This window comes from Diadema setosum, chromosome 13 (genome assembly GCF_964275005.1).
Source record: "Diadema setosum chromosome 13, eeDiaSeto1, whole genome shotgun sequence".
Classification (NCBI taxonomy): Eukaryota; Metazoa; Echinodermata; class Echinoidea; order Diadematoida; family Diadematidae; genus Diadema; species Diadema setosum.
Genome location: NC_092697.1, coordinates 38488778 through 38708692, shown reverse-complemented (window position 1 = coordinate 38708692; position 219915 = coordinate 38488778). Strand labels below are relative to the sequence as shown.

At 38.1% G+C, this 219915-nt stretch overlaps 2 protein-coding genes across 2 annotated transcripts; both read right to left on the bottom strand.

The window, feature by feature from the left end:
* Positions 1–8972: 8972 nt before the first annotated feature.
* LOC140236711 (protein O-linked-mannose beta-1,2-N-acetylglucosaminyltransferase 1-like) lies at positions 8973–169142 on the bottom strand. The gene is made up of 18 exons (XM_072316634.1): positions 169079–169142; positions 133266–133342; positions 102382–102704; positions 69447–69540; positions 41523–41677; positions 31146–31325; positions 27217–27343; positions 22230–22328; positions 21242–21369; positions 19097–19199; positions 17513–17682; positions 16891–16949; positions 15115–15187; positions 14044–14172; positions 12769–12894; positions 11920–12168; positions 10645–10754; positions 8973–9679 (listed from the first exon to the last, which is right to left on the bottom strand). Exons 3-18 carry the CDS (start codon positions 102511–102513, stop codon positions 9616–9618), a joined length of 1998 nt encoding a protein of 665 aa, XP_072172735.1. The 5' UTR covers positions 102514–102704; positions 133266–133342; positions 169079–169142; the 3' UTR covers positions 8973–9615.
* Positions 169143–196965: 27823 nt separating this feature from the next.
* On the bottom strand, positions 196966–213430 carry LOC140236808 (sodium- and chloride-dependent glycine transporter 2-like). Its single transcript, XM_072316741.1, has 11 exons — positions 213303–213430; positions 207875–208006; positions 207110–207446; positions 206464–206596; positions 205405–205539; positions 204967–205070; positions 204432–204669; positions 203991–204122; positions 203374–203589; positions 202693–202866; positions 196966–202211 (listed from the first exon to the last, which is right to left on the bottom strand). Exons 2-11 carry the CDS (start codon positions 207978–207980, stop codon positions 202035–202037), a joined length of 1752 nt encoding a protein of 583 aa, XP_072172842.1. The 5' UTR covers positions 207981–208006; positions 213303–213430; the 3' UTR covers positions 196966–202034.
* Between the last annotated feature and the right edge of the window lie 6485 nt (positions 213431–219915).

Below are 219915 nucleotides of genomic sequence, written 5' to 3'. Positions count from 1 at the left end.
AGGTCTCAACCAAAACTATACCATCCCTTTAAAAGACTCGACCTTCATGACAGCATGACACAGGACCACAGTTTTCCTCATCAGACTTTTCTGAGACGAATGCTGTAAGAAGGAGTTAGATCCACAGAATGTGGTTGTGTCCAAACTTAGGCTCATGTGTGATGATAGCGTAGTTAAGTGGACTAACCCTACTGCCCCCTTTTTAGGTCTTCAATATTTTTTATGCTGTATGTCTCTTTTGATACCAAAGTCATGTATGTTACATCTCTGTGATGTTTTCTAAAAGGTCACAAATAAAAAAGATACGCTGATATTTTACCGTGTGTTTGTGTGTGTGTGTGTGTGTGTGTGCATGCATGTATGTGTTTCATATTTTAAAGTATACGTTAATTTGGCTTCAATTTGTCATAAGATTTTTTTTTTCTTTTTAAGCCTGCCTTTGTTTTTATAAAAAATATCCATCTCAATGCTCTTAATGTTTGAAGTAGTCTAGTTACCTTTTAAGATTCAGTTTAAATGAAAAACACTCAATAAAAAGTTAGAATGTAACTGAGAAATTAAAAAAAAGGAAACAAACAATATTCAGTGACTGTAGCCACTTGATCTGAGATTTGAGTGTGTGATGACTTGATGTATCAACAACTCTACTCAAAACATTGGAAACTCAGAGAATATGTGTTCAGAATGTTATGAAAAATTAGAAATGTAATATGTGCACAAGTTGATAACAACTCTCTCTCTCTTTTTTTTTTCTTTTTTTTTTTTGGGGGGGGGGAGGGGGAGGGTGTTGCATGTCCTGTAAGACTGATGGATGTACTCCTGATCTACACACACAAAAGAGTTCGTGCATTCACAGATGAGGTGTCATGATTTTCATTACAAGCTAGGGTGTCCATTTCTTAGTTTCCATCGGTTGCAATTAAGAGTCACATTTCACTTTTCTGTACAATCCCAGCTTGAAGGTTAAGATGAGGGTCAATCTTTCATTCCTCAACATGTGTGATTTTCATGATTTTTATTCACCAAAAGTCTTATTTTTTTTTTGGTGTAAAAGATTTTTAATAGGAATATTATGCATTATGAAGATTGTTTGTGTTTGATGAAGCTATACTGTAAAAGTGGATATTTTTGCGCAAGTAATTTTTGGCACTCGGCTGCGTAAGATGAATTTCACATGTTTTTAATTCCGTGGAATGGGGACATTAACTACTGGAACATATCGTTGGCTGAGAATGAAAAGGGTGTTAAGTTGTCCTGAACACTATGGGTGTTGTTGCAACTTAACATTCTTCTCATTCTCAACTGACAATATGGCATGCAAAAATATTCGCGTGCTTTCATTTTCGTGTTAGCTTCTGGCTGCGCAAAATTGTATGAACATTTCCACACCTTAAAAAATTTCCACTTTTACAGTTGGTCAAGATGCTCGACTGTTGTTTTTTTTTTTTATGTACGTAAATGAAGACACAAATGTTGTATGTAAAGACAGTGTAGGAAGATATATGATTCAGTGTGGTTATAGTGTGTCTGTGTCTCAGTGTGTATGTGGTTTCTTTTTTGATACTGCAAGATGTAAAACTGTTTTACCGGTAGTATGCAGGTGAAAAGTAGTATTTGACTTTGTGGAGCCGTCCTCCAATTTTGTGAAGAAAGTTTACTGGAAGGAAGAACATTGAATTAGTATGGCACAAACTTTTTCTACCTACCCCTAATCATGCAGCAATGGTTCATGTGTAGAGATACATGTGGCTGACAGCTTTCTCTGTTTCTGTAGTGCTAAGGATGTCTTCCAACCACACAGCATTGGGCATATCAGTCATAGGCATGCTGTAATGGGGAATTTAAATAAGCAGTGTGTTGATGGATGCATTTGAATACAAATGTTACAACTTTTAGGGAGAAAGGTGCCTATATGCTGTATATTGAAGCAAAAATGATATACAGTACATAGGAAGTCTTGGATCAGTATCAGAGCAACATCTTTTGTCAAAATAGATATCCTCTTGTTTTTGTGACAATCATAAGTTTGCCACACATTTTTATTGTATGGCCAGTAATGACAACAGACCTTGATAATCCATACAGTGCATTACTGTATCAACCTCCATTGATACGCATGTGTTTAGAAGTCATTATGAAATGGCATCTCACCATCTTTGAAGAGGTTTACCTTATTGATGAAGATTTGCAATTATCTGTGATTATTTATATCATTTTACGTGATGGAATTTGACCTTTTCATTGTTGACACTTTATATTTTATAACAGTCATGCAGTTTATGAAAGGACTCTTTAATAGAAAATAACATAGCATCATTCAACATCAGGCGATATTTTTCTTTACTGCTGTACTCATGTCTATCTTACTATTGCTTATTGATGGCTGAAGTACTATACTTTCATGTTATAAAACATCACTTTAATATTTTATTTATTGGCAAGATGCATATCCAATATGCTGTTTTTACAGCTTACAATGGCATATATTATGTCTATTTAAGAAAATACAGTGTTAGAGAGATTTTGCAGAATGTACTGTCATGTCTGTGGCTTCATTCAGTCATGAATTGGAGAAGATTAACGATATTAATATAATTCATTCTCAGAGATGTGAAGATATGTATCGTGTCTGCCCATGATTGGAATCACATTTTTACCTTCCACTTAATACGTGTATTAGTTATGATGGTATCTATGGTACCTAGTTTATGAGTAAGAATGCTTTACTCACTCGATTTATATCACTGCCTAAAAATTTATTATTCCTTAATCTCTACTCCTCACTTTTTCTAACCATCTCGGGTAGTTAATCAAGCCTAACCTACACTTATCCTAATGGTCTAATACAAACCTTTTTAAAGCAACCAAGTCTTGTACTTATTTATGACAACCTGTATCATCACATAACACTTCAACTCTCACTATGACTCTGATTTGGTTGGAAAAAAAAAAATGGCTGAGAAATGAGGACCATAAGTCCAGGAAATCTTGGGGTAGATTCCTGCATGGCGCATGCCTTCTTGAATACTTTATATGCCATGTATTTTGTGTGGTTTTCATTTTAGCAAATTTTCCAAATCAGATGCCATACGCAAATTCAACAAGGCTTGAAAATATCAGCTCTGTGATCCCATAGTACATGTACATATAGTGGTATGCAACCGCAGTACATACAGTCAACCTTGCTTAACATTGAAGACGGACCGACAGATTTTGCTACAACACGTATTTCCCATAGATACCTGCCCGAGTATACTCGGGACTCGTCCTCAACCGGTTAAGTTGACCTTGCGTAAGTCTGATAATCACCTAAGTCAAAGGTCTTATCAAGTCCTCTTCTCTTTATACTCTCTTGATTTTAATCCGTCATAAGTCAAATATTCTCTAAGTTGAAGCTATTTATTCAGTCCAAATAGATTCGGCTTAGGCAAGGTTGACTGTACAAGTACCTGTAGTACATAAATAAGTGCTACCATAACTGCATGAATAGAAGCGCCCACCAATCTGTGCATTAACATATTCCATGATCACAAATTTAGCAATGTGTAAAATTGTTGGCAAGTCCAAATTTAAAATGGAAAAAAAAAAAATAGACTTGCTAAATATATGGCATATACTGTAACCTATTTTACACACACTCTTCCTTGTGCTAAAATATGTACTTGGCAATGCAGGGATTGACAAATAGCAAAGGCCGTGTGGACTTATAGTGAAGAGGCTGTACTCAATAACTCAGAAGTCTATCATTATTAGTATCGTCTCCATCACCACCACCATCATCATCATCATCATCACCATCATCATCACCATCATCACCATCATCACCATCATCACCATCATCATCACCATCATCATCACCATCATCACCATCATCATCATCATCATCATCATCATCACCATCATCATCACCATCATCATCACCATCATCACCATCATCATCACCATCATCATCATCATCCCTATCACCATTCTTTTCATCATTATCATACCCATCTTCTCAGTCATCTTAATTCTGGTTATTTCAGCAATATGTGTCAATTTTCGTATGTACAAATGTACCACTTGGATATTGTCTTATACAAGAGGTTTCAGACTGAGCTCTATATTTTGACATGAATAAACATACCTTATAGCTGTAAAGCTTTCAAATGAGTGTACATGTTTATCAAATGGATCGGTATTTTGAAGATAACGCATGCTCATGTATTTGTTTTTCAGAAATGCAATGTGATTATTGTAATATGTTCTGAAAAAATTAGTGTATTAGTGTATATATTTGACTTTTTTTGTAGCTGCACACTGAAACAACAATTGCCATTTCAGCTTTCCTCTTCTCTCTCTCACCAAATTTCTATGGCAACCATAAGTTCTAAACATGATGCAACATCACAACTCAATCTTTGAGTGAAAAATCAAGATTTTCTTTTTAATATCTCAGAGCTTCATCGATTACAAAACTAAGTCTTTGAGAGAAAAAAAGTATGTATTTACAAAACTCTGGGCAGAAATAATCATAATAAATGCAAAAAAAGAAAACCAAACAATATCTTCCAAAGCATGTACTCATAAATATATGAATCAAGAAATTAAATATCTAATATACAGACTTAGTATCTTGCGTTAAAATGTCAAGATCTCGTAACAAGAGGTTAAATCAATTACAGCAAAATGTGGAACACTTGATCTTGAGTGATTGGAACACGACACAACATGGCAATCTGGTGCATGGGGGATATCCTACAATGGGAAAACATCACGCAAAAAAGACAAAATTGCCCAAATACGCAGTATTTTTAGCCAACGTCTAATTGTACAACATGATGGTAACTGCCTTGTCAAAAGGGAATGACATATCACTTTTTTTCTTAAACTGTGCTACATCAGCACAAAAGACAAAAATATAAGAGTACATAACAGTTATGAAAGGGTTCAAAAGTCAGCATGGATTATCCATAGAGGATAAAATGGTTTCCAAGTTTACCTCATATATCCACCATCCTACATGTAGGGAAATTGCAATCCTTTTAAATGAAAACAATAAATTACTTCAGTCACTATTTGAATCAGTTCCATCTTAATCATATTTAAGGGATAATTTCTCAAACTACTTCCAACAATGGTAAAAAAGAAAATACAAAACATGGAGACCATCACAAAAGAAGAGACAACTACTCAAAAAAGTAATAAGCACAGTGAACAGAATTCTACAAAACATGTTGACGCAGAAAAAAATGTTCTAGTGAAGTCAACAGTGAGGTAGCCATGTTTACATTCAGAGTTTGGCAGTTTGGTACAAGTTTCATGACGGCGTTTGGGGAGTGGCAGCTATTCATCGAGTCAAAAAAAAAAAAAAAAAAAAAAAAAACTTTGCTCAAGCACATCACCACTACTCTGCAGCACAAAATGGAAGTTAGACACAAATGTAAATATAGTAACTGAAAATGGTGTACAAGTGTATTTATGAGCATCAATGCTACATCCAACAGAAGCAAGATTAATTTAACAACATAACAGGACATTGGAGCCTTGGAGCATTTAACCCTTTACATTATATTATTTAAGGAGGGAGAACACTGGTATTATTCCAGGGAGCAACTGGCTCTGGAACTATAATCTTGTTTGAAGTAAGCTGAACAGCTATACAATCATTTTGCAATATCTACATTACGTTAATCCATCACAGAGCCAGCTTCTGAATGGAAACAAAAAAAGATATTAGTAATAAAGTGATAATCGTCAGAGGGGAAGTGACGACAACCAATAATGTTATAGTTTCTGCTTTTGTCACCTTTTGTTCCTTTGCACATTTGCATAGCAATAGCACCAATAGGGCTCCAGTCCCCGGGAGAAACGTGCAACATTGCCTCAGCACTCCTGTACACATACATACATGTATAAAGCATACATCTCAATTACATAACAATTTGTACAGCTATCTACAACAATAATCAGCTACATAATGGAGCTCAAAGACATCACACACTTTTTTACCATCTGTAACCTCCTCTTGTTTGTTCAGTACTCCTAGAACATCCCCATGCCTGCTCAGGATGCTGGATGTTTGAACTACTGTTTGAAAACAAAAAATCACACCTTTCGTTATCTTTGAATTTGCTGGAAGAAATGCCAATCTTAAAACACAACATGAAATACCTCTTCTCAATTCCACTACGTCATGACAACAGTTTGCAAATTTACACATAAAACTGTGACTATATCTCTTGTCTGAGTACTAGTTATAAAAAAAACAAAGTAACTTGATTAAAATTTGCCTGGATCATTGGTGTCTACATCTGCATTGGGACAAATTCTAATCCAAACCTACATGTATTGTGACAACACCCACATGACCCTATTTCATCATTGCTTTACATCTCTGTTAAACTCTCATCTCCCCTCCCCCCACCAAAAACATAAAATAGAGAGAGAAAAGAAGACTTGTTGAACTTATCTCTTCACACAAATGTTCTTTGGCATTCTTGTTTCTTTTCCATGTTGCACATTTCCATCACTGACGTGTGAACAATCCACACATGGGTTTCCCCTTCTATACCTAGCACTGTCCCACTAATCAACACTGAACAATGTTGTGTCTATGGTAGTGGTGGTGATAATACAGATGTGAAATGTGAATGACGGGTAAAGATTTAAAAAGCACATGATTGCTGATATACTGGGTTTTTTTTTTTTTAGTTAGACTTGATTGGAATCATTCATATGTTGATAAAATCAAGCATGAACTGCTGCACTTGAGCATCATTTGGGTAAAAAGCTACATTTTTTTTTTTTTTTTTTTGTGTGTGTGTGCAAATCTGTACTTCACAAATACATCAAACCACATTCCCGAAATACTGCTATTGGAGGTTCGTGATGTAAGTGTGGATGAATAACGGCTTTATACAGAATCTTAATTGGGTGAAAATTTGCATCGTCGTTACCCTTCTGCTAGCACTACTTTTCACAATCTCATTCACAAGCCATTCTATCTACAGTACATTAAAGCCTGTGGACAAATTGTACATTAACAATGTTACCAAGTACTGCCTGTGTTTTTTCATACCTGTGTTCACAGAATCAAGTACATACACAGTAACAATTCAAGGATTGCTCCAGATATCTCTTCGTTTATCAAGTTTGTACTTTAGTCAATGTCAGACCTCTCACAGGTATGATATATCTCATTCATACTGTCGGTTTACAAGGTTATCTATCTTCCGCTACCAAGCCAGTACTGATGCACGGATGGACGACTTGAAATATATTAATCAATTACATTCACAGTAAAATTCATGCCATCATAATTATCATTTCACTTTATATTTAGTACTGGATTCATAAAAAGAATCATCACCTTCATAAGAAGAATCATCATAATCTATACTGATGATAAAAAAAACTTTTTAAAAATCAGCAATGATTTTAAAAGACATTAAAATAAAGAAATAAAATCTCTCCAGCTCCATGATTACAGAACATTAAAATGGCTAAAATATGTTATATATAAGTGTTGACAAGTTAGCACACCGTTTGTGGGTCTTCGGTACTTCTTTTGTCAAACCAACATCAATTTGTCACATAGTCACAATCCAACTACCGTGGTGTGGGTACGTCAACCAATAGGTCTTGTCTCGTCGTGGCTTAAATGGCAGCCATCTTGAATAAAAACAGCCTCTCACAGCAAATCCTTCTAATCTCCATCAAGCAGAGCCAGAAAATCATGTTAGCTTTTAATGTATCATGTGAATGTCACATTGCAATGTGTACATTTGACAGAAATGATGCCTTACGTGACACACTAATGCCTTTTTTGTTATTTCAAAGAAATTTGACTTAATTTTGAAAAGCAATTCATTTCTCCTTTCAAAACCAGCAAACAGAATCTCATTATCTCAATTATCTCAATATCTCAATTCTGACACATCAATATGATGTTATCAACAGAGGAACTGTGCAGAAATATGAGAAAAGATGGTAAAAGTTCTTGAGGTCGTTGTAACGAGACCACAATCTCTTCATTTTAGAAAGTTCTTCTCGTTGTGTGGCTGCATCATTTCGATGCTCATTCTGTAATCTTTACAATGCTCTGGTTCACCTATATCAGCTCTTCTACTCGCTTTCGTCACTGATCAGCAACGATGACCTTGAGCCATTAGTCAATGAACAGAGATTACGTCATGCTCATAGTTGGGAATACTGTAAAACGAGGAATGTTCACGTGCATTTTAATTTCGCAAATTTTGCAAGAGCCAAGATTCGTGAAAGTTCCTGTTTACACTATACGCATTGAATGTTAGAGGCAACTCGCAAAAATTTCACGCCGCGAAAAAGGCTGTCGGCTCCAATTTGCGAAAATTTCATGCCGCGAAAATATCACGTTTTACAGTACATCACAGACCGTCTTGTGGGGCAGTCACAACATTCAATCTATTTCTGAGTTGATTCAATGACCTTAAAGTCAAATTTTGCCAAGAATGATCAAAATGCTGATGAAGTAACTTGACAGGTTACAGAAGTAACTTGACAGGTTACAGCTATTTGCACGTACACATACAGGATTAAGAGAAACAGTAAATTAAACACACTGACTATCATTATTGTTGAATGATTCTTTGGATTGCCAAACAAAATGCCATTTGATAAAAAAGATTTCTATGTCTGTGCAATACAAGTGAGGCTTTGGGTTGTGCACACCGTGAACTAAGCTTACTTGATCGTAACACACACTGATCACAAGCAAATGTTTCAATGAATTCAAATGCAATAACAGCTATAGACGAGTACAATTTCATACAAAGTGAAGGCAACATAGGTGATGTGATAATGACTTCAATAGTGATATAAATATTCTCTTGGTATATCTTCCTCATATCTCCTCTCAAGAAGCTTTTAATCTCACTCTCTTCTCTTGCTCCATATCAATCTTTTCTCCTCTCTTTCTCTCTCTCTCTCTCTCTCTCTCTCTCTCTCTCTTTCCTGTTTTCCTCTCTTTCCCCAATATGAATGGATTCAAGATATTTTCCAATGGCTGTTTCTGACATGCCTTTCCTTCCAATCTACTGCTAACACTGGTTTTACTGCAGGCATAATGCAAATCTATCATCGTGGAATTCTTAATCATCTTTGCATTAATTACTACAATTATTGCCTCTTTCCACAATAAAAAAACCTCCACCAATTTGTGTTTTTATCTCCTTACTTCCTTCAAAGAACATATCGACATGTCTAAACTCACCATACTGTATATGAAACCTTTATCATATCTTTACAAGTCCTACCATCATGAAATCAAGGGCAGATCCAGATCAAGAAAATTCTCTCACTCACAAAACCTTTGTAAGATGCGTTTCCAAAAGAATCAACTCTCCTCTCTCACACACACACTCTCTCTGTTTGTTCCATAACCAACACCTACTCTAAAATACATACAAACACACACATACACACACCAACAAACAGCAGCATACATACACACATACACACCACACACCAGCAAACACTCGATGCACTCTTTTAATACTAAACAACAAGGAGTATCGCCGTAGCAGTGGGTGGAATGACATTGGCTGGGAGACGGTTCTTGGATCTCTAATCTCAGGTCCTGGTCTAAGCCGGTCGTCATGTCTTCCCCTCCTTCTTCTGTTCCATATATATCGGCTCTACGTCTGTTGGTTTGTATTTTCTGCAGGGCAAAAACAGAAACAAATGCAAAATTTTGACCTGCTGCATGAGATTCCATCTAACCCAGGGACACCAACCCTAAAAGTAGCATTGTAGTATTCTGAGGGCTGAGAAGACATTTTCTGGTGGAAAAACAGTACTGTATATGCCGAATATTTTGTGAGGTTTTATTTTCACGAATTTCGCGAGTCAGATGCTATTCGCGAAATTAAAGACACGCGAAAATAATGACTGTGATCCCACTATGAATGTGATGCAAACATATACATTTCTCCGTTTAGCACAGCACTCCATAATCGCCAATTCAACCACTCGCGAAATTATCGGGGAAGTGCTGATTCGCGAAAATTTAGACTCGCTAAATATATGGCGTATACAGTATTCTTGCCTTTTCCCCAATAGACATGTGTACTGGTACAATTAAGGAAAACAGTATTTTCCATGAAACCTGCAGCATTTTTGGCAAGAAAAAAAAACCCCAACAAAACAACAGTTTCAAATGCTGCTAGAAAGTAAGTGTTGGCATCTCTGTACAACCTATTCACATGGCCATGGAAAACTTAGCCACTCATAAAATCAGCTTTGTACAACCTATTCACATGGCCAGGGAAAACTTAGCCACTCATAAAATCATATTTTACAAGTTTTTTTTTCTTTGTTCTTTGGCCTTTGTTGAAGCATTCTTTGATTCTTACACAGCAATTCTACATCGTTACAATGATTTCTGACACTGATAGACTTAAAGAGATATTCTGAAAGGATGTTTTAAGTTGAGTACATATGTCACACACACAAGCACAATTACAGGTAGAAAGTTATCTTCATCCAACCCATAGTAAGACCTCATTAGCAAATATGAACTTAGTTTTGGCTCTGATCAAAGTGGTTCAGAAAAGTTCATTCAACCCTCCAACAGCCTTGCTAAGGTAAGAAAGAGTGAGAGTGGAATTATGGGATAATACTCACGAATAAGGCGAGGCAGGCACACCCACAATAAAAACAGGATTCTTCTTGACGAATAATCTCCACATAGCCTTATGGAAGCCCCTGGCATCCAAATCCCATATATGGAAGCACTGGCAATGATAAAAAGATGAGAATATTAAACAGTTTATCACATTTTACAAGATTGTAAATACAGTCATAGAAAGCAAAATATATACGCATAATATTCTATAAAATGCATGATTCGTAGGAATGGATTAAACTAGTACTATGTCCATCTTGTTAGGAACTTCCTTAAGGCCCCGTCCCACTGGCCGACGGACACAAAGCGTATGCAGAAAGGACACAGCGGACGAGCGAAATTTCGGGGATGGCTTCATCCGCTTTCATCCGCTCCAGAAATTGACAAAATTGGCGAAAATTGGCGGTAACAGAACGGACGTGGGTAGTATGTAGCGGGGATGTTAAACGGATGTTCATCGGAAGCCTAGCGGATGAAAGCGGATGAAAGGGGATGACAGCTCCGAAGGGGTTACCGGAGATAATTGCGAAACGGACGCATAGCGGAAAAAGCGGATGCAGAGTGGATGCAGAGCGAATGCAGAGCGGATGCAGAGCGGATGCTTTCGAAATGCTTTATATACGAGATGCATACGCTTACATCCTTTCTATTAACATGCTATTAACGATGTAAAGACGTTCCATGTACCATATCTTTCCTCCCTCTTTCCGTTTTTAGCTGCAGCGGATGTGAGTTGCGAGGATGCCCAGAGGATGCAGAGAGGATGCAGCGGATGTTTAAGGGATGCCGCACGGACATACAACGTTTGTTGCTCGTATGTCGCGGATTTACATCGTACACAGCGGAAAGTTCATCCGTTCTAAAAGTTTTAAGCAGCTTAAAACTTTTTGCGCAGATGAAATCACAGTGGACGGATGCTCGATGGATAGAGCGGATGAAACACGTATGCGATGGGTACACAGCGGATTCGTAGCGTTTTCCAATGGATGGCAAGATTTTTTATACGCTTAACATCCTCTTTGCATCCGTAAGTGCAGTGGGACCGGGCCTTTAGCAGCTGAGTATTGTGATCAACCGTCTGTTAAAAGAAGTTTAACGCTCATCAAATTGATTGATACACATAACCCAGTAATAGCGTAACTTGCTAAAAATGTAATCTTTCACATACATCTCTTTCGGCCAAGAATAAAACTACCTTCCATTAATGGCATTCCATCTTATTGTATTGAAAAACTGAAGACACATTTCAAATATTTATCACCACCCTAACATACCTTTGCTGTGGACATCCACGTATCAAAGTCCCTGTCATTGTACATGCGGATGTACATGACATAGGACTCCCCCGTGGCCGTGCCAGGGATGAACTCCTCGTCGCAGGGCGATAACCTGTGGTCGAGGACCGTGGCCTGGCGGATTTGACGATGCATCTCAACTTCGTACTTTTCCTGTGTCATTTTGTCGATGTCTCGTAGCTTGACGCGAACCGCCGTGTTGAGGGGTCGCTTCTTGAAGTAGAGGTCCTGGCAGAAAGGGTTGATAGAGAAGAGAAATTTATGTGAGAAGTGAGATGCTTCAACTCAAACAGTAAAAAATCTTTCTAATGACTTTTAAGAATATTATACTTCTTTTTTAAATTTCTTCATTTCTAACACATTGTTTTAATTTGTGTATTTGGTTGAAACCGAAAGGAGAGCAATCAAACAAAATTACAAAATTCTCTCAAAATTCAGGATGATACGAGGAAGTAGCTGGAGAGTGCTGCATCATTTCATGAAGACACCAGCCCAGATCCAGAAGTAAACTGCACCTAGCACTTGAACTAGTACACACGTCAGCTATGTACGAGTCGCTGTGATGCAAAACGAATTAAAAGTGTGCTGAGTTATGAAATACGGGCATGGAAATGGAAATATCATATCAAATACAAATTGTAGGCTGCAAACGGGTTAACTTTGCCTGTTGTTGTTGTGGTGGTGGTTATGATTGTGATTGTGGTTGTGGTTGTGGCTGTAGTTGTGGTTGTGGTTGTAGTAGTTGTGGTTGTGGTTGTGATTGTGATTGTGGTTGTTGTTGTTGTTGTGGTTGTTCTGGTTGTGGTTGTGGTTGTTGTTGTCTCTTACCTGGAAGTAGCTATTCATATTAACCCCTTTAGCACCAAAGTGGTACGTCCGGGACACATCTGGTATGATACACTCCCTTCCTTGCATGTTCTCTGGTAGTCTCATCCACATGTCCCAGTCCCACAGCTGGGTACAAGAAACACAGGTTGAAACTGTCAGCATTCAAGACTACACAACAACATACATCCTAACACATGGTTACATGTACAAAAATGACCACAACTGCACAAGTGTTTTTTTCACATACATTAATGTAATCTTCAAATATTCAGAGACCATGTTCAGTTGTAGGATGGTGGGTAGAAATCAGTGGTATCCTTCTTCTCTAAAAATGTATGAAATTTGATTTATTTCCTCAGCACATGACCTGCCTGTGGTTAGCAATGTTTACCCTGCAAATATCATTTCTACCTTACTCCACTCTGCAATTTCATCTGTCACTTCAATGAATGGAGGCTGACATTTTAAGAAACCTGCAGATTCTACAGTGATTCATTTGCAAAGCAACAGTAACACAAAATTTGAGTGCTGTATGTTACCACTTCGAACCAACACACGACTGCATATCTACGCAGTGTTCTTTAATTAACTCATAGAGGATGGGCTGATTTTACTACAACACACATTTCCCACAGACACTTGCCCGAGTATACTCGGGGCTCGTCCTCAATGAGTTGATAGTGGAAAATAGAGTCTAAAATTGAAATGTGTCAACATGTGGTTCTGTCTCATTATGTGATTTAATTTCATTTAAGACACCGCAGAACACAGACAAATGAGGGCAGCACAAATGAATCCCACTACACTGAAAACAGAATTAGTTTGAGAAGATCAAACTCAGTTCCAGTGAACAAGCAGTCAGCTGCCTTTCTGATATCACCAAGGTCTTATGAGGCACCACAAACTACCAAGATGTATAGCTGGGCTGAAACACTCAATCATAGTTGGATGGACACACAAGGTTACAATCAATCACTATGTGGTCCTAAAACCACATCAAAAGTAATGCCAGAGAGTACTGTATACGCCATGTATTTAGCAAGTCTAAATTTTTGCGAACTGGGACTTCCCAATGATTTCGTGAGAGGTTAAATTCGTGATCATGGGGTCCTGTGCTGAATGGAGAAATGTTAACGCGTACATCACATTCATATTGGGATCTGAGTCAATATTTTTGCGTGTCTTTAATTTCACGCATTCGCGAAAATAAAAACCTCATGAAATATTTGGCGTAATCTCTTTCTAGGAGCAGCAGCATCCCATGGATGTACCCACCTTCTCTGGGGTGGGCCACTTTGGCTCCAATTCATCTTTATAGATGCTTCTCTTTAGGATCCAGCCCAGGCCAGGCATACTCTCCACCCGGTAGAGTAACGATGGGTCGTTACTGGTGTGCTCATAGCCCTGTGGGGGAAACGAAGGTGGGAAAAGGCTTTAGTTGCTCAGCAACGCTGTCATAACTCTATTTTGGGAGAAAAAAAAAAAGTGAATACAAAGCCTAGTACAAGCAACTCTCAAAAGGCAGGGATTGTGGTTAATTTTTAATGGGGAATTCTGGCAAGGATCAGTAAATAGTTTATGCAATGATTGATGTGAAGGTCACTTTCCAAAATCTTTTTTTCTTCCCCTCTCTCTCATCTATCTCTATCTATCCAAGTGGTCTGTCTGTCTGTCTGTCTGTCTCTCTCTCACTCTTTATATCTGTCTTACAAACACACACACATACACTCTCTCTCTCTCTTTCTCTCTTTTCTGTCAGACTAAATGTTGCACAAAGATTCAGATTACAACACCTAGAAATCAAAACCATCAATATAATGTAAAAAAAACACCAATTAACAAACTTGTAAAACTTTTGATAGGGTGTACATGATTATCAATGCTGTGAGTAATACACCATGAGCGTACATACAACTTAAAGGGATTGTATAACTTTGGTTGAGATCTTATTTCAGATTTCAAACATTTTGTGGTGAGGTAATGAGAAACCTCTCATCAAATGTGAAAAAGCTGTAATTCTTAGAGGAATTCAATGTTTATTTGAGGGAAATTGGTTTTGAAATAGCTGAGATATCAAAAGCAGAGCGACCCTAATGAAAGGCGGGAGCCACCTTTTATTATGACCGCTTGTTTTACTTTGTTTTTGGATGTCTCAGCCATTCCGAAACCGATTTTCATCATATAAACTTTGAATTCCTCTTAAAATGTGCTCTGTACTATTTCACAAGTGGTTTCTTGGTATCTTGCAAAGAATTAAAGCCCAATCCTCATCTCCACCAATACTATACCATCCCTATTGCCATTCACTGAGAGATAGAGAGAATAAAGCTGAGAAGGAGGCCGTACCTGGTCATTCCAGGCTGACACACAGAACACACTGCTGTCTTCCTCTAGGATAGGTAGGGTCTGACTGAAGAAGCTAAGATTAAAAAAACACAAGGTCAAAGGTCAATTATTCTCAGTACTCCTACAAAAATTGGTCCATGGATAAAAGAAAGAAACAAAAACAAAGACAGAAATGGACAAACACAAAATTAAAACATGACTTTGGTAACTTCATGCCAACATATACATGTTCTGCTTGTTTGTTTATTTATTCATTTTGGGGTTTGTTTGTTTTTTTAATGGTGAAAAGATTATGTGATAAAGAAGGCGAAAGTCTCATCAAGAACAAGTAATTTGCAACTGATTGTGACAAAATGAACTTTTACCCAGATGAAAAGATTGCTGAGCATTTAGAAAGGAATGACAGAAAAGACATGAAAGACTGACCAGTATGAGATGAACTGCAAGGATAGTATACAAAAAAGGGAACATGCTACATTAAATTCAGCAAAAAAAGGAACATGTTACATTAGATTAAGCAAAAAAGAAATCCAAGGGTCTCTACAATTAGCTAATCCTTTGACTTCATTTCCTTCCTGGTAAGAAGAATCAACCTATTCCTCATTTCTCACTTTGGAGGCTATCCTAGCTGGAAGTCTAGGGGTTATATAGCATTCTACAAAGATACTTTCTCATCAGAAAAAAGACAAAAAGAAAAACAAGGCTATCACTTTATGACATATAATCACACAGTGGTTTTCAATATCATGGAATTGTGAATTTTAATTGTCATAATAAACTCAGAGAGAATTTTCTCATCTCACTTTTCTAAGGTGAGAAGTTTTTCAGACCAAAGCGAGAAACATCTATCTCTTCCTCGCTGACTGAAAATCATCATGAATATGGAGACAAAGCATGCAGCCAGAACATCTCCACACTTTGATGGTCTACACTGTGGTAACCCATACGATGGTAATCTACACTGTTTACACCAACCGCAGCAGCCATCCTGGTTTCTTTGCCCTTTTAGAATGACGTATCACAGGCTAGAGTGCCTCATTTGAATTATCTGACAAGTTTTACTACTTTCACACTTGCTTATTTAATCACCTTTCTTAGTTCTTTCAGAGTACATATTATACAATATGTCTTGCTTCATTTATTTTCTGTAAGACAGATAAGATAAAATACCTTTCACAGTCCTTATACTATGTTTTGTCAAATTCTATTTGTTTCTTCACTGCTTTTCTTTTAAACAAATTGGATATATACCTGTTAATTCACTGACATTTGTCATGACATCAGACAAAAAATTTTAGTGGTTCTTTCTCACTATTCAGATTCATTCTATTTCATCACATTGCCAAAAATGGTTGTACATGCAATTAAGCATGCATTAAGTATGCAATTAAGAAAGCTGTGCCTATAAATAACACATGATATTTCTCTAAATGTGACACTTCATGATCAGGAACCCTCTGCCTATCAAAATACAAACTGTAGACCTAATGCTTTCTAAAGTGAGGCTATCTGCTTGTAATGATGGAAATACCAGGTATAGCCATCTGATATCTATTGAGGAGATTGGCCGTTATTCTACAATTTAAAATTGTGGTGATCGTAATACAAGTACACTTGCATGCTTCAGCAAGTATATGACGAAAGAAGAAAACCAGATGGGAAAGATATTTACAAAGTACATCACACTGAAAACTGCACAGGAATCAGCATTAAGCCATATACGATTTGTAAAGATTGTTTTATTTTTGCATGGAGATGGACATCATTTAATCTCACCTAAAGAAATCTTCAGAAACATCAAGGTCTTCTTCAAGAACAATTGCATACTGGGCTCTCTGTGAAGATAAAATGGTGAACAAATGAATATATAAGTGACGCTCATATACACTACATAAGTATCAAAGAAAACATGATACATATACAAGATACAAATAGTCAAAAGCAAAAGTTACTGAAAATACTCTTTTACCAAATTCTTTGTATAGCTGTTCAAATTTCAGAACGTTATATGCCAAAACATAAAGACTTTCTCCTTTAATGTTACAAAGATGGCTATAGACAAAGATGGCTATAGATGATTGGCTTGGTTAAAATTGATCACCCATATGAAATGTTCTTCTTTGTTTGATCTACCTCCTAAATCCTGCTAATTTTTTTTTACGTTTATAAATCTTAGTCAGGCAATGAAAATTATACATTTCTCACATGGTCTGTTTCATAAGAATTTTTTTACTCATTTGTCTACTCAGCTGTGTGATTATCAATTTTCTGAATGTCTGCACAGTTAATAAGTTTAACAGCAACAACAAAGGATAAAAGAAAATCAAGAAGCTAAACGACAAAAGAAAGAAAAGTGAACAAAGATTGATTCATGAAAGCATTTTAACTAGACACTCACGGGGAACATGTTGAATGTAGCGGTCAAGCTAGCCTTATAGTGCTGTGATATCCGGCCATTCTTGACCCCCAGGGGTGTATGCTGGATCCCCTTCAGACCAAACAACTTGACCACCTCAAGGGGCTCCTCAAAATAGCCATCGATGAAGACCACAATCATCTCTGGATTTACTGCAGTGGTAGAAAATGGGAAACAACATAAGTAAAGCCTTCAGCTGAGAGTTTATGTAGCTGAAGACAGTATGCATGTGAAAAAAATCTTCTCAGCTGAAGTCTGTGTTAACCATTTTGTGCCAATGAGTCAAATTTGCACAAAATTCACACACGAACAACCATGGAGAGGTAATTAATGTGGCATACAAGGGGTTAAAAATTCATAACATTGCTGTTTTGCTACCAGGAAGGAAGGTTCAAAATATAGTTTATCTGCTTTGTGCGACGAGTCCTTCTATACTAGTAGTCCCATAAATACAAATCTGTGTGTGTGTTTACACTTTGGTAAGAGAAATAATAACAGGCCTTACTGATAAAACATTACAACAGTAAACAATGGTGTTGAGTGCCTAGGCTAATACCAGGTAAACTAAAGTTACAGGTATCCTCACAATGCTCAGTCTGTAGGCATCATTATGGTACTGTAAATCTGAACTTGGTGAGATGTTTATTAACCAATCTAGTGCTTGAATTGTTACAGAAGGGCTGATGGAATCAACCCATGTCCACTATGCACTGACTGGTTTCCATGAATCTACTCCTACTATAACACTCAGATGAGAATTCACTGCAGGCCACAGACTACAGCTGAACTGTGCAGCTGCATTTCAAGGACAGCAGGAAGACACACATAGAGAGAGCTGTTTGCCAGAATTCAGTCAAACTCAAGTGGGTCATTTTGTCTACATCTTGCAGTGTACAAAGATTTGTTTTTCTTTCAGTCTGCGGTGATTATTGTGGATGTACAGATTGATAATCATATGCTAGCAGATAGAATTGTGTATAGCAAGATTTCACTCAACATCACATTGCCACAGCTCATATGTGATCACTCTGTTGGTCATCTTGATACTCCTATTCCAAAGACTATCCATGATTAATCACCAAAGTACAGCCACCGTCATCTCAACATTTCGCTCTCCACGGTCCCAATGGTTTTTTTTTACTCCCAAGTTAACCTCATAAATAGACCTTATTGTGTACTGCTTTACCAGAAATAGCTTGATCTGTGAATAAACCAGTTGCTGTCTGTCACACAAGTGATGTTATTGTGCTTGATTTCTTGTTTGAAGTCAGTAATAAACAGTCAAAAAGTGGTCATACCTAGTACCAATCTCTCCAGTAGTCAGAGCTTCATCTTAACCAATTGAGGACAAGCTAACTTTGCTATAATATACATTTCCCATAGACATCTGCCCAAGTATACTTGGGACTAGTCTCCAACAAGTTAAATTAAATGTAAGAAAAGATAAACATGTGGAGATGGCACAGATTCCCTATGTTATCAAACTAGTGAATACTGGAAGTAACATGGCTGCCAGCGTAGAGAATGCTATCCACTTTGCTTGAATCTATTTTTGAGTCGTCTTACCTCCCTGTGCTGAGAGGAGGGTACCAAGCATCCGGTAGAGATAATTTGGTCTGTTGCTGGCGATGATGATGACAGGCACATTGAAGACATGATTGTTCATGAGCTGTGGGACGGAAAGACGACATGTCATGAGTAAGAGAAAAGAGGCAACATATCAGGAATATGAACTTAAAGGGGAATGGTAACCAAATAGACATACATATTTGTGAAAAGAGTGAGAATGCAAAAATATTATTAGAACACATCAGTGAAGTTTGAGGGAAATCAGACCATCCATTCAAAAAGTTTTGGTACTGCCATAGCTGGATACAAAGATTACAATTCATAATGTCACAGTCAAACGATATAAAGAACATATAAAGAAAACTCCTCAAAAGTCACAATTTTTATGAAAAATATAAATTTGTTCCACCTCTTCATGACATACAAGATGTACAATAGTGTACTGTGAAACACAATATTTTAGCAGCATGAAATTTTCGCGAATTGGAGCTGACGGCCTTTTTCACAGCATGAAGTTTTTGCGAAGTGTCTCTAACATTCAATGTATATAATGTAGAAAAGAACCTTCACGTGCATTTTAATTTCGCAAATCTTGGCTCTTGCAAAATTTGAGAAATTAAAATGCATGTGAACATTCCTCATTTTATAGTATATTGAGGGAAACATTCCCCTGCCATCTGAATGAGGTAAGCCAAATGCTTTTCATTACGCTAGACATAGGAAAATGATTATTCTCTTTACATTTTATTTATATTGATGTCCTACTGTGACATCGCAAATCATTGTAGTTTACAAAAATTCATATTTTTTCATAGGATGGATGAGAATTTCATCTATGCCCATATATGAACCTAAATGAGTGATATATCCCTTTAAATCATACAGATGACAGATACACACATGTTTTATCAATGAGGGGAAAAGCTACAATATAAATTATTTGTGAAGTGATCTACTACAGAAATCTCATTAAGGGGAAGCTATCAGTATCGAGGCATAGCTAAATAATAGCTCCAAACATTTACAAGATGGATTTCATGAATATTGCACATCCCATTTCAGTGGTTTGCTTCATGCAGCTTCTCTCTGTCAATTATCTACAAATATCAGCAGCTCTACAAGCTCAGGCAAAGCTATTAGATCAAACTTTCATGATAGAGATCAAGAAAACTAAAGGTACTCAGATCTCATTCTAACATGTACTAGCAATGCTATCACATTCTAATGTATGCATTCCTGACAGAGAGGAAACTGACATGATATTCAGAAACGAGGCAACTTGTGAAGAAAAAATTCAATGAGGGATAAAATCTGATATGTGTCATTTCCAGTACATTAATTCTCACTGACTTGTCAAATAAACTGTAAAGCCTCCTCAGACTAGCCACACACCCCCTCCATCCCCATGTTCACTATGTTCACTAACTTTAATCTGAATATACCATCCAGTATTCCAGTAGAAAGTAGCAAGTCTACACTTGAGAATTCCTAATGGAGTGTTGGGAATTATCTCTCAAATGATTTGACATTTACAGCTACCATCAACCATTTTCTCTGTGCAAAAATTCCATCAGTTTTAGAAGAGGATGAAAACTTGCTTGATGGAGGTAAGAGTGTAAACATTTCATTAACGTTAACCTTTTAGGAGTATTCTTTGCTTCTGATCACTGTTGGTAGGGGAATAATAATCTCTTCATTCACAGGCTCCAGCTGTTATTATGGAATCTCTAAGGACCACACATGGGGACTATTCTAAGGGCATAGCTGCAGTTTTCTTTTTCGAAACAGTCCCTTCACTAAATGTAAAGTTCAGTGAGGGGAAGGAACTAGTGCAGTATTCCTAATAACTATACAAATATGTCAGTATTGAGTATACTTACACTTCTGTCTCTAATAAATGGAGATTTATTTACATATAGCCACAAATGCTCACGAATCAGTGGCATTTAAAAGAAAATGGATACTACATGATGTCATTCTGTTTCAAGTAACATAAATAATCTCACACAAATCTATTTAAAATTGATGGCAGAGCAATATTTCTGTAACATGAGCAATCTACTGCCAAATCCTGGCACAAGATTATTAGGATGAGGGAACAGCTTTTCTGAAATCTGGCTGATAAAATGGAAGGCAACCAACCTGCTCTGGGTGCATCTCAATGGGGGCGGGGTCCTCACAGCTACAGAGACTCCCGTATCCCTCCACCTTGGCACAAAACTCTCTCCTCCTTACATTGGCCTCTGTCTCAGGCCACTGACACTCGCTCTCTACCGGGTTACAGGCAAAGATGCGGAGAGCAAGATTAAATCATCAGCCGTTCGTCCTCAATAAATTCTATTCAATCAAGTATTGTATTGGTTTTCCTATCACTGATTTGCATTCTATTAAGACAGTAGTACTTTCTGATCTATTCAAACATGTACTTTCATTGTTCAGACAAGTATTGATTGACTGATCAGCCAAAAAATGAGGATGATGACATCTAATCATAATTACATAAGACTATGCTTAAAAACAAAGTCACAAACAATATAAATGATATGGGAAACATTAGAATTGATACAAATATGCACAGTTTTTTTTACACAGTCTGCAATCCAATTAACATTACCTTGAATTCTAAGCTGCAGTAGCTGTAGTTAAGTGCAAACTTTCACAATAAATAGACATACTAAATGGTTAATAGGCATCTCATGAGCCTGTTCATAGTATACAAATTTCTCCTTGATGTACCGTTCCTCTCAAAATATAATATTATCACAATAAAATGTACCTATTTGTACAGGAGTACTATTGTATCATCTAAGTATACAAATTTGTTGCCTGGTGTAATAATCATGATTGTATTATTCATTTCAAGGAGGTTTGACAATATGTTAGTATGAGAGCAGCACTGGAACAACCACTTGGCAATAGATCAATAAACTCTTTTGTCAGCTAATGATATGTGTATACACAGTATTGGTGAGTGATGTCCACAATGCAACAATCACTGAACAGTGAATTGGGACAAGTCATTCATTACAAGAACTCAATGCTGTGTGTCCTTCAGGTGTTCTATGATAATACACACAGCAAGAGAAACAACATGAATATCAGACAGAATGGTGCAAAGAGACATGATTACCTTCTTTGGATGAAAGTGGTATGTTAGTCTTTAGCAAGACTGGTGACCCCCAGCTGGACAGGTTGGGGGCTTTGTGAAGCTGCTCTGCATAGGCTTGCCCTGTGGATAGTATAGGGGAGAAATATGGTTCCAGTCTTTGTCCTTGAAACAAGTCTAAAACATTCACTGCACAGAAGTGAGTCAGTGGGACATGGTATGATATTGTGATGGTTAATTCCCTGCAGCTTTCTATTTGATTGATGCACCTAATAATGGGTATAGGACTCCAGGATCAACACATCTCATGTCTCATGCATACTGTGCACTGAATTCCAAAGCACCTAACAATATTCATGCAATGAAATGTTCATGTTTGTCTGGAGCGATATATAATTTACCTAACAAACCACTATTACATTTTAAAAACCTATACTTGAATATAGAGCACCTGTTTTCAGTGGCAGCTTAACAAAAGAAGGAAGTGATCTCCTTGAAGTCATTCAAAAACGGTCTTGCAGGATAATACTAGGCGACAATTATACCACATATAATGAAGCACTTGAAATTTGTTCCTTAGATACGCTCAGAAACAGGCGAAACAAGCTTTGCCTGGATTTTGCTACCAAAATAGTAAAAAACCCATTGTGTAGTGATTGGATTCCTGTTACTCAGAATGTCAACTACAGCCTACGTAAAAGACCTAGATATCGACAAGTTAACTGCAAAACAAAACGGTTTCAAAGTAGTACCATTCCCTATCTTATACACTTATTAAATGAGTAGCTTAGTTTTGTTTTGTTTGTTTGTTTCGTTTTATTTCTCCTCCATAAAGTGCCAGAGTATTTATCATTTCCCTCATTATACAAATTATTATGTGCATGGATTGTGTTGCCAGAGAGTATACCATCAATATAAAAAAGATTGTGGACCACAGGGTAAAGGGTTTAATGACAAGTTGAAAGAGTACATGCCTAATTGTATCCTTTTTTATACCATTATTCTCGGACACGGTTCAAAATATTTTATAATGTTATTTTTCAGTGTTTTGGTGTTTTACTACGTGAGATCAAATTCTGGTACAAAATGTGCAATTTATATCATACAGAGTGTTGGTTACATACAATAGTGTTTATTTGCTGGTAAGATGTACGAGAGAGTGTGTGTATAAGTAGAATGAAAGTTAGGTGAGAGAGAGAGAGAAAGAGAGGGGGAGAGGTGGAGAGAGAGAGGGATATAGATGTGCAAATATCAGACTTTCTTAAAACGGTTTCAAACAAAATGGTTTCAAATAGTGCCATTTTCAATAGTACAGTGTTTTGTTTCTTTGTCTGTTTGCTTTGTTTATGTCTCCTTCATAAAATGCCACAGAGCATTCATTATTTCCCTCATTATGTGAAGATGTAATTTTTGAAAGTATATATACATATTGTTTTAATTATGATGTGCATGGTATGCGTTGTCTCAAAAACGGTTGGATTTTTTTTTTATAACGTTATGTTTTAGCGTTTTGGTGTTGGTTATTTGTGAGATCGAATTTTGGTGTAAAATGTGCAATAATATAAAACAGAGTGTTGGTCATAGAAACAATAGTATATATTCGTTTGTTAGATATACATATTGTACGTGAGAGTATGTGTAATAGTGGAATGAGAGTTAGAAGAGAGAGAGAGAGAGAGAGAGAGAGAGAGAGAGAGAGAGGGGGGGAGAAAGAGGGGGAGAGATGTGCAATTATCAGATACTATTTTTGTATATACAATGCACATATGTAATGCGAATCATTGATTGACTGATTTGATGTAATGCGCTGTGTATAGATTGAATGTATTCTGATATGGGAGTTTATGTATATTACGAAGAGAAGATTGTGAGGATTTTTTTCCTTTTTTTTAATCACGTGTTATACGACACAACATCTGTATTAATTATTAAGTATGAATGACTGGTATATATAATTAACATAAATTTAGTGTTTTTGTTGTTTTTTTATAATCATTGAGAACAGTAATATATTGTATCTGTAATATCTGACTTTGTTTTGTATTATAGGTTAATCTAATTGTACAATGGTTCTGATGAATAAGATTGACCCTTTGTTATTTTAATGTATTTTTTTTTTTCATCGCTACATTGTATTTTGTGAGCATTTTTAATGTATACATGGCCATTGTTAACAATGTCTGTAATTCAGCCTCCGGGCTGCGAAAGATATTGATTAATAAAACACCATTTCAATTCAAAATTCAATTCAAAGATATCCCTCCTTCTGATTTCTTTGCACATTATCATCAGTTGTTATCAACATCAATATCTGAATATTGATTGTTACTGTGTTTCCCAAAATTGGAAAGGATTTGCATGCTTTCTCCTAATCCTCTCTTTTTGTTCTGTTTACAAAATGCATTTTAACCCGTTGAAGACTAGTCCCGGTTATACTCAGGCAGGAAATGCGTGTTGTAGCAAATTCAGCCCTTTCTCAGATGGGTTAAGGACTACATCTGTGGTGATATGTGATTTACCATTATTATCATAATACATATTCAATGCCTCAAAATGTCATAATAAAAAGGGTTAAAGGGGAAAACCTGACACTAAGTTAATCTGTCAAATTATGGATCACTTTGATGGAACTAGTCTTCCTATGATACATGTCTTGTAGATGAAATGTGATGAAAGGCTGGATGTTAACATATTATTTGAGGATTGGTGAGATATAATCACATTATATATATATCACATTATTATCATGCTTATGTTTCCCATTAAAAAACTCAGCACTTTGTGCAGTATATGGCACATGGCAATGTGCCTTAGATTGTTTCTCATTCTTACAAATGCCAATTTATCAATATTCAAACACTGCTGTAGGAACTCAAACGTAGCAGGATCATAGCATTTCTCTACCTAAACCCATGAGACGGAATCTAATTTGGCACAGAAAGGGTTTATAAGTAGGGTCAGAATTCCTCTGAGTAGGCAGAAAAGCATGGGAAATGAATATCACGACGCGATCACCATCAAATAAATCTTCATCTTTAGATGCTGAGTAGCAAAGCTCATTGAAACATCCACTCAGTCATGATGTTCAATTTCAGCTCATTGGGCAGACGACAGTTATGCTGGCAATTTCCGCAATCTCTAATTGATGCTTGCTCAGGGGATCTGAATCACCAAGTTTGGCCAACATTTTAATGGGGTTCTTGAGATGCAGTCTACATCAGACAAGGGAAAACAGTCATCACTAATCACTAAAGGAGATATTGAGGATGATCAATATTGTCTGGTCAAGAAAGAACCTGCCCCACGATAATAAATGCATCGATGTAAGATTGTCATGTGTCAATCAATAGATCACAGTCTTGGCCGCTCATCAATTAGGGATATATCATTATGATTTATGCAATGTGAGCAGACTGTAAGCTGACGTCAAGAAGTTTGACGCTTTTACAAAGTAGGCTAAGTAGGATAACTCATACCGTTAATTACCATTTTGATTAGCAAGACCCATTTTCCAAGTACGAGAATTAAATGAACACATTAAGGAGAGAGAAGAAACTTTGTGGTCACATGATTGTCACATCATGGAGTCTGGCAAATAAAGCCTATGCTGAATCGGTCTGCTGAAATTTGAATTCATGAATGCAATTCCCTCGACTCACTGGTGAGAAATCATTTCATGATTCGCTTTTTAGATCCGTCGCCCATTGGAGAACTTTATGTCTCTCTCTTTCAGACCACGATCTGACTCCTCATGTCTGACAAATTTGCATTTTTAAACGATATGGAATCAAGGCCAAGTCAACATGGAAAGAATGATTAGCCCTGTAAAATTAAAAATTAAATGATTACAGCTGCCGGAATTAAGTTGAAAAGCAAATTTAAAGAGACCAACAAGGCATATTGCAATAGACAGGCTAAAATGGCTGATTAGAGGCATTGCAGCCCAGCAGCATGGCGCTAGTCGCTTGACGAGCAAATGTCAGAATTAGTGCAAGGGATTGAAATATCATGATATCTGATACCTAGCAGAGATTGGACAAACAAACAAAAATCCCTGTCAGGCTGTGTTGAATGCCTTATAAAGGATTTCTTGGTATTAAGATGGGGTGAGGCATTCCATGAGGCACTGAGCAGAGTTAAAGCCTTCAGGTTATGAATTTAAGCCGTCCATTCCAAGCCCCTGAATTAAGCTCACATTCTTTCATTTTCCTTCACCCCCTGTTTAAAGCTACAAGACTGCCACAAACTGGAGTCAGATGTCTACATCGCTTCAGGACATGTCCTCACAGATATTTCTTTCTCTTGACTGAACAAAGTCACTACAGGCATCTGTGGTTACTTTGCTCATAAGTTAACCTAAACTTTTCTCTGATTTATAAAAAAGGGGGAAAACGCATATTCTGGGATTGGTTTGCTTCATATACTGTCAAAAAATCTGACCCTCTTTACATTGTTTCTGTCAGTTAAGACAGGACATGTACTTTGACTTGACACTGAAAGGCTATTGACTACAGTGGATTCCAAAACCTACACACTGCATAGTGGGCCAAACTTGTGTCTTCAAACTCAATTGTATGAGCTATGCATCAGATAGTCCAGAGTATCATATATATTTTTGATCATATCATGGAATATATGTCCACATGTACATTGTAGTCTGAAAACTGTAATTCTTGCTTGAAATATTTATCCTATGGCCAACATCTTTACACACAACCTCAATAGATTCCCAAAGTGATGACGTCACAGTCTTTTGTTTTTAACTTTGGTTGGAACCATATGAGCGTATTAACACTCGGCCAAGTGAGGTTGTTTGGAACCAGTTTCCATGGCAATGAATGGCTATGACATCACACTTTGGTACTCTATAGGATTTTCAAATGATGTCTGTAAGAGGGGTAAGCCACTCTCAACACCATTGATTTCAATATGGTATAACTCCTCGTGAGATGGGGATGTGCAGCATGGTTGATAGGATACAGAGGACATCCTAGATATTGCTTGCACTCACCATGTCTGTTCTTTTTCTGAGTGACAAAGGCCCACGTATCTCTCCAGCCGAGGTCAGCTGCCTTCTCACTCCCAAGGTTCTTCAGCATTCTCTTGGCCTGCTCCTTCATCTGAAACGTGCCCTCATCCTGGTCAAAAGTTAAAGATCAGAGTTCAGGAGTCAAGTAATCCCTGTAGGACATGTCACAGAGTGCCATTGCTATAGTACACAATGAGTCTTGCTTTAAAGAATGAACAAATAAATGAATAAACTGGTTCCTTATCAGCAGTATCCACTTGAATTATACTTTGCCCATAACTTCGGCTAGAATTATTTTATATATTTTTGATAACTTCATCATCATGTCACTAAAGTCATTTGTTACTTTACAATTGACATGTAAATATGCTATCAGTACTACATTGTGTATGTAAATGTATCAATGCTTTTGTACAAGTCACTTCATTTGTGGAAGTGTTGCTATAGCAATGACAATGATGATTACTGAAATACCTGTAGCAAAATTATCAATTCATATCAATCATTATCATCCTCACATCATTATCATCATAATTACAATTGTTACATAAGTAGAAGTCCATTGCAGCCCTTCATGTTAATGTGACTACTGTCTAATCCGATTTTTTGCTAACTCCACTTCAAAGAACACCAGACGAACATGTGAACACTATGTTTACAGCTGCTTACAGATCTCTAAAATACAAGACAGTAAATGAATGTGTAAATAAGAACTTATTTATTTTTCATCATCACTTTATGACTGATCTTCCACACTGATTCTATGATCTGTATTATCGTTTTTTCCAAAAAAAAATTGACGTGATATTTAAGTTCTTTTTAAATTACTAAATATAGTTCCTATAATGTGAGAAGTAAAAGCTGAAATAAGAAAGAAATGTAAGAAGTTGCAATGTAGACATACAGAATTCTTGAACAGTGTACTTGTGGAATGTCAACAAATCATAAGTTTTATTTCATTAGTGCATCAGTGTAGAAGTTGGATTGGTTAGATATGATGTATATTGATGAGAAGCAGCCATTGTTTTGTTCTCCAAGGAACGACAGAGTAAAGGCAGCTTGCAAAAAACAACAACAAAAACCTCCATCCAAAGAGATATCACCTGACATAGCCAACAATAGTTCTCTTAATAAACATGGGCATATCAATTTCATTCTACTGATGGTTATTTCATTTTTATTTACGAATTTAGGAGATTGATTACATGAGATAATTCTTAAAATGTCATTCCACTGTGTACCATCAAAAGAAAAAGGACTAACAAACATGTTCTTTGGCAGGAAAACTGACCTACTACCCTAGCATGATTCAAAAAGCTGTCAATCTTTGGCAAAGAAACTCCCCCTAACTCAAAAATTAGATTTGCAGTTTGCAAATTTGTAAGGGCAGGTGGAATCTAAGGGAAAACGAATGACATAACCAAGTTACCAAGACAGGGGGCCATTCTATCACTCTATCTTCTGCTGTATCCTGAATCTACTGTTGGAATAACCACAGGTAGCACTCCTATGGAAATTCTCAGCTGTAATTCTAACACCAAGGGACTAAACTACACTCGGAATCTTTCTCTTCATCCTGTTTTGAAAGCAGCCGAGCTCACCTGACTATTCTAAACAGACTTCAGAGCGAGTTCAATGATGTACCCAGCCTCTCCTCTCTTGTTGGTATGAGAGAGACACACGATAGCATAATCCAATTTTTGTGAGCTGCACTGATGATACCGTGGTGCTCTTACCAAACAACCGCCCACAGCTCAAAATGAACTTACCAAGTTTACAGATTTTTAAGTTCTGCATAGAATTCTTTGAAAAGACCAGTTTAAGAAACTACCTTGTATTTTGTTGCTACAACCATACAAACTGAGCACACTGTATCAAGAAATTAGTTTTTGACTTCATATCCATGATCAAAACATCATGCAGCAATTTAAGATATTGGGATTCCTTTATATCACTGGTGGTACTCCTTACACAAAAGTATTCCACATTTCAAGAAACTTGCATCTCCAAATGATGATTTGCTTCTGCATACAAATGAAATTTTAAATAAAAACTTTCTACATTAAGATTAAAAAAAAAAAAATGCTTCCCAACTTAAAGTACCTGAATTGAAGACTTTCTCAATACACACCCATTTTCAAGTAGCTAAGATGAAAATATTTTTCATCCAATTCTTGCAGCATGCCAACAAAGTGAACTGTTTTGCTAAGTTTGCCAAATGGTGCTCTCTTTAATCAATCATTTCATGTAAATGCATGGACTTTGGATTGATGCACAATTACACCCACTCATATCGACTCAAACCATCATACGCTGTCAAAATTGATTCTGTTGTATGGCAATTTGGGACATTTCATTCAGTTATTTACATATTCTCTTCAATCTCACACAAGCTTGATATCGATTTTGTGATTATTCTGGATAACAGCCCAGCTGCTCAAGGATTCTTAACTCACTGAGGACAGACTGATTTTGCTACAACAAGCATTTCCCACACACACGTGCCCAAGTATACTCATGACTCGTCCTCAAAGGGTTATCCTTCCACCAGTGAGATTTGCATCAACCCAGTGTTGAATGCTTATGATATAGGCACATAAACATGAGAAGGGGCTACAGTGAAGGTAGAGTTGTTGATGCCATCATACAGTGTAGTTTGGTTGTTATTTTGGGCTTAAGGAAAAGAAGTGTGACTGCACGGCTCTGCTCATTTGTTGAATGATTGTCATGTATGTCATATGGACAGCTACAAAGTAGGTGTGCAATGTGTTACATTTCCCTGCTAGACATGCACCGCCAAGATTTGTATGACATCTGCTCCACAATGACGGTTACTGAAAAATCAATTCATAGCCAGAAATTTTCAATAAGAAATGTACAATCCACCACTTTACCAGTAAAAGGCCAAGATCTCAATAACAAATATCTTACAGAATTCAGATTTGCAGTTTTTAATCAATTCAGGTATTGGAGCAATATCCAACCACTGCATCATTTCGTTTGATAGTGACAAGCATGCCCCAAAGGGACAGCAACTTTGACAATGTTCACTTGGACTTATTATTTAACCTTTACTTTGCTAGGGACTTTGGACAGTGTGTACAATGCTATGGGATTTTCTGTGCCAATCTGCACTCAAAGCACACGATGGGTTAAGGCAATTTGGGGGAAAACCCTGATGGATTCAGATGTTTTCTGTCAACAGCTATCATGTGACTGAATCTGAATGTCATTGAACTTGAGGACTTGGTTTCCTTCTTTGGGTTTTTTATGTGTGAGAGGTAGAAAGCTATTCATTGTTAGGAGGGTCTCTCCCATTTCTCCAGGGAATCAAGGAGAGTGATGGGAAGGAGAGGTTGACCTCACTGACACTTGGCTATCTCATGACAGCTTGGAATGATAACCTTAAACCGCAGGGGAAAAACACAGAAATATAAGATGTTCACTTGTAAAAGAAAGAACAGTGTGGGTCCTTGTTTTAGAATGGGGCTCTTTTGAAGCAATCTAATGAGGGAGCATTGCCTAGCAACCGTTTGGGGATTAGAGGATTCTAGTCTCAGGATAATCCATCATTCTCCATATTTCTTCACGCTTTCCCTGCGCCTTTTCTTTCAATATTTGCTCTCTCATTTCTTCTTCCTACCCACTGCATCAGTTATCCAACTATCCCCACAAGATTTGCCATCTATCACATATCTCTTTGTCCTGTCAGTCCCATATGTGTGTTTTTATGTTCATCGAGCTCTCAATGAAAATATGCAACTAGAACAGGAAGCCTCTCCAAAGAAGCGTTCAGAAGTCAAGGAGGGTTCTTATAAAGAGTTCACTTGATACTTCAACCAGAGACGATAAAGGGGAAAAGGGGGGTGGAAGTCTGATTGAGATGGTGGAGGTGTCTGGTGGCATCCTACCTTGATCGCTAGGATGATAATGCGGCCATCAGACACCATGTTGAGGAAGAGCACCATGGCTTCGTCCTCGTGGGCGATGTAGGTGTCAAAGACCTTCTGAGCCATCACGCTCCCCGTCGCCTGGTTCAGTACGATGCAGTGGATACCCCTCCCTCGGTCCTTGTCATCATCCTCAAGGATCTGTACCATGGCAACAGATAAAAGTGGGAGGGGAGGAGAGATGGAGATGGGAGAGATAGGAGATGGCAGAAAGAAAAAAGATAGAAAGAACAACAAAAAGTGTGAGAGGAGAAAGAGAGAAAGAAGAAAAGACAGTGATTGTTGAGAGGGAAAAAGGAAAGGGGAAGTGGGAGGGATGGATGTAGATGGGACAGATATATGAGGGGAGGAGAAAAAGAGTGAGAAAGAGAAAAAGAGTAATGAAATAGAAAGAACAAGTGAAAGAATACAGAAAAGAGAGAGAAAGACAAATTTAAAGAGGAAGAAAGGAAAACAAAAAGAAGGACCAATGGGTCAAGGGAAGGGAAACAAGAAAAGGAAAAGGGGGAAAGACAAAAAGGAAATGTAATAAGATGGTCCAATTCTCTGACAGGAAATCAACTTGAGCCTGACACAAAAACGAGTATAGTGTTATTATTCAAGACAATTTCCAATAAGAGATTTCCACAGTGTTTATTTCAATCTCACACATTGCACACAAACAAAAAAACTATGGTCTGTTGCTTTCTCAAGTTGGATGGAACCAGCTGAATTTGTAACTTCATATTACACACAAAAAGTGTGAGGCAAGAAAAGAACAAATCACTTGAGATCAGATGTCGAGATGCTTTTCTGAAATTCCTGAAAACTTTCAGGTCAGCGATATCAGCATGAATCATCTGAAATCAAGAATTTTACCCCGAGGTTAAAATAAATGGATCAAAAATGCTAAAATGTCGCAAGAGATTAGGAAAAAATGAGACAGACAAGACTAAAAACACCAGCACACAAAGAGACAGACAGACCGACACACAGGCTCACTGACAGACAAACAGACAAGAATACAGACATACAGACAGTCAGACTGAATCACCCCTAAGGCAAGTGATTACCACAGGAGACACTCACAGACAGACAAACACAGAACACATGGCCACCAAACGATGGACAAAGATTAGCATACAGCAAGACAGAGGGCAGACAGACACATAATAATTCACGACTACAAAACAGCAAATGTGGGGAAAGTTTGAGACATGAAAGAAAAAGGGTGACACACTGATCTAATTGAATGTAGTGTCTCCAACCTCCTCCCAACCTACTTAAAAAGACATTCTTGCATAAACATGAGAAGTATGAAATTTGTATGTTGCATGTACACAAAATAAGGACAGACACGTAGACCCAAACCATTCCTGACGTATCCCAAAGCAGCAAAGATGCACGCCATGCCGAGATGTGGCACATTTAAGGAGCTGCCAGCCAAACAGCGGCGCGCTAATGTTTGCTCATGAATATTTTACCATCGCCTTCATTATCTATTCATGGCGGGATGACTCGTACTCTTCAAATAAGAGCTGAGAAACGAACACACATCTCTTAGCTTACAGCCGTGGAGGCTTTCAAGCTCGCAGTTTGCTAATTTTATGAGCCTTTTTTTATCACTTCTCTCCACAATACTTGTCAGAGTTGCCATATTTCACTCCTATGATATAAGACATCTTGCTACATGAGAGAGCCAAGAGTTAAATAATATATCACATTCTGCCTGGTTATATACCACAGCTGCCAACAGTCACACACAACATAGAATCAGGGAGGTTGGAAGAAGCTTTCAATACTTGTGTTGATACATTTCTATGCGCAACAAAAAATTTGAAAACCATGGAGGCTTTTATGTTCTTGTGTTTGGAAATTATGGAGTTGAATTTTTTATGGAGTTTCCCACACCATCTTGAAGGCTTGGTGGATGTACTACACTCATAGATACTCTAATAACTTACATGACAATAACAGGAGAGTTTAGCTTTTACCCATCAAGAACAGAAAGCTTCAATAGTTGAGTTGAGTGAGTGAGAAATTTTCCAATCTTGCAGGTTTACACTGTCAATTCGCAAGTGTTCAGCTCCATTTTATGTGCAAACAGTTGAAGCCTTGAAGTGAGGCAAGACTGAGGTGCTCATGAGCACTCATCTCTCTCCTATCAACACTCTCTCTCATTACTGGCTAACTACAGGAGCTGCTTTTAACATAGAATCAAGAATCACTAACAAAGTATAGACAGCCTACAACAAAATACTTTTTAAAATAAAACATGATAAAACATGATAAGACATGATAAAACTTTTCATCAAGGCCACTATGTTAAAAATGCCCTGATGCCATCCTGAACAAGCCAGAGGAGAAGTAAAGGGCTATGGTACATGTAGTTGATGACATACTAACAGACAGCTGTGAAATGCTAAATCTGGTGGAAATCATTTGAAAGGCAAAAAAGTGGCCAACAAGGGTTGAAAGTCAATCTGAGGACAGATGAAAGACAGCTTCAAGCCCTCACTGCTCAATGAGAAGGAAAAGCATATTCTCATCTGTAAATTGGCTTGACAACTTTGTCAAGTATCATGACACAGGTTTCCGGACGAGACTTCCTGGGGTGTAGTAATTGTCACCATTACTCAAAATCTGAAGGCTGATTATATTGGATTTTTTTTTTTTGAACAACCTGGAATACCCTTGTGATTCTGAGCTTATGATCTGTTTAGTTTTCAGGGTTGCACGTTCTTATTTCTTGGCTTCATGACATTTTACAATTATGATAAAATGTTAGGACATCACTCAAAAATAAAAAGAATTCAGAAGTTTCCCAGGTGGTTGCATGTTTTAACATAATAACATGTTTAAACAGGACAACATAGCATATGAAACACAGAAGATAATTCATTGAATACAATATGATTTCAAAGAGTGCTCAAAAAAGATAAAAAAAAAAAAACTTTACAGAAATTCTGTGGCTGCATAAAGAAGGTGAAGTGTGTAAAGGCAAGCTTTACATCCATTGACGTATGAAAGAAACCGCAACAGGGCTGTGTGGCTTTCTTCTCAAGACTTCTAAATGATAGCTTGCAGGCAACTTTTTTTGAAACATGTGTTTGTACAACATAAGGACAACATTCAGGGTTTTCAGACTAGGGACCACAGCAGTATTGAATCATGTTCAAGTAATCTGTCATCTGTAGGCCATTCCCAAAGCAGGGAATAATATTCCATTCCATCTAATGTTATATCTCACATGTTTTAGACTCCAAACCAGGCCCTCATGTGCCTACATCACACACAGCTGTGTGTGACAACCAATGAAAGGGAAGGCAAAAAAAGGGTTGTACAAACACCATCTTTACAGCAAGCTGCTTTTATGAGGAAATTATTGTCCTGTGTTTTTCCAAGCTAGGAGGCCCTTTGGAGTGCAGCAGATGAAGTAACCGTGCCGTTGCTGTCCAAGTTCAAACAATCCCAATTTGTTTTCCTTCCTCTGGCTTTCTTCCCTGGCAAGGGACTTTGGGACGAAACTCTGTGACCACATTTTACAAGCACATTAATCATGTCACATGGCAACGAGTCAAGCTACAAACTTGAATAATATTTCATTCACACAGTTACAGATTCTAACAGCAATACAAGCAAATACAAGCCGAGCAAACAATCACAATGAATTTAAGTATGAAAGAGAAGAAAACCCACTCCCCATCGTAAGAACAAACATCTCTAAACTCAGTTCGCAAGCTGCTTTTAATCATTGTATCTAGAGATGTATATTAGGTAAATATGATGTTTTTCAAGGCTAACATGGACCTAGATGTCATCAAAATCTGAACATATCTGTGTGTTGACATCGGGAGTAAAGTCAATGCATTACTGAACTTATGCTGTATACCAGTTTGCTACCATCCCTTATGAAATCAGTCATATATACTTTTCAAAAACTCCCAAATATTGAATAGCAAGTTCACCTTCCACGCATTCTTGCAGACTATTACCTAAAAACATACATAGCAAACTTGGGGGGGGGGGGGGTGAGGGACTCAGGGGGAACATGGTGCCCATTTGAACAAATTGAGATCCTGGCCCCTAGGGATGCTACCTGCCAAGTGTGGTGAGAATCTATCATGGGATTTTCAGGAAAAAGCTGAAAATGTGACAAATTTTAGGCACAATGCACGACGCACGACAGACGAAGCAAGCTGGACGATGAATGATCACAATAGCTCACTTGGGCCTTTGGCTCAGGTGAGCTATTATATACAACCATAAATCATTGTTGAGTACTAATGTTATCAAAATTCAAATGATGTTCAACTTTTTTGATTTTTATATTCATAATTCAGAGATTGGTGAAAGCCATTTATATCCTTCAAAGTCACTTGACCTTTCCATCAAGCAGTAATGTGGACATACTGGCCCAAAGTCACAGAGGTAGTTTAGATCAAATCCGTGATTTGAATTCAATTTGCAGATGAAAATAAGAGCAGAATACGCCTACACTGCACATGAAGAGTTAGAAGGCACAAGAAGTTAGCTCTTTTTTCTTTTCTTTTCTTTTTCAATTTGAGATATTTGCTATTAAAGCTGCTAAATAAGGAAAATAATAAGGAAATATGGGATATTTTTAATAACTTTAGGAATATTCCTTCTTATGTAAAACAAGTGAGCAACCACTGGAAAGGTTTTATTTTCATTCAACATGTTTCAAAATATTTCAGAATTGTGCTTAACCAGTTTTGCAATTAAACTCTTCATATGAACGTATGTCAGTGGCATTCTAATATATATATTGGATACCAGTTGGTGTATGTCATCAGTCATGTGCATCGATGTAGTCAAAATTTGCAAAATCTGAGAAATAGACCTAAAACTAGCTGTGTGAATTCTAGCCCATGTGGATAAAGAGAAAATCCTGCAGTCATCTACCTCACCAACTCGATATCTTCTGAAGATGAAACATGTCAAACTTCTACGCTGATATTCTGCATTATCCAACAATCCAAACTCACCTCCAACTCATTCAACACATATTGAGTATGTGTATAAGGCCCTAGGGGTACTTCTGGGCCCCATTTCATAAAAGATGTTATGATAGCAACTCTTGCTGGAAAGGCAACTTCCAATAGCAACAGCCTATCAGGAAGCTGGATTCTTGTCGTTACCATGACAATTGCCATCCCAGCAAGAATTGCTGTCATATCAACTTTTTATGAAACTGAGCCCTGATGCAACATACATGTATATGAAAGATTCAATTTTTTTTTTTTTTTTTAAGAGGCAGCTCTGTTACATCATGCATTGCTTGCATGGTATGTAAATCAAGAAATAAGTGAGGATGAAACTAACAGACTATCCTTTGCTCATTCAACGAATACTCAGTTTATCAGGAAGTCAAAATATCAAACAAATCATTTTGTCAATCAAAACAGGAGGGTCAAGGGTAGACTGAGAAAAAGATGTGATAAGATTAAGTAATTCCCCACATCAAATTGACAGATTGAGTGGTAAAATTTGTCTTTTAGAGCAAGATCATGCCTGCCAACATTTCAAGATGAAATATCTTACTCGTGGATTGCAAAAATCTTATTTTATATGCAAACTGAAGTTAAAAATCTTACTTTCGGTCAAATCTTCAGAAAATACACATGAAAGGTATATCTAAATATTTTTTACAAATCTGATTTCTCTGACAGAAAATCTGATTTTGCTATTTTTAACGTAAAAAATCTTACTGAATCTGATAAAATCTTACTAGTTGGCAAGTATGCAAGATGAACCGAATAACTGAGACTACCATGAGAACTACGAATGCAAATGCGCAATCAATTTATATGTAAAACCTATAATCAATGATTACAGCTTGCAAAATCTGTAATTAAGAATTGATCTTGAATGTTAATGAGACTACTAAGTAGTTCTGAATAAAATAATGTTTGTCTCGAAATGAAGTTGTTCCCATACACACAGTGGGTACAATATCTATATCTCAGATGTGTGCAGTGAGTTTAAATCACACGTTCTCATAACCGTCTTCGATGCACGCTCAGCAAACAAAATGATTTAGTGCAGGATGAACAGATCCACATTAATATTTTTCACCTTCTCTCCCTCTCTGTCTCTCTGTCTGTCTGTCTGTTTGTCTCTCTCTTTCTCTCAGAGGGAGATGCAGACAAGATGTTCACAGGAGATGAATTGTGTTACCACGGCAGCAGGGAGGAGGAGGAGACTGGATAAGTGATGCATGGAGCAGACCCTTTCCAAATGTTATGAATGAGGGCAGGAAGCCGAGATGTCGGTATACCAGTGGGACAGCCACGGTGGATGGAGGGGGGCCATGATTACATCTCTCTCCACACAGGTATATTGAATGACGATGGACTGATGGTACCAATGAATGGACTCGGCATGATGAGTTGCCTATTTCTGCACGGCAGCATGAATTATTTGAGGCACATGTTCTAGTTAAAACCTATTCAAGGGAATGATTAGAATCACGTTACAAAAAATCTCGGTCACAGACTTCAATTGATGGAGTTAACCTTCAAGTTTTTGTCGAAATAGGACTAATTATATCTGGCTGGAGCTATGCCTACCTACAACAATATATATTTTTCTTTACAAAAGTCAAAAATTTGGACATAATATACAAAGTAGCTTAGAAAATGAGCAACAGATGAAAACTCATTATTCTCACAGAATTAAAAGCGTTCAAGAATATTTGTTATCATGAGTTACGATGACTGCCATAAAAATCTGTCCTATAGGTCTTTTTCTTTACTCTTTCTAAACCAGCACAGTGAAAATATTTTCTGATATGAGTTTGCACAAAAAGTGAAATCCTGGAATCCCTATCTCAAAGGGGGCGTCGCTACCATAATGGCAGCACACCCACAATATATAGATTGAAACTCATGTGAAGCAGTGTGTAGGCAGCCAATATCTATCTGTTATATAGAGGTTTCCCTCCAGACTGGAGAAATCTTCTTAGATCCTATCAACTTCATGACGAGTCGTGTGACCAATCAGCTTGCTCCAGTTTTTCATCTCTCTCTCTCTCTTTCCTCTTTTACTAAAACCAGTCTATTTCCCTCCTACCCAGGACGGTTATCCTTCACGTGGCACGATTTGTGAGAATTGAGATCAGACGGCTTCGTGCTCCTTCTGTCTTCATTCTTCCCACCCATGGTCTGGGGAGCTTACACGGATATTGATTAGGCTCTAACAATCAAAGCAGAACGGTATCTCCTACGGGGTTTTTACATCCAGGGTGCCAGCACAAACACAGACAAAAAAGACACCTTCTTCAGATATTAACTACACGACCACAGAGGGCTCACTTGACCTTTGCTACAACCTAGACTCATTTCTCCCAGCTATCTAAGTTTGAGTCAAAATCAGCCAGGGTTCCTGACTCAGTGCAACATCACATCCTAATCCACTGTTCATATGACTACAAATTTTCTCTTCATTTCGATATACAGGTGTACATGCACCCATTTCCATGGGTAAGAGACTTGAGATCAGTATCAATGAACTCACTGTGAATTGGCTTAGAGTTATTCAGAAGCCAGTAAGCCTGAAGACGGTTTGATTTTATATGTGAACACGGCTACAAATGACATAACTTTCCAATGAAGAAAATACATGTGATTTACATCCTCAAACTGCTGAATAAAACTTCAATTTACAATTTTCATAAACATAACAAAGACTTCATCCTTAATTCTCATGCTCCAACTTAAATGAGCTGAGCAATCTTTATTAGTATTTTGTTGAGTTTTCTTTTTTTCTTTCAGACAGTAGAAATGACCATTGATTAATCTTGAGAATTGTAATGATGTGAACGGGGTCAATAATCTCAGCATCCTTCTGCAGTAATGGCCCCCAGTTAGGAGCGGCACGGCACAAAGGAGTCCTTGATGTACCAGGCATCCCACATCTTATTTGCTCGTCTCTCCACCATCATCCAACAGCTCTTCCTCTTCTTGTTTCAAGGCGGAAGCATTCTCACCAACGATTGGTGGCAACTCGTCGTTTCTATCACTGCCGAGCAATCCTCAAAGCTCTGACTGGAAGTTCTGCGACACCTGACCACAGGCTGGCGGTAAAGAGATTCTCAAGCTAACGTCCCGCTTGTTCTCAAATTACAACTTTATCTAAGGGTGCTTGACAGGCGGCAGACAAATGATATTTTGAAAGGTTGGGAGGGGCGGGGCGGCTCGGTGGTAGCATCGCAATGCAGAGATACACACACGCAGCGGAAAGAGCAGCCAGAGTAGTATCAAGTTATTCTCAGCGAGTCTCCCATGCATGGCATGATATTGATGCTGTTTGAGGAGATGGCACTGGTCACTTTCAGTTATCAGATGAGCTTCATCTCATTTGTTAAAAACAATAATATCAACTTTCACTTTTAATGCAGCACCAATGACCTCTCTAACTCTTGATAATTTTTGCACAATACAAGGCAAACGTTAGAGGTTGATCTTGTGATGTGATAGAATACGAGTCGCATTCACACATACACAATAGCATGATAATGATTGCAAAGATTTTTTGCGCCTGTTCAGACGGACAGAAATATCCCACTAATTACTTATCGCAATGAATTTGTTACCCAAACTGTGCACACCTGAAATCTACTGAAATGGTGACCTGTGCCCTTGTAATAATGCGCTGTTTAATCATGTATGTTTTGAATGATGGGATAAAAAAAAAAAAATCTTGAGATACTTTGCTTCAGTATTCACACAACCATTGCAATGCAAATTGTTATGCTATTTCTAAAATCACTGAAATAATTGCAAGATTTCTTGGGATTTGGATTGCTATCCATGCTTATTGCACTATTTAGTGAGATTTTTATTTCCACACAAAGAAATATCTCAAGATGTGAATTGCAATGCATACCTTGAAGACTTATATCCCACTAATCAGTGTCGCTGTGAATCTCACTAAAGATATTATACCTTAATATTGCTTTCCCTGGGATGAACTAAAAAGACGTGCCATCTCACTTCACAATATTTCTGGTAATTTTGTTAGCACTCTGAGCCTTATGGGAAGAGCATATTAAACATTCATTGCATTGTGTTCTAATTTATATTTATGAAAATGCAAAATTTGGTTCAGTAAATTAGTTATTTGGTGATTGGTTTGAATACTAACTGGTTGAATTCTCATCATCACACTAGCGCTTACAGGAAAGTGTATGGAACACTCAGTGAGGTAGTGACATAGTTTGATCAGGACCGCTATGTATGGTACAGACAAATACATTGAAACATGTAAACTTTACACAAAGAGTGGTCAACATGCACACTACAAAGAACACACACTTACAAATAAACACACAAATGCACACACACAGACACACACACAAATGAAAACAGGATGATAAAAAGAAAAGCAACACACATAAAGATGGGCATTAAAGATCCAGACAACAGTTTAAAGTTAAACATAAATTTGGCAAGCAGCTAGCCCACTCCTAAACAGCACGGTTTTTCTTTGCAATGTCATTGTGATTTTTAAGAATAAAATATTACTTACTTGAGGGTAAGATTTTTATACTATTGGCTACATCCAATAATTACACTACTAAAACACACTGCAATTAAGAGTTTTTGTTTTCATAAGAACTAACCCAAATTTCACTAGCAAAAACATGTGCCATAAAGCAATACATTTGAGAGCATTTTTTTTTTTCGAGTACACAACCTGTCAAAAGTTTTTCAGTTTCCTTTCTTCTCAGTCAATGGCACTATTGTGCAACTGATATTACTTGCACAACAGAGACCAACCCTGGTCACACAGCTTCATACACCATGCCTCTGTCCTACCCTATTCACACTCCCTATATTCACACCATGCTACCCTTCCTCAAACAAATTGTCCCATCCTTATCACTCTTGACCCACCCCAATCCTATTACCGGCCCAGATCCCAAGATCTGATCCTGCCTTAAATGCTCTAATCCGACCCTACTCCTTCAACCCAATTCAACTCCACAACCCTCATCTCATCCAAACCTATCTCTGTTTACCCCACTTGACCCATTTGCACATCCAATCCTATCCCACGCCCGCCACCATATCCTAATTTCACTACCCCCATCTAAGCCTCCCTTACCAATTCTATCCAAACCCTCCTAGCTCAAACTTACCAAACTACCACAATCCAACTCTCTTGGTTCATCCAAACCCTAACCCAATTTTACTGGTCCATCCAGGTTCAACCTTACCCCATATCACCAAACCCTACTACTCCACCCAAACCTCCTTCTCCCATCCCACATGCCAAAATCACCCTCAAAGAGGGCGGTACGGCTGCATCCTTCCTCTGGACTTTCTTACTCACCGGTGTTCCACCGACAGACACCGCGACTTTGTTGGCACTTGATAGGACCTCAATGTCCAGCTCCTGGGGCAAGGTGTCCAGGATATCCCTTCCTCCATCTTTGGTTTCTCTTGTCTCCACGGCAACCGCCTCACCTTCACCTGCACCTGTTCCACCTGGATTGAAGAAAGGAAGAAAACTTTTAATGGCATCTGACGTCACATAATTAGCTATGCAAATGGTCTTTACACCAGAATGTTAAATATCTATTTTTCTTTAATTCAGAATATGAACAAATCTAAATTATTCTATTGCTGATGAGAGTTACAATGCAATCAATTCAATTATTTGTATATCGAAACTTGTTTTACTACAAAATTGATAGAAAATATCTGAGTGATCAAATCATGGAGTAAGGAATCACAAAAAGACAGACAAACTGATGACTAACTTCCCAATGATAATATAAGAGATAAATTACTTGAGAGTAAAAGCAGAATGGCAGGAACGTGATAAAGTGAAGTCATACTTCAGCTTGTAAAGCACCATCTCTGTGACATTTATCAAGGAGAATAATTCATCGTGATGTAAATGCTTCCTCCCCCCTCCCTCTTCCCAAGAATGTCTCTGCAAAAATGTACTGGGTGATCATCTTTGGTGTCTGTGATATGCATGTGAGTTGGCCAGCGGACAAGGAAAGCTTTCAGAGGGGAAAAACGGCGCATGCCTCATCTGGTTCCACACAGATACCTCTGGGAAATCCAAATGTGGTTCCTTTTCAAGTTCACTCTAATTCTGCATAATTCGGCATAGGGAGAGCTACATCTCCTGCTCGGGAGTATAATCCTCGGTACGTTGCTTTGCTGGCAATTTTCCGAGAGCATTGCGCGAGGGTCGACAGAATAAGGGGATTGCTGTCGGAAAATGTGAGTGCTCTGGATGGAGCTAGAGTAGAGCAATCTTGTTACTGTGATATTCACTTAGAGAATACATTCGCTCTAATGCTCTTGTAAATTGGGTTACCATGGAAACCGTATATTTTGTCAGAACTTGCATTAAGATGCACGCTGCAAGATTTATCTACTATTTGCGAAGGATGTAAAATGTAGCACATGGCTGTCTACTCAAAGCATGTTTCACTCGCCATGTGCACAAAAATTTTATTCCCTCATCAAATTATATCTATTTTCATTATCAATCAAAACAAGAATGTGTATACAGGTGCTTGTACATCAACTGATGCCCTCTGGGATCAGCTATTCAAAACTGTGTTCACTTTTTTTTTTATTTACTAGTACCATAGAATTGGTCACCAGATGAACAGAAGCCTAATGCTTATTGATGACATTATCACTACTAAATTCACTTGATACTAAAAAACAAACAAACAAACAAACATGGTAGGGGCCCTGTCTCCTTGTTGTCTGTCATTCTCTCTTTCCAACATTTGTTCATGTCTAACTGATGGGTGTTTGTCTATTCCAGAAAGATGGATGGAGCGTGGTGAGAATAGTGTCGGCATTTCCCATGAAAGACTTAATGGGATAAATGTCTTTGTCTTCCGGCAAGACAAATTGAAACAAAACCTCAATCCATCAAGTGGCTTCAACACCGGTCCATAGAGAGCCTGTCATCCAGGGTGAGTGATGCAAGGGAGTGTTGCTATGGCAACTATTATCTGGGAGTGATGGGGATGCCTGCAAATCCATTTCCTTGGTATTGTTTAATTGCTAAATATTTTCAGGGGAGGGGGAGGAGGAGAATTTCGGTGGGCCATAAAGACAAATTCATATGGATGATGACCTCCACCTACATTTGAGTGAAATTGGATGAATATCATTATATTATTGAGAAAGTTATGCAAATTTCAGTATTGGTAATCAATCTTCCTTGACATATTCACTGAGCATCTCATAGCAGCCATCTTAGTCTTATGAACTTTAAAGGTCCAGTTTACCTTTGGGAGCAGTGATTTTGAAATTGTTCAAGATATCACATTTGATGCATATGTGTAGGTCTGTTGTATCACGAAACATCCTACCATATACATTTTTCGCAATAAAGCCTAAAATATAGGGAGATTTCAGTATTTTTCTCAATAAACCATAACTGTAGACGGTTTAGTTTAGAAGCATTCTTATTATAACTATTGTTCACTTTTTGTGTATTTAACAATACTTAACATCGATTAAACAGATTCAAATTTTTACAGTGGCTGTTTCTATCCCCAACTCATATTTTAGAATTATTTTAAAGCACTAATGCTGGGTTTTTGTTTCATCTGCAAATGGTAAATTATGCCTTTAATATCCCTTTTACATTGTTTCTCAGTTGTTCTTCTTGCATGCCAAGTAACTAATAAAATCACATCACATCTTCTTGAGAGATAAGTATTGATTACTTCATACAAATATAAGAAAGACACAAGATCAAACCAGTTTCTACACACAGAAATGAAACATTCCTCCCAAAAATCATGGCATGGTTATATACTTGGGCCATGAGGTCCATGTCAAGGTCTTAATCAAACACCATGGGAATGAATGAAATTTTTGTCAAAATCTCTCTTGTCTATTGCTTCGACTACTTTGAAAACAACTTTCTTTTTGAGGTAACCCCTTTAAAACCTTGGCCAAGAAAGGACTGCATTCCAATAAAGTCACAACAATGGTAGCAGGGTGAATGTTTTTTGCCAACAAAGAACATGTCTGTTATTGGAGGAGGCCAGGCTACAAATCAATGTGGCATTCCTGTACAGACACAGACAGAGACATACACACACACACACACATACACAGTACACAGACATCAGGTGCTATGCCACATTATATATTTGACTCCACCACAAGCAACATACAATGTAACACAATGTTCCAGCTATTGCATATTTTACATGCAAGCTACATGAAGTAGTGACTGAATTTACTTCAAAATATCAATATCTTGTATGTATGATTCTTGCAGTATATTTTTGTGTATGCCATACCTAGGAATATAATGGTGAACTACTGAAAATCATCTTGGAAGGCCACACATACAAAGGAGACAAAATCAGAACTCAAACTTGTATTTTTCATTAGGAAACAGCCTTTTAACTGGCACTCATTGTCATATCTATAGACTCATAAAGACTACCGTTCACTTACTGTAAAAGCAGAAATATTGGTGGCATGAAATTTGCATGAATTGGAGCAGATGGCCTTTTTTTGTGGCAGTGAATTTTCACAAAATGCCACTGGTATTCAATGCATATAGGCCCTATAGTGTAAAGAAGAACTTTGGCATCCATTTTTATTCTGCGAATCGCTGCTCCTCAAAAAATTCAAGAAGATTTCATGCAAACAAAAATTTTTGGTTTTATAGTAGGGCCAATATGATGCACAGTTTACAGACTTTGGTAGGTTACATTCATTGAAGCAAAGTGCAATCCCAAAGTTCATGGAGGATTTGTCATCATTGTTTATCTTATCATTTACAATAAATCTCAAGCTATTTTGGGAATATGCTTTTAAAACCAAAATTGGTACATGACAGGGGTTCCCCAGCCTATATTCACCATTTTCACTGACATACTGCACAAAGCCGAGTAATACTGGACACTGCAGAGAAGCAGCCTACTGAAAGTATGCTGGACATCCTAATCAATCCTTTTATGAGACAGGATGACCTGGTCACTGGCATATTTGACCATCCTTAACCCTAGCACTGCTCGTGGTAACTATACTGACAAAATGTCAGCAGAATGTAGAAGCACTAGACCCCTGGGGGTTAAAAAGACAAGCAGAGATTCATATTTGCATGCATCATAAATCCAGCCTTCACAGCTATTAGTCTAATGCACGTAGGAGAGGGAAACTGAGGGCTTAAAAGCATTGTTATGAATCTCCATCAGCAAAATAATAACCCAATATGCTTTTACTTAGAAATGATACCTCTTGTCTTGGAGCGTAGGATGTCATACAACACAGAAAATCACAGTAACATACTCTCCACCCAAACATTGGGTCCTCTTCTTCTCCTTTATTCATTCATTATTGTAGGAGCTAGGCCTGCTATCAGTAGTGAGCCTTTTTTTCAGAAAAACTACAAATTCAAACTCAACAATGACATAACAAACAAACAGAAGAGGAAGTTATGATGAGAGAAATACAATGAGAGACAGAACCAAATAAAACAAACTAAAGTTGATAGAGTATGATCAATAAACCAGGTCTGTAACTTAAGTAGAAAATGCACAAAATGATGGCAAAATATATCATCCTGTAAGAGGGGAGAAATGCTACTCATAATAATGAAGAGATGTCAAAAATGAGAATTACAGTTCAAAGATTTGCAAGAATAGTGCAAGATAGATGCATCATAATGTGGGTAATAAAGGAGGCATGCAAATATATCATTTTTTTAATGATGTTAACATCATTGGTCACTACTCTTCACAACTGAACCATCATATGCAAGGTCTCGATTTTCTAGAATTGCCTTTCCCTCAAAAGCTATAACTCCTCTCAAAAATGTTCCCCTCAGGCAAGAATTCAGCTTAAACAGTCCAAAGTAGCTGGTCCAGAGGATCAATAAAACGTGATTGTTGTCAAAATCAGCATGAAGGCAGAGGCCAAACGGAGGTGGCAAGACAATTTGCCCCACACACCTGCTCACTCCATCACTCTTCCTTGAGCTTGACCTTTGACCTCCCTGAGAGCTTCCCAAGCGTTCTACAAACTCTTTTGCTATACCTCCCTTGTCTCCTCAAACTGACATTGAGACAAGCAAGAGAGCGGAAAAAATTGCAAGCAGAAAAAATTGTGACGAATTAGGGACAGAGGGGAGTTAAGATGCATCTCCGTCTAACTTGAAACAAGACAGTCGGCCATTGTGTCGCCTGAACGACAACGAGCTATTTGATAGAAAAAAAAGAAAGAATTGTCCAAGATCAATGTTTTCCAGATGTGGGAAGAGAATTCCCAGGTTTGACATGACGTTGAGACTTGGTAGAACTTGGGAAGAGACGAGAGAGAAAGAGATATATTCAGCTTACTTTTAAAGCTGCAGATTTCTGAGGATACACAGTATATCCTGCAAGTAAGCTCTGCCCTCTCTAAACCATCTATCTTTAGGTGGAGTCTTCTTTCCATAGTGATGATGAGAAAACACTCGATGCATTCTTTAGGATGGGTGTGGGGGAGGGCTAGGGGCTCTATGAGATGTGTTTTTCATTCATGGCTTTATCAAATCTAATATATATAAAAGACTGCAGACAGTGACCAAACAATCATATCTATTATTCAAAACACACACACACACAGACACATACACACACACACACACACACACACACACACACACACAATACACATAAATGGGCTTTGCATTGTGAATGAGTCTGGCATAATTTCCCTACAATGCATATCAAAAGCACATAACCAACAGGAGGTGAAAACCTACTGGAAAGAAGGTAAATGTCTCAAACTGCTCACCAGATGCCCTTCAAAAAAAAAAAATACAACACTGCTCACTGTGACTCTAGGATTAAATCCCACTCTACACTTCAATAATTGACATAACAATTCATTTCCAGGTAAGCTGGTATCCTTCTAAGTATTCTGAGATAAATAAATAGACAGACAAATAAAATACATACATAATATACTGCAGAGAAATATTCTATTTCTTGGATATACTGCTTGGCAACGTTTCTGTGATTACATGACCTGGGGGTGTTTCATAAAGCTGTTTGTTAAAGTTACGAACGACTTACGAGCGACTGGCGATCACTGAATTATTGAAATTCTGGTAAGTATAGCACATCACAACTGATCACCAGTCACTCTTAAGTTGTTCGTAACTTTAAGAACGGCTTTATGAAACACCCCCCCCCCCAAAAAAAAAAAAAAAAAAAACACTTACGTCTCCTCACTGTCTGCACGTACCAAGAAATAATCTCATTTTCATTTAAGTTTCATTTTTTGTTCAGAGGAATAAAAGGATTATATTTGAGAGGAGTTTGAACTTATTTCAGTTTTTGGTTTTTTTTTCTGGGCTGGGGAGAATTCTGACTGGACTGTCAGCGGGCCTTGACCTTATTTAGCCATGAATCATCACAGCCTGGGGGGAATATTTCCTTCTGCCCTCAAAGACGGTCAGAGAAGCTTGCACTAACCCCTCACTTGCCTCCCTCCTGCCAGACTGTTGGGTTGGGGAAAACAATCTACCCTCCCTCCCAATCTTCTTTTCGCTTTGCTTGGCAGAAAACCATATGCAGAATCATGGGTCATGTGTAATGATGGTAAGGAGAACCAGACGGTAGTGAAAGCAGATGTCATTTAAAGTAAAATTATACAGGCAAGAAGAAAATTATATAACTATGACTGTTTGTGATTTTTTTTTTTTTTTAATACTCATTAGTTCCTATTTTAGCAGCAAAATAGGCTTGACGTAGTAGTAGCAGTAGTGGTAGCAGTTGTTGTTGTTGTAGTTGTAGTTGTTGTTGCTGTTGTTGTGATAGTGGGCTATTATAAATCACTTATTCTAAGGTACTCGTGGTGCTAGCAGTACTTCAGTAGAGATAACAGTAAAAGTAGTAGTCATCATCGTAGTGGTAGTAGAAAAGTAGCATTATATCATGTAAATGTTCTACGATAGTACTACGTTGATTTTGTCGGAACACATCCATTCACATGGTCACTCTTCCCTCTTGGGCATGTTCTCAAACTGTTTACACAAGCTCTTTGTAGAAGAGTTCATTAGCATGACTCCTTTCCTTTATCCTACACATCTCTCCTTTCTCTTTTCCTTCTGAATGTATGGGCAAGGCAATTGAATGTAAGCATGCCATTCAATTAATAGGCAAGGCCACTGAATGTCAGCACGCTATTCAATGTATAGGCAGGTAACAGAATAATCAGCAAGTTGCTTGTGGTCACTCTCACAGAAGAAGAAGAAGAAGAAGAAGAAGAAGAAGAAGAAGAAGTGTAAGCTTTGGAAGTTAATCAACCCAATTTTATTCACTGTTTCCATGCACGTTCTGTCTTTATTTTGCACTCTACCCCTCTCTCCGTCTTCTCTTCTTTCTTGGTCTCTCTCTCTCTCTCTCTCTCTCTCTCTCATTTTGTTTCTCTGGACATGGTCTTGATATACACAGTAAAACAAGGGAGGGTATTGTTTTAACACACTGGTATGGCCCTGAGGGCTCCCCGAGGGACATATGGGGATTTCGCCAGCCACCAGGCAGGGGGAGTATACTTTCCAAAGCCAGATTGTGTATCTAGTGCCGGGATAAATTTGTAATGTACAAAATTGGATATAGTTTGGGATTGTAGTTGTTAAGGGGTTAACCTTGCTTGGGTTATGTCCAGAGTCGGAGATCCACGTGGCAGCTGAAATAAGCTGATATTATGGGATAGGGAAGGTTCGGTGCATTTTGTACTGGTGTTGGGCTGGGGAATTCAGTTTTGATACAAGTGTTCAGGGAGGAAAGACTGACAAAAGGAGTTGTTCTTTTGGAGACCAACTTGGGGCTCTTTGTGCCCGGGAGGAGGAGGAGGGCAACATGGACTGATTCAAGTAAGATACTCATATAGGGATATAGGGATGTGGCTGTAGTTGAATTTAGGATTTAACAAAATTAATTTATAAATCAAAGTGCACTATAACAGAATGTTAATTAGGTTTTAATAAAGTAAATTGATAATAATAAATTTGCAGGTGTAATAATTGTGTCTTTTGTTAATTTTACTCCCTGGCAGTAGCTCTGATTGCAGAATGGATGTGAACACTTGATGATGATGAGGATGATGATGATGATGATGATGGAAATAATGACGATGCAGTGGATATAATGCCCCTGCCCCCAGCTAACTACTAACTAATCTTCGAACTCAATCTACTTGAGGTTTAACAAACGAAACCCCACGTCTTACAGAAGAAGAAGAAGAAGAAGAAGAAGAAGAAGAAGAAGAAGAAGAAGAAGAAGAAGAAGAAGAAGAAGAAGAAGAAGAAGAAGAAGAAGAAGAAGAAGAAGAAGAAGAAGAAGAAGAAGAAGAAGAAGAAGAAGAAGAAGAAGAAGAAGAAGAAGAAGAAGAAGAAGAAGAAGAAGAAGAAGAAGAAGAAGAAGAAGAAGAAGAAGAAGAAGAAGAAGAAGAAGAAGAAGAAGAAGAAGAAGAAGAAGAAGAAGAAGAAGAAGAAGAAGAAGGTGGTCATTGAATGTCCGGAAGCCATTGAATGCATCCCTTTGGTAGAGCACTAAATCTAGGCAGGCCATTGCATGTAGACAAATGAAAGCCAGTGAATGTATAGGTAGACCATTGAATTAAAGCAGGCCATTAAATGTAGGCAAGCCATTGAATATATTCCTTAGGTAGACCACTGAATCTCAGCAGGCCGTTGAATGTAGGCAAGCCATTGAATGTAGGCAAGCCACTGAATATATAGGCAGGCCATTGAATGTAAGCAGGCCATCAAGCAGACATGCAAAAAGGCCAACAGTCATTTTGCTTGAGACAGTGTACATCACTGTGTCTAGGTTTGATTGGAGTCAAATTCAAACAATAGTGCTGATAAAAAACAAAGTATGGACTACATCAAATTAGCTCAAGATAGCTCCTAGATTACTGTTCAAATAATGAGATAAGACAGAGATGTAAAAGCTTTGCCAGGAAAATTTTACTCATGAATCTAATTTAGTAGACTTGCTACTGTATGTATTGGGTAACAGTATACAATCTTCTCACCCTCAGCATCAATTATTAAGTTATCAGTTATGTTTTACGCCCAACACACTTTTAGTACATAATTCAGTTTTACAAGAAAGAGGCTGAATTTCATTTTGTCAGGTTATTACCCACATCAGAGCCTATTTTTATCATGTGAGGTGGGAAATAAAAACAAGGTTGGAAAAACTTGCTGAAGACGGTGCAAGCTGGAAAAACACTGACATGAATATGAGTATGTGGGACAATGGAATAAAATACCATTTGTGACAATTATTACAAAACACAACTCACTGAAAACTATGCGGTTAAAGGCAGTGTTTAAATGATACTGGGAAAAGATTTTTTTTTCTTACTTGTCTCTAGATATCAATGTCCATTCTTCCAGCAATGATAAGATTTCAAAGAAACTGAATGGAACTGCAAAAAAAAGAAGAAGCTACAATCACTGTCTAAACATTGTAAAAAGTGATTATCTGGTAGCTAGAGACCGGACAGCTAGCCTTGTTTACTCTTTTACCGCTCAACTCCATCTGGACTGGTGGGACAAGGGCCAAGCTTGCTAGTAAACCAAGAGTTCATTATCCATCTCAATATTTCCATAAACACTCCATAAAATCCTGCTGATTTGTTTTGAGAGTCCCAAGGTAGCTCCATTCCCCACCAAGGATACCCAAAGTTAAACATTTGGGCAAGGACAAATTTTAGATGTAAACAAAAATAGAAAGTCTGTTGCTAGAGCACAATGTATACATGATGAGAATCAAAATGTCTTTGTACTTTTAAAAGCCCATTAAGGGGACTGTACAGTACTCCTTGAGGTGGGGATTCAGGTTTATAACATTCCTAAGTGAGATAATGAGAAACTTCTTATGATATATAAAAGAGCATGTAATTTTAAGGAGTCAACATTTATTTGATGAAAATTGGTTTTCAAATGCCGAGATATCCAAAAAAGTGATAATAATAAAAGGCGACAGGCCACGCCTTTTATTTGGATCTCTTTGTTTTACATTGTTTTTGGATATCTCAGCCATTTCAAAACCGATTTTCCTCAAATAAACTTTTGATACCCCTTAAAATTGCATGTTTTTGACATCTCATAGAGTCGTTTCTCAATATCTCTCAAAACATCAAAAGCTAAATCTTAACCTCAACCAGAACTGTACACACCCTTTAAGTTATGAGTAGCTTCATGAAAAAGAAAAATTGGACTACACAGGAAGATTGTGCAGGAAGGCGAGATGGTTTGTCTCATCTCCCTGGATCATACAGTGGATGTACTCTACTCATGGAGAACATTTCAGCTCACACCTTGATTTTGTAGATACTAACCAAACCATGCCTCTCCTTAATGTCTTTATGAGAAAATACTTTTTTTCTTGCTTTCTTCTTTTAAAAAAAATGTAAAAAAAAAATAAAAATGAGCGATCAACCTTTTTTTTCTGTATGACCATGGTAAACCAATTAGCTTATCAAAACAATCATAATTAACTTACAAGTGTTAAAACAGTACTACTATTACTTTTGGTAATAACTAATGATAGGTGGGGAAAAAAAGAAAAAGAAAACAGAACTAGAAGCAACCCCTCATTCCCCCAATCCCTCTAACAACAAAAAATAAATAAATAAATAAATAAAGGGGCAAGATCTTGTCAGCAGACAGACTGTTAGTATGAAAGGGGTCTGCTTCAGATCATTCAATACTTATTGTGCATACAAGATGTCCTTTTGTCCATTAAAACCCTTGAGCATACTAAAGGCAGATACCAACAACCCTGTTCAATTTGCTGATGAAATCCTATTAAATGGCAAACTTGGGCGTTTAGCGCACAAAATCCGATTAATTCATTTTCAGCATCCTGTAATTCTGATTCTGGGCACGGATACAAGCCTCTTAGAGACAACGTTCATTCTCATTACATTTTTTCAAGTCAGCAGAATTATCCCACAAAATAAGATTACACCAAAGTAAGACTGATATACAAATAGTGTAACAAAAGAACAGTTTTCCTACAGGAAATGAAGCATTTTACAATTAGCATTTACAGAGGTATTCCAGAATACGTTAAGAAGTGGCTACTCCTAACTATTGAGACACAAATGAAATGAGTTTAAAAGCATGTTGCAGGGTGCTACATAACTTTATCTCACCCCTCACTTGCCCAGACGGGCAAGCAGATTTCCAAATTTGCTGCAAAGCACTTGCCCGAAAAGAAAGTCTAAAATATAAGGAAATAATATAGAATATCATACATTAGTCAAGGGTTTGATAAAAACACAATCATTAAAATAAACAGCACACATTGATTTAAATACAATGGAGTAACAAACTTGGTCCAATCAAGTGTTGCCATTGCATTATATTGGGGCTTCTTCATGTAAGTGTTGGAAAGTTGCTGAAATGAAATATAAAGTGTGTTGCATCACTAAACAGCCATTATCCTTGGGCTTCTGTACGGTTGACTTTGTGGGTTTGTTGGGAGAATAAAAAGGGAAAAGGTGGCTTTAAAAATTTTGCTTGCCCAATTCGAGCAAGCATTTGTTCTTATTGTTCAAACACTTTGGCCCAAATTTGATTTTTCACTTGTCCCGGGCAATCGGGCAAGTGCTTATGTAACACCCTTATGTCGTATTACGTGAAGCATAAAACATGCTGGCAGCCCCTAGACTGGTGTGTGGGGAAAAATGTAGTTTGAACTTTAAAAATCAATCATGAGTTCACTGATCATTTTCAAACCCCCTTTGTACATTGTGGTCCATGTTCACCAAGAATAATGCAAAACTCACATGATAACCCTTGGCAGAAAGACACGAATCTAAATTGTGAGCCAATTTTGAGTGATCGACTACATTCACGCTATTTCTATTCTCATTGCTGCTTGGCAGTGGTGCTGTTAACATGACAACACTGTTGGCTGAGTGGAATGGACATAATGAAAATAAGTTGCACAGCAAAAATAAACACAACATACACTCTAACCTTTCAAGTAGAACCCTCTCCCGCGGCACAGGGTAGATCCCCTGAACAGCTCATAAATTGCTCACAGCAAATTGCATTCTACGCTTTGCAGAGCAAGGCTCGGTCAAATCATGAGAAAGGCAATTCATACCAATTTACTGGAACAATGTTTTCATACTCACAGAGATCTCTGCAGAGAGAGTCTACAATACAAATCACATCAGGACATGGGGTATTCTGAACAGATACAGTGAAACCCCGTTATAACGAGTTCGGTTATAACGAGGAACCGCTTATAACGAGGTGATCGCGTCGGTCCCGTTTTCCTTTGCGTGTAAACCTATGGCAGAACGAATCGGTTATAACGAGTTCGGTTATCGGTTAACGGTAAACAACGCATGTATGTTACTCTGAAATTATCGCGATCTCGCCAGGTGACAGTAGCGTAAAAAATAGTTGAATAACGCATGTTAACCTAAATCAGAAAAAGAAACAAACGTATTTATTAGTTTGAATAGATCTGGGTTTGTTCATTATCACAATTTTAACACTGCATTTCACAATGAAGATTTTTCTTTCTTTCAGAATGGTCTATGAGGTACAGATTTGCGTAAAAAGGATCACAACGTCACATTCAATCCTGTCGCATATTTTTCAAGAAGAGATGTACAAAACGCGAAGAGATTTTCGGAAGAAAATAAAGGACGCATTTTTAATCCCTTCGAGCGCAACGATCATAATTACAAGATTACAGCCGAAATGATTCATGAAATCATCGAATTCCCGCTGGGCACCAACAGCGTGAAAATACCTCGCAAGTTATGGTAAACAACGCCTGTATTTTACTCTATTTGCGCTGGTGTTAGGAAAAATTAACAAACAAGAATTACAATAAAGAATTATCTCATTTCAACCTCTACTTTTTCGTCTAATTCACAAATAATTTCCCTTTATTATCTCAATAATAATGATCCATAATTGTGTAATAACAACGCAAAGGATGTTCTTAAGTTTCTTTCATTGATGGGTATATTCCGATGTCGTGCTTATGTTTTTCTTTGTTTTTGATGTGTACGGTTATAACGAGGTACCGGTTATAACGAGGTAATATCGCCGGTCCCACGGACCTCGTTATAACGGGGTTTCACTGTATATCTTTCACTTCGACTACAATACTTGAGGTGATGCAAGAATCACAGAAATATCATAGAATGAATTTGAAGAGTAAAAGTGAGGCTATAAAATATACAGATGAAGAAAATGAATTTAGCATTTATAGTAAACACATAAAGAAATAATTTTTGAGATAATCATAAAATCATATCACTTTCTTTAAATAGTAACCTTTAATTCTGGAGAAAGAGTTTAAGTGATACATCTCTATGGAAGGAGATTTAGGCAAAGATATGACTACACATTATTTTTTTCTTCTCGGAAGTAAAACCTTCCTACTACCTTTGAGATCTGTCAAGCTCTCAGACAGCTTGGTTTTATATACACATTGTACTATCGTTTATGGTACTATTTAACTTTGTAGTTGTATCATCACTAGCATTATTGATATCATTGACATTATCAATCATCATCATTATTGTTGTTTGCTGGTATGGTTTTTTTTTTCATCTTTAGGGGGAAGGTGGCTTTACTCCAACTACAATCTCAATATATTCTTTCTTGTGTAACTTGAGGCCATGAGAAAAGTGCAAGATGAAAATTTGCCAACTTACAGCAGGCTTGCATCAAGGCAAGTGGATATACACTGTGTCTCTTCACAAATGTCTGGAGACAATTCACGCTCCTGTCTCTTTTCTCACTCATAGTACCGAGTTAGAGATAAAGCTGCTATCTTCAGTTTCAAGTACCAGGCCAAAGAAAGCCGCAGAGAAATGTATTTTCATAAAAACATTGACAGCCAGACAAAGAAAAGAATTGGATTTTTGGCTCCTGTCTATCTTCAACCACTAATAATGTCCAACTAGAAAGACAGAGTCATAAATTAAGAAAACCTAACATTCATAAATCACTTCGCATGCCAATGTCTACCTCATTCTAGGTCTTCAACTTCTTACATGTAAATCATTACATGCTTATCTCTGTGAATTCTTTTGGTGGAAAGATTACCTTCTTCCATTGGAATTCACTGCATCAAATGAAAAGCATTTACACAAGGCAACAGCTCCAAACTTCATGATAACTGTATCAGTTATGAACCAACCTGATAGATATTATAAACATTATAGTAAGTAAAACACATAAGAGATGAAACATTGTGTTTCCCTTCGAGAGTCAGAACACATAACTAGGTTCATTCTATTTGGGGAACCCGAAAACATTAAAAATGATATGTTTGAGCTGTTCATTGACAATGAACAAAAAATTGAGAAGTTATTATACGGCAAAGACAATTGGCAGGACAGTTTGCTGCATGCAACTATAATCAAACCATAAAGATAACCAGGCTAGCTGCAAAGCTACAATCTCACTTTGGTATGCAATTATTCTGGTAATGGATCAAGTGTCTTTTGGTACAGTTGCCTAGCAACTGTTGCCTAGCAATTCTTGCCCAAAATTTTGTTACCGGCAATGTGAACGACCCTTCTGTAACTCCTCACTCTAACCAACAGGCTCACTGTGACATTAATGAGATGGCATGATTGTGGGTTTATGACTTCACCTCTAGACCGCTGCAGACTAAGTAAAATTTAGTCTGCAGGAGGTTCTAAAAAAAGAGATAATTTCTATTTCCTCTATACCTACCAGCATATGAATTTCTTTCTGTTCTCCAAAAAGCCTCTGCTAACATCAATTGTAATCTGTCAATGGATGCCTCTGGAAATTCTAGGGTCATAAAAGGAATTCCTTTATCTCTGACCCTTTCTGTGTCAAATGAGTCAAACATGCCCAAATTTCACACACAAACACATAAACCTATGGGAAAGTAACAAAATATGGTATGCCAAGGGTTAGATTGAAGCTCCTTAGTTAGATCAAAGTTAGCAACTTGCCACACTGAGGAAAGAAATCATTCACATTTTGTACCAGCACATCAATAATCATGTCTGGGACTAAGGTCAACTGCATGGCCTGCAGACTGCATATTGAAACAGAGGGGCAAATATCGTAAGTTGACAACTTGGGGCTCATTACAGCCACATAGTTTGTATTACATCAAACACCTCTGGTGCTCGGCTGGCAGCATATTCTCTTTCCTCTGCTACTTCTCCTCATACTGCCTGCCCTTGAAGGGGGAAAAAAGATGAGAGCGAGTATACCCAAGCAGTGTTTGGCATTTGACGAGGGCTATGTACTGACAGAAAGGGCAGTTTGGGGGAGGCGTATATATCTTAGCCTGTGGCAATTTGTGTCTGGAGCAAGAAAAGTGCAAGTAAAACATGGATTTGTTGATTGTCAATAGACGGCCTGAATAGAAGGGCGCAGAAAGAAGATAAGCTCTGATAACAACGGACCGAGAGGGTGAACATGAAGCGATCTAGCGAAGGTAGAAGAATCTGATTCTAAAGGACAGAGACTTGTCACAGTGATTCATTGTGAACAAGTTTAAACATTTAACGCTACTTTCCAACTAAGATTTTCATCTTATCATGACAATTAAGTTACTATTCATAATGCCTGACACCAACTACAATCATTCTGGTAGACTAGTACGGGAAAAAAACACTGGAAATGCGACATATTGTTTCTTAACCACATTCAATTCTAGAATCATGTTAAAACAATTTTTGTGTTGGACGTTGATTTATAGGACTGCTATCACACATCACCCTAAGAGAAACAGTAAAATGTAAAATTTAACTCAAGTATTGAAAAATATTTTCTCTGAAAACAAATCCCCTCTCATATGATTGTATCAATCCCAATACATCACTTTACAGAATACCAGGGGAATGAAATGGCCACAGGAAACACCTTTGAAAAGTTTCATTAGTTGTACTGATGGATGGATATTGAAATGGGCATGGAATCGTACCTTTCGTTCTTGACACATTTCTAGTGCTCATAATGCATGCAATCCATCAATTCCAAACCTCTCATTTCATTTGAAATGCACCTCATACAACTCAACATTTAGAACACCTTTCTCATTCCTAGCACAGGCTCTAGAAACAAATTGTGATCCAATATCTCAATGTGAAATGAGGCACTTTCCCTTTCTGTTTAGAACATTCTTATTTTTGTTCATCTCCTTTGTAGCCTTGAAATATTCAGGTTGCAAAAGCTAAAATGTATCTAGCGAAATGTGTCCTCAGGATGTATTTCTGGCAGTATCAAAAACATGAAACAGTAGGATGCAACACTTTCTTTGACTAATTTTCTTTTGTTTTGTTATTATGGGGGCAATAACTTACAGGTAGGAACCCTTGTTGCAAAGCATCATGGGATATCTGCACCTCTACTGGACTCATTGCCATTGAACAGCTCATGTAGTAGGCATTATCAAGTAGCTATTTTTCAACATGCCAGTTAAAAAATACCTACTATAAGAAATTCTTCAATACATAGGCCCTAAATGGTAAAGTTTGTGAAGGAAATAAATTTAAAGATCACCTCAGTATCTTATTCATAGAGGATTTGTGGTTTCAGCAAACAGTTTTATCTATTCCGACACTTTCTGCTATCCACAGACAAAATGTTGATGCAAATCGGAAAGCATGTAAATGAGATCGGCAACATCACACTTTGAATTTCTAAAACTCGTATGTCATGAATAAAATATTCTGTAAGGATTTTTGCTAGGCCCACAGAACAAAGTAGACACAGCATCAATTCATAATAGATACAGATAGCAATGACAGGGAAAATAAACCAGAAGCAAAAATGTTTCAGCGCTGCCTCGCTGCTAAAATTCAACTCATTATATTTCACTTGCTTCCCCTTGAATGACACTTGATTTGATTGCCACTTTCCTTCTTTTTTTTTCAAACAACCTCTGTGTGTAATGGGCAATGCACCGGCAATTTCTGTGAAGGAGACCTATATGTATCAATTTATATCAATGCACACGGGCTCTATATATAGAATATACATCATTTTGATTCTAGCTGTTCCGGGGGAAACAAAGAGCAAGCTGCAATATACATAGAAACACATTTCGTATTCTTTTTACATATATGCTTGTGTGTGTGTGTGTGTGTGTGTGTGTGTGTGTGTGTGATAAATAACCATACTTACATAAATACTGCAATGTAGTTTTTTTTTTTTTTTTTTTTTTTAGCAATGTGTAATTTGTATCTATGACTATTTTCATAAAGTTTAAGATATGACTGTAAATGTTACTATATGATTACACTTTTAATTTGAATGAAATGTTAATAAACATTGGAAAAGAAATACTAAGTTAAATATTTCAAATGAAATGTATTTATAATGGTGGGGAGGCAGGCCACTGCAAAGATTCCCCCATGATATTATCAAATTTGTACTGTCAAATATGAGACTGATTTGTAGAAGAATTTGGAAATAAGTGTCATACTTTCACAGCCATATGTTGAGAGTCATGAGTATAGAAAGAATAATGAAGAAAATACAAAACCACTGCAGAAAGGATTCGCATCATGTGACAACACAAACACTGCAACTTAACACGCTGGGAAAATATACAGGATTTGTACTCAAGGGGGAGAAAAACAACAGTTTCATATCCAGAGAGCTCTCACATCAGTTTGCAAATTGGTCCCACGACACACGCTGCGAGATTGATTAGACTTACCAGCGGTGCCAATCAAATCCTTAAAGGTTAGCTTGTACCGCCGTGCACTCTAATGCTTGCTGGTGTAATATATATTTTTCTAAAAATAATGTGTGAATGCAGTATCAAAAATAAAAGACTATCTATTAAAGGCTCTCTCTCTCACCACAAAAATGGTGCATATACTTTTTTTCTCCCTCTATATATAAATGAATGAATATAGATGGGTAGCCCAGATAGATAGAGAAATAAATTTAGATACATAGATAGGTAGATAGAATTATATTGTTTATATTTTAATATAACGTATGAATGGAGAAAACAAGTGTTCTGCTTCAGTTTAATTTGTCCACACAAATGATAAGAGAGGATGAAATAAAAAATGTGGCAAAATGTTATTTTTTAAACTATCTGCCTTAGGCACTTGTCCAGGACTTCATCGACCGCAATGATGTGCTCCTACGTCATTCTTCTCTTCATCTTCATCACTTTTTTTTCCCTATCTCTCCCTCTCTCTCTCTCTGTCCATCTCCTTTTTACTCAATCCAATTCTCCCCAACATGTTTTGCTTGTTTGCTTTTTACGTTGCCATGCAACCAAGTTTGGCCCTCACTGTGACGCACTGTGCAACATCACTGAAGCGTCAATGAAGTTATTCCTTAACAAAGAGTTTGGCTGAAAACTTGTTAAATAACTTTTTTGGTGGTAACTTCTTTTGCAATTTCTATTTTTTACATATACATCCAAGAGTGGTTGGGGTGTCTCGTGATGCGGGAAGTGGAATAAGTGCTGATTTTACTTTTTGAATTTTAAAAACATCTATCATTTCATAAGCACATTTTAAAAGTTAACAGATTTTTAGCTCAACCAAGGGAGTCCTCACTTCCTACCTTTCTTTAGATCAACAATATATCTACAGTGTACTTGGCTCTTCTGTCCTTTCATTCATTTTCAAATTTTCATTAGAACATCATATTCTACAATCTGAGTGTGAATAATCAAAGAATTTCACAAATGCTCCCCTGACTGAAAATTTGGCAAATCTTTCTTTTGAGATGATAAGGAAAAATCTATCAATGCAGTGAATATATAACTCATTCATTCCCATGCCAACAGAACAGATCTCAGGGAATGGGACTAATATGTATTTCTGGGGCACCTGTTGCTTCAGACGGTTTAATATAATTGGGAGATTGAAACTAAACTCAATGGAAAACCAGTATTTGAACAACCAAAATTTAATTGCAAGTTTTTGTACTGCTAGTTCTAAGGGTAAGCAATCCCTGGCATTTTGCATGGTTTCTATCACCGGATGTAATCTTTTTTATTTTAAATACATAAGTAATGGAGCCTATGCATCACCAGATAAGAAAATGTTAAATTCATCTCTTGACAAATCATCTTCCATTAACTTTTCTAACTTGTGTCGCTGAAAGCTATAGATGAATTATCTGAACACTGTACACAAATAAAATGGAGCACTGACCCAATTGGTCAAATATCATACAATCAAATCTTATTTTCAATGTTAATTCTGAAAGATCATCCCATCATAAATATTATGATCACCTACGCAAACTGTAATCATCTCTCATGTTTTTAAATGAATCCCCTATCAAAGACAACTTCTAAATCAATCATCTCAAGATTCTGATTACTTTCCTTAAAGCTCCTATCTTATATCTTTTCCTATTCTCAATTTAACACCGCAGTAGGAGTGAATTTCTCACGGACCTCCGGTCAGCTTCAGGCCAGCAGGATGCCCTGGAAAATAACAGAGTGCTCTTCCCACATTAGGGCTGCTCGCTTTAATTAAGTAAGTAATACGAAGCAAGCAGCCGTTCCGCCATGGCATGCCACCAATCTGTGCTTCATACCGGTCTCTCTGCACAGCTGGGGGCGGTTGGTCAGCGGGCTGAAAGAGGCCAAGATTTATTGAACCAGCTGCTATGAAGGTTTACTGAAGAACTTAATTTGCTCTGACATCTTTGGGCAACTGGGGCAGGATGATGTTCTCATTAATCAATATCATTTTTTTTCTCCTATCAATTACGATACGATCTTGGTATCCAATTTCAAAAGATGAGCAGATTGGCACGGAAATATATAGGATAGTCAAATGCTAAACCTTCACAACTCCAAATTTCGAGATGTCAACTGTAAATATATTTATATATAAATATGTATATACCTAACACTTCACAGCATCTCTTCACATTGGCCCGAATTCACGAAGGTGGTACAAAAGAAACCATGGTTTAAACCATGGACAAAAACCGTGGAGCGCCAAGTGTCGCACGGAATATTTCTTTACGAAATTGGTCATTTCGTCGACAAAATGACCGTTTCGTTAACGAAATTATCATTTCGTGGACGAAATGTTCATTTAGTTACAAAATGTTGTCATTTCGTTACAAAATAATCATTTCATCGACGAAATGACTGATTTCTTAACGAAATATTCCACGCGACACTTTGCGTTCCACGGTTTTTGTCCATGGTTTAAACCATGGTTTCATTTGTACCACCTTCGTGAATTCGGGCCATTGTGTTGAGGCAGAAATGGAGGAGAAAAAAATAAACCAGCAATCAAATCTAACTGGGGTGAATGTGATTGTTTTAAAGACAAATACCTGCTTTACTATTGCAAAAACAAGGCACACATTTCTATACATTAGCTAGACTTCAACAAGGTAAATTCAATCGGCTTTGATATGTGATATTTTCCTTCCAGTGACTTGCTAAGGAAGGCTTCGCTACATTCTTGAAATAGATGTAAATGAAGAATATTTGGGGCTGCATTCTGCAAAGAATTCTGCAAAGAAGTTGTTTAAGTTGAAAGCAAGATATTATTCAGAGGGGTAAAGGTTCAGGTGTGAGTTTCTTCAATTTGTCTCCCTCTACAAATAAAATTTGTTAAGATCGCAACTGCTGATCTGTAAATGAACAAACATGTGTGACAAAAGGAACCAGAGGGACTCGCAGTAGATGACAGATTGAAGTCCCTCTGCTTCTATTTTTTCCGACATGTTTGTTAATTTACAGATCAGCAGTTGTGATCTTAACAAATTTCATTTGTAGAGGGAGACAAATTGAAGAAACTCACACCTGAATTCTTCACCTTGTTTGTAGAAATAACAAATGTATCTTTATTTGGCCAGTGAAGTTTGCATTCTCCCTGAAAAGATCTGCAGAAGCTAAAGGAGATGGCTCTACAGATTTAAGAGGATGGATGATGGGGCGGAGAGTTTGACCACAAGAAGCCAGAGACTGATATCAGCCTCAGCTGTTTGACAAATATTTCAGACATTACCACACAGAGGTGCTGCTGCAAGGCCACTGTCAGGAGGCATCACTACCATCTCCCCCAGACCTCTGGCTGGGATGAACGTGGGAGGCTGATGTGGACACATCCCAGCAGACAGCAGCGCCTGTGAAGGCGATTCTATAGCTCCCTCTCTGTGCATACATCACCAGCTCATGACATGTCTTCCATCAACTCCAGGAGAGAAAAAATGCTGCCAATCGAAATTCTAGGCATCCGAGGAATGGCTATATATAATCGGCAGGCTTTGGGGGCCAAACCCGCTCCAGCCTTAGCCATAATGGCCCTCTCAGAAGATTTTATAGCTTCCTCTTAGTAATCCACCTCCTACATGTCTACAGTAGAGGCTGGGGACAGTAACACCATACATCATCAGCCCTGGGCACTCCTTGGGGCTTGAGGGTGTTTTTCAGGGATGAAAACATTACCATGGTAACCCATCCCCAATGCCCAAGAGTGGGATGAAAGGGTAAGGTTGGCCTGAAAGTTAAGAATCTCTTTACAGAGATGCCCCCAGGTTACAGGGATGCTATCAGGACAAGGTGATGCCTTCTTTCAAAGTCTACCCACCCAAGGGAAGGATTTGATACTAACCCATTACATGAATTCATACAATCAACTCCCAGGTGGGTGTCACTGGAAATATGAGCATATGGTTTTGATCTACGAGGACAAAATGGCTACATCACAAGGGCAGTGCTCTTTGTGCTGCAAATCCTTTTTTTACTCTTGACTGAGGTTTTAATGGTAAAAACAAAGAACTATTTGTGAACTGGTTATCTCTTCAGAATAGCATCCCTTGAAATCTTCACTTAGTTAGGAAGTGCTCTATCACCTGAATGATGTTTCTGTCACTCTTTCCCTTCTATTGGATACTATTGTCGAATTTTAATTATTTTTGTAATGAGGTATTCATTCTGCATGAAGTTATCATATCTCAAGGAAAAATAGGCAAAAATATATTAATAATTCTAAATTTGATTCATTTTAATGTCAAAATATTAGCATTTTCACAAATTTGACTGATTTGATTCAATGTGACTATTAGATATCTAAAATACCTGTTCTACCCCACACTAAACTAACAGTAGGAGTATGACAAGGACCAGACTTATCTACCATCAAGAATAGAGGGCCGGAAATTTACAGACCTGACTTTGTTATGCACTGATTGGGGTCATGGAAAATATGTGCCCTAAAAGTCAGCATTCCATCCAGTACCATTTAAGAGGAAATGAGAAGTGAAAAACTGATATGACATGGGTAGACTGCCCTTTCCCTGACAAAAGCTGTCTTTGGCAGGACCTCACAACATTCACCAGACTTTATGACTACTAGTAGTATTGTATCTACAGCAAGCCCTATATAGAATCATGGAGGTAGTTTCTACCTCCATGATAGAATCTAGAGCACTGTGGCTGCAAGTACCAAATGTCTGTCTGTGGGAAATTGAACAATTTTCTAGATTTCCATAATATTCTAAGGCTCATTTAAATGCACCAAAATGACATCATAAAATCTTCACATTACTTCCAACACCACTGACATAATTTGCAAAGTTTGTGTGTGTACTTTGCACACCAGCCATACATATACCAAAGCTTCAGCGAGTTGTTTGGAGTCATCCTCCCCCCTCAATATTTCGCTACTGAGAGCCCTATTTTATCTTCACCACCAGGAAAGGTACTGCTTACAAAACTACAGACATCCTTGAAGCAGCAGTAGTGAGACAAAAATGGTCTGTAAAACCAGCATCCAAGCTACTCTCTTTACTTTCTCCTATAAGCCCCCCCCCCCCCCTTTCCTTCCTAGCTTGCTATATAACCCTTCAGTCATTTTTACCCTTCCTCGCTGGCTAGTGGCTAGCTGGCTCTCAGTATCCCAGTACTCAATGCTAATTCCATTACTATTGATCCACAGGCATTCACCCTACAGACTAGGAACCAGTCAATGCCATCCATACAGACAGATCGTTTCTTTTCTCTTTCTTCTTATTATTATCCTCTTATCCATTTCCCCTTCTCCAATCTTTCCTGTGTGTATTATAAGTCTTACATGCCCATGCATCCAACTAACAACCTCCCTATCTACTTATCTTCTAATTCCAACTCTACTAATCCATCTACCCATCTACTTCAACATGTACAATTCACACATAATATCAAATATCTATGAAAATACTTTTCCACTTTGTCTACCTCTTCAGTCTATTATATGCACATATATTTTTGTAAATGTAAAAAAGTGATAATCTACACTCAATCCTCACCTATTTTTCTGTTTTCTCTTCATGCAAACCTCAGCTCACTCTCAGTAAACATGGCTTTGAAGTGTGATCTGAATCAACAGTAATTGTGTGAACTCCCAACTTGACAGAAAATGTATGAATAATAATGTTCAAGCATAGATGCAACAATTGGGCACTGAATTCTTCACAACTCTGAAATGAAATAACTAAAAGAAAATAAATACATAAAAAAATTCAAACACATAGGCCTACCCCATGAATCCAGAAACTAAAAAGTTAATTATGCAGATGAAGAACTCTCTTCTGTGAATAAATTCCACTTGATTTTTCTGTCATCAATTTAATTCTCTCGCAGCATTTTGACATCCTCTCTCCTTACCAATTTACAATATGGATTTGAAGTGTTTGCAGTTTACAACAAATGATTTCAAAAAGCAAAGCTTGTCAGTATATCCTCTCTACACTTAGAACCAGAGCAAATTGTTCACCTGCACTGTCCAAAAATGACTGCTGTTATTTTGCCCAAAACCCTTCTACCGAACTATTCACATGGCAAACAGTATCAACCAGGCACATTGTGCCATACACTTGAATGAATTCAGACAGGATATATCAACAACCTGCCATTTAAGAGAAGAAAAAGATACATCAAATCAACAACATTTCATAGAAGTTCTTGCATTTTAATCTTTTGATCACATAGCTCCAGATACCAAGGGGTCAGTACACACCCTTTTCTAGTTTCCAAATTTACTCCTGTCTTCTCAGCGTGGTCATCAGTCATTTCAAATCATGCATTCACACATTTTGTTACAATTACAGCACAGCTGATGAGGAGGCGTTTACAAATCAGATCCATTTTCTGTCCCGATCCATCAACCAAGTTTGCCTCCCCCTCACTATGACGAGATGAAAACCAGGACGATGTAAAAACTAATTTGGTGCAGCGCCTTTCTTCCACTCTCAAGCACCAATCTAAGAACTGTGAGCATGATTTCAAAAACAGATATCATCAAGGTACACACACTAGCTGAAACTGCTTTATATGGTTAAAAAAAAAATGGGCACATTGTAAAAAAAAAAAAGGGAAGAAGAAGCACTTTTGGGGGAAATGATTCAAAAACTCATTTTTAACCATACTTCAAAGTGAACAACTATCAAACTTTGATGAAAGAAAAAAACTTAATCAAATCAAATAAAAAAAAACTGAAGTGATTTTAAAGAATGATTGCAGCAAGAAGTTAAACGGGAATACCTAGGATGAAGTAGGTTATTATTAGTGCTGTTCTCATTGCACTAAACACACACACACACACACACACACATACACACACACACACACACACACACACACACATATTTTTGGGAGTCACGATCCTAATTGCTACCCAAGTTTGACATTTTTAAAGTTAGAACAAAATAATTTGATATGGGTAGCCATCAAAATCAATCAAATTTGTACGATGTTTTTTTCAAAAAGACACAAAGTTGTGCAGTGAGAAACAGTGACTGCAACAACAAAAAACCACAAAATTTTATATCCAACAATGTACCACACATGTCACTCCTTGCAATTTTTTTTTTCTTTTACTATGCTGTGGCATGCCGTGCTACATTGAATTGGCCTTTAGACTTATAGTTGTAGACTAGTAAGCAAACTATTCAAAACAGCTCTTCACAAATTATTGTGACTAAAAAAAGTTTCAATTTTTTTTTCTTTTTTTTTCCATGAGAACTCTGAATCAAAAAGATGTGACCCAAATTCTGAAATTTTTGCAATGAGAACAGCACTATTGCCACATTACAGATCATGTTTCATAATAGGCCTACAGGTACGATAATACCCACTTGAGATTCTTTCTAAAATCTGCCAGTTTGTCAGAAGATCACACTTCTAGAATTGAAATACCTGTGTTCAATTTCCACACAGATTGTTTGAGGGAACTGCCATATGTAGTGAAAGTATTCCTGGAATGTCTCTTTCATTTTTAACCTTACAATGTAGAGTACCGGTAGTAAGCTTATGATTCTACCAAAAGAACATCAATACATCAATTTCTACAGAAAATTTGACACGGCCATGGCAGCTTGGGGTTGGTGACCGGGTAGGCAGAACAACAACAACAACAACAACAAAATTGTCATCAAAAGGTTTCCTTCTACCCCCCCCCCCCCCTTCCTGATGCCCTGTTGTAAGCAAGGAACGATCATTCTTTTCCCTTTATTCATTTTTAGCTCACTTTACACTTCAAGCAAATTGGTCCGATTCAAAAGATGACAAGAATCTTATCCAGATTAAATGAAATGTGACATAGCACCATCCCTCTTGTAAGGTTAAAATCCCATCAACTCTTTGACTGAGTCTTTGTACTTCGTTGGCTCAACAATAACTAACAAGGAGCGACATCTCGACTGATTAGTTCTGGTCGGTAAAACTCATATGACGTTGAGCCTCACAAAGTACGGTGAATGAAAATGCCTCTTTTCAATTTTGTAAGCTCTTCTGGTTGCACAGATCGTGCTATGTAGACAAATATAACGAAATGTAAAGAGTAAAATTCATTTGTGTTTCTGATTCAAAATTCCAAAGTTATCCATCACCTGAAATGCTAGTGACTCTACTCATCATTCCGAGGGCCAATACTCCCTACCTGGCATAATTATTATGAATAACTCACCCCTTCTGGGGATTTAATCGACTCCAAATTGGATCTGACCGGCTGGCCAGTTATTCTGAACTCTGTCATTGCAAAGTGGTCTCTCCCAGAAGTCATTATCTTGCTTATCAACTGAGCAAGCCTTTTTTTCTGACTTTCTTTTTATTTTACATTAAAATGAAGATGGGAATGTTTTTCCCTTGTATTTTTTTTTCTGTTGGCTGATCCCACACTCACTCTTCTCCAACTGAGTTTACAGTGACCCTTGTCTTCAGGTAAGAATACAGCTTGGTGCATATCATCTGCAAAGTTTGGGATTTTTATTCATACAAGAATTCCCTTACATATGATAATTCATGACTTATTTAAATCAAGTAAACCCTTTCCAATTCAAACACCACACATTATTTTACTTATAAATTTTCAATTTCCTGGGTAAATCTCTTTCAATTTGTAATCTAATCTCTTCAGCATTCATATATCCAGTTCATACTGCTAGATTATTGTCTGCATCTATATTATTATGTTCCTTCTCTACGATGATAAAACTCTGGTTCAGTGGTTGAGGCTCAGGACTTTCAACTCTTGAGGTTACGAGTTCAAATCCTCCCTACTGTACCCATTATCAAGACAGCATTTTTCTTTTCAGATTTTGAAATGTCCCTCATCTCTTCTTCAATCTGAATAATCAGGATCCAGGCAATGTTGGGGAAATACATGTATCACTTGGCTGATCGTGCCCTGGTGCAGAACAAGGAAAATATGAAAGAAGCTACCCTTGTAAATAACACTTTATTTCCATTATCATTATTACCCCTCGATCCAGTAGATACCAATTTGAATTTCACCAAGCAAGCATAGACCAGAACACATACACTCGCTCTAAGATATAAGAAGTATCCACATTGGTGATGCTAATTCCGGCAATATATGCCATATTTTGCCTTATTCACCGACTTTGACAAATGGCTGATGATTGTGAATGTGAAATTTGAGGCGCTGTCTGTAAATCCTATCCCCACCCTGCCTACACGCTGAAGTTCCCCCCTTAGCTACTGAGTGAGCTTTTATTGCCATTTCTGACAGGAAAAGAAGCCGACCAGCAAATTGGCACCATCGCTGAAAATACAGAGATCAGCATTTTAAAAAGGTCTAATCCATCAGGAGCTCTCAAGCTTTCGTAGCCGGATGATGGGGCTTTGAAGAGACACAACATTTGCTTCGCATTGAAATTCATCGATGAAACACATGAGCATAAAACTCAGTAAGCACAGAATTCATAGAGTTTAGGCATGATGTTTTCACGCTTGCTCCTCTCTACCTAATTAAGTTAGAGTCTGAAAACTCATTTGATTTAAAGCTCGTACAGGTGTTCCAGTCTCATGGGCCAGTGGTTTAATTTGGCAGTTCTGTAAATAGAGTGGTAACATACATGTGCCTGCATCAATGCAGAAATTGTCAGTTTACTGTTCTTTTATCTCATACTACTTACCTCAATTTTTCACTTCTGAAGGGAATTTCTCTCAGAAATTAGGACTCCATAACATCATCACATATGAGACTTCCTACAGTAACACCTTGCAATGATACTGGTTACCATAGCAACAACTAACCAGTTTTTCAGAATTATCAACCTTTGCTATTCTTGCAATAATGCTATGATACTGGAGCATAAAGCCTTTTAAGCAAAAAGTACCCCATTCTTCTTACTTTTTTTTTTACAATGTACAACATGAAATGCATTTTTTTTAACCTAAAGCATCAAGTAAATTTACACTCCAAGTAAATAAATTAGATTAGATATTTAACAAAGTGACAGTATTATGGGTATTATAAATGTCATGAATGCCAAAGAATTACTCAACAAAAATAGTGAAAGTAATGGTGACTAGACATGTGATAAGTATCAAAATTGAAAAAAATATACAAGGTCAGAAATCATCCCAACTTGTACTGCAAAGAAAGCTCAATAAGTCTCATTTCATGAAGTAATAATACATGGACCATGCAAAGATTTAAAAAAAAAACCTTTTCCCACTCATGAGTTAACATCAGTTTCTCAGCATAAAAAAAAGAAACAGTACAAGATTTTGTGAGATCTTCCTTACATTCTTCCAAGAGGTGCTGACCTTACAGAAGATGTTCTCTTTAAAGCAGCCTCCTTCATGCCTTGTCTTTATCCCTACGAGAAGGACAGAGCCTGATGACATACAAAAACTGGATGACATTTACGGTTAGCTTCCTTTCAATGAGAAGCGCTGTCTTCTATCTTCCTGGCTTAGTGAAAAAAGCACTACTCTTAAAACGCTGTCAAATGAAAGCAAATGAAGTTCGTGATTACCTTCAATTTGTGACTCTCTTAGTCTCCTCCCAGTCTCTGCTATGAATAAAATGTTGATGAGTACTGTGACGAGAAGAACAGCTAACAAAACCATCTGGAGAAAAGAGAAAACAGAAATGTTTGTAGTTAAAAGACTTGAAACATGAAATCAATGGAAGTATTCTTTTAAAGGGATGGTATAGTATTGGCTGAGGTGAGATTTCAGCTTCTACCTTTTTGCAAGATACTCAGAAACCACTTTATGAAATTTTAAAAAGCATACAATTCAAAGAGCAATTCAAAGTTTTGTTGATGAAAATTGGTTTTGAAATGGCTGAGATATCATTAAGCATAGTAAAACAAAGCGATCCTAATAAAAGTTGGCTCCCACCTTTTATTAGGATCACAATAGAAATCTGCAAATAAATCAAGCATGTGATACAACACAAAAGGTATGGTGAAGCTAAAGTATCATTGTTCATGCTTTCTACAAAGTATACATTAATATAATGTCTCCCTATTCAAAAATTACATTCACCAGCACTCTTTGCAACCAACTTTCAGCAATCACCAACATTACATACTGTATCTTTCCGCTTTCATTATTTAAGCCCATTAACGCATTTTGAAACAGTACGATGCACTTGTGCTTTGCACAAGGAATGCTGTGACATAATAAACTTAATGATTACATTTGTAACATTTTTTGACAATGTATTATCCAAAGGAAGAGTGTGTGATAATTATGTGCTTATTTCAGATCAAAATATCCAAATTTACAAAAGAAAACCAATTAATTGATCTAAACTGTAAGAACCCGTCTCATACAGTGTGCTTGGCATTGAAAATAAACAGGTCATTTTTACCTGCATTCTATAACAATGAAAATGTGAACTGCATCAGTTTTACTGGAATATCCATCTGACATCAGAATCACAGGATTAATGAAATCAATATGTTTGATCCATCAATCCAAGTGTTCTTTACAAGGAATTATTGAAAAGCTGTGAAACCAGAGAACACAAAGTACCTCCCCTGTACAGTACCAGACCTCAAATCTCCAAGACAAATCAATACTATAACGGCAGTGGCTGAGAATGATACTAGCACACAACAAACAACATCAACAACTTTGAGATCCAGCTTCAAACATGGTGAGTGAAATTTTCTCCTTTAGCTTTTACGGATCCTTCAAACCATCCACCCTGAAAATCCACCTGCTACCTGCTAAGCCTTTCACACCAATCTTTGTAGTACCTGCTAAATGTCACCATGGAATCTAAGTTAAATCTTCAGATTCCTGAGCTTAAATGTCATAAATGCTCATACCAAAAAGCGTTTCATATTCTATCTCCATCTCTTTTCCTATTTCTCTCTCCTCCTCCTCTTCCTCCTCCTCTTCCTCCTCCTCCACTCTCTTCTGCCTCCATCCTACATCTGCCTCCATCCCGCATCCCCCTCCATCAGGCACCCTCCTCCAGCCTACCAGCCGACAGACTTGTCTCTCTACACCCCCTAATCCCACTCCTGACACCAATTCCGCCATCCCCTGGTCTTGACATTTTCCCTCATTAATGAGCCCCATTTAGTCAGCTCTTTCATGTTTCAAGAGGGAAAATCAGGATTAATGAAGGCACGCCACGGGGAGGATGGACGGGGGAGATGGCGGAGATTTGCCGAGTTAAACAAAGCCACGTCACGGCAAAGGGATATTGAGTTAATTCCACGGCTACCATCATAGGTGCCTGCAGAAAACTCTGGTTGATCAAGACTGATACCAGTCTCCCGTTCTCTGATTGGCTGCAGCTAATTCTGCACATAAAGATGTACGCTGGTGTGTCACATAATGAAAGCAGACACTGATACATCACCACCACAGGTGCGGCATAAAATTTGTTTGACTGTGATCCAAGGAATGTCTGGCCAATCATTACAAAAAATCTCACTACAGTGTAAAACAATACTGACATAGGCAGACATTTGACAAATCCATCATTGCAGTTTATTTTGATCTTTGTACTCATAACTGCTAGGCATGTTTTTTGACATTGTACTTCAGTTTTGGTATTCAATGTTGAGGAAGTAACAATACATCAAGAGAACAGCAGATTTTTTTCATGATATTGTTCAGTTTGAAGCAATACTTCTCAGCAGAGTAACAATAGCTTTGACCCAAGCAAATGCAAGTGGGTCATATTTTTGAGTAGCAAATTCCACACGTAAAATAAATGTGACATAAGAATCAGACACAATATCCAGAAAGTAGTTCCTATAATCAGAATTTTTTCAAGTAGATGTGAATCGATTTGTCTCCCGAGTCCCACTGGCAACACAGTTTGGAGAGCGTCTCCTCTCTAAAAGGAAAAATCTGTTTGCAGTATCACATGAAACATCTCTCCTGACATCCTGTTATCATTTAAACAGACCAAAGATGAGGCTATCGCAAGGAGATTCTACCACGTCATGGACTCTTAGCATCTCATCTCTTCCTTCTCCTACCACCAGGAAATCTTCCTCAAATCTTCCGCCTCATCCTTCCTCTAGCTATCCATCTCATGAAACATTCAGGGCGACAAATTTGAAAGATTCCAATTTGTATCTCGACGCAGGAGATGAATTTCAACTACCCAGCGTTGCCACAATATTCAATCTCATCAGAGTTTCAATTTTCCCCGATATTAGTAGAATAATTAACCAGGGAATGGGATGGGAAAAAAGCCCGCTAAATATGAAGAGTAGCAATCTTCTTGTTACCAGGCCTTAAAGTTCAGATTGACGTGTTGCCTCTCAGACAGCTTTGGCGCATTAAGGACAAACACTTTTTGTCATGGTAAAGGTGAATGTACAGTATCTAGGGTAATCCACAAACCATTATCACACCGGGTGTATGGAAAGACAGGAAAGGGTACTTACAAGGAATGCCTGCCAAGACTAATGTGCCAAAGAGATTCATGCATAAATTGATAATTTTTGACACACTCTATCAGCAAGCCAGTTCAGCGTGCCATTAGGATATTACCCAATTTGCAAATTGGGCCAATTTGCTGAGAAATGAAGCTGGAAATGATTGCATTGCTCACAGTAATGCACAATTTCTTCAATAAATCTGAGACATACTTCACTTTAGGAATTGATTATGTCATTAGCCCAACCAATGTCATTTTGAGAAAATGATCTCTGGTAGAAAAGGTTACAGAAAAGCCGATGTGGTTTTCTGTACACTAATCTCCTGTCCAATATCAAAAGTTCTCTCCTACGCTCAAAACTTTGAACGAACCAGGCTAATTCAGCATATTTACAAGTCAATCAGTTCTTCTCGGAAAAAAAAAAACCAAAAACCAAACCAAAAACAAATTCATCCATTTTATCTTCTTAAAAACTTTAACCCAGTGAGCGTTGCTGAGCAGCAGTGTGTGTTATCTCCTGTAGTAGAGGCAAAACACTCTGTCCCTCGGATAGGACACAAAATGGAGGTCCCATGTGTGAGAGATTCACAACCCACGCACGTATGAGACCCTGCTTCATTCAGTCATCGTAAAGAGCAGGGTGCATTACCAGGTGAAGTGGTCAGCCCCTAGTACTCACAACTGGACCCCATGGATAGTGCAGCTGAATATGGGCTATCCAGCCACTTCTCAGATGAAAAATGGAAACAAACAAACAAACAACAGTGTATAAAATGCTAGGTAGATTGTCTTCAGGAAAAGACTAATTTTGACTCTGCACTAGGTAAGGATATAAATCAGCCATGGATGATATCACGATGCAGTAATTCAGCTATCTTCATCGCTAATTTAGGGTACACATTAATTGCTGCATGTCAATCATATCTTTGTTGATATGCAATTATATGTCACTGCACCCTTCAACTCAAATAGCTAAATATTAAGTTTCCCATTACTTTCTTTTGTCTTTCTTCAGCCTAAAAAATTTAGTAATGATCACGGTTGCCAGTGTTCTCAGTGAAGAACAATGACTGTTTTCTGTATGGAAATTGTGTGAACAACTTTGACAAACTCAAATCAAATCAACAACAAATGGAAAAGTGTAAATGGAGAGACATTTATGAAACATCCATGCCAGCAAACACATTGACAGATACATTGCAGACTGGTTTTACATAACTGTCCATGAAAGGAGATACAGCCCTTGTTTTTTTCACCCTTTACTTAAGGGAACTGAAAGTGCTGACACAGCCCAAGGGGATCTATACTATGAGAGCTAATGGGTTAAATGACAATATCTCCATGGCAACCCATCCCTGATTTGAAAACAAAAATGAAACACCGAAGCCCTGATTGATAGAAAAGTGAGCCAGATGGGTCATTTCTTGTAACAAATGTACCACCAGACAAACCCAGCAAAACCTGAATGCCGCAATAAGAATCACTGGGCAAGATTGGAAATGCCCTCATTATATCTATATTCAGCAAGTATGATTGTCAGAAATAGCAACTCCTGAGGTAAAACAGGGGTTAAAACGCTGCAAAAATGAAGACAGGATGAGAGGGGGCGGGAAGAAGGGGGGGGGGGGGGGGGGGAGGGGAACTCCACATACTATTCCAGCACTGCATCCAGTGATTAAAAGACTGATACCATTTGTTACTCAGCATTAACTGAGTACCAAACAAGCTATCACAACCCTCAGCATATGAGGGCCTTGGTTGGCCAAAAGTTACTGGCTGTGATTAAGGTTTATATCCCCTATACCTATTTTTCAGGAGGGAGGAGGGGGGGGGGGGCTACCATTTATCTATCACTCAGACAGGAAGCATGAAAAGACTGATATAGCTTGACATATCATGAGCGAGTAGAGAGGACAAGACTGAGATTGAAGACAGCTCCCTCTCCAGCGAGACCCACTCTTATCGTCACGCAGACAACCCGTCACATCTAGCTGGGTCTGGTCGGGGGAGGGAAGAGCATGATATCTCGCTATCTGTAATTGCGCGGCCAATTGACACTCAGGAGGTAGCACTTGTTCAATTACAAAGAATGCCTGTTGATAGATAAGAGGAGAACACCCCTGGGATGAGAGAGAAGAGCTTGACCAAACTTTCTTCCCTACATCCCACGTACATCGATAGGAGGATCTCATATTCGTTATAACAATGAAGTAACTTAGAATGCTAAGGAGAGCAATGGTAAACTTGTGCAGCCGCTCTTCAAATTGGCAACAATTCTTTTTGTCCCAAGTAGGTGTATGGATCTGATATCTGTAGTGCAAACAAGTGCTGAACAAAGCAATTGAATCTTGAAATTAAAGCTTGGAAATAATAATTGCACAATAGTAATAATATTTATGATGATGACATTAATATCAATAATAATAATAATAATAATAATAATAATAATAATAATAATAACAATATTAATTATAATAACAGCAATAGCACTAAAAACAATCCAAAGCGAGTACAGGGATAGGAGTCCTTCAAGCCACAAGACATATACCAATCACGGTAGAAAAAGAAAAGTCCAAACTCTATATTCACATCTACTGCTGATTACACTGTCTACCATCTTTTCCATGAAAGCTTCTTGCAGGCACATTGCTCTATACAAGCTGTAAGAGCTTTTCACTATAGCAGAAATTAGGGCATAATTATTATTATTTTTTCTTCACAAGATGCATACAATTTTGACTGACGTCTTCTCTGTGATCAAGCAGAAGTGTTTCACCATCAATCATAAATACTGTCAAATGAAATACTAGGAAAGATGAATAGCAGCAGACCTACCCTTAATCATGTCAGTATCACTCAGAGTCCCTTATTTCATCTATTTACTTTCACTGTTCTCCTCAGCAAACTCTTGAGTATACATTATGCCCATCCCACTCTCTCTTCATAATGTACAGTATTTCCATATACACATAAGTTCCTTTAACTTTCTATTCTCTGTTTAGCCTATTACGTCTAAAATAGTTTAGCAGACATCTTCCTTTTTCTGTTTCTCAATTTGTGCTACATTACTTTCTTTGTAAAGTGCATCATCAAACTCACCCAGCTTCTACTCCTCATCATTCAGTATAAAAAGTCTACAGCCTTGCTTGTAAGATTGACACAGTTTCTATTGGTTAGGTTTTCAAACTACCCAATTCCAGTTCTGTTCACAGTGGGTATGTCTTTTTCCTCTTACCGTTCAAAATACCATCCAATTTTCTCCAACCGTCTGCATCTCGGCACGAATGTGCACCTCACACACATCTTGAGTTCATCACACATGCACTCACATGCATATACACTCTGTACATACACAAATGCACACAAGCAATCCACTTTAATCTTTTCTGCCCAACATTCCTCATATATCTAGCATACTTGTCTTCATCCCCAATTTACTTCAACTCGCTACTCACAACATAAAAGGAGGCAGATAAGTGGAGCCAAATCCAATCACTTTGTAGCCACAGACACTTTGCACCACTCCAAGACAACGTGACCTTTAAACCCGTCCATCTCCTGTTTGACCATTTATGTAGCGACATGAATATTGACCTTCTCAGTAAAAATGTGGAAGAAGAAAGCGGCCAACTAATTTCCAATTTCCGCCTCGGCACGGACCAGATGGGACGAGAAGAGCAGGTGCACTTTTTGATTCAATTAAATGATGTTTGATTTGGATTTTGTTACCCCTTGCAATCAGTTTGTACACCTCCTCCACCACCAGACCTCCAGGAGCCGTCTGGCAGGATGGAGGAGGTGATGGTATCCTGATGAGTTTTCTCCAACAGAAAATATGAAAGACAAGATAGTTTGTCAAATTTTCAGGCTCATTTTTTTTTTTTACAGCCAGGCACCATTAATTTCAATGACAGAGTGGTTTCCTCTCACTAAAGTCTGTAACCCTCCCATCCTGCATTTGGTCCCATCACAGCTATTTCCTTCACTTTTAAATTGCTCAGTTTGGAACACCCTATAAATAGTACATGCACAAATATCCTCGTACATACAAAGAATTCCAGCAAGGCCTGCACTGTGCTCCTAGTGCTGTCTCGAGTTTCCATCTTACCTTATTGTATCATTTATCTCCCCTTCTTTCACTGTCTTCTTCTTTCATGCACTAGCATATTTTCATGATCGATGCATATCTTCCACTTTCATTAGTGTTATGGGGATATGATCTTCCAAATCATATTTCAAAGTAATCTGGGTATTTTCTTCTGTTAAAGCTAATGTCTACGAATACATCTTTAAATCTTGAACAATGTATGCATAGGAAACTCAAGGTCCCTGAATTTTTTCCTTGATGTGAACGCACGCCAATGGTTCACTGATTCAATTCTCTAACAGTTCATTCACTTTTTCTTTCACTCATTAATCAGTATCATATTTTTCATTCAGTTATTTGCTTCTATCTATGAATGCAGAATTTCTAATATCCCTTTTTCTTTCACACAATCTTCAAGGAACTGCGGCTCTTAAATGATCACATGCAATCAATCAGGTGGTCTACTTTGTCTCAGCTACCAAATATCTGGAAACGGTTTCCATGGCGAGAAGTGTAACAGCTGGCTGTGGGATAACCGAAGACATCCCTCTATGAGTCACAGAGCCGACTAGGAAAGAGACCGGTATCCCCAGACAGGCAAATGACTTCTAAGGAGCAGGGATGAATGCTCCTCCTCTCCAATCATCCAAGAATTTGGCCCAAATGACCCCCAAATTGACCCCAAATTGCTTCTGAGTTTTAAAACGTTAAGAAGGAAAGATTCTTCTTTCTTTCTGATTGTTTTTTACGGTGTGACACCAATCCAGATTCTTGCAATGTTGGTATTTACAGAAACCATGAAGAGAAGTCGAAGACAAGACGAAATACCGATGGGAAGTCATCTCAGTTTAATGATCACTATGAAACACCAAAGCTATCAGATCATCCTATCCATCAGATTCTCAGTCAGTCTATTCCATCTTCCATGTACCTTCTTTCTTTTTTTTATTCTGTAGTTTGTCTTTTACCAGACTTTACTCTTCATTTTGATGCTGATATAATAATTTCCCATTACTTTAACTTCAGAACAATTATATCACAAATATTCTCTACTATTTCTTCAGTATCATCAGAGAATGTGAAAAATTTGACATAGGATTTTGAAATGCACGATGGGCTAGAGAACAATTTCATTTTTTCACACTCTATATCACCCTTGTATTTACAAATTAGGTAAAAGTTCCAATACTCATTTTTTAAAGTGAACTAATCGTAACATAAAAAAGACAATGATTCACAAGTATTCAAAAATTAATCAAATTTATAAACCAGCTTAATATTTATAAATTTAATCAATTTTTTATTTTCATATTATTTCAACTTCGAATAAGAGTGACATGAAATGCTTTGAAGGGCCGTTGACTCTCTAAACTTGATAAAGGATCCTGATTGGATGACATTCCACTCACTATAAACAAGACAACCTTACTCCTAATAAAGCACTTGTCACGGTGATAAATGGAGCTTGGTTGTATTTGTAGGTGAGTGCCAAGGGTGCTAACAGAGGGGAAAATAGTTACACTCGGTGGGCCGAAATGCCATGAAAACAAAGAAATCTAGACCACCTCTCTTGTCATCTGGCCCGAACTGACAGGGACGCCCTTCTATATCCACAGCGCGGCGGCCTATCACACCTGAGGGCACCAAACGCAATACACCGTGACATTTACAGCCCAGAGATTCACAAAACAAACAACTCGCAAGAATTTCGCCTGGAATATTCGACACCATGAAAACAGAGATCTTTTAGCCTGAAGAGGGTGGTAAGCTAAATTCAGTTAGCAGGCTTTCATTAACTTGACCAAGTTACTTCTTTTTTCTTGTGTGCAGCTCTTGCTATTGAAAAAGTAAGCACCACAGTTGATCATATCTATGTTTCTCTTTTCAAACCAGGCCCAAATAAGTGATCATGATTTACACTTACAGAAAATCCATTAATTTTCTTAGGATGAAAAATACAAAACTACACTACATCAAGAATCTAAACTCTCACCATATATCATCACTACCAAAGTAGGACACTACTCTTAAAAACTTGTCCGAAACAGGAAGGTTTAAATAGACATTAATTCAAACATATCTAGATGGGCAAAAATGAATATACTTTTATACGTTTACCATGTTAGGTAAACAAATTTGTCTGGAAATATTGCATGATACAAGAACTAAGATAAAATCAAAATATTTGATAATGTCAAATGTTTTGGTGAAGTTACCACTACAGAGTTTAACGATTGAAAACAAATTCATATTTTGGATACAACAATGATATGTAGAAGAATATTTGGAGTTAATCAAATTGAGTGAAGTATATTTACTGGGTTTCATAAAACAGTTAGCACGCATGAACCAAGATATTGTATCATCATCATGGAGAAGGCTTTCTTTCATAAACCACTCCTCATATGTGCCTCACCAAGGGAACGTGTTGCCAATTTAGTGATCAATAAGGATTAGTGCAAAGGCTCAGTCTGCAGCGGGGACCAATTCCAACTTCCAAGATAAGCAAAACATCATCAACAAGTGCAATCTCTCCAGGGATTTCCTCTCAGCTGCCTTTAGTTCCTCTTCCTCCAGGCATCGGTGGTGAAAGAGGAAGAAGATGAAAAGCCTGGTGACCCTCTTCCTTCTTTTGGCCATTGGCCTTTTGAGTCGCAAAACTAATATCAACAGCAAAAGAAATATGAGAGCTGGCCATTGCACCTCAATTCTGTCTTCCCCCTTGGTCCCACTCTATCAGTCTCGTGTGGGATATTGCACCAATTCTTGCCTTCTCTCTGGCACGTATCACACCTTTCCCTCATTCTTGCCAAACTCTCTCACCCCAACTGACTGATATTGATATTGATATTCCCAGATCTGGAAGCACCTTGCACTGTCTCTGATAGTGATATGAATGTCAAATTCCAGTGAACAAAACTTGTTTCACATTATCACCTCTAAACTTTCACTCATTTTCTCATTCCAATTCATACTCAGATAAACACAAAACTTTTTTTAAAGGAGATCTATCACCCCTTGCCAATGAAGTTGTTGTTGTTTTTTAATTACTGGGAACCCATTTTTTTTTTTTGTGTGTATGTGTGTGTGTGTGTGTTTCTTTTTCACTCAAGGTGGTAAGAACTTGACATCTATTGAACACCAAATATGTTATCACCTACAGGTAGAATATTCAGGGACACAGCTGCTAATCCCTTAATGAAGTGAATATACACCTGTACTTGACCAATTATGATATGTATAGCACACGTCCTTGATTCAGTGGTCTGAATTAACATCAGCCTAGTAGCAACTGGCTAACACTGCTGAAAATGATAGCAAACTACAAAACACCAAACTCTTTGAGTCCAATTCACCCATCTTCCATCAAGTGTGTGATAAAAACGGAGGAAAATGTATCAGATGCACATCTAACTGTTATACAAGTGATGTACCTCAAAAAAGCAGTGTAAATCCTGTATACTCTTCAAATACCCTCAAATATCATAGCCAAATACAGGAAGCACATTCCTTTCTTTCATAGATACTTCGACACTTTCTTCTACCTCACATGAAGTCATATGAAGAGTGATAGTGAATCCATGCTTCTTCAGTCAGATTCAGTTTGAGAAGTTGGGCTACGGTATCAAACATTCACTAAGCCACCGAATACTAGTCCCATGTGTATTCAAACAGGTGTCTATGGGAAATGAGTATCATAGCAAAATCAGCTCATCCTCAGCAGATTAAGACTTGGAACTTATCTCTTTTCTTTTCTGTTTGTCTGTCTAACAGTTATCTACCCATACCTTCTTTCTTTCTCACTCCACAATCTTCTCTTTCCAATAAGAACACTCACTGTAACCTTAGTTCTGAACTGAATATACCCCCCCCCCTTTCATCTTTGTTCCTTTCCAAAGTTCCCTTTAAGAGTTCATTCTAATACCAGTGACAGCAATCCAGTGTACCTGTCCTGCACTAAAGGTTCATTTGTACCGAGTGTTCATATCCTCTCCGCAGTACATCAAGATGGCTGGCAGGTTTACTGAACACTGCCTCAATAAATGGAGGCCACCCTGTGGCAAGATGGGAGGAGACAAAGAGACCATCACTTAAATTGCTTTTCTATTTTTTCTCCTTCTTTGATGGGGGATGGTGAAACCGCTCCACTCTCTTCGTTTCTACCTTCCCCTACCTCTCCCGTACCATCTCTATCTACTCTTATCGTCATTTATCTTCTGTTCAGCCTAAAATTTCTCTTTTTTTAATGCATGGGTATAACAATTTTGATTCTATTATAAGCATGAAACCAGTCTGAAGGCAAGAAAATTGACTGCCTAAGCTGAACATGAAGATAGGCATTATGGCCCGAATTCACGAAGGTGGTACAAATGAAACCATGGTCTAAACCATGGACAAAAACCATGGAGCGCCAAGTGTCGCATGGAAAATTTCGTTACAAAATCAGTCATTTCGTCGGTGAAATGATTATTTTGTAACGAAATGACAACATTTTGTAACTAAATGAACATTTCGTCCACGAAATGATAATTTCATTATCGAAACGGTCATTTTGTCGACGAAAATGACCAATCTTGTAACGAAATATTCCGTGCAACACTTGGCGCTCCATGGTTTTTGTCCATGGTTTAAACCATGGTTTAATTTGTACCACCTTCGTGAATTCGGGCCCATGAGTATACACCTATCCCATACCATCTCTATTTGTGGAGAATACAGCAATGACATGGCCTTTGCATATGTAGTGCCTACTAATACCACTCTTTAAAGTGAAAATGTTTAACTTTAAATTTCTGTCATTCTAATGGTTTGAGTTTGATGATTCCTCTACCATGCTGTCTGTCTGTTTGAACTCTGAAGTTTTTCTTCTGAATTCTTATTTTCTACATGACATCTTGATCACGGAGTTCAACTGCACATTAACTGCCTGAACAAACACCAGTTGTCTTTCCCTGAGGCAGTTTATCACACCTGCCTGTTTCTCTTCTTTTCCCCTAAATAACAGTCAGTTTAAAATATGTGTGACCCAGTGCTGTCTGTGCTGAAAGATAAGCAAACTCAGGTACAAGAAAAATAGACTCTTTGAAACACTCAAACGCCCATCTCCAACAAAACGCAATACTCACTATTTCTATACCTGTAGCTTGGACATCAACCTACATAATACGGTATGACAAATGGAAATGTGGCTTCCTTACAGTAAAGTTATTGACATTTCAAAACAGAAGCTCTGAAAGCTTCTGTTGTTGTTTTTTTGGGGTGTTTTGTTTTGTCTTGTCTTTTCTTGTCTTGTTCAGTTTCATTTTTGAGGAGGAAGATGGGGGAGGGGTGGCAGATGTTATGCCATCAATAATTTGACAGTTGTTATAACATGTTTGGTTTTAATCTATTTCTGTCTTTTATTTGCAGTATTATTTTATTCAATGTGACGATAAACAATCCTACCCTCTGCCAATAGACCATTATTTCACACATATTGATTCATTTCATTTGATTGCTACAAACAAGTTTCCACTTTTTTACCATGCTACATAGGTTGATGATGAAAAATGAGTAACTAATAAGCTGGCTGAACAACCAAAATTTGATATCAAATGCACCTACACAGCACGACAGCTTGTCCTTAACTTCGATTTCTGCGGCAAAACATAACAGGAAGCTATTCTAGTCATGGCTGGCAAAATTCTGGGCATTGATTTTGGGGCTTTATTACTCGACCACAGCACCTCAGGCAACAGATGATTTTGCATACATCATCACCACGGTTACCTCACAACCTTGTTTTTCTCGCTGGTCTTTTTTTCATGTTTTTCTTCCTTGTGTGGAGACCATGAGAGGTATGGAAATTATTGACACTTGAGGCTTTGCAACAAAGCAGAAATAAAACCAGAAACATTCCAACAATAAATAAAAAACCTCAAAGGATTCAGGACAAGAATAGGTAAGTGGGTACTTGCATAAGACTCTGAAAAGGGGCAGAAAATAGGACCGACATTAATTCAAACAATTACAACGAAATGTTCTCAATGTAGTAGGTTTAGTATGGACACTCTTCATTTCTATTATTAACATGGAAGACCTCCTACTGCAGAAACATTGCAAATTTTGTATTCCACAGACCTGTCATGGTAATAACCACTCCAGATATTTTTGGAGATATCAAATGAAGTACAAAAACGCTCTCATGTAAGTGACTATTAACATTAAATAAGCAAAGTTTGCTGAAACTGGCCAAGAGTGAAAATTTGATGTACGAAAGTTTCAACTTTCAACAATGAGGACATTTGACAGTCACTGGGATGAAATAATTTCTTGGGCTGATTACATTAGGTATGGACCATCTGTTGAGTGTATTTCAATTTCTACTATTTCAGAGCATTTTAAATATCAACATTTCGTGCTCATTACTACAATTGTATTTACCACAGTTACAAAAAGTATCCCTGGAAACTGGATTTTGTAGACATCTGTGGTAGTTGCTAGCAGAAGTCTGTAAAAAGAGTGGAGCCTTGTTAACCTTTGAAACTCTTAAACTCTCTACAATTTCACTTTTCACACTAATGTGTGCTTTACAAAAAGGCAAAGATGTCATTACTCATTGACATACTATCAGCATGAATCTGGTTGCAAGAGTTGAGAACTTGGCTCCTAAAACTGTTCTGATTAATTCAGTTCATCACAAAAAGAAGAAGAAGAAAAAAAAAAACATGTACATTTGAGCTGCATCTCTATGATTCAGGCCCCTAAAAGAATGGCCTACTAAAGCAGATCAAGTTCCATCGGATAGAGAGTCATATTCCACCATATTGACTGGCCTCCCTGTCTCTGCTTGCATCCGTCTGAACGATTCCTACTGTCCCTGAAAACAGACTCACTTCTTGACATTGACTTTGTCGACATGCACAATATGAAATCTTTTGACAATGTGTTGTGGTTGATTACTCCACACTCCTCCCAATCTCATCCTCAATTTGCTCTTCAGCTGATTTCAACACCCTATGTGATGTGACTTCACACATTTCATTGGAAGGGATCAACAAGCTTCGTTCTAACTTGGGGCTCACTTGCAGATTCATTCACTCTGATAATTACATCTCTATTTTTTTTTTCTCTCTCTCCCCTCCATCTTTCCTCCAATGATAAAACAAGATGGATGATGAGGAAGTAGAAGCATCGTTGTGCACTCGGTAACGAGATCGCGAGACTTCTCGGGCAAGATAACCCGATTACTACGCGCTGGCTCCACTGGTGTGCGACTTTATTAAGAGCGCTATGAGCGCAACAGGGGAGTAACGTACCAACATGGACGTTTGCTCCTTGATCCATTGCACAGGATGTACTTTTATATCCTGGGATGTTTATCTCACATGCTTGGTGTCAAACTCACCCTGTTGTACTCTCCACGCATGCAAGATTATGTCTAGTCTCTGCTCCAGAAGTTTGCCATTTTACTTTTTTTTTCTCCGCACATTCCGCTTGCACACAAATACCATTTGAATTTATTTCAAATTGGAACAATCTTCTGTTCTCAAGTCTAGTAGGTATAGTGTTAGAGTAGCCCGCTACTACTGATATCGGTGATAATAATCTTGTTACATGTACTATATAAAGAAAACTTAGCAACACTTCAGGAGTAAACAAGCACAAATTCTAGGCTCAGATATCACATTCATTCTTCTTCTTTCTTTCTTTTTTGTGTAATACCTAAACGTATGTCATGCTGTATTAATGTAGACTCTGACAGTGAACTCCCTATCTTATCACATGACGACAAAATTATAAGAGATCATTGTCGAAATCTATGCAGATGAGCACTTGCGAATTAATTTTCAACATTGATGAAGATGAGATGTCTATCTCCACTGAGACATTGTTTGCTGTGGGCAGCATGTGTAAGTTGGTTTGAGGAAGGGTAAGCCACACGTCTACAAACACCATGTCACACAACCCTGCATACTGCACACACACAGACAAACAGTGCCGCATCTCCAGCCGAGAATGGAAAAAGGAAGCAACTCCGCTTCTGAGTCAACTATGGACATCTCATATTACTCTGATAAAGGCCAACGCTCATTGCGTACACTGATTTATATGTTGGATGGTGAACAGGAGAGAGAGAGAGAGAGAGGGATAAAGCCACTAGACAAGTTCATCCTTGGGATAATTTCCGCCACCAGTGAAAACCTTACAAACGTTCATTTACATCCACAGACTGGAGTACAATGGCAGCACAAAATTAAAGTGGAAATCCCTCCTTGAAAAGGCCCAATACCTCTTTGAAAAGGCCTATTTCTACAAATGTCATCAATACTTCACATAATACACCAAAAGCATATTTCTTGACTCTTCAATTCAAAATTTGTCCTTACCTGTTAACTAGGCATAGCTTGGCTTGGGATATTACATTTTCTCTTCTTCCTCTTTTTTTTTCTTTCTTTACATCTTTCTTTTCCTCTATTTATCACTGGTAAATCTTTCTCTATTCTGCTCTGAAAAGTTTATCAGCGAGATGACACAAAATTACCACAAAGAAATCTGTGTTAACTTCAATTTGCTACCTTATCATTTTTTTTTTCTGGGAAAGTAGCCTACAAAAAGATTTATGCTCACGGATTGCTAGCACCTTTGTCATTCAAAGCACAGCGAGAGATGCTATTGACATGATGCAGTATTACTTACTCATACAGCAATACTCAATCACTGATTCCAATAAATATGGACTGTAATAACCCCAGTGTGCTCTTCCATAATTCGATGAATCTTAAGATCCCTGAGGAATGGCAGTATGGAGGCAGTAAATCCCAAACACATGGCAAAACTCTCTCCCACTGTGCCATGTTTCATCAAATCAATGCAACATTCAATTTGCTTACTCCGCGTGTTCCAGAAGATGGTACATTGAGCTGATCCATCTATGTAAGCCCTTCAAATCAGTTCTTTTACTGTCTTCTTACAATGGTTCTAGTAGTAGTCATTAGATCCTGATGGAAAAGTAAGAACTGAAGAAAAATAGAAGCCATTTGAGTCCTCTCATCGACAAATTGCCTCTTGACAACAACAACAAAGTTCCAATGCTTTAGATCCCTGCAAAGTGCTCCATCAAGATAAAGGATGTTCTATGCTCTGAAGAGGAAGAACACTGCTAAAATCATATTAAATATGGCTTGAAAGATTACATGAGGGTCGTGGATACAGACAGAATGCAACTACATTAGGCAGGATTATAACTGAAATGAGCTAGTCACTAGATCACTGACTTGAGGTTTCATAGAAGGATTGTAAAAACATCTTTAGACATGAAGTATCACCCAAGCACCAAATTTCACAATTTTTCAGCACAAAGTGTCCATGCACACAGCCATTACTTGCCACTCGATAGGCCTAAATTGCCTTTCGGCATAGTTCCAGCCAAACATCACCAAAATCTAATACTGTAATGCATAACAAACTTACACAAGAATACAATTGAAATGGTATTTCTAAAAAGGCCAATATGATACAGTAGGTATTCATAAGATTATGTTGCTAGTATTGTAGTAAGGTATATTGGAATTTGGAGGGTAAGTTTTCATTTGTGCTATATAAGCTTTAGTTATTAAGATTAACCTGATCCCTATTCAATGACATTTCATGTCATCTGTGAGGAATGAAAACAAACAGAAGCAACAGATTTACCCAAAAAAGCACAACAATGTTTCACAAAACAGGCAAACATTCCTTATGTTTACGTCAAACTAAAGTCTTTTGACTCTTTGACTGACTTTTTTGATGAAGGTCATATGAAGCTTTCTTCTCAGGAGGGGTGAAAAGTTCAGAATTTGAAATAAGAGGCAGGAATGTGGAAAGGAAAGAAAGAGACACACACAAAAAGAGATATAAAGGGTGAAGGAGGGTGAAACAGAGTACACAAAAATTCAAGACTTCTTCATCCTTGTTACCAGGCAACATAATCCTGGACTAAATTCCTGCCATTTCACTCAACAGGTGAAACTTTGTGAATTTCGCAAGTCTCTGAAAACACGACAACTGCATTGTAACTCAAATCTAACATTGAACTTGTGACATTGCAACTGCATAGAGAGAACCCCAAACATTCTAAGCTAAGCTTCAAGTGATTTCTTTCCCTCCCATTTTTACCCCCCCCCCCCCCCAAAAAAAAAGGGCATTCCAGACATCACATGCTCCTTTCCTTTCCAAGAGTGCTACAAATGAAAAGAGTCCTTTCTTGTTCTCAATCATTTCCTTCTTGGGAGGAAATTGCATCTCTTTCGCAACCGAATTAAAGCTCTGTTTCACTCAAGAATTTGCAGTACCATCCTGAAAAGTACCGCTTATATGGAGGATGAACTTCATCAATGCAAGTCTGATCTCGAGCAGCTCACAATAACTTTGCTCTCCATGTTATTTCAGTAGAATGTGTCTTAGAGGGTGGAATAAAGCAAGGGGGTGTGCATAATGGAGACATGATGAAACATGATAATTATGGGGTTTGGAGCTACTTCACAGTATATTAAAAGTCAAGAAACATTTACTTCATGTGCCTTTGTACAGTGGTGGTATCTTTTTTCTGTTACATATCACAAGGGTGGTCCACAACTTGAAATTTGAGCAAGTTGCAAGCATTGAATATGAGAATATTGTGGAAATTGTATATGCACAAGCACATCACAAGAGCAATATCTCTCAACTTACTTCCCATTGTGCTGCTTACGTTAAATGTTCTGTCTCATGTTTTGCAGACAAATTTTTTGAGTACCAATTGTAGTTGAATGTTTCTCAAGTTGACACATGTTCTTCACATATTTGAATACATTCTATTTTGAGCATGTCGCCATCATTGAGGATGTTACATAGCATGTTGCTGGCTTCAGAGGATGCTGCACGAGAATTTGGACATGTTGCAGCCACATGATGAAACCCTTCATGGACCAGGCTGGATCATCACTTCAACTAAATTCTGTTCTCAAAAAAGTGCATAATGTTCATGTGATATATATCACATTTCTGCATGATTGGTTAGGTTTTATTTTTCTTCCATTATCTTTCCTCCAGTTACTTTACTCATTTCGAGAAACCACAACAGTGCTTATTAACCACACCGGTGTTTCACTTATTGTACTCTGTGAAATTCAGGCAAATCCACTTTCACCAAAATACAATTTACAATTTAGCTAAGACCCTGTCATTTAAATTCATTCCCAAATTCGACTAAAAGTAATATCTGCTGCAAAAGTGTGCATACAAAAGAATTCAAATAATTTTCTGCTTTCGCATGATCTTACATTCAAATATTTGTCAAGAAAATGTCACAATCATGAAAAGAGTGTAATAGCTTTAGACTAACATTTAACAAATTTGCTGGGGAAGAATTGAAATCAATCAAATCTTTACTGAATTCTTGTTTTCATTTACACAAGCTACAATAAAGCACAGAAAAATAACATTGAGATTGGACGAAGCAACAGCTAGTAGTTTGTTTGTTTTTTCAAGCTTTTTAAATGTGGCATCCCTATCACAGTAAATATCCAATACATATACAAATTATATTCTTTTCCTTTACTAATCAAATGTGTATGCTCAGCAACTATCCCGAGGGGAATTGGTACTTCATTTGATTTGACCTTGGTATTAATCTTCCTGTCGTCTAACTCTCAATCTTAATCCTTTGATAATCCCAAATACATTGGCTCCATATCTGTGTTTGTATTTTCATGCCTCCTAGTGTGCAAAGTAGTATTAGAGTTACAGTTTATTGCAAACCTAAACTGCAACATTTACATCAATTTCCCCTACTATAAGCAAATGTATAACATTGGGTTTATAAGGATCAAGTGGACCACTATTCCATAAAATTTTAATTCATTGAGGCGTTAAATGGCAGAAGGTACATTCCAATGAAAAAAAAAAGTTATATTTGTACGTTTTAAAGGTAGTCGCATATGTATGTATGCCTACAAAGTGTACTTTAATTCTAAAAGCATTCCCAGTTAGCTCAACAATCTGTAATGAACTTGCAAAATGCAGCATTTTCACCTTGGCTAAATTATGACAATATACGATTCACCACATGGCTTAATATCATTTCAAGCTACAATGAGCTAGTCTGTCTACCAGACTCAAATACCAGTTTGAAACTAAAAGCTCCTATAATTCAAGTCTTCTTGTACTTCTAAATGAATGAAACTGTCTTATTGCTGATAAATTTCTCCTTTTTTTTGAACTCTTTCACATCCCAAATATCAATGGTATTATATGAACCTAAATCTTTAAAATATTCCAAAAAAAAAAATATTTGCTTTCTGGGTTTTTTTGTTAAAACTAAAACCAAGAATACAGCACATATGGTACATTTCCACTATACACAGAAGGAATACCAACAGATCTTTCTTTCAGAGTGAGTATCATTCCCAGTGTTTTACTCATGGTACAAATGGTCTTATATACCTCTGCATCTATTATACCAATCAAATGGTCTATGAATAATTAACAGCAATTAAATTTGCCAGAGTTTCGGTTGACAGGAAATTAATAGGCGGTAGTAACTCGCGACATTGATTGCTGCCAGAGCTCTGGGCATTCAGACATCTAGTCCATAAAAGCAGCCATAAAACGAAAAGGCTCTCTCTCTCTCCCTCTCTCTCTCTCTTTCTGAGACAAATGCTACATATACTATGGATGAGTCACTGCATATCATAGTGGTATAAATCCATCGATTCTCATCCAACAATTAACTTATATTTGTTCATCAAGCGTGTATAATCCAAACAATGCAAACCCTTTTCTGGAGACCGGCCTCTAAAATTAGTCCACTTCTGTCTGTTTCAATGGACGCACTCCCTCAGATTTCAAGGAAGGCAATGATACAATACATTTTTTTTTTCCAAAGGGTACGTTGCTTTTTAGCAATGATGTGCATTTTGGATGCCTATAGATTTATACTGATGTAGAAACCATCTTTTCAAAGCCATACTAGCATTCAAGAAATTTCAGCAACACATGTCACGTACATATCACTTCAGACATGGAAATATCAGCTGTATTTTCACTAATATCACAAATATTTTTAGCTGCAGGAATAAACAAAATTCCACATATATTGTCAATGGGATAGTGTGTGTGTGTGTGTGTGTGTGTGTGTGCATAAACTATAAATTTCACTTTGAAAGAGCATGCATTTAGGTGTTGAACAATATCTTTTTTCACTTTGACATAGCATGCCTTGAACTATTTTGCACTTTTAGTATACAAAGCCAATGCTCACGCTGAATTGATTTTTATTACTCTTCACCATTGACATAGCCCTCCAAAATGACTGCAAATTTTGAAATACAAACACGACTACTTATTTCTCTTCCGCTGGGGCCCCCCGCCAACTGCGGCAGTGAAACTATCGACAGGAAAATTGCTGTTTATGGGATGATAACTTCTCTCAGTGAAATCACTGCTGGTAGAAAGAATTGAAAATGACATCAATATTACTGACAATAATCAGCCACAAATGATGGCTAAAACTCACCCATCAGTGTTTCATGCATGCGTTTAATGCAGTTTATGGGAGTATCATAATCACACTTCACAAAACAAACTCCCACAACAATCTTAATTATTCCATTAATTTCCACTAAAAGAGGGAGGTGGCATGGATATATCTTATGTGGACTGATCCTGCTATCAATATTGGGTATCAACTACAGTTATTGCAAATGTTTGATGGAATTCATGTGAGTTCTGAATATTTTGTACTTTCATTAATAGGCACAAGGTTGGCACTTAGCATTAATGCATCCAAATGTACGCCTACATGATTAGTATGTGGACATATAAATACAAAACAATTACTAGTTTGTTCAGTTTTTTGTTGTTGTTGTTGTTGTTGTTTTTTAAGTCATTTAGTCATGAACAAAATATCATCAATACATCAATAACTGATTGCAGCATACCGTATGCTTTCACTCTGGATAAAATCAGAGAGCTTATTTTGGGGTTGTGTCTGGATCAGAAATCTACTCCCTATCTTACCGCCTGACAGAAGGCTGTATGTCTCAACCCATCAATTTCTGGGGGATTCATTATACCTGCACAAAGTCAGTAATAAACTTTAAAATGTGCCTAGTTGATAGGGAAATAGGAAATTTAGGCTTCTCAAATATGTTGCCAAAATTAAGAATTGGTGATAAATTCATCCCCAGGTAAATAATCTTTTGATCAAGAGATTAATTTAGAAACATTTGATTTAAACTTCTGAATTTTTTTTTCCTTTCACCATCCCTTACAATATGTTCAGCCTCATGAAACAATCAAAAGCATGAATCCTTTCTAATGAAAGCTTTTCAGTTCAACCCAGGGATCAAATGTCGTGACTGATACTACAGTGTCACACATTAACAGGTCACTCATCCTAAATGACTCTCGTGGGTTCTCGCCGAGGCATAAACATCGTCTCTCTGTGGGGAGCGATATTTCTCCTGCCGTTTCCTCTAAGGATAGAAAGAGAAGCATGACTGTGAACTAGAAATACATAAAGGAATACGCACTGTATGCAATTCAATAGACAGATCTACACCTGAGGGTTACAGGGAGGAGAAAACGAGTGATACTACTGTACGAGCTGAAATTTTCGCGTACAGATATTTTCGCGAATTCCTATTTGGAGGACATTTTCGCGCGTTGTTAATTTCGCGGTTACGAGGGTCTAACTGAACTTAGTTATTTGCGCGTGGTTATTTTCGCGTGCTGTTATTTTCGCGGTTCAAAGGTGATTCGCGAAATTCGCGAAAATAAAACCACCGCGAAAATTTCAGCTCGTACAGTATTAAAAACAAAATTCTACACATTTCCACGACCTTATGTGACAAGTAGATCAATATGTTCATGTCAGGTATGTCTGAGTCGAGCTATCTTTGACTAAAATCATACAGACATGCAGGCTAGCATATATATGGACAAAATTATTAGCAAAAAAAAAAATTCTTGAAGAAGTGCCGCACAGTTAAATAAAATGAAGACAAGCACTCTAATCAATCTGCTGTGTAAGCACTGACAGCTCAGAGAAGGAGTTAATTAAAAGTTCCACAGTATTTGCAATCAAAGTTAAAGATAAAGAAGACAGTTTCTATATCTTTTCAATCAATAATCTTATATGAGCATGTTATAATTTTACCTGTTTTCACCATGAAACTTATAATCAATTGTGACATTCCTAATATCAAGTTTACATTGGGATAGCCAGCTACTCTTTCATGAAGGAAAAAAAAAAGATTAACTCCTTGTAACATGAATTTATTGCATGTGGGTGTACATCCAGAGCATTTGAAATTGGTTACAAAGATGATACTGATATTGAAACTTTATTTCATTACCACGGAAACATTCTATAATAATGCAAGGTCTTCTTACACACTTTGGCGTGCCTTGAGGTATGTAGGGTGAATACTTTGTACTCCCACTCTTTCAAATTACCGTAATTGTTTGAGTGAGGGAGAGGATGTTACAAAATTAAACAAGTGAGTTTGCTGCTTCTTCGCTTTCCATTTTTATCCCGCATATTGATGATGTGTTTGCCCTGAAGCAAAATTTGTTGAGATATCAATAACTCAAGAACTTACATCTTCTTTCAGCCTGGCATCATAATGTTCATATGATTAAGCACAGAGACAGCCTTCTAGTTGAATATATCTCTTGAGTTTTCTATCATAATTTATTATTTGGTCTGTGTGTTTGATGCGATGAACCTTCTTTATTCACGGCAGTGACACAAGTCCAGACACACTAAATGATCACACGAGGGCAGGTTTCAATCACTTTTCTATTTCTTTACATCAAGTGGAGCGAATCAGAACACTAGCCTTGAAAACAGCTGTTTACTACAAATCTTACATTTTCTGCAAACATATAGATCACTAGAAGAATTCAAGGTGCTCTAAAAATATGAAATTTAATTACACAATATGTCAATAGCTAAATCCTATCTTCTAATTCCATAATGACATGAAATATTGAAGAGAATTATTATGTTGGTATTATAAAGGGTTTAGTAAAGAAGACTAGCAAGTCACTTTTTTTTTATCAGTAGCTTTGTGCATTGCCATCACTGGTTGGACCCATCGTGCCTAATGATGCGTCTCAATGAGCTAATGACTCTGTCGGCAGACCTCGAGGGAGCCCTCTCAGAGCTCACAAAGCGGAAAAGAGAGCACTGTTAATGAGCACTCGACGACATTGACAAGTGCCAAGCGGGGCAGGGAGGAGATATTCTACCCCCATTCCATCATGAAAATAATGACTATTTGACTGAAATGAGATACTGGGAGGAGATTGGAAGGAATCATAGATCTGGCCGAGATTTAATTTGACCTTTGACCTCTACAAAATTTGAGTGGGGAAAAAATATCTTAAGAGATGATTGATGGGAAACATGAAAGTAATTTGTAGGGTTGAGAGGTTAGCGAACTCCAGGGGATGTTCATTTCTGAGCTGTCTACGTCACTAACAAGGAAGATGGGAACTTGAGACCCAATTATGAGCTGTCATCGCCTTTAATTTGACAAGATGGAGAAATACGAGAGGGGCAGTAGAACACTGAGGCAAGTTTTCTGAGTGGTGTGAAAAATAAAGTGAGAGAACAAGGATGACATCACAAATATCACATCCAGAAAGCAAGAAGGGCTTTAGTTCCATCTTTTAAACCCTGTCTCAAATGGCTCTGCATCACTATGTATTCACTTTAAAGGGGAAGGCTAGTAACTGATCAGTGGGAATCAGTGGAAATGCTTGGAGATGATTGTTCCAATCCTTATGGGATTCATTCAAGAGTTCATTGTTATCTATTGTTGTGTGAAAATGATTTGCTTCAGAACGGTCTCATATTCAAGTAATGTGCAGATTAATGCTCCGTCACTGACCAGGGACGCTAACCTGGAAGCATTAAACTGCACATTATTTGAATATGAGACCATTCTGAAGCAAATCATTTTCACACAACAATAGATATGCAATGAACTCTTGAATGAATCCCATAAGGATTGGAACAATCATCTCCCAGCATTTCCACTGATTCCCACTGATCAGTTACTAGCCTTCCCCTTTAACTTCACTACAGGTGCCAAAGTGTAGGAATAATATATGCAATCTGCTACATCAAATGAATTAGGGTGTAGGAAAGATGTAGTGTGTCTGATGTCAACAAATTCATCATGCTCTTTGTTTTTCCTTGGCAATGATTATTTTCATTGAAGACTGGAACCTTCTCTTTTCTTTCTGTGTATGCCAGTTATCCAATGGCATGCTAAAAATAAATTATACTCAGTCATTCCTTATCAATAATGCATTGCTAGAGTTTTCAACAAAAACAAGTAAGATGAAGTTGTATCTAAGTTTAAAAGCATTTAATGTATATCAGCATATACATATCCATGCAAAGGTATACTTCTAAACCACCCTTTTTTCAGAGTTAATCTCTAGTTGAAATTCTCATTTATATACTGTAAAACCAGAAGTTTTCATGTGGATTTTAATTTCATGAATTTTGCAAAAGCCAAGATTTGCAAAATTAGATATGCATGTGAAATGCCAGTGGCAATTCACGAAAAAAAAAAAAAAAAAAAGGCTGTCAGCTCGATTTCGCAAAAATTTCCTGCTTTACAGTAAATACATCTATCTATTATATGAAAAACTATATATGTATACTGAAGACAGAGAGAAAGAGAGAGAGAGAGAGAGAGAGAGAGGGGTAGATTGTTCTCCTCTATACTAACGAGTGCATCGCCTGCCATGCCATGCAACAAACCATTCGTTGAATTATGCATCGAGAGATTCTCCTTGCTCCAGCCATGAATATTCTATACACGTAGGCCTCTACTCCGGAGAATACTGTCATCTTTCTCACCCAAAGAAAATCATTTTCCTCTTCCTCCTATACCATAGGCTCGGATTCATTTGGAGCAGGAAAAAAAAAAAGTAAATGAGTTTCTGAGTGCCGAGCGAGAAGCTTACTCACATCTCAGTCAGGTAGTATTATAGATTTCTCCTCTCCGACTGAAGGATGACACCACCATCTCTACACAACACCTCATTTTAAAGGCATCCCTGGGTTTCCATGCCTTGTGGACATCTTTAACTGAGTCTCTTATTTTCATCTTTTGGCAGACTTATCTCAATATTTCCATCACTAATCCAATATGAGTGACAATAATCTGAAAAAAACCAAAAGCGGTGAGAAGAAACATCTCTACCTCTGGCATCTTTCACGGAGGAGGAATGCAAAATTGATTCCTGAGAGTGGTAACCACGGCAACAGATCTCCGAAAGTTATTGACTCTGAATTTTGGATACTTGTGGTTCATTGACCATGCATGCGATAGGTTTGTCATAATTACAACTACAGTTGGCCTTTGTGCGGATCAATATTTTTTTTTTCTTTATGTCACCTTTTTCTTGATCTTTTCCATAATGTCACAGTAAAGCTCAGCCTGCTGGCATAACACTGCCTCACAGGTGAACATCCTTTCGTGAACTCGAGGAGAAAATCTTTCATTTCTAGCTCATTCTGTGATGACTGGTGAGCATCACCTCCTACCCTTGACAAAACTTCCTTCAATGAAATTAACGTACTACCCAGGCCTGTACACAACTCTTTTCCATGATCACACTCTGACAAATTTTGAAACTCCACACAATGTTGTTGTTGTCATTGTTGTTGTTGTTGTCATCATCGTTGTCGTCGTTGTTGTTGTTGCTGCTGCTGCTGTTGTTGTTTTTTTTTTTTTTTTTTGGGGGGGGGGGTACTACATGAAAAATTCACTGTTGCAATTTTTTTTATCATTTTACCAGTTTCCTGGAACATGAAGTGGGAATTTTTCTTCCCAAGTGATGCTATTTCAGAAATTTTCGTTTCAGTGTTGTTCATCATAGGAAGTGATGTCATGAGATGAACACGGCGTGTGAAGATCTCGCGTATCTGACTTCCTGTCATCACTATCTGAGTTTCTCCTCTGGGAATATGTCAAGAGGTTGAGGAAGTATGGAGCAGGAACAGGAACACACTCTTCAAAGCCAAGGTCTCCTCATATTCTCATAGCCTTGGTGATGGTGGTGGAATAGTGTGGTGATGGTGGTGGAATAGTGTGGTGGTAGAGTGGGGTAGTGGTGGGGTCAGGGAAGGATAGTGGAGTTGGTGGTGGTGGCGGGATAGGGTGGGGTAGGGCATCATGGCACCTCCTCCCCACCCCCCCCCCCCCTTCCCACTGAGCTACACTGATTACAATGCAAGGGATATTGGACATCATTTAACAGATTTGCATGTCGGGTAGAGAGAAAAAGACATGGAACTATAGATAACATTTGGGATGCATCTGCCAAGTAGTAGCATGATTTTGGGCTTGAATACTGCATCCTCCAAAACAGCATCAAATTACCTCCACATTGTAACAAATTGGTTAAAATTACCTTAAAGAGCTGATTTATGAGTTACATATCTGATAATAGGATGATGAACTTTAGACATGAACTGCTGTTAAAAAAAAAAAAAAATGTTAATGTTTGGACACCATGGGAAAAAATATTTTTGGGCAGCTTATTCGACTAAGCTTATAATTCGGAATGTTAATTTGTTTTTCAGAACTGGAAGCATGAGATGACAGAAAAAAAAAAAAAACAATACTTGAGTAAATATCTCTGGCTGACAGGAATCAATGAATCTTGTCATAGGCTGATATTAGTCTGATCAATACATCACAGAACTTGTCATTTTCTCTTCAAACAACCACGCAGGTGTCGATGAAATCCATTGATTTTTGTCTGTATGATGTGTAATCAAAAGAAATCTATCCCCTGACATCTGATATCTTTCTTAATTTAGAGTACAGAATAGACCGAACTCCAGTTTTTATGATTTCAGTTTCGGTTGTAGTTACAAACTTATATTGCGTACTAAGACTATTCAAAATTTGGCTGTTTATATATTTTATCTTGTCTTACCTTCAACTGGAAGTAAGTTACTACAAGTTTCCTTTGACAAATGAAGTTTCATTTTCATATCTTTTTATGGGGGGGGGGTGAAGGGGGAGAGTGAGTTTTTTTCCCCCAAAAAAATGTTAAAATGGGTTAATCTGTATCAACATCATAAAACACAACTTATTAAACATGTTTTAACAAGTGGCATGTCTTATAGTGTAAATTGCAATTAACACAAATCATACGTATGTCTCAACAAATAATTTTACATGAGTGTGAGGAGTGGCTGGCAATAGCTTACATCAGGCTCCACAATTATGTGCATACTGATACATAAAGAGCTTACACTGGAAACTTGTTTACTGGTCATTGCTTTACATAAACCTTAAGTCATTAAGAGTATAAAACCTAAATTAAAGTTCAGCTGACCATAGAAAATTAATGGAAATTGACGCTTTGGAGAGTCAAAAGGCCTATAGTCAATGCATAATCTAAGCTTGAAGTCTCTTCCTACTGCAGGGCTTTATGTCGTATGTGCATGTACGATTCTTACCTGAACAGATTATTTGTGATCTATTTTTAAGGGAATACAGTGTGAATGGGGGCAGGAGTGGGTGAAACAGAATAGGAGAAATTACTACTGATCTGCTGGGCAGAAATTCCTATAGACGATATCATTCAACAGTTTCTATTGACATCAGGAACATTGAATAATCTGAAATCATCAAGGTCAGTGAGAAGACTTATGGTGCAGGTAGTGACAAAACAAGCAAATAAACAAATAAACAAAGAAATCTAAATAAATAAACAAACAAATAGGCCTATACAAACACCAGACTCTCTGAAACGGACCACAGTTTTCCCCTTGCAGCACATTTTAACAGCTTGAAAACTTACTGACCCTCACACTGCCATTTCTACAGAGAAAAAATATACTCAATAAAGACAGATGGGCATCAAAGTCAAAATAAAATTTGAGAATATGGATATATTATGCTATGCCGTAGCTGATGGAATTACAGAGTTACAGCCATGTACCTTTCCACCAAATCAAGGATGCACTTATTCAGTATTGGCCGACCTTGCGGCGGAGGTTCTCGTAAAGCGAGTGCATTGCCCCCCTCAAAACCACCGACGCGGCGCCCTCAATCTGCTGCTGAAACCTGAACGAGTCCCTTTCATCTTAACCTCCCTCTCCAGACAGAGGGAGCGTTTTCTCCTCACAAACTGACCACACCGACAAATGAAATCCAAGAAGCCGTGTTTGTCACTCCCCCCAACGTGAACCAACGGTTGGCACGGCAAGAGAGAGACATAAGCTAGAACCGAGTGGAGAGAGTTTATATGACTGCCGCAGGATCAAGATGTATTAAGGGTTGAGGTATTCGGTTACCAGGATCGGTGATCAATTGATTACTGGAATGAGGAGTGTGAAGTTGATATGGTAGAAGCTGGCTTGATGGGAGTAATTAGTGTCTCATCATTCCAGTGGAAGGTTCCATACTGGTATCACACACTTGAGTTGCTGTATGTCAATATGAAGACAAAAGTGCATTTTTGTCCGTAACATCTACACCCAAAGTAAATGGTACATAGCCAGGATTTGACTGTGGATTGACTAAGATGATCCTTATAAAAATCATGTTCAAAAACCTAGAATACTGCAATCAGATTAATGAAGAACACAAACCTCTTTTATGCTAAAAAAACAAGACCCTAATTCCAGCATTATAGATCACTTTTGATTTTGAATGAGCTTTCATGTATTCAGCCTACCTTGTTGATATAGTACATGTATCTGGCGAGGTAATGGAGTCTGGGTTGTCTTTTTTCTAAGCTAGTTAGCTTGATTGCCGACCCTGGGAGTTTCCATGGCAACCAGTGAATGGATGACATTGTTTGAGTGTGCACCTCATGCAATGATGCACTAAACTGCACACCTATCCATCCCTGCCCGATCCCTTAACCACCGTCTCACCCGTCTCTCCTTGGTTTCCTCTTTTCTGGCCCTTCTCCTCCAAAATGTTTACTCCTGGTGCTGAAGCAATTTGTAAGTCTTGTCCCCTCTGGCTGTCCAATCTAAATTTTACTCTCTTTTCTTTTTTTCTCTCTTTTTTCTTGGACAGGGTATGGACTTGAATGGAAAGGTCAATGACCCACTGTGTGCTAACTCTAGATACAAATGACTGGACTTTGGTACATACATGCATGTGTTGTTATGCCTTATTGACCTAGATATCTCTTTTTATGTTGACAACAGGCAGATCATTTCTTAACCCCACTGCATTCTCTGTGTGTTTACTAGAAGTTCTCTTAGAAGTATTATGCACTTATTTTTAAATGAGTCATGCTTAACACTTCTTCATATGTATTCTTGTTCCTCAAACAAGTATATATACAATGTATATATTTCCACATTTATTTCCTTTCAAAAAGAGGAAAAATGAAAATAAAAGCTGGAATACCAGATACACAACGTAGATGCACCATAGAGTAACAAAGAGCACAGGAGCAGAGAACATTTTTATCCATTTCACTACTACATGTCTGAAAAAAAAACTTATAAAAGTCTCCATGACAGTAAAATTAGGTTTACAAAATACTCTTGAACTTATTTACCTGAATACTATCTGAAATATACAGCAATAATCACTCAGAATATCTATCACACCCGTAAATCAAACTGCAAGACAGGTTTATCAAGCTCATCCCACCGTGTAGTCTTTATTCTGGTTTTTATGAGGAGTTTAACACCTTGTCATAGGATGTAAGTCTGTTCCTGGTGTGAGCCAACCACTTTGGGTTTACCCCTCTCATCTTCTCTACCACAAAGCAAACCCAGTGGTGAAGAGGCGGAGGCAATGTAGGTATGCTAAGAGCTTTCTCACACCTCAATCAAGTCCACACTATCCAACTATTCAAATTCACCAGCTCGCAGTTAAACAGGCAAGAACCCGTGGACAACTGTTTGAGGCCCAAATTGTTAGAATAAACACACCCAATACCCACAGCACCCCAATACATAAGGGACCAATTTTTTCCCCATGGAACTGCATACATACTTGCTGTGAATCATTTAGTTTTCAACACTCAAAAGTATTTTCATTTCCTGTGAGAGACGAAAACGATGACCTTCAAAATCAGAATGAGAGGTCCAACCCGACGAACCGTTTGACGAGTACGCTCACACATTGTTACACTGTGCATTGTAGTGTGTTCTATCACGTTACTCTGATTGATTAGCCTTGACATAATACTAGAGGCTGCTTCATGATACAGTGCACGACTAGTGCTCATCATTATCTTTTAATTACTCTGATTAGCGAGTGAAATTGGCAGTTTAATCAGACAGCAATTGCCTGGGTATCATTACCCGCCCACAGGCTACAGCAGGGGTTGGCCTTTCTCATTTGGCAAACTCAATTTGTGCTGCTTAGGCCTGTAATCTGGGCCAGAGTAGATTACATGTTGGCTGTAATGAATTTCCGCAGCCCCTCTCTCGGCACGAGGAAGAGTAGCAAATCTATTACAGGTATTGTTTAGAGGAAGAGGGAGAGAGAGAGGAAAAAATATATATCGCCTGCATGAATGACACAGACTCCTGTCCACAAACAGAAGAGCTGTGTTTGTATTCATGAGCCCGGCTGCAGTGCCTGTTAAATTGATTTGAAGTGTGACTGCCCTGCCTCAACTCATTTTTCTCCACCTTCCAAAGTGAGTAGATGGGACTATGGTTTTCAGCAATAAACTCACACCTGATGACATGGGGATATTGCATCTCTCAACATCACAACGTTAACTGATATGGCTGCTGGACAAAGTGCTGTCCATGACTAGGAGAGGTTTCACACTTACAGAAGAAACTCTTGTTTGATGAAACTCGTTTGATGAAAACTTGAACAACACCTCATAAGTTACTTAGTACCACACAAACCACAACTCAAGATAAATGAACAGATAGAGGAAATACACTAAACATACAACAACTTGCCTCCAGCAAAAGCAGAAACATGCAACTGGATATTTCCATCACACGACCAACATCTGACCACATTTACCTAATTTCGCATCCTCAAAGAGGAAATTATCTGAATAATGCTTAACTAATATTGGCCTATTCATCATTTAAATAAAAATGTTTTAAGGCAAATGATAAACCTATCGCCTTAATTTGCTCATATTACATGCACATCAAGCACTTGTGAATGGCATAGATTCTGAAAACTGATGGAAATATATGGTGTTTGACCTTTTATGGACTCCAAGAAATATTACATACTTAATGAAACAAATTACCCAATTTGAGGTGATGTTGTGGATTTGTCTTTCTAGGAAACTTAAGATGATCTTTTACTTCTGTGATCATGTGTAAGCGTAAACTTGAATTGTTCTACCAGTCATAAATCTTCTTTCTTTCTTTCTGTCACTCTCTATGTCTCTCTTTCTCTCTCTCTCTAATCTCTGACCATTCATCTGTCCTCCCTCCCTCCCTCTTCTCCTCTCCTCATAGGTTTGACTCATCATCTGTCTGCCTACAATATGTTTGTCTCTCACCCCAGTCTCTCTCTCTCTCTCTCTCCTTCCTTAATTCAATGGGAATTAGTTTCCCCACGTTCCTTCGCATCTTTACAATGGTGTGCCTCTAACATTCCCTAAGTGCTGCAAATCAATGTTGACTTTCCTAATGTCTGCTGACAAGGCGGGCCATACTACCAGTTCAGGCACTGCCCGCCGCCTCTCCCCAAATTCAGACGCGTCACTTATCTCGCAACCTTATCGCACATAATTTCCCCCGACGATCCCTTTACAAATTATGCTTGGCATCTTGTGGAGTGACAGCAATTAAGCACTGATATTTGGCTGACGAGCTTCGTCGAGGGCTGGCCGGACCGCATCCAGCATGTTACCATGGCAACCAGAGAGTTCCCTCCCCACCTCCACATGTAGGTGATGACAGGCAGTGGGACTACCGTGTGTCCTGTGACATCGACCATCTAATTGATGTTCAGAATCTTCCATGGTAAAATAAGAACATTTACCAGAATACGGATCGCAGTACACATAAATCTGAAACCTGACTGTTTCAGTAACTTTGGTCTGATACAGCTCAGCTCACGAGGCCAATTTTCTTTGGACGTTGAGGTTGGACAATAATGGACAGTGAGGTTCATATTGACATTGATCAGGTTTTACCAATTAGTGATGTGATCATTTTAATTTTATAGGCAGAGAATGAAATCTGCACCCAAAACAATCTCAGTGTTCAAATATAACATAAAGCCTATTGATGCATCTATACCATTTTTGTCAGTCGTGTGATCTATATCATGATTATCATCTTCATCATCATTGCTGCAATCATGTCAGTTATTCTATTCATGTCATAATTTCTCTCATCATTATCATTTCATCTTATCTCATTTCCCATAAAAAATATCAGAATCACAGTAATAATTTTACCACCACCAACACAGTAAAAAAAAAAACTCTTTGTATGTTTTGTTTGCAATATTTTGATGTCCATTATCATAGTTCTTTTTTGCATCTTTACACGCTAGTACAACTTGAACAAAATTCAATCAAGATCACACTCAACCTAACTTCTTCTCATACCACATGGGCAGAGCAGACAAACAAAATCATATTCACTTTTTCATCAAATTTCCATCTAATATCAATTACCAGATTATCAAGCACTTTATTCATAACTTTCCAACACAGCAGGAGGGAGGTACTGATACACATGTTTATCAATGTACAATAATGCCATCATGATTATTTTCACAAATATCATGTTTATTATTACTATCTTCACCATTGTCAAAATTAACAGGGTAGTCCTAACAGCCACCACCACCATCATCATCCTCCTCATCATCATCACCACCAGGTCATCTTTATTTTTATCATTTTCATCATCATCATTATCATCATCATCATCATCACCACCAGCGCTACAACATTACCATCATCATCATCATCTGCATAACCCTTGTAATCAGGATGAACCTACCTGGAAGATCTTGGAGACGAGGCGTCGTGTCGGTGTGCGGTGGTAGGTAAACGTGCCCCGCACGTTGCCAGGAGAGAAGTGGCGCTTGGGCACGAAGGGCTGGGCCCTTGGATTGGGACGCCAACTGTCCATGGCAGGGGAAGGATTCAATACACACGGGATGGGGTTACGAGGTTGGCGGGGGCCGTACGGAAGGGGTTCTTTGGCTGGATAGCTCTAGCTCAGATACCGCTCAACGTCAGGGCGTCAGTTGAGCCGGGCATGAGCAGAGGGAGAAAATGTTCCCCCGAAAGGTTCTAGTCTTCAGTGTAGTGGTGGCATCTCTGCATGGGAGAGAAAAGAAAATTAACCTTAGTTGTCAGAATACTTTCAAATTGAGGACATAATAGCACAATGTTGTAAGCAATCACCACCTCTAACAAACAACAAAAATTTGCATTTACAACATTAAAATAAATGAAATTTGAAGCATTTTGTGGCATTTCACAATGCTCAGTCATGTTTCTGATATAACCTGCATCTTTGTGACTCAAGAGCATAAGACACTGGGCATGGAAATCCACACTGTAACAATCGCAATAATCCTTTCATGAGTCAAGGACTCTGATCAAAAGATGCAATATATCTTAGCTACTTGCCATGTTTATTCAAACTTTTGCTATAAATCTATTGCTTTGTTTTTATAAATGTAAACTTGTAACAACTTCCTGAAGTGAATTTCCCTTCCAGCATGCAATATTTTACTAGGTACGACATCTCTGGAGGCAGTGTCAGTGTTACGAGGGAGAGTGTAGCAGGCTAGGACAGCAAGCATTTACCCTGGACCAATATCAGCCCAATTCATCTCTAAATCACACACACAAAAAAGGATGGCACAATATATAAAAGCTTGGTACAAATTGCTTGTTGTAGATTAATGTCAGTGCCCGGGCACAAATGATCCCCGCATTTTGATAGGGCGATATTTACTGCTTCAGCTGTTCAGCAGCCAAACTTTTCTCAAATAATGTTGAGGGCCGGTCCCATGTAGTTCATTTCCAAACTCAAAACAATATGATAACAGCACTCAAACATATCCCATCACAAGTTTGTTCTGGGTTTTTATTGCGTAAACATGGCGCATTACATAAATTGGATCTGTGCCCTACAACAGTATCTCCTGGCTCTGCGAATATTATTTATGCCGACAAAGCTCTACTCTTCGAGAGCTGTGGCTCGGCAGGTCTGAAGTGGAAAAGCAATTTTGTAAGGGACCTTTGAGTGGCGGAGATATTCAACCAACGCTGCAACCACAGCATACGCCTGAAAATCCTCCATTACGCTAAGCTCATGTAGTATATCAATTGCTTGCTCAGGAGTTGGTTCTGCATCCAATCCTATTTGTTTTGGTTCAGGCTTGATGTAATGAGGCCTTCTTCCAAGCCTTTTGCAGCATATCAAAATGTATTTGATTAAATCTCTACAAACAGAGAAGTTTGACGAGGTGGATGCCCTCCTTACAAGACAAGAAATTTATCTTATCCCCCCCCCCCCCAACTCCGCTACCTTCCTGAATTCAGTATAAAATATTCCACTTTCAAGAATCTTTTGAAAGCATCAAGGAGACCATTTAACCATGGAGATACTTTAATAGCTCCATGATTTAATGTTCCTTATGGCAGAATTGTTTACATGCATACAATTCTCATTTCGTGGTTGATTATATTTTTTCTAAAAGTATAGATCTCAAAACACTGGTGCACATCTGGGAGTAATAGTTCAAATGTTTAAACATTCTATAGGAACAATAAATTTCTTATTTCATACTGCCTGCTTTATACTCCTCTATCATATCTGATTCTGGCATTACTTCACATTGCATATATGAAATATTCTAATGTAATTCTTGAATCTAATCCTTTATTAAAATCATATCCTTTTGTTTACAAAACGCTTTTCTCCTTACAATCTACATTGGGAAATACCATTCTTTTCCAAGTCAAAAACAATATTACAGTTCATTTGATTTCTGTTATGCTAATCGTAATGGCTCCACTTTCTCCAACTCATTTTTAGAAATACCCTGTCATACCTTCACTATATGCACTGGCTACTTTGCTAGAGCATTGTAAATGTCGTTGTAAAATTATCTTCATTTTTTCCATCTTTAAATCTCAGTTTTCATCAGTTAAGCTGAATCAAAGCATCAGTTTCTTACTACAGGGGAAACTTGTTGAAATCCAATATCCACTAAGGAGTATGAAAGTCAGGCAGCAGCCCAACGGGGAACGATCCACGGAGCGTTAAGCTCTATCTCTCACAGAGGAGGAGATCCGATCCAAACTCTGAATATTTCTGCCTCATTTTGCTCTCTTCCCAGTAACATTTAGGTCTCAAATTTCATTCTCCATGTTATTTCATTGGCCACACACAGCATAGTGATGATCATAAATACAGTTCACTTACATCCATGTACAGCATTTTAAACGATAAATGTTTCATAACTTGAATGAAAAAAGAAATGTAACTATTTTATTTTCAAATGGAGTAATGCGATGGATGAGGTATTTAGCCTACAGCAAAACACCACAGAACCAATCTAGACAAAGTTAATTTCAGATGTACAACATATTTGCACATCAAGTAAGGGAAGCGATGTAACATTTAATTCAAATCTTCTCATATTCTACTTTATAGCTGGAAAACATTTCATGCATTCAAATAAACTAGGCGGGGGAAAAACTGCAGACAAACACTTTGTGAAATTAGTCATCAAATTGAAGAGGTGATATAAGTTGACTTTGTTTTTTCATCAAGCATTACTGTATTCATATCAAACACATCTTAGTTATTCCATGTTTTTGTTTTTCCCCCATCTTCTTACACAAGTGTTTTTCTTTAATGGGGGAGATGTATATAGAAACAAAGATGCATACATGCTGAGTAAACGGACAAAGTAATGAAAATGGCACGGAAAGGTCAATTGTCTCAAATTAAACCTCACACTGTTGAATAAACAAGAAAGTCTGGAGGAGGAATAGGTGGGAAATATCTTGACATCTCACGACCCTGATGCGAGAAAGTTTGGAACAGAGTGGGAGCTGAGTGGAGTGCCTGAGTACAACTCTGGTGGCTGAAATCGAACTGTTGCCTGCCGTGTTATGAAAATATTGACGTTATTGATGAATCATTTGAGAGCACGGTGAGGCGGGAGAAGACGAGCTGTATCAGCGAGGGTTTGCTCCGACGGCAGCTAAAAAGCCTGTTCAGTTTGTTTAAATATTGATATGAATCGCAAACTCCTAAAGTACAAAAAGAGAGAAGGGACAGAGAATAATAAACACAAAGAAGGCAAAAGGAAAACACAGCGGTCATCCATGGAATGGGGCTACCGCTAAAACTGACCACCTAAATGTGTCCAGCATGACACTAACAATGCAGTGATGGCTCTTGAACACGGAAGCATGAAGTTGATGACATCGTGGTATGCACAGGTTTCCCCATTTCCATGCATAAAACATAGCTTAGCAGCGAGAACGCTGCACAGCATCACTCCAGCATTTGGTACGACACAAATTACCGACACATACCAGATTGGTGCTCTGGTCATTACCGTCATCCATCCAACGTGGTATCACTCCTCTCTTCATCCTCCTCCTCCTCCTCCTCCTCCTCCTCCTCCTCTTCCACATCATCTTCCTCCAACCACTTCTCTCTACGTGCACAATGCTCATATCTTGCGCACAGATGAATAAATAGAGCTGCTAGCAAAGTGGTGATGATAGTGCAATTTAATGAGGCCTAGCACTACTGTGAATCGTCCCTAAAGAGTTGATGTTGCCATGGCAACATGACTACACCTTGCAGCATCAAAATTCCCTAAGTGGGGTATCATATTTGTTGCTTATATTCATCTGAATGGTGGTGAAGTACAAGGATATGAAAAAGTTAGAAAATGATATGGTAGTCAATGACTTGGAGCCATTCTTAAACATCAGAACAATTTATCTGGAAAAAGATCAGAAGATCAGTAGATCTTTGATACTTGAAGTTGGACTCATCGGGCATTGCTGAAAGTTTTCTCGATGTAATAAAATTCATGAAGGTAATAATAGAAGATTGATTGTTGTGCCAAAAAAAAAAAGCTGACTAAAGAGAAATATTTACATCTTTCAGCCTGATTTCATTTCATAATGTCAGCAAAAATGATTTTGGTGATATTAGGACTGATAAAAGAGCAAAATTTAATCTATTGAAACGTTGATTAATTCCACTACATCTCTTTTTATCGTGACAAACTGCAATCATGAACATAATCTTTTTTATTTGCATTCTTTCCATAAATTAATAAAGAACCTTCCAGCAATTAATCATCAGTTTTAAAGAAGCATAAAAAGCAGTGTGGGTATGAACTCCCACGTAAAAAAAAAAAAATAATAATGATAATAACCTCAATAAGAGTTTTGAGCACTCCTTTCATGATCATTACAGATGTATTACATAACATGGTAGGGACCAATTAGGCCTACATAGAGAAAATGAAAGTTATAAGATTTCAATGCAGTTCCGCACTATATCTATACTAATACATATTTGCAAACAGAGACCACAACAAGCAACATGTGCTAGTCTGGCCTATCTGTGCCGATTCACTCCAGCATTACGAATCAAACAGTGTTTAGCCTTCTTGTTCAGTTGTGTGCATAATCAAAACAATCAGAATGGCATACCCAAAGTCACTAGAACATCATGTTTATGCTAAGGTAGTCACATGTCAATGACACATCATTTAACATGGGGCATGTGATTGTGAGGGTGAGGGCATGTAAACACAACTCACTGTGCAATTTTCAACAAGTCGGCTGGGAAGTCACGCCACAAAATTCATATCCACAGTCCAAACTTACAAATTGTGCACTTCACAAACTTGCTGAAAGGGAAAACTTGCCAAAGAGGCAGAATTGGAGATTTAACCAGCCCGCTACAATCCCTTCCCAAAATCTCCGGTAATATCCAAATCCACCGCAAAGTCCAAAGTTGATGGGCTGTTCAGGAAGGAGTGCAAAACTGAACTGAATGTGGAGCACAGATGTGGTAAGGCATCAGATGCCATCCGCTGGTATCATTCTCTTCGCCATGGCGATCTGGGGTGTGTGCACACATCAAAACTGTAGCTGCAGTTTGTAGGAGTAGAACAAGACACACACACACACACACACACACACACACACACACACACACATACACACATACACACACACACACACATACATACACATACATACACACACACACACACACGTACAAGATTTAGCTTCCAATCTCACCTCTTCAGCAAGTCACAATACCAGGAGGTCACTTCTGGTGTTCCCCTGCAGCTTGGCAACATCAGTACATCCCTCCTTACACACCAGCGGATCAAGAGTAAATGACGCTAGCAAGGAAGGGACCGATGAATTTATTCACCCAGCGTTTCGGTCTGCTAGTCTTTAATCAAAACTCACTATTGTACCGTCGAGGAATGTGTGTAGGACACAGATATCCCATAACAAGGAGAATAGTCTCGATTCCAGCAAATTTCTTCATCATCATACTTCATTTCTTATGAAATGTATCAAGTACCAAAAACATACATTTATCTCCTAGTCTTCTATTCATATGTTTTGTGAAATTTAAATCATTTTTCCAATTTCTCTTTCAGTAGTTCTGGCTTTGACTCTGACACAATAAACACATCTTTATACAAAGAGAAAGAAAAAAATCCATCAGGAGTATTATCACAAGTAAAACAGAAAAGATATTGTATAAGAATTGAGATGGATTGATCAAATACCTCATTTTAATACCTGTCTGTCATACCTCTTGTTACCATGGTTCCCATCCTCCCCCTCTCTTTCTCCCTCCTCCATCTCTTTCTCTACCTATCTTTATCAAACCATCTTTCTATCTTCCTATCTCCCTATCATTTACACCCTTTTCTCTCTTTGCCTCTTCTCCTTTTTCCTTGTTTCTCTTCTTTTTTGCTTCTTTCCTTAAAGGGATCGTACAGTTTTGGTTGAGACCTAATTTCAGGTTTCTAACATTTTTTGGTGAGATAAAGAGATACTTCTTATGGAATATGAAAGAGCATGTAATTCTATGAGGAATTCAACATTTATTTGATGAAAATTTGGTTTTGAAATGGCTGAGATATCCCCAAAAGAGCGATTCTAATAAAGTGTGGGACCCACATTTTATTACTATCACTTTTACTTTGTTTTTGGATGTTTCAGTCATTCCAAACCTGATTTTCATCAAATAAACTTTGAATTCCTCTTAAAATGGTATGCTCTGTACTATATCATAACTGTTTTCGTGGTACCTCGAAAAACGTTAAAAGCCCAATTCTCATCTCCACCAATACTGTACCATCCCTTTAATTATTGCACTTTCAAATATCATGTTTTCATTCTGTGTACTTCTGGCATGTAATACTGCACTCAGTACTTACTTCCTTCTCTTTGAGGCCCATTATCATAATTTCCACATATGCCTGCATCATTTCTTTCTTCTTCTTTTTTTTTTTTTAAGTCTCTCACCTTGCCTACCATTTTCATCCTTCGCATCAGTGGTAGAGGCTTTTTTTTTTTTTTTTTTTGCTCCCAATTTTTACCTCCCTATTGTCTGCACAGCATGGCATGGCTATGTGCCCCAAGGGTTTTAACCATAAGCTGATTGGGTACTTGGCACTTACCGCTGTGCAGGAAAGGCAAGACATTCTAAAGGCATTCATTCGGGGAGCATTTATGCTCCAAGGCTTGGTTTTATGGTAACAGCAGGAAAAGTTCAAATACAATAATTTCTTCTCTAAGAAATATGATTAATATTGGCAAAATCAAACAATCAACAATGTTGACATCATAACATTAAATCTAGATTCAATTATAGTAAGGTGATAGTAGATGTTATCATGATCATTTTGATTCAGACATAGATATTACAAAGGTCGTATTGATTGCAACTTTTTATGAAAGGGTACAGTTGCAGCATTGAGAGAAAGCTGTTCAAAATAAAAGATCTACCTGCGCTCTTGCTCAACTCTAATGTCTATGGTAACTGAAATTTGGTTTTCTGATTAAGAAACCTAAAATTTGCCTGCAGGTACAAATACATTTCTTGGAGCTGTTGCAGTCTATTAAAAAAAAAAAAAAAAAAAAGTGTCTGTGCCTTTAACATCCAAGTACGACTTTAAACAGTATGGAGAGACTTGTCTCTAATTCCACGAATTGAGTGAAGTAAAAATTGTATACACAAATTCTTTGCCTTTTTTGCACACACTCTAAGCCTTAAAAATGCTGGTCTTCGTGAATTTTTTGGTCCAATTTAATCATTTTTGATATGTAGGAACAGATGGTTCTGTCAGCCTAAATGATTTAAATATGTCATACACACGCACTTGGTATTTCAAATAGTTTGAAAGATTCAGTAGCATTTTGGAAATACTGCCTCAGCTACATTTATACACATGTCTGGTTAGCAGATTTATGACAAGTCCATGGAAAACAATCTGTCAAGGGTACTGAAGTCTCATGTTTGGTTGCTGCAAACAGAATAGAATAGAATAAAATCCTTGACATAAAAACACAAGATGTCAGGAGACAGAGGACTTTCTTTCCTCCCTTCAATTTTTGATGAATGAGTTCATGATTGAAGCTGGCTGGGTAGTCCAGAAAAACCAATTTACTCCCTGAGGGAATTTATGGTCGTGCATCCTGGTTTATGGAATTAACGATTAAGCTTAGGGTAGCTGAGCCCACCCCTCCCACTCCTAGCACCTACCAAGTACCCATGACCTTGTTCACACTAACTCAACATTCACATTGGCCCGAATTCATGAAAGTGGTACAAATTTAAACCATGGTTTATGCAAATTTCCTCTGCATATACAATTGACAGACTGCATACCAACAGATGTCCAGTAACAAACGTGCATGTCAAAGGTTCGCCTATTCCACGCTTCTTTTAGACCATGGCCTAAATTTGTACCATGGTCGAGGTATAAACCAGTTAAACCACCATGGTAAATTTGGGCCATTGGGTCTAGCATAGCAGGGCCAGTCAGGAAGGAACTTATCATTTTTGTGATTGACTGTCCACACTACCATCGGCTGTCCACGAACTACAATGGCAAGTGTGATTTGAGGAACGCCTTGCCATTTTACTCCAGAGTTTGCACACACACACACATTTAATGAATACCACCAGGCGCATTCAATTATGAGCCCACGGTTACTCTACCCTCAAAATTTTGTCCCTGGACTTTTAAAAGCTTTGCACGGGGCACCAGGAAAATTCCTATTGAGCATTTACGCTATGGCTTTTGGAGAGGAAAGTCCTGTGGTACTGGGCTTTCAATTTGGGACTCAAAGTGAATGCAGGTTGAATGTCATGATTGCAAGAGTCACAAACGATGGAAATATTCAGTCATTCTCTCTACACTATGCGATTGACTTGGCATCACATTCAGATATGAGAAATCAGCATCGTAAAATAAAATTCCTGTGTACTGTATTGTTTTGTTAAACAACTGATATATAATTCTCCCAGAAAGGTGCTACACTTGAAAACAAAAATATTTTCTCACAAGATGCAGGAAATAATATCTTCATCATAATGTCATAAAACGTGAGGTGAACCCTTCCCTATATTAATTTGAATCTTCCAGCTAACTGGCAATTCAGCATATGAAGGTGCATGGAAAATAATGGCATAATCTTTAAAAGTGAGTTTGCTGTCGCTTCCCATCCTGAAACATTCAACGAAAGATTTTCAAAATATGTTGGAAAATAAGTGTAAAACCTCTTAGAGCATTTGAGCATAAATGCTATCTTAAGCATCCAGGTCTCTTAAACCTATTAAGCTGTATTGTTTGGTAAAGAATCAAAACGCAAAAAGAGGATTTGAAAAAAAACATGAAACTGAGGAAGAGAACCATGAGAATTGTAATCCTCTTACTCCAAGATTTCACAGCTATGGTTTGTGGAGGAATATAACGATATAATAAGCTTCTATAGTCACTGGAGTTTGGGACTTAGTTCAGAGCAACCCTTCAATGTTTCACACCACAACTTCAAGCCAAACACATTTAGAAACATAATATCAAGAGGAGATAGTTTCAAGTAAAATGAAAATCTGATCACAGATTGCATATGTCTTCCTATGCTCCGTTTTCAACAACTCTACGGTTTTGCTTTTTATTATCTTACCAAATATAGAAATGCCTTTCCATTTATGGGCAATACCATCATCATTGTATTCATGATATCTGCATAAAATACATCAAACATGACTTTTTTCAAACTTGACAATCCCTTCAAAGGCTATGAAATTCTAACAATTTTGGTTAGTACCATATCATTATGCCACCCTCTGTAGGTTAAAAATTGACCCTTTGCACAGTTTAAAGAGCCTTTGTCAGTATCAGATGAAATGCACCTGATGTTAACATACAGCCTTTCCTTGCAGCTGCTTGCCATAATGGCTAAGTGGTCAAGGTTGCACAATTTTTCATGTTGATGACATAGAAAAGGAAGGGAAAAAAACACTCTTTTCCCTTCTCTACAATTTGACTAAATTAAAAACATGACATACACTGGGCTGGTCCTGTTCAGAATTTATCTACATGATTGATAGACCCCATCATTTTTGTTTCCCTCTAGATGTAAATGCCATGCTAAGTGATTTTTCTGTCCCCAGACAATGACCATTCATCAACCCTCTGACAGATATGTGGAGGTAATTTGCTGGAACAATCATAACCTAGTGCCATACACCATATTTTCACTTGTATATTATACCAGCTACATATTCAATTATTCTCTTGGATGCTCTCTGTTGCAACGACAAAGAGAGAAAGAGAGAGAGAGAGAGTTGAGAGAAAAAGAAAGTGGAAACTATATTCACTTTTTCTCCGATGTCCAAAATTATCTTTAGATTATGGGTTTCATGATCAAGGAAAAAAAAATGCATGAGAAATTTTTGCACTGGGTTGGATAAGATGAATTTTGCATGTTTTAAATTCTGTAGAATCAAAATGAATAGAATTACATATATCATGCCAAAGATTTACATGATTTATTCTTGCACTTGTTTCATGCCATGCAAAATGTGCAATAATTTCCAAATCGCAACAATTTCCACCTTTACAGTACTTGTCATATGAGACCTCTTCCCGTTACAGAGATAATTTATTGTAGAGGGAGGCTTCTTATACAGAAAACAATCTATTCATATATAAAAATGTTATAAATAAGAAAGTAATTAAATCCTTTTATCAATAAACAGAGCATGAAGAAGTTCAAGGTTAGATTGCTAATCATATGGACATCAGTATTCTGTTGTTGTTCTGAAGAGGTTGTTTATCTCTACTGTTATGTGGGTGGACTTTGTTATTATTTACCAACTTTAACAATTGCTTTTTACACTGTACCTCAGGAGTGACCATTCTGGTTACATGTCAATGAAATCACACTGTGGGTTGACCATGGTAGGACAAACAAGAAAAGAATTAGAAACCTGATGAAAATTTAACAAACAACTTGCCAATGGAATGCATGGTAATCATGTCAGAGCCAGTAATATTGTACACACTTCCTTATATGTGTAAATCATCTTCTGTAATTGTATCTTTGCAGCAATATTACATAATTATGAGACATCTATAAGTCAGAAAAGTTCAATAACATTATGTTCTAGCATGCTGCCAGTTCTAGACCAGCTCACTGTAGCACTGAAAAGTACAGCGAACTATGCCTGCCAGATGGAGATGAGTTTAACACAGACATTTACCAGCTTCTGGGGGGATTACTCTATTAATGCTCTAATACATTTTCTATCATATACATCAATGTCGGGTCTTACTACCATAGCACACTATATACCTCCTTGATGAAACCCTCCCTGTATGTTCCCTGTTGTAACATGTTCATCTAACACTGACTGGAATGAAAAGTAAGTTACACTTACCGGCAATTTTTTGGGAAAAAAAGTGCACTACACTACACAGCTCATACATGCACATGCAGCTATTATCTTCCTGTAAATCATAAAAGTTTCAAAGAAAACTATCAGAATTATGGGATTACTGAAGCGTGGAAAAACAAATATCACAGTGTATTCTGAGCTCAAAAGTCATCTGGTATTCATCTGGTATCACAAGACCCATACAAAATTACAAAATGCAGGGATTATCATTTCACTAACAAGACTCTTTTTAATTCATTTTTTTTTTCTCATTTTGGTCATTCAACTGCTGCCTTGGAATAATTGGATCACCAAATTTTGTGATAATCTGGCAGGATCAAGTTGGCTCTAAACCTACATCAGTGGCAGCATATCTTCTACAATATACAGGCTCTATACACCTTCAGAAACTGTTTCTGAAGGTGTTTCTACACATATTCCCCCCCCCCCACACACACACACACACACATACATACATACACATTTATGTTATGCTTGTTAAATATGGAGCTCAATGTCTGACTTTAATTCTGGTCACTAAATTTCATGATGAAAGTAAATAGCTTTATATCATTGTATTTGGTTCAAGTTAAAACAAAATGTTCATTTGTGTATGCGAACCAGGTAAATTACCAAACAGAAAAGCAATAAATACTATGTAATTATGCCATACATTTTGCAGTGGTTTTAGCTTCATTGATTTCATGGTTCAACGAATATTAGCAAAATAACATACCAAAGTATTGCCTCCAAAACACGACTGCAAAGAGTAGTCACTCTGATGAGAAATTATAGCTTTACTTCTTGAAAAGTAATGATACAATTTCTCCATCTGTTCCTGTATTTCTTGATTGCAAATTCAACCACTGCCTAATTGTCTTTTAATTAGATATCATGCTCTGAAAATAGAATAAAGTACAAAGAAATGAATATGTGGAACTGATGGCTACAAGCAGTCTAACTGCAACAATTTTGGTCTGCAAAGCGATCTTCTTCTCGTACATAAATTTTTCATCTATAACAAAGATGTCACCGTGGATACTTTAATGAAAAGGATGTGTAATTTGGAAGAATGTTCTATTATTTTTTAATTAAGCTCAGTTCTTATCACAACAAAGTTGAAAACAAAAACAAAATAAACCCTTTTTTATCTATTTTCATTGTTCATCATTCTGTTTGCCATCACAATTTCAATTCATCGCTTTTGGGATGCAGGAAGAGACACAGACCAGTAGATGTGCTCAAATTTGCAGCACAATATAGGGCTTCAGCTCTGAGGTATTAGTCACTGTGTTTTTATAATACATGCAACAAGTAATGGGATTACAAGTACTGTATGCCATATTGGAGCTTAGTAAGTTAATCAATCATGTTTTGGCGCACTGTTCCTAGACTGAGTATCTGATGAAAAGGCTTATGAAATCTAGATCATTCAAGGTTACCGAGAGTTCCCACCTATTAATAACTTGCAGCAGTTACTCACCCTGTTAATTTGCATCAAGCCAAATTCAGCTGGTTTTCATTCATTTGCTATCTAACTTGGATACTTCGTACTAAAAAGAAAAACACACACACACACACGATGTATGGGATAGGATGTCTTTGTCTCTGTAACAACTGTGGTCCCTTGGAATAAAGCCATATTATTGATTGAAAGCTAAATGGGTGTTCATAGATTGGACTTTGTACAGACTAAACACCCATTTGGTCCATATCGGCACAATATATGAAGGACACATAAGATATTATCTCTTTTTAGACTTCCTACTCTTTTGTTAGTAAACAAAGGGTGATGGGAATTTGGGGAAGATTTTGTCTAAATACATGTACAAGTGAGGGGTCAATATACTCTCAGATTGTAACTTTTTCCCACAATTTCTGATCAGCAGTCTGGGGCAGCTGCAATAATAGAATTTCTCTAGTAGTGCACTGACAAGACAAATGAAGCTCTCAGTGTTTATCTAAGTTTGAAGTGTGTGTGTGTGTGTGTGTGTGTGTGTGTGTGTGTGTGTGTGTGTGTGTGTTTGTGTGTGTGTGTGTGTGTGTTTGTGTCTGTTTGGGTGTATAATGTATTTATGAGAGCTCATGAACAACTGTATTACTGTATAAGCCACATATTTAGTGAGTCTAATTTTTGGCAAATTGGGACTCACTGATAATTTCACAAGTGGTTAAATTTGCAATCATGGAGTATACAGTACCACAAGGAGAAATGTATTCGTGCACGTCACATTTATGTAGGAATGAGAGTACCGCAGTATTTCAATTGGTACCATTTTCATTCACAAAACACAGTGGTATTTCTGGACCAAAAGTACACCTCTATGAGGTATGCACTGTAATGTGCAATCTTCAAAGGGGAGAAGACAAAAGTGTGTGGTATTTCATGACACAATTCTCCCTGTGAGCTCGCATGTGTATTTTATGCAAAGTTTGAACTACTACAGTACTTCATGAGGTATTTCACGGTGTATTTGCATTTCACATTACGAAATAACACAGTATTTCACCATAAGAGCATGGAACTACAAAGAGTACCTCCATGAAAGAGTAGATGGGCCTCATGTCTCTACCCTGTTTTGATAACACTGTCTTCTTCAGTTTCTCACCTCCCTTGCAATCAAATATATCTTAACACTACATTTTTTCAAGGAGTAGGATAGAAGCTAAGATTACAAAGTCAGCAAAGATTAAAGAAATGTTAAATAGCAGCTTAAGCCACAAGTCATAAAGCTCAGAATGAGAATAATTTTAGGAACCAGCCCTGGCTCTCAAATTGTGGAAAAGCAGCTATTCTATTTCATTGTGGCCACAATAAAGACCTAATATGACATAGGCTGGCAGTAAAAATCTTGGAAAAAAAATATAAACTTACAGCTTCGGAAATCAGATGTCTATATACTCTTCTGTATTTCAAGAATCATTTCATCTGAAATACCATTACATGGTCAAGTTATCATTTCTACAAACTTTGACTGTCCACAGCTCTCACCATGCTCCTGTTTTGTTTGTGTATGGCTACTCCACAAAATCCTCAGAAAGCAGGGAATAAGCACGGCCTCCATAATCACAGGCTCTTAGTATATTCATGGTAAACTTCCTGATAGAAAACAACAACATTGTCCCCTCATAACTTAATGTCAGACCCCGAATTAATGACGGAAGAAGCAGAGTGGCCCTTCCTGGAATCACTGTCTCCCAAACTCAGAGCTAAACGTTTCAGACGTTTCACAAGAGCAGGCCGGTTCTTTTCCTCTAATCACTGAAGCAGCACACTCTCTCTCCCATCTCGTGTAAACAAGACTCTCAAGGAAAAGGAAGCGATAGTCGGGATGGCCCGATCGTCTCCTCTCTCACAACCCATCTCGGCCAATCACAAACCATCACAGAGGCTATCAGAGCGTGACGACCTCCGCATTCGTCCTCACCAAATTTTCTGCTTGCTGAAGCCGACTAACTAGCTTCTCCGACTAGTCACACCAGCTGCGGTCGGTCGGTCGAACAGATAGGGTTTGCAACGTCATGTGAAACCATTCCTGATTGAATTTATGCTTTCTCACAACTACATGTACCAAGCAAAGAGAAGCACCAGGCAAAAATAGAATCATTGTCACATGTCTGAACTGAAAGCCATCTTCAAATCAAAAAGGATGACAGTAGGATTCTCATTACACCTTGAGAGAGAAGGCAGAGGGTAGATGTTTAGATACTGGAGGAATACAGGGCTGAGACAGGAGATGGATAAAATGAATGAAGAGAGGAGAGGTGACGGATGAATGAATGGATAGATGAATGGAGTGACTGATGAACCTTCCAGGATGTGGGGTGAAATGGATGAATGTGGGATGTACAGATGGATGGAACAAGGATAGAGGGATGGAGAGTGGGTGAATGACTAAACAGAAGGATGGGTGCAGGGTTAGGATGATTGGTAGATAAGTGGATAGACAGGTTGAAAGGTTGTTCACTACATAAGATGGAAGGATAGGTAGATGATGGATGGATAGATGGGCAGATAGATGCAGTCATAGATGGATTTACAGAAGGATGGATAAGATGGACAGGCTTGAATGACTGATGTGTAGATGGCAGAGGTACACGTAGATAGATACAGTAGATAGATAAAGAGATAGATGGATATATAGATAGATAGAGAGATAGATAGATAGATAGATAGAGAGATAGATAGATAGATAGATAGAGAGATAGAAAGATAGAGAGATAGATGGATAAATGAATAAATAAATGGATGGACAGGTTGACTGAGACTAATGGATGGTTGAATCTCAAATGGGGGCCTGGCTTGATGGATGGATGAAAAATGAGAGGATGGCTAGATGGATAGATAGATGAATGGACAGGTGGAGAGAAAGATGGATGGATGGTTTGATGACTGGTATGACTGATGGAATGATTAAAGATGCACAACACCAAATGGATGATTGAGTAATATATACGTGAGCTATCAAAGTTGGAACAGAAATAAATTATTTGCCATCTGCACGACAAGGCATAAATTACTGGACAGATGGTTGTGTGAAATTTACCAGATGTTTATCAATGTGTAAATAGTTAATCATGAACTATAGGTACATCACTTTACATTTCATATGCGTAGGTGATTTTAAAAAAAAAAAAAGCATCAGGAAGTGGTAATGGTAGTGATGGTTGGTAAAGAGAAGAATGAATTTGTATGACGGTTTTGATATTGAAGGCAACAATAGGTGGATAGACATACACAACCCATTGAGGACAGACTAATTTTGCTATAAATAACAAGCATTTCCCATAGACATCTGCCCGAATATTCTCGGGACTCATCTTCAACAGGTTGATAAGGCATGATATTGATACTTGTAATGGATATTAATCATGATGCTTGAAGAAGATGGAAAAAGATTGAATAACTCTCTTTCATTACAAATCTTTGCCATTGCATATTGCATAATAGTGACACTCATTCAACAAACGCGTATGTTCGGAATCAAACATTTTATCTCCAAGTGAGCTTAACTTGTACCTATCCATTAACATTCTGACTGACATTACAATGGCTAATGATTAAATGGAAAAGTGAGTAATGTAAAACTGGGCATTTTCGCGGTGTTGAAGTTTTTGCTCATTTCGCGCAACCAGAAACCAGCACGAAAATAAAAGCATGTGCATATTTTTGCTTGCCTTATCTTCTAGAAGTTGATGTCTTGATTCCTTGGAATTAAAAACACACAAAAATCTTCTTACCGGGTTGAGCGTGAAAAATTAGTCGCGCGAAAATATCCTTTTTACAGAATACAAACATGAAGTAGATACACATACACATTGATGTATAAATTCTTACCACCAAGAGCGAGGAGGGGAGATTAACGGACCGCGAAAAAGAAAAATTCTGACAAGTTTGAGCAGCTGGATGCACCCCAGACTATACAGGAAGTCCAAAAATATCAATCCTCACCAATCTGTGACATTCTCAAGAGAAGTTCTGAGCACCTCACTCACCATTGGATGGTTCTGCCAATTGCATCTAGAGATTCCTGTTTATCTCTCCAATGTAAACACATCCTAGCTACCACAGTAAAAAGGGGGCAAAAAAATCTTGGAATCAGACAGATGAGCGTCATCTTTAAATCTCTAGATTCCTGAAAGCCCTCTCAAACTATCTCATCCGTAATCCCTGACTACGTTTATATCTCCTGAAGATAGCAAAGGGACACAGAATGCTCAGCGAATCATGCATCGAGTGCCATTATCAATCCAGATACTAGGGGCCAACTGAGGTAGCCCCGGTTTCTCAACAGTGTCAAAAACTATGTCAATTTGATATCCATGCTGCAATATGGCCATACTCAAATTTGACTACATTGCTAAAATGGCATATGGTACTTCTTCCACAAACATCAACTATTTTCTTCCTCTGCCATTCCTTGAAATAGATAAACCTGATTACAGACTGGTCTTTTGTACGCCAGGGAGAAAACTTTTATGTGGACATTTTACAAAAGCCAAAAGATTGTATTTTCAGACTGTAAAATATGTTTCCTCTATACTTGAATGTGATCATAATAAGTATTCATAATGGAAGGAATTCAGGATGATATCTTGATTCATGAAATTGATATGTACAGTACATTTGAGAATGTTTCAAAACTTCAGTATAAGCCACAGCCAGGTCTAATTTTAAGTTTTGGGGAACTCAATATTCTGCCTACTTTAAATACAGGATTACCTAAACAGGTATTATGCTAAAGCAAACAAACCAAACAAAGAGTGAAGTTTCTACCCAAAGGAGGTTACATAGTAGGCCTGAAAACCCCTTCAACAGCTTCACTATAGCTCAGGACATCTCATCCAGAGCGGGAGAGGAGCCCAACATAATGTCATTACTGATACAACAAATCTTCTGAGCATATCTAACATGACATTTCACTCCATCTACTACCAGGAGATAAACAAGAAACATGAGGCCAGCTCTAGACAGGCTGCTTCTCATCAGCCTCGCACACGTCTTACCTCTCTTCTCTTCTCTTTCCTTTTTCTTTTTCATTTCAGTCAAGATGGCCAGATGCCGTCGCCCTTGGATTCTTACCGGGACATTGGACATCAAAATTGAATCTTAATAGGTGCCCAGGAAGGCTAATGGTCCTATCTCTTCAGTTCATATTAGCAATATCAGACATCACCGCAGCGGTCATTTCAGCCACAACAGCACAGAGCCAAGAAATATTGAAGGCTTCGGTAATATATACACATCTCTCTGTGTTCCCCCACCCCACTTCCCTCTCTCTCTCTCTCACTCTCCTAGTAAAAGGGCGAGATCTTTTCAGGTTGTGCTCGATGAGAGGCCATACATTCTCAAGGTTTACACAACAGATGAAAAAATACAAGTTATAAAGAATATAGGTTAAAGTTTGATGTGTGCCATAAAAACCTGGGTACTAGTATATACTTTAAATACACAGACAGAAAAAAAAATGTAATCAATTAATTAAACAATGAATAGAAGTAAATAACCTACTAAAGATAACCAATGGTATATAAAATCATGAGAAATCCTATTTATTCAAATAATCTAGCCTCTGAAATATGTTACCATGTACAATATTACTTTGTCATATTATTACTCCTTTCTGTAATGTGAGACTGTAATGTGAGAGTGGCCACATTTTATAAACAATCAAATGCTTTTTATAGGTAAAGAAAATACCAGGAATGAACAGTTTGTTTGTATCATCTTGGAAGAATCATTTCATGAACAAGTTCAGGATATATTTCTTCAAATTCAACTCAGGAAATGAAATAGCAACCAAGAACTCCATACTAATTTCTGCTGAGGTTTGTGCGATTTTCTCTTTTTTATGTGGTCGACCACAACATTCCTATTGTCGTTCCATTGCCAGGATGTTGATAAAAGAAACCAGTGATTTCTGCAGAGATTAAAGAATGAATATTTCATTTCATTTCATCAGTGCACTAGTCCAAAATTTGTGTAATTCAAAGCTCTTCCCTTACTACATAGTGAGATTTTGCTTCAATGTGGTGACTATAAATATTCTGGTTACTGATATCTTGAAGTGCCTTTAGCCTTCCATCCTTGGCATCAATTTCAGCTTTGAGTGATAAAATGGTTGCATGATGTTTTGATAATGATATTGATAGCAACAGTCTGTATCTCAAATGGCAAATCCAGCAAGCTCAGTGAAATATACTCCAATCGCATCATGTTCCATGAATAACTTTACTTAAGGAAATTGTCTCCTTTTCTGCTATTTTCGCTGTTTCTTGCCGTCTAGAAATGACTCCGTTTTCTGACGACAGTCACTTCACACACTCAGATCAATTTGAGTAATGGCATAGACATGCCATTGACACATGAGAAGAAGAAAAAATCCAGAGTTTGCCTTTGAAGAAACTGCACATAACCCACACAATTTCTTTCTGCACTGTACACTTTCCTTCTCAGTCATGGCTTCCCAGGAATCGAAATGTGGAGAGGTAAAAAAAAAACGCTCACTTTTTTCACTTTCACCACACAGAGCTGCCTCTGTCGCTAAAAAATAATCGAAAGCTAGTGTTGGTTCACCTGAACCCGGGGTAAATTTGCAAATTGTGTTTGCCTAAAAACAATGATGTGATCAATATTCAAGGCTCGGGTCTGGAAACAGACTTTTCTCCTGACTCTTCTGAACCCTGTTTGCCATAGCTGGTTAGTTAGGATGGACAGATGGATGGATAGACGGATTGGAAGAAAAATAGACAGAATAAGTTGAGAGGAGGCTGAGTGAGAAGAAAAAGGAAATGAGATAAACTTGGAATAGTCCATCACTAGCCACTATACCTGGGACTGATATTCCTGCGATACCCGGTGCCATGTACAAACCAGGTGTATTTTCAGCAGCAGTGTTCATACAACATGTGCTTCAAATTGTCCCTGCATGGGACCAGTTTTTTTTTTTTTTTTTCAGCAGAAATAATGAATTGGTAGTATGGTACTGTATATGAGTATTACACATGTATGCCTGTTGGGGTTTAGGTTCACCAGACAACAATTGGACACATTTCTAACCATTCATCCATTCAATTTCTGGAATTCACAGATTCCTATCACCCACTGTCTATGTCGCTAGGCCAATTAAATTTCTTCAAAATGATTCTGGCATATCTAACAAACAATTTTCACAGATTGCATGGCTGAACTAAGTTCAATAATGCTATACAAAGCAATATTAACAACTCAAGTATTTTACTATAACCTCTGACTACTGATGTTATTCGCGCTTAAAGAAAACCAGGCATACAGATTAGCTTATTATCAATTATTGTGCCAAGTTTATTTCATTTTCAATTTCATCTTACACTTCTTTACCTAATGCTTGAAAATGGACATTTGTCCAATAAGGAATCCCCTCTTGGTGTGTAACTTAAGAAGGTTTACTCTGCTCGGCATATGCTTATTCCATGGACAAAAACTTTTATTTGAAGTCACAGAATACTACCTATGTTGTTGATAACATGACAACTCATTTGAATTTCTCTCATCAATGTTGAGATGATTCAAAATGACCAAAGCTGTACTAATTTTCTTGTCTACTTTTTCTACAGCTCTATCTCTTCCCTTTCTTTCTTTTTTTCCCTCTCTGTCCTTTGTACTTCTTCGTTTCTCTTACAATGTACTTGCAGCAGTACTTCCCTCGTCTAATATTCTTCGACACTTTTTAAAAAGTAAGCATAAAAGGAAATTCAAGAAAAGCCTGACTCCGAGGTGAATACCCTGATGAAACATCAAAGTGAAGATTAAGGGGTGTATGTCTTCTGACAGAAATTTATGCCATCTACATAGCATCAGGAGCTGAGCATCCAGAGCCATCGCTGCCATGGTAACACCACAAGAGATGGTCTCCATGATTTATTACAGGAGGCAGGAGGGGGGAAACTTTCTGTCAGATCTGGGACGACCAGGTAGGAGTCATACCCAGAGATGCTGGGTCATAAGGCCTTAGGGTCAGCTGGCCCTAACTAATGCCAGTAAATACGGTCACACGTACTGTAAAACTAGATGTCCACGTCCATTTTAATGTTGCACATTTTGGAGAACCAAGATTCGTGAAATTACTAACTGCATGTGAAGGTTCTTGTTTATAGTAATTACACTTTATGCATTAGAATGCCAGTGGCGATTCACAAAAATGCCGCAAAAATATTTTGCTTCACCTTATCTTTCAAGGATCTGATCGAGAGAAAAATAGTATAGGCCTATACATATAAACATATTCATCTCTATCTATCACTCTATCCATATATACATGATACAAAAACTCTAAGTCTAAAGATTGCATCAATTTTCATTGTATGAATGAAGATATACCCTATATGACTAACACAAGTACAGGTATTCTTGAAAAGAAGCACGATAGTAAGTCTTTCAAGAAACTATGGGGGGATCCCTATATTCTCACACTTTAAGTATCAAATAGATTTAAACTGAAGTTACCATGTAGGCCTACTGTGTGTGGAGGAAACCTTCAGTTAAAATGTTACTTTGTGGGTAAAGGTTTCCTTTATTGATAAATCCTCTGAGGTCACATCAATTCTATCAGAAAGTTACAATTAGGTATAAAAATTAAATGCTTCATATCTGTTCAATGAGTTTATTGAAAGCATGAACAAAGAAAAATAACAGTGCTCACAATGTTACATTTTTTCCAATCATCCTATAATGGAACGAATGTTGCGATGAATAAAAGACAGCTGTCATTTTAGCTAAATCTAATGTCCCTCTTCCCTCAAAATTAGCAAAATTAGGGCTACTGCTTTTGATTTCATTTGTTTTCAGCAAGACAAACAATAAAATTAGCAAATCAACCAAATATATAACCACGTTATTTGTTTACAATGCACAGCATATTCTTGTAATCTGGTATCAGTTTCAGTAATCTGTCTGTTTTTGTGGAAGTGCATTATAAAATGCAACATAAATACCTCCTTCATGGACATATTCTTGAACAGAATATGCTGTGAATGTGTCAAAAGCCAATTTTCAGGCAACATATCCAGAAAACAGGCAGTTCCTCAGCACTAACAAAGTAGGAATATACGAGTTCAGCTGTGCTTTTTGTTCGTAAGGTTCATTCCTGGCCTTTCATTATCTCCCTGATTTGAGTGGCAGTCTAGTGTAAATCACATTTTGTTTCCTATCCCATCCAATTTGCTCCAACCTCCCTTCAGTTTTTCCATTATGCCTTGGGATAAAGGGGGATCTACCGTAGCTAATTCTACCCTGCAAAATTAGGCATCCTGAAATAAAGGGGTGGGGGGGGGGGGAAGAAGACAGCTGGCTAGTCTTTACTTTCAGAACCCCTTTCTTTTTTTAATTCTTCTTTGGACTCCGTTACATTATGAGAGATTAAACATTTCATTATTAACTTATATTACAGTTTCATACAGTCACACCTGGGTCTGCAGGCATCAGACTAGCAAACAGCTATAACACCATTAGAATTGTGTTGCTGTGTAAAACAATACATTGGGCATATCATGGCATACATAAAAGTTGCAGTTGAAATTTAACAACTCTCCGAGAAGGCTTGTTTATGTATTGTCACATATAAATGGGGGAAATCTGGGGTGGTTAAGTGATTCAATTCCATCAACTTTGATAACTGGAATATACCAGCTGCTATTAACCTCATTTCAAAACTTTGTGGGAGTAGAGAGACAGAGTGCAATATAGAAATGTATCTAATGTAAATAAAAATATATATATATATATCTTTTGTGGGAAATACATTTGACTACACTCATGGCTATCATGCTCTACAGGGAATAATATCTCAAAGCAATTTACTAAGCATTTTGGATATGCCTGCTATAAAAATTTTTTGTGGCTATTTCAATTCAAGTTGTAAACCATTTCGTTCAAAATATGTGTCCATTGACTAAAATAGCTATTCAATCTCAAGAAGGAAATTGATTCCTTGTTCTATGTATGTTAGCAGGTAAGTGTTTTAGGCTGACAGGGCTACAAATGCATGTCAGATGTTAAAGTACCTCTAGGAAATTATGAGGTGATATATAGAGTCTATATCTTCATACATCAAATGCAGATGAGTTTCTATGTAATCAGTCATCAGTGTTTATTTTGATCTTACAAGTCCTCCAAGATTGTATCAATATGTGAGCACTGATCTCATTCCTACCCCACCCCCTCTATTTCACCCTCAATCTATTCTATTTGAAGGAAACGCAATGCTTGCTTATTATCTCAGAAAAAAAAATATAATAAACAAGTGATAAGTCTCGATAGATTGCTTGTCCACTACCTCTCCTAGTGTGAACAACTCATCCTCAGTCCACTCCAGTCTGAACACCTCACCCTGACATGCTACCATTCTCATCTACGAGTTCTTGATGAGGAAGAAATTTACGAGCTCAATCTCCATCCATCTCGCAGGGAAAACTACCAGGGGCATTGCAGACGTATCGCTGACACGGCAAACTAATTTAGGAAGACCAGGTATTCTCTTAAAGATGCAAAAAAAAAAATCTCCAAAGAAAAACACAAACGAACGTGTCCTCTTACTATTTTGTTGTTAGTGGCTTTGTCCGGCTGTTACATCCTTTGCTTGTCCTCCCTATGGGAAATTGAAAAGTGTTTGCCAAAAATTGTCCATCTCAAGTTTCCATAGAGAGGTGTGCAACAGCAGCGGAGCTCCCTACAATGCAGGGGTTAGCATGCAACAAAAATTTCTATTTCTGGTCACTGAAAAAAGTCTAAACTTAAGGCAAGACAGATTCATCAGTGATAATGCATGAAGTGGCTTGCATCGTAATATGAATTCCTCAGTCTGTTTCACATTGTATTCACCGCTCACAAATATTTGATCCCTTTTAAAACATGTTGGGATATTCAGCCGCCATTTTTCAATTCCTTACCTGTCAGGAGTTTTACGCATGGATCATGGTTCCTCGCAGATCAGCCAAATATTTTTGATTGTCTATAGTGGCAGAGGCTATACACCTCACACACAATCTGCTACAGCTCCGTCTGATATCGCCTCCAAGATTGTATCAATACAGGAGCCCTCTACTCTGCTATTCAATCCCGACTGGACAAAAACACACACGTTATGAGAAACATGGAATAGAAGACGCATTTGAAAACAGCTTTATTCTTTGCCTCACTCGGTTTTAAAATGATCTGATACTCATTCTAATGTCACGTCAGTCATCTTTCTTGTTTGGAATCATTGCATGGGGGTTTTCACTCAACTGTGTCAAAGCAAACATATGCTTAGCAAGCCACACACAGCACTTCTATAGATATTACTCATTTAAAAGAAAACATAAGGACCACTGCTAGTGCATACTTCTCCACATTTATCAAAAGACAAATACGTCTGGTCGAAACAAACCAAATCACTCATATGCCAAACGACAGGGAGCATCCGGTGTTTGAGCTCCGTGCAAAATAATCCGCAGTACAAACTGATTTGAGGGGGGAAGTTAATTGCGGTGAAAAGGCATGTTACAAACACCAACCCCACTAACACACATGAATGCAGCGCTCTGCCGTATGACTGATTTCCAAACCTTCACGGTTGGCTCTCCGCCAGACGAATTAAACGAAAATGTTCGGCAGCTCACTTACAAAGGTGCGCTGGTGTCTTTTGTGACTCACAAATTGACTGGTACCTCATTCATCCTTACAGGTGTCAGACTCACTGCATGACTGAACACAGAGCAATGCACGACAGCCCAAAATAGATGACACATGTCAAAAATTGCTCACAAAAATTGCTTACCAATGACTCAGTAAAAACATCAAGTCACTAAAATACCTAGGAAATGAAAAATCTTGATGACAGCAGCTGACCCTTACAAAGCACAAAAATACAGAACTTACAGCTTGCAGGGATGCCAGCTGGAATGAAAGAAAGGGCCTGAAATAAATATTACATGAAGCTACTTTGTGCACACAAGGGACTGAGATTTGATACTACCACGGCCTGAATTCAGGCTTTTGCCTGAAAACTGGCATCCCTGATGCTTGAAAAGAACAGGTATTTTGGTGAACCCTGGAAGACTCTCAAACTGATGGCTTGATTGGAATAAAATATTCATACTACACTACTTTCTTTCAAAGAGGACAGGCTACTTTTGCTACAACACGCATTTCCCATAGAGACCCCTGCCCGAGTATACTCAGGACTAGTCCTCTATAGGTTAACAGAGAAAATTCTACACATACTGACCCTCAAATATTTCTTCTTCTCTTCCCAGCATGCTTGCTGCCATCAATTAATATTATTGTGATCATTTTGATGTAAACATTTGCCAGAAGATTCTGATACTTGGTAACTGGTTCAGAAGCAATTTTTCTCCCTATAGATCACATAAAGATGTACAACATTTCGTTGCTAGTGGTTGAGTCCGTAGGCTATCAATACGCTACATGCAAATAAATGAGGTGATCTAATGCACACCCAAGCGCAACATGCAAAGGTCAAGCAGGGTTGCACTTTCAGCATCAACTTGTGCACTTCTAGTAATGCACAGTTACCATGTAGCAGGCACGGGCAGAGCATATGTGACCCGCTACAACAAAATGATCCTAAAGTCGGGCGAGGTCGATTATTTGAAAATTGCATGACACAATTCCCTAATCTTTCCGCTTTAAATTGATATATAACACGTCTTATAAAAATAATCGGCTGCGGAGATATCAATGTTTAAAAGAGAGCATGTCAAGACGTCTGGGAAATCACTGTTTCGAGAAAAGCGCCCTAAAAGTTCCCCTTGCGATGCAATCACAATCAAGAGACACGCAAGTATTGACCTCCGGACAATAGAAGTTAAGCCCTAGCAACCTCCGAAATGCTCAGGTATAGCGCAACCCGCCCGCACGCACCAGTCGACTGGGCAGTGTGCGAGCTTCACGCTTCGGTTAGCGGCAAGCAGCAAACTGACCAATGAGATCACTCTGGTCATTGTTAGGGGCGGAGCCTATGTGTGGCGCTCAATCCAAATGTTCGAACCAGTTTCTGCTTCGTTGAAACGCCAAAAAAACATGGCCCAGAAAAACGCTTTTTTTTGGTCTTTCCTTTCATCATTTTGCTTCAAAATTTCGACAGATGATAGAAGACATGTCAGACTCTAATAATATGTCAAATTCAGAAAATCGTAAGTTTTGACCAATTTTGATGCTCTAACTTCAAACTCGATTTTCACGGCTTCGACCGTGCGCGACTTTAGGACCATTTTGTTGTGGCGGGTCACATATGTGACCGTGCACCTCAAAACGAACATAAAGTCGCACACACTGATTTTGCATGAGGTCTGAAAATAAGTGAAATGGGTCAACCTAGCCAAACTTGACCTTTTCATATTTTCTGAAAGAGCGGGACTTCTTTTACATTATGTCAAAATTTGGTATCTTAAAACGGGCAGGAAAGTGTGTTTTTTAGCAGTTTATCTCGAACATTTTTGGTAGAATAGTGTGATTACGTGTGTCTTTAGAATCCCTTTTTCATTTCTGAAAAACCTTGTCCACACTCTTCACTTTCAACTCTAATAACTTTTGAAGAGATAATGCTACTGCTTTGAAAGTTGGCATTAATTATGGACAGAATGTGTTAATGAGACATGCTTAATTTCAGATTAATCTAATAATCCCTTCATTGTTGTTACTCTGGCGGTTTACTTCCTGTTTTTTGTCCCATTCATCGCACAGCCAGCACGGTTTGGTAAAGATTAAGCGCTTGAATACACACTGTACTTCCGAGCCTCTTTTCTCAGTTCACACTTTTCCTGAGTTTGTGCTTTCTTTCCAATATTTAGATAATTATAGAGAGTCCATTTGATTTGAGTTATACATCATTTTAAAGCTTAAAGTCTACTCTTTCAGAATATGGTCTTAACTAAAAATTCATGTCTGGCGACTTTTTGTTTGTTTTGAGGTGCAGGGTCACATATTATATGCAGTAATTGCCTCTAATTCTTCCCTTTTTGTTATGACTAGAACATTTTCACTTCATAACAGAAATGTACAAAACTATGGTATTTTGGAGATTGTGATAAAGAGCTCCATGTTTTTCATGTACAATCAAGTAAGAGTTTGTGCTGTGCAATGGCACAGCGTCGCTGACACACCATTACAGAAATTATATAGCCCTGTCACTGTTTGAGTTTGAACAGTTATAGGCCTATGCGATGGGAAGAATTGTTTTGTTCGGGTAGTTTGGTCCAAGTGAGTCAGGACAAGATAATCTTAAACTGAGTGGGGAAAAAGAATCATCTGACATAAATTACAACATTGGAAATATTCCTCTATAACATAAACTGCAAATCACTTGGGTTTCAATAAAGCATAGACTAGGCTAACAAGATTCAAAGGTCCCCAAAATCACTCACACACTCCTCCTTCATAATTCTGTACCTATAACTTTCTTTAAAATATTATCAAAGAACCTGTTCTGGAAAAGTAGGGTTTCTACCCTTAAAGGTCTTGTTTACCTTTGGGAGCAGTGATTTAAAAAATGTTCAAGATATCACATTTGATGCATATGTGTAGGTCTGTTGTATCACAAAACATCCTACCATATAAAATTTTCGCAATAAAGCCTAAAATATATGGAGATATCAGTATTTTTCTCAATAAATCATAACTGTACACGATTTAGTCTGGAAACATTTTTATTATAACCATATTCACATTTTGTGTATTTAACAATACTTAACTTCGATTATACGGATTCAAAATTTTTACAGTGGTTGTTTCTATCCCTACCTCACATTTTAGAACTATTTAAAGCACTAATACTGGGTTTTGGTTTCATCTGCAAAAAGTAAATTATGCCTTTAAACATGCTCGCCATCAAGACTGCTGCTGCTTACTTTTCTGCCCTGCGATAACCTAATCGCCACCACAATGACGACATGCTCACCGAAGAGAAAATCTATAATAACCCCGAGGGCGCTGTTGTTCGGTGACTTGCGAAATCATAATCAACCGTGTGAAATACCACGGAAATTGCGACTTGCACTGCCTACTATAGCTAGAAGCAGGGTGCAACAATTCACCTCAGCCTGTTTCTCCTATGGACAGAATTTTGTGCCAGACTCCGCAAGGAGATTGCAGTCCCAGTGTCTGAGTCGATAACTTTTCCCTGCCAGCTCTTATCCAAACTCCTACGATCCTAATATCGGAATAATGAGGCTATTTCCTTTCCACTTCCTCAAACTTCAAATACGAACAAATCTCCCCCTTCCCATTTTGTTGGAGAAGGGGGAGGGGGTAGGAAAGGAAAAGATATAGTACGAATGAAAAGAAAACAAAGGGCTGAGAGTCTGAAATTTCAGGTTCTGTTCTACAGCTGCCCAGTAACAATTGACTCAAAAAGCTTTTTGATTACAAATGGTAAAATTAAAATGCTTAACAAATTCAATAGATTACCATGTCTTCAAGACATTTTACCATACTGTAAGTGACAACTTCAATCATACCACACAGTATTACACTGATACCAACTTCATGATCTTTTTCCCATGATACGTTATTTTAGGCTTTGTGATGCCTATTGTTACAAGTACAGCCAGGAAATGGAACCTGACGACATGCAAGGTTATATTTGTTGTTCTCTTCAAAATTTACCCCCCTCTCTCTCGGTCAGCCCTCAGCTTACAGTACGCCCTCTGGGAACAGTGACCGCAACTTCGTCTAATAATGGCAGAGACTACAGGATACACAACCACAAACTCTTTATCTCACTAACATCAAGCCAACACTAGGAGAGAGAGAAAAAAAAATATTTGGATTGTGTGTACATTCCATATATTTGATATCATTTCTTGTTGAGAATTTGATTGACATCTTAGAAGTTCAAGTTTTGACCCTCAACTGAACTCCATCTGTGAAAGAATCTGGGAGAGATTCCAGGAGAGTAGATGGCAATCCAACGCATTCAGCATTGTGTGATGTTACCATTAGCAACAGCAATGAACAACCAATCACATGTTAGGATAAAAGCTAGTATACATGTACTATGTAGCTACATTATTTTGATGTCAAGTCATTTCATTCAGTTGGGCTCATAATATACAAATAAAAGTTCCAAAAAAAAGTCAAATCTCTTTTTTTTTCTGACTTAAATTCATAATTTGTCTGCTCAATGTCATAAAAAAAGAAACTTTACTGGCCATGCATTCATCTTTCTTACCCAGAAAGCCATAATGTACTGATATTTTCAAATCCTGGTAACAAGTTTCTAGGTCTACTGAATTATGCTACCAATGTAAACAATTAATAGATATAACTCTTTCTTTCAAATCACCATGCTAAACATTTGTACTTATAACTCAGTGCTGATGTAGTCTTCTTCAGTTAGAAAATTCACAAACTGTTCTCCCTTTCTCTTGCCCTGAAATTGTTATAAACCCACTGATGACTAGACCAGGATATACTTTGGCAGGTGTCTATGGGAAACACAAGTTAGAGCAAAATCAGCTCCTCCTCAATGGAGTAAGTGGATAGTCACCAGAGAGGATAGAGGTGTGTACCATAGCACCGATGCAATCCAAATGTGATACCACCGACAGTGATGTTTCCAATTTCAACGAGATAGGTGACTTCGGAGAAGGAAAGGGAAAAAAAAAATCTCCGACCAAATGCATCACCATGGCTGGCCAAGTCCAAAGTCAATATTTAGCGGAGAGAGTCTCAGCCGTAAACTCACGGTCGCCGCTGATACCGGACTAGACTGCATCTTATGAAGCTGTTTATGAGGACACCATTTCAAAGGTGCCACAAGTACACAGCGTCTCTAAACACTCTAACTCACACTCTAACAGAGTCACCTGCATCCTGAATATACCTACCAGAATAGCATGCATCAAATCTGAAAACACTCTGCTACCTCTACACTCTGCATTGATTATAATGCTAACATTTTCAACTTTGTTTTACTCCTGCCTGAATCACGTTCTGTTTGTATGCCTTGTTAGCAAATAGGGATATCATATGTACATATTTTATATACAAGGCAAAATAAATCAGTTAAACACACTCAGCGTGTAGGCCTACATGCAGGGACTGTCTCATAAATGAAATCTTGAATTCAAAGACTGCACAACTAGTTCATTCACAAAGAATGATACTGGTGCCAAACATTTTTGCAATCAGTACAAATCAAAAGAAAATAATTTATTTGGCTTCAAAAAAAAATATCATACATGACCTCATCAATACATCTCACTCATAATGCAGAAAAATGGGGGAAAAAAAAACAACCTGCCACTCAAAAGTGCTGATATGTTTTCTGCCATCAGCTTAGGAATATCATTTTTCTCTAAAACAAGCCACTGCTGTTTGAAAGAGCTTTACGGCATGAGATGAGATTCCAGAGCAATTTGTCGTGGATACTTCATCGGCCGCTTCCCGCTATTGACAAATGACATCGCTGTGCAAGCAGGGAACTTCGCTTGGCAAACCAACGGTATCGCCGCGGCATTTCAGTCACGTGCACCTGTGTGCCCACTGAGAGCGGGGAAGGCGAGACTTCCTATACACACAACAGGTCAATTAATGGCCAAGGTTTTTTTATCCATTGATTGGCGGTTCTTACTGTGAATGGCTTAGGATTGGACACTCAAAAATTGTTCCATAAAAATAAAACCACTGCAGGAGCTACAGACTGTATGTAAGTCCATCTTTGTAGTAAATTAATTCTAATGCCTGAAGAATTCTTGACTGGCCTTCATATTACTTTGCTTCAAACAGAATGCAAGAATGAAGTGACAGATTCTATCATACCCTTAGCTCCCTGGTTCTACAACCTTGCATTGATTTCATACATCAGAATATTTTTGAACTATCAACACTGCAGTAATTCTGCTAATTTTGCTCTGAATGTCCACTTTCAAGCAATTATTTGCATAATAAATCACTCAGAGAGATCCACAACTGGTCAGTGTTTGTGTGAAAAAAAAAAACAAGAAAAAAACTCTTTTCATAAGTAGGAAAAGAATGAGTACGTTGGGCATAATGAAAAGTTTACTCTCTGTTTACACCTTGGCTTATAAATATCAACACACCATCTTTCCTCCATGTATCAACCAACATTTCGACTATCAAATGATATGATTTCTCCCAAACTAAATGATTCAAAAGCTTGTTTAACTCTCATTTCTCCAAGATGTAAAATGATGTAAGTGATTGTCGCTTTACATAATTGATTTCTGTTATATCACACGCTGAAACTTGCCTCAAATGAATTATAATATGAAGTTGAGTATCCATGAGCTACAGCTGTTTTATCGAAGTGCACCAGCCATACACTTCAGTGATTAATGTTTCTATGGCATGTATGCCTTGAAATGTTGAGAGAAAGATAGATGTTTCAACTAAAAGAAATTACCTGCTTCTTAGTAGTAACCAATCCTTGATACAGTATTTCTGTCAGCTTGTCACCAGCAACGATCAGCAAAAGTTTATCTGCAAGAAATGAAAAGGGTAAATATAATTACTAGTATAAATCATCAAACTGAAGTACTCTTGTACAGACTGGCATGAATTCTCAACAAGGAATATACACTGCTCCATTTGAGCAGATGAAATGTGCAAAGATTTAGGCCTACATGCAACAGTGATGGACCTCAATTGACATAAGCTATTTAAAGTAATGTAAAGCTGCAAAAGCAATGTGTTTGTGTGCATGTTGATTTCATGAATTTCAAGAGCCAAGATTCGCAAAATTAAAATGCACATGAAAAGTCTTGTCTACACTATTATGCATTGAACGCCAGTGGCAATTTATCTGCCCTACAAAATTTCATGCCGCCAAAATGTCTTGTGTCACAGTATTCTAATTTTGAAGAGAAGTACATACATGCGTTTTTCCTTTAACAAAGAAATAAAGTTTGGCTAATAGTAATACAGTATCTTTTTAGAAAAATGTATCTACTACAACTTTTCTGAATGTGTGTTTTGGCATTTGTACAAAGTCAAAACTTGGTGCATTGTATACATTTTTATATAGTCTGCCATCCCTATAAGAATATATTGGGCAATATATATATATATATATATCATCAATTATCAAATTTCAAGTCTGTAACTATGCTAAATTAAAACAAAGTTTCATAGTTAGTTAATCAACTACTTGGTACTATAGTGGACAGTAAAATTCTTTTTTATAGGGGAAAATTTAAACCTTTCTTTCATATTCAGCTCATGACTTCTTCAAGACAACTGTCAAATTTGAGGAACTTTTCTTTTTAAGTTTGTAGAAAGGTTACTAAAAAAACCCTAGAGGCTTACAGCGAATCTTAAAGGAAATTGAGGAAATAATGGTTGCATTCGAATATAAATCATCGATCAGTGCAGCCCACCCCAAGATGGCTGTAGCAAACAAACAAAAAACAAAGCGACCCTTCAGGATATTGAAGAGGGATATTTAGTCAAGAACACAACAGGTGGTAGAGCCACATTCCAATGGTTTGCTGAAATCGACTGCCTATTTTTGGCTTTCTGTTCCCCTTACAGGTTTTTTGTGCCCCTGTTACTGTTGTAAACAACCATCAAGGTAGTTTGAATATTTGGGTGGTGAGTAATGAAAGAAAAGGAGCAATTAAGGTTGATTTGATCCTGCACATAGTGAACACAGAGTGAACTAGGACATTGTGTGGGATAGCTTGAATTATCTGTTCACAATCATGTTGAAATCTTGTGGTCATACAAACATGGTTGAAGATATGGGACGCCTACCAGGTCGAGGTATGTTATCTAAGTGGGGCAAATGGCATACACGGGGCAATTTAGAGATAAACTCCTTCTTTAAATGCCTATTACCATAAGAGCCCTTCTCCCACCCACTCAGCACTCAAAAGTTTAATCTGAAGGAGGCATCCAATCAAACCCATGCCCATCTGCATAAATACAATTTGAACTTATGGACATATTTACCTGAGGACATCATAACTAGCTATTCCATATTCTTCATTACAGAAGCTCTCATATCTATAAATATATTTATTTCTTCTTCTTTTTTTGACACAGTAATGACAAGCTTTTAACAACTAGTTAAGTAACTTGTTGGATAACTCAAAATACTCTCTAAATTACAGAATGATATTAATATCAAACAGTTCTGCTATGCCGCTTCTGTCAATTTGTGATTCCTCATGCAGATGATGACTTTTGGTAGAAAGGATACAATGATCACTCTTGGCCTTAGAATGACAGCACCTGAAGGCTGAATATGCCTTCAGAAAGTCACTGACATTTTTAAATTTAAGTAAGTTTTGAACTTGACTTTACATTGTCAAAAACTTCATGTGCAGTTGAGGCAATGCACGAGACCGACATATTAACTAGGCCCTATTTGATGTTTGGGTCCAGTTTGAGATCATTGAGAAAAAGAAGTAGAAAAAAAAAACAAGTTTTTTTATGCATTTATTGACAACATTAAAGCAGTTGTCTTAATGGATCATACATAACTGAGGGGGGGGGGGGGAAGTCCCATTACTATGAACATTTCATAATTGTCATTTGAATATCACACAATTCTTCATCACTAAAAAGTGTTGTAATATTAATATCTCATTTGAAGTTTTTTCCTCTGCACTTTACCACAAAAATTTTCTTTGGCATGCTTTTATATTACCTGCATCTATATTAGTCATCAGATGCTCCCAACTGTACATACATAAATTTTGGATAAAGATGTTATCACATATAATTGTTTTTTGAGTGGTCCAAGCATTACAGGCACTGCTTTTAAGTAGATCATTATTTTCCATCAGTATATTTACTCTTGTCATCATTGCAAGGTATGCATTGCTTTTCTCATTATCTATCATAATTTATGCATTTGTATTATACCTCATAACTTGTACTTCTTACAAATTATACTGTGATACTGATATACAAATTTTGCCAAATGTGTACTTTGTATAATGTACCTTTGTTGGATGGAAATAAAGTATAATTGAACTGAAAGTAAAAAATCATATCTGATTATGAGACCACTTTGGCACAAGGGGACGTCCCTCTCTTCTTTGCTTTTGTAGTTTCCTGTAAATTTTGTCTAAATATGGTATTCCATTTTAAATCTAACACAATCTACTCCAAACCATCACAATCCATTACTACAAAACAATATCTGACCAAAGGATGAAATGATCTAAAGTAAAATCAAATCAAATCATATCATATCAAATCGTTTTAGGTTTTTATTTATTTATTTATTTTTTTGTGGGGGGGGGTTGTTTTGTTTTGTTTTTATAGCTAAAACTGTTTGAGACAAACTTAAGGTGTTGAAGTCTCCTACAATGTTCTACTACCTTTAATGTTCTCTGCCACAAACCAAGCAAATTATGTGTTGGAAGGCCTACCAACGTCTATCATTCTAAACAGGACCAGACTAGCGACGGAAATCGAACATCAGCCTAGCAGAATGGCGACTGGGCATTAAATGAATCCATGTCCCTAATCTAGCAGGCTCTAACCTGAATTATTCATGCTACTGCTTCTCAGGATACACCCTCCACCTCTAAATCCCCACACCAGCTCCATTTTTCCTCTACTTCTCATGATATAACTCTCCACTTTCCCTTCATTTATCCTCATTCTTTTTTTCCTGTATCATGCTGCCTTTCTTCTATAATCCTACCTTTACTTATTGAATCAATCTATCCATATGCCATTTCACAGACGTATCTCATATAAAACCACAAATTTTTGCGTGCATGAAACTTTCGTAAATTTCACGAGAAACCAAGATTTGTGATATGCACTCGAAAGTGTTTGTCTACACAATGCATTGAATGTCAATGCCAACAGCAATTTGCGTAAGTTTCATGCTGCAGATGTTTCTGGTTTTACACATACAATAATCTACCATTCTACCTATGATATGTGTAAATCAAGTTGATAAGTCCATTACTTGATCTATTCCCTGATGTATCCATTGATCTATCATTCATTTCTTACAACATTTTCTGTCATTTTCTCTTATCATCTCTGTCACATCTGTGCAATGCAGCCTAGTGTTCTGCCCATCTAGAACCTCAAGAAAGATTACAAGCAAGTGTATTTTTTTTCCTAAATGGACTATTAATTCTAAAATAAACAGGACTTATGCCCTTCTGCTTCTAAAGATTAAAAAATTCAATGAAAACAAAATTCACATATTCATCACATAAGCCTATCTGTATCTTGACAACAATTTACAATACTTCATTCTCCATCACTGTACAGTTGTCATTTCTTTGATTTTCATATCCTAGGTATGTACAAATGTAAATCTCAATGCTGAAAAGGCATTTATAAAAACACAAGATTCCCCCAAGATACCCGTTGTATTAATCATATCTGATCTGAAATCTCAACAGAAAGCACAATTAGCCATTCAATCAACTCCAGTCAAGGCACCTGTGACAAATACACAAATGATGATGCAAGTAGCATGGCACTTTTTGTGTGAATACAAAATATCACCAAGAAAAGAAAAATCACTAAAATCACTCATGCCACATTGTAAAACATTAACTAAATCAAATTGTAGGCAGAGGCAACACCTGTGACTTTGGCTACCTCAGGCTTGATTCAAAGGTCCAATTTGGAAGCCAACAGACTTCATTAATGGAGAAAATCAGGCAGAAAAGTGTGGGCATGTTTGTATGATTGCTCCAAAGACTGATAATGGCACTGATTGCAGAGACTGTGGGTGTATGACAAAAGAGCAATTTAGTGACACAGCTGGATCTGAGTGAACAACCCTGGAAGCTGCTAAACTATTTAATGAAACCTTATTACATACTGGAGATTTATAGATAGCTCCGGGTGGACAAAAAGCATGGAGATTGATTTGCATGACTGTATTCTTCTGAATGACAATAGCAATGGTGTAGAGAAGGCTCAAAGTATTCTGGAGATGGTGTGGGGAAATTAACCATTCCTGTGCCATAAGTCGAATGTAAACTAATTTCACATACAAACCTATGGACATGAAATTACTGAGACACGCACTGGGTTAATGAGATTGTTTTGCTGCTAAGGGACCGTACAGTCCTAGTTGAGTTGGGAATTCATGTTTTGAACATTCCTAAGCGAGATAATGAGAAACCTCTTATGAAATATGAAAGAGCATGTAATTTTAAGAAGGATTCAACGTTTATTTGATGAAAATTGGTTTTCAAATGCCTGAGATATCCAAAAAAAGTGATAATAATAACAGGCGACAGGCCACGCCTTTTATTAGGATCTCTTTGTTTCACCTTGTTTTTGGATATCTCAGCATTTTCAAAACCGATTTTCATCAAATAAACTTTTGATACCCCTTAGAATTGCATGCTCTTTGACATCTCATAGAGTGGTTTCTGAATATCTCGCAAAACGTTAAAGGCATAATTTACCATTTGCAGATGAAATCATTAGTGCTATAAAATAGTTCGAAAATGTGAGTTAGGAATAGAAACAACCACTGTCAAAATTTGAATCCGTATAATCGATGTTAAGTGTTGTTAAATACACAAAATGTGAACAATAGTTATAATAAAAAAATTTCCAGACTAAACCGTATACAGTTACGGTTTATTGAGAAAAACCCTGATATCTCCTTATATTTTAGGTTTTATTGCAAATATTTCATATGGTAGGATGTTTTATGATACAACAGACCTACACATATGCATCAAATATGATATCTTGAAAATTTTTGAAATCACTGCTCCCAAAGGTAAACTGGACCTTTAAAAGCTAAATCCTCACCTCAACCAGAACTGTACACGCCCTTTAACATACACTTTGCCTGAGATAGACTTGACACACACTGATACCAGATGACAGCATTAGATGAACTTTGGTTGATAATGGGAATTGCCTTGGAGACTTTCTACCACAAGAGTTGAGACATACCATGGCGGTATCACCTCTGAATCTTCTTTACAATCCTGCCTAATGGCTTGTGATTGTAATTATCCAGTATTACTAGTGACAGTCTTGTAATCTTAAAATATTTTGAGATGGCAGCAAAAGGAGATACATAGCGAGTGGAATTAAACTCATGACCACGCATCTGCATTTTTTTCCCCAAAAGTAATGCATCTGCCTTTTTTCTATAATTTGTCCCTTTCCTCGCTTTTCAGCTCTGAAATCTATCAACAAGTAAAGATAATGCATTCCTGCACTTGATACAAATATTTTTACAGAGCAATTCATGCTGCAATGCATTTATCAAACAAACAAAAGAAAATAAGGTTATTCACTCCTCGTTCATATTCCTGATGAAATGTCTATCAGGGTACTGGAGAACTTGGAATAACAAAATAACAAGAGAAAATGAGTAGCAATCACACCTCCCAGCTCCACTAGGCTTCATGGAATGAAAGCGAGGGTGCACTCCATGCTACTCTCTGCCTCTTTGGGCTGTTTACTTAATCAACATTCCATGGCGACCTTTAGGGTGACATAAAATAAACATCACAGAGATATGTCTGGAAAGTGGAGATTCTTAACACAGCATGGAATATGCAGTGAGGGAGAGAGAGTGACGGGAGAAATAAAAAGCTGGGCCACATTTTTAACCCTGGATCCTCTGTTTACTTTGGGATGAAAGACATTTATATAATATTGACTGGCCTCGAGGGAGATACCAGAAATATTGCCCAAACTGAAAGAATATTGCCCGAGTCGAAGACGAGGGCAATATTCTTTCAGTGCGGGCAATATTTATCTGGTATCTCCCTCAAGGCCAGTCAATATCATAATTATTACTTATCCCCTAGGTAAATTATGAAAATATGTGAATACAGCTATACACTATGATATAGATCAAGCCACATTTGACTACCTGTAAATCATCACCAACATGTCGAATAATTGAAAAATTGTTCATCAATGTATATCATTCAACTCCAACTTCAAAGATACATATGTAGTTGTAACAGGCGAACTTCAAACATCTGAACGCTTTTACACTTTATTTTTGCTTCTTTTCAATTTGGAGAGTTGTAATAACTGATGGTCACTGTGCAGTTTGTCATTGTTCCACGACGCGTCGTGCTGCTGGAACTAGTGGAAGTGGTCGACCTTGTATGAGTTGATTTATCGGCGTTCTTCGCGGTGCGTGTAATCGACACGCAGCGAATTCCTTGAATGTTTTCTCTTCGCGGTCGATCGGAATGTTTACATGAGGTGGGAAGAGAAGGAGTGGAATCTCTCTTCCCATCTCCCTGTTTTACAGTGCACTCCCGTTATAACGAACACGCGGTTATAACAAAAATCTGGTTATAACAAAGTAAAAATTTGGGCTGCAATGTCATACACTCTATGTATTTCTATCGTTTATTTGTTCGGTTATAACAAAATTCCGATATGACGAAAGAATAACTGCCGGTCCCGAGGATTTCGTTATAACGGGAGCCCACTGTATATGTAAAACCCCGGATGCTCGTAATATGCTCTAATATCGCCCGCTGAACTCCCGACCCTGCAAAATAACAACTGTAATTGCCTCGCAAAACTACCTCGTATAGGTAATAATTTCTGTTTCCATACTGAGGGAAAGGGGGAGGGATGGACATCTTAAAGGCATAGTTTACCATTTGCAGATGAAACAGAAACCCAGCATTCGTGCTTTAAACTAGTTCTAAAATGCGAGTTAGGGATAGAAACAACAACTGTAAAAAACTGAATCCGTATAATTGATGTTAAGTATTGTTAAATACACAAAATGTGAACAATAGTTATAATAAGAATACTTCCAGATTAAACCGTATACAGTTACGGTTTATTGAGAAAAATACTGATATCTCCTTATATTTTAGGCTTTATTGCAAACATTTTATATGGTAGGTCGTTTTGTGATACAACAGACCTAAACATATTCATCAAATGTGATATTTTGAACATTTTTGAAATCACTGCTCCCAAAGGTAAACTGGACCTTTAAAGACCAAAATATTGATTTAGTAGCACCAGCTAAAGGTAAGCCTGCAAAATGTCTCATTGATTTAATGCTACAAGCACGACAAAAAAACAACAACATACTACTCTGTGAATATATTAAGTTCAAACATGAGAAATGTATCATGATCTATTTTTGATATTTACATTATCTGTTCTACTGTACAATTTTGACATTTTGTTAGTACAGTTTTAAGACTGCTCTTTAACTTTACAAGTTCACAATCACATGTGAATTAGACATTATCTCATTGAATCTAGCCAAGCCTTTAATATATTTGACGTCTTGTATATTGCCCAAACAATAGACCTACAACATGGACAGACTCTTTAAATCAAAAAGATTAGTTTCCATTTAGGGAGCAAAAGACCTCCCTGTGGATGTAATTGGTTCCCGACCTTTCTTCACTAAAGGCTTTCTTTTGTGTATTCAAAGGGTCGTAGAAAACCTGTTTCCAGGTTTTCTGGAGGACATTTCATGTGATAGGATAATCATGATTTCATTGTTGTGGTATTCTTCAAAACACCCACTTAAAAGCACTGCCTCCTCAAACATTTTCCTAATCATAAAATCTTCTAAGATACAAGAAGTCACAAGATGAACTCACTGTTGAATCAGTTATTCAAAGACTAAAAATAGGCCTACATTGACACTAACTCCTAATACTAATTACTAGACACATAGTTATGAGTAGGGCCTTTAATGTACAACTTTCAGGTGAATTCAAAACTTCAGTCATAATTTTTGTGTCCTCACAAAACAGAAAACCCAATGACTGCAAACTCACTCATCTTACACAAAATTTCAAAAGTAACTTTTTAAAAAATGTGAAGTGATGTAACCTTTCTAGGCGCATCATCATTTGGGTCTAAAATAAACCCATTTCTGATGTACAAACCAAGGGTATTATTCACAGTATTCTAAAAACACTGTTAAAAAACAAAGGGCTACCACACTGAAAACAGTTATCAAATAAAAGCAGTCTTCCTCTGGAGAATACAAAAGACAGATATAAATGCAAAAATGTACATGACTAAGTTAATGCATGAACAATTTCAGAAAAAGACCACGCATAGTCTCATTCATTTCTAGTGAGACTGAGACACAGCTTTTGTAATGCATAGTTTCATGATGATATAACTGCACAAAATATGCTATGATGGCACTATCCTATCTCAATGTCTTTAATGGTATGAGGATAACACTCATACAAAGAGGAAATTAGGTCTGCACATTTCAAATGTAACACTCCCATGTATGAACCACTTCCAATCATTCCACAGTGACCTATGTATTATGCAGTTTACCTACATTCCATGTAGGCCCATAGCCACTGGAATACCAGCAGCCTACAGAGCCCAGCATGCATACAGGGTGAGTTTCAAGCTACACTGGACATCCACAAAAGAGGCATTTAGGCGGCTTTACCTCAAATTACTTAAAAGCTTTTCTTGATAGTAAGAAGCAAACACTCCCACTCTTTATTGTTCCACAAGGCAACCGTTTGAAGCTTTGTGTGGCCGTCAAAGTGTTCACACAGAGAGGCTGTGCAGTCAAGTGCAAAATCCAGGCTACGATTCCATCGAAACCAAACAGATCAACATTTGTAAATGAATCACATGGGTGTCAATTCAAATTGCGCTGAATATAAACTTTTGAGAAAAGCTAGAAAGTTTTGTTGACACTTCTCAGCATGACAGCAAAAAGCCAAAAGAAACAGTTAAGCTGGATAACGATGAAAGAAAAATTCACTGGAAATAATTATCTTCTACTAAACTGAAGAATGGGAATCAGGAAGCTAAGAGTTTGAGTTTTTATCTTCATAATCTAAACAAACACATGATGACATCTTCTAGGCCAGAGTAACATGTTTTTAAAAAAGGAAGAAATGAGTTTGTTTTAACTGGTACCATTCCCTCTAGACTAGTGAGTTGATTACAGTTTCGCTCATTGCACTGTTGTAAGAATATGAATTCACAACCTGTTCAATGTCTCGTGAAAGTTGTCAGTCTCTGACAATTTCACCAAAATCCTTGGTTTTGATTGGCTGAGAAGCTCTGGTCACTGACTGTTACTATGGTTATTATCAGTGACTGACAACTTGTCAGAGCTGACAACTTTTATGAAACGGTGCAGTGATGCCATAGGCTGTAGGGGCCTTGGTATCTTGGATTCAGATGATTCAAGTTTGATTTCACTCATATAACTTTCATGGTTTTAGCACTAACTACCACCACTCCATTCAAACTCATCACATATAAATCATCCTTTTGTTCAGTACCAAAGTGTGATGTCAAAGCCATTCATTGCCATGGAAACTGGTTCTAAACAACCTCACCTGCCCTAGAGTGTATGTGCACATATCTGGTTTCAACCCAAGCTGTAACAAAAGACCACGGCATCATCACTTCAGTACTCTATTAACTTGAAATATGGCTGCCATTAAATTTACCGCCAGTCAAGACAGAGTTTGATGGCTCATTCCATTCTGACCTCTGCGACCTCTCACAGGTCAAAGGTCATTCTTTTGACAAATCCCATCTGACAGTCGGACAGAGTTCATATCCCTCTGGACAGATGTCACAAGAGAAATCATGCAATGGGGGAAAAAATCGTAACTGCGTAGTGCAGTTCTATCCCTATAACAAGGTATGAATAGACAGAGCATTTTGTGCCTTTCTACACGTATATTTATAGTATGAGATCTAGGTACACTGAAGAGTGCCCTGGAAAGAATTCTTTGATATCTAGGTTCATTCCCATTGAGAATTATAATCACATCGATCAAGATTGACATAGTTTGATCTTTCAATTTACAATGGAACAAGAATTGTGACATTTTAGCACTGAAAAATAAGGGTGTCTCTGCCTCTGTATCATGCAAATCCAATTAGCTAAGCAATCTGCTGCACACAAACTATAGCTGCATTCAGACACAGTCTTCTGAGTTATCAGTTTTTGCATCGTGACACAAAATTCTAAAAAAGAATTTACCATTGTTCACACACACTGCATACAACAAATTAGTGTGAAAGTTTCGGGTGAAAAAAAAAAAATTACCAATGACCGGTATGTAGCCCCGGACATCAGAGTGTAGAGAGTTGCATTTTGAGACTAAAAATCGATTAGGTCTCTGCATGCTATTCACACACACTGCATGCAGCAAATTATCGTGATAACAAAAATAAAATCAAGCGGGACTGATTTTCGCGCCCTAATGTAGATCGACCAAAGAAATATATGTTTTCGAAAACTGTTCATTTCAAGTGCGTGTGAATGCAGCTGCGGAGTACTCTAAAATAGTCAAGTAGATGTCAGTGACCAGAGTCACAATTTTTATCCACAGTGAGGGCTTTACTGGAATTTGTAACATCGAACTTCACAGGATATTTACAGAAAATTAGCCAACATATTCTAGAATCAGGGATGATATTGAGGTTTGTTGAAAAAATCAGGAATCAAAATTTTCAGGTGATTCTGATACATGGAAAATGCAAAATATGTGTAGACTTCAGAAGAAAAAAAAAATCTGAAATCAGATTTAAATCTACATGCCTGTAGACTGCCATTTTCCTGGAAATATTTTGGGTGACTTTAGCACAGTTTGCTTACCAATTTCATCATAATGTTATTAGTTTCCTATGAGTAATGTTAGTTTCCACTGTCAATGTAAAAGGCCCTTCCAAATCAAGCACCATAGGAGAAGTTAGTTTGGTGGAATGAACAATGTGCACAGATCTCTACACAAGTTCACTTCTCTCTGTAGTTCAAGAGACAATATGGAGTCTGTTCTCCCTGGCTCCTAGCTCCTCACAACCTCTCATTCCTATCCAACCCCACCCCCAGGGTATGAGGGAGGGGGATACCACACAAGCAGAGAGAACACAGGTTCTCCATTCATACTCTGCAAAACCCCGTTAAAATGGTCACCAAGAAGTTTATAAAAACATCTGGAAAGAAACGAAGTCTTTACTACATACTTTTATATGTAGAGGCTACATCTTATAAATCCATTTTCAATAGGTAATTAGGATTTCATGGACTCAAAAGGACCCTGAATGGGAGCAGACATCTAGAAGTAAACACACTCTGTCACCTAGTCAAAACAGGTGACCATTAAGCCTATGATGTCATGTCATATTTCCTAAATTTTCACTGCAAAACAACTTTTCAATTGTCCGCAAATCTTTTTTTGTAACGGTAATCAACCCCAAGGAGACATCTTGTTCGGAAGAAATTGAGACCAGCATCCGGACAAAAGAGACATCAACAGGCATTGTGTGGTGCTCCATTCTAATCGTAGGGCAGCTGAAAAGCAGAAGACCCAATTACATCAGGCAGAACAAGGTCAAAGAATCCTGGCTACAGCCACATATCAAACCAATTTGTCTTCACATGGTTCACAGAATACTAAATTTTGCTAGAAGCAGGCAGAAACTCCTCAATGAACTATTGTACAAGTGTGTGTAGGCCTACGACTAGTACAACAGCACATTGTTTAGAAACTCTGCACCTAAATATTGTTTTCCTGTGGAAAATAAATTCCTAATGTTGTGTCTTGTTGTAGCATACATACATACAATAATAATTTCTATGTTGTGGATTTGTTACAAAGCACGCAAAAGATGATTTTCAATTTCCAAAGTTCCTCTTCTTTTTTTTTTTGTAAATTCTCTACTTCAGCAGTTATTGTAAACTGCACAAGGTGTCAAACAGGAGCTTGTTTCAAGGTCAAACTCAAGTCAACACCTTTCCGCCAACCATGAGATACTGTAGTATGTACATACAATAGAAATAGAAGGAGTGTGTCTTCATAGTCCCAAGGGCAGTCTTTTGATGATGGTGAAGATTTTATGGAAGTTGTTCACACTATATCTGCACTATATTTCACAGTGCAGGTTAACTTCTTTTTGCAACGGCTGAAAAGTCCCATTCTCGCAACCTTCCACTTTAAAAGCCAAAGTGTTGACACAGAAAGTGAAGTGGCATGCAAAGTGTCAGAATGACCAATTTGATGCAAAATTCATGAATTCCAATGCTACGTTTGCCTGATATCTCATCCAGCTCTTCCCTTGGCCCCTCTCACACCACACCTCTTGGAGAATGGCCCAAACTCACATCACAAATTCACTGCAAACCCATCCAATATGGCTCAATTCCCATGATTGAATTGCTTGATAGCACCTTTGCTCCTATATAACCCTTGAATTGGTCTCACTGGTAAGATATTCCCACGTCCATCCCTCATTCCTCTTTTAACAGAGTGTGATATCTCTGTCATAAACAAAAAGAGCTCTCTTTCACTGCTGAACTTAGAACCAAAGAGAGACTTTTCTAAAAGGTGATAATTTGTAGAACCAACTAAAATATGTAAAAGGATGTCTATCATTAGAGACTGATTATAAATGAATGCTATACAGCAATATCTTAGTGTCATGGTATGTCTTTAGTACTATTACAAACCGAAGAAAATAGATTTAAAGTGTTTCACATTTCACAAATATCTGATATCGCCTTGTGAAACAAAGTGCATGTTGGAGAGTAGATTGTATCAGTATAGAGAACCCAGTGGAACTTGCCTAGCTAAAGAACAATTATAAAGGCTCTTCTTATCAGACAGAAAACCAGGATTACAGCCTGTACTTCTCCATATCTAGCTCTGAGAAAGAAAAGTCACACATTGGATCTGTAAATCACTTCTTGCAATTGGTTGAAGAAGCTGACGCCAGAGAGAGCTCATTGACAGGAATCACTCCCTTCACTTGCAAATGTCAGTAAAATGTCACATTTTACAATCTTACATTCACTTCTCCATTTCATATCTGGTACAACAGTAGCAGAAAGAGAAACTATTCACGACGTATATGGGCCAGCAAGGACGTTCACAAACACAGAAGTACAAATCCTCGTGCAGCGAGGATTCCAGTGTATGCAATACGTTTTTAATCAAACTTTTAAATGGCCATGTCCACCTCATTTCTTTCAATTGTCTCATCGTATGACTCTGCCCATTTCATTTTAAAACCCCTGGCATTTCTCTTCTCCATCTTTCAGACAACACCAGAGAGAGACATGTCCGTTTGTCTCTCGGTCAGACACACTCCCTCATCTTCCCAAATGTCAGGGAGAGAGAGAGCCGGGAGCTCATAGGGAAACCTCTGATGGCGTGCCTCCATGCCTTGCCATTTACCCTCTATACCCTACCATCTTCTCTTAATTCGCCGCGATGACAGACGGATGACTCGCCATGACCCCCTCCCCTTGTTAACTCTACAATACCTGGACGATGTTTCGCCACTGGGCTCGCAGTGTTTAAACGCAAATTGAATGAGCAGACCAGCTGTTTCTCCAGGAGGAGCCATGGAGGAAAAAGCAAGGGTGTAGACCTATTACCCACAGGGATGGAACTTGTCAAATTGAGCAAAGCCTCATGGGACGTTAGACGTAATATGCCCATTAATGGAAACAACAGCGGACTAGAAAACATCTGGCCAGCTCGTGGAGCAAACCTCCATTCAGTATACAGCTTTCCACACCCTCAGTCACTGACAAGACTCAATAGACGACGAACACCGAACACGTGGGAGGATTTTACGCATGACGGCTCACCTTCACGGCGTTGGGCCCCTCTATCCTGACAGATCACTTTAGAAAGTAAACTTTCCTGCTTGCTTGTGGAATACACATTAATCTCTGTATCAATAAAACAAATTATGGAAAAACATCCCTGTTCCAGTGAAGCCACACACTTTACATTCCTGCCAGATACAATTTGATTGTTAAAATCACAGGAAATTCTTGTTTACTCTCGACAGTTTTCTGAAAGAAATATAGGCCTACACTTACCTTCACAAAATTTAGGCACTGATTATGCCTACATGTATAGAGAATTTTGAAATCAAGTGGCATATTTACACAAGATAGCTCACTTCTAACTGCTTTTAACGATATGAAAAAAAAAAATGAAAAGAAGCTTCTAAAATGTAAAAATAAATCTGCTATCTCCTTACTGACCTTCACTGACTGAATGGTGTGATATAAAGTCAACAATACTAGTGATGACATCACCACAGTGAAGGCTTCAATTACAAGAAAACTCACAGCACTCTAGTCAAGAAAATCAAATCCTACTTGTCCAAATAAATTCCAGTGTGGAACATCACACACAGCCTCCTCACCGATGTCCAATCTGCTATCTGCCTTAGATTTCAACCCACTGCAAATATTGGTACTTCCCTTGATCGCCATTTTTTATTCCACCATCCTCAAGCATAAACAAACATCCCAGCTACCGTGGCGACGACGTGAATCATTTGTATTGAGCCCATTCATGGACAGATTGGATGAAACTAACATTCCACAAATATTGGATGCCTGATGCACAAGACTTGCATGGCCAGCCGACAGTCTTTGACCTCAATTCTGAAAATGTGAAGACACAATCACTTTTCCTCCCTCAAAGCAATTTCTTTTACCAAGAGTCACAAAAGCTTGTAGCAATGGAATATCTCACAAAAAATACTAACTCATCTTTGTCAATTTGTTATTATTCAAGTGAAATATAAAATGTACATGAAATATTAATTTCCTTTTTCAAATATTAATTTAAACAAGACTTCCTTGATAAAGAGTACCAGAAATTTCCAGTCTGGAAATATTAGTCTAGCTTGTGAGACATGCCAAATCTGATTAGAAATGTCTATAGTCATTATATGGTAAACAGAGAGGGTCTAGAACTGAAGACTATACCATTTGTTCCACCTCCAATCAAGAGCAATTTGTCCACTTCAATCAGCACTTATTCCACATCTATTTCATTTTTCACTTTCCTTTCCATATTAGTCTATTAATCATTCTATTTAGTGATGTGTTGAAAAAAATTATCACATCATATATGACTTCAATACTGAATCAAAACAAACTTCAGTGCATTTACTTCAAAATTTTGTCAATGAATTCAAATCATCCTAGCATTTGTTATGTTTATTGGTGAAATCAGTTAGATTTTATCAAAACCCAGTTTAAGTTTGGCATCATTACGAAAAGATGGCTACATCGTTCTTATGTCTTTTTATTGATCATGTAAAAATTCCTTCTACCACATGCAGATAAGCATTTTTGAGGGAAACCTGACAACTTCTAATGCTTAAGGCTTATATGCTGTAAGAAAGTATGAGTATGTGGACTACAGCACATATAATTCATTGAATTAATCACGTCACAATGTCATTATCAAACTGCTACTCTATAATAGCTTTGTCTCCCCTTGAAATAGCTTTATCTCCCCTTGATCTGGCAAATATGTTAAAATGCATCATCTTATAAGTGTTCACTACAGAAAAGCTGATTTAAAGAATATTTACTTTCTCTGACATGTACATGCACCTAGTAGTGAATGATGTGAACACTGGATAATTTTTGCATTTGATATCCAGAGATTTTGTGTCTGACTGATGAAGGTTGGCCACCAGCTGTCCTATAGCTGACCAGCAGAAAATGACCGTAGAGAGAAATTTTGGACCCCAGTGCATGGTATGCTGGTAGAGAATGATGCCTTTACTCCATTGCCATCAGTTCTAATATTACATCCTAGGTTCTTCCACCGATGCAATTTTCAACAACAGATCAATGAAGTCATATAGAGGATGGTATCCTGGAAATGTATCTAGGTTGTCTACAGCTATACAAGCTTCCTCTCTTTATCTCTTTCTTTTTTTCTTCTATCTCTCCCTCTATTCCTTCCCCCTCTTTGTCTCTCATTATACCTTCTGTCGTGTTCTTTCTCCACTTTTCTCTATCTCTTTTCTTTCACTCTATCTTCTATATCTCTCCCTACCATGTCCCCTCTCTCACACACACATAATACCTTCTCTAACATTCTCTCCCCTCTTGTCCTTATCTCATTTCTTTATCCCTCTATTTCTATATTTCTCTCTCTTTCACATACCTTCTGCTGTCACACACGTTCTCCCCTTCTCTCCTTCCTTTCACTCAATCTCCAGACTTTTATATGAAACATTATTTGTTTTTCAATCTTACAAACATAACCCGATGGTAGACATATTTAGAAACATTTTGTAAATCTGAGAGCAAACTAGATTCCCAATTCTCACAATCAAGTTTGTCAAATTCTATTTGGCCAAACACAATGCCTTGTTGCACAACAGCATGAATTGGATGAAACAAACATGCTACACCAAGTCAATAAAGAATTTTTACAGAAAGTACACTGTCTTGAAGGTAAAGAAGGACCCAGAAACTTGTTTGTACATCTAATTACATTTCTGACATGCTTAGAGTTTTTTATGGTGAAATTAGTCTCTTCACAAAACCCTGTCTTACCACATATTGCTAGATTTTGAGAGTTTGCAGTTTGAATGATTTGACCTTGAGTACACGATTATGGAGGTGACACTAAGCTTTACCTTGCTTTCAGGGTGCATGCATACCACTCTACAGAAGAAATCTTGCGTGCAAGCATTATCAAGAATGGCATGTTTGATTGTCAATCTGTGAAGTTTGCAAGACAGCTGTCGTACAGAATGTCATCGCTAGTAAGCAGGTTATTAGCAAGGAGACTCATTTCAGTGTACGAACACTCCATAAAAGACTGTAAACATGTCAGAAATGTGATTAGATTAAACACATTTTCATTTTCTTCTTTTCCTTGTAGACTAGCATACTTTTTGTAAAAATATTTTATTGACTTGGTATGGCTTGTTTGTTTCATCCAATATATGCTGTTGTGCAACAAGGCATTACGACAATCACCCTGTACTCTACATCTATAGTTCGCTGGATTTAATATTCCCTAAGTAAACCTGCAACCTAACACCAGCACATTTAGCTTTTACCCTTTGATCTTCAGCTTCCCTACCTCTCTCCAGAGTGTCGGCATTTAATCTATCACACAACAATTGCTAGAATGTGTTTTCTTTCTGTCACATGGAGAGTACTGACATCCCACCCCCCCCCCTTCTCTCCCAGAACATTTGGTTTCTAATTGTTTCTCTTTCTATTCCTTCTTCCTTTACTCATCTTTTCTCTCCATCCTTCTGTCTCTCCCCTCCACCTCATGCTCTGTCGTCTATTGACACATCGATCACCTAATTTTGTAAGCCACATGAGAGTTGGATCTAGTTCATTGGCACCGGCAAACAAATTCGGCGAGATCAAAAAAATGAGATCAGAAATCCAGACCAAGACAGTATTGATCGCCTCCAGATGGGCACCCACGTATTCAACACGTGTCTATGTAAACCTCTCCCAAGTCACATTTCTTTACCAATGGAATCCCCTGTTAGCATTTTTCTCTTCAACTTGCCGCTTCATTAGCCTAATTTGCTAACAGAGACAAGTATTCCTTCTCATCTATCCACCCCCTCCCCCATCATGTAGGCCTACATCAAACAAACACACAGTCATGAAACATTGGTCATGGGTTATGAATTTCACATTTGTGTCTAAAACTTTACTGAGTCTTCCAAATGACTAAGTTCTAATACAGAAGACAAAATGTCTAACAAGACAATGGGTTCAAAGACGAATACAAACAATATTGGACATCAATATGATAACCTCTTGCAATAATATGAGCAATTGAACACAAGGTAAGTTTTACACAGAGATGTCCACTAAACTGCTGTACCCATTCAAACGTTTTCCACAAATAAATAAGAGTAGACAGAGATAGAACGAGGAGATTATTACATAGGGATTACATGAAAAACATAAACATCAGAATTTGTTTTACACTATAAACATACCAAGCAGTGTACAATGGCTAGGTATAATACTTACAAATGAATGACACAAATGCAACCCAACAGGTAGTCAGATGATGTGCATTTCTTGTGCGTAACATCCAGAGGTAATTCACCTGAAGGCAATTCTCGGAAATGAAGACTCAGCACAAATCCCAAGATATATAATAGAGCAAAGAAGGAGAGTACTATCTGGCCTTAAAAAAAAAAAAAAAATAAAAAAAAATAAAAAAAAAAAAAATCTCTTTGAGAGCATTCACTGACCATTGAAATATCCACAAAGGTAAAACCACTGTGAAGGCCAAGACAAGACAAAGGAAGATTGTGAGGAGTCCTTAATACACTCCTCACTCTACCTTTGCTTTCTTGGTGATGATGCAGTGTTGGGGTGGGCACTGACACCACTGAAAAGACCAGTCAACTTCTACCATTACAAATCCCGGAGATTTAAGCTCTCCACAATAAAGGAAGAGGGAAAAGAGTAGGTGGAGTTATTTAGAGGAGGTTGACTGTTTAAGTGGGAGAAGAGAACAGATCCACAGTCAATATTGACAGCCCGTTACCTAATGGTCCATAAAAGGAATTGCTCAGTTTTGTGTTTTTTTTTCCCTGCAGAAAACGGTAATGAGTAGTGATGCTGGTAGATTTGTTACGTAAACGTTAACCACCTTTATGAGATAGATCTGCCATATCAGTTGTATTTCCTTGTTTGATTATAGACTTGGACTTTATTTAATACTGTAAAACACGATATATTTGCGGCATGAAAATTTCGCGAATTGGAGCCGACAGCCTTTCTTACAAGCATGAAATTTTTGCGACTTGCCACTGGCATCCAATACATATTGTGTAGGCAAGAACTTTCATGTGCATTTTAATTTCGCGAATGTTGCCGCTTGTGAAATTCACAAATTTAAAATGCACACGAACATTCCTCATTTTATAGTAGCTTAATCCATCTGACATGCAGCCTGAGCCAATGTCCCACATCTTCAAATGGAACCATCAGTTACCCCTTTCAAGACATAGATATTAAGACATCATTGATATTACGCTCTGTATGAATTTTCTTCAATTTGTCTACCCTCTCAACATATGAAATTTGTAAGATCTGACATGTTAGTTAAAATGTAGATTGGCCATTGTGATCATACAAATATCATCGGCACAGAGGGCAGACAAATCAAAGAAAACTCATACCTCACATATCTTCACCCCTCTAATCTCTTGCTTTCATCATTGATATTGTACACATTTAGGTTGCAAACTGTAATGACAGCATAAATGGTTTTATCTGTCATACTTTCAGTCAGGAAAAAAAAGGCATCGGGGAGGAATGCTTCTATAAAGCAGTTTACCACAAAATATCAATATACATCATCATGATGTCATATCATATTTTCTCAGTCTTCCATTTATATATCAAGGTAATCATATACATTGATGACTACAAAACAGTTATATCAATGCAAAAAAAAAAATAACGACAAACACATTTGAGAACATCGAAGAGGCCTCAATTATGTAAAGTACATTAGCATCAAACACATACTTACAGATGGCAATGATTATTGTTTAAATTTGTTTGTCTTTTTTCAGTGTCCAAGCTAGAGAAAAGTTTATCAACTTAGTGCCTACCAAATAATGGTAAGTCCTACGTCTTGAAGCACTGGATAGATAAATGTTGCACCCTGAGAATCGCGTTTCAAACCACATTCGCAAACATCATTCCAAACGCGTTTTGAAACGTGATTCTCTGTCTCAAGCTAGATAAAAGCAGCCCAAGATATACAGTAAATGATGTTACTTTATGCATCCAAAAGCTATATATCACTCTTCAGATATTGTCTGTTCAGAAGCAGAAGGATGTTAGAGTGAAATATCATACATTTTAATAGCACACGGCTGAGGCCTAAAAGTACTGTTCAAGCTAAATGTACTGTACATCCAAGGAAACCACAAGATTATACACGTGCAGTTCTTTCTTCCAAAAGTGCAAGTTACTAAATACTTGTAGTGCTTCACTAAACTTCTGAATCCATGCTTGTTTCCTGATGCAATTTTATTTTGCAATGGGGCATACATCCAATATGAAAATTTGATTAAATGCCATTTTAACCACCCCCCCCCCCACCACATTTTACTGTGTGCTCTGTACTAACAGAGCAGTAAAATTGGAAAACAGGTCGCCTGTACTTTATCAAGCCACCAGTACACAGGGTGTCCATAAACCGTGTTGCTGATAACAGACATCAAACTAAAATGCCGCAACAAGACACAAATATCTCCAACATTATCGATTCCAATCTGAATGGGTTGTAGGAACCTAATAAAACTCTGCTGTAAAATTGCACCACAGGTTCTGGCTGAAATTCTCTTTCTACCTACAATTCTTGAACTTTTGTTTTCATCAACATAAGACAAATCCTCAACTTCAATGGTACAGGGCTGTCTCATATCAAATGGAAGGATCTGGGGCTAATGTCACTAACCTGTGGCTATCAAACCAGTTCAAAATTGTCCTTATTTGGTACCAAACACTCATATATTCGCACTACTTCAGTACCAATTGAGGATATCTCAGTAGGGCCTACTTCCTTCCTGATTTTGATGAGGTACACTGTAGGCTGTCAAGCAAGTGGAAGATGGAATTGATGAATTCTGGTATAGAGAATAACTATTTTCTCATCCAAATGAACACTTTTATTCATACTTCTCAGCTATACTTTTTAAGGGCTTGTCAGCAGTCACTCATTCATTCTTTTCTATTGTCATGGTCTTTTGACATTAATTTCTTACCTCCTCCTTCTTATTCTGAATGATTTGGTTTTAAATAAAGGGAAATTCAGTGAAGATGAAAAAAATAAGTACAATTCATAGGAAAATTTGCAAAGTGTGATGACATCATCACATGCAATCTAAATATGCAGTTGTAACTACTGTAACACGAGGAATATTCGTGTGCATTTTAATTTCGTGAATTTCACGAGCGCCAAGATTCGCGAAATTAAAATGCACGTGAAAGTTCTTGTCTACACTGTATGCATAGAATGCCAGTGGCAGTTTGCGAAAATTTCATGCCGCAAAAAAAGACTGTCGGTTCCAATTCGCGAAAAATTCATGCCGCGAACATATCATGTTTTATGGTACGTAATATCACTGATTCATTACAAATAGAAAAATTTAAAATTCACCATTCAACTTTTTCATCTTAGGTCTGAATTTCTACCATTGCATTTCATCAAATTTTATCCTGTTTATTGCAGCCAGCTTGAATTTGGTATGGACTCATACTTTAATTTGACAAAATTCAATCCTCGTGTTATTCTTTTCTTCTTCACTTTTTTTTGGTCCAACCTTACAACCACGCAGGTTACACAATGTTTATAGTCATGTGATGTATTTTCATAGACTGAATGGAGACTCATAATAGATAGGCTCTTTCCATATTGAAAAGACACCAGACAGAAATATTGTGATACCATTATGCAAATTAAAAACGGACTTTATAAAGAAAGGTACCAGTTGAAGGGGGAACATGTTGCAAATAAATTCATTTGCTCTTTCATCATCTCACAATATCTGGAAATGAATCTCAAGAATGAGTGCACATGAACCAAACATTCTACTTCCAGATACTCCTATTTGTCTTTATAGTATTTCTTCTTAAATATACTTATTAGTTTTGGCATGAAAGAAAAGAAGCAACCTATTAACCTCTGTGACAGTTTAGCTCCGCCAGCACTTAACAGCCCAGAGCTCCACAAAATGCTCTGGGCAATATTCATTGAAATCCATTAAACCTCCACCCGACAATGTCCCATGGGTTTACATCAGAGGACAAACAGTGGATATAATCTGAGCTTGGCTCTGGGCTGACATAGCAGCAATAATGACACAACTCTTCTTCAAATATTGGAACAACTGATAAATGCTAATCACCATTGCCCAAAGCAGGACTAATTGGCCAGAAGCTAGTCTCCGTTCAAGAAACTAGCCTTTGTTCAAGAAACAGCTGGCTCTTTTCAAATGGATGGCTTTTTCTCATTAAGATTGCTTCATGAATGCTCCATGCAGAAATGATATGTTCAGGTCAGTCAAGCTGCGATGTACAGCAAAAAATATGAATTAAGATGAACATGCTATTAGCGCCAATTCTCAGGTCAATCTTCAAGGTATGTATACTTTTCTCTTTTTTTTTAATACAACTACTACTCCATAATTTCTTTGATATAATGTATTTTGGAGATGAATGGTGAATTAAACACTTTGTAAAAATGGAGACATAGTATCTTCTCACAAGGAATTGGTTGAAAGTGATTACAACTTCTGCTACTGGACACACATTATTTATGTAAAGGAAGGTTGATATGAATAAAGAATGAATAATCTGTGTCCCCGTCCTGAAAATCTCATATGGTCAGCCCAAACCAACGTGGATCCTGCAACAGCTAGCCGCCGTTATTGAAACCTGAATCTGGGACTGTCGGCACCCTAGCCCGTGTCAGATCAAAGTCGGGAGTCCAGTAATTGCAAAATCCATTTTTTTCGTCACAACGCAGCCTAAAAGAAATCAATATTTCATTACCACTTCATACGTTCATGGTGCATGCATTTCATGGTTCAGTGCCCCTGTATGAGATGGAGCGCTAATTTACGGCACTCCAAGTTCGGCTTCTGACAGCTATCCTCCCGTCCCCACAGAATTACCAGCCATGACTGAAATATGGATGAAGGTACACGCATAACATTGCACCAGCCTTAAAGTTACACACAGTGCTTTGTATCTTGGTCACTTGTTCACTGTGATGGAACTTTAATACAAACTGTGTGTGATGCCAGCATGGGACGATGAATGCACATGGCAGCCCCGTTTCTAAGAAACACTTTCCTACAATGGCACCCATTAGTCTCATTGAAGCTGTTTCATTGTTGATTTACATCAAGTAAAACAAAAAGAATGAATAATCCTCTAATTATGACTGCATTTCTCATTCATTGGACAAATGGGATACTAAATGTGAAATTTTGTAATACTTGCATAGGCCTATTTAACATTAAAAGAATTAAAGAAAATCTATTTTCAATGTCAGTTAGCAAAATGATAACTAAAGAAGCGGTAATCTTAAAGTAATCTGAATGCTTGTTTACCTATCAAAATTTAAGCTTTAGTATTATCCTATATATTCAGTAATATTTGACTAGGAGTATCCTATTTCCAAGGAATGATAATGAACTCAACAAATGATGGGGGACAGGATACTTTCATTAAATTTTCAATTGATGTTGCATTGGTTTTCCATTTGAGTTCATTAAAGAGGTATAAAGCTAAGGCACCTGTTTTCAAACCAACTGAATTTTGCCTTGTCTGAAAGAGGAATTCATTCTGTCTTCTGTACTGAATTAGAATCCATCTTCGAGAACAGAACTCCCTCTTTCTCCACCTCCTCTATTTCCCATTCTTCTTTCTCTCTTTCCTATCATTTTATCACTTGTTCCACCTCTTCCTCCTCCTCCCTCTCTCCTTCCCTACTCTCCCATCCTTCTCCCTCCTCCTATCCTACCCATGAACTCCAAGACAAGTGATGCGGGTTTTCAGGCTGTGACATACTTACGTCACGATCCACATGTCAGCATTACATCTATCATAACCTACCATCCCTCCCCCCATCCCACCCCCCCCCCCCTTTAATGACATACCAGGGGACTCCAATCATCAGAAGAGGTAGTCTTTCCCCAGACTGAATCATTTCTTTAAAAACAAGAGGTCACCACCAGAGGTTAAAAAAAAAATAATATAGCTTTGAAGCGAGGCTATCATAATCCCAGTGATGCAGAAAGGCATGAAGACATCACTTGGCTCTGGCTCATCTGTCACCGGGTGTTGGCCTCCTTCCCTAGTAACCAACCAGACTTGTGACACCTCTGTCAAACTAGCCTATTTCCAAGGCCAAGTACAGCATTTTTTTGCTGTTGCTATCAAGTTCAAGTTCATTCAATACACCAGTTTTAAAGGAAAACATTACCTGTTCTGATAAACGCAGCTAATTTCTTAGTAAATATAGCTAATAGGATATACCAGAGGGGACTATTTTCTACTCATGGCTGATAGAAATCAAACCTGCACATGCAGAGGTATAAAAACATCACAGCCTGGAAATAAGACCAGCCATAAACAAAGACAACTATGTAGGCCCTACATTGCACCTGTAGTAATCACCATAAGAAACCACTATAACAACCCAAAGATGATTTTTCTACACAGAGGCACATGCAGCACCTTTTTAATTATCTTGATTCTGGCTCACAGTTGGGTGATAATGAAATGATAGCAAAAATTGTCACAAAATAAGTCAAGGCATGGAAAATATTTTTACAAGTAGATAGTGAATTGTTAGGAGACATACTGTTTATAGCCATAGTCTGACCTCTAAAAACATAAAGAAGAGAAATACTTTGCAAGATGCACAGCAAGTTCACCAAGCCTCAACTGAAAAAGGTCCAGTGCTAATTCAAGAATTGTATCCAAGATAAGGGTTTGACATTAGTGGTGGTCCAGTGGCCCGGTGGCCCGGTGGCCCGGTGGCATGGTGGCCAAGGGCCACTAAAAATTGATGTTGATTCATAAAATTTCCAAAAAGGTCATTCTTTGCTGGCCTGATCAAGAAGCTAAAATTCAAAATTGTTTTATTTCCTTTATGTTGGGCCACTAAATTTCTTTTTAGGGCCACCAAAATCTAAAATCTAAACATTTTAGTGACTCAAATGGGCCATCAGTGAAAAAGTTATGAGTGTCAAGCAATGAAGATTCATTCCATTACAGGATTGACCAAGGAGTCACAGGTACATGTCCTACAGAAGCATTAAGGTCATGACTCATCGGGGTTAGACAACCACAACAATCCAACTCCCAAACAATGGCTGTTTACACTGCATGTCAACATCGGTTTGGTCTTACTCAGACTCGCTGGTAGGGAACAACAAAGCAGCATAGGTGTGAACGTTGCCCTCTCAGTACCACACCACAACCACTACGGGGTATCTCTCTCTTGTTTATGTCTGAGCTTGTCTGCCGTTTCCTTCTTATTGAGGGCGAGAAAATGGGAGGGAAGAATAGCTACACAGAGATGGCACCTTGGTGCTTATACACCAAGAATAAGAGCTATCCATAGGGTTTCATGGTACATAAAACACATTGTTTGGGGGAAGAAAAAACTGAACGGAACATAATGCAAAGATCTTCGCTTGACACAAAAGTGTAAGGCATTACTTCCTCCTCAACTCCATTAACACTTTTTTTTTACCTCTTCAAATCTCTCTGTCATCTTAGTTAACCCCTTCCAAAATCCTATATTTGGCTTTCTTTCTTACCTTTCTTTCTTTCTGGAAAATCTATTCTTTTCTGCAATTTAACTTCAGCATTAGGCCTATTGCTTTCTGCTTCTTACAGTCTACATACTTTATGTTCACCTTTTGAGAAAGCTCTCACACACTTATTTCTTGTCTGTCTGCCATTTTGTATTAATACATTACATTTTTCCTCAGCGTATCATAATTGTACATTTTCTGATTACTTTCGAATATGAATATCTCTTATCAACAAGCTCATTAATACTAAAGGCACATGGTTACATTGAACTTCTTGATAAAATTCTGTCTCAGTAGGATATGACTTACTGTAACAATAACTTCAAATTCTAGTGCAATGGCCAAGCATAGAAAGAAACCATGGAATTCTGGCTGTCACTACAATAATTACTATCATTGCAAACAATTATTGAAGCAAGTTTTTTTTTTTTTTTTTTTTTGTTGCTTTTGGATAGGAGCCCTTCAAACCTACTACCTCTGGTATAACATCATCATGGTACAAAATCCTGACCCTTACACAAAGAGTAGGCCCTAATGGATTCACTTGCGAAGTGAAGAGGATGCAGAATTGATTCCACTCGTCCACTTTAATCAAGGAGGTAATAGGCGAGTCCAGTACCCCCTTCGTTTAATTGAGCTCCCTTCATTATCAACACAGTAGAGCAAGTATGGTGAATGCTGGAATTGTCTTGAAGGAAGACTACCATGTAGCAATCACCCACTCTTCACACCTTGGTTCACCTTACTTGCTGCAAGCTCACCTTAGCTTGACCTTTAACCCCCACAGCAAGGCAATACCTCATCCCACAAACTGACATTGTTCATCATCCAGGACAACCTCACCTCTAGCAGCTGACACACTATATAACAAGCACTGCTCATAAACTCAACCTCATCCCCTCCCCTCTCTCATTTCTGGAATGTGTGGAGTGATGTAAGGGAGTGTCTGTGAGGTAACATTACAGTCCATGTTACAATGTAAATCATGTACTACAGTATGTATAAACAGCACCTGCACTCAGCAGTATCATACACATATGAATTTGAATAAGGATCAGCAATGAAGCAACTGGAAGAAAATCAATGGAACATTTGGATGCTTTGTTTATATTTCTCCATTCTGACATGGAAAACAAAGACTTTTTCATAATATGGTTGCAGGAGTTCAGCATAGTTTATCCTAACTGAATGGTAAGATACATGTACTTGTGCAATCATTACCACCTAGATTATTGGTTTGTTTTGTTTTTTTAAATATGCCATACAAATTCTGCTCAACCAGGCCAGTAGGTATATTCTCTTCTGAATGTGTGACCGTGGAAACCCATATTGTTCCACCTGTAGACTTGATGATGTAGACTTGATGATGTAGGGCCTATAACAGGTGCTTACTGTAGGTCATGTACAAACATACGCTATGGGTATAATGCTAACACAAATACCAATATATGGGACTGTTGTGATTATCAACCATAGAAAAACAATACAAATAATGCTCCATAGCTTAAGTTTCAGTATGACACTGAACCTCTTGACTGGACCTGACTTCAGGCACATATAACACAAGATCTCTGAAGATGTCTTCTGTCTTACGACACAGACCGAAGATTGTTAAATTTTCAACAAATCATATTAGTGTTTTCTATACCTTTGTTCATCATTTCCCACAGCTTTGTAATGTTTGCGAGGGTTTCAACACAAAAGTTATTGGTATAGTTATGAGCTTGCAATCACACTTCACACTTTCACCATAGATCTAAAACTCTTTGATATAAACTTGATAAGATGTAAATGACAAGTGAAACTGACAACGGAATCCTTGCAGAAGTGTCGACAAAAAATGAGTGGAGGGGAATTGGAAGGGGGGCATTGATGAGTTGGTAGCAGAACCTGGTGCACAATTCCGCCCTTCTATGTTCATCTTGTGACATTTAGATCATGACGAATGCATTTTTGTAACCACAGCTTGGCAGCTTGGCATCACGGTGGTGTTAAAGCTTGCCGGCCTTACCTCCCTGTCCCTGTCATCACCCAGCCCAAACTAATGTGCCTGGCTAACCAAGACCAAATCCTCCTTGGCTATTACTAGGACACCCTCCGCTGCACGTCAGATAAGAAACAATTACCTCAGTGAGTAGACTAAACAGATAATAGGGGCCACGAGATTAGATGGCACCAATGACTGCATGACCTGGTCTTCGAGGCTACAACTGAGGTCATCGATCAACCTATCGCTTCAGGTGGCCTCCTTGCCTACCTGAGACATGATTTATGGCAACATTTGTTTCAACTTTTGAAGTTTGTCCTGTATAAATTACTATCTGTTCTGTCTGCGGTGACTAATGATGTTTCTACCAGGCAAAGGAACACATGTACCAATCCACACTCTGAAGTGGTTGCAATAATACAGCATACCGTACTTGGTAGTTGCAAATACAGTTTATACATAAGGCTTGTGAAACATGCTAGCATGTTATCATGGTCAGGGCATATCATTCACATCCAGCAAAACTTCTATAAACAAGAGACCCGCGGGTCTAGCGCTCACCTGAGTATCGCAAGTTCACCTTTCACGCAGTCACTAATCTAAATTATTCACAGCTCTACTAAAATTTGACCAGGCTTCTCAAGTAGAAGATGAAAATGTACAATAAGGGCCGAAATTTTTAAAGATTCCTTCATTTGGGGGGATTGGGGGCCCCCTGGGGCCCTCTGGGTGGGACATGGTGCCCATTTTGATAAATCGAGATCCTGACCCCCTAGGGATGCTACCTGCCAAGTTTGACGAAAATCCATCATGAGGTTTTCAGGAAGAAGATGAAAATGTACAATTCAGGCCCCCATTTGGACCTTCCCAACCCCCCCCCCCCCCCTGCCCCCAAGAGGGGCACCCCTGGATTTGCTATGAACAAACTTGAAACTACAGTCATTAATGTACTCACTCATAGTATTATCTTAGCTCTATAACTTCTGATTCTAGAGAAGATTTTTAAAGATTCCTTCATTTTGGGGGGTTTGGCCCCGCTGGGGCCCCTGGGTGGGGCATGGTGCCCATTTTAACAAATTGAGATCCTAACACCCTAGGGATACTACCTGCCAAGTTTGGTGAAAATTGGTCATGGGGTTCTCAAGAAGAAGATGAAAATGTATAATTTAGGCCCCATTAGGACCCCTCCCCACCCCCCTCCCCTGGGTCCCAAGGGGGGCACCCCTGATTCTGCCATGAACAAACTTGAAACTACAGTCATCAATGTACTAACTCATAGTATTAACTTAGCTCTATCACTTCTGGTTCTAGAGAAGAAGATTTTTACAGATTCCTTAATTTTGGGGGGTTTGGGCCCCCCTGGGGGCCCCCTGGGTGGGGCATGGTGCCCATTTTAACAAATTGAGTTCCTAACCCCCTAGGGATGCTACCTGCCAAGTTTGATGAAAATCGGTCTTGGGGTTTTCAAGAAGAAGATAAAAATGTAAAAGTTTACGCACGACGGACGACGCACGACGGACGACGCACGACGGACGACGCACGACGCACGACGGACGCCGGACGAAGGGCGATCGCAATAGCTCACTTGAGCCTTTGGCTCAGGTGAGCTAAAAAGTAGCCATTGCATTCATGAAAATTTGTGTATTTTTCTGCAACAATTCATAGAAAGAAGTATCCTTCACATGAAGAGATATTTGCCTCTGCAAAGTATTGAATTAAAATTTTCCTGAAGAGAAATTCTGCTAAAAAATGCTAATCCGTTTCTTCCAATCTCCATTTCTTTGGATGAAGTCTCCCGGTCCCCTGCAGGAAGAATGTTAAACATTCATCCCAACCTGCTGAAAAGGACAGCATACCAGACATAATCCTGTAAGCTTGCCGGTTGGTCTAGAATGGGAGCGATAAGGGACTGGCTGATAATAAATGAATCAAATCCGATTTGCAAGGGCTTTGGGGTTACCAAATATTACTACTAACAAAAACTGGAGCCGATATAATGCTGTAGACTGCACATTCAGACCCAAATTGGCCTACACAGTTTTGATGCGCCATCACATAATAAATAATCATTTTATAAATATTATCTGGGCACTTTGTGTCAAGAGGTTCTTCATACCTTCCTCTGACACAGGACTACGCAGATGTAATTCCAAGTAAGAGAATTGAATTACAGATAATTCTTCACTGCAGCCATGAATTTACATGTGTAGTTAACTCATTTTAACCACATCACAGACAAAAAGAATCTTTCATACTAATTCTTTCATCATGACTTTGACTAATTCTACCAACCACTGCTGACCGACACTGTCTCTATTCAGTATTAACCCTGATACATCATGGGTGATAGATACAAGTACATGCAGAATTACTCATTGCTCTCTGGGATGGCTTGGGGGGGGGGGGGTTGCCTCCTGGCCGAGAGATTAGCCTTAGAAGGGACCTGTGGTGAATACATAATGAGAACATATGAATCATTCATGAGTCCTGTTGCAGCACTTTTAAAATTATCTTCGGGGATGTCCTGCGAAGTCAAAGTAATTACATGTTTAGTGGCTTCCAGGAAATAGGGTGCTGCTTCAACAGCATGCTAAACATCATGGATGTGATGTGAGAGCTAAAAAGGCACTTACTCCAAACATGTTTCAGTGTTAATGCCCTTTTAATGCTAAGCTCACAGAATATCAATAAGCAAAATGGTCTACTAATTATGTCCTCTATTCAAACATGACATGTGTAACATGGTTAGAATATCAATCATTTGTGTACATCATGCATATTAACTTTGGTTCTTAACGTTCATCAGATCCATGTTATGTTTTGTTTTTTAAGGATTACACCACAGGTACAGTAACTTCCATACCTGCACAGACAGAAACGCCATTGTTTCTCAATTCATTTTTTCAGATGCACATACTACTTACAAATTACATGCGTTTTTTTAATTTCTTCCCCAATTTTTTTTTACAATTACCTAACGTACACTTCTTGCTTGCGGAGCAAATTCATCCTGTGTACAGCATGCACAGTGGGAGCTATTCAAGTACTTTGTAGTCATTTACACATTCCAGACATTTTTCATGAATGTGTCATTTTCACGAAATGGATACAACCCCCCTTCCCCCATGACAAAATAGCACATTGAAGGATTAACACACATAATAAAGAATATCCATACAACATCATCAGATTAGAACGAGGCATTCCTGCTTGTGTAGCCAAGGCCACAGAGTTTGAGGCTAGTCCCACTCCAAAGGCTGACCCCACTTGGCATCACCGCTGGTATTTTCCTAGCTGTCTATTTATGTTATTTGTAGGCAGAGCCTGGCATGATTGATTTGCAACAGATTGCCATTACTCCCGAGATTCCCAAGATGATTGGTTTGCCCACACTGAAGCCAGGCAGGCCAGGCAGGCCATTCGCTCTCTGGCAAAAGAACTCACGCAGACTGGCAGTGTATTGCAGCAAACTGGTGTACTAAAGGAGACTGGTACCACCAGTGGTCCGTTTCATGAAGTCATCACATAAAAGCCTTAAATATGAATTATCCTAGAATGGCCAAAGTCGGTCATGATAATATGTAGCTATTTCACGAAGTCTCTCATATGTGTGTCTTATGAGCATAAAGTCTCTCATAAGACTTTCATGAAACGACCCCAGGTTCATACAGTATTTGGCTGAGAGGGGATGATTTGTGAACCCCCATCTCCACTGTATGAGCTGAATACTGTAAAACCTGTAAAACATTCTCAGGATGAAACTCGCAAATTGCTAGTGGCAGTCAGTGCATTGTGTGGACAAAACTTTCTGTGTGAATTTTACTAGCTTCACGATTCTTCGCTCCTGACAAAATTTTCATAACTGCAAAATTTCTGGTTTTACAGCAGTCACAGGAGCACTAGCATACAAAAAGTAGGTGGTCTACACTGTAAGTGAAATGTTTCACAACCACCTTTCTACGATATCTTTCCCTTTTTTAGCCAAGGCAGTTTCCTAGTACAGTTTCCAGTAGTTTCCTTTAAAAAAAATAAATAGATAAATAAAATAAAAGTGCACATACAAAAATTGTGGATGCAAACTTGTGCTTTTCTGACAACAGTAAACAAAAAGACGCTTTCCCTTCATGATTTTTTTTTTTTGTTTAAATTTCCTTTACCCCGTTCCATACGGGAACCTGGTGGCCTGTGTATTAAGTCTATTGGCATTTCCGAATTCAGTATGGAAAGGATTTATATCAGCACAGGTCTGTACATTTCCACCCTCCACCTGAATCTTTGAGCCCTCTCTCCTTCCATCTAACCCTATATGGGTCACACTCAACTCCTCTAACCATGCTTCAACTAAAGACTTATTCTCTTTCACCTTCTCAAGTTTGTAGGAGAAAGACCTGGGCACCAATCCTCGGCCCTTCCCAAATTTCCTCAAGCGGAGTCCCAGCCACAGTTTCTCCACGTTGTTTGCGGAGAAGAAATGAAGGAGAGAGCCAGTAGCGATAATCAATCGCGCTATCCGCGGATTGCTCCATCTGCACAATTTACGGCGTAACAATGCCACGCAGCGACAAAGTGCAGGAGAGGGATTCGAAGAGGGAGATGAATTGAGACGGATACGTTTGCCCTTTTCCGTCTGTCTGTTCGGTTTGTGTTTTACTCTCCTTACAATTCTCGCACCTTGCACAAGATCCTATTCAGGTTCCTATTTTCCTCCAGTGCCTAAGGTGTGTCCATATTGATGCCAAAAGGTTCTTGTCTTCTAGACACTAAATAGAAAATTCCAAACCTTGTTTCCCTTCATCTCCCTTTCTTTCCTTCTCTCACTCTCTCTCTCTCTCTCTCTATCTACCTATCTGTCTATCTCAAACTTTCTCTTTCCTTTACTATCTCTTTCGAGAGATCTCTAAGACTCTTTATCTCTATGTCTATCTTTCTCGCTCTCTATTGCAGTCTGTGAGATACTGGATGCTTGTGCAGTTTTATGACGTCCAACCTATCACTACCTGTGTGTCTTCCACTCAATCTCTGTCGTAAAGAATCCTCATCTACGCGGCCTGACAAGACTATTGTTTCTCTTCTCCAGTCTCGGTTACCCATCCGATCTGCTTGCAATATTCCCCCACTCTGCTGTTCCGCATGCTCAGCCTCACCATTTACTTCTCTCTCAACCGCCACATCGGTTTCTCCAAGGTTATCAGCCAAGAATCTGATACACAGTAGGCCCGTTCACACACAACGAAAATTGAAATTACAATCGCGATCCAAATTTCGATTTTTTTTTTTCGACCGTTCATACACAGGGAAAATCGTACTTCGCAGCAAGGAAAGAACGATCAGTGGCCAAATTGCACATGCGCAAAACTTGCATGACCGAAGACTGACCCCGCGGTCCCAATAGAGTTTCGCACGCGCTACGAACGATGGGATTAAAAATACCGATTTCCAAATCTCGATCGCGCTCACACACACGACGCTTGGCAAAATAATCGCGATTTTTCTGAAAAATCACACTAATAGTGCGAGTTGGATCGCGATTAGGATCACGAAAATTAGTGACATTTTTCTGTCCACACAGGAAAAAATTTTGAAATTTTGATCACGATAAGAAAATTGATTTTTAAATCTCACTTTTTCCCTTGTGTGTGAACGGGCCTAATGTCTCCTGCTTTTTATTTGGCTCCACTGGTCATTACGAACATTTACACTGCCTCCAAAAAATAAAACAACATCAAACAAACAAACATAGTTTTCTGCACATTCCATTTTTTTTGCCAAATGTTGCTATGCCATTACCGGTATATGAGCTAAAAAACAGTACTGAATATCCCTCCTAAGAAGCAAAGTTTTTCAACATTCCACAGTTTAATTCCTCTTTTTTTTCTGCTAGCGTAAGTTTCGCTCTGCAGCTCTTCAGTTTTATTCCATTCTCACTACACTCAAAACACAGCAGAAAGTTGCGCATGTGCACTATTTATCAAAATCCCAAATATTCCAGGCACATGCCACAACATCGGAGAGATTCTGGTTTTTCTCACGTGAATATTACATCCAAACGCTGCAAATTTTTTCTAATCATTTTTTTTTTAATGTAAATACCCTTTTCAAAATGCTTCCATCTCTTGTCTTTTATAATGCCTGCATTCTGAGCAATACATTGATATTATTTTTACATTTTTTCTTCCACTTCTACAAGAAATACACTTTTGATGCTTCCTTTCTACATGGCAACATGCAAAATCCTCAGACTACAGATTTATGCTCCACAATGAGACATCAATTTTAATCCGATCAAACGTGATTCTGATTGGTCAATATGGAAAAGAGGAGAGATCTCCTGATAATAACAAAAAAAAATTCACTGCTAGGTTGTTTCATGTTGCATGGTCCCGGCTTGCCAATACCAGTCAAAATCTGTTTATCTATCAAAATCAAACACCTGTATTACTTTCATTGGATGAAGGCCATTTACTTGTCATTTTATTTATTCACATTTTGTAATCTCTCATTAAAGCTGTGAAAGGAATCAATATACAGATTTTGCAAACTATACGTTTTTGTTCAAAATGGGAAATAAAATCTATCAAATAAATAATTACAATGCCATGTAGAAAAAAAAAAAAAGTTTGAATGTATTATTCTGCAAAACAAAATTTGCATCAAGCTTCACATAGGATTTGCATCTTTAGGATAGAATTTCCTGAGGACATTACTTGTTACTTCTTTATCTTACCGTCCCCTTTCTTCCTGTAATCAAATCTATATCTTGACTTCCATGCTGTTTCCTTTACAGGCATATGTTGTATCCTTTTACTCATATATTCCTAGTATACTGCAACATCCAAGCTTCCCTTCCCTGAATAGAAATCTCAATCCAGCATTTAGTTCAGACCTGGGCAAATCTGAGATGATCATTATCTAGCTCATTCAACCCAAAAAGATCTTTTTCACAGCCCAATACGACACATCTGTGAAATTAATGAGTACGGCTTTATGAAAGCTAGACAACGCACCAGCCACAAGAAAAGGGGAATGATCTGAACAGATTTCATGAAAAGGAGGTTTCTGGTTGTCGAATCAAAATCGTAATACTTGTATATAATTTCACACAGCTGGTTTCACGCACTCGGGCAGAACTCAGGAAATGTGCTTTGTCCTGAATGAATGCAAGCAAATACAATAGCTACACCACAGGAACAAGGTGTACAACCTCTATCCAAAGAGGTTTGATTGTTCAATTAGATAGTGAGGCCAAAACATCAATTTTCACAGCTGGTTTCCAGAACTTAATTCAAAAATACATTTTTTTTTTCCTTTGGCTATTTTCATAACCTTGTCTACTCCAAGAGAATCTAAGCGATACAGACCAACGGAGTGCACTTCCTCATGATTTACTGCTTTTTTGAGAAAAAAAAAATCATAAACCACAAACAAAAATAACCTTTCCAATAGATGGGTGCAGAAAAGGGTTGAAAATGAAAAAGAACAAAATTATCACAAAATTCTGGCTATCACTTACTGTTCCTCACTCAGCTGCCTACAAACACAGAACTAGACATGTATGATGTGTGTTGAATACCACTGATTGACTCCTAAGGACATTTCCATAGTACAGAGTTGATTCTGAACTAATGATTGACTGATTAAAGGATGTGTATAGAGTACAAATTTATTTGTGAACCGATGACTAACCACTGGACATATAATATGTTTTAAAAAAAATTGTAAATGCAATTTGATTCACTATTGTCTGATACCACTCACTCAAATTTTTAAATAAACAAAACTTGTAACAAACTACGGAGGTTTGTACATGATGTCTTAGAACCTTTAAAATTTTGCTGGGAAATCATCAAATTTCAAAGATCAGAGTGCTTGGTGTCACCAACAGCAGCCATCACAAGAGTAAAAAGGGATAAGTATGAGGCTACTTGTGTTAGAATTCATTCCAGACAGAAGTTGGGAAACCTAAAGAGGCTTTACTACACACATCATTCCATGTGTCCATGCACAAGAATGAACAGTTTTCACATTGTTTGTAAAAATCAATTTTCGAACACCATTAATTCTAGGTGTGCATTAATGTTGCTAATGTTATAAAGCACATTATCATGGCCAAGTCATAGAAGAGAGCAATGGAGAGATCTTCTTACCTGTTGGAAACCAGATCAGATTAACCCTCAGTGCTGGATGTAGACTGGAACTCGCAGAATCCAAATGTTTCCTTTCCTTTTAACCAAACAACGCACAATCACTGTCAATTCAAGGGTTGTCCCTCAAACCTACGGTTGAAAAGATAAGGAAAGAAACATGATTCATATTGTGCTATTACATTTGTGTCAGATGTCAAACATAGTATACAATGTACCTCATTTGATGAATCCTCAATTCTGATTACTTGAAAAGACTTCTGAGAGGCATAAAACCTGTTGAATACAGGTTGATTTTGCTACAATATGCACTGTAGACACCTGCCGGAGTATGCTCAGCACTCGTCCTCAACGGGTTGAATCAAACGGAAAGACTAGAAGATGAGATATAATTTCAGATCGATATTCCTTAGATCGAATGTCCAAAAATGTAAACCGCTAAAATATTTGCACAAAAACTTTCAGAGGGCAAGTTACAGATGTAATGCTACATAAAATCTTAATTGGAGCCTTGACAATTCTTACATGAGAAATACTTTACATCAATAAAAGATTATAATTTATGAAATCATGAACTTCAACACGACGAAAATATTACAAAGCAGAGATTTTTTTTTTTAAGTGTTCAATCATATTGGCATTTGGAAGCAGACACATGTGTGAGTTATGTCACAAATAATCAATGGTGCAATGACCCAGGTGGGCATCAAAGTTAACACATTTCTATTGATTTCCAAACATTCCCAATCCCAAACAGAAATGTCCTTCCCCTCCCCCCCCCCCCACCACTAGCCAAAGGTTGCTATGGTGATGTCACTACTAGAGACAGTCCTCCTACAGCTTTGTTTGACATTCATGTACCACCGTTATTTTGACAGCCCCGATGAGGAATGTTTTCAATGAAACCCACATCCAGCCTGTTCAAACATGGTTTCAGGCAACAAAACATCATTAACCCAAGCTGTCTTCAAGTGAAACATGGCTGAGCACATGAAAACCATTTTTCAAAACGTCCATAACTCAAAGGAATCATCAATGCGATTGTAACTCAGAATCCAGTTCTTATGATCAAATCTCCTCCGACAAAATCAAATTCATTGTTTGATTCCATGGGTGTATCATGAAGTAGTCAGGACATGTTTTCATCCTCTTTCCATGTTTGATATCAATCTGTTTCTTTTCATCCCTGTCCCGTTCTACATCCTTTATCGCAATAACTTAATAACATGAAACATGAAAACAAGGAACCAAGCTTCGTGACAGTTCTTGTCTACACAATAAAAAAAGGTCATCGGCTCCAATTTGCAAAAGTTTCATGCCACGAATGCTTCTGGATTTACAGTACCCTCAGCAATCCTATCCCTCCCCAGAAGGCATACCCGTAACCCCCTTTAGAATCCCACCTCCTCCACTTCTTCCCCACCCCCACTAATATCATCCCTACCCTGAGATCTCAACATCAATCAGAATTTAATACTTGAAGCTGCATCAATTTCAAAATTCAGAATGGGAATGAGAGCAAGCAAAAAAGTTAGGTTCACACGCTGTTCCTGAACTTTAAGTTTAGGTTGAAAACTTAACTCTCGATGATTAGCTTGTACTTAAAGGCATAATTTACCATTTGCAGATGAAACTAAAACCCGCCATTAGTGCTTTAAAATAGTTCTAAAATGTGAGTTAGGGATAGAAACAACCACGGTAAAAATTTGAATCCATATAATCAATGTTAAGTATTTTTAAATACACAAAATGTGAACAATAGCTGTTATAATAAGAATGCTTCCAGACTAAACCGTCTACAGTTATGGTTTATCGAGAAAAATACAGATATATCCTTATATTTTAGGATTTATTGCGAAAATTTCATATCTTAGGATGTTTTGTGATAAAACAGATGTACACATATGCATCAAAGGTGATATCTTGAAAATTTTTTAAATCACCGTTCCCAAAGGTAAACTGGACCTTTAAGCACTGTGTGGACGCACTCGAAAGTCAGCAATCTTAAAGTTTAGTCAATGATTAGAACCACGAGACATCTTAGCGTTTACGTGCTATCCAACAGCCACGGGGGGTGGGTAGCACTGTGAGCACACAATAATCAACAAGTTTGTGAGATAGTGTGAACCTACTTCTCGTTCACTTCTGAGTCAACCTCCAACTGCGCTATTTTGTATAGGCATAAGGTCATAGCGAAGACTCTGCACTTTCGGTATAATCATCGAGCGGGATTCACTCGTAAGTTGTAACTTAAAGTTTAGGTGCATGTGTGAACCCGCTTCATGAATTCACAAGTGGAACTAAACATCAACAGTTAAGTTTTCGACCTAAACTTCAAGTTTGGCAACTGCGTGATTAAACTAAAGTTAACCACAATCCAGCATTCAGAGAAACTTCAAAACCCCACTCCCCATCCAGCTCTACTAGTGGCAGAGTTGTAAGTGTCAAGTCAAGTGCTTCCCAATTCAGTCCAAAAACGGATGGCCTGAAAGGACCAGAGAACTGATGAACACAAAAGGATTGCATAATGGCTGCTAGGATGTAGTACAATGATCAAAGAAGTCAATCCCACAATGCCACTGTTTGGAGGTTTACTGAAGAGGGCTTTGGGTCTCTCACTGTGGGGTTTATACCACACCAGAACCACCTTATTAAAGAGAGGAATCGAGAGTCAACACCTGCAGCGGCTTTAGGATCCAATCATAGGATGATTCCTTTGAGCCCCCTCTAATTGACTGGGTGTGACTGGTTGTGGTAGCTACATCACTCTACCATGTACTTTATACTTCACAAGGTGTGAGCTATGCAGCTAAGTATACAAACGTTTTGTCATATATGCTACTGTTGAAAATATCAAAGTACAAAATGAATAAAAAACAATTTGATATTTGAAGTAACATTTTGTTTGACTTTGAAGAACTCTTGCCCCTCTTTCTCTGAGTAAATAACATGTTGTTATTTTGCCTACGACAGACTTGATATAAGAACGTTCTTGATTACCCACTGCAGACATAATTTAAGTATGACATATAAACAGACTTACATCGTTTACATGAAAAGATGTACTTCTGTAGCACTAAATCTCCTCTCTAATTTCCTCTAAAAGCAGGTTAAGTATGGAACATCTCTGCAGTCCCTTTGTTTATAGTTTATCCCACAGGTATATTCAGAAATGAAAAATAGCGGGATACCTGGAAAAATACAGTATGAAAATGATTGCTGTACAGCAATTATTTAGATTTTCACTGAACATGATAATTCTTTTCTGACAGATGCGGGTATTTCTGCTGTAGGGAGCACAGGGATTTGGTGCTGTGTATTTTACTGGTAGAAAATTTCAAAGATGAAAGTTGTACATAGTATAATGTAGATGAAAACACTTTGATTAATGACACCCTCTCCCCCACACTTCTCCTTCCCTCCTCCCACAATTACACAACATAGATTCCATGCAGGCTGTATTAAAGAATTAAAGGCTGTATTAATGAAGCATACAACAATAAGTGTTAATATAGGAATAATAATTCCTAATAGGGGTTCATCATTTTAAAAAGATGGTCGATGCACCAAGTGGCATAAAATAAGAACCAAAAACCATGAAGATAGCTGGTTGGTGACAATGTATGTGTGGTGGGCCAGTCCACACCCATGGTCAGTGGAGTGAGTGTCAGTGGTCAATTAGCACCAGCAGAGAAGGGCTAATCACTCAATTGTCCCCCGTGAGATTTCGACGCGAGATAGGAGACAATGATACCAGATACATTGATTACTATACCCTCTTTTTCTTTTCCTAAAATTGGCATCAGCAGGTGGGCATAATGAAGCGTCACGTCCCACCGGATCTTGACCCTTCAAATATCGATTGAAATTCCACTATGGCTGGGTATTAGAAGCCATTCTTGCATCATCACCCTGACAAAAGGCTATCATTAGGCGTGTCTTCATCAGCCCGAAGTTCAAACTAGCGGGACATTTTGCGATCTTAGAAAATAGCCCCATACAGCGAATGTGCGTCTTCATCAGCTCGAACAGCCTGCTTCGGGAAATTAGTCCGAAAATTGACGCATGCGCACTTTGCAATATTACTCTGCCTGGCTCGCGGTTCGAAAGTGGATTTCCCCGCTCAAAATCTCCTATATCACCGTATGTACGATTCTACAACCAGGGAGGTGAGCAGTACAGCAAATTCTCTCCAAAGGGGTATTAATAATGCTACTGTTTCTTCTGTCCAGTGAGGCATCTTATATGAAATTAACGAATTGCAATGTTTAAACAAATCCAAAATGCACACAATCTGCAAGAATCTTCAGCTAAGGTATGAATAGAGTGGACCAGAAGAAGAAGTTTACAAAAAAAAACCAAACAAACAAACAAACAAAACAAAACAAAACCCAGCTAGCATGCACGGCACTGAGTTTTAATAGGGAGGTGAGAGAAATAACCTCCCTGGTTTTAAAGATGACAACAACAGTAGGCCTATAGTACACACATGTGATCCTTGAATACACCGTGCGTGTAATGTACTATGGTACACAATCACTAGCTGCTTGTAAATGCGCTTTCCATTGCCAGCTGGCTAACCAGAAGCGTGGAGGGATCGAGAAAATTTCGGGCTGATGGAGACGCACCCAAGATAGCGCGCTATTTCACGACTTAGCGCTCTAGTTGACGAACTAGACCAAGATTTTGGGGGAAATTTTCCCGATCAAATAGCGCGCTATCTGCGTCTTCACTACACAGATAGCGCGCTATTTTGACATCGGACTAGTTTGGTAACCGCAAGATAGCGCGCTATCTTGAAACTTCGGGCTGATGAAGACACGCCTTGTGGGACTGTTTGCTGCATAGAGGGGATTAATCCTTTCATAAGATAAATGCTTATCATGACTCATAGCACCACTGCGTGGAGATTAGCAGAGAGGGGTAGATGAGTATGCATCCATACAAGAATTCCTGAGCTACATGTGACATCAGCACTAGGGAAGGGGACTGTATTAAGAACATTTTCCCAACTTATCCAAATTGGTATTTGGGCAAGTGTACCAACATGTAGATCACATTTTTGAGTAGAAAAGCTCCAATTTGTTTTACCTGCCCAATTGTCAATTTAGTTGTCCCAGGCAAGGATGTATGTTTGTTTGTCAGACTGCTATGTTCCACATTAACAGCTAAGCAACTTCATTCAAACGTACATTGTATGGCAGCTTACCACTTCCGACAGTAGTTCGACAATAACCTTATAAAAGTTTCTAACTGACACGAATGAAAATTAATTTGATTTTTATAATGACTGTTTTATTAATTTGCATCACAATAACTTTTATCTTACACTAGTTTTGTTTTGTTACATGCAAAAAAAAATGTACATGCTACTCAACAAAAATTGCTCACTCATCTAAGCATCTTTTTTAAGCAAAAAAAAAAAAAGAAGCTAATTATGATAAACTCATTAATGCAGATGAAACAAGTCTACACTGTATTCATGGTCATACATTAATGGAGTCTACACATGGGAGTAAGACACACACATAATCTACTGCAGTGGCTGTAATAACTCTAAAACATTGCACACAATGCAACATAATACTTGGTAAGTATGGAGAAACAGCCTTGAATACAAATGTTAATATTTCATAAACGGCCCCAGGGACAGCTATTAAATATCTCATCTCGATGAAAAAACAAAATTCAATCATAACCATCTCTAGCAAAGCCCAGCTTGACATCTTTCACTGGCAAACTTGAATTTCATCTCTTTGGCATTTTAGAGTTCAGACACATTACCTGTCAAAACTTAATGGAGTTCTCTGCCATTTTTTTTTCACATGGCATATTTGTCACACTTCCAACACTTTGGAAAGACTTACAGAATCTGCCTGCTTCCTACAAGTTTCTGAAATCCACATTCCCTTTGTACAAGATCAACCACGTTCCCGACAGTGATGGATTAAAATAATAATAATAATAATAATAATAATGATAATAATAATAATAATAATAATAATAATAATAATAATAATAATAATAATAATAATAATAATAATAATAATAATAACAACAATAATAATGATCATGATCATCATCATCATCATAATCTTAATCATAATCATAATCATAACAATGTCTTCTTTATCCAGGGTAGCCTCTTCAGTGTCACCACTGCTCTACCAGAGGGCCCTGCCATTATTATTACTAGTACCCTGGCGTTGCCAGGTACCCATTTATATACCTGGGTCGAGAGGGACATGGTGGGTAAAAACATCTTGTCCAAGAACGTAAGAACTGGGCAGGATTCGATTCCGGGTCCTCAGATTGGGAGTTGGGAGTCTTATCCACTATGCCACAGCACACCATGTTAACAAGACAGACCTCCATCATTGATACCGTTGAGGACGGACTGATTTTGCTACAACGCACATTTCCCATAGACACTTGTCCGAATATACTTGGGACTCGTCCTCAACGGGTTAATACACTTGATCATGAAGTAGAAGTCTACTGGGTCTCTGTAGTTCATTTTCCTTCATAACTCCATCTCGCTGTCATGCAGTGGTTGATGCAATAGACAAGGTGAATGTAATTGCACACTCATTTTCCACAACTAACAATTCTGCTGCATGGCCGACACAGCTTGTGTAATACACATAATGCATTCAATATTCTCCTCTCATATATTAAACAGCCTTGGATCTTCATTTATGTACCGTACAAACAGTCTAACTCTCACAAAGTATCAGTGTGTGTTTTTTCATTGTACACAATCAAGTTCCAGCACTTGTCAATTAATCAATCACTTTAGGCCTACATCACATTAAAATGTAGGAAGCAACATTGGCACAGGTCTAGGCCTATATATTTTCCTCATTTTGGATTGTTTTTCTTGTTCTTGCATACATTATTTTTCTAATCTTTACACTCCAACTAGGCCTACATTCACAGCATGTTTGTACAATATTTTGCAAGCTGGAACAACTTTTTTTTTTTTTTTGGTGCAATCTGGGACAGTTCGGAGAGTGGTTGATAAGTAGTTGATTTCACGATAGAGAACCACTAATGAAATGAACATCACGCATCACCCGTTTTGGGTAAAAATTAAGTTATTTCTCACTTTTGAGATGATAATACAGGGCAATGTGTTCAGGGTGACAATTCCTTTTCTTTTTTACGAAGTCAATATCTTTGGGAGTTATCAGTTTTATCAGCTGACTCACAAAATTGAAAAAAAAAAAATCAAAAAATAAAAAAATTATCACACATAGCATATCACTGTACACAAGCTTTTGATAAACACATTCAATAATGAGGAAAAAAACAAAAAAGTTGAAAACTTTCTGAAAACCAAAGGGTTTTTTTTTTTTGGTTGTTTTTTTTTCTTGGTTTTTTTTTTTCTTTTCTTTTCAAACCCAAAGGAGTAAGAGGAGTATACATGCAATTCTACAATTATGCTGTGTCCATCCATGCCATAAACTTCCTGTCGGAATGTCCAATGTCTCAATCAATTCTAAGACCTCTGTGACTTCCTCTTCCTACAGCTCTTAGTCTTTCCTTTTCCCTAGCATCCCCTTCTACCATCAAGGAGTTTGCTACCATCAAGGATGCCTTAGCATCCCCTTGCTATCATTAATATTCTGAATCTTCAAGGAACCAACAGGGTGTTTAGATGTAAAAAATTTATACTAGAACAGTATAGCTATACGATGAATTTTTACGTCTGAACGCTGACTAATTATAAACCAAAATGACGTATGATGAAATGACGGTCAGAGCATCATTTCGAACCTGAACTCGATAACGAATCAGCATTCCATGATGTCCATTATGCGTCTGAACGTATTGCGACCATAGAACGGTATAACTGGGCGGAACTTAATGTGAGCTCGCACGAAGGTGACCCTATTCCTCTCACTTGCGGTGACGTCATGACCATAACAACTCGTGCAGTGGGAAAGTACGCATCTATACGACGTTTATCCAGAAGAGTCAAGATTAGCGCCTGAACGGTCTGTTGGCCCATGGAGCTAGCTCCATCGTTGGCCATACGATGATTCTTTATACATCGTTTCTTTATCGACTTTTGGTATAAACGGGCTTGCATCTGAACAGGGGGTAAAAGCAGTACATACCATGGCTAAGCCCTGCACCCCACCAGGAGAAGCTTAGTGAAATATGAGCACACAGAAGACTGGTGTCGGAGCTGGGGACAAGCATTTAACCTGGCACACAAAAAACACACACAAAAATAAAACTGTCTCAAACAAGTTCACTTCTGAGGAAGGTTTATCGATTCCCGTTTTTCACTCACATGCCAGTAGTTGCCTAGCAACTTCTGACATAAAACTGGAATGTGCAAAAAACTATGGTTTTTCGGTGGTAGTGTAAATGCCTCTGATGTTTCGTATGTCACTGTTTACTGTCTAGACTACATGTTGCATCCTACTAATCTCAAGGAGGCATTAGAAACAAATTTACACATTGTATGTCACTGGTACAATTGTATGAAAAACCTGCCCTAGGTTACAAGATTACTCATACGCACTGCACAATTAATCAGTATTTATGTCTAAATTATTATCATAATGAAAACATTATAAAATCAAAGGGTGATTGGCTGGAAGCAAACTTTCCTTCACAATGTTTGGTCAACGTGCACACAACCATGGCTGTGACATCACATGGCTTTAAGAAGCACTACAAATGAGTAGAATTATAATCATAGAGCATTACGTATTACAGTTTTTGCTGCTGGCTTATGAATAGAAGAAGTGGAAAAGTATTATACACAATTTCACAGGAAAGTGAAGGCCTATTTGTGTTCCTTGGTTTACTGGTGAGCTTTACTTGCTGTTAAGTATTACTTGCCCCAAGGCAACGAGCAACATATCTGAAGTCCAAAATCCTCTCACTGTACTAATTCTCTCTATAATCATTATTATTCTAATCATCATTTTATCATTAAATCAGCATCATCATCATTACTATCATCATTACTACCTCTACAACTACTTCTACTACTGTAAATACAGAAATTTTCACGGTACATTAATTTTCGTGTATTTCGCACTACTTCTGGCCAGAGAGAATTCTAAAACCGGTGAAAATATCTTAATTTTTTCTGCACATTCTGAATGGAATGGCAATTGCTCACAGTGAATTCAAGAACCCGCGAATATGTTTTTAAGCCTCTCAGCACGAAAAAAAAAACAAAAAACATAATTTTTTTTCTTTCCTTCAAACAGAATAACAATTGATAACTGACGTCATGCCTACAAAAAGCAGTTTGACATGGCACCAGCTCAAGACACGTAAAAACAGTTGTCTCAAGAGTCAGAAATACTTTCCAGCATCATGTTGACCACTTCACAACCCTCTCACATCTAGCTGAAAGAAAATTATCACCAGTGTAAGAAGAGTCTCACTGAAAATACATTTGTAAGCAGTCTCTTCAACCATTACATGTAGGGGTAAAGAAATCCTCACACCTGCCTGGCAAAAGGTACAGTGTACACCACTCTATACCATTAAGGTAGGGAACTCAAACCTTCAGTTTATAGCCATCAAAGAAATCTCCTTTTTGTGTATAGTGCAGGGTGGAAAATGATGAAGGAAGGAAAGCACAGAAATTCAGACATTCTGAAGAATGAACAACAGATATTTTTACCTTTTATTGCTTCTGATAATCTCTTCAACAAATACCTCACATGCTACAGAAGGCACATTTCACAGGAGAATGAAAATAATACCTCTTAGCATGTTTCACATTGAAAAATGCAAGTTCCCCAAACAATCTATTGTGTGTTTTGTATGTTTATCTCCTTCCCTTTTTTCCTTTCTTCCTTACATCTCCTGTGTATCGTTACTCTTTTCTCTTTATATTTCTCTTCCACTCTCATTCCATTTTATCTCCTCTTTTCTCTCCTCCTCTTTCCAATCTCTCTTTTCTCTATATCCTCTACATATTATCTCTTCTCCTTTTTCTTCTTTCCCATTTCTCGTCTTCTCTTTCCATATTTTGTGCCTGTTTCCACCCCTCCCTCCATCCCTCCACTAAACTATACTTTTCTTCCGTCTCTGGTGTCACCTCCGACACCGTTTCCCCAAAAAGCCGCTTAAGACGCCAGTTGGGGCGATACCAGAGTCACGAACTTAATTACTTGGTCGGGGAGGGGGGATAATGATTTTGGCCACAGGAAAAATATGATTTGCAATAAGCTACTTGGCTCGGCCCTCTGGTGTAATCACACAAACGTGTGAAACCGAGCTTGGAGACTAATAATAATGATATGCAAAATATCCTGCAGTGCTTGAAGTTCTGGCGACTGCCTTACTTATAAGGCTAAAGTTCTCTTTAATAGAGTCAAGAGGAAGAATGTGTAGCTTGTACTCTGGCTGGTGACTGTACTTCATCTCATCTAAAATCAGTTTTTCCTCTCATATGCAAATAATGGCCACACAATAATGCAAAAATAAGTATCTGCAAACTTACTTCCACAAAACTCAGTATTTCATTGTCATGAATGAGTGCATAATAATTGTAAGCTTCTGCTAAGTCAGATCTTACCAGGTGAAAATTGCAAGCTATAAAGACTGAGAGATCTTTGTAATTATTTAATCATTTGTGTTTACTGACCAGGACTATGGTGGGAGGGAACATTCAGGGTGAGAATATTCAAAAGTAGGTACATATAGTATCACACAATGCATTTACTACATTTGTCTTGGATTACATTACAAGGGGCCTATATAATTCATCTCATTGTGTTTATTGTGTTTAGGTGCAGCTCCCGCCTTGGTTTGCTAATAAATGTATAATGTTATTAGCACCAGCCTGACTCTACGCATTTACAACCTTGTACCCTGCTACTGTGATGGTGTGTTCAACAAACAAGCATGCTTCAATAAATGTTAGTACCCACCTTTAAAGGGACTGTACAGTACTGGTTGAGGTGAGGATTCAGGTTTATAACATTCCTAAGTGAGATAAGGTGAAACCTCTTATGAAATATGAAAGAGCATGTAATTTTAAGAAGGATTCAACGTTAATTTGATGAAAATTGGTTTTCAAATGGCTGAGATATCCAAAAAAGTGATAATAATAAAAGGCGATAGACCACGCCTTTTATTAGGATCTCTTTGTTCACCTTGTTTTTGGATATCTCAGCCATTTCAAAACCGATTTTCATCAAATAAATGTTTGACACCCCTTAGAATTGCATGCTCTTTGACATCTCATAGAGTGCTTTCTGAATATCTCACAAAACATTAAAAGCTAAATCCTCACCTCGACCAGAACTGTACACACCCTTTAATTTATCCAAAACAATTTGCATCATAGCATCCCTTTTGTGCAGCTCAAAAGTGATTAACAAACCTGATGCATGTCATAGTGATGCATATGTGTGTGTTCTTTCTGTCAGTCACCTGCTTCACACATTTAGGGATTGGGGTGTTTTGTTTGTTTGTTCATTCGTTCGTTTTGTTTTGTTTTTGGTTGTTGTTTTTTGGTTCTCTCTTTGTTTTTACCGTTCATTATGCAGGCTACACCTGCAACCATTAATCAGGTCAGTATCTCAATAGAACGAAATGACTTTAAACCATGTAATCTTAAAGTGACACCGATGAACACATGCCTGGAAGCCTGACAAACTTGTGCACTCCTGCCTGGTCATTGTTTGGTCAGGACACAGATAAAATACTATTTACATAGTATGGCTAGTCTATTTTTTAATAAAGAGTGGACATGATTGAACCTTTAAAAATGAACACAGATCAATCCTGTCTCCTGGTACCCAACTTTCTTCATCTACTGGTATCACATGTAACCTGTCCCTGCCCCCTACCTGCCTCGTTAATCCCTTAGCTTGTTAGCTGGGAAAGCCCTCTAGACATCTCTTTCTCTACCACTATCAACCAATACCACCCCCCCCCCCTCCTTCCCTTTCCCAATCTCAACATGAAATTTCTTTCTCTCCTTTTAATAGGATTTTGCAGTTCATTGAACCATGTTCACCCATTGAACTCACATTCAGGGCAGACCACATAGCAGAAGTCTGCCTCTTTTAGGAGAGATGCATTCTGGTGGGAAGAGAGACATCATGGTTTAGGGGCAGGCTTCTAAAATTCACTGATCAGAAAGAGCAGCTGCACTGTAAGAAAAAGAGTCAGTCTAGCTCTTATTTCTGGCACAGCATTGACTCAACTGAATCTGCAATCTCTTGGTACTGGACAAATGAGGGGAAGAGGGATTCTGAAATGAAACCCTGACTGAATAACGTCACCCGATTTTCCAACCACTGATCATGTTTTTTAATCTTTGGAGGCCCATTTCTCCTATAATTTCAGCAATTTCTTATTGGCATTCTGCAAAAACAAACCTCATTTCCACCTCTAGATCATTTGTAATTTTAGTTCTCTTTCATGTCAACTTGTTTCACTCAAAATGTATCCTTTCATTCATGCACTACCATCTGACCTAAGACTAACCCCTTTGCTCTTTGGGCTTCAAATTCTTGCATTTCTAGCAGCATGTGACAAAATGCCACCATGGCCTAGCAGTTCTCTAAAGAAACCCATAAAAACGGCAGACAAAAACCGCTTTCTTTTCGTATCTCTATTCTACAGTAGTTAAAAAGCCATCACTCAGTCAGGAAAAAAGCTTATTTCATTCAAGCACACATAGAAGTGTCATCAGGCGAAATAAAAGTCTGCAGAACAGCACATCTCAACACAGCCAAGATACATTGTTACATTGTTGAATGGAATACAGTTTACACTGTAAGAACACAATGAAAGACAGAGGTCTATACAAAGAGGGAACTCTGATGACAAAAAGACAGACACTCTCTTGCACAACACATCAGTGTTTGTTGTGCTTCTTTTTACATGGTTCATGTCAATATTGAGCTGGGGATACTGCTATGCACTACAATGGTATCAAGTTTTAGCATCATTTAATCAATCCAGGGTTTGGCACAACCTAATCCTTGTATGACAAACCACTTCATGTGTAGCTAATATGCAGATTCGCATAGATCCGCCACACTTGGGATGCAAAGTGGAAGTACATTATTGTAATTCCAAACTCTTTCTTTGTTTTCTAGGATACTTGCAAATTGTGTGAACTAGAGCTAATAAGTAGTGCTGCTAACAAAGCATTCATATCCCTGTCCAACTTTAAGGAAATCATTCTAAAGAATATGGAATATCATCTGATTTCCTGAATGACTGAGAACATTCATCATCGAGCAAGCATACAATATTAGGCCTACATAGTATCTAAATTGAGAGGCCAGCCATTAACATGGGTTACATTGTAAAAGGCAGACTCAGAAGACATCACTGTACAGATCTGAATATGAAACATGTCTGTTTAATTCCACTGAATTACAAAAATTAGCAATTTAAGCACAAACAAACACACAAATGTTCAGTCATGTATATCTGAATGTGAATACACACATCTGATCTCTACGTTCACTGATGTAAAACCTATCATTGTGCTCCAAGGTCCCATAAAAACTCATCAGCACATAAAAAAAAAATTAATAAATAATGCTCACTTGCCATTTTCCTACTTTTATTTTGTTTTGTTTTGTTTTTGTTCTGTTTATGCTTGTTTGTTTTTTTACCTGGGGATTGGGTCTGGAATAACTATCAACCAAAGATTTGTTAAACCTTTAGACTTTCAGTTACTTGCAATGAAAATCACTATAAACTATCAACACCACAAGTCACTTGTGTGTGAAGGGTGTTTGTGTGTGTGTGCATGTATGTGTGTATGTGTCAGTGAATAGGGGTATATGCTCCTAGACAACTGAATGACACTGTCTATAAAGCTTTGCTCTTTTTTTGACAGAATTTTAAACAATGTTTGCATTACTCAACGAGCTTGCAATTCAAGCTGACATTTAAGAAAACACTGTCCCTGACATAAAAAATCACCTTCTAATAAGATTCATGAAAATTGCAATGGCTGGTAGTTCAGACAGGCTTTGTATCTCTTAATTGTCAATACATACTTATGAAATGAGCAGTCATTAAAATCATTGGTGCACAAAAAGTAATGGCCCTGTGGATTTCCTGTTCCATCTTATTTCCACAATGTATTGTTAAAGGGTGTGTACAGTTCTGGTCGAGGTGAGGATTTAGCTTTTAACGTTTTGCGAGATATTCAGAAACCACTCTATGAGATGTCAAAGAGCATGCAGTTCTAAGGGGAATCAAAAGTTTATTTGATGAAACTCGGTTTTGAAATGGCTGAGATATCCAAAAACAAGGTGAAGCAAAGAGATCCTAATAAAGTTGTGGCATGTCGCCTTTTATTATTAGCACTTTTTTTGATATCTCAGCCATTTGAAAACCAATTTTCATCAAATAAACGTTGAATATCCTTCTTAAAGTGTATGCTCTTTCATATTTCATAAGAGGCTCTTCATTATCTCACTTAGGAATGTTCAAAACATGAATCCTTACCTCAACCAGTACTGTACATTCCCTTTAAATGTCAGTGATGGGCAGCCAGGCAGTTCAGCTCTGGCTCCCACTCAGAATTTTCAACTCAATTTTCACATTTACTCCATTACATAACAAATCACTTCTGATCTCATTTAGGGATTATTTTGCTATCTTACTCTGAAAATGGACTGATAGATGTCCACTAAACATGGGTTAGAAAGATTAATTAAATATGATAAAAATGTCTGTAATCAATGCACATGTTAAAAGATGGATTTTTGCAGACATTCTGTGTCTTCAGCAGCTTGCACTGCCACTGCTTGTTTAACAAGATTATTGGAAAGTTGTTTTTCTTTTCTTACCTGCCCTAGATCTTGCTGGCGCATATGCCAGACCTACAAAAACCACAGACTCATCATAAAATGCATTGTCTTGTTTTACAGATTTTAATGTAATTATGGCCACTTATAACTGAGACTGACAACTATAGATGCACAATATTTGTTTTTGTTTTTACTGGTAGCAGATTTGATAAGGGGTCTTCATTTTGCTTGCTTATACCCTAATTACTTTCAAGTGTCTAACCTGGAAATACATTTCTCATACAAGCCAATGGGCCATTAATTGTGACAAATTTGACAAGTACATGTACATTGTACTGCATTTTCTTCTAGCTTTCATTGACTTGCCTAACTGCTAGCATGATTAATGATATATACAGTAATTGGTTCTTTCTTCAAATTGTAAAGATTAAACCATCATGATAAAAAGCATTCTCTTGTGTAAATGGAGTATACAATGCATTTTTATCAAGAGGGTGCATACTATAGTAACGCAAAGAAATTTGAAGTGGATAACTAGACAATTGTTAGTACATGACTGTTTTCATATTGGAAATAATGAAGTATATTCACACAATTCTGCAACAGGATTGAATTATACAACGTAAACCATGCACAATACAGTGAGGATCAATGCAACATTTGGCAGGATGCAAGCAAAAATCCAAAATCAATCTAACCTATTACTTGTCATTTTACTGATTTGATTACACATCTTCGAGTCCAATCAATATTTACAGAGAGACTCTGATATAAGACTGTACTGTATTCAAACCAAGTCCCAAGTTTCACATCACATACACCTCTTTTATTGATACCTTCATATGTAAAATAACACTGTAAGATACGTGACACGTATTATACATAACTGTATTTCACACTGACACAATCACAGGGCTGCCAACTCTCACGCATTGAGCGTGAGACTCACGCAATTCAACCAGTTTTGACTGTCTCACTCTGATAAACGAAATCTCATGCTAAACCCCCAAAATGGAATGTACATGACTACGAAAATAAATATATCTCTAAATTCTCTGATATTCCGAATATCGATATGCCCAAGCCCAAAATTTCGAGATTTTCCCGCGCAGGTGTAAAGCTTAACCAATATAGTTTTCAGTTCGCGCGCAAAGACGAGCTATTGGATTACGATTGGTTTCTACCTATACCACGTGAGTGTAGCTTGTACTTTTGGCAAATTACAGTACATGTATGGCTATGACGTGTGCTTTACATCGCTTTACATACCGGTAAACTGTGTACGTAGTACGTATGGCCGCACAGCAGGCCGCCAGGCGCTAGCCAGGAGGTCGCTCCGCTCCCTCGCAGTGTCTCACGCCAAACTCTCACTCAAGGTTGGCAGCCCTGCAATCATTATTACATCTCATGACATAAAAAGTTCACCAGTCAGTGTCAACTGTTGGTAATCACATATTTACAAATTAATTGTCAACCTAAATTTCCATTGGCATTGGTATCCATAACATAATGTTTTCTAAACTCCATCAACTCAACGCTATGTATACAATGTATGACAGATACCACCACTTTGTTAGCAGTACACAACAGCTCAGGAACTGGGACTAATGTACTTTCATATCTACAAAATAAAGATTGCACATTAGACTGCACCAAAATAACTCGCGTATATACATTTAAAACAAATCGGTTATCAGATCAACACTAATTTTAATGTCACTACTAAAAACAACTTACTCATTGCAAGCTTGTAATTCACGATCACAGCGTACACTGCCTAAACAATCTGAAACTGAAGTTAGCAATCATCTTTCTTATGCGAACATGTAATGAGGGTTATTGCAAATGATTATGGAAAGTTCAAGTTGAAATAAGTGAGTTAAGAAATGGAATTCCTGGCTGGAGCAAACACGAAAACATTTGTGTGTGCTCTTGGAACTACATGTAGTCCTACATCTTTTAATCATCGTATCCATCAAACGACACCATTCAACATGCCATAATCACTTGTTCATTGCTTTATACCTCATGTTTACCCGAAAGATGTCATACCCTTGTTTGCCCTTATTTAGTTAAAATCAAATGGCTTATTTCAACTTCAGATTGTCTTGTCACTGGTTGCAGGCCACATACACTGCCACGATCCAAGCTCACAAAGAGTTACTCGTTTTGAGTAACGGCATGAAAGGTGACATCCATTCCTTCATACTATAGTTCCTTGTTAGATGACAGATTTGGTTCAAATTTACATGAGTGATTGGAAGTAACCTATGAACATGATGAAGTACATTGTACATTGTATTTACTGAGGTTTTGGTGCAGCCTGGGTGCCTGGAATTTGAAATATCTACATGGATATGAAACTTTGAAAGGACATTGTATTAGTGCCCAACATGCATTCCCAACATGGTCCACCCAGCCCAGTACGTGTTTGCATTGCGCTAATCCACATCCATCACAACTAGTCTGCTTATCTCATTGATCTTTAGTAATTATGTAAAAAACTACCGGTACTAGATCTTCCAGAAAACATATCCACAAATGGAACTATCCTGGATACGTCACCATCACGTAGTGGCTTTCATACATCCTTTGAGAAGCACACTCAGTTCAGCAATCATCACACGCTGACTGCTCAGCAAAACTGACTGCTTTGCTTTCCGTATGCCGCACGACTGGTGAGGCAGCAACACACCGGGAGCAGCTGGCAGTGCGAAGCGGAGAGTATCGGCGGACAAGACATTACAATTGCGGTCACTCACGGGTGCTCATGCTCGGCCCTATTTATCTACAATCAGTTCTCAACTTACGGAGGACGACCTACAACAAATCATTTACGACCCTTTTATTCACATAGTATACATGACAAATGCGAACTTTCTCTTAAATACTGGTACTCACGTTTCGAAATATTCCACTATTATTAGGTAGATGCTCCCAGAATTGATCACACTCACTGGCCGCTGTGGGCTAGGCTTGCTGAGGGGATAGTAGGGCCGTATGATTTTGACACGTTGTTCCGTACGAGTAGCTACACTGTTCTACACGGACCTACCTGTGTATCATGAGCGTAAACCCTGCGATGAGCTATCACACACATAACTGCATGGAGACTGTACGTGCGTGAGAGCAGCTAGACCGTTAAGATATCGAGCGCCATAATCGAATAAAATGTCGTGATAGTTTTGATATTATTTACGCAATATCCAAAGTCCTGTGTTGTACATATTAAAATATTCCTTACCATCATGTCATATATTTTAATAGGGATGTAACATGAGCTTCTACTTTGAAAAAATATCTTGTGCAAGTGATTGGAATCGGAAAGGTAGTCATGCAAACTACGGCGTTCCATACTACTCCTTAATAAAAAGTAAACAGCAAAACGTACCTCTTTGGTAACAGCATACTAGTAGTTGTCGGGCTATTGCGCCCTCTGTATTAAACTGAAGTAAAGACAGAATTAATCAGTCTGCGGCTCGCGAAAACTTTTCTTTACCCAATTAAGAAAACCAAAGCTCTAGCATCCGACGGTACCGTTGCCCAAATGATTCTTATGATTGATTTCGTCATCTGACCAGGGAGGTGAAAGAGACGGAGTCATCACTACGGGTGCACATGTCAGTCAAGAAATCATTTCAAAAACTGATTTCATACTAAATCTTGCCGGTACTAGTATGGAAGTATAACATATTACTGATAATTCAACTTCATTTGTCTCAAGGTACTAAGTATAACTTAATAATCAGGGCCGGCGGAGCGTTTTCAAAAGTGTGGGGCCCACTTCCGGGTTTCATGAGTTAACTAGCAAAAAAACAAAAAAAAAAAAAAAAAAAAGGTCCTCAGCTCATCTCTCCCCTTCCATTCTGGGTTTCTTCAGCTGACAAGCAAAAATGCCGCGCTCACACTTCAAGATCTCTATCTATTTCTATTTAGTGCCACTTACGTATACTTCCGGGTTAACAAAAAGTGTGGGGGCCCAAAGTGATGACACCTTATGTATTCCTTTGTATGGTGCACAAAAAGTGTGGGGGGCCCGAGCCCCCACGGCACCCACGGTTCCGCCGGCCATGATAATAAGCATTATAGTTGTGAATAAATGTACCAACAATACCCACTTACCAAAAAGTATCATCAGGCACGTACGTACCCGATAAGTGACATGCCCAGTGGCGTACCGTGGGTCAAGACATTGGGGGGGCACCTCATGGCAGCAACATCAGAATTGCATAACGGTATAAATACATGCGAGCGAGCGGAGCGAGCGAGCTTGAAAATGTTGACATTTTACAGTCCCCAAACTGCCGTTTGTAGCTATATATAATGATATATTTGCTTTTGAAATTAAGGGCGTTGCACTGGGCGCAACTGCTGGCAGTTGCTGGCAGTAACATGAATGGCATAACGATTAAATGCGAGCGAGCGAAGCGAGCGACCTTGAAAATTTTGTCATTTTACAGTCCCAAAACTGCCGTTTGTAGCTATATATTTTCGCTTTGGAAATTATTGGGAGGGGGCGCACCGGGCGCAACTGCTAGCAATTACTAGTACTGACAGCAACATCAGGAGAATTGCATAACGATTAAATGCGAGTGAGCGAAGCGAGCGAGCGAGCTTGAAAATTTTGACATTTTACAATCCCAAAACTGCCGTTTGTATCTATTATTTTTGCTTTGGAAATTATGAGGAGGGGGCGCACCGGGCGCAACTGCTGGCAATTACTGACAGCAACATCAGGAGAATTGCATAACGATTAAATGCGAGCGAGCGAAGCGAGCGAGCTTGAAGATTTTGACATTTTACAGTCCCAAAACTGCCGTTTGTAGCTATATTTTTTCGCTTTGGAAATTAAGGAGAAGGGGCGCACCGGGCGCAACTGCTGGCAATTGCTGGCAGTAACATCAGGAGAATGGCTTAACGATTAAATGCGAGCGAGCTTGAGAATTTTGACATTTTACAGTCCCAAAATTGCTGTTTGTAGCTATATTTTTCGCTTTGGAAACTCAGGAGGGAGGGGGGGGGGGGGGGCGCACCGGGCGCAACTGCTGGCAATAAAGGTAGATTGGCAGTAACATTATAGGAGAATGGCATATAACGGTTAAATGCGAGCGAGCGAAGCGAGCGAGCTTGAAAATGTTGACATTTTACAGTCCAAAAACTGTCGTTTGTAGCTACATGTATTTTTTTTTTCGCTTTGGAGGGAGGGGGCGCCCGGTGCGCCCCTGGATCCGCCACTGGTAGTCAAGGGTGTTGGTTTATGTTCATGATTGGGGGAGTATGACCAACGAGGGGGCGTCGAAGTGACCAAGCGGGAGAAGGATGTCCAAAATCTGGACTTGCATCCCCTAATTAGTTTGCGTTAGTGAGTGTGTGTGTTTCCATATAGATGGAAAAGTTAGGAAATAACCAAGGTCAAGTCTTATTATTGGCAATGCAAGGCATTTTAATATAGACTAGTATGTAAAGCAACACTGCAAAATCAATGATCAAGCTTTGATAGCAAATGCGCACAACCTATCAAACATCACATTGCGTAACATTGCAGCGACTCTTTTTGCCATTCCGATGATTCCGATGTTCTGAGTACACCGCGCACATCCTGCTTATATTCAAAATGCCAACCAGGAATCACGCTGAATCACAATCTTTTGTCGTCTCCGGGCTTTTTGAACAATGCTTCACTATAATACCTCTTTAGTTACATGGTTAAAAGAAATCTTAGAAAAATATCTCTTTTCTTGAACATCCTTTCATGTCGATTTCAAAATCAGTTTACTAACCCTTGAATTACCATTTTAGTAGTTCTTTTTTTTCTTCTTTTTTTTTTTACCAGCGGATTGGGGGGGGGGGGGGGGGCACGTGCCCCCCCCATGCCCCCCCCCCCCCCCCCGTAGTTACGCCACTGGATGCCTGTCATTTCGATGTTTCTCGAATAAGCTGAAGTAACTGAAAAAACAAACATTATTGACAGAGTTATGGAAATGATGTCAAAGCCATGTGTTAACGAGGAACACTTAATTTAAGGTGATGGTGCTACGCTTAATTACCGACTAGTTATTTGTACACCAAAACAGTTTATTCATTATAATATATATATATATATATATATATATATATATATATATATATATATATATATATATATATATATAATGCCCTATATTTTTGTCAATGGTATTTCAACTGCAGTCCCCTTAAACCACATTATTATGATACAAAGGGTTATTATTATGATCATCTAAATGTATATATCTATAGATATATATAATTATGAAGAGTTTTATTGCAACTCCATGAGATATTTGTGATTAAAGTTCCCCCCCCCCAAAAAAAAACGAAGAAAATAATAAGAGAATACAGGATTTTTTTTTTTTTTTATTGTAACTTCCGGAATATGCGTTAGCATGTTACAAGTGAGGTATAACCGGAAAGGTCTAATCTTGCTCTATCTGATGATGGACTTACTTTGAAAAGTTTAAAAATAGCGCGTAGCTTATTTAACCCCCCCCAAAAAAAAACAAAAAACAAAAAAACAAAAAAAAAAACACACACACACAAACAAACAAACAAACAAACCCTCTTCATATGGAAGAAATCAAGTGGATGTTGCTTTCCACTTTGTCTTAGCAAATAGCAATACGTTTTTAGCAAAATAACTTTTTGGGGGCATAGGAGTATATTCCTACACTTGAAACTGAAAATGAGAGTGGTCTGTTGAGTCAGCACACACTAAAGACAAAATTCTCACTTTTAAAAAGTAACAAAAGTCATTATGGTGGGTCTGTAAAATATTATGTCTCTTGTCAATTCTCTACATTGGACCTAGTGTTGCATATTAATATTATGTATGACATGGATGTATGTATTTGTACGTGTATTGCACACACACACACACACACACACACACACACACATACACACACACACATATATATATATATATATATATATATATATATATACATATATATATATATGTATAGTATATTGCATATCACACACAAACACACACACACACACCAGCCCAATTATCGATATAAACCTTAACCCATTTGCTCATTTGATTTGACTCTAGTAAGGTAACATTGAGTTGAATTACATTGAAAGCTCCGATGGTGTGCAGATTATACTGAATGCCTCAGCAATATGCCCAAATGTTTTAATCTAAATGTAAATTATGAAGTTACATGGCCTGCTGAGCAATTCAGAAGTCGTAAGTCTCATTCACACAAACACACGCGCGCGCGCACACACACACACACACACACACAGGTGTCATATATAAGCTATATTACCTATTATTTTTCAATAAACGGGTTTAGAATAAATTGCGTCAAAATTTATCATTGTCCCCATGTTAGTTAGTTAGGATACTTTTTTCATGTCTTCATACCATTGAATAGTGCCTCGTCAAGAGACATTGTTTATACATCTTTCATCATTGATATTTCTAGCAAAGTACTGACTGATTTCTCAACTGAATAATGTTAATATGCTGTTTATTCAATTGCAAATCATGTTCTTACGTCATTATTTTACTTCCAAAATAAAAATCGAGTCCATATTGAAGTGTCTTTGAGGCAAATAAAATATGAATTTTATTTACAATAAAATGAATTTAATCGATATCATCCCAAAGGCCATGTTAATCCGTTAAAGACTAGTCCCGAGTATACTAAAGCAGGTTTCCATGAGAAACGTGTGTTATAGCGAAATCATCCCTTTCTCAACGGATTAAACAATGAAACACAAAATCATACAGATTCTGCAAAATTGCAAGAAAAGACAGGAACGCACTCGATTATCGTCGACTAACAAGAGATGGCGTTGTGCAGATTACTCCCTCAGTCAGCACCGGATGACTCCGTGCTTCCCTTGTACGTTGCTGGTAACCGTTGCCAAATCAATGAATACAGGTGAAATCGATACGGCAATAATGACGATGGTATGCGGGCCTACAAGACTAATACTGTGTGTTTCTGTCACTACAGTAATCACTGGCGTGAGAGTGACGTCACTTTGAGGGTCAAATGAGGGAGATTGAATTTGAAACTAACTGGTTAGAAGGGACGTCATTAGAGAAAACGTTAGATAGCAGAAAGTGACCTCTTCAAGAAGACGCGACATTGATTTTTCTCTTGAGTAAGATAATAATTATGTCTCTTTCAGTAATCTCACATTTGACTCCAAATGGCATCAGTCCATTTTATCTCTAGAGAATTGATACTTTTGGTGGAATTTACTCGAAACAATACCATATCATGTAAAATTCAGTGAACAACAAAGCAAAAACAAAGCATCAAAGAAATATTCGGTAAGTCATTCAAATGATATGAATGTTTAAAGTTAATGTGAAATCCACATGCCATTATTACTGAATGGGAAGTCTATAACAATGCGCCATATCACTGAAGTACAATAAAAGAAAGCATATAAAAATACACATTACACACAAATTACACATTCATAATTTTTATTTTTACGAGCCTATTTGACGGAAAACTGACGGTCATGGTCCTAGATACTTAATTTTTGTCAGTAACTTGAGTATTGTGATAACACTTCATGTGGACTCTTTAACAGCGCTCTGATATTGCCGAATGTTCGTCTCATTTTCCATGCATCTGATACGAGTTACACTCGAATCGAGAGGGAAAACAGAAAACAAATTGTGTGCTCACTTCACTTCCTCGCCTCTCTTTATCCCGGTCTTTTTGCAGACACTTTGTTTCAAAATTGATAGAGCAGAATTCACATGAAGGATTTTGGATGTAAACTCATTTCATCCACTGACCCTCCACGGAAGACAACGGACCCATAAAATATCCCTAGTGAAATAGAGTCAAGCGATTCAATATAGCCGCGTTTTTTATCATGGTGATCATAGTGAAGGACCGGACGACCCCTCGTAGTCTGCTTCTACAAAGTTCGCAGGTTTTGAATCCCGTCTAGCGCCCTCTTTCATCCTGACCTCATATAACTCTGTGGCCCTCCGCCGCAACTGCCATAATTATAGTAGGCTTGCTAAGGGCAAAAAAAGGGGTGATCGCTGCATTTTATAGTACAAAATCATGTCCTATTTGGCACACATGTTCCTCGGTACAATTGGTATTTTTCCATCTAAAGAGACATTCTGTATCTATGCAAATAAGCCTTAATTTGCATGATTTATGCAAAAATACATATAAAAATTGTTTAAAAAATATATGTGCATCCAGCAGAAATACCCAATTTGGTAGAAGTATTCTATAGAGTATGTGGAAACAATTCCTGCAAAAATTGATTTCATACCTATGTAAATAAACATAAAATTTGCATAATTATGCGAGTTATTCAAATTGACTTGTAAACAATGAAACCCCCCTTAAATCTCTTCCTAGATAGATATAAACCTTTAGAAACACTCTATGAAACAACAACAAAATGAGAAAAGAATTTGAATTATTGAACCATCATTACCAGCTAATTTACATAATTACTAAAGAAAGTAAAGTAAAACATTATTTTTAAAGTTTTTCTTACAGTATAAGAACTGCATTTTATGATAAAAACTACCAAAGTATCATGCATATCCTTTAGTCAAAAGGAAATGGTTTGGATTAAGCAAATTTCACCAAACTTGGTCCAAGGATGACGTATGATGGGACAATCAATTAAGCAGTTTTTAAGTAAAATCGGCAAGAGGTCAAAGGTCAAAAGTTCAAGGTCAATGCTACAATTTCATTATTTCCCCCATATCTATGCAATGCCTGAAGGTATTTTCTTGAAACTTAGTGACTGCATACATGAACTATATATATACATACCAAAATAAGATTCTTCAGAGAGTTTCAGGTCAAGAGGTCAAAGGTCAAAGGTCAGGTGAAAATGTTCACTTTTGTCTCTGTATCTCGCAAATGGTTCAAGGTGTCTTCATGGAACTTAGTACTGGCAGAGATTTTCTAGGGAATTCAAGGGTCATTTGTCAAAGGTCAAGGGTCAAAGATCAAATTTCACTATTTCCCTCATATTTTTGCAATGCTTGTAGGATTTTTCTTGAAACTTAATATATACATGTATTACCTAATGGAGATTCTCTGGGAAATTTCCTGCCAAAAGGTCAAAGCTCTGATGAAAGTGCTATATTTCACTTTTTCTTCCATATCTTGAATGTGAATCAAGGTATCATGAAACTTAGTACATATTTGTGCATCTTCTTTCCTGACAGTGATACCCTTGTTGATTATCGAAAAAATGTTAAGCCCTCCCCTCTCAAGTGTTTTTGTTTCCTCTTGATAAGCAGGAAAGGACATGGAATTCAGTGACATGGTATAGTCATCACCGTCATTGCATTTAATGTATGGGTCGCATGAAAGTTAATTTTGATGTACACATGTATAACCTCTGACATTCTTACCTTTTACATTTTTACCTGTGTATTTTTTATTTTAACCTCTGACATCTTTACACAAAACCAGTTAACATTATTATGTTTTTTGGAAAAAGCTTCAAGATTATGTAGATCATAATCATCTATACAGGTACTAGCTGGTATGTGGTGGAATATAACATTCTTTGGACCGCCAGGGAGTTACATTATCCCAAGGGAAAACAATCACAACCAGGGAAAATATGATATTTACGATCCTCGTAAACAGTAGCATGTGACGATCTGTTGACAAATCACATCGATTCCTAGTAATTGTAAACGCCATCTAATATACTCTTTTATGGCTATGAACATATTATTTCTGCTTTGATTTATTGTTGAAATTGACTGATTTTAAGTCAGAGACTAAGATTATTGTTCACATGACAATTTTTGCATAAATTATTGCCTTATCAAAATGTTATTGTGTATGAATTTCCTAGCGTAGTTTCCATGCCATAGCAGCTCATAGTATACTGAGGGAACGTTTTTTTTTTTTTTTTTTTTTCAGAAACTTGTTTCTAACTCAAGTTTGTAAGTTTCTAACTCAACTTGTTTCTAACTCAAGTTTGTAAGTTCTTAATGTGTGCAGATACCCTTAGTCCACATAATCCACATAATTTACACAAGTTTATAATCAGTTTGATATAAAAAGCCCTTTATTTGCTTGGGTGCCTACAAAACACAATGAAAATCAGGATTCACATGCACTTTCACTGTTGTAGTGTTTTTTTTTTTTGTAATGATTTCTAACCATGACCTCAGTTGTGTACTGTTTGCAAGGGAAAAACAATCCTTTTGTAAGCAATATTTTTCCGATTTGCATCTGCTCCTATATAGGCCCTACTTTTATATTTGCATAATCATATTTTAAGAGTGTCACTATCGATTGCTATTTTTCCCTCCCTGCAAAGCATTTATGCAATGAGGGAAAATTGATAGTAAAAATCATTTCAAAGATCAATATGTTTCGAAATTTCACGTCTTGTATACTTATTAACAAAATTCATGCATAAAATACCTAAGTTGATTAAATAATATGGAAACAACTTAAGCAACTGAAAAGTGTTGTTGCGAGAATATTGTCTTATTGTATTAGCTTTTTGGATATTAAGTTCAAAGCGATTTAAGACATTGTCACATAATTGCTTTTTGTTTGTTCTGATTATCTATGTGTAGACTTTGATATGCATATTATGCAAAGAACAGGTTGCTTGCATAGAGACAGTTTGTCTCTTTAGATAAATCATTTGGTTTTGACCCAAGGAACATCCACCCCAGGTTCAAACTTTGTACTACAAGATTCAGTGCTTAATAGATTAGAAATTCTTTCAAAAATGCAGATTTTTGCACAATAACTTGCATAATTATGCAAATTTTATGTTTATTTACATAGGTATGAAATCAATTTTTGCAGGAATGTTTCCACTTACTCTATAGAATACTTCTACCAAATTAGGTACTTCGACTGGATGCACATATATTTTTTAATAATTTTTATATGTATTTCTGCATAAATTATGCAAATGAAGGCTTATTTGCATAGATACAAATTGTCTCTTTAGATGAAAATTTTTCATTTGCCCTAGGGAACATCTGTGCCAAGTAGGACATTTGTACTAAAAAATGCAGCATTTACCCAAGGAGGTACTAGGCGAGCAGCACCTCCTTGGTTTACCCCCTTAGCACGTCTACTAATATACAGTATCCCCTTTGAAGACAGAGATGACACTACGGTATTTACCCTATCACTGGTAGATTGATATCATCACATTCTTTATGATCATCATGAATAAACTTTGTGCAATGTCTCAAGGGCAAATACCATGACCTGTCGAGTTTGAGAGATATCAATTGGTCTTGACTTATTCTGTGATAATCACTGACTAGAGGTTAAGAGTAAAGAATGTATGATGGTAAGTGCGAGGAGACTGTTGAGGCAGTACATTAACTCCCATCATGACAGTGTGCGAGTCCCATGCTTGTGAGGTCTTTCCACTGACACATGCCTAGCATGAAGTTACACACATGCACACACACACACACACACACATCCCATCATCATCATCATCATCATCATCAATGTTACAAGCTTTACTAGTGTAGTACAAAAGTACTACATAATATTGCACCCCTCAGAAAATACATGTATAGTGCTATCGAAGTCACCTCATGTACATAATTTTGACCAGAAACTCTCAGGCCTGGTATATTTGAAGAGTTTGTTCGCAAAAACCGGTAAGTCCATTTTTTAAGATTTTGAAGTACGGTCTCTGTCATAAAGTACAAAATGATACCTTTTAAATGATATATCGGTCACTAAAGGTACATTTTTAAAGTTATGGTCAAAAGAAGCAAAAATTTTCTTATTATTCTCTTTATTTTTCTTGACCATTAATCGCAAATACAATGTATCTCCATTTGGCAAATATGGACTTATCGTTTTTTGCTAACAAACTCTTCATTTGTTTAACATAATGCAGGAACTACTGGTATGTATATTTCTGAGAAAACAATCAGCATAATTTGAGTAACAGATGAATACTGTGAATACAATGTGTATCTTTTCTGAGAAACAAAGAGTCTGTGATTCTATGATGCTAAAAAAGAAAGGAGTATCCATTTCACTCACAATCACACTGCCTTTCACTTCTCTCAACTCTTGGGAAATTATGGACAAACAGAAGGACTTATATCAAAACATGGTGTTCAAGACAAAAAGATAAAATTTTATTGATTTTTTGCATGAATCGGAGGAAAACAAATCCACAAGGCTCCAACAAAGTAAAACTTATGAGAGCATGACGTTTGTACGAGTCTGTGTGCATGTGTGCGTGTGTATGTTTGTGCACATATAAATACATAAACTGGTAAGTAAATGTATGTACACACACATACACTTGATACACATATTCATAAATACACACCCACACACACCCTTACAAATGCAGACAAGGGGCGTAACTTGAGAATACACATCATGGATGTTATATTCCGACATTCATATAGATAGTTTGTATACAAATGTACATGTTCATATAGTGAAAAGATAACTTTGAAATAAGTTACAAACACAGTACATACACTGTATATTATGACCCTGTATTTGTTGGCTCAACTTTTCACACCCTGGTGCTAACACCCTATCTAGTAGAATGTAGTAGTCCCAGTCATTAGTGATCTAATGATAGCCAGGACTGTTCCATTCACCAATATAGGGTGGAAGAACCAGTTAAGCAGGGAGAAAGAATAGCCTCATACACAGTTCACACAGCAACACACATGTACAAGTATCTGAATGGTATGTATGGACATTGCGGAAACTACCAAACAAATTAACAATGGATGGAGAGCTGCATTGATATATGAAATTACCGATTAATTGATTGAATTTACCAATAATAAGTATACTTTTTTGTGTGTTTCTACTTTGTTACTTAGTTTACACAAAAATGGCAACTACATTCGTAGAATATACCTGCGTATTAATATTTTCTCGCAAGTAATACGGTTTTTGCTTGGCTCTGAATGGTTATTACTGTATAGTCAAAATATGGTTGAAAACAAATCCTTCACAAACGGACCTGTGACAGGGACATGAGAATGTGCTGAAATGTTGGCTTTAAACAATTTTTAAAATATTGTACAAATGGTAACATTCTACAGCTGCTTTTATAACCCACAGCAAAATTGCATGAAAATGTATACAATGTTAAGATGCTGTCTACACCCCATAAATGATATGTTGAACAAACCAAAACTTGGACTGGTTTCACCCAAATCAATCTCTACTAAGGTCATTTTTATTCTAGACATTGTCCATAATCACTTTTAAATTACTGATGCCTAATATTCCTCTCCATACGAGGAACTGAACATTGAGACAAAGACCATTTTGTACAACCTGTGTGGTCATCATTTATGGCACACTCGGTGCTCCTGAATACACAGTTCCAAATGGAATGTCTTGAAGACAGAACAGGATTCATCAGACTGCCATAAAAACAAAAAGGAACTTTCATTTCTGCAATTTAAGAGTGTTATGAAAATTTCTGACTGATTCCTGGTACATTGTAGCTTTAAGTATACAAAATGATGCGTCCAGGACCGGTGGGGCATCTAAGCTACAAACAAACTAGGTACACTGGACCAGAGTTTTGGCCTTTCTCACTGCAGTAATACTCGGGGTAATTCCCTCGTCTTTGAGAGTGTTTGGCTACTTATAAAATTGTTCTAGAATTAGATTAATACTTGTGGTGCAGCTGGCAGTGGGAGCAATACTTTTGAGGAAAACTTGATACTTTGTGAGGGTTTTTGAATAATTCCCATGAGATGAACTGCAAAGAAAGAACATAAACTCCAAGGAATACTTCATTTGATCAGTGTACTTATTGCTGCTCCAATCATTAACCACTTGGATTAGACAATACTGGGTGCTCTGAATGAAAAAAGGGGGTAGGGTGGGGAATGGGAGCTACTTTTCGGCAAAAAAATTACAAAATAGCTCTAGTTACTGCAAGGGGGCCCTAGACTGGATCATTTTGAGTCTACCAAGGAAATGACAGTAAGGCTAACAAGACTCTTACTCCAAACATTCTATGAAAAAAAGCTTAGTTGGAAGCCCAAAGTTTTGATCAAACCGATTAAAAAAAAAAAGAAGGAAACATCACAAACTAATTCTTCTTCTTTTCTTGCAACCCAACTTACACCATACACAGATTTCCTTATCCACAAGCCTCTTCCACAGTTTAAGTGAACTGAGCAATCAGTAGCATACTGCAGGGACTAAGGCCGGTACCAATATTTGCATTGATATGTGCGCATTGCAAAATTGTGCTGCAAACTAGCATTCTCTCCCTCTTGCTGTTACCAGAGATTCACAAACCACATATGCCCTGAGTACAACAATGTGGGAAGGGGGGATGAAGGAACCAAGCAAAGGAGTGTCTTTACACTATGTACAGACTGTTGGTAGATTTTCTAACAAACTTTGCAGGGTGAATTCTGCAAAAGGAAACCCTTCTCTCAGACTGCATCACACTCAGTGCTGATATATTTCTTCTTTGTGGATGAGCTCTCCGTATCATGTGATGTTGGATCACTTACACTTCCGTTTCGGATCAAAGTCTTTCTGTTCATTCTTTCCGTGTTTTGTCAAAGGAGACAGAATCATTCAGAATTGAATTCTGAGGTTATCTGAGGTAAATTCTGGACTGTTGATCATATATAGCACACTTAACACAGTTGGGATGGATGTCATATGATCCTACAATGCAGACATGCAAGTCTCTCTGAAGTTAAACAGAAATTGTGCATAAAATTTTACTTTTCTTGAAACATTTATTCACAGCATCTACTCTAATTTTTACATTTTTTTTTTATTTTAGATTTTTTTTTATTTTTTAATTTATTTTGATTTTTTTTTTTGCAAGTTTTCTCCATGTTTTCTTGATATATACTGTATATACACATAAATACACAATGTACAGGGCATATTTTTCTCAGTTATGTACATATCTTATTAGGTATATGGTATCTGCAAAACCCAAACCCATAACATCTGGGACTTTCACATTGGAAGTAAAAGCAGGGAACTTTTCTCCATGAAAATGCCGCGATAAATACATTACGGGAACATCCAAACATCGGTGGAACATAGTCCTGAGAGTAAAAAACCACCAAGGGTGGCGAAGTCGTTGAAATTGTGCTAAAAAGTTATCAGGTTAATGGGGCTAAGGATGTCTGGATTCTGCTAGATAAACCAACATACTGAAAGTGTGCCTTTGGTGTGCCACCTCAACAGCTGTACTAGAATCAAACCGGTGGTTTGATCTAATTGTATGGCCTCACATGCGAACATAATTGTCGTAACTTGTAAGTCAGAACTAATGCAGCAAATATCTCATTCCATGTTCATGAAACTAATACGGACTGATTCCATGTTCTCACATGACATTACTCACTTTCCTGTATGTTAAGACTGGGGAGCAGGAGGTATTTTTGTGCTACTCACCTATGTGAAATATATTCATAGATATCTGTATCTACATGCTGCCGCCATTTCTACTATTTACATATTTACATTATATACAATAAGCACACACAAACACACATGGCTGCAATACTTTCGAGAACAGTATAGTATGCATGTCTGTCCATGAGAGGACCCTGTACTTTGTGAAACATAAAAATTGAAGTTCCTGTGCTACTGTTCTCCTTTCACCTAAAACTATCAGCCAAAATTAACACAATAGAAATCTGAGACTTCAACGTCTTGGAATGTCTTAGCGGCACCTCAACAACCATTGCCACAATGATAACATTCTAGATTCTACACAACTATTTCACAAAGTATGTCAGGGTATCTATTCATACATTGTTGCTTTTATCCACTCTCTTTGCACTTTAAATAATCAGGTGGGGATGAAATTTAGTAGAATAGTCCAAACAGACGTCATTCCATCTGGTATCCCGATTCACGTCTCAGTCTCTCCTCAGCAAACAAACACCGCTCCAACTGCATTGGATTCAGAGTCAGTGACTACATTGTTTGCACTGCAGTACCTGATACAATATCTATGTATCTCATACACCTGTAACTTCTACCATGTATACAGGAGCTGACGTTCTCTTGCGTTGCCAACGAGGCAACTCATTTACCGAACAGATTTTTGAGGAGAGACCAATCAGCGACAATACCTAAACAGTACTCATCTGCGTGATGAGTTGGAGACCACAAGCGAATTGTTAGCGGGATTTCATCTAACGAAAGAGGCACTTGAAACACACACGCCCTCACTCCTCCACTTCAGAGATGAGGGCTGGTAGAAATTGGATATTTTTATGTACAAACTAAATTTCAGGAGAACCGCCTGCCACCGCAGGGCATGGATTGTTAGTCGAGATTCACGACCAGCGAATAAATAGTCACAAATTAGTCAATGGGATTGCAATCACTTCCTTTGTACTTCCGAGTTGATTTTTTTTCGCAACGTTTATGGAATCCTCAACCACGATCTTCCATGTGCGAAACAAATGTTGGTGCAGAAGCAATTGCTGGGCATTCACTCTGGTCGCACATCCAGGGGGAAGCTGCTTAACAGTCCTGCGCTCTCAACTGTCTGGTGGAGCTCACTTTCGATGGAAACCTTGGACAGATGTAGACCAGTGTGGTCAAAAGCAGTTAGATGGAGCAATCCTTGTGGCCCAGCTTTTCATAGCTTAAGCAGACCCTGCCGAAGAATGCTCAGATCACTTTAGTCATCTCTTCCCAACTGGGAATGTCACAGAGCGCCTCTTTTTGTCCAACATGCTACTGCGGGCTTACTTCTTCGGCAGCAAGGTGGCCCCGAGGGGCCCGCTCAGAGGCCCATACGTCATCAGCGGCAGGTAGCGCAGGTTTTGCTACCACAGGCAAGAAGGGGAAAGGGGGCGGGTGAACGCAGCCTTCATGACAGGGCAGAGAGATTCGTCTGGTGTGCTTCCTAGCTGAAGCTTCCTGGATCAGATCACCCCACTGCCCAGCACAAGTTGACTGCTGAGGGTTCCTCCTATGCACGACCCTGTTTCCTTGACCTTTGCACCACAGTTTTTTTTTTTTTTTTTAAGTTTCATTTTTTTTTTACTTTGACTTTTTCAGGATATGATTCAGTTTGCAAATAACCCTCCAGGAGGAATTTGCAAACATGACAAACGGTCCTCACTCCCTTCACTGCTGCCCTCAATCTTGCTCAAGCTGTAGTTCTGAGGGCAGCAGAAGGGGGCGAAGGGAGCATCGTTAGACTGTCTCCCTCAGTGGGGCAGGGTGGTAGACAGCCGAAGGTCCTGGGGAACACTTCTGGAGCTCGCCTCCCATGCTGGTACCGTTCTGACTGTGGACGTCCCAGGCGTGTTGCCTGTTGGCCTCAACCATTGGTCCCCAGGATGCAGTGGGAGTAGTCATGGCCTTGATGCGCTGCAGAGGACAGTACAAAGAAAGACAAAGACAACAGTTAGAAGTTTTGCACACACAACATCCATCATCCCTTGCTACATCAAATGCTACCTCTACCACTTACATAACCATGCAAGGGCATCGGCAAGATGCAAGGTTATGATACAATATCACTCATGTCCCTCTTATGAGTATACAGCACTGATGCCAACCTTTTAACTGGCATTACAGTATTACAGTTGAAGAGGCATAATTTGGGTGGAAAAACAGTATTTCCCATGAATTCTAGAGTAATTTTGGCAAAAAAAAAACACAAACAAACAACACAACAACAAAAATACTGCAAAAAGGTAATAATTGGCATCTGTGAAAGTTATGGACATCCCCTGCATAAAACCCTCAATTCAATGATACATTATCACACAGAAGGTGTCTTTGTTTCTCATTCTTGGCATGTTTGCAGCTAGCCGTAGAGAAAAAAAATTTCATGAAAGCATCTCACCTCTCGGAAGGAGTCTCCCTTGGCACTGACGAAGGCATACACCCAATAGATTGGAATCCACATGATGATAGAAACAATAAGGAGCCAGCCAAGGACGTGGGCCCAGGGAGGGAAGGCGTACGTCTCGGTGGCCATCGGAGGTTCCCAAGAAATCCAGCTGAAGAGCATGACAAACTATCGGGAAGAGAGGAAAACAAGAGGACTTGAATAACACCCTGCTTGCACAAACCCAGGCAGCTCACACAATCAACTTCTACAGGTCTGAAACTGTTCCATATGACAGCCCTACTAATGATTGGCTTCAAACTCCAAAACATTAAACTTCTGAACGTGCACCAAAGAATGATCGCCTTACATTTTACAGAGTTTATCCTCTCACACACTGTGCAGTTTCAGGTTCATACCAACCAGAGGTAGCAACAAGGAAGAAAAGTTCTTACAAAATACATGTCAGAAAGTTATCCAAGAAAGTAGCAAATCTCTGCTAGATATCTGCAAATCATCTAAGAAAAGAACAAGTCACATCTTATTTTTACACTTCATTTCAACCAAAACAAATATTACGAAAAAAACAAACAAACAAACAAACATATACACACTTTTTGAATATATTCTCTTCCTAGGCATGTTTGATAAAAACTCCCGATACCCAGTCAACTCTACAAGGACTTGGCTACTTACTGAGAGCACAGCCGGTGTAAGGAAACACCAGTTGAGCTTCCACCAGTTGAAAAGAGGATGGTCAACAATCCTATCACCCAGCATGCTGCGGATGTCATTGGTAAACGTCTTGACACCGTAAATCCAGCCCATGCCGATGCATTCGCTCATGCCGAAGATAAGCAGGGCAAAGTCGGCGGCATATTTGTCCATAAGGATGACCCAGTAATTTCCAGCCTGCAAAACAGAGGAATACAAGATTCACATCATGAGAGATTACTTTTTTCCAATGAGATAGAAGTGGAAAAAAAAAAGAGCAATACACTTTACATGAAGGCTCATCTGGAGCTCAACTAAGTCCTAAGAACTTATAATTACACAGCAGGGCATTATATTAGACACACTATATAAGGGTTGATGGCTGTTGTTAGCATTTGCACCAACAACAAGGATACTACACGCTACATGGAAATAATTCTCCAGTGTTTAAGTTCTGGGCTACCCCATTCTTTCAACAACTCAACATGTTGCCCGAGACCCTTTCAGTCCTGTATCCCTTCCTCTATATTTGTCTGAGTTGCCACACATAATGTGAGACAGAGAGGAAGAGAGGAAAGATAATTTTGCAAAACACTCACCTGAGTCACGCAAATTAATCCAAGGAAGAACGCCAGAAGGCAGTAAGTTCCAAGAACAAAGATTTTCCGCTTCCTGAGCAGGTTGGGGAATTCGTCAGCGATGGACGTTACAACAGTTTCAACTATACACAGCTGTGAAAGAGAATATACAATGGAAATGGAATTAAACATCTTTAAAACATTCAGGAAAGGATAATGATCTTTCAGAGGGTATGATTATGCTACAAGATGCTAAATCAAATAAATGTCTTTACATGCAATATTATGCATATTATACAAATTCTTGGTTTTTACATTATCAAGCCTCTTTCATAAATACATTGTAAGGGACATGCCAGTGTTGCTAAAGGCAATGTACAGCATACTAATTTCACAGACACAAATGTTTATATCTTGGCCAGTAAAGTGCCCCCATATGAGTCAAATATCAAAGAAACCCACCTGTGAACCAAGACCCAGAGTGATCAGCATGAAGAAGAAGAGGAAGGCCCAGAGAGGAGAGATGGGTAACCTAGCTACCGCCTCCGGGTAAGCGATAAAGGCCAGACCAAACTGTTCGTCCACAACCTCACCGACAGGCTTCCCAAGTTCGTGAGCCATGTACCCCATGATGGAAAAGATGACAAACCCTGCAAAAATACTTGTAGCGCAGTTCAGAACTGGAACAATGAGGGCATCCCTGTTGGTAGATAGAAGACAAAAAGATTGATAAGAAGTTTTGAACATACTGAGACAAATACTCACTACTAATGTCACTTGCCTTCAAAGGGCAATAATGCTACACACGTTCACAGCAATATCTACTACTCGTGGTGGAAAATCTATCTTGATCTCAACTCCTTGCCAGTGACTGGCCGTTCCTCTGAAAATGCTCTAGGTATCTCGGGATCATGTAATGCAAAGAACAGGTTAATGGTAAAATTCATACAGGAAATGTACTAAGCTAGAATGTACTGTTTAAAGGCACACATCTCACCTCATGCAGTTATTTTTAAATCTGTTGTATGATGACAAGGTAATGAGACCACCCCAAGATGCGCTGAGGGAGAAGAAAATTTGAACTGCAGCATCCTTCCACACCTGAGGTACACACAAAAACATATAAACAAAACCAAATGAGTTCACATAACAATAACACCATACTTCTGATAACGAAGCATGCAATAAAATAAACTTTCCCCCCCCCCCCCAAGAACCATAACACAAGAGTATAGAGCACAAGGATATTTTTAAATGAAATGTAATGCCAGCAAAAAAATAAATAACAATTATTTCAAGGCTGCAACAAATGACATATAGTTTTCTGACCAACAGTCAAACATTTCCAGGCATTCGATATCTGTGGCCTGCATAGCTTTATATTACGAAGATAATGGTGCTACAGATTACAAAAATCAGTACAGGCAGTACTTACCCGTGGGTTCCTGAGGAGCTCCCATTTCGGTTTGATGAAGAAGAGGATTCCCTCCATGTGTCCTGGCAGGGTCAGGCCACGGATCAAAAGAATAAAGAGGACGATGTACGGGAAGATGGCGGTGAAGTAGACAACCTGGACACACAGATAAAGAGAGATCATTATGGGATGGGTAACACATTCCATGCACTGGACAAGAACACTTATATTTTTTACCAATTTATGTCAAATTCACTTTACATACTCATGTCATAATTTCTTTACCACATATAAAGTTGAGAAGCAAATATTTCATCATACTTTGCATTCCAAGAAGGAACTCCATCATGGCCTTTAGTTTTTACACACCCTGTAGCGGTTGGTCCAATTCGTTAGCTGCCTATCAGAGCACATTCCAACACAACAAAAACACCAGTCAGCGCAAATATGCCTTGAAGCCTACACTTACTGGTAATGATCCAACTCCAGTCTACATTCTGTGGCTGTGTGTGTACTTACAGAGATCAGTGATAAAGTTGTACACAGTTTGTTACAGGAATTCCCAAACATATCTAAACAGAGCCTTCCTGCTCCATGGATCCCCACAAAACTGGGTCTTTAAATGTGCCAGCATGTTGCTGTTGTTGTTGTGGTTATACGACCCAAGACTACAACATAAGGAGATGCTGATGTTCTTGTATCATTGCTGGATATAATGCAAGAGACAATAGGGAGCTTTAGATTTGCAGCGCGGACGTTTGAGATGACGCTTGAGCTGGACGTTTTCCTCTTCCCTGCGTCGTGTTGAAAAGCAGCTTTAGATTGCGCCGAGACGCAACCTATAAAAAATTAAATGCCGCCCCCATATGATCGGTGCATGAGGTAGCTCTCTACATCGTGAATAGAGTGGACGTAAAAATAGCACAGGACGTGTAGTGAAAATTTAGAGGACGCGAGCTATAGATCGACTATGATATGTGATTCAGTGCATGCTCAGAACAGGTTTTTCCCTCTGAACGTTCCCGCCGCGAAAATCAAAAGTTCCCTAGTAAAGCTTGAGTGACTGGAAAGATAACTCACCTTTCCTGATGACTTGACACCCTTGGCAAGAAAGATGAACTCCAGAGTCCAGGCCAGAAGCAGACAGAGTGCCAGCTGCCAGATGACGTAGCCAAACTTTCCCATGTCTTCTGAATCATGGAGGACCCCGTGCCTGTGGGTCGCACCAGACAAGAATAGAAACATTCACATGCACATTCATACATTCATACATTCATTCATTCATTCATTCATTCATTCATTTACTCAGTCCTGTGGCAATAAGGGCTGGGCTGAAATGATCTGGGTATGTAGCATCACTGTAATAAATAATAACATCCCCCCCCCCCCTCCATTGTAGCCCTTCATCAGAAACTCAAATCAATACTACACTAACTAGATCATAATTTTTTGGGGTATTTCTTTGTACTCTAGCCATCTCAAAAATCAATCTGTCACCAAGATTTGCTCACATTTCAGAAGAATTGATGCTATCGGGGCGGGCATAAATTGAAACCAACTACCTTTCGGGGGGGGGGGGGGAACTTTCAGAAGAGGCCAGATGTCAGGTAGAACAACATCAGTTTCTCTTGAAAGGATCAAAAGTGCTTACTGATCACCTGCTAGACCACAAAGTTCTAATGGATTAACATTTTTTGATTAGACACACTAGAACAGACTGCCCTACCTGTAATACTCTTCGCTTGGGCGGCGCCTCATGTCAGCCAGGGGGTCATTGAAGGAGACTGTGATGTTGCCATCCATGGTAACGTTGTAGCTGTCTATCTCGTCTATGGTCATGTTGCCGACGGAGATGCAGGTGTTGTTCATGGTCATGATCCCGCCCGCCTTCATGCAGTCCTCCACCAGCTCACTGCAGTAGGGTGTGTTCCACTCGTGGTGGCAGCCGATCCAGGGAAGCTTGGAGGTCATGCTCTTGAACATGTAGAAGATGGTGTAGGTGATGATGACATTGTAGTAAATGGCCACCCAAGCTGAGACGGCCACCATCCCGTATCCAACACCTGAGGAGTACATCCAGGAAAAGATATTTATTAATAGTACATTCAAAGATGAGAACATATCGTAAATATTTACTCTACATTATATAAAACAAATTCCCCCCCCCCCCCCATACATAACATATGAATACTCATTCCTTATTTTTAGAGACTGAAGTCCCACATGACGGCCATGCTCATTCTAATATCTCTCGATTAAAACTTGAAAAAAAAAAAGAGGTTGATGGCAGTACTGTGAATGCGCCACACAGCATGGATACGCAACATCATACAAACGCAATATCTTGTTTCTTCTCCTTCTCTTAACACCTCTCCAGAACATCTCGTTTGTGATCTCTTGCTAATTTGAAAATTGGCTATAACCATAACTTCTTTTTTTTCTCCTAATCAATGTGTCAACGCCCACGTCAGGATGAAAATCATGGTCTTACCCTTCATCATGGGCACAGATCTCCAGGCACTGATTGGTCCGCTGCTGCTGTACTGGCCAAAGCACAGCTCCAGGAAGAAGAGGGGCAGACCAGCAAACAACAACATCACGATGTACGGGATGAGGAATGCTCCTGTAGAACAGAAAGATGAAGGGATGGGAAGAAGAGATGGAGTGAAGAGATACAAGATTCATAAAGAGACAGATAAGAGAGAAGAGAGGATGGATGGTTGAAAATAAGATAGACAAAACAGAAATAGGAAAGGGAAGGAGAGATATGGAGAAAGAAAACAAGAGAGTACATAAAGATGGTGATTTAATTACTGTTTGTAAAAATGGTGACTCATGTTGTAGGAATGTTATTCATCCAGGGTTAGCACACCTGGAAGGTGAGAAACCAAAACTTGCAGTAGATTGCAACCAGGAAATACATCTTCCCCTGCCAGGCCATTCATTCACTGACTCAACGAATTCCAACCATTCTCTCACGATGCCTCCATTTTTCAGATGTCACGTACTACTTGGTTGCACCCAACATACCTAGGGACATTCCAGAATGATACTTTTTTTTTTCTTTTTTTTTTTTTTTTGGGGGGGGGGGGGGGAGGGGTTAGATTTTTTTATTCCGTCCAAAGGAATGCAACACAGTTACTCCAGGCACAAACTGGGCAGAGGAAAACAGAAGGAAATGAACAAAATTGTGCAGACCTTGGCAGGAAGGGATAATTATATCATTCTTATGCAAAATGCTATCAAATAATGTCACTTCCTGCATCTCACATAAACTGAAATCCACTGTCCCATGTCTTCACGTACTTTCTAGGTGTCTGCTTTAATTCATACACTCCAAGAAACAAATATAGCTTCTTCTTTTTTTTAATCATGAATTGTTTCAAGCCCTATTGTAAAGAGAGAGAAAAAAAAAAGAGGTTGATATGCTTGAAGGCATTGGTTCTCTCCCTTACATACTGCATTACATTGTTTGATAGCATGGACACAACTACTCCCATAGCACATACATGTACATTTTGGCAGGCAAAAAAAAAAAGTCTAGAGGAGTTTGCCCCAGTTCTACTCCCACAGCTCAGCAGGATTCTCAACATCACTGCTCCTAGCCCAGACATTGGAGACCCTTATAAATAATCCAAAATGTGTTTGCTCCTGTGTGTTCCTGCCCTGCCATCCTGGTCTTGCATCAGCATTTTCTTTCCCTTCTTATACCCAGCATTTTCTTTCCCTCCTCTCACCATACCAACATACACACACACACACACACATATATATACACACATACACATATTCACACCGTAGGCAGGTCTGCTGCAGACACATTCACTGCCCCGCCCACTCACGACTCACTACGCCAGCTTTGGCCAGGACACTTCTTTGCTCTCTCTCTTTCTGACGAGGACACACACAAATTTCTCTGTGGCATCACTCACCCTCATTCTATGAACACGACTTAGCAGACATGTATCTGTCCTTGACATGAGGTGCCATTACAGGAATCTTTGAAGACAGCACCCCCCCCCCAACTAGACTAATCTTAGACAAACTGGACTATCAACAGAAGTTCCAAACCATAAGGTCTCAACTTCCTTAGCTTTACTTATTAAAAGTGCGTAAAATCCTACCAGCATGCATCAACCCACATACAGACTCTACTTATTATAGTGTACAAAATCCTACCAGCATACATCAACCCACATACACCCAGCATCTGAATCTGAATAATAGTATGTGTGAATATAATTACAGGTAAATGCACCGCAAATATATAGTGTAACTGATCGCAGTGCGTGGGAGTAGCAGATGCTTGATTTGTTGAACTGACCCGGTGCTGGGCTGTTAAAGCAGTGTATCATCATCACATGTGCTGTTAAACCTCACAGCTAGGGACAGTGATCATGTAGAAAACATGCTGGTAGAAAAACTCTGGACTAATTCCTCTTCAAGCAGCCACTGATCATGTGACCTGGTACACTGATGCAGACACAAAGTAGGCAAACTCGGCCAACCACGATACTGGACCGCACGACAAATTACAAGTATATGCCTGATACATAGGCCTACTTACCTGTTTTATACTGGCAGTCAATCTATATTTTCTTGCATAAAATTTAATGTTAGGCCTATTAGTTAATTTCACATAGGGTGCCCATTACAAAACTAAACGCTTATGAACTCTTACTTATCCTGGTAACAGTGTCTACATGGCTTAAATTTTGCTTTAAAAATACAATCTGTAGTGTAGGCCTTTAACTTTTAACTTTTAAATTTTGCATTTCAAGCACAACAATTCACCAGTCCAAGAAATCAACCTTACTCTATTGGAAATTTGATGGGAAAGGCAGCTCTCTTTCTATTCCCCTCCCCCCTTTCTTCTTTCAATTCTAAAGCAGAAAGAAGAAGAAAGCCATGGGTACACAAAGGTTGCTCCAGCCCACCAGACAGCCTTGGGGAGCCAACAGGAAGAGACTGGAGGGTACTGCAAGCCACTGCTTACAGACATCGAGGCCATGTAAGGAGTTACCATCAATAATGGTGCACACCTAGCAGCAACCTCTTCTCAACTTTTCTCTCCCCCCCCCCCCCCCCCCCCCCATGAACTGATAATGCTCCAATCTTTCTCACAGAAAACCCATTACTTTTGTTTGGGTGGATTAGAGGCAATTTTCTTGGAAGCTAAAACTCTTTGGAAGTCACAGACAGACAGTCCTAAGTCCTGAGTAGAGGCACCCTGGCAATCGTCCTTCACCAAAGAAGGCACAGTCAAACTGTCAGGCTCCCATGTATGGTATGTGAAGTATGTAGCCATCTACACTATGCACAAAAGCGAAACGCTGTGAATTTTGGACCAGGAGCAGCACACAAATACTCTGAACACTCTAATGTGCACCACTGACACCCTACACCACCACTCCCTTTGCATTCAAATCAAATGTTTTCCTTTGTGCCAGCCCTCTGCACATTGTAAAGACAGTTTACTTGTCTGGAAGGGACAGACTATGCACGACAGAGAAAAAGAAGAGGAAAAGTTGCTGACTCAGGTTGAACAGGCTAAAGCCATGTACAAATAGAAATCTCAACAACCCAAGAAACCGAAAAGATCCCCTTATTTTGAATGGCTTCTTTGTAAATGTCTTCTTACCCAAAAATATGAGGCATTGCATTATTTATTGTGTCTGATTTCAATGAATGTATTAATGGGTCAGTGTGTGCATAACAAAACACATGTGTGCACACACACAAGCACAAACAAACAGACAAACAAATGCACGCACCTACAAATACACACATTTGTGAAAGTCACCTTCCCCATTCACACAATCAGTCACTATCTACATACATGGACCACTGCATCACACCATTCGCCATGTGCTTACCCCCTCCCCCAATATCCCCATGCCTTTCTATTTCTACCCTTTTTATACAGTTTTGTGCTTCAAGACAGACTTTGCTTTGCTTTCAAAGGTATCATAGGAACAAAAAGATTTTTCCCATACAATCTACTTCATGACACTATGTCTGTTTACCTTCTACCTGCATGTGTCTGACAGCTATGGTATATATCCTTGGGATGACCTTCCTACCTCCTTGGACACCTTCTTTCACATTGAATAGCAATGACTACAAATATAATTGTTCAATATGCAAATTCCCTCAATATCCTTGTCCTCAGCAAGAAATCAATATATCTCACTATAAATGTAAGACATCTTAGGACAAACCAACACGTTTACACCCTTGAAACAATCGCGATAACACAATGGCAGGTGCAAATAATTTTCATGCAGGTGGTAGAATCCTGCTTTTGCCAGAAACAAGAAAATGTTGGGAGGTAATAGAAAAATATGCTAGGGCGGGGTATTATTCTTTGTCGCTATGATCTGCTATGGAACAGTTGCAGAGGCACCCCTTGTTCCACTGCCATGTAGACTGGTCTACTCTATGTAACAAGTCAAACTAAACTACACATTGTCCACTTGACATCCAGCCAAAACCACCGAAACTTATCACCTTACAACTTTCACTTTAATACCATTCTTGTTTAAGAGTGATTGATAGACTGAGACTACAAATGCATTGAAGATTCTCTTTGTACTCTATGTTTTATGTCTATTAAAGGGAATTAATGTTCAACCACAAACCCTTCAAATATGTCTCCAATTCTACCATTGAACTCAACAGGACAAGATTGTCTTTGCTTATTTTGCATTCTGGCTTACTCTGCTACTACTTTACACTATGTATTATCTAATTCAAATGAAAAATAGTCGTCCCTGAGGGAAGATGTAAGACTATTACTATTTTGTAACGTGCTAAGACTAGCAACGGTTGAGTGAGGACCTTGCACAGCCAAGGGAGAGGGCCCAAAATCCACAAACGCGTCAAACCCCCATTGTTGCACTGGAGGCAGAATACCCATTCTTGCAGTCTGCTCAATCAATACCGCCCTTGCACTCACCGTCAATCACACACTCGGCCAATCACCGGCCTCACAGCTTCATTGACAATACAGCCCTCGTGCATTATTCATGATTTCCTGAGAAAACTACAAACTGGTGCTTGGCATTCCTTTCTAACACCGTTGCTACTCAACAAGTGGCAAGCTTTGTACAGGGGCGTAGACTTAACTCAGCTTTACACCATTGAAGCAGAAGAAAAGAGGTAATAGCAGTGGAATGTGATAATGATCTATTGAATGGACACCACAGTTTGGGAGAGTTTAGCTGAATATGCCAAATTCTATTTCCTTTGTAGTTGAATCTTCCTATGGCATTTGTCATAACATCTGCCCCAGAAAAAAGAAAGAAAAGTAAGCTCTTTGGCAAGTCAGAAGAGGTATATGAGAAATGAGATAATACAAATGTAGTTTGTTAGAGTTTATTGATGTGTACTAAGAGGATCCGTGTCATCTAAACTGACTCCATACCCAAGCCATTGAAACTTTACTTCCTCTTTCTTGTGTTCTCTCCCCCCCCCCCCCCAAGCCCTTGAGGGAAAGAGACAAGTAGGGACAGTCCCTTCAGCATGATATCAAATAGAATGGCTCCATGCACAGGATACAGGAGGGAAAAAAAAAAGAAAGAAGTGAAGTGTGCCAGATGAACTTGAAGCGGATCTCAGAAATTTATTTCACATCTACTATTAACCTGTCATGCAAGTATCTATAATGAGTCAATTCTCCAGTGCACTATCCATCAATCCAGAACAAACACAAGCATAGTACAACTGTCTACTTCCTTTTCCTTCCAGAAATATATAAACAGAAAACAGAAATTCATGCTTGATTACAGAAGGGAGTAATAAAGAAAACATGGGGGTGTGAAATGTCATTTTCACCTTCAAGGACTCACTCTGCACAATGAACTCAATCACACAGAAAATGAATGAAATATGAGTAGGTGTAGAGCAACCGTTCTTACCTCCCCCGTTCGAATAGCACAGATAAGGAAAGCGCCAGACGTTGCCGAGACCCACGGCATAGCTGACGCACGACAGGATGAAGTCCAAGTGGTTGGACCAGTTCCCACGTTCCTGGTTCTCGTCTTCGTTCTTCTTTGACGACTTGGAGGTCTGGGAGACCAGGGAAACCTGGTGGGTCTGTGTGATTGCAAAAAAAAAAAAACGATCCCAAACTCCTGCCATAAACTCAAGCTGCACTACAGCTACCTTTTTCATTTGATGGCTACCAGCCAGGACAAAAAGTTGGATAAAATCTGTACGCCACAAGTCTTGTCATAAACAATAGGTTAATATGTTGTTTGAATCCAATGGTTATAAAACCAGTACAGTACGTATCATGGCAATATAGAAATTTGACTCTTACATAACGAGATTGGTTTATGAACACACATTGTTTCAAGTTGTAAACCATTAAAGAATGATTGGATAATAGTTCTAATTGCCATGAACCATCATGGTTGGTTGTCAATCAGGAAACATGATTCAGAAAACGTCAGACTTGAAGAGTTTGCATACCTCGTCATTTGGCAGTTGTCCATTCGGCAATCCATTCTGGAGCAGAGTACCCTCCTGCAAAGAAAATGAGGAAGATTAAACACTTGACTTGCTAGAAAATAACTATGATTGATTTACATTCTTCAAACACATGAAATAACTACAAGTATCAGTCTGAACAAAAAAAAAAAAAAATCTCTTAAGACAAATCCTAAAGCACTTATAAAAAGTGACAAGTTTGATTCCTGCCATCTAATAATTTCCCTCTACTACAATGATGCACTCTATCAGCCAAAACCCATGTCAGTTTGAGTAGAATCAAGACATCAAGGAAATGCTCAAAAGAGTGTGTCAAAACCATTTGCTGCACTCTGTCATCACACGTTTGAAAACAGAAATAGATTTGTGGAAAATCTCACTTTGCTCGTAGAGGGAAAGATGGAAAGACATAAGATGTACTTCATCAACAGGATACAAGGATGCAACAAGGATGCGTGTCTCTTCACAATAAACAAATGTTGATGTTTCCCACAATAGGACAATCATGGGGAAAAACCAATATTGGAAGAGACAAGATCGCATTTCAGGGACAGAAGGTACATCCCAACTCGAAGAATAGAGCCATCAAGAAATGAAATCGCATCTTGTCACGAGATTATGACATGGAGATTGCCGACAGCTAGATCTCCAGTCAGGATGGAAAACAAAACATAACACAGACGAAAACGAAAAAGAATGTTGTGCTGTCACACCCATGGGGGTTAGTAAACAGCATGGGAGTGGGGAGGAGAGATGGAATCGTTGACCTTTGATGTGAAACAACTGGAAGTTTCAGAATTGTGACAAAAACAACTTTATTAGGCCCTGCAACAGGTGTTTGCCAGATAATAAGTATGCACTGCATGAACAAAAAACAAACATACAAACATACATACTGTACACACACACACACACTCACACAGAGCTTGCACACCAAGAGCAACACACACATTTTTTGGCGCAATGACTCTGAGATGAGAGCAAATTCCCACGATATTGTAAAATTATATCAGTGCATAGAAACGAATCATGTAGGTCCTTTACATCTCCACTGTATTGATCATGCAGCATCTATTTCTTGCAATTTGTGCTTGAGAACACTAAACTGCATGCACGTGCAGTTCTGTACACAAAAAAAAAGGACAGAAATGAACCGTGATTTGTATTTCTAGAGATTCACTTCACAAGACACATTGTCATTTCTGCAACCATGGAGAAAGAAGACAAAGCATGGAGAAATTAAAACAATCGGCGACTGCTTTCACCGATCCTCTCTCTCACAATGAAGTTTCTGTTTCAGGCGATGCATAAGTTTTCCCTTCTTTCTTTCTCTTTTTAACCAGCCATGCAGTATGACTATTAAACGCAACGATGAAAACTTTCCTTCTCACCTCCTTCTCAAGGCTAAGTTTGTATGCATGACTGAAATTAAATTGTGGGATCTCATCATGGCTATCATGTGACAATGATCACTGACCGAACACACAGACAGGGCAAAGACTTTATGCGATAAGCAGCTTTGTGGTTGTGGATAGGGGGCCTGTCATGTGCTTGCTGTACATGTCAATCAATCTGGACAGCCCTGATGCTTTTTGCATCCTTTAGCATAATGGTAAAAAGAAGTTCCACTAGAAAGATTTAACCCTTATTCCTCCACACATTTGCGCATACTGTTTTGAGGCAGAGAGCCTAGTTCATAAAAACTGAGTGGAAAGTTCAATTAGGATTTTGGCCTTGGTTTTGCTGCCTTCAAGAGCCCTTGTGATCTTTTTCTGACATCTGTTGAGGATGGTTTAAGTTTGCTACAACATGCATTTCCCATAGAAGCTTGCCCGAGTATACTCGTGACTCGTCCTCAACGGGTTAAGGAACTCATATAAAAATTTACCACAGATTACTTTACAAGGGTGAATAAGACAACCAACACAGTCCCTGTGAAAAATTCTGATGTCAGGGCTGCCATAGTTAAACCATAAAGCGATTAGAGTAACTTAGGAAGGTCTATAATTTGTTTTGAATTATCAAGACCTGTCTGTCAAGCAAAATTTAATCAGCCTTGTTGGCAACATGTTAAATATAATGTAAAGACATTTTCAGGACATTGGTTTTGAATGACTTAAAGGTCATTTCTTTGACTGCAAACCCAAATCACCTCTCTGAAACACTGCGAATAGTAATGTCATGCTATCTAATATTTGTTAAAAAGTCATTGACCCAAAAAATCTATATGGCTATTCATAAAAATTATTGCAGAAGCTGTGACTTGAGAGATTCAAATTCACCAATCATGCTACACACCTACAATGTCTGTAGTTCAGATAGTGTCTGTCCACCCATCAAAACCATTAATTTATCATTTATTTCTAGATTACCTCCTCAACCTTGTCCTCGTGTTTCAGCTGAGTCCACATAACTCCTGTCAACCACAAACAATCCGAATCAAGTCCCAAATTCGACAAGACAGGATAAAAAGTTATTCCACAGGAATGAAGAGGAAGAGATGTTTCACCAGGGACGATCTTGAAGAAACTGACCAGTTGGAGCTTCTGACTGAGCAAAGACACTTGGAAATGTCATATAAAGACATCAGATGAAAGAAAGATGATGAGAACAGACTCACGGAACAATAATAAGTTTTGATAGTGTCTCCGATGCTGGGCTCCAGTGTTCAATTTCATTTGGTATAAAAAGGAGCAAACACACCCCTGATGTTCACTGGCAGACTTCTGGTATCACTTGTGCAAGTTTGTCAAGAATATGATCTATCCATCACAGAAGCAAAGCACACCGGGGGTAAAAACAGACATTCTTTCTGGAACTTTGCTGTCGCAGCCTTTAGCACAAGCACGATTTGACTAAAATATTTTCACTGCGGCCAAGAAACACCTGTTCTGAAGCCTCAGCATTCGATCAGATTCCAGGGTTACGATTTCAGCCCTTTTCATTTGTTGGGTCTCAATACAAAAAACAGTTCTGCATTCTGGAGTTACAGAGCAGAAGACTATCACTTGTAAAGGAGAAGTGAGCACAGGCTAGGCTGAGCTACTCAGAAGTACGGGTCTTTCAAAGGCTTTGCTCAGCACCCCTGCCTACATGCGCCATTTCCCACTGCAACCTATTTTCAGTTCCAGACTTCATGCCCAAATCGAGAAGGGAGGAATCGCCCCGATGACAGGATGGGTGAGTAACTTGATGTCAGTCTGCGATAATCTGAGGAGAGGAAACCCTCAAGGTCGGCTTCGTTCCAACCAGTTTTCTTTTAATAGCTGCCTTTTATGTTATGTATGTTTCTTTTTTCCTTGAAGATATCATGTTCATGATACTTGGCACATGAACTACTTTGAGATGGTTTCAATTCCTGAAAAGTGGGGGGAATAAATAGTTGGGGAATACAGTATTTCACTTGCAACAGCAGTGACCTTTGAAGAAAGCAAGAATAAAGAAAATTCCTATCCACATTCAAGTTGCAATTTAGTAACTTTCCCCCTACGTAACTGACAGATACTCCACTGACAATATGTCTGGTTCTGAGCAGTGTCATAAAAATATATATGATGACAGATCGATGGTTGCACTTTAATATTTCCAAGAAAATTGCTTTTCATTACGTGGCTAAGCTTGCATAATCTCTTGCAGTATACTCCAATCAATCATAGGAAAAGGAAACAAAATAACAGCAAGATAATTTTAGATTTAATCCAGGAAGGCTCTGTTGCAAGCCCGGATTAAATCTCACCGCAGGTTTGTTCACACACCCACCCTTACATAAGGTGGAATGAGGGCATGCAGTCGATCTGTGTTTACATCCTATCCTAATTTCTACTGTTTATCACCTGCTCTAACGAGGTGAAGTATTTAGGAGGAAAATTAGAAGTTTCCCCCCTCGATGTCACCCCGTACTACATCCTTCCCTTCTCCCTACGTCGCTCGTCCTTCTCATTAAGTCTCAACATCCCCTTATCCACAAGCCAATCCCACCAATCTCCACCCTGAACTCTACCCAACGACCTTTGTCTGAACCCATCCTGGAAAATTACCAGACTCCACATCCTCTTTCAGAGCAAATCTTGAAGCCCTTCTTTCCCCCTCATACAGAGTACTTGCCAGATATTTTTGTCACATACGTCTCTTCCTCTCTTTCCCTGTCCCTACTGCCCTCCCTCTCTCTCTCTCTCCCTCTCCTCCTATGTTGTCAGGATCTTTCATCATCCTGTCTCGGGATGCAGTCACTCCGGCATGTGCAGGAACGGAGATGCTGCTGACTCATATGCAAACCCGGTCGGAAATTTGCATTAGAGCTGCCAGGCCCATGCAGGGCATATCATCTCATTTATACGAGGCTTGAGTTGTAGGGGGCCCCCGCGGCAACGGCGTAAGCCGGCATGTTACAGTCAGGGAAGCATTTCGTTGCCCCAGTTTTAGTTTCTGAAGCAGAAATGTCATTAATGTTGAGCTAATATCATTCTCATTTCCCATTAATGATTATTGCAAAAGTCTGTAATGCACAAACCATGGGTACTGGAAATATATCAATATCATCCAAGTGACAAATGTTTCCAGATATTATAATACAGAATAAAATAGAGTATTAAATGAAGCTTTACACAGAGTCAGGTAATGCACGTGTAACAACACGTCTTCTGTTATTAAAAAGTTTATCAGGAGAGTCCTTTGCAAATTTCATACTCATTTATTCATATCAGTCAAGTCACATCAGGTATAGTACACCCTACCTGATCATAACTACAGTTTACTGTAAACAAAGATCAAAAAGTCTGTAAGACCATCACTTCCTCTTCCCCACTACGCATCTGTAAATCAACTCCAACATCAAATCTATGACAACTGACCATTTGCTGGCTCCAAGGAATTCTGCTTGTTACTTTGCCAGTAACACCGACAATCAGATACGACTATGCTAAGCGTTGTCTCTCTACCTTTTTGTTTTGTTTCTCGTAATCTATGTATGACACATGCCTTAACTGGTAATACTGTAAAACAGGAGGCACATTCTTGACACTGTGAGAATGTTGCAACATTTGTTGTTATGCACTGAGCCGTTGCTCTCTGCTGGAAAGAGTCCACTGCTATCTCAACTGGGGGCCAAAGGTGGGTGTGTCAAAGCGCTCATGCTGATTGGCTGACACACAGGGACTACTTCTACTAAGATACAAAGCTGGTGCGCAGAAACATGGCACACACTTGTGAGCCGCCGGCAGCGAGCCAAGTCTGACAACAAGCAAAGAGCCTGACAACACTGCGCAACAGAGGGAAAAGGAGGAAGGGGGGATCAATAAAATTGATTCTTCTTAAATTGATCAAATTTTGATCCTCCCAGTGCTGGGAAAGTTCACTAAAAACATATAACTCCACACACCTCTATTGACGCACATCACTGCCTGAACACTGACAAGATCCTGTGTGACAGACCAAGGTTTGTTTACAAATAAACATGCAGGAGCTTGCCAGGAAAAGCGTATCTGAGCTACGCAGTAACTCTCTTTGTCCCAAAATGTATTGGTCCCACTACTTTAAGTTTGTAACGCCACATGACAGCACACATCATATGTATAATTAATGCCATCAGCATTGGCTCCAGCCTTCATAGTTTAATAGTCATGTGTGATTCACACAAGAAACATGAAAACCACAGAATTTCAACCACTGTAACAGTTGGTTGAATGCCCGGTAATAAAACCGCAATAAGCGATAGTCACTGTGATTAAAAAACCAGGCACTTCCTGGAGCCCAAGGGACTAGACTAAATGAATGATTTGGCAATGTGCCAATCTCAAAAGTTAATCACATTTTTTTCCTTTATAGGTACATTCATATAAACTAGACACAAATGGCCTCCATCATAATTCGGTTTAACATGCAAATCCATTTTTGCCTGGCATAATACTTTAATTCTACATTTCTGAAATTTTCCCCTCTTGTTCCCCTAAAACTCCCTACCTCTGCAACAGCAAGCCGTGCACCATTTCACGATGAGCAAATACCGCTTGGCACATAAGTGTAAATGAATCAAAACCCTAC

What these genes read in the sequence shown, in the direction of transcription:
- LOC140236711 (XM_072316634.1), bottom strand. Translation starts at nt 102,513, where the DNA reads ATGGACAGTTGGCGTCCCAATCCAAGGGCCCAGCCCTTCGTGCCCAAG. An exon ending in TGTCTGTCGGTGGAACACCG is followed by an intron (nt 31,326 to 41,522) that starts GTGAGTAAGAAA and finishes GCCATGGTACAG; the next exon opens with ATCCTTGAGGATGATGACAA. An exon ending in TGTCAGCCTGGAATGACCAG is followed by an intron (nt 14,173 to 15,114) that starts GTACGGCCTCCT and finishes TTTCCCCCACAG; the next exon opens with GGCTATGAGCACACCAGTAA.
- LOC140236808 (XM_072316741.1), bottom strand. Translation starts at nt 207,980, where the DNA reads ATGTTGTTGTTTGCTGGTCTGCCCCTCTTCTTCCTGGAGCTGTGCTTT. An exon ending in CTCTGGGTCTTGGTTCACAG is followed by an intron (nt 204,123 to 204,431) that starts GTGGGTTTCTTT and finishes TCTCTTTCACAG; the next exon opens with CTGTGTATAGTTGAAACTGT. An exon ending in TTACACCGGCTGTGCTCTCA is followed by an intron (nt 202,867 to 203,373) that starts GTAAGTAGCCAA and finishes TCTTCCCGATAG; the next exon opens with TTTGTCATGCTCTTCAGCTG.